The 283,487-nt window shown below is 51.4% G+C and overlaps 3 protein-coding genes, 2 long non-coding RNA genes, 1 other non-coding gene and 1 pseudogene across 17 annotated transcripts; 3 read left to right on the plus strand and 4 right to left on the minus strand.

Moving 5' to 3' along the window:
• The first annotated feature begins 24,193 nt into the window (after nucleotides 1-24,193).
• On the plus strand, nucleotides 24,194-24,302 carry LOC112208882 (5S ribosomal RNA; annotated as a pseudogene).
• A 9,452-nt stretch (nucleotides 24,303-33,754) lies between these two features.
• On the plus strand, nucleotides 33,755-121,644 carry SLC6A6 (solute carrier family 6 member 6). 3 transcript variants are annotated; one of them, XM_016940534.4, is made up of 15 exons: nucleotides 33,755-34,038; nucleotides 47,613-47,654; nucleotides 75,721-75,960; nucleotides 77,800-77,934; nucleotides 79,649-79,883; nucleotides 90,118-90,250; nucleotides 98,760-98,894; nucleotides 100,101-100,204; nucleotides 100,336-100,460; nucleotides 104,424-104,536; nucleotides 109,435-109,572; nucleotides 110,698-110,800; nucleotides 111,349-111,449; nucleotides 113,941-114,111; nucleotides 117,135-121,644. In XM_016940534.4, exons 3-15 carry the CDS (start codon nucleotides 75,732-75,734, stop codon nucleotides 117,273-117,275), a joined length of 1,863 nt encoding a protein of 620 aa, XP_016796023.1. In that variant the 5' UTR covers nucleotides 33,755-34,038; nucleotides 47,613-47,654; nucleotides 75,721-75,731; the 3' UTR covers nucleotides 117,276-121,644. The 3 variants fall into 3 exon arrangements, with proteins under 3 accessions (XP_016796023.1, XP_016796024.1, XP_016796022.1); XM_016940535.3 differs by lacking the exon at nucleotides 47,613-47,654 and having other exon boundaries at nucleotides 33,764-34,038; XM_016940533.4 differs by lacking the exons at nucleotides 33,755-34,038; nucleotides 47,613-47,654 and adding an exon at nucleotides 62,202-64,964.
• Nucleotides 121,645-123,457: 1,813 nt separating this feature from the next.
• On the minus strand, nucleotides 123,458-235,098 carry GRIP2 (glutamate receptor interacting protein 2). 10 transcript variants are annotated; one of them, XR_678809.5, is made up of 25 exons: nucleotides 188,193-188,343; nucleotides 158,124-158,204; nucleotides 157,710-157,845; nucleotides 156,659-156,804; nucleotides 155,878-155,964; nucleotides 155,273-155,348; nucleotides 153,916-154,061; nucleotides 152,663-152,810; nucleotides 152,383-152,552; nucleotides 150,043-150,168; nucleotides 149,344-149,493; nucleotides 146,576-146,762; nucleotides 145,945-146,090; nucleotides 145,058-145,138; nucleotides 143,694-143,760; nucleotides 143,446-143,591; nucleotides 142,117-142,261; nucleotides 139,861-140,000; nucleotides 139,101-139,280; nucleotides 137,916-138,090; nucleotides 135,869-135,974; nucleotides 128,708-128,851; nucleotides 127,129-127,275; nucleotides 125,527-126,115; nucleotides 123,458-125,202 (listed from the first exon to the last, which is right to left on the minus strand). XR_678809.5 is itself a non-coding variant. In XM_009444934.4 (24 exons), exons 1-24 carry the CDS (start codon nucleotides 235,064-235,066, stop codon nucleotides 125,954-125,956), a joined length of 3,147 nt encoding a protein of 1,048 aa, XP_009443209.2. In that variant the 5' UTR covers nucleotides 235,067-235,098; the 3' UTR covers nucleotides 123,458-125,953. The 10 variants fall into 10 exon arrangements, 8 of the variants coding, with proteins under 8 accessions (XP_009443209.2, XP_009443208.2, XP_016796021.1 ...); XM_009444934.4 differs by lacking the exon at nucleotides 188,193-188,343 and adding an exon at nucleotides 235,012-235,098 and having other exon boundaries at nucleotides 123,458-126,115; XM_009444933.5 differs by having other exon boundaries at nucleotides 123,458-126,115.
• LOC112208719 (U6 spliceosomal RNA) lies at nucleotides 163,277-163,383 on the minus strand. The gene has a single exon (XR_002943296.1). It is a non-coding gene; the product is annotated as a U6 spliceosomal RNA (small nuclear RNA).
• On the minus strand, nucleotides 203,957-214,215 carry LOC470756 (inactive rhomboid protein 1). Its single transcript, XM_016940234.4, is given in 3 exon segments — nucleotides 203,957-206,823; nucleotides 207,706-207,836; nucleotides 214,110-214,215. Coding segments are annotated over 3 exon segments (2,322 nt in total). The 3' UTR covers nucleotides 203,957-204,738.
• LOC107970575 (uncharacterized) lies at nucleotides 231,582-234,128 on the minus strand. Its single transcript, XR_001713189.1, has 2 exons — nucleotides 234,045-234,128; nucleotides 231,582-231,679 (listed from the first exon to the last, which is right to left on the minus strand). It is a non-coding gene; the product is annotated as an uncharacterized LOC107970575 (long non-coding RNA).
• On the plus strand, nucleotides 234,222-241,158 carry LOC107970574 (uncharacterized). The gene is made up of 3 exons (XR_001713188.3): nucleotides 234,222-234,343; nucleotides 236,789-236,973; nucleotides 239,902-241,158. It is a non-coding gene; the product is annotated as an uncharacterized LOC107970574 (long non-coding RNA).
• The last annotated feature ends 42,329 nt before the right edge of the window (nucleotides 241,159-283,487 follow it).

Below are 283,487 nucleotides of genomic sequence, written 5' to 3' on the forward strand. Positions count from 1 at the left end.
TAAGCACAAGGACTCTGAGACCACGTGAGCCAGATTCAAATGCCAGCTGTGCCTCTTCATTGCTGTATGCCCTCAGGTGGGTCTCCTTGCCTCACTTTCCCCACCTGTACAGTGTAAGGATCGCAGCAGGACCCCTGTCTTGCCTGAGGGCTATTGTGAAGGTTGATGTGTGCAAAGTTCCTACACCTGGGCTTAGGGCACAGTCAGGGTTCCCTACTTCTGTGAAGACGTTTTACAAAGTGAGCTGACACAAGCGAGCCTGGTGACTTGCAGACACCACAGCCTGCGAAATGCCAGCCCAGTCCACCCCTTCTGCCTGCCCTGCCCCAGGAGGCCTGCTGCTACCTGCCTACCTCCCTGGCAAGCCCCCGGCAGCACTGCTGTAATCCCCAGGCTGGGTAAACACATGATTAGGTTTCTCAGCTTTTGTCCTGTTACTCGGAGCAATTCTCAGGCCCTGAGCACTCCTCCCACCAGCATCACCCCACACCCTGACTCCCAAAGCCCTAGGCCCCGGGACCAACTCAGCCCCTAGCCCATGCCTCAGTTTCCTCATCTGTGAAATGGGCAATGATACCTGCGTGTCATTCATGAATAGGCATAATGCTGTTCTTACCTCACGACCCATGGTGAGAAATGGGGCTGCTGTCATCATGCATACTCACCATTCTAGTGTCGCAGGTGTTGTTCACCTGTTGACTGAGACCTTTACTGAGGGCCCCGAGGGATGCCACTGTGCCTTCACCAGCCTGCCCATTCCCACCTCTCAGCCTCTTCCTCAGCTGGGACCCTCCCGGGAAAGCCCTTCCACTATCGGCTCATCTTTCCCGGCCTCTGAACATCCCACAATGTGGAACCCAGGGGCCATTAATTGCCACCTGGAGCATGGGTTAGGGCGAGGAGGGAGAGGGGTTAGGGCGAGGAGGGAGAGAGCAGAGGCCACTCAGATCTGGAGTACCAATGATGTGGCCTTGGGAAGGCCACTTAACCCTGTGTGCCTCTGTTTCTGCATCTATAAAATGGGAACAGTAACCTCTGCTCCTCATGAGGTTATGGTGGTGATTTTATAAGCCACGTACCCGGCACATGGCCAGACTCCCGTGGCTATGCCCACTGGGTGAGAAGGAAACGGGGAGGAAACCCTGCCTCCATGAGGTGGCTTCTGGCACTGTATTTGGCCTTATTACATAGGGAAAAAAGTTTACCTCATTTGCACTGTCCGATCTGACCTCCCTGGGGAGATGCCCAGCACTTCTCCATAGCACCCCCATTCATTCTGCCTCCACAGTGGCCAGTGCACAGCTCCCAGACCCCCTATCTGAGCAGCTCCTCCCCTGCTCGAAGCCTCTGATGAGTCCTTATTGCCCTCAGCCACTCCCCTACTGCCTCAGCTGGTGTCCCGGCCAGGCCCGGTGACAAGTGATTCCCCATAAGTGCCTCATGCTCTTCCGGTTTGGCCAGCAGCCCAGAAGCCTCTTGGGCCAGCCCCACCCCACGACCTGCTGAAATCTTATTTGTACTTCAAAGCCTCAGGCATGCCACCCTCCTGGACAGAGCTGGAGACCTGGGATCAGCCAGGCCTGCGTTTATATCACTGCCCACCACTCACTTGCTGCCTGGTCTAGGCTAAGTTGCCTTGCCTCTCTTAGCCTCAGTTTTCTGATCTGCAAAACAGGTTCCTGCTGGAGATTAAGGATGATGTAATTTATTGGATGGTTCCAATGCTCTAGACATGCAGCCAGACATATTACCAGCAGGATTCATTTTCTCTTCCCAACTGTTCTGTGACCTGGGGCACAACCAGCATTCGGAAGCAATGACGTCATGTATACTCATTCATCTAGTCCTCAAAGCAACGCCACAGGAGAAGGACTGGGATTACCCCCACTTTATATATGGAGAAACTGAGGCACAGGATGGTGAAGTGAGCAGCCCGAGGCCACACCCTAATACATGACAGGGCTAGGATTCACTCCAGGCAGCCCCGCCCCTGTACCCTAGCACTCAGCCATTGTGTGACAGGATCTCTGAACATCCCCATTTTAGATGGTGGAACTGAGATCCAGAGGGAAAAATGACTCCCCCAAATCTGCACAGCTGGGACCCAGCAGAGCCCAACACACAGCAGGTGCTCTGGAAACATTTTCCTAATCCTACTTCTCAGACCTGGGGAAGTAGGGTGGTTCCTAGCTGACACTGTCCCTCCATTACCCTTTCCTCACCCCAGGGGTCCTCCTGGGTCCAAGCCGGACATGGTGGGCAGGGAGGAGTGCTCGGTAGGCTGAGGCTGCTTCAGCTGCTGCCTCCAGCTGCCCCAGGTTGGGGCCCTGTGCCTGCTGTCTGGGGACGTGGCTGCTGGGCTCCCTGGTGCTCCCCACCCCCACATTCCAATCTACGCATCCCCACCCCCGTGTCTACCTGTGTGCAGTTGATTCTGTTCTCTCCACTTTTGTCCCTGACTGTATCTGACTCCTAGACTTCTCTCTCTCCCTGCCCCCTCTCTCTCCTTCTCTTTTCTACTCCATCTTGTCTCTGCCTGCTGTCTCTGTGGGGTATCCACTCTCTGTCTGGGTTCCTCTCTGTCACTGTCTCTCATCATCTCTGAGATATGGGACACATATCCATGGTTCTTTGCCACAGACATTTGGGGCTCTCAAAAGTGAGAACGTGCAGCTGGAAATGCCTCAGAGACCACCTTGTTCCACCAATGGGCAGTCAAAGCCAGATGTGCCTTAAGACTTGCCTGAGATCACTCGGCAGGTGAGAGAGGGTAAGAAATTTCCCCACCCCACGGATTCAGCCAGAGGTGTGCCGCCCACGGGGTCCAGGCTCTGCAGCCCCTCCTCCTCCTACCCAGCTCCGAGACTGCTGGGGCCTCCACACAGCAGCCCACCCAAGGCTGGCGGGTGAGGGCCAAGGGCTCTGTCTGGTGAAGAACAAACTCTGAGGAAGTTTTAGGGCAGAAGAGAACAAGTGGACCATTCCGGAGGAAGTTGTAAGGGGGGTAGATACTACACATGTGCCTCAGTTCCTCCACCTGTCTCTCTGCATCCATGATTTTCCATCCCTTGTAGGGCCATGGCTGGGGAAGGACAGTGGGACCATCCTCAGGGCCCTCCGGAAGTGGTCTGCCTGCTGGCGTCGACAAGCACCAGTTTGGGGGACATGTCACCCTCCTGTCCTCAGTCACAATCAACTTCTCACTGGGCCCTCTCCCCAGCCCAAAACCCAACCCTTCTATGGAGTCCTCCAGGCTCAGCTCAAGAGCCTTTCTTTCAGGAAGGTTCAGTGTGCCCCACCCACAGCGAGAATGTCCCCCTCCCTGGCTGCCTCACTTGTTGTCTCTCTAGGCTCTCCTGCCTTCTCTCTCTCTCTCTCTCTCCCCCTGTCTCTCTGGCTCTCTCCCTTTGCCACCTGCCCCCACACCTCCACACCTCCACACCCTGACACCAGTCCCGCTTCCCTTGCTGTCGGCGTTCATCCTGGAGTCATGTGACATACTCCCCCCCCCCCCCCGCCCCTAAACTCTGTTTCCTGACCTCAATGCCAGTCCCTCTGCAGGGCACTGCCCCCTCCATGTCCCATGGAATCCCACACCCCCATGCAAGGGGTCCTCACTGGACAGAAGAGAACGCCGGGGCTCAGACAGAGCAGGCAACCTGCCTGAGGTCACACAGCCCAAGTGGCGGCAGCACCGATGTCAACACCCAAGCTGTCCGACCCGATTCCCAGGCTCTCAAATAGACCTGCCGTCTCTCCAGCTGGGGTAGGGCCTCTGTTCAGCCCAAATCCCCTCACCATGGGGTCTTTCTGAAACAGATAAACCACAGGGGTGGAGTGGGGGCCTTGACACTCAGCAACACCCCGAGGAGGCTTCCCCTCAGGGCCTGGGCAGCCTGAGCCCTGAGCCGTTTCTGAGGGTGACCTGAATTGGCTCTTCCTGCCCGGTCTGTGTTTGTGTCAAGCTGGTGCCTGAGCGACGTGAGGGTGGGCAGGCTCCCCTGGCAGCAGCTGCCCCTGCCAGGATGGGCAGGGCCTGTGCAGGCACCAAGGATTGATGGTCTTTGCAGGGTGGGCAGCCGGGGCAGGCTGCGGAAATTCTGGGAGAAGCAGCTGCCTCACCCTGGGGAGTGGGAGGGAGGAGGAGAGAGGAGGGTGGCAGAGACAGCAGGAGGAGGGGTTTTCCTCGGGCTGTCCTTGCAGTGACATGCCTGCATGTCTGGGGCATGAGCTGACTGCCCAACTATGTCCACAGCCACCTACCAGGGCCCGCCCACCTTGGGGACAGGGCCGGCAGCCGGCAGCTTCAGGCTCCAAGATGCTCACCAGTGGCTTTGTAGCCTTCTCTCTGCCTAGGAACCCAGGAGGAAAGACACAGCCCCACTTCCTATAGCTAGGTGAGGGTCTAGGCACCTCCCAAAGCACATCCCACAAGGGAGGAAAGAGGTGCGGAGGGAGCAGAGTGGCCTAGGGTCACACAGCCAGTACCCTCTCTGTGATGACAGCTTGTCTGCTGCCCCATTCTAGCTCCTAATTCTCAGTCATTCTCAGCCCCCCAGAGCCCTGTGTAGCATTTGCCCCTAAACAGATGTCCAGTGCATGCTTGTTGAATGAGCGAATGAATAAAAACAGACAAAGCTGGGACAGAGGCACCTCAATGCCCTGAACAGTGTTCCAGCCTTCCTCTGGGCAGGTATGGTGATGATCCCCGTGTCACCAGTCAGGAAACTGAGGCTTAGAGTCTTAGAGTAGCATCCAGCTCAGGACTCTCCTATTTGGCGTCCCGGCAGGAGGTGTCTTACGGAGCCAGTGTCCACCGTGTGGCCTGCATGCGGTGTCCCCAAGCTACCTCTAGGGTGAAATGAGGTCATGGACGGATTTGGGGCTGGGAGTGGTTTCTGACCAATGGGCCACCTGCCCAGTGGATGCCAGGTCAAGCCCCCCTTCTTGGCCACCCCCTGAGGACTGAGGTGGCCCCAGGGCTAGGCCAACTGAATGTCTCTTCCCCTTTTTGATCATATTATTGAATATAAAGGAGCCTGGGAACCACATCCTTTGGAGGTCAACAGAGTTTTTTATGCCCTTAAGAAGCTGGCTGACCCCACACAGGCTCCTTAACCTCTCTGAGCCCCAGTTTTCCCACCCGTAACACAGGACCCCAAATCATGCCACCTGGATCAGAGGGAGTCAGACATAGGAACAACAAAAGGAGTTGCAGCCTTGCATGAAATACTACACAGCAGTGAGAATGCATGAATGGCAGCTACACATGCTGGCATCATGAGCCTCAGAAACACGACGGAAGGAGAAAAGGCAAGTTCCAGAAGAAGGCATTCAGTGTGATCCACTTTACATGAAGATTTAAAAAACACATATTTGGTATATATTATTTGTCAATACATTCATATGTATTAATAGTAAAAGAATAAAAATATACTTGAACAAGAAGCATCAAGTTCCAGACAGTGGTTAGCTTTGGTGAAGACACGGAGGCATAGGTAGGTGTATGTTTTTGTTTTTGTTTTGAGACAGAGTCTCACTCTGTCGCCCAGGCCGGAGTGCAGTGGCACAATCTCAGCTCCCTGCAACCTCCGTCTCCCGGGTTCAAGAGATTCCCATGCCTCAGCCTCCCAAGTAGCTGAGATTACAGGTGCCTGCGACCACACCTGGCTAATTTTTGTATTTTTAGTAGAGATGGGGTTTCACCATGTTGGCCAGGCTGGTCTCAAACCCCTGACCTCAGGTGATCCGCCACCTCGGCCTCCCAAAGTGCTGGGATTGCAGGCATGAGACACCACTCCCAGCCTGGTAGGTCTATGTTCAACCCATCCAAGATAAAGGTTTGTTAAAATTTGACCTGTTCAGCATCAGTAGTCCTCCTCTCTCCAGCTGTCCAGCTGAGAGATAATGGGGATAAGTGCTGTTTTGGAGGTGTATTTTGACAGGACTTGCTTAGGGGTTGCATGTGCCTTCAGGCAACTACTTAACCTTGCCAAGCCTCAGTTTCCTCATCTGTGAAGTGGGGAAACAATCCCTGCATGGAGTGTTGAGAGGATTCAAGGCAGTCATGCATACACATAAAGCCCTCTGTGCAGTGCCTGGTGCACTGAGACACTCCTCCAGCAGTGGAAACAACTGAGGTCATCACTAACTTTCGAGGCAGACTTGGGGTGGGGGTCTGTGTGGCGAGCCTGAGACTTGGGGCCCCAGAGCTCATTAGCCCACTAGTAAGCCAGGCCTCTGTAGCTACCCCCGTGGAAAGAGGTCAGGTCTGAAGACACTTCACTCCATAGCAATCCCTGCAAATCCCTTCCCGTGCAATTCACAGGCCCCACTAATCAGTCACATGGCTGACCTTGAACACGGAGGCTGACCCACACTTGAGTCCACCCACCCCCTCCCGCTGTTGTGAAGCCCTGGCCTGAGGAGGCGTCTGCTGCCCGGGGAGAAGAGAGGCCCATCCAGCACCAGAAGCCCGACATGTTTCTGGGAGCTGGGCTGAGAGCTGCCACACCTGCATCTGGGATCTGGGTGCCCACTTACAAGGGCTGAGAATAGGCCTGGCCCTGGCTTGGCCTGGCTCTGTGACCTTGACCGGTGCTTTGAGCTGTGACCCTTGTTTCCTCAGCTGCTAAATGGGTGTATGATGGGCCCGCAGCAGTAAGATGATGTGTGGAAATTGCTTGGCTGGATGAAGCTACCTTTACTATTGGTATTTATCTCAAGGTCATCTCTAGGCCCTCTCCCAGACTCAGCATCATAACTTTAACCCCATGAGGTCAGAGGCCCTAACCCCCCATGTGACACTGTCCCCTACTTGCCTAAATTCTCCTGGACATCAAAACCAGCTCAAATGCCACCTCCTCCTGGGCCTTCCCTGATTCCTTCAGGGAAAGAATGTGTGTTTGACTCCCTCGGATCCAGCTTTCTCTGTTCTCTGAGGTCCTGCTGCCCTTCCGCCCAGCTTTCCTGGCACCTCTGGTTGTGAATTTGAGACTTGGCTGTGTGCAGTACTCTTGCTAAAGAGGCTGCTTCAGGGTTTGGTGGCTGCGTTCATCCTTGCATGGTGCATAGGGCTGTGTTCACTGAATGAATCCTCTGCATGGAGAGAGTTCTGGGCTTAACTGGAAACTCTATGAGGCCAGGCCTGCTTGCTTCACCACTGGATGCCCAAGGCCTGGCATGGTGCCTGGCATACAGGATGCCTGGAGAAAGGGCAAGGAGGCTAGAGGGCTGGTGAGGCTCTTTCCTGTTCTTTGCCATCTGATGCCTGTGTGCCTGCAAGCTGGGTCCTGGGTATTCTCACCTCCTGACAGCCACACCCTGTATAGGCCCCTCCCACACTAAAGGGGACTGACCTGTGTGACCCATAGGATATTGCAGAAATGATGGTATGTGACTTCCGAGGTTAAGTCATATAGGCATTGCAGCTTCTGCCCCACTCTCTGGAACCACTTCCTTTAGGGGAAGCCACGGGTCTGGCACCCTGTGCAGAGGAACTGAGTCCTCCCACCAACAGCTAGCACCGACTCCCAGTTTTGTGAGTGAGCTGCCTGGACAGCAGAGCCTCTGGCCCCAGGCAAGCCTCCCGATGGCAGCAGCCCCCTCTGACACCTTGACAGTGACCCATGAGAGACCACCCCACACCCCCAAGCAGAAACACCCAGCTAAGCCACTCCCAAACTCCTGACCACAGAATATAACAAAGAGTTATGGTTTTGAGTCTTTCTGTTTGGGGCAATTTGTTACACAGTGATAGGTAACTGATATGAAAAACCTGAGCTCCAACCATGTCCCTTGGGGCCAGCAGGATTTCAGGCAGAGGCTGCCCCAGGTTGCTAGAGGATGGCCAGCCAAGTAAAGATCACACACAGGGCCGCAGAGGCCTGATCCTCACCTCCCAGACAAAGGCAGGGAGGTGTAAGCCTGAGCCCTAGGCAGGGGAGAGAGTTCTCTGTTCCAGCCCCCAGCTGGGAACTTTGTGTTCCCAAGAGGCAGACATTGTTTGTCACTCTGGGGTGACGTGCATAGTGCTCCCTAAAGGCAGAGGAGAGACACTGGGCCTCCCCAGTGATTCATAGTGTTCAGAAAGGAGGGGTTGAGCATGTTCCTAATCAGAAGCTGCTGCAAGGCTGCCTGGTCACCATTTGTTCTGTTTCTGCATCTCGCCGTCAAACCTGATAAGCCAAGGCTTCCCCGAATGCAAGCACACCCAAGTAGGACCAGCACATCTTCTCTGCCAGGCCCCAGGCTGGGCACACAAAGGTGAACTGGCCATGATCTCCATCCTCTGGAAGATCAGCTCAGGCAACTAACATTGACTGAGCTCCTTCTGTATGCAGGTGCTAGGAGTAGCACCATACTACTCAGAACCCAGCCACTTCACTGTGGAACCATCATCGCCTGCTGGAACTGGTGCAGTAGGCTCCTCACAGGTCTTCCTGTTCCTGACCTTGCCCCGAGCCTTACAATCCATTCTGCAAATGGAGCTCAGCAGGGTCTCTACAAATGATAAATCAGATCATGTCTTGGCTGCTCGAAACCCTCCACTGACCTTGACATAAAAATGAAAACTTACCTTTAGAGTGGAGAGATCTGGGGGGTCACCACCTGACCAATCTGAAATCACTGGGACCACCTGACATTTGGGGCCTCTTGGTGGCATGAGATATAAGGAAGACACAGCCACACTTGGGCTCAACTTATTCAAGGCATTTCTCTTTATATAAAGTCAGGGAGGCAGAACCCATTAAAAGTCACTGTAAGGAAACCATCAGATACCACAACTGTCCTGGACTCTTCATTAGAGTCACAGTTGCCAAACACACCCCAAATAGCCCTCAGTGGGAGAATGGGTAAACTGTGCTTCATCTGCAGAGTGCCTACGGTTCAGCTCAAAAGGCTGCAGGACACACTCCACAATGTGGAGAAACGCTCACTTTGTCTGATTAAAAGAGGCCTTGGACACAGTGTACACACTGCATGTTCCATTTCCATGAAGTTCTAGGACAGCCTAAACCAATCTGTGCTGATAGAAATGAGGATCTGTGGGTGCCTCAGGCGGGGGTAGGGATTGCCTGGCAGGAGCCAGAAGGACCTTCTGGGAGGCTGGAAATGTTCTGTATCTTGATCTGGGTGATTACACATGTATAAATTCCTGAGCTGCACATTTAAGATTTGTTCCCTATATGTCTGGCACATCTCAATATTTTTAAAAGATAATCAAATAAATAAGCTTTTTAAAAAGTCTATGTCAGGGCCAGGTGCAGTGGTTCATTGGAGGCTGAGGCAGAAGGATCGCTTGAGCCCAGATCTTTTTTTTTTTTTTTTTTTTGAGACAGCGGTCTTGCTCTGTTGCCCAGGCTGGAGTGCAGTGGCACAGTCTCAGCTTCCTGCAACCCCCACCTCCTGGGCTCAAGTGAACCTCCCACCTCAGCCTCTCAAGTAGCTGAGGCTACAGGCATGCACCATCATGCCCGGCTAAATTTTGTATTTGTTGTAGAGACGTGGTTTCGTCATGTTGCCCAGGCTGGTCTTGAGCTCCTGGACTCAAGTGATCCACCTGTCTCTGCCTCTCACAGTGCTGGGATTATAGGCGTGAGCCGCTGCACCTGGCCCACAAACAATTTAAAAACAAAAAATTGGCTGGGCATGGTTGCTCACGCCTGTAATGCCAGCACTTTGCGGGGCCAAGGCGGGTGGATCACCTGAGGTCAGGAGTTTGAGACCAGCCTGGCCAACATGGTGAAACCCCGTCTCTACGAAAAATAGAAAAATTAGCCAGGCATGGTGGCAGGCACTGTAATCCTAGCTACTTAGGAGACTGAGACAGGAGAATCGCTTGAACCCCAGAGGTGGAGGTTGCAGTGAGCTGAGATTGTGCCAGTGCACTTCATTGTGGGCAACAGAGTGAGACTCTGTCTCAAAAAAAAAAAATTACCCAAGCATGATGGCGCACACCTGTAGCCCCAGCTTCCTAGGAGGCTAAGGTGGGAGGATGGCTTGAGTCTAGGAATGTGATGCTGCAGTGAGCTGTGATCGCAGCACTGCACTCCAGCCTGGGTGACAGAGTGAGACCCTATCTCAAAATAAAATAAATAAAATAAAAAGTCAATGTCAAGGATAATGAGTGGGAGACTGTCTGAGTTTAAAAGAATTTAAAGTGACATAGCAATCAAGTGCAACATGTAAATTTTCACTAGATCCTAGGAAAGAAATGAAGGGAGGGAATAAGCGAAGAAGGAAGGAAGGAAAGAAGGGAGGGACGGAGGAAGGAAGAGAGAAAGGAGGAAAGGAAGGAAGGAAGGGAGGGAGCAGGGGAGGAAGGAAGGAAGGAAATAAAGGAGGGAGGGAGGAAGGGAGGAAGGAAGGAAGGAAGTCCACCAGCTAACCCAGGTATCTGAAACATTTTGGGATTTGAATATGGGTTGACTATTAGGGAGGTATTTGAATTTGATTTTCTCTGGTAATAATGGTATTTTGCTTAGATGGAGGAACAACCTTGCCTTTAAAAGACACATGAACAATATGTAGAAGTAGGAGGCACGAAGTTTGCAAGTTACCTTCCAATGGCTCGGCAAAAAAAGGGCAATGCACCAAAATATGAACAGTGGTGGAACCTAGGTTGGTTGTATATGAGTGCTTATTCTATAGTCTTTAAATTTTTCTATATTTTAGGACATTTTTATTAAAAAGGGTTGAGGGTACAATGAATAAAATTTAAGGTCCCGGCTATGGCCTGTGAGGCTATGTCATCCAGCCCCTGCCTCCTCTGATCTCAGCCCCTTCAATCTCCCCCTTGTTCTCCCTGCCCCTGAAACCTCCCTACACACACAGGCACACATGCACACACAGGCACACAAATATACACACAGTCACGCATGCAGGCACGCACGCACATAACTTTCTCACCGGTCAACCCTGGAGCTGGGAGAAGTGGGGAAATGGATGCCTCCCCTGCACAAAGAGGAATCCCTCTTTTCTCCAGATGGGAAATCTTTCCCAAAAGGCCCCACGCAGACTTTCTCTTATGTCTCATTGGCCAGAACCTAGTCCCATGCCCACCACAGGCCTGTTGTTGGCCACAGAGAATGGGATGGCTGGTACTGCTGAACCAATACAGATAGGTCCCCTGTGGTGGTGCCTATTGCCCCTCCCCCTACATAAGAGTTCTCTTGGCCAAGAGGAAAGGGGGCAGCCACTGAAAGACAAGGCCAGGGGTGGACATAGTGCATTTCTGAAACTTGGAGATGGTGAGGCTCTTTTGCATCTGGGCCTTCCAGCATGTCTGGGGAACAGCTGGTGGCCTCAAACCCTATTCTCCAGATGGGGCAATAGAAAATCAGAGTGGTGGAATGACTTCCCACTCCTGGCTGGTCCAAGCCTCAAATCTCTGTAAGTGGAAAGTCTGCGAGGGCAGGATGGGCAGAACCTGGTGTGTGAGAGGTTCCGCTGGGTGGGGAGATACAGCAAGGCTTCACGGAGAGGGGTAGTGCTCGGTGCTTGGAGTGTGGAGGGGATTTCAGTGGAGGCTGGAGAAAGTGTCAGGTGGAGCACAGAGGGAGCAAGGACAAAGAGGGCAGAGCACCAAGCACATGTGGGCAAGAAGAAGGAGGAGGAGAGCTGGAAAGGAGGGTGGGGCCAGATCTGAAGGCCACCGGAGTGCTGGAAGAGAGACTGTTCTCTGTTTCACAGGCAATGAGGAGCTGCTGAAGATTATAGGGGTAAGGGCAGAAGCATCTTAGAAAAGCTGAGAGTACCAGAGGAGTGAGATGGAGACCAGGAGACCATGGAGGAGGCTGGTGCAGGGCTGTGGACACAGAGGGGAGACTCAGAGACAGCTCTGGAGGCTGAGGCTTGTGGGGCCATTTCTTTTGGGAGAAAGCCACCCAGGAAGGAAGTCCCTTTTGTCCCTGGCAACCCACATCAGCACTTCATAGCACAGATGGAAAGTTCTGCCTACCCTAAATCAAACGTGCAATATCTCAGTCTTAGATTCCCATGCCACTGGGCCAACATCCACTGAATGCAGTAAATGGGTGAAAGCCAAATCGTGGAAAGGTTAACAGCGTGGTCCTGGTGGACTTGGGAGCCAGAACACCCCTGCTGCACCCCGCCAGCTCTGTCCTGATGAGCTTTGTCCTCGGCCCCTGGAGCCCGTTCCCTGTCTGTGCAACTGGGACCTTAGCAGTCACAGTGACAGTGTCCACATATGCTGGGCCCTGGTCGGGCACGAGGTCTGCTCCAGGCTCTTTCCCCACACTGATCCAGGTGGACCATGGGAGGTCCACATGGCCCCGTGGCAGGGGGCGTGGAGACCACATTTTACAGAGGGAGGGTAGAGCCTGCACTTATGGAGCTGTCCGGAGGGTGACACGCATCAACACACGGCAAGCACAGCTTCAGTGTGAACTTTGCCCTGGAGAGGGGATGCAGAAAGTCCCCACAGAGCCTGAAGAAACAGCCATGGAGATCTTCAGGAAAGACCCTGGGAGGTAGAGAGGGGGTGGGGGAAGACGGACCGGGGAGGTTGGGAGACAGTCCTGTGAGCTGCCAACATGAGGCGGAGGTTGCGCAGGGGGCCTGTGGGAACAGCACTGCGGAAAGAGGGAAGAGCCTTCTCCCTGGCTCCAAGCTCTGGGGTGGCAATATCAGCGCTACTGCTATGCCTGGAAAGGACCACGCTGATGAACCCCTCCTCCCCTCCCCTCCACTCACCTGTGTGTGGTCTTGGGCAAGGCCCCCATGCCCACTAAGCCGTAGCTTTCCTGACAGAGGGGTCAGCCTGGCCCAGCTCTGAAGTCAGCTCCACCCCTGACCCAAGGCAATGACTGAGTTGTACAGGATCACAGGCCCTCTAACTCTCCCGGGCCATGGCTGGCATCTTCCATGGCACATTCTATGCTCACACACAGGTGCTTTTCCCACAAGATTCCAGGGAGCCACTGGGAGGTTGGCTGGTGCCCGCTCAAAGCATCAAGCTGTTCCTAGCCCCTAGCCCCGGGCCTGAGAGCCCACCCCTCAGCCTTTGCAGTGATCGTGCCCAAAAGGGCTGGAGGAAGGGGAGAGCCCTAAGGAACAGGTGCTGAGCCCTGTGAGTTGGGGTCCTGGCCAGGATGTCATTTCACAGAGAAGGCCCAAGCACCCAGGACATGGCCTAGTGGGACTCCCAGGAGCCACACTCTCATGACCATTCCCTTCCTGCCCCCTTGCTAGAAAAGACCACAGCAGGGAGCCCTGGCCCAGCTGTGGCCCTGAGCCTAGAACACAGAACAGGCCAGTTTTGCTGGCAGGGAGGTAGGACCCAAGTCAGGGCTAGGGTCTTGGGCTCCTATTAGGACAGTCTCCAAGGGTGGCAGGGGCCTGGGGGAGAGACTGAGTTGGGACTGACCACCTGGTGCCTTGAAGCCCTAAGAAGGAACAGGAAGAGGCCAGGCGTGGCGACTCATGCCTATAATCCCAGCATTGTGGGAGGCTGAGGCGGGAGGATCACCTGAGGTCAGGAGTTCGAGACCAGCCTAGCCAACATGATGAAACCTTGGTTCTATTAAAAATACAAAATAATTAGCTGGGTGTGGTGATGCATGCCTCTAATCCCAGCTACTCGGGAGGCTGAGGCAGGAGAATCTCTTGAACCCGGGAGGCAGAGGTTGCAGTGAGCCAAGATCGTGCCACTACACTCCAGCCTGGGTGACAGAGCCAGACTCCATCTCAAAAAAAGAGAAGCAGGAAAGCACCAAGAGATGGGAGGCCCCTAGACAACTCGAGAAGGTAGGGCTCAACCCTTTGTTGCACAAGGCTGTGAGCTCCTGATCCTTGGCGCTGTCTGCACAGACAGGCACCAACTCTGTGCCTCCTCTGGAGTCAGACGGCCAGGATTCCAGTCCTGCCTCTGACCCACTCCCAGGTAGATTATTTCCTTGTTGGCAAAGTGGGGCTAATAATAGCACGTCTCATTAGGCTATTGTGAGGATTAAATGAATTGATGGCCAACAAAGACAATATTGCTGCTACCATTACCCCCATCCCCTCCTTCCTCCTGCCTCCCCCCACCCCCCACCATGTAAGCCTTTCTCCACTTCCTTTTTCTTTCTAAAAAGAAACATAAAACTAGGCATCCACCTGGTCAGACATGGTTTTTGTTTATTTGTTTGTTTTGAGATGGAGTCTTGCTCTATCGCACAGGCTGGAGTGCAGTGGCGCGATCTCGGCTCACTGCAACCTCTGCCTCTCAGGTTCAAGCAATTCTCCTGCCTCAGCCTCCTGAGTAGCTGAGGTTACAGGTGCCTGCCAACACACCCGGCTAATTTTTGTATTTTAGTAGAGACAGGGTTTCACTACCTTGGTCAGGCTGGTCTTGAACTCCTGACCTCGTGATCCACCTGCCTAGGCCTTCCAAAGCGCTGAGATTACAGGGCATGAGCCACCACACCCGCCCAGACATGCTTTATAAAAATAAAAAAAGGTGAAGTGCAGAGCTCCCTGGAGGCTTTGCCGGCCAAGGGGAGCCTCTCACACCCACAGCATTGTCCCTTTGTGGGATCTCACCACTCCTCCTTACCAAAGAGCCTAAAGTGCTGGGCGCTGTCCCAGCTCCGCGATCTAGGTGAGGACGCAGAGGCCCACGCGGTGAGGTCATTTGCCCAAGATCACACAGCTCAGACATGCCAGTGGGGCTGCCCTACTCTCTGTGCTGGGGTCCCTTGGTGGGGTCCCCAGTTAGACTTCACTTATCATCTGTCATTTATTCATTCGTCCTTCATCTTTGTGTTTCCTGATGGACCTCACATCTCTTAGAGAAATGCACAGACTGTCCTGTTTACTTCTGCCACCCCCAGTCCCTCGCACAGAAGGCAATCCTGGACGGAAGCTGAAGAAACACATACATAAGACAATGTTTGAACACATAATATGCATGCGCTTCAGGCCTTCACGTGTGCAGGTGGCTTCCTCCTTGAGCCACTTCCAGCACGTCCACTCCATGGAATCCCATCTTGCTAGGGCCAGGGAGGGCTGATCTCCAGGTAGGCACATCCACGTCACCTGTTAATCCTCTTGCACTGAGCCTTCCTTCGACTCTGTTCACCTCCCTCCCTCCTGATTCCCACGCCCTTTTTTTGGCTTCCATGACACCCCGTCTTCTGGTTTCCTTCAGCCTCCTGCCATTCCTCTTCAGGCTTTTTTATAAGCTCCTCTTCTGATACTGACTCCTTCAAAGTTGGAATTCTTGTCTCTCTTAATGAATGCTTTTCCTGGGTGTTCTTGTGAGTTCCCCATGGTCTAACACCCTGGTCAAGGAAGGCTTTCCTGAGGGACATCTAACCCCAAAGCACCAACAGGAGCCTCTCCCTTAACCAAGGCAAGGAGAAGGGAACCAGTCCCGGGTGAAATGTAATAGTAGTAAAAATCACCATGAGGAGAGGCTTCCTTCCTTTTCTTTGGATCAATAACAAGTATTTTGACACAGAAGCAGGAGAATATCAGCATTTATTGGGCATCCTTTGTGCCAGGCACTGTCCAAAGTGTAATCTTATTTACTCCTCACCAGCCTAGAGAGGATTGGAGTGGAAGGTGTTTGTTAGCTTAATCTGTGTAACAAGCTATCCAGAAAGTCAGGGGCTTCAACAATAAAGATCTATTTGGCTGTCAGTTCTGCAGGTTGGCCGTCTGGGCTTGGCTTAGTTGGGTGGGTCTGCTGCTGGCCTGGAGGGGCTCCTTATGAGCAGGTAGTCAGCGGGTGGGCCTCCCCCAACATGGTCTCTGGTCCCCATGGCAGGGGAAATACAAAAATTAGCCGGGTGTGTTGGCAGGCGCCTGTAATCTCAGCTACTCTTGGTGTCAAGAGCAGAAGCTGAGAGGCCTCTAGGCACCCAGGTTCCCACCACATTCTCTTACCCCAAGCAAGACACAGGGTCAGCCCAGATGCATCCTGCCTCTTGACGGGGAGGGCTGTCAAGTATTACGGCCACTTCCCAATCTGCCATGTGGTCACCCAGCTAGTAGGAACAAAATGGCCAGGTGGATTCCCAGTCCAGCACCCGCTCCACAGACCCAGACTGAGGTATCTTTGCTCGGCTCCTTTCTATGGATAGAGCTCAGGCCTTTGAGACTGGAGAGACAGGCCTCACCAGAAGGGCTGCTCCAAGGGTCCCAGGCAGGCTGGTGACAAGCAGGGGCTTGACTGAAGAGGAGGATTAAGGGCACTAAATCTGTCCCTCGGGCTTGAAGGATGGCCAAGGCACAGGGCACCTGGCCAAATGCAGGTCTCCGAGGAAAGGGGACAAGCGCGCCGGCTTTGCCACCCTGGCCCAAGGGAACTCTGGGCCCCCAGCACACACCAGACACCCTGCTGGGTCCCAGGAGCCGACGGTAAGCCATGCAGACCTGGTCTTCACCCCAACTAGCAGCACACACAGATGCCACAGGCACCATCCCTCAAATGATGTTTCCACTTAAGGACCAAGGCTGTGAAATGAAGGGGCTTTGGGGCCTGCCTGGGTGGAACTCCATCCTTCCTACTTTCCAGTTGTCAGACCTTGGGCCAGTTACTTCTCTCTCTGAGCTCTGATTTCCTCCTTATGAAATGTGTTTGGAAATTATGCCTTCTTCCCAGGTAATGAGGATTCGAGAAGACAGCGCATAAAGTACTTCTCTCCAGCCCAGCACATGGATACAGTCTAGAAAGTCAGCCATCATCAACTATAGTCCAGAGTCCACAGTTCCCTTTCCAAGTTCCTGAGTCCAAATGTGTCTGGCTATCAGAAGGACAACTCGGAGCATGTTCCATAAGTGTTACACGTCACCCCAGTGGGGTGTGGAGTCGCTTCCCATAATCAATCACATTGATATTTCTACAGCAAAATCTATGACTATTCACAGTAGGTGGGCTGGACATGATAGCTCAAGCCTGTAATTCCAACCCTTTGGGAGGCCAAGGCAGGAGGATCACTTGAGTGATCAAGGAGTTCAAAAGCAGCCAGGGCAACATAGTGAGACCCCCATCTCTAAAAAATAAAGAAGAAGAAAGAAAGAAAGAAAGAAAGAAAGAAAGAAAGAAAGAAAGAAAAGAAAAAGAACCACAGTATATGAGCTAAATTGTTTCTAAATAGTTTCACAAAATTTCAAGTTTTGCCACCAAATTTGGGTTTTTGTTTTGTTTTGTTTTTCAAAACTTTTTGAATATGGAAATTGTGGATAGAGGGTTCTTTGGATCATTATAATTTTTTTTTTTTTTTTTTTTTTTTTTAGATGGAATCTCACTCTGTCGCCCAGGCTGGAATGCAATGGTGTGATCTCAGCTCACTGCAACCTCCACCTCCTGAGTTCAAGCAATTCTTGTGCCTCAGCCTCCCGAGTAGCTGGGATTACAGGTGCCCGCCACTACGCCCAGCTAATTTTTGTATTTTTAGTAGAGACAGGGTTTCACCATGTTAGTCAGGCTGGTCTCAAACTCCTGACCTCAGGTGATCCGCCTGCCTTGGCCTCTCAAAGAGCTGGGATTACAGGCATGAGCCACTGCACTTGGCCTGGATCATTATAATTCTTAGTGACTCTCAACCTTGGCTGTGTATGAGAGTGAGCTGGGGAGTTTCTTAAAGGCAGACTGTTGGACCTCACACCACACCACATGAATCCATCTCATGGGGTGAGACATCTCTTTAAGAAGCTCCTAAGATGAGTCTGATGTGGACCCCAGGATGAACCATGGTTCTATAGATTATGAAACAGGATGGGGTGGGGTCTTGCTCACATAGGGAGTACCAGGGAAGACTTCCCCAAGGACAGGACCAAAGGATGCACAGAAACCTGCCAAGTGAAGGGCGTCAGAATGTTCCCAGCAGAAGGAACAGTGTGAGCAAGCTCCCTGTGGTCAGAAGGGAGGCAGCTGCGAGTCAGAGGAACTGAAAGGTCCCCAGAGTGGTGGAAGCCTGGGAGCAAAAGGTGACACTGCCCAAGCTGAGTTCTCCTGCTCCCTCTGCAGCTGAAACGGGGACCGTTCCTGAGGGGGAAATCTGTGTAAACAGGCAAATAGACACTTTCTTCCCAGAGAAAATTAAGCAGCAGCCCTGGTCCTTTCTTCCTAGCCAGAGCAGGAGGGTACATTAAAATCAGAATGTGTGGGGCTGGGAGGAGACACAGATGCTCTAACCTAATTTTTTTTTTTTTTTTTTCAAGACAGAGTCTTGCTCTGTCACCTAGGCTGGAGTGGAGTGGCTAGATCTTGGCTCACTGCAACCTCTGCCTCCCAGGTTCAAGTGTTTCTCGTGCCTCAGCTTCCTGAGTAGCTGGGACCACAGGCACACACCACTTCACCCAGCTAAGTTTTATATTTTTAGTGGAGATGGTGTTTCACCATGTTTGCCAAGCTGGACTGGAACTCCTGACCTCAGGTGATCCACCTGCCTCGGCCTCCCGAAGTGCTGGGATTACAGGCATGAGCCACCACGCCTGGCCTAACCTGATGATTTTAAGGTGCTTTTATCTTTAAAATTATTTGGGTGCCTTTTAGTCAAACAAACTATTTTGCCACTGCCCCTATAGTGGTTGGAGCAAAGTGGAGGTGATGTTGGGTGTCTGGAGATCTGGATCTCCCCAGATCTCCTAGGGACTCTATGGAACCCAGTTTGAAAATCCCAGGGAACCATGACTCAGGGAGAGACGTTGGGATTGTCCAAGTCGCCCCCAGCCACCCTGCACAGGGCCAGAGTCCCTTTCCCAAGAGATTGGCCTGAGCAGCACTCCCCAGACTTTTAGCTGTCAGGTCTTCCTGCATAAATTTTCCTTTTGCTGCAACCCATCTGTTATGGGTCACGTTGTGTTTCCTCCAAAAGAAATGTTGAAGTCCTAACTCCTGCTACCTGTGAATGTGACCTTATTTGGAGATAGTGTCCTTGCAGATGTAATCAAGTTAAGATGAGGTCATTAGGGTGGGTCCTAATGCAATAGACTAGAGTCCTTATAAGAAGAGGAAAATTTGGACACAGGGACACAGAGGAAGATGGCTATGTGATGACAGAGGCCAGGAGTGCAGTGACGCAGCTGCAAGCCAAGGAACGCCAAGAACTGAGAGAGGCCACCAGATGCTAGGAAGAGGCAAAGAAGGATTCCACCAGGAGCCTCAGAGGGAGCCACCACCTTGACTTAGGACTCCAGCCTCTGGATTGTGCAAGAACACATTTCTGTTGTTTTAAGCCACCATGTTTGTGGCACTTCATCACAGCAGCCCTAGGAAACAAACTCACCTCCTAAATCATTATTCATTTAATTTTTTTTTCCAAACAGACTCACTTCTAAACAACTTGCACACATTTTGCCAAAAAGTAAAGCTTTCATCGCTGCTACAAATGCAAGACCACAATCCTTTCTATAAATAGAAGACGCCTTAAAAATGCAGACAATGAAAACCAGCCAACCTTGCTGGCTGCAGGTGCTCGATGGCTCTGATCTGGGGCCGCTTTTGTTCATAAAGGAGATGAGCAAGTGACCAAGGGGGTGAAGATGCTGGAGCACTTCACTGAGGCTTCTTCTTCTTCTTCTTCTTCTTCTTCTTCTTCTTCTTCTTCTTCTTCTTCTTCTTCTTCTTCTTCTTCTCCTTCTCCCGCTCCTTCTCCTTCTCCTTCTTCTTCTTCTTTTTTTTTTTAGACAGAGTTTCACTCTTTGTTGCCCAGGCTGGAGGGCAGTGGCACGATCTCAGCTCACTGTAACCTCTGCCTCTGGATTCAAGGGATTCTCCTGTCTCAGCCTCCTGAGTAGCTAGGATTACAAGCACCCGCCACCACACCCAGCGAATTTTTGTATTTTTAGTAGAGACGGCATTTCACCATGTTGGCCAGGCTGGTCTTGAACTCCTGACTTTGGGTGATCCACCCCCCTCAGCCTCTCAAAGTTCTGGGATTACAGGCACAAGCCACTGTGCCTGGCAGCTTCTTCTTGATTGAGCAACTGAATAAATGAGAATTGAAAAGGGAAAATTTATAATAAGGAAGTTATAGTTAACAATCATTTATTGTATATTTCAAAGTAGCTAGAAGAAAAGAATTGAAATGTTCCCAACACAAAGAAAAGAGAATTTTTTTTTTTTTTTTGAGATGTAGTCTTTCTGTGTCACCCAGGCTGGAGTGCAGTGGCACAGTCTCAGCTCACTGCAACCTCCACCTCCAGGATTCAAGCTATTCTCTTGCCTCAGCTTCCGGAGTAGCTGGGACTACAGGCGCACACCACCATGCCCGGCTAATTTTTGTATTTTTAGTAGAGACCGTGTTGGCCAGGCTGGTCTCAAACTCCTGATGTCATGTGATCTGCCCGCCTCAGCCTCCCAAAGTGCCGGGATTACAGGTGTGAGTCACCATGCCTGGTCAGAAAAGATAAATGTTTGAGGTGATGGAGATCCCAATTACCCTGATCTAATCACAGCACATCATATACAGGTATCAAAATATCACATGGACCCCAAAAATATATAAAACTATTACATATCCATTTTTAAATAACAAAAAAAAAAAAAGAGAGAAAAACTCCCTTATTACCTGAATACGTCTCATTCTGGGATGCTTCTCATGATTGAGGCTTCAGGGGTGGGTGTCCCATCCCTGTCCACCTTCCCTCTATGTTTGAGGGAATTGATGCCCAGAAAGGTTCAGTCATTTGTCCACAGTCACACAGCAAGTTACCTGCCAAGTCTGGATCTGGGCCAAACTCCTATGTGCTTTCCAGGAAATCACATGTTAGATATTTCTTGGTCCCATTCAGAAGTCCCAAGTCATGCATGGTGGCTATGAGCTGAGCACATGGACACAGCAGGGCATTAAACCCTGAAGGCTGAACAAACAGATTCAGCGTGTGTCGTAAGCACGAGCAGTGACAGCCGGTGGATTGCAGAATTATGACTGTGCTCCAAGGCAGCTGGACTTGGGCAAAATTTGGCTCACACAAAAGGTTATTATAACCCAAGTGAAGATTTTTTTTCCTTCTCACTTCCCTAGTCCATCAGTAAGGAAAAGCGGGGTCCCTGCAGGCAGCCGTCCCGCATCTTGTCAGTAAGGTCACACACTAAATGACAGAGGTCATAGGGCTCATGTCCAAAACCAGACACCCCTTTCACCCTCGTCCTGGCTGTGTGGAGATCTCCTTCCTGCCCTATCTCTGCTGCTCTGTCATCTCCTCTTAGCTTTTGTTGCTCCTCTGGCCCACGGGAAGGAGCAGGGCTCATAGCTTAGGGTCTGATACACTTAGATTCAAATCCCAGCTCATCCGCGAAATGGATCCCTCCTCCCAGGCTATTAGGAGAGGTCCGTGAGAGAGCATCTGTGAGCACTTGGCTCAGTGCCTGGCACACAGTAGGAACTCAGTAAATATTGATGCCTTCCCCCTGCTGGATTGTGAGTTCCTGTTTTTCTCTGTCTTATGTAGGGCCAGCCTTGGAGGCTTTCCATGTCACCATCAATAATAATATGAGGCCGGGCGAGGTGGCTCACGCCTGTAATCCCAGCACTTTGGGAGGCTGAGGCGGGTGGATCGCTTGAGGTCAGGAGTTCAAAACCAGCCTGATCAACACGGTGAAACCCAGTCTCTACCACAAATACAAAATTAGCCAGGCATGGTGGTGCACACCTGTAACCCCAGCTACTTGGGAGGCTGAGGCAGGAAAATCACTTGAACCTGGGAAGCGGAGGTTACAGTGAGCCGAGATCGCACCATTGCACTCCAGGCTGGGCAACAAGAGCAAAACTCTGTCTCAAAATAAATAAATAAATAAATAAAATAATAATAATAACACAAACTGTGTGTCTTTCCATGAGCAGCCCTTTCCTGCATTCGGCTCTGCATTGGTGCTGTGTGGGAGGCACTAGGACTACCCTTAGGCCCCAGACAGAGGAGCCCATGCCTATGGGTTCCCAGAGGGGCCCTCCTGTGGCTGCACACCTTCCCACAAGGTCATATACACATTCCACAGGGTCCAGGGGATGTGACCATCATAAGCCAGCGCCCTCTAGCTTCTAAATTGAACCCTGGGTACCCCAGGCCCCAGAGTCCCCGCCCGTGGGCCTCTCCCCCATTCATTCAGCTGAGGGCGGAGAGGCACACTGGTGTGTACCCAGGCTTAAGGGTGGACAGGTGGGCTGTGCTTGGGGGCTGAGCTTGAATGGAAGGTGGGTTGTCCCTCTGCATGGACCAGAGCTGCTCAAGGGGTAGGATGGAGCTTGGAATGGCAGGAGAGGAGGGGTGAGGGGCAGGCCACAGGCCAGGGCCTCAGATGGGGGCTAGCACTCCCCAGCCACCGCTTGCAGGATCCAGCTCCAAGGAGCCTGGGAATTTACATTCTAAGCTGGCCTCCAGCTCACCATGAAAATAAGCACACCAAGGCGGGAGGGCAGGGTGGTTTGTACCTAACAGCGTATTAGCCTGACATATAACTTTTCAATACTGAGACAGTATTTGCAGCATTTGTCGTCTCGGGGTAGAACTCTGCCAGTGTCAGGGGTGTCCTGGTGTCATCCCAGTGGTTTTCTCGACCACTGACCCACAGGGGACAACACATTTGTCAAATAAGGAAAGTGCTGGGCCCGAGCCTTTCAATACACAAGTGTAGAATAACAGGCTTAAAGGCTACAAATAGCATCAAAGCACGAGGGATGATAATGCCTCTAGAGACCAGGTTCAAGTTCCCATGTGACAAGTGTCACCTCCACCCGCGGTGCCACTTGCACAACAAGGGTATTAGCTTCTCTCCTTCCCCAGGGCCTGTCTAGGATCCCCTTTGGTAACCTGGACCTGTCTCTTCCCTTCCCATACTCCAGAATGAGCCCCTGGGCCCAGGTCAAGCACCTGAGACTCAGATGGACAACCTCCTGTGCCCCCTGCCCCTCTCTTCTTGCTCATTCTTGCTGGTTTTGCCATCCTGGCAGAAATCATCAGAATGACAGTGATAATTATGAACACTCACCTTGTGCAGGCTCTGACCTTCACATTCACCCTCGACGGGGCTCTAGTGCCATCCTCATTTTACAGATGGACAAAATGAGGCTCAATTTGGGGCTGATCCTGTGCCTAAGGTCACAGTTGGTAAGAGGCAGATCCTGGAATTGAACACACATCTCTCTGAATCCCAGATCCCACACATCTGCCCCCAAGGCTAGAAACCACAGATCAGAGGGGCCTTCTGGGCATTGCGCTGTGTCATGGGACAAGTCACTTGCTGACCTCTGTTTCCCTGGGGAAGTGGCTTTGGGGAATACCTGGGGTCATCTAGAGCTGAGGGATCCTGGGAATCCAGGAGTGGAGCTGGGGCAGCCTGAGAACGGGGCCCACCCCACCCCGGCTCAGATGACCAGTCCCGAGGGCCCAATCAGGTCAGCCTTGGATCAGGCCATAAGTGGGAACAAAATAGTCAGGGAACTCGCCTCTCCCGCTTTGTTTATGGTCTGGGAGCTGAGAATATTTTGAATTGTTGTGTTTGGGGAGGGAGGGAAAAATAACCAAATATAAGAAGGCAGTCACTGGGAGGCCTGGGCAAGAATGCAGAGGAATCAGGCCTGTCTGGGGATGTCTGGGCCACCGGAATGCTCGGAGGCCCAGCACCCTCTAGCTCAAGGATCCGGCACTGATGAGACATTCACGTTGCCTGGAGAGCTTTAGTTTAAACAACGAAGGAGAAAGAAGAAGGAGAAGGAGGAGAAGAAAAAGAAGCAGCAGCCGCCACCACCATCTCATGCCCATTTAAATGAGAATTTCTGAGCGTGGGACCCCAGGCATCAGATTTTTTTCAGTTTCTCCTTGGGCCACCAAGGTTGAGAACTGGTACCTCCTGTAGCAGTGGTTCTGAAATGCCAGCTGCCTCGGAAGCCCCTGGAGGGCTTGTTAGATAGGACCGTGTCCCACCACAGAGTTTCTGATTCAGGAGGTCTGGGTTGGGCTGGGGCTTTGCTTTTCTAACAAGTTCCCAGGTGAAGCTGCTAGTCTGGGGGCCAGACTTTGAGAGCCTCTCGACTGTATTCTCAGGACTCCTTTTGTGGCTTGTGGACCCACAGCCTGGGGTGTCTCCCAGAAGCTTGTTAGAGATTCAGAATCTTGGCGCAGTAGCTCACACCTGTAATACCAGCATTTGAGGAGGCTAAGGCTGGAGGATTGCTTGAGCCCAGAAGTTTGAGATCAACCTGGGCAACATAGAGACACCTCATCTCTATTTAAAAAAGCAGTCTATGGCCATACTACCCGGAACGTGCCTGATCTCGGAAGCTAAGCAGGTTTGGGCCTGGTTAGTACTTAGATGGGAGACCGCCTGGGAATAACGGGTGCTGTAGGCTTTTGGCTTGGCTGGGCGCAGTGGCTCACACCTGTAATCCCAGCACTTTGGGAGGCTGAGGCGGATGGATCACAAGGTCAGGAGTTCGAGACCAGCCTGGCCAACATGGTGAAACCCCATTTCTACTAAACATACAAAAATTAGCTAGGTGTAGTGGCAGGTGCCTGTAATCCCAGCCACCCAGGAGGCTGAGGCAGGAGAATCGTTTGAACCTGGGAGGCGGAGGTTGCAGTGAGCCGAGATCACACCATTGTACTCCAACCTGAGCGACAAGGCGAGACTGTCTCAAAAAATAAAAATAAAAAAATAAATAAAATAAAAATGTGGGACGTGATGGCTCACACCTGTAATCCCAGCACTTTGGGAGGCCAAGGCAGGTGGACTGCTTGAGCTCAGGAGTTTGAAACCAGCTTGGGCAACATGGTGAAACCCTCGTCTCTACAAAAAATACAAAAATTAGCTGGGCATGGTGGCTCATGGCTATAGTCCTAGCTACTTGGGAGGCTGAGGTGAGAGAATGGCTTGAGCCTAGAAGGTTGAGGCTGCAGTGAGCTGTGATTGTGCCACTTCACTCCAGCTTGGGTGACAGAGCAAGACCCTGTCTCAAAAATAAATAAATTAATAAATATAAATATAAATAATAAATAGAAGTCTGGGCGCAGTGGCTCACCCCTGTAATCCCAGCACTTTGGGAGGCTGAGGCGGCCAGATCACCTGAGGTCGCAAGTTTGAGACCAGCCTGACCAACATGGAGAAACCCCATCTCTACTAAAAACACAAAATTAGCCAGGTATGGTGGCGCATGCCTGTAATCCCAGCTACTCGGGAGGCTGAGGCAGGAGAATCACTTGAACCCAGGAGGCGGAGGTTGCAGTGAGCCGAGATCGCACCACTGCACTCCAGCCTGGGCAATAAGAGCAAAACTCCATCTCAATAATAATAATGATAATAAATAAAAATAATAAATAAATAAGAAATTCAGAATCTCCAACCCCACCCCAGACCTGCTGAGTCAAATTCGTATGTTAACAACATCCCGTTGTGAGTATATGCACTTTTCAGTTGAAGCAGGGCTGGAAGGTCACCTTGGCTAACCTCATGCCATCCGTGGGGAGACTGAGGCAGAGGGAGGTGGAGGTCCCTCTGGGTTACAGAGCCACTAAGGATCCACTCAGGGCTTGGAACCAGGTCTCTGCAGGGGAGATGGGGAGGGGAGGGGGCTCTTGTGGGTGGAGCCGAATGCACAGTCTTAAAGACTGGCCCCTTTCTCTACAGCTACACAAATGGTTAGTTTTGCAGTTTGTGGAACGGGGGTGGGAGCGTGGGGGAAAATTGTAGGCAGCTCCAGCTCCGTTCATTCAGCAGAATTTGTTGGACATCTGCCATGGGGCTGGCCACTGCTGTAGGCCCTGGGGACACATGAAGTGGGCAGTCTAGTGTGAAAACAGACATAAACAGGTCAATATGTAAATGATCAAGGTCCACTCACCCATTATCCAAGTTAGAATGAGAATAAAATGAGGCGATGGCTCAGGGCTGGTGCAGGGCAGGGAGGAGGCTGCCGGGGCTGTCTGAGACATGGTGGTCTGGGAAGGTCTCTGGGGATGAGACACTGGAGCTAAGGCCTAGGGAGGAGGAGGCAGACGTGGGAAGGGCTGAGGGGAAGAGCCTGGGGCAGGGAGCAAGACAGGGGCAAAGGCCCTGAGGCAGAAAGAAGGGAGCCTGGAGTTGGAGGGAAAGCCAGGGGGCCAGAGAGGCTGGGAGTGAGGGAGGCAGAGGAGGAGGGTGGCGGAGGGTCAGGTAGGGGGTATCTCAGAGGCTGCCAGGAGTGTGGCTTAGTGGCAGTGTGGTGGGGGCCATGGGGTGGTTCAAAGCAGGAAGGAAGCCTGAGTGGGTCTGGGGGTTTTCCTTGGGATTTTTACTGAGGTCTACACTTCCTACAGTGAAATGCGACAGCACACACTGGTGTGGCCTGCCCCAGGTAAGGATGGAGCCCCTTCCCATCCTGCAGGTTCTCACACCCCACCCACCCCACACCACCCCACTGCACCCCACCCCCCACCCCACTGCACCCCACCCCCCACCCCATGCCACCCCTCACCCCATGCCACTGCACCCCACCTCACCTCATCCCACCCCACCCCGTCCCCCACCCCATCTCACCTCACCCCACCCCACCCCATCCTCCACCCCACCCCCACCCCACCTCACCCCACCCCATCTCCCAACCCACCCCCCCACCCCACCTCATCCCGCCCCACCCCATCTCCCATCCCACCCCCCCACTTCACCTCACCCCACCCCACCTCATCCCACCCACTCCACCCCATCCCACACCCCACCTCACCCCACCCCACCCCACCCCAGCCCACCTCACCCCACCCCACCTCACCCCACCCCACCTCATCCCACCCAACCCCATCTCCCATCCCACCCCCTACTCCACCTCATCCCACCCCACCCCATCTCCCATCCCACCCCCCCACCTCACCTCACCCCACCCCACCCCACCTCACCCCACCCCACCCCATCCCACCCCACCTCACCCCACCCCACCCCATCCCATCCCACACCCCACCCCATCCCACACCCCACCTCACCTCACCCCACCCCACCCCATCCTCCACTCCACCCCACCCCCCACCCCACCTCATCCCACCCCACCCCATCTCCCATCCCACCCCCCCCACCCCACCTCATCCCACCCCACCCCATCTCCCATCCCACCCCCCCACTTCACCTCACCCCACCCCACCTCATCCCACCCACCCCACCCCATCCCACACCCCACCTCACCTCACCCCACCCCACCCCAGCCCACCTCACCCCACCCCACCTCACCTTACCCCACCCCATCTCCCATCCCACCCCCCACCCCACCTCATCCCACCCCACCCCATCTCCCATCCCACCCCCCCACTCCATCTCCCATCCCACCCCCCCACCCCACCTCATCCCACCCCACCCCATCTCCCATCCCACCCCACCCCATCTCCCATCCCACCCCCCCACCCCACCTCATCCCACCCCACCTCATCCCACCCCACCCCATCTCCCATCCCACCCCCCACCCCACCTCATCCCACCCCACTCCATCTCCCATCCCACCCCCCACCCCATCTCCCATCCCACCCCCCCACCCCACCTCATCCCACCCCACCCCATCTCCCATCCCACCCCCCACCCCACCTCATCCCACCCCACCCCATCTCCCATCCCACCCCCCACCCCATCTCCCATCCCACCCCCCCACCCCACCTCATCCCACCCCACCCCATCTCCCATCCCACCCCCCACCCCACCTCATCCCACCCCACCCCATCTCCCATCCCACCCCCCACCCCATCTCCCATCCCACCCCCCCACCCCACCTCATCCCACCCCACCCCATCTCCCATCCCACCCCCCACCCCACCTCATGCCACCCCACCCCATCTCCCATCCCACCCCCAACCCCATCTCCCATCCCACCCCCCCACCCCACCTCATCCCACCCACCCCACCCCATCCCACACCCCACCTCACCTCAGCCCACCCCACCCCACCCCACCTCACCCCACCTCACCCCATCCCACACCCCACCTCACCTCACCCCACCCCACCCCAGCCTAGCCCACCTCACCCCACCCCATCCCACACCCCACTCCACCTCACCCCACCCCCCACTGCATCCCCCACCCCACTCCACCTCACCCCATCCCCCATCCCACCCCACCCCACTCCACCTCACCCCATCCCAGTTCACCTCTGGAGGCAACCACTGCTCCTATTCCCATGGCCCTCAATTCACTCTGCCTGACTTCGAAGCCCATGTAAAGGGACCCACTGCAGGGCATCTGGTCTGTGGCTCTGGCTTCTCTCACTGGGCTCGGTGTTTTGGAGACACACCCCGCTGCTCCCTTGGTTTGGAGCCTCTCGTAGCCAGTTCCTTTTCACCTGTGAGTTGCAGTCCTTCCATCTGTTTTTCCATTCTATTGATAGATACAACCAGGGCTGTTTCCATTTTGGACTGTATGAATATCACTGCCATTCACAAGTCTTTGGGTGAACAAACATTTTCATTTCTCTCTGGCCAATTACCTGAGCTTGCAATTGCTGGCTCATAGTGTTGTGTTTAATCTTATAAGAAATTTATAACCTTATCAGAAACTGCCAGAGTAGCTGGGTGTGGTGGTGTGCCTATAGCCCCAGTTACTTAGGAGGCTGAGGTGCGAGGATCACTGGAGCCCAGGAGTTCAAGGCCAGTTTGGGCAACACAGCATTTTTTAGAGACTTTGTCTCAGAAAAAAAAAGAGAAAAAAGAAAGAAAAGAAAAGAAGAGAAACTACCAAATTGTTTGCTGCAATGGCTATATGCCATAGAGAGCCCCAGGAGTGGAGATGGGCTGTCGGGGAGGAGAGGAAGCCAGGGAGGAAAGCATCCCCTGCAGTCACCCAGAAGGGAGAGAACATGGCCTGGCCTGGGGTGTCTGTGAAGCTGGAGAGCATCTGTCTGCAGTGCTAGTGAATGAATAAATGTGCTGTGGATCCCCGGTCCCCTGCAGAGCTGTCTCCAGTACTGACACCTTCCCTGTCTGTCCAGTTCTGGGGCAGTTTTGCTGTGCCCACTGAGGGAGAAGAGGAAGTGAGCCCAGGCACTTGCCACCTCCTGCAAGGGTTTCCTGGGGTCCACTGTGCTCCAGGCCCCATGCTGGGACTGCTTGGCATCCCCGCTTCCTGCGTGCTCCCTTTCTGGGGCTCCAAGTTTGGCAGAGACCCAGGTTGCAGAAGGGCAATGGGCAAAGTGCTTGGCAGGAGGGAGCAGCAAGGGTGAAGGCCTGGAGGCAAGAAAGCCTGGAGCACACAGGTGGCAGGGGTAGGTGGGGGTCCTGCTTTCCAGAGTGTTAGACTGTGTGCCAGGGACCTGGCTCAACGCTTCACATCAATCATCTCCACTCACTCCACACAACAATCTGCAGCGAGGGGTTATGATTAATCAGGCTGTACAAATCAAGAAACCAAGGCACAGAGAGGTCACATTATTCACTCTAGGTCACACAGCCCATGAGGGATGGAGCTGAGATTTGCAGGCAGGCAAGAGGAGGGTAGTGGGCAGGAAGCAGATTCCTGAAGGCCCAGATGCTCTGACAAGGCTCTGCAGCCACCTACACACCCAGGGACGTGGACACACTGCAGTGTGCCCAGAAATGCTGGCCAGGTCAGGGAGGCAGCCACTCAGCAGCCCCGCCACTGACCCTTGGTCTCCTCAGGGCTGCTCCCAGGGATGATGTTCTGAGAGTTGTAAGAGGCCAACCAGACAATCCTTGATCTCCAGCAGGATCCCTGAGCTGGCCCGGTGGCCCAGCATGGGCTGCACCTCCCACAGGCATTGCAACAACTCTTGCTGGTGGCCTGATAGACGAGACAAACTCTTCCCTAGAAAGGGGCGAGAAATTTTGTTCAAAGTCCTGGATCAATTTTATTTTACTGTTGAGAGCTGCTAAAGAAAGTAATCATAAAGTAGGCTTTGAAAAATTTCGTTCACTGCCTCTACGTGGACGGCTGTAGACTACAGCCTGAAAACTGGCCCTCCGGGAGCTCTGTCCAGCAATCGATTTTCATTCTTGAAATGAGAAGAATTAGTCCCAGTGGAATTTCAGGCTAGTCTATGGTTCTGAGGGGAACCTCGGCCTGGCTTTCCCTGAAGCTCCCTTCTTGTTGCCAAAGCTTTTCATTTCCCTTGGTACTCACAGTTATCTTTGAGGGGGCAGGGTGCACAAAGTACATCATGGGTCTCAAATTCAGCTCCCTGCAAGGGCCGGTAGGTGACAGAAAAGAGCAAACTAGCTAGGAGGGAGCTGTGGCACCCTGGGGAGCCCATGTGAGAGGGTGGCTAATGCCCCTCAGCTCCAGGACATTGTAGACAGGGGGTTAATGGGCCTGGGTGGCCCCATTTTGCCATATTTCAAGATAAACCAGGCATTCAGATTTTGTTGTTGTTGTTGTTGTTTGGAGACAGGGTCTTGCTCTCGCACCTAGGCTGGAGTGTAGTGGTGTAGTCATAGCTTACCGCAGCCTTCACCTCCCGGGCTCAAGTGATCCTCCTGCCTCAGCCTCCTGAGTAGCTGGGACCATAGGCATGCACCACCATACCCGGCGAATTTCTAAAAAAATTTTTCATAGAGATGGAATTTTACTTTGTTGCCCAGCCTGGCCAGATTTTTTAAATGTGAAATCTTCCAAGCTTTTATTCATAAAAATTAACTCCAAACACATTAAAGCTCAGTGACGGCCAAAGAAGCACATCTGGGAGCTGGATTCGGTTTAAGGCCTCCAGTTCGAGACTTCTCCTCTCCTCAGAATGGCTCATTGAGGCAGGGTGTATTTTATCTCATATTACAATGAGGAAACTGAGGCTCAGAGAGCAGGCCTGCAGGCCCAAGTCACACAGCTGGGAAGCCACAGAGCTGAGGTGGAGCTAGGGTCTGTGGCCTCCCGCACTGAGCTCTCTCCACCCTGTGCATGCCTCTAGCTTTGGCATTGGCTCCTCCTGGCCCCTTCTCCGGTCTGACCATCCCTTTTCCACCTCATCTGCCACCTCTCCCTGGGGCTGAGGTTGGGGCTCTTCTTGCCTCCTCCTCCTCCTTTCTCTCCTTGGGGCTGGGTTTTTTGTCTGGCAATCGCCCACCCAGAATCCCCTCATTCAAGATTGTAACCTCTGGAGCCAGGTGGCCTAGGTTTGAATTCCAGCTCTACTATCTGCCAGCTGAGTGACCTTGGGGAAGTTACTTAACTTCTCTGTGGCTCAGTTTTACCTTCTATAAAACGGAAGAAATAATTGTACCAATCTCATAGGGGTGTTGTCGGGATGAAAAGGTTTAACTTATTAAAATGCATTTAACTGTGCAGGGTACATAGTTAAGTGTCAAAGAAAAGTAAGTTAAAGCCGGGCACGGTGGCTCACGCCTGTAATCTCAGCACTTTGGGAGGCCGAGGCAGGCAGATCACCTGAGGTTGGGAGTTTGAGACCAGCCTGATCAACATGGAGAAACCCCATCTCTACTAAAAACACAAAATTAGCCAGGCGTGGTGGCGCATGCCTGTAATGCCAGCTACTAGCGGCGCTGAGGCAGGAGAATCACTTGAACCCAGGAAGCGGAGGTTACAGTGAGCTGAGATTGCGCCATTGGACTCCAGCCTGGGCAACAAGAGCGAAACTCCGTTTTAAAAGAAAAAAAAGAAAAGAAAAAGAAAAGTACGTTAAAATAAATGCAGCAAACCCTTATTGAGTACCTACTGTGTGTCAGGCCTATGATAGACTCCAGGAGTTGATGGAGGCAAAAGAACAGATCCCATCCCTCATGGAGCTGGTAACTGGATAGATGGTTCACTCATGTGTCTTGCGCTGGCACTACCTGCATGAGGCTCCGCTGGCCTACCTGGAGGTCAAAGGATCCCATGGGCCTTTCCAAATTGCAGCTCTGAACACACAACTCTTCCCTTCTCCCACAGCCACTGCCCTTGCTCACTCTCTCAGACCCTCAAGCTCAGCCCTGCCACCAACAACCTTGCTCTCAGGCCTTTGCACGGCAGGCACCTCTGCTAGAACTTGCTTCCTCTTCTGCCGGCTTCACTGCTCGTGGCTTAGTCAAAGCCTCCTTTTGGTTCAAACTTCAATCCTGGAGTCCCCTCCCCACGCTAGGACCTGCCCCTTTGCTTCAGCCTTTGTGCCCTGTGCGACCACACATGCACAGGGCGTCTGAGGAGTTTTTGCTTGACGTCTGTTCCTGCAGTTCATGAGGGAACCTCATAGCTGAAGCAGAGGGATATGGGAGACCCAGTCACTCCTCTTCCTCAGCTTTCGTTTTCTCACCTATAAAAGGGTACAGTGACCCTGAACTCAAAGGAGAGTGCTCAGGTGGCCAGAAGCAGATGTCACGTGGGCCACTGGGACCCTAGAGGCACTGCTGATCCCCAGGTGCTTCCTGGAGGAAGGGGCCACCTGGGGCCAGCAGAGAAGGGTGGGAAGGGTGACAGGAAGGCAAGGAAGGGCATGTGCCCAGTGGTCCTCGTCTGTCTTGGCTGGAGCCAGTATGAGGAGCACCCACTGGAAGGTCAGGTTGGAGTCCGACAGCAGGGGCCTCCAGGGAGAGCCAGTGTCACTTCGGGATGCTCCTTAGCATCCTGGGGCTGTACAGGGAGAGCGGCTGCAGAGCCCTTCCAGGCAGGGATCCTGGCCTGAGTGGTATTTCTTCTTCTTCTTCTTCTTTGTTTTTTTGAGACTCATTCTTGTCGCCCAGGCTGGAGTGCAGTGGCGTGATCTCGGCTCACTGCAACCTCCGCCTCCCGGGTTCAAGGGATTCTCCTGCCTCAGCCTCCTGAGTAGCTGGGATTATAGGCACCCGGCACCATGCCAGGCTAATTTTTGTACTTTTAGTAGAGACGGAGTTTCGCCATATTGGCCAGGCTGGTCTCGAACTCCTGACCTCAGGTGATCTGCCCCCTCGGCCTCCCAAAGTGCTGGGATTACAGGCATGAGCCACCGCGCCTGGCCGGTATTTCTTCTTTTATTCTCCGTGTAAATGGTGGAAGGATCGGCTCTCTCCTCCCCGCCTCCCAGGTGCTGAGAGAGACAGAGAGAGGGAAGACAGGAGAAGGCTGGGGTTCGGGGTTCTCACAGCGTTTCCCTGGCATGCTGCCAGGGCGGGGCAGTGGAAAATGGTCCCTGAGGGCCCGTTCATTCAAATAAGGACAAGAATAATGGCACACTCCCCATCTCCATTTAAAAATAGTCACATTAGCTGACACTGGCTTGGCACTTCCTAGATGCCGGGTGCGTTCCGAGTTCTTCTACGCTGTTAACCTTGGATCTTCATAACAGCCAGAGGAGACAAGCGCTACTATTTTCCTTTCCATTTTATAGATGAGGACACTGAGGCACAGAAATTGTGAGTCACTTGCCCAGGGTCACACAGCCATGGCAAGGCCAGGATTCTGGAGCTCTGTACCTGGCTTCACACCACAAGCTCAGGCCACCCTCCCGGGGCATACCGAGTCTCCCAGAACGTGGACGATCGCCCAGGGGAACGCAGTGGACTGCGAGCCCGGTCTGGTTTGCACCTGGCTGCTCCAGGAGCCCTGGGCCTCATCCTAGGAGCCTGGCGGAAGAGGCGAGCGGTGGAGTTTGGAGGCTGCTGTGAAGGAGAGGACTAGGCGGGTCGGGTCGGGTCTGTCCTGCTCTTCTTCCGCAGGCAGGAGGCGCCCAGGGCGGGCTGCCGCACCTGGCAACGAACGTTCGCCGCGCGGCATGAGGGTGTGCGCGCGCGCTCGGCGAGCCCGGGTTCTTTGTGTGTCCGAGCCCATGCGCGCGTGCGTGTATGCGTGTATGTGTGTGCATGTGTGTGTGTGCGCGCGTGTGTCCGCACTTGGGGCGGGGCTGGACGCCCCGGCCCCGCCCCGGCCCCGCCCCCGGCCCGGCCGAGCTGGTATTTTTCCACCCAGCAGGATGGGTGATGCTGAGAGCTGCCTGCTCAGACAACAGACACGCGAGGTCAGGAAGAAGCCGCTTATAAATTACCGCTTCCTTCGCGCCGCCGCCAACGCCGAGCCCCGAGGACCGCAAGCCCAGAGGACAAGCTGCGCCAAGAGGGAGTGCGGAGCGTTCACCCAGCGGGTCAGAGAGCGAGCGGGCAGGCAGCCCCCGGCCGGCGGAACCCGGCACAGCCGAGCAGAGCGCGGGCGGCGCCGCAGCCACCCCAGGTACCGGAGGGACCGGGAGCTGGGCGCGCAGCCGGCGCTGCCCGCCGTCTGCAGCCCCTCCCCATCCCCGCGTCGCCGCAGTCCCGGCCTCCTCCCCTCCGCGTGCGCCCATCCGGCGCCCCTTTCACCACCGCGGAAGGGACCGAGGGTCGCCTGCTCAGTCCCGCTGGCGGGGCTGTTATTGTTTCCCCGGCAAAAGGGCTCCGGCTCTTGGTGCGGGCGGCAGGAGAGAGAGTGTGTGTGTGTGTGTGTGTGTGTGTGTGTGTGTGTGTGTGTGGCATATCTGTGTGCCTGTCTCCGTCAGGATGCCTACATGTGCCTCCGTATCCCTGTGTCTGTGTTTCTGAGGGTGGCTGTTTCACCGTGTCCCCAGCAGCGTGCACATGTGTGTTCCGGTGCATGTCTGTTATTCTCTGCGTGCTGGGCTGTGTGTGTGTGCCTCTCTGTGTGTGATACCTGAGTGTGCTGTCTTTGGATGTGTGCTCTTGTGTGTCCCCGTTTGTGTCTGCATGAATCTGTGTGTGGGGGGCTGCGTCTTCCAGGCCCTGGCTAGGTGCACGTGCGTGTCCCTGAGTGTGGTTGTGTCTCCAGGTCCCTGGTTGTGGGCACTCGTGTGTCCTCGGCTGTACCCAAGAGGGTGTCCCTGGTGCCTAGAGGGTCCAATGGCCAGAGCTGGTTCTCCAGGGCCGGCGCTGAGTGGGGAGAGGTGATAGGGCAGCGTGGCTCCATAGGTGCATGCACTCCATAGGTGGTGTGCAGGTGGCAGCGCCAGCGTCCAGCAGTCCTGAGTGGTGGGACCAAGGCCCGGAGGGGCAGCCAAGGGGTAGTGGACAGCCGGCAGGGCCAGCAGGACACTTCCTCCTCCAGACTATTTCTCTTCCTTCTGTGGGTTCCTCTTTTGAGTAGGAGATTCTCGTTCCCCTCCCACTAGGGAAGCCAGACAGAGAGAATTCCAGGGACCTCCTCCTACAGCCTCAAAGCTTCAGCCTGGACTTCAGCCTGGACTGGAGAGGAGACCTGTGGGCAGCTCTCCCAGGCAGGGAGGTGTGTGCCGGGCAGGGCCACCGGCCTGGCTATTTTGGTCACTGTTGGGCCTCTGCCAGATCCCGGCATCCCCAGGACCAGCCCCAAAAGCTTGGGAGGCAGCCTGGGCCCCCGTTTCCTGTCTGGGGAAATAAATCAGCTCAGTAATTGCCCAGACACTTGAATGGAGGGTCTTCGGGCTGAGGTTTACTGGCGCATGGCTCCATTTGGACTTCAGTAAATTGGCCCCCGCTTTGGCACAGCTGACGTTCAAGTAAATGTCACTGAGGAGATCTTTTTAAATTTTCTTTTTAATTTTTTGTTGGCTAGAAGGGAGGGGATCTTGTCCAGAGTCTCCTAGCCAGAAGGAGTTTATTTTTATGAGAGAGAGAGAGCGGGTGAGTGCTTAGCAACCACCTGCCTCCCTCTCGACCAGGGAGTCACCCAGGGATTGTGGGGTGGGCATGAGGAGGTGGGGTGGGGGAGGAATTTCATCAAGATGGTGTTGGAGAGGATCCAAAGGGGGCCTAGCACGGCTAAGAACCCCCAACAGGGTGGGACTGGTAGAAGGTGGGAGGTGTTAGGCCTGGCTCAGCCCCCAGTTGACCTTGGGCAACCCTTTTTCTGCCTCGGTTTCCTTACCTGTAAAATGGGTGGGGCAGACTGGTTATAGAGTAAACCAGGGACCAGAGGTAGGAGCTTGTCCCCAGGGAACTGATTTAAGTCCTATGCTTTGTTTTAATGGGTGGGTGACCTTGGTTGATTCCCTTGGTTTCTTTGAGCCTCAGCTTGGCTGCCTGGGCAGCAAGGACACCAGTGCCGGCCTCACTACGTCCTTGAGGGGATTGAGGGAGATGAGGCTGAATAAGCTTGTGGTAAGCTGTAAAGCCGGGCTCGGCTGTAGAGCTGCTGATTAGAGGGTGTCACGAGGTCCTGGGTCACTGTGGTGTATGGCAAGGGCCAAGGTGCATTCTGGAGGCTTTGTCCTTTGGGGACACCCTTGTACTAACCCATGGCTCAGCTGCAATCATCCTCCCCTGCCTCCTTCCCGTCACCTCAACCTGTGGTGATTGGACCACATCTGCTTTTCAGAGTCTGGAGGCCTGGTGAGCAGTACCCATTTTATAGATGGACAAACTGAGAGCCACCTAAGGGACTTTGCCTTGACTGGACAAAGTTAAGTTTCAAAAGGTTTTCCCTAGCTCAGCTGTGAGTTTTGGCCCCATGGGGCTTTGGTCACTGATATCCTGGGGAGTTGAAATTGAACCGGGGCCTGGGGAAAATGAGGGACAAAGGTGTCCCAGTCCTTAGGGCAGGAAAGTGAGCCTATGGGACCCATTTGCACCTTGCCTCTGTCCCTAGTTACTCATTCTCCCTTCTTTGTGCCTTCCCCTGAGCCCTGCTACCCATTCTGCTGCAGGGGTCAGCCCTCCACAAGGCAGTCCGGGCTCTGGGGACTCTCTTTTCTAACCTGAACTTGTCCGCCTGTCAGTTTGTCAAAGGATTTGGGAGCTGTACTTCTCTGAAAGTCTTTCCAAAGGTCCTGAATGATAAGACACTTGTGAGTCATTGAACACGTTCCCGTATATAGAAAAAGCTGAGAAGTAAATTATAAGGGCTCCCCAGAATGCAGCTTAGCTGCAGCCAGAGTGGGTCTGCCTGGGAATTGGGGTTGGCCTGAAATCCCAGGGCCACCCTGGCAGGTACATGCTGATTCCCCACTTCTGCAGAAGGTCATGAGCAAGAGTCAGATTCTTTGGGGCTGCATCTCACTTTCCTGTGTTTGCCAACTTGGCCAGAGCGTTCGTTTGAATTTATGGGTTCTGGGCAGGAGCTGTGGATCTGGAAATGCCTAAGGAAGCCTTCAAGTGAGAATGAGAGCGCTTTTTTAATGTGCTTCCTTTAGTTGATTAATAGACCTTGGTTAAGGTCAGCTCTGGGCCGGCACTGGGTTCAAGGTAGAGTGTTGGCTTTCTAGGAGCTCCTGTCCCAGAGGTAGAAGCATGTGGTAGCTGCAATGGCCATTACCATCCGTAGGATACGGTGAAGAAGACCCAAGGAGCAGCTGAGTGTGCAGTGAGGGTGGGTTAGTGGGCAGGAGGCACTTTCGCTTCCTAGAGGACACAGTATCGGAGTTGCCATTGTCTGTGGGTGGAGAAACAGGATGGGCTGGCATTCTCAACAGGGGGCAGAGCAGCCACAAGGGCACAGTGGCGTGAAATAGCCAAGCATGTTTGTAGAACAGGTTCCCTGGGTCCTAGCTGGAGAGAGGAATAGGAGCCAGATGGTGGGGAGGGGGTCGTTTTATTTTTTCACATATAAAAATAGAGACAGGGTCTTACTATGTTGCCCAGGATGGTCTCAAGCTCCTGGGCTCAGGCAATCTTCTCGCCTCAGCCTCTCTCTCAAGTGTTGATTATAGGTGTGAGCCACCGTGCCAGCCGGAGGGCCTTGAATGCTGTGTAAGTGGGTTTGGGCTTTCTCCTGATGGCAGCAGGAGTCATACTGGGTTTAAGGATAGTGGGGCAGAAGCCAGTCAAGTCTGGAGCCCAGGAGAACCCTGATGGTGAGTAAGGAACGGAACTGGGGTCCAGGAGACCGAGAGTCACCGAGCCACTAAGCATTTTCTGTACCAATGAGTCTTGCCCTAAACTCTTTCTGTAAACATGGGGGTGAAGGCCTGGACATGCTATTTAACCGGTACACAGGCCATTAACTTGCTGGCTTTGACCTCCCTGGAGCACACAGCCCTAGTGTCTCTAGGTGAGTTATGCCAGTCCTGGACAGGTCTGCGGAGTTTCCTTTCCTGCCTTACCTGGTCAGAGGCTTCATTTGGAAACCTGGGCAGAGGCTGATGCCAACAGTGGGAGTTAGGGTTATGAGAGGGAAAGCAGAGAGAGTGAGGAATTGCTGTTCTGTTTCTGAAGCTCCAGCGTGGTGTGGCCAACCACCCTTCTCTTGGAAAAACCAACATACAAATAATAAACCACCTGAAACAAAAGAGTGGGGAGGGAATGATGGGGGAGGCAGGTGGGCTGCCCTAACTGTGGTCAGGTATCAGAATTGCCTGGGATACTTAAAAACAAACAAACAAACACATTCAGACTCCCAGGCCCAGCCTGGACATACTGAATCAGAACCTCCAGGGGGGTGGAGCCTGGGAATCTGTATTTTTAAAGTTTTTCTTGTGGTTTTTTTTTTGAGACAGGGTCTGACTTCGTTGCCCAGGCTGGAGTGCAGTGGTGCCATCATAGTTCACTGCAGCCTCGATCTCCTGGGCTCAAGTGATCCTCCCACCTCAGCCTCCCAAGTAGCTGGGACTACAGGCATGCACCACTACTCCAGGCTAATTTTTGTATTTTTTGTACGGATGAGGTTTCACCATGTTGCCTGGGCTGGTCTTGAACTCCTGAGCTCAAGCGATCCTCCCACCTTAGATGATTTTTAAAAAATGTTTTTTAAATTGAGTTATGATTTACATGCAGTAATATGCAAAGATTCTGTTACGGTTTGATGAGTTTTGACAAATGTATACACCTGTGTAACCACCACCCAAATCAAGATATAGAACATTTCCAGCACCTCAGAAAGTTGTCTTGTGCTCCTCACCTCACAAGACAGCCACTTTCTGCGTTTTCTTTTTCTTTTTTTTCTTTTTTTTTTTTTTGAGACAGAGTCTTATTCTGTTTCCCAGGCTGGAGTGCAGTGGCATGATCTCTACTGCAGCCTCGACCTCCCCAGTCTCAGATGATCCTCCCACCTCACTTCCCAAGTAGCTGGGACTACAGGCGCACGCCACCACACCTGGCTAGTTTCTTTTGTATTTCTTGTAGAGACAGGGTTTTGCTGTGTTGCCAGGCTGGTGTCAAACTGCTAGGCTTAAACAATCCACCCTTGCGGGCCTCCCAGAGTGCTGGGATTACAGGCATGCCCCACCATACCAGGCCCACTTTCTGATTTCTGTCACCATAAATTAGTTTTGCCAGTCTAAATCCTCATATAAATGGACTTATTTAGTGTATACTCTTGTGTCCATTTTTTTCTGCCTCACATTGCTGGGATCCATCTGTGCTGTTGAGTATATCAGGAGTTGATTTTTTTTTTTTTTTATCGCTGAGTAGTCTCCCATTGTATGGATGTTCCACAATGCGTTCATCCATGCTGTTGATGGACATTTGGGTTGTTTCCAGCTGGGGGGCAGCTATTACTAATAAAGCTTCTATGTGCATATTTCTGTACAAGTGTTTTTGTGGACATATATTTTCCTTTCTCTAGGACTAGAGCTGCTGGGTTATAAGGTAGTAGATATGTGTTAACTTTTTGAGAAACTGGTAAACCATTCACTTTTAATTATAAAAGTAATATACCTCAAGCAATACGAAACTGCATAAACTAAAAAGTGATCCTTTCGGATCATTATAAAAAAGTACAATCTGATCTTCAGTCTGTCCACCTGCCTGATTGACAGTCTATCATATCTCTTTCTTTTTTTTTTTTTTTGAGACAGAGTCTTGCTCTGTCACCCAGGCTGGAGTGCAGTGGCTTGACCTCAGCTCACTGCAACCTCCGCCTCCCAGGTTCAAGCGATTCTCCTGCCTCAGCCTTCTGAGTAGCTGGGACTACCGGCACGTGCCATTATGCCTGGCTAATTTTTGTATTTTTAGTAGAGACAGGGTTTCACCATGTTGGCCAGGCTGGTCTCTAACTCCTGACCTCAAGTGATCCGCCTGCCTCGGCCTTCCAAAATGCTGGGCAGTCTATCATATCTCTTTTTAATATAAGGTTATACATTTCCCTCTGCATACAGCTTAAACTTTATCCAGGTGTCCATATGGACATAGACTCCTTTTTGTTACTTACTGGATCAGTTTTCACTTGAGTTTTGATTTCCTCTTTGATCCAGGCATTATTTGGGATCTGTTTGGAAGCTAGCTGTAGTTTTATTTTGTTTTTTGTTTGTTTGTTTGTTTTTGGGACGGAGTCTCGCTCTGTCGCCCAGGCTGGAGTGCAGTGGCGTGATCTCAGCTCACTGCAAGCTCCGCCTCCTGGGTTCACGCCATTCTCCTGCCTCAGCCTCCCAAGTAGCTGGGACTACAGGCACCCGCTACCACGCCCAGCTAATTTTTTTTGTATTTTTAGTAGAGACAGAGTTTCACCATGTTAGCCAGGATGGTCTCGATCTCCTGACCCGGTAATCTGCCCGCCTCGGCCTCCCAAAGTGCTGGGATTACTGGCGTGAGCCACCACGCCTGGCCAGTTTTGTTTTGTTTTGAACAAAAATGACATGGTACTGTTCTTGGTTCTGCCACTTGGTCTATCCCAATAGCAGGCCATGTGGACTGCATGTCAGAACACACGGATCTGCCAGGCCATTCCAAACAGCCAGCCTGCATTTGGGAGCCACTGACTTTGCGTGTCCTGTCTGATCACCCCCAGTGCTGCCAGCTCAGTAAATGAAATACCCCCACCCAGGACTTGCCCCGGAGGGTGCAGAGGAGCCGGCTGAGCCGATTCAGCATTCTGAGAAGGGAAGGAACTCATATTTATTGAGCATCCACGGTGCTTTATCCCCCTTCCTGTCTCAGAGATGAGTTCATCAGAAAAATGGGTGGCCCCAGCCCACACTCAGCTAGGAAAGGGTGGAAGGAGCGCTGGACCCAGAGTCCACCGGATGCCTCAGCCCATCCTCGTCCCACTGACCGCACGGCAAACGTTCATGAGTGCCTACTGTGTGCCAGGCACAGGGCCAGGGCCAAGAGGGCAGGGAGGAATAAACAGCACCTGTGCTCAAGGAGGGAGGGGAGATCTGTATCAGGAGGAGGTTAATGAACAATCTAAGATGGTTTATACCAAGGCAGGCCAAGGATCCAGTCTGGGAACGCCGCCTCAGGTCTGAGGGAGAGCAGCCCCAGGCTGTGGAGTGTGGGGACTTTGGGGTTGTGGGATCATCCAGTTAACCTTCTCTGCCCACCCACTTTATGGATGAGGACGCTGAGGCCCAAAGGAGGCACTTATCAACACAGGAAGATAAAGCCATCAAAAGAGCCATTGTTGGCTAGGCACACTGGCTCACGTCTGTAATCCCAGCACTTTGGGAGGCCCAGGCGGGCAGATCACGAGGTCAGGAGTTCGAGACCAGCCTGGCCAACATGGTGAAACCCCATTTCTACTAAAAATATAAAAATTAGTCAGGTGCAGTGGTGGGCACCTGTAATCCCAGCTGCTTGGGAGGCTGAGGCAGGAGAATCACTTGGGCAGAGGTTGCAGTGAGCCAACATCTCGCTACTGCCCTCCATCCTATGCGACAGAGTGAGACTCCATCTCAAAAAAAAAAAAAAAAAAAGCCATTGTTCACAGATGTGGCTCCCTGTGCTCCCCCCTCCCAGCCGCACCCATCATTCATTGCTTGTGTGAACCCCCCCTTGACAGGGAGGGATTTAAGGAAAGGGTTAATGCCTCCACCTCAAACCTTCGATGATATTGTTCACGACTCTCACATCCTGGTTTTGTCACAAGTCACTGGAAAGTGGGTGGGAGGGCAAAGCTGTATCAATTGCAAAGACTCCTTACGGTTTGGCTGCTCAGGAGACACCCCCAGAGCCCAGGATGGGGTTCCTGGAAAGCTCAAGAAGGAGCGTGGTGAGCAGCTCTGGCCACTGCATAGAATAGAACGTGGAAGGTAGGGAGAGGGCTGGTGGTCTCCAGGAGAAGGGTTGGGCTGGCAATGGAAGGCTTCCTCCCTCAGCAGGTATCTGAGCAGGCCTAGGCTGGAAGGCAGAGGGCTGAGCCCTCGGGGTTCTGCTCACATCGGGTCCTTCCCGACCCAGAGGCTCAGGACCACTTCTCTGCATGGTCCCTCCTCATGCTGGGATGCCCTGAGAGGCCCTTCCTTTCCAGGACTTTTCTTTGCACATAAATGCCAAGTGACTCACTGCCATGTTCCAGTGGAAAGTCCTTAACCCAAGGCTGCCAGTTGCTTGGTTGGAGGTGGAGGAGTGTGGTTGGCCAGCGATTTCAGCAGAGTCATGCTTACTGAGTGAAGGGTGCCGGAAGGGGGAGGTCCTAAGGGACATCCTCTCTTGCCCCAAGGCTAGTCAGCACCATGAGGGAAGACTCAGGTCATGATTTCAAGGACATTCATTCCTTCAGAGATGACACCTGGTGTTTCCTCTGCAGGTGGACATCACACCAGCCCAAGACAACAGCCTCCTCACTAGCCTCTGTGCCTCCTGGATACCTCTCTGTACCATCTGGGGACCAGCTCTCTGCATGTCACTCTCTTGCTCAAAAGCCTTCAGTGGTGGCTCCCTAGTGCTTTGTGAAATCAAGTCCAACCTCCTTAGCCTGGCATTGGAGGCCCTTCACGATCTGGCTCTTGGCCAGTGTTCACGCTCACCTACCACAACTTCTTTCCTTGTTTGTAGTCTGGCTGGTTTCTGCTCCTAGCTAGACCAAGCGTCCAGCTCTCTCAGCCCTGCCCATGCTGGTCCCTCAGCCCGCAAGGCCCTTCCTCCCATCACTCCTTATTCCCACTCTTAAGGGGCGAGCTTGGAGCTGCCTGCTCTGGGAAGCATTCCTTGAGCCTCTTAACAGTGCCTGGCACGTAGTAAGCACTCAAAAAAGATGACGTGAGTGAAAGTGGACTTCAGCTCGCCCTGCTCTGAGCCTTGTGGTCCTTTCCTCTGGCCTGAGCTCAGACCTTTATGGTCTTACCTTATACCCATGCACTTGACTGGGGACACATCAAGGGGAGGGATGGATGTTCCAGCATCCAGCCTAGGGGTGTGGCACACAGTTGTTGCTCAACATACAAATCAAGAGAGCCTAATTCCTTCTACTCTGAAATGGGAACCTATGGTTTGAACATCTGAGTGGCTCCAGGCTTGGAAATTATATTCACCTGTCACCATCCATCAATCCATCCATCCATCTCACAAATATTTACTTGTTCCAGGCCCTGTCCTAGGCCCTGGGGATGTGGCTGGTGAACAAGACAGACCAAACTGTACCCTCATGGAGCTGTCTGTCTGGCAGGGCTATGGATGTCAGACAAAAAATTACACATGCATGGCTAATGCCCTTTTAAAATCAAAGGCCCTGCATCAGGCACTGCAACACCAGGCTTAGAATACCCCTGTCCTCTGGCTTGCTATGTGACCTAAGTGAGCCCTTTCTCCTCCCTGGTCCTGTAAGGGGTGGCCCAGATAGGTTTTGTGTTTAAGGGAAATACCTTCGGAACAAAGGGAGGAAAGACCATTCTATCCATTGTGGAAGCGCGTGCCACCACACGGGGTGCTGTTCCTGCGGGACTCCTTTACGGATGCAGTCATCCTCTTGGTGGTTTTTCAAGATGTCCTAGTCCTGGCTCTGAAAGGAGGTGTCCCGATTTGGGGACAGGAGTTCCAGAGTTACTCTGAGCAGAGCTGTAGCAACAGGCTTTTAGTAAAGAACGTTGCCTCGAGGAACAATAATGTGGATTCCTCTTCTGCCACTGGTAGAATATCAATTAGAACAGACTTTTAAAAAAAGAAAAGCAAAAACTCGTCCAGGTGTGGTGGCTCACGCCTGTAATCCCAGTATTTTGGGAGACTGAGGCAGGTGGATTGCTTGAGCTCAGGAGTTCGAGACCAGCCTGGGCAACATGGCAAAACCCCATCTCTAAAAAAATGCAAAAATTCGCCGGGTGTGGTGGCACGCACCTGTAGTCCCAGCTATTTGAGAGGATGAGCCTGGTAGGCAGAGATTGTACTGAGCTGAGATCGTGCCACCGCACTCCAGCCTGGGTGACAACAGTGAGACAGCAGGCCTAAGTGGGGCCTGGGGCCCTGAATTTCTAACCAACTCCCAGGCACTGTGGACGGTGCTGGTCTGGGGACCACTCTTTGAGTCAAGGAGATAAATAGTGCAGTTGTGAGCCTCCTATGCATTAAAAGCCAGACCCTGTGCTTCGTCACCTCCTCTTCTTAATCCTCACCAAAGACACCACTATTCCCATTTTGCACATGAAGACCCGAGGCCCTGCTGAGGGCAGGTAACTTGCCCAAGGTCACACAGCTGGGAGCCTGCCGGCATTCGTGCTGGGCCAGCGCCACCTTGGAAAGGTTGCTGCTGGGGAAGCCTTTCACTACTGAACAGTGTCCTCGCTCCAAAAGCCACAGGAGGCTTTTCAAGGCAGCCAAGTCGGATGTAAATCAGGGGAGAGCCCAGGGCTAGCCAGGCTGCTGACAGCAGGGCGGCCTGGGTCACTGTGTCCGGACAAGGCCCACAGCGGGATTTGGGGCTGGCATGATGCCTGGGAGTGGGGGAGCCATTGGGGATGCTCTGGGCGCCTGGAAAACCAGCCTGGAGCCTGCTGGAGCCCAAGGAGGCACCTTAGCCTCTGACAGCCTCCCCCATTATTTAAATACATTCCAGGGAACACAGCTGGCTGGAAGGGGCAGTGATGGGACCACAGGAGCTGGGACCTGCTGCTTCCGTTGTTTAAAGGCTGGCTCATCCCTGCAGCCACGCAGCCATTCTCCGTAATCGCCGTCTGCTTTGAGGACAGAGAGGTCGTGGTCTTCTGCTGGCTGGGGCTTTATTTTTGCACTGAGCACCTGTCCTCAGCAAACTGGGAAAAGTAGAACACGTAGTGACTCTGAGTCCTCAAAATGCTGTCCCTGGCCCAGCAGTATGGGCATCACGTGGGAGCCTGCAGAATGCAGAACCTCAGGCCCCACCCCAGACCTTCTCATTTAGACCTTGGGGGCAGGGCTCCGCAATCTGGGTTTTCAAGAGCCCTCCAGGCAATTCTGCTTTGTATTTAACTTTGGGAAGGGCTGATGACCTCTCTGGCTGTGTGCCTGGGGCCGGGGGTGGGGCTGGGGGAAGGGTCAGGCCTAATCCTTGCCCGTGATAACTAGAGTGCCAGGGCTGCGGGAACCTCAGGTGTTCTGTCATCTGCATCCTTCCTCTTTTTTATAATGGGAGGAGTGTGTCAGAGACATGCATAAAATTACGCAGCAAGTTCAAGGCAGGGTATAGGTCTGGATTCTTATCTTGCAAATGGCAGAAATCAGTTCAAACAGACTTCAGTTTTATTTTTTTTATTTATTTATTTTTGAGATGAGTCTTTCTGTGTCTCCCAGGCATGAGTCACCACACCCGGCCTAAACTGACATTAAAAATAAAAAAGAACATTTACTGACTCTTTTAACTTAAAAGCCTGGGGCCATACTTCAGCCTGGGGCTGAGTCCAGGTGCTGAAAGATGTCATGGGGACTCAGTTTCCTTCTCTCTGTCTCCCGGCTCCGTGTCTCTATGCCTGCTTCATTCTCCATGGATGCCCTAGCTGCTCACCAGTGTAGTGCCGCCCCCTGCCCCAATGTAGCCATCTCATCCAAGAAAGAGCCTTGTTTTTCCCCAATATTTTTGGCAAAAGTCCTAGTCATCACTGTTTTTGACCAGGCTGGTCAAGTGCCTATCTTTGAGCCAATCATGACAGCCCCCTCTGATTGGCTAGGGCTGGCTCACGTGCCCACCTAGGAGGAGAAGGTGGGGTCAGTCCATCTAGACCCCTTGGGCTGAGAGCAGGCCTATGTGGGTCTCCTGCTGGAACAGGTTTAAGCTGTCCCCAGAAGGGGCATGGGTGCCAGCAGGCTAGACATATGGACTTTAGTGCTATTCTTTTTTTTTTTTCTTTTTTTTTAAGAGACAGGGTCTCACTCTGTCACCCTGGCTGGACTGCAGTGGTACGATCACTGCTTGCTGCAACCTCAAACTTCTGGGCTCAAGCAGTCCTCCCACCTCAGCCTCCCAAGTAGGTGGGACTACAGGCATGTGCCACCATACCCAGCTAATTTTTAAATTTTATTTTTTGGTAGAGACAGGTCTCCCTGTGTTGCTCAGGTTGGTCTTGAACTCTTGGGCTCATGATCCTTCTGCCTCAGCCTCCAAGAGTGCTGGGATTGCAGACACGAGCACACCTAGCCTTTAGTGCCATTCTTATCCTCCTCTCTGAGATGGGCTGGCCTCTTGTAATTGGTAAGGTTTTGCCCCATGCAGAATTATGCTGTCCTTCCTCTGATTCTCTTAACCTCGTGCTTTAAACAGGCTGCCTTCATCTTTCACTTTATCCCACTTCCCTGTGTATGGTCTAGGATAGCAAGGTTTACGTTGCTACTTCCACCACCCAAACCCACAGCAGACATCACTAATCCAGCCCAGCCTTCACAGAGCCTAGAATGAAGCCTTGATGGCCTCTCATGTGCCCAGCCTCTAGCCTGTGGTTCCAGGCTTCATGAGCTCAGGGACCTTGGCTCTGTCATCCACTGCTGAGCTTCATGTGCCCAGTGCAGTGCCTGGCACAGTAAGTGCACCATAAGTTGTTGACTGACTGTTCCTACTCCACAGTGCCTTGTACCCAGTGGGCGCCAGTGTGAGCCTGTTGAATGTGGAGGCCCTAACAAAGCAATGAGATCATCTAATTTGGGGGACAGGGAGCTCTGTAGGCTGCTGGGACTGGCATTTACTGACACTGGCAAGTGCGCCTCTGGGTCTGGGAAGGAGGCTGCCAGGGCAGGGCTACAGCTACAGCAAGGAAAGGGGTCCTGGAGGCCTCTGTCTGCTCTCCCAGACCCACCCTCCCATGCCCTCTCCCCCTGAGACACCCACTGCCCATTTCTGCTGATCCCAGTTTAACAGTTCATTGAAAATATCTCATTTGAGAAGAAATGATTTCCTGGCTTTGTACACTTAGATTCCAGGAATCCAGGAGAGCCTTCCAGCCTCAGGGCAAGGAGCTTTGCTGGTAGGAGGAGGTGATCTGCCCCCAGTTGCCTATTTCCCAAACTGAGCTTCTACTGAAAAAGACAACAGAACCCCCCCCCAAAAAAAAGTCTTCTGGGTTAGTCACGTCTGGGACTGCTTGGCTCAGCAAAGCTCAGCAGATTTCCTAGGCACAGTGATTCTCGCCCCTGAACTGGTTGGTGAATACCACATCCCCCAAGGATCTTCTCTGAGGCCCCTCACTCTGGCCCTGGCGTGTCCCTGCGCCCCTTGGGAATAGTCAGGCTATGTGACTGAGCTGGTGGGGCGCTCAGGAGTGTGGGCTTTCTGTGGCTAGGGCTGTGGAACAGCTTACCCATTTGCAGCTGAAACCTTGTTCCCCTCTGACCAAGGGCAATGTGCTGGTTCTTGCTGCTAAGTTTTGGGGACCCTGCATCCAAGAGAGGGGTGTGTGTGAGTGAGTGGGAGTGCATGTGTGAGTGTGTGTCCCATGTGGGTCTGTGTGTGGCTGTGAACATGTGTGTGGCTGACACAGGCAAGTGTGTGGGGCTGGGAGTCTGCATATGATTACACATGTGTCTGTGCGTCTGCATGTGAGCTTGTGTTGGCATGTGTGAGTATGCATGTGTGAGCCTCAGCGTCCTGGCCTTCCAAGGGGTTTGGTCAGCCCCTCCCCAGCACACACGTCTGGTGGTTACAAGTGGGTGGACAATTAGGGGCCCTGTGCACAGTCTGCCTCTGACCAGATCTCTTTCTTCCGTCTTCGCTTCCTCTCTTTGCAATAGATCCAGAACCAGAACCACAGCCCTTCTGAGGAGCTCCCAAACGTAAGTGACCTTGGACCTCCAGGTGGGATGGGTGTCTCACACGTCGTGCAGTGACCCAAGGTGGGGGGCTCAGGAGCTCCGTGTCTCCCCCAGGCTCTAGGAGGACAAGACGGGACCCCTGCGGCCCACAGACCTTGTCCACACCTCACCTCCAGGTAGCAGATCCCCTGGCCTGGGTTGGCCACTCTGTGCCTGCTTGGTCCCCAGCCAGTCTGTGCCAGAGGGCACAGGGACGCCCTGCAAATGGGCCAAGCACTGGTTTTGGAGACCCAGCCTGTGCCCTGTCCTGGCTCTGCTGCAGAGTAGCCTGGGGCAAGTCTGCCGTGGGGAGGATGCCCTCACTGAGTTGATTCTGAGGATTGGGGTCTGAGCTTGGCTCTGTCTCTGTTAAAGGTTTGTTTTTGTTTTGAGACAGGGTCACACTCTATCGCCTACGCTGGGGTGCAGTGGTGTCATCAGGGCTCACTGCAGCCTCGATCTCCCCAGGTTCAGGTGATCCTCCCACCCCAGCCTCCCTAGCAGCTGGCACTACAGGCGCGTGCCGCCGTGCCCAGCTTATTTTTGTATTTTTTGGAGTAACGGGGTTTCACGATGTTGTCGAGGGCACAGTGGCTCACGCCTCCAATCCCTGCACTTTGGGAGGCCAAGGCAGGAGGATTGCTTGAGGCCAGGAGCTCGAGACCAGCCTGGGCAACATAATGAGCCCCATCTCAGCAAAAATTAAAAATAATATAAATAAAATTATAAATAAACAAGTAAAATGGAAAACCTTTGCTAAAGTTGCAAGAGTATTACAGTGGCCTCGCATTATGCCCTTCGTTGAGATTTTCCCATGGGTAACATTTGCCACATTCGCTTCATCTCTTTCTCACTAATATGTTAAATAAAAACAGTCACGTGAACATTCTTCCATTTTTGCTGAATCATTGGGGAGTAAATTGCAGGCATGATGCCCCTTCACCTCAATCCTTCAGGCCTTTCATAAGAGCAAGGCCAGGCCGGGCGCCGTGGCTCACGCCTGTGATCCCAGCACTTTGGGAGGCCAAGGTGGGCAGATCACGAGGTCAGGAAATCGAGACCATCCTGGCTAACACGGTGAAACCCTGTCTCTACTAAAAAACACAAAAAATTAGCCAGACGTGGTGGCGGGCCCCTGTAGTTCCAGCTACTCGGGAGGCTGAGGCAGGAGAATGGCGTGAACCCGGGGGATGGAGTTTGCAGCGAGCCGTGATCGTGCCACTGCACTCCAGCCTGGGCGACACAGCGAGACTCCGTCTGGAAAAAAAAAAAAAAAAGAGCAAGGCCATTCTCTTATATAACCCTAGCACAGTTATCTACCCCAGGACACTGATTTAACATTGACGTGATCCTGTTATCTGTGGATCTTAATGGCATTGCACTGATTGTCTCAGTGTTTACAGCAGCCTTATTTTTCTTTTAGTTCAGGATCGTCATTATGTTTTTAAAAAGGGTTTAAGGGATGTCTTCTTCACTGATTAAGACATTGCCTACTCTAGGGGCTTTCAGAGTCTTATTTAATCCTCAGCGTTCATTAAATACATTTTACAATGGGATGTGGCCTGTGTGTGCATGTACACAAACACACACGTGAAACTCAAACCCTGAAATTGAAGTTTCTCAGATAATCCTCATACTCGCCATCTGCTGTGCTCTGGTCTGCTCTGTCTTCCTTTAGTAAAAAAGATGGCCTTGACCCCTTACATTGATGTCAAGACCCACTGTGGACTCTGCTTTGGAATTAGAAAACCCTGGCTTCGTGGGCAGAAATTTCTAAGGGGGAAGGTTAAGCTCCCACTGGTCCAGGGTTCGGATTGGTTGGAGTGGGGTCCCCTGTGAAGCCGGGACTAGGCAAGCGTTTGTTTGTGGCCCACAGCTCCTCAACCTGCTGCTGCTAGCAGCTGGACCAAGTCCTTCCTTTTCATCAAGCCCAGCTGGCCTAGGTTGCTTGGTCACAAGCAGCCCCACCCCATGGAGACGTATTCTTTGTGCTGTGACATCGGGCAGGGGTGTGTACCCAGCCAGCCACTGGGCAGGCATGGAGGTGACCTACTCGACGTCAGCCTCCACAGGCGTCATCATAATAATTATAGACGTCAATAATAATGATTGCTACCGCTTCCTGGACTCAGCATGCTCATATGCTGCCGAGAGGTTTACTGTATTAACTCTGTCAACCCAAAGAAGTGGGTGTGCTCTTACTCTTTTTGAAAAAATATGAGAAATTTATTGAGCGCTTACTGCACATCAGGCACTGCTAAACACGTCACAGACTCATGCACAGCCTCCTCAGGAGCCTTGTGAGGTGGGCGCTGATGTCATCCCTATTGTACAGATCAGAAAACTGAGGCTTGGAGAGATGAATTGATTGTTTCCAAGACTACACAGCTGGGAAGGATTTGAACCTGATTGAGCTGACTCTAGCCCACTTCCTCAGGCTGGGAACGGCCTCTGGGTCCAGCCCCTTCCCCTTCCCCCAGGCCTTCCTCCTGGTTAATGAGTAGTCAAAGCAGCTGGGAAATGAGGCTCCTGCTGCTGTGAGGCTGGAATGTGAGTTCTGCTTCCAGATAAAGAGTCTTGTGCAAGGGGCCCTGCCTGGGATGGGCTGTTATAGGCAATAAACAGAGGTTGCCAATGTTCCTCTTTTTGAGGCTTGCTGATGTATTTGCGCTTGGGAGCCCATTTTATAGAAAAGGCTGAGAGGCAGGTTTGCCCTCAGACTTATCTGATGCCTCCTCCAAGCAGCCCTCTTGGCTTAATAACACTTTCTGAAAGGGCTCCTCGGCCCCCTGACGTGGCAGGGTTGTCTAGAGGAACAGGGTGGAAGAACAGACCTTGTCACCTCTGAAGTCTGAGCACTGCTAGGTGTGCGCCCTCCTCACTGGGCACATCACTTGAGGGCTCTGACCTTCAGGTTCTCATCTCAGAAGGGGCATGATGCGGACATGGGAATGTGTGTTGGTTGTTCAGCAGAGCCTGAACTATTAATGGACCAGCCCAAAAAAGTATTGCTGACAGGGGGCAACCCATGTAGTGGAGTCCATGGAGCTGGGGAGTCAGGCAGTCCCTAGTTCAAATCTCTGTTCCAGCCCTGCCGGCTTCGTGACCTGGAGGAGTCACAGAAATACCCTGAGCCTCAGGTAACCCACCCCTGAAATGGAGCAATAGTGGCACCCAGGAGGGTTAGAAAGACAGTGATACTGGGATTTTGGGGTGGGGGTGACCTCATCACTTTGTAAGCACAGTGAGGTTAAGTGCACAAAAGGCCTAGCACATCAGTGCCAAGCACCCCACATGCAATTTCTCATTTTATCCCCCAAGGTGAGCCCCCCTAGAGCAACTCCCCACCCCCTCAGCTATGGGCTGAGTCCAGAAATCAGATTCACCCTTAAGGTGGGGCAGCTTAAGGAAGAAAGAAGATTCTTAACAGGGAGACCCTCTCTGTCTGCCCCCATGCCCCGCACCCATTGTAAACTGGTGCATATAGGAGTGTTGGTATAACAGGCCCACGACTTCCAGTGTTGTCAGAAAAGGCCACCTCAGGCCTGTTCAACAGAAGTGCCAACCTCAACATTCGCTTCCTAGAAGGCCCAAGACCGTAATAAAATGATATTTATTATTTACTCTGGTTATAAAAGTCATACATTTTTGAACAGGCACAGTGGCTCACGCCTGTAATCCCAGCAGTTTGGGAGGCTGAGGCGGGTGGATCACTTGAGGTCAGAAGTTCGAGACCAGCCTGGCCAACATGGCGAAACCCCATCTCTACTAAAAATACAAAAATTAGCTGTGCGTGGTGGTGCGCGCCTGTAGTTCCAGCTACTCTGGAGGCTGAGGCAAGAGAAAACAAGCTGCTGGATTTGGCCCAGTGGCCAGTTTGCTGACCTTGTTGTAAGCCATGATTTGTTTGACTAAACCAGTGTTTATTTAATTAATCCCATAGTGATGGGAAATTGGCTGGTTACAGTTTCTCTTCTAAACCACTCTGCTTTTTTTTTTTTTTTTTTTTTTGAGACAGAGTCTTGCTCTGTCACCCAGGCTGGAGAGCAGTGGTGTGATCATAGCTCGCTACAGCCTTGACCTTCCAAACTCAAGCCTTCCTCCCACCTCAGCCTCCTGAGTACCTGGGATTACATGCATGCCTCCATGCCTGGCTAATTATTTTTTTAGAGACTGGGTCTCACTATGTTGCCCAGGCTGGTTTCAAACTTCTGGGCTCAAGTGGTCCTCCTGACTTGGCCTTCCAAAGTTCTGGGATTACAGGCATGAGCCACCGCGCCCGGCCTCTATTTTCAATTGTTGTAAAAGACAAATAACTTAAAGCTGACCATCTTAACCCCTTGAAAGTGTACAATTCAGTCATGGTAAGTAGATTTAAAGTGTTGTGCCGCCAATTTCCCGAACTTTTTTGTCTGGCAAAGCTGAAGCCAGTGAACTTCTTTTGAGTGGGCGTCTTTACACGTTGGTCTAAGCAAGAAGTGGGCTTGCTGGTCGAATGGGGTGCACGTGTTTGAGATGCTGCGTACGTGTTGATGAATCATTGACCCCGCAGGGGTTGCCCTCATTTTCACTCTGGCCTGATATCAGTGACAGCCCTGGGGCATCGAGATGGAGGGGTGGCACCTCCCTGGGGAGCTCCTGCCTTTGGGACTTTAGGAAACGGGATTTAAAACAATTCATCCCAGAGAAGCAGCCCCCAGTCTGCCAGCCTTTCTCATTTGGGGAAGACGAGAAAAAGCCGATAAGCAAAAAATAGCTCTGAGTACTGGGCCAGACTCGAGGTTGAAAAACATACCCCATCCTCTAGAGGACATGTACTGTTAGGACCTGAGCTCAGGGGTCCCGTGAGCCTGAGCGTGAATGTCATTCAGTTTCTACCCTGCTCTGTGACTCTGAGCACATCGTTTAACCTCGCTGTGGGCTTCAGTGTCCTCTCTCAAAACGGGCCTGATGTAGAAGCTCCCTTCTCTGGTTGTGAGAGTCAGGGAAGAAAAATGGTGAAAGTTAGCAGTTCTAACTGTAAACGTTAGCTCAGAACGGCACATAGCAGTTCTTCAATAAATGAAGTTAACATCGTTATTGCTCGTAGTATTGTGATTATGTTTGGTGCCTCTATCTCAGAGAAGTCTGAATATATGCATAGTAATCGCATCTGCAGCCCTCTACAGTTTGCACGGTTTTTCCAGCTTTGATACCTACATGATCTTGTAGGGTAGTTACTACTGCCCCTCATTTACAGGTGAGAAAACTGGGGCTCAGGAAGGCAGTGAGAAACTGGAAGTCAGCCACGTGTCAGGACAGGAGCCTGGGTTTAGCCCACATCTTTGGCTTTGGTTTTGCACACAGCTGCTGCTGGGAGATGGGGCCAGGGCAGGCAGGTGCCTCCTCTCTGGCCTCAGCCTCGCGGGAAAGCTTGGGCCTCAGGTGGAGTGAGGACGCCTTGGGTGCATCTTCTCGTCTCGGCTCTTGGACCCAGCAGGGGTCGGAGGGGGATTTCTTAAGGGAGGGGGCTTTTTCAGAAATGGACAGAGACTTTCGGGACCATGGCTGCCCACCTCAGTGAAGTCTGAGGGGAGTTCCTGGAAGGCATTTCCATCTGTCCATGTGTTCTAAGTCAGTGGACAATTAAGTCCAGAAACCTCCTGGACTTAAAAAGCAAGCACCGCCAGGATCCCTGGGGCTGCAGACAGCCTCGGGGGTTTTGGAGGGCTGGCTCCTCAGGCACCCATGAAGGAAGGTGTCCTGGGGTCAGTATTCAGACCCAACTGCCCGCAGGGACCCTCAGGGTGCCTTTATCTACTCATGTCTCCACACACTTGCTGGCAGAGCTGGGACAAGTCACTAACCCTCTGTGTGACCTCTGATTCGCCATGGAAAAAAGAGTGAATAGAATAAATCATTTATTCCCAGGGTAGGTTCTTGGGGTGGCAGTGCCGAGCTTGGGTGAGTCTCCACCCCTTCGATTTAGGAGCCGATGCCCTGGTGCGGATCTCTCCTCTGAGCTGAGTGTCCTCCACTAAGTCAGGCACAGAGCACATGCAGCATAGGGCCGGTGTCCAGGCCCCACCCCAGCTTGGCCGCTTAGTGGCTCACCTTCTGGGGGCCTGCATGCAGGCCACCTTGGCTTCCTGTCATTGCTTCTCACCCCCACCCTCCTCCCAGCCAGAGGTAGAGTTGCATCCCTGCTCTTCAGCCTTTCAATTCCTAGCCCCAGCTTGGCTCCCACCTCCAAATCCCTACCCTCACTCCTCTTGCTCTGTGGGGTCCCACCTGGGCCATTGTGTTGCAAAGGACCCATGCCTCCTACCTCCTTTGCTACCTCTGTCACAAGGAGGGGGCTAGGTTCTCATTTATGTTTTCCGGGTTGAGTTTTCCTGAGAGCTTCTGCTAGTCCCACAGCCCCTCAAGTCTCTTCTGGGCATCCTGCCGGTCCTGGACAAGGGTTCCCGGACAAGGGTCTGTCTCTTGTCCCTTAAGTTACTGGGGGCCCAGAGAGACCAGATTCTGATGAGGAATCCAAGACTGGGTCCACATCAATGAGAAGGAAGCCAGGACTGATTAGCAATGTCTGTCAAGGGGGCAAGGTGGGAAGAGGTGGCATGTGTGTTGTCCACATGACACCCTTAGTAATGGGCATTTGCTTTGGAAAAACTGTAGAGGAACCCAGAGGACTTCAAAAGGACTCTACAGCCAGCAGGCAAGAGGTGTCTTCTGGATAGGAAGAAGGGGACGAAGTGCCTCTGGAAGGACAGACAGTGTGCCCAGGGGAGGGAGCCCTGCTGTGCCAGGCCTTCTCATGCCTCGGTGTGATCTCACACCTGGGATGAGTGTGAGACACTCACACATGAATGTTGTGAGACAACATTCATTCACTTAGTAAATATTGAGCAACCACTATACACCAGGCACAGTGCAGTTGGTAAAGAGCCAGGAGGCTGGACCTTGTCTCAGGTGGGTAGAAGGAAGCTGTTTGTGACTGTGGGCTCATGAGCCTGTCTGCCTCCACCTTTTCATCCACTCTCCTCATAATAAGCCTCCTGAGGCTCAGAGAAGTACAGTGACCTGCTCAAGGTCACACAGCACCTTGAGACCTCAGGCCTCTGCTCCTCTCAGAACCACCTTCCTGTTTTGGTGCTGTCAAGAGAATAGTATTTGGTGCTACTTCTTTGGGCAAGTCCATCTTCTGCCTGGGCCTCAGTTGCCCCATCTGTAAAATGGGCCCTATGATAACTACTGGGTTAGCAAGTGCATGTAGGAGAAAGCATCTTGGTATTTTGAAAATACCAAATATGTCTTATTAATTAATATTGGTCATAATTCAGGGGTGATTTATTCACATTTAACAATCCAGACATTCAGTGAAGTCTCTCACCCTAAAGGAGACAAAATCAGGGAGTGTGGCCTTCTGTGGGCCAAGCGATCCCTGTGCGGCCGAGTCTGGAAGTCTCATGGCTGGGTTCTGGACCTGCAGGATGATTCTGGGGAGAAGGGTTGTCCCAGCTTAAGGTCATGGAGTCAAGACCTTTTGTTTTCCTTTGGCCTTTCTAGTCCATTTGAGAAAGTCACCTTTTCAAACCCCTGCCAGCTCTGCCTAGTACTGGAAAGGCCCCAGCAAGAGTGTTTGACGTTAGGGGAAGTTTGGGGAAAAATCTCTAAGCATATAAACATTGAGAATTGAAAGTCTGATCAGTCATCCAAAAGTTATGGACTTTTGCTGTGGTTCAGGCCCCAGCTGGGGCTAGGGACCCTGAAATGAGCTGCCCTCTGTCCAGCCTGGGAGCTTGTGTGGGAAGATGCTACAAATCAGGACCCTGTCAGGGATGGGGAGGATCTCTTGAAGGTGCTTTGGGCACGCAAAGTTAAAAAAAAAAAAAAGCTCCCTGAGGTCTTGAATATCAAAAATATGCCAGTTGGGCACCAGACAGTGAGGGCATTCCCAGTAGGGGAAACAGCCCGTGGAAAGGCCTGGTAGAGAGTGGAAGCCTGTAGAAGCCCTAAGGAGTGCAGCGTGGCTGGGGTGTCCTGCTCTGGGCAATGGGGAGGGGAGAGGAGCTGCCTGGGGTAGGGGGTGGGGTTGGGTCTGGCTCAGTGGCCTCGGATCTGTTCAGAGTGGTTGGTCTTGATTCACTCTGGGGAACCAGCCAGAAACAGGAATCCTTATTTCATGGTTCCAACTGCCCCTTAAAGGTAGTGCTTGTTGTTTTGACAACTGGCTTCTGAACAGACAAACCCTGCCTTCAACCAAACACCGCTGCAGGAGAATCACAGGCACGGCCACAAGTCTCCAGAGGAAACCCACTCTAACGAGGTGTCTAACCCAGTTTGCTGACTCACGTGGTTTTGGGAGCCCGTGGAGTGCATTGGGAGGGAGGGGACGGGGACACGGCGCTATTGAAGGAAGCTCGGTCGAAGCCGCCTGTTTGACACACAACACCGGCTGGAGAAACTGTTCAGCTGGTATTTTCCCAGTGTGGCAGATCTGGAGCCCAGGGGTGTTTGTTTCTGCCTCTCTCTGCACTTAGCTGGATGCTAAGAAGGGGCGGAGTCAAGGTCAAGTGTTGGTTGAACGAAGGCACGCGATGAAAGATGGCTAATCTTTCTTGGGCACAGAGTATCCTGTTTCTCCTGAGAGCAAATCCAATTGTGTATTCAAGGCACTTCCTTGTACCTTCCTTGTGTAATTCACGATGATGACCCATTTTACAGATGATGCAACTGAGCCCCCCAGGGGGAGGTGACATTCCTGAGGTCACCACTTGCAGCTGGCAAGGGGTGCAGTGTTAGGTTCCAACTAAAACCTAGGTGATGCAGCATAGGCAAAGGGTGGAACTAGGCAAACCTTATTTGGGAAACAGAGTCCCGCAGGAGCTGCCTGCACTGGGAATACAGAGCCCAAGCAGCAGAGGCAGGGAGGGCCCCTCCTCTCCACACACATTGTCGGGAGGAATTATGTAGAACTCGGCCATCTAGGGGTCAGCAGGAACTGCTTGACCAAATAAATAGATGAGTCAATTAAAAAGGACGGATTTCTTGGCTATATATAGTTGTGGCCTAAATCTCAGGTATCCTTGCCCCCAAGGAGTAAAGGGAGCCGTTTTCAGATGGCCCAGGCTGTACATGGGAGAATAAGCTGATTACACCCGGGGCTGCAGTGGGTGAGACACTTTGCAGGAGTGAAAGGAAGCTCTAAGGAGGTGAGGGGTGGGTGGGGGACTCAGGGGGCAGGAAGGGTGGAAGGCAACAATTGCGTTTCCAAAAATGATGTGGGTTGGGAGACTACCCATGGTCCTTCCCCTCATCAGTTTCATTGAGATTAGTCACACCCCTGGATATCAGCCACTTAATTTCTCTGGCCAGTCTGAATTTAAATGGCTAAACATTTCTTTCCTAGCCTGCGGGGTCAGTAGTTAGTAATCACGGCAGGTATGCACGACTCTCACCAATTATGAGTATAATTAAATGGGAAGATCCTTGCAAGCATTGAGCACTGGGCCTCGCGCAGCCAGGGCTGTTAGCTGCTGCTCTTATGATTGAGGCCAGCTGCCACCCGGTCCATGAAAATACTTTTGATCTGGGCTGATTCAAGAGACCTGGATTCTAATCCTTGAGTTAATTTGAAAAATAATTCCCCTGCCTCCTGCTGGTTTCAGTTTCCCCCTGTGTCAGGTTGAGGGGGAGAGACTTCCTGGTATCTAAGGTCACAGCCAGGCGGTGCCCCAGAGTGCAGTGGTTACCGATCCAGACTCCAGTCCACCACTTCCTGGCTGTGCAACCTCGGTCAAGTTGCTTATTGATTCTGAGCCGTAGTTCCTCATCTCCATTTGGGGTAAGTCCCCCCCCAGCCATCCCAAAGGGTGGCTAAGGATTGGGTAAGATACTGCGTCCACCTGCTGATCCCCAAACTGCACATGCAAGCCTGCAGCCCAGGGAGCTGGGATTGGCCACGAGGTTGGAGGATTTTGCATACATTTAAAGCATTTCGAGTGTGCTTTTAAGCCCCATTAGACTCTAAGATGCTACACAGTCTCGCTACTTTCGGACTAATTAGGAGAAAAGTAAGCAGCTGTAATCAGTGAAAAATGATTTAAGGAAAGAAAAAAATATTTAGCCTGATTAAAACATTTCTATTAGCTAGAATTATTTAAAGTGCCCGTCACAGTGCCAGACAGACAATGTCAGCGCAGTTATTATTTCAGTTATACAAGAACAGGTGGAATTAGGAGAACCAAGGGTTTCTATGACAATAAGCTGGGACCCTCCTCATCCCTACCTGGGAGGAGGGCTGGCCCTGCCCTAGAGCTTCCTGCGGTCTTGGTGAGGAAGAAGAAACTTCTGGGCCGGCTTCCCAGGGGCAGGTGCACCTGAGGATGAGCAGGAATGTGTCTTTCAGGGCCTGGGAATGGCAGGGCCTCCCAGAAACGGCGTGGCGATGGGGGTTCTGTGATAAAGGAACCCCTCTCTGGCTTTAGTTCTGCTGCGGAGCGTTCTTATGTGGTGTACTTTCCTGGAAAACACAGCCTCCCAGCACCCTGCGCTGTGCTGGAAGGAGCATTGTGACCTCATGCTCAGGTACTCTGAGGCACAGAGACCCTGGGTGCTGGGTGTCTTCCGCACTCTCTGGCTGCTTCTGTGCCTCAGTCTCCCCTACCTCCAGTGAGTAAGTAGTGCTTGCTTGTCCACCCATGTCCCCATCTGCTCACAGAGCCTCTGCCCCTTTCCAGAACCACACTGGGTTCCCTTCTGTGACTCATGCATGCTCTGTGAGGTCACCAGCAGCTGCAGTCACCTGGGAAATGGGGTTCAGTGGACTCTGCCCACAGTGAGAGGGTGCAGAGGGCCAATGTGGGAGCCCTTTGGTCACACTTAATTCCTGGCAACCTGGGTGGCCCTGCCAGAGCCCCCAGTGGGACAAAGGTCTTCCCCAGAGGCCCGCAGCTTAGAGGAGGGCATGGCTCCTCTCACTGAGGATACTTACCCAGGTCGCCCCCCGCAGACTACCAATGGGAGCCTCTGTTTTCCCACCTCAGCCCAAATCCTTGCTGGAGGCAGCCTCTCAGTACCTGAGCTGACCCAAGGTGGGTCACCAGGTGGACAGGGGTCGGCGGAACCCTCCCTTGGGGCCAAGGACCTCCGTGGGATTTGGGGCTCTGTGTTTCCTAGGCCTGGGAGAGAGCACCCCAAATCAGTAGGGAGCCCTGCTGGTCCTAGGACATCCAGGCAGCAGGGGAGGGAACTGGACATCCAGACCAGACCTAGGACATGGGAGACCAAGGCTCTCATCCAGGCTGAAGCAGCCCTTCTCCACTTGGGCCTCAGTTTCCCCACCTGTGCAATGGAGACATTAGGCCAGATGATAGTGTTGAATTTCACAAGCTACTCCAAATTCAAAAACAAAATTTGGATTGAGAGGTGGAGTGAGCTGCCCTTGGCTGGCACACTTAATTTTACCACCGTATGGGGATGTTTTTAAGTGACAGCTGCTCTCACCATGATGTAAAAGGGGAAACCACCTACCAAAAATAATAAGACCCCAAAAAGCGTAAGGCAGTAATGTTAGAAGGCAAGGACACCTCACACTGTGGGCTGGGGAAGGCTTCATTCCAGAGTGGCATGGCCCACAGCCTGGCCTTGGATAGCCACAGAGTACAAGCCCTTTGGGAAGACCTAAGAGCCAACCACAATAATTGCAGCTGTCCTGAGTCCTGCTACAGGCAGGCAGCTCTTCCAGATTAGCCCCAGCATGAGTAGATGTTCCCCTTCACACCTGGAGTTTTAACGTACACTTCTCTGGGCACCTGGCCCTGTCCTGAGAAATTAACCTGGTGTGATCGCCATCCACCCTGTGAGGTCGATGCCATTATCAGCCATGTTTTACAGGTGAGGAAACTGAGGCACAGAGCATATGCTGCCCAGGGTTGCAGAGCTGGGGTTTGAGCCCCATCAGCCTGGCTTCAGAGCTTCCTGGCTAGCCCCGCCTTCCTTCCCAGGCCTCTGTCTCCTTACTATATGTGAACTCTGGGCATCAAGTTGTTGGGCTGATCTGTCATTCAATAATGCCTAAAGGAGGGGTCCCCCGTGCCCAAGGACCTTCAGCCAGGAGCTGTAGGGTTTCAAAGCTGCCATGTTGAGGGGTCCCAGTGTCTGACTTCTGCAGTTGCAGCCATCCTGGGGGCCACCAGTAAGGTAACATTCCTCTCCTGAAGGTTTTCTCTCCAGCTGCCCAAGGTGTCCCAGGGGCCAGCAGGTGGAGAGAAGCTGCCTGGCCACCCTGCTCCAAGGAGCTGCCCTGCTGTTCCCTCCTGTGGGTTGTTGGGGTTGCCCTGCAGGTCCACAGCAAAGTCCTTTTCTACTCTCGAGTCCAGTTCCCAGCCCCTGTAACTTCCATCTCCCCAGCTTAGCAGGTGCCACCATCCCAAGGACCAGAAGGGTACTCAATACTTTGCATGGGGAACTGCAGGCCCTGATCTGGCCCTCGGCTCCTCCACTCTGCTTTCTGCCCTGAGATGCTCCCCTAACTGTATCCTAAGGGCTAGGGGAGGGAGGTGATGGCAGGTTTTCACATCTGTGCTCAGATCCCCAGGGACCCACCAACACAGGGGACCCACATTGCTCAGCAAGAATATTGATGGGGACCCCAGGATCCCCCAGTCACGTGCACTGCAGAAGAGGAGGCTGCCCCTGAGAGGCCTGGGAGAGAGACAGTTGGAATAGAAGGGAGGGGGCAGCTAGGAGGAGGCCCAGGTGTTAGGGTGACACCCTGAATCTCAGAAGCGGTTGGCCAGTGTTTGAGCCCTGGTCTTGGCCCTGTAAGATGATCTGTAAAGCACTCGGCGGGCATGGTGCCCAAGAGATGCTCAGCAGGGCCTCGGCTCAGAGCCCAGGCTGCCCATGATTTGAGGAAGAATGCCGGTCAATTTTGTCATCATCCTGATAGCTTGAACTTTCTAAGTGCCTGCTGTATGCCAGGCACTGTTCTAAGCAGTCCATACATGTTTGGTTCTTTAATCTCTCAACAGCCTCACAACTTAGGTACTGTTATTACTCCCATTCTATATTTGAGGAACCTGAAGCAGAGACAGGTTTATTTATGGTGTACAACTTTCTCTCCTGGGGAGGGTGCCTTTGCTGAGAGAGAGGCCCTGTGTGCAGATGTGTGGGAGGGACATTTGGGACCCTGCACCTCCAGGCTGCTGAGTCTCCTGAGAGCAGTTCTGAACCACAGTCCAGAGCAGGGCAAGCCTCACCTTGGTCAAGCAATGTCACCAGAGCCTCCGGTGGCCTTTCCTGCCATTGTTCCCTATGCCTGGGGAGGTGGTGTTTAAGGGACAGGTGTTTCTGCTGTTGGGGAAGTCCCACCTGCTGCCTCCACTGGAGAAAGTGACTCCTCTCTGCTGGGTGACAGTGAGGGGAGCCCCTAAGTCCCAGGCAATGTGCCTTGCAGCTCATTCCTGTCCTTAGAGACACTGCCTGGGGCCTGCTCAGCTGAACTGTGCCCCTCGCCTGCTACAGAGACAAGGCCAGGCTTCTTTTTCCCTCTGTACCCCCCTACCCCCAGGAATCAGGGTTGGTCTCCAAGGCTTCTCCCCCCAGTCTCAAACATGCAGGCCTCACTCAGCTGCCCAGCTCCAGGAGCCCTAGGTCATCCCTGCCAGCCTTTGCCTTGATTTCTCAAACTCCCTTTCTCTTTAGCAAGTGGATAAAGGCATGTTGGCTCTGTCCTGGGTCCACATCTGGGCTCTGCCACTTGCTATGGAGTAACCTTGGCCAGGTCATTCTCCTCTGAGCCTCATTTTCCTTATTTGTAAGTTGAGGGCCAAGGTCTTCATCTGCCAGGGCCTGGTGAGGAGCAGCAGCAATGGGGAATAAGAGACTCACTGGCAAACTCTCAAGTCCGGGATAAATGGCTATTGGGATGATCCTGGACTTAGTGAGGCTGGCAGAAGTGAAACTCAGCCTGGCCCAGCCCCTAGATGCTCACAGTCTGGCAGATGAGACGTCTGTGTGCACACACGCATCACATGCACGCACTGTCATCAGCCAGCCTTAATCTCTTTCCTGAGCTGATTTTGTTTGATGTTTTGCCCAAGTGCCTCCCAGTTCATTATTAGCACCGCCATTCCCAACCTCACCTGATTTTAAGATTCACTTGGGAAGCTGGTTAAACAGGACAGATTTGTGGGCCCCCACCTTGAAAATTCAGTCAGTAGGTCTGCATGGGCCCAGGCATCTGCATTTTTAGCCAGTGTCTCAGGCAACTCTGATGTTCCTCATGTGAGGATTTTGGTCATCCACTAGTCCCTCCTAAGATCCCACAGACTTCAGCAATGAATGACTTTACAGATTATGAGGCCCGCTTACAGGTCAAGAAACTGAGGTTTCCCAAGGAGAACTTTGAACTTTATCCAAAGTTGCACAGTTCTGAATGAGAGTCCAGTGTCTGGTGAATGGTGGGGGTGATTTGAGCTGGAGGGTGCTAAACGGAAGAGTCTTGGGTGGGCGGGAAAGGCTTTTGCAGGGAGGTGACACTTGTGCCAGGGTCTTCCAGGTGGGTGGGATCTACCTAAATGTAAGAGAACCCACAAACCAAGCACAGACTTGAAAGGGGCAGTGCCGGGGAGAGAGTCATGCTGGGCAAAAGGAGAAATAAGGTGGCAGAGATTGGGGGCAAGGCAGACAACTCTAGTGAGACTGGGATTCCAAGAGGAGAAGTTCAGATTATTATCTAGGCAGCTGGGAGTCACTGATAGTTCTTGAGCTGGGGGCTGACATGGCAGGCATTTGGGGTTTGCTAGAAACAAACCCGGCTAAGCAGGTGGGAGCAGAGGTCAGGGCATGCCTCCAAGGAGTTTCCAATGGTTGGTGTGGCCTCTTGGGCCACACCACGAGTGACAGGCCATCAGAAGGTATACCATGTCCCCAGCACCCCCAGAGTTTAAGCTAAATTGCAATGGAAAGTTGAGGGAGATGGCTACCACTGGGGGTTGCCCTGGGAGATGGCCTCTGCACGTAGGAAGACCACAGTTGAGAAGTGTCAGTCCTCCCTGCATCCTAGCCCCACCCGAGTGTGGATTTTAGTGCTGAGCTTTTCTTCTGGCTGAGCAGTAGCCGCTGTTAGGCACCATCTTGTAGTGCTGGAAGTCGCTGCCACCGCTGCACCAACAGTTGCCAACCTGACAGAATTAGATATGAGCCTCATCCTTCCAAGTTTGGAAGAAGAGCTTATGTTCAGCCTCTGGTGTCCACTGTATCCCACCAAGTTGGGGTTGTCGGGAATGTCCCGCCCCTCCACCACATCTTTCAGGCCTCAGTTTCCCCTCTGTGAAATGAGTTCCCTCCAGCTCTGATGGGGCCGTCGGTGGAGGAGGCTAGAGACTGTAGCTTTGTCTTGTCACTGATCTGCTATGTGGCCTGGGCCTCAGTTTCCTCATCTGTAAAATGGGCTTGGATGTGGACGTGTCAAGACCTCCAAAGCCCCACTGTGAGTCTTTGATTTTGTGTGGGATCCCAGGGCATCCCCTGGCACTTGGCAAACCTTTAGGGGCAGGAAAAATTAACTTCAAAGTCATTATTGGAAGATGCTCAGGAATGGACATATCGTTTAATGAAAAGTGATTTCCTAAAGATCTGGTGTTCATCTGTAGAGTTTTGACCATTTGATGGGAAACTGTGCTCAGATGCTGGGAGCACACCGTGGTCCACCCTTCCCCACTGTCCACATACCCCAGCATCTGTCATTGCAGTTTGCTCTGTCGCCCTCGTAGAGGAGCCCTCAGAATGCCTGACGTGGAAGGCTGTTTCTCCCTATGCAGAGTGTCCCCAGAGCCCTAAGCCCTAAACATTCCATCTGAAAAATCCTCGTTGTGCTGGGCCTTGTATTAATACTAGGTGTCAGGAAGCAGGACCCGGGTGACTGGGGAGTAACAGACAGCAACAGTACAGGCTGGGAACGCAGGGACAGAGCTGTCCTGGAGGCTGTCCCATCGAGGCTGTGAGGGGTGCCTGCTCATTAGGCAGGGGAAGAGTGTACTGTGCTGAGGGCACAGCACAAGCCAAGGTGTTGGGGCTTGAGAAACCACAGCGTGTGCTTCAGCAACCCCTGGGGATCTTGGGCTGGTTCTGGATGGTGGAGGGGGCCTAGGAATCGGCTTCCAGTTAAGTAGAGCAGGCACCTGTGCTCCAGAACACAGTGGGCACCGGTGACCGACAGTGCTAGTTCCCCACCCTGTCTTGCTAAATCCCAGGCTGTTTGGTTCCTCTAGCACCACACTCTGGTCGAGCTGAATTTCTGAGTCCGAGTGAGGTGGGGCGGAGGTAGGAAGGAAGAAGAAAGTACATCCTCGTCAGGGGGAAAAACATGTTTAAAAGAGGAACAAGGAGGGGGAGGTTGTTTGCAAACATTTAATGAGGTAGGAGTTTCACATACTGTAGATGGGATATTGTGCCTGTTTTAGAGAGGGTAACACTGAGGCTGAAGAGAGAAGGTGACTTGCCCAAGGCTGTACAGCAGAGCGCCCTGACTGGTTTCCATGGCACTGTGGCATCCGGCAGAGCCACAGTGACAGAGTTGGGGGTGGCCCGGCTCCTGCATGCGCACCCTTAGCTGACTCTGTCACTGGGGCCTGTATCCTTCCAGTTTCTATAGAGCAAGGGAGGGGCTGCCCTCTGCTTTTCATAGCCAACAAGGAGCAGGGCTTTAGGCTTCTTACAGCTTAAAAGGAGAAGGTCAAGGAAATGGCAACCAACCTTTCTCTTTTCTTGAGTTTCTTTTTTGTGGCCTCCAGAAATAATCCTGGGCTCTGCAGAGCCTGTTTCAGGCTCATGGTCTACCCTACCCCGCCCCCATTTCCGGCAAAACCAGGCTGAGGGCTGGGCTGCTAGCGAAGCTGACAGCAAGAGTGACAGCCCTGTCCTGTCGCTGGTGAGTCAGTGCCAGGAGGTGGCTGCCTGCTGACTCACCCACTCCTTCCGCAGGCTCCAGGGGCCCCTACAGCAGCCTGACTCCAGCCAGCCCTGGGCCATGGGGGAAGGAGATGGAAAAGGGGCTTGGCTCCCTCTGACCCTTCACCCAGCCCCTGCACCCTGGAGCAGGGCTGCAGGCAGTGTGACCGTTGTGCTGTTATTGCCCTAAACACATAGCAACAGGAAAACAACCCCAAAACCCCAGCCTTAAGAGCAAGTCCAACAGTGCGCGACTCCCCAGGTCAGGAGAAGCCCCGATGTGCGCAGAATCTGCAGATGGGGCCGCTCTCGGCCCTGCCTCTGGCTGTGGAAACAGGCCTCCAAGTACCCAAGGTAGGCATTTTGGTGGCCCTCCCCAAGCTCCTCTTTCTCCTCCAGCCCAGCTGTGGGTACCAAGTGCCCTGGAAGTCTACTGAGTGGTGTCCAGGGTCCCCTCAGACAGCATCCCAGGGACTTGACCTTCCTCTGTGTGGCCAGGCTGTCAGGCCCAGCTCTCAGGGACTCTTTGGCCAGAGACGTCTTTGAAGCCTACCCTTGACCAGACACGGAACCTTGTCCTTCCTCTGAACTTGTAGAATAATTTTTGTTTCTGTAACAAAACGAGCCCCTCCCTCCTTCTCTAGTCGTTAGTGCTGTGAAGGTGGGACAGTGACCCAGTACCCCTGTGATGGCCCTGGGCCAGGTGTGTAGCAGGTGCTCAGTCAGCCAGAGCTTTTGTTCCCTCCCGCCACCTCCCCCAGAGAGAATTGCCCCAGGTAAGCGAGTGCCTGCTCAGAGCAGAGTGGGCAGATGACTTCCCAAGAGCACATTACAGCAAAGGGTGACCCTGTTCCTTTCAAAGCATGGCTTCACCCATGGAGCCGGCAGGGTTTGGGCTTCCTGCACAAGGATGTTGTGTTTGTGCCACCAGTCTTAGGTGTTAGGTCCTTGGTCAAGGGGAAGACATTCTGGCCACCCACCCTGCAGGTTCTCAGCTCATGGTGAGGAACCCAGGCGGCCGAGGTGTGGGGTTAACGACTCTACAGGCCCCACCAGAAAGTGTTAGCTGAGCACGGTAGCTCCCATCTATAATCTCAGCACTTTGGGAGGCCAAGGCGGGTGGATCACTTGAGGTCAGGAGTTTGAGACTCGCCTGGCCAACATGGTGAAACCCCATCTCTACTAAAAATACTAAATAATTAGCTGGGCGTGGTGGCACACACCTGTAATCCCAGCTATTCAGGAGGCTGAGATACGAGAATCCCTTGGACCCAGGTGGCGGAGGTTGCAGAGAACTGAGATCACACCCTGCACTCCAGCTTGGGCAACAGAGCTAGACTCTGTCTCAAAAAAAAAAAAAAAAAAAAGTCATAAGTACCTGCAGGGAAAAGCCCAACATGGGCCCTTAAGTTCCCTTTCAGAGTAGAAGGGAAGGGTTGGTGGTCAGGGACAATCCAGGGCTTTTAGCCAAAAGCGTTGAGCCCTCACTGGGGCAGCACAAAACTTGGGATAAATCCAGGTTCTAACTCTGGCATTGGGGGCCCCGTCCCCTCTTCCTCTCTGCCACACTCTGGCTTTCTGTTTCTTCACTATGTGCACCATGGCCCTCTTTACACCTGCTGTTCTCTGCTCTTAGAACAGTGTTCCCCCAGTTCTTTGCCCCCAGTTCTTTGCCTCAGCTTCAGTGTGGTTAAAAACTTGTTCCCTAGAGCCGAGCTTCTGGGTTTGAATCCAGCTGTATGACCTTGGGCAAGTGGCTTTACTTCTCTGGGCCTCTTTCCATCATCCGGGCTGGTGAGGAGTAAGTGAGTGAGTTGGTGCCTGGAAAGGGCTTGGCACAGGGCCTGCCCACAGTGAGTCCTCAGCGAGCTGCTGTTGTTATGAAATGTCACCTCCGCAGAGGGGCCTACTTTGTTGCCTTCTGTGTGCTGGGCACTGTCGTAAATAATTGCTCATTTATGTGTTTAGTGTCTATCTCCCCTTCTGCAGGTCAGCTTGGTAGGGCTCACCCATTGTCTCCAGTTCTAGAGCAGTGCCTGGCACATAGTAGGGTGAGTTAACAGCCACTGCTTGCCAAAGCCACTCAAACCTTTGTTCTAACCCTGGACCTCTGAGATGCAGAGGGGAAGTGACTTGGCCTGCATGACCCAGCTTTCTGACCTCGCCCACTGCCCTTTCCCCGACTTAGCTGCTTGGGCTCTGCTGTGGGGCACCTCCGTTTGGAGTATGGTGTGTGCCTCAAACACCTTCATCTGGGGCAGCGCCAGCCACCCTGCCTCATCCTGGCCCTTCCCAGGCCATCCTGCCACTGGGAGCCTGCCGTGCCTCCACCCCTCCCCCTGCAACTGGCACGGTGGCACTCTCCTTGCTGCCTTTCCTCTGCTGCCAGACTGTGGTTCTCTGGGGCTTTGGGCCAGGTCCTGCCACTTCCAAGGAGATGATAAAACAGTTTGGACCCAGTCCCCAGACCTTGTGTTCACCTGCCAATGTTTTTATGAGGGGAAGGTGACAAGTTGGCTGTCTATTGGACTCATACCGTGTCTCGCCACCCCCGGCGTTGTTCCAGAGGCTTGTTCTTTGCAAAACCTTCTTACTGTCATCCACTCCCCAGCAAACCACAGACTAAGAAGAACTACGTGGTCTGGCTGGTCCCCATCCAGAGGTCACCTTGCCCCAGGGTGGCACCAAGGTCATGGAGTTGGGACATGGGTGCAAATCCTGGCCAACTGTCCTGTAGCTGTGGGACCTGGGATAAGGCTTCCCCCTTCTCTGAGCCTCAGTCTCCTGAGCTGTGAAAGGCAAGGCTGATGAGGCCGGGGGTGAGGTAGAGGCTTTTCTGCAGGGCTTAGTGTGATCCAGGCAGGAGGCTTCTAGCGGAGGTCGGGGATCTCTGAGGGTAGACCCGTACTTTGGTGGGGTGGAGGTTGCAGTTAAATCAGGAGAGGGGAGGACCTCACCCGAGGATGCTGAACCCCGGGTAGATAACAAGCCCCTGTCCCAGAGATGGCGTGCTGAAACAATTTCCTCAACAGAATTCACTTTCACTACGACCAGAATATTTTTGCTCATTGTTTCGGCTTTGTTCCGGGCAAAACAATGCCTGGCTTCCTGGATGACCTCACCGGGACAAGCCATCAGGGCTGTAGGCCAGCCTGGTCAGCATCTCCGCACGAGCCCATTCTTCCCTTTGCCACGGCCACCTTAGGTGACCTGGGGGCAATAGTGTGACCAAAGAGAGCAGACTGGCCACAGGCTGAGTCTGGCCCCCTCTGCGTTTGTGTTTGACCCAGGTGGTGGTTTAGAAACTGAAAAATGTGTGTGTGCGTACAAACCAGATTTCAACATCTCTTGAGAAGCTGGAGGATCCAGCCCCAGTGGGCCCCAGTCCCGAAGGCACCTGCAGTAGTGGGAGCTAAGGAGAGCTGCCTGTGAGAGTCCAGACTCCTCCTGTCCCCTGGTTCCCACTCTTCCCTGCGACCTCCCTACCCCAGTGGACTCCTGTCCTTTGCCCGCCAGGCCTCTGGAGGCTTTGGAGCTCGCCACGCTTCAGTTAGCCTTTCCTTGGGAGCAGATAACCAACAGATACAGACCACATGATACAATTCAATGATTCAATCTCTTAAAGGTGTACTTTAAAAATATATATAAAAGAGAAAAAAAAAGCCTTTGATTAATTTCCACTTAAAACAGCCACTCCACTTAGAGTGGTGGAAAGCGCTTCTACTTTATTATTATGATTTTTTCATCTTTTTAGAAACAGGGTCTTGCTCTGTCACCCAGCCTGGAGTGCAGTGGCATGATCACAACTCACTGCTGCCTCCAACTCCCGGGTGCAAGTGATCCTCCTACCGCAGCCTCCTGAGTAGCTGGGACTGCAGGCACACGTGACCACACCTGGCTAATTTTTTTTTAACTTTTTGTACAGACAGGGTCCAAATGTGTTGCCCAGGCTTATCTGGAACTCCTGGCCTCAAGCCACCCTTTCACTTCAGCCTTCCAGAGTGTTGGGATGAAAGGTGTGAGCCACCACGCCCACCCAGGAATAGCACTCTTAACAACAACTCCCTTTTTTTTTTTTTTTTTTTTTTTTTGGTGCTTAATTGTTAAACACTAGGGCCAAGGAGAGTGCCCTTGGCAGACATCACTAATAGATCCTGGCCATCCTGCTCACTGAGCCTGTACCTAGCCCAGAATCTGTGGAGACAGTGGTCCAGGGAGCCCCATCAGAGTTCCCTGTTTGCTAGAGGAGGGCTCCAGTCCAGCACGCCATCTGTCCTGCCTGAGTCTGTGCTGTTTCATTAGCTGGCCTGGCCCAGCCCTGTGGCCCTTGGCACTGACTGCTCCCCAGGCCCTGTCCAGCCTCCTGAGCCCCGTCTCCATCATGTGGCCCTTCACTTCCCTGTTTGCCCTTGCCTAGTTCCCCAGTTTGTCAGCCGGCTTGCAGCTGGCTCCTTAAAGACACCAGACCCCATTTCATTTGATCCATAGCAGCTACAGTAGTTGAGAACATGGACTTCAGAGGCCAAGACAGACCTGGGGGGCATTTGGAGCTTAAGTGGCCTTTTCCTCACTGTGTGACTGTGGACAAGTGACTTCACATCTCTGTGCTTTATCAGCACAGGAAGGATGGGAGCAGCACCCACTGAGGGGATTAGCTAAGAAAATGAAAATGTGCTTGTAGTCAGTGCTCTTTTTAAAAAGATGCATATTCTGCTTGTGTATATGGTCAGTGCTTAATAAACACAGCTATCTTTTTCTTAAAAGTAACTTTTTTTTGTTTTTTTTTTGGAGACAGGGTCTCCCTCTGTCACCCAGGCTGGAGTGCAGTGGGGCAATCATGGCTCACTGCAGCCTTGACCTCCGAGGCTCGAGTGACCCTCCCACCTCAGCCTCCCGAGTAGCTGGGACTACAGGCATGTGCCACCACATCCAGCTAATTTTTGTAGTTTTTGTAAAGATGGGGTTTTGCCATATTGCCCAGGCTGGAAGTTTTAAAATTGATAAATATAAATTGTATATATTTATGGTATATAACATGATGTTTCACATCTGCGTATGCTGTAGAATGACTGGATCAAGCCAATTAACTTACGTATCACCTCGCTTCCTAAGCATTTTTTGTGTGTAGTGAGAACGCTTAAAATCTACTCTCAACAGTTTTCAAGTATACAATATGTTATTAATTTCAATCAGCATGACACCATGACATACATAATAGATCTATCAAACTTACTCCTCGTACATAACTGAAGTTTTGTGGTTTTTGACCAGCAATTCCCCAATACCTCTAACCATCCACTTTTTCTTATTTATTTTTTATTTTATTTTATTTTATTTATTTTATTTTTTTGAGATGGAGTCTTGCTCTGTCGCCCAGGCTAGACTGCAGTGGTGCGATCTTGGCTCACTGCAGTGTCCGCCTCCCGGATTCCAGCGATTCTCCTGCCGTAGCTTCTTGAGTAGCTGGGATTACAGGAGTGCATCACATCATCTGGCTAATTTTTTTTTTTTTTTTTTTGTATTTTTAGTAGAGATGGGGTTTTACCATGTTGGCCAGGCTGGTCTTGAACTCCTGACCTCAAGTGATCCGCCCACCTCAGCCTCCCAAAGTGCTGGAATTACAGGCGTGAGCCACCACGCCTGGCCCACTTTTTCTTTTTTTAAAACAAACACAGGGTAGAATGCTTGCCACAAAGTATAATAGAATTGCAATGTGGCTGTTTTTTTTTTTTTAAAGCTACTATTTATTGATCAATTGGTATGTGCTGGGCTCTGTGCTGAATAACATTAGGCAGCATCCTACTTAGTCCCTGGTCTTGTTTTTACCCTCATTTTTTACCAATGAGGAAGCTGAGGCACAGAGAGGTTGTTACTTGCTCTGGGTCACACAGCTTAGTCATGGCCTCAGCCCAGAATCTGGCTCTGGAATGGGCAGAAAAGTGAGGAAAGGAGAGAGATGCCTGCTGTGGAAAGGGCGGGGCAAGGGGTCCAGCCAGGCACTTGATTCCACAGCAAGCCTAATGGGCAGGGAGTTGTTTAGGCCTCAGTTTTCCCCACCTGTAGAATGGATGTCATCCAGGTCTCCTCTTGCCCCTGTTCTGGGACTCTAGGAGCTGCTTGCCCAACCCGTTGATCAGTTTGCTTAACCAAGAGGTTTGCTGAGAAACCTGGCCCAGAGATCCTTCTTAAAGGCCAGGTATGTGCTAGGCAGTTTGGGATGGGAGAAGCAGGCTAAATAGGAAACAGACAAGGACCTGGCCTCTTCCTAAAAGCATGGCAGAAGCTCCTGAGTGGTTATGCCATGGACAATATGAGATTTAAATCATTGTTCTCCACCAGCAAGAGACATGTAGGACACTGGTTGTTAAATTGAGAAGTTCAGGGTCTGCAGGATGGCAGGGCAGGTGCAGAGAACTCTCGAGCCTCTGGGAAGGTTGCCCGGGAAAAATAGAGGCAAGGGCTTGACTTCCCCCAGAGCCTTGGACTGAGGTGGTAGATGCTGGGGGAGGCAGCATCTGCAACTCAACTCAAAGCCCAGCTGGCTGGTGCTCAGGGCACCGGGAGGGAGGTAGAGCAAGGTATAGGGGTCCCCATTTGCAAGCAGTGCAGAGACCTCTTTCTAAGCTTTGCTCAGTGCCGGAGGCCCAGGTGGCCAGGTGGGAACTCTGGCCTTGAGCCTCTCTCTCCTTTCCACCCGTGTGTAGCCTCAGCCAGGCTGCTCGCTTCCCTGCGTGAGCCTCAGCTTCCTTTATCTGTAAACTACCAAAGTCTCTTCCACAATAGGAGTGTTGGAGAATAGGAAACTGTGTTCATAAACAGCTCAGCCCCCAGAATAAGTCCTCACAAATCTTAATATTAAACAGGGAGACAGCAAAGGGATATTGTATCAAGCCGTGGCATCGCTGGCACAGGGCTGCACCTGGCTGCGTGTGTGCCAAATCTGACCAGGTGATCTGCAGTTGGTTTCAGGCACAGCTGGCTCTGGCTGTCACCTCGGGAACACAGAGACAAGGAGAATGTTTAGCTGGGCACAGGGAGAGGCTTCATCCCATAGCCTCTGTATCAGTCAATTCTAATCACTTGTAGCTGTAATAACCAAAGAGGAAGCTCTTAAAATGGGGAATTATGTATCTCGGCTACTGCAAAATAACCCTGGGCCCAGTGCCAAGGAAAACAGCCCATGTCGGCGGGTGCAGGGACGCCTGTGGAGGAGGACTCGCTCCTGAGTACTCACTGCGCAGCGGGGTGACCAGTTGTGTGTGTGTGTGGAGGCTGGGGTGACTGGCCTAATTGCAAGTTTGCAGAGGTGCACAGAGATACTCCGGGGACTCCCTGGAAGGTGTCTTCTGAGGTCGGACTGAGCCGCAGAGGGACAGTGGAGGCTAAGCTCCTAAGGGTTTGGATACATCACGGTCACTGTTACTCCCAGCGGAGTGACCTCAGGGCATCTCTTGTCATCTCTGGGCCTTACTGATCTCACCCTGGGGAGGATGAAGGCTTTATATACCCCAAGGCCAGGGGTGGACTGGATAGTAGTGATAGCGATAGTAAGAGGAGATAGTCTCAAGTCATAATGTAGTTGCTGTGCGTGGAGTGTGTGCCATATCTTGTTCTAAGCACCTTCTGTGCACCCCCCTCATTTAACCCTCACAACACTCCCACAGGGAGGGTACAGTTACCCCATTTTACAGATGAGGACACTGAAGACTAGTGGGGTTGAGTGACTTGCCTTAGGTCACCTGTTTGGGGAAGTGACTTTCAGCTTCTGGGTTGAGGCTTATATTCTGGTCCCTGTAGGGGCCAGGGTGCCTGGGGCAGCTGGCAGGGAGCCAGGGGGCTTTTTATACTGTGGCTCCAACAGCCCGTGGGGAAGGTTCAGAGGGGACTGAGCCTGAGCAGTAGGAGGGACTAAAGCAGTTCTGTGTGGCCCGTGTCCCAAGGAGAAGGGGAGAGGGAAGATGGGGCCAGAGGGTCGGCAGGGGCATGTGCTGGGACCTGGTGGGCAATGGTGAGGAGCCTGTGTTTTCTTCTAGGGGTGAGCAAAGGGTTGGGCAGGGGCATGAGGACCTGATTCTGCTTTTTAATCTGCCTTCAGCTGCTGCATTGAGAATAGATCAGGGGCGGGCAGAGTAGCAGCAGGGAGACCTGTGAGGAGGCTGCCACAGATGCCAATGCAAGGGCTGAGGGGCCTGTAGCTCGTGGTTGCCATGGCGATAGATAGCTGTGGGTGGATGCCAGGAATGTACAGGCGGGTCTTGCTGGAATGGGCTTCTTCAGGGGCAGGGCTGATGGCTGTGTGTTCTTCAAGGCAGGTGGACCTGTGACTGCAGCCCCCACGGGTGGAGAGGTGGGTGTACCTTAGAAATGAGGAGTTGGGAGACTCCCACCATGCCAGGCACGTGACAGGTCCCCACTCTGCCCTGTTGAAAACCCCCACCCCCATCCTGGCTCAGCCCCAGGTGGTGGGACGATGGGGTCCTGAGTGGAAGGGAGTGGAGGCTTCATTTTGTAGGAAATCAGAGCCTAGAGCAAAGGGACTTGGGGAACCCCAGTTGCTCCTCTTCCATGTTCCCGAATATTAGTGTGGCAAGTGGGTCTGTGTGCCCAGAGGGCAAAGCCGGGACTCTCAGGGTAGCCACAGTGAAGCAGACCCCAGCTCCTAGCGGGGATGGACTTGGCCCATCCCAGCTGCCAATGAGGTCATGAGCTTCTGGGTGAGGAGGCTCCAGGGTCATTTCCTGAGAAACACCTTCACTCGGAGGGAGTTGAGTCTCACATCCTCCAATTATGCGCCCACCGAGCCAGCCCACAATGGGCTGCCCTGATAACCATCGGGGGGCTGTGCAAGTCAATGCTGGAACAATGCTGGCTGCTAGGACTATTTTTACAGTAGCCATTGGCCTGTCGAATCCCGCGCCCGTCCCCGAGGGAGCAGGGCAGAGAAAGGCGGCGCGGATGCTCTGGCAGACAGAGGAAGGGCTCCATGAGCTGCCCAGAGGCTTCAGGAAGCCTTTCTTGGTCTGCTGGCCGCCAGATAGTGAAACAATTGGGGTCCCCCACCCCGAGCCAGGGAGAGGAAGGAGGTGTGGGGGAAACGGGGGTTTTGTTGTGCTTTTGTGCCTCTGTTCCTCGAGCACAGCCCCTGTGGGCCCAGCAGCTGGGGCCAAGCCAGCACATCCCCTCTCCACACCCCAAGTCCTCAGGCAGCTACTGCCTAACCCTGCCTGCAAGGCCCTGAGGCCAAGTGACTCGCCTGGTCACAGGATTGGCAAAGCCAGGGTTTGCAGTTGTCACCAGCTGCCTGTGGATGCTACTCTGGGATCCACCTAACCCAGCAGCTCTTGCCTGACACCCTACTGTGTGCCAGGCATGGCGCCTGGCTCTGGGACACAGTTGTGAGCAAGGCAGGTGTGGTCATTGTCCCCAGGAGCCTCTATTCTAGTTGAGGAGATAGACGACAGGGAAGCGAGGAATTGAACAAGATACTTTCAGGTAGTGTTTGGTTCTCTGATGAGAAGACAAACTCAGATGCCCACTGGAGCCAGCCAAGCGAGTGTGTCCTGAGCTGGGTGGTGAGCTGGCCAGGGTGTGGTCGTGTGACAAGGGTCACGTGACAAGGTGGTCACATCTGCTCCAGTCAGCAGTCACCATGAAGAGTATGAGCTCACTGTGGTCCAACCTTCCAATTTTTCAAGAGAACTCAGAATTCTTGACTTTTCTCTGAAATCTGATTATTTCAGTGTTGGCCACCAGTTTGATCATGAAGACAAACAAGTTGTGTCCCGGACTGCTTGGCTCTGAGTCAGCCACTTCTGCTGTCCTCCTTTTTATTCTGCAGATGGGGAAACTGATGCTCAGAGAGGGGCGAGTAGGCCTAGTAGCTCTGGTTTTCCCAGCTCATCCGTTTTCTGTGTCCCTCTGTTATGTTGTGGGTCAGCCCTTGAAGGCAGGGGACCCAGCTTTGAGCTGTTTCCTCACGCTGTGGGCTAGAAATCAGGATGCTCTTCGTAACCCTTGTCAGTTCTCAGAGAGCCAGGGGTATCCACCTTCTGCACAGACAGCCACACTGGGTATGACTGTGGCCCTCAGGGCCGAGCTGACAGGGTGAGTGAGCACTTGGGGACCTTAGGAAGTACAGAAAGAAGAGGCTCTGGCCTGGTTGGTGGCAGACCTCCCTCTAGACTGGGGGCCAAGCATAAGTGGGCTGAGGGTAACCATGAACAGCTCCGGGGGCTTAGAGATTTGACCTTCTCTGGGGCCTCCCGTTGGCCAAACCCAACAGGGAGCCGGAGGGCAAGGGAACCTGGCTTATAGGATCTACAGGGTCAGCCCCTGGAATCACAGCAAGCCAGAGGATGGTTAGAGAAGGGTGGACAAATGGGGATGAACAAGCACACTTGCATAATCCTCACCAGTGCAAATCCCTTATTTTTTTCTGCTAGAGATGTGACTGGTTAATAAATTGCACATCTATTTCATAAACATCCATTCTCTATACTTGGATGGCAACCCATCTCAAATATTGTTTCCATTCCAGCCTGAAACCCCATTCCTCGTTCGTTTCCGTCTATCTGTTTTTTTAACTTACAGTTATAAATGGTCATCCCTGTGGGCTGGGCACTGTATTAAGGCATTTGCGAAATAGGAGCCTCCATTTTTTTAAATACAAATCCAAATTTAGAAAATAGTATCTGTTAATTTCTAGAAACTGCTTGCAGGCTGTTATTTGGCAGATGCCTAGAACTGCCTGGGTGTGTTGTGTTTTGTGAAAGACGATGCTAGGGCTGGGGTGCAGGCTGAAGTGTGACACCCAGACGACAAACCTGGGGGCCTCTGGTGCTTCTCTTCAGCAGGTGCCCGGGGAATGGACCTGCCGATTCTGTGGGTTGCAAGTGTCCACAGCCTGAATCTTGAGGTCCCTGGTCCATGAAGGGGTCTGAATGACTCCTGATGTTGCTGTCAAAGCATTGGACAGACAGGGATGCCAGGCCCCTTGCCACAGGCCTGGGCAGGTGGGAGCCGGCTCGTGGATGAGGAAGCAGAGATTGTGTCTGAGACATACAGGTGGTCCCTCATCAGCTGCAGGATGCTTCTCTTTTGTCCCCCATAGAAAGCAAGGAGATGGCCACCAAGGAGAAGCTGCAGTGTCTGAAAGATTTCCACAAGGACATCCTGAAGCCCTCACCAGGGAAGAGCCCAGGCACGCGGCCTGAGGACGAGGCTGAGGGAAAACCTCCGCAGAGGGAGAAGTGGTCTAGCAAGATCGACTTTGTGCTCTCTGTGGCTGGCGGCTTCGTGGGCTTGGGCAACGTCTGGCGCTTCCCGTACCTCTGCTACAAGAATGGTGGAGGTGAGCTTGGGCCGGGCCACAGGGGAGCCCATCCAGTACAAAGCGGCCTTAGAGCTGGAGGCTGGGACCAGAGCGTGGGTGGCCTCTCTTTCCCTGCTTTCCCTGGCCCCCCCTTGACCTCCATGAGGTCAGCCTGCCATGCTCCTGCCAACCCCACCCTTAGAGACAGGGGATAAGCCCGACTGAGAATCAGAGTGCTGTTCTGCAGGGCCTTTCTGTGTTACCTTGAGCAGGTCCCTCAGCCTCTCTGGTCTTCCAGTTTGCCACCTCCAAACAGGCAGGACAAGGCCAGGCTTGTGTCTCCCAAGCCCCAGACATTCACACACCTCCTTATCTGTCCCCCATGTCTACTTGCCTCTGACTGTTTCTTTATCTTTCCTTTAATATTCATGTTTGCTTTTCTAACTTTACCAAATGTACTCCAGAAAGCAAATTCTGTTACCCGCTATAGATGGAAAACTGGTATCATTTGTCATGCTCCAAAGGTATCCAGGAATAAAAAGTACAGTGAAGATATTTTTTAAATGTAGAGACTGCGCTTGGTTGGGTTGATGAGTTGGTTGGTTTGGGTTTTTGGATTTTGGTTTGCTTTTGTTTTTGTGTTTTTGCCTGCTGAAGGCTCCGAGCAGGAACCCTCTGACAGGTCTTCTGTTACGGGGTTGTGTTGAGGTCAGGCAGCACCTAATGGTGGTTTCTTGCTGGTGCCATGATGGGGTTGAAGAGAACTGGATAGGGAGGAACTGCTCACGGCTGGTGACTGCTTGTTGTCAAAGGCTTGTGTGTCAGCAGAGATGGGCATGCCTTGTGCTGCCCACATTAGTAGAACCACCTTTTGGGGAATTTTCCCTTAGAGCCTGGTTTCTTAACCTTTTGTAGGTCTCAGGCCCCTTTGGGACTCTGATGAGTGTCCTAGACGCTCCCCAGAACAAAGCACATACACTAGACCCAAGTTGCCCACAGTTTCAAAGGGTTTATGGACCCGCTGAAGCCATTAGTGGACACCAGGTAGGATCCCCTGCCCCGATGCTTTGCCCCCCCATTCTTCCCCTTAGTCCCGCCCCCTCCGGAGATGCCTACCCTCTGCCCCTTACCACCGCACCCTTCCTAGCTGGTGCTTTTCTGCCTCCTGCCCTGGGCAGGCCTGGGGAGGGTAGGTGAAAGCCCCAACAAAGAGGCGACGTGTGAGTGGGTCTTAGAGGCCAAGCTGTCCTTGTTCAGGGGACGGACGTGGAGGAGACAGGCAGGCAGTAGGCACAGCTGACATGAAGGCTCTGAGGCAGCCGGGCGCGGTGGCTCACGCCTGTAATCCCAGCACTTTGGGAGGCCAAGGCGGGCGGATCACGAAGTCAGGAGATTGAGAACATCCTGACTAACATGGTGAAACCCTGTCTCTACTAAAAAATACAAAAAATTAGCCGGGCGTGGTGGCGGGCGCCTGTAGTCCCAGCTACTCGGGAGGCTGAGGCAGGAGAATGGTGTGAACCCAGGAGGCGGAGCTTGCAGTGAGCCGAGATCACGCCACTGCATTCCAGCCTGGGTGACAGAGCAAGACTCCACCTCAAAAAAAAAGAAAGAAAGAAAGAAAAAAAAAAAGAAGGTTCTGAGGCTTGAAGTCCCTGGTAGATTTGAAGGTGAGAGGGAGGGCACACTGGAAAGGTGAAACCAGCTGGCCAGGTGGGCAGGGCCTGGAGCATTTCCCACCAGGTCCAAGAGTTTGGCCTTGAGCCTCATGCCCCTCATGCATTCTCTCTGGTTCCATTGGCTGGGAGGGCTTGGGAGCCTTCTGCGTCGGCGCTGCCATGGCCACAGCCTCACTTTTGCCCATTCTGCTCTCTGCAGGTGCGTTTCTCATACCATATTTTATTTTCTTGTTTGGGAGTGGCCTGCCTGTGTTTTTCTTGGAGATCATCATAGGCCAGTACACCTCTGAAGGGGGCATCACCTGCTGGGAAAAGATCTGCCCCTTGTTCTCTGGTGAGTATGGGACAGAGGTCACTTGGGTCCTGGCGCTCATCAGTTCCACACATTTTTCTTGAGCACCTATTGTCTGCCAGGTCCATTGGAGCCTCATGCACATCACTTAGCTCTGTGCTGACACAAGATAGCAGCCAGTACAGAACCAGTGTGATGCGGATGCTGCTGCTTAGGAGTACAGGGAAAGGAGATGTGGCAAGTGCCTAGCACGCAGTAGCTGCTCAGTCAGGCCCAGCATGCCCACTTCCCTAGGTTGTTGCATAGAGAAGCCTGCAGCTGCACTGTTCACAGTAGCAAAGACATGGAATCAGCCTAGGTGCCCATCAGTGGTGGACTGGTTAAAGAAAATGTGGTGCATATATACCATGGAAGACTATGCAGCCATAAAGAATAGCAGTATGGCCTTTGCAGCAACATGGATACAGCTGAAGGTCATTATCCTAAGTGAATTGATGCAGAAACAGAAAAACAAATACCATGTATTCTTGCTTATAGGTGGAAACTCAACCTTGGGTATACAGGGACATAAAGATGGGAACAACAGACACTGGGGACTCCAAAAGGGGTGGGGAGCAAGGGTTGAAAGACTACCTATGGCATACTATGTTCACTACTTGGGTGGCGGGAATCTATGGAAGTGCAAACCTCAGTTTCATGCAATATGCTCCTGTCACAAACCTGCACCTGTACCCCCTGAATCTAAACAAGAAAAAAGAAGCCTGTAGCTACTTGGCAGTAGAGTGCAGCAGATAAACATTCAGGTTCAGGAGGCTTTCTGTCTGGGTTCAAGTCTCATTAACTCCCCTTGATAGTTTTGTGACTTTGAGAAGGTCACTTTATACTTCAATTTTCTCATCTATGAAATAGAAATATAGTCGTATGTTTACTTCACAGGGTTGCTATGAAGACAAAATGACATAGCCACGTAGAATGCTTTGTACAGTCAGCATCAAATGAATGGTAGCTTCCTTAGTCCTATGTTTAGTACTTAGTATGCACACAAAATAATCACTGTTATGATTTAATTGGCAGAGACGGGAACATATGTGTCTCTTCATTTGGTCATCCACATAAATCCATTTATCCTTAAGCCTTTCTTTCATTAAACCACTCAGTAATTAGACTATCCATCCATTTTCCATTCATCTATTCATCCTTCCATTCATCTACCCAACCTTCTAACCTACCACCATCCGTACATCCATCTAACAAACTGATTATCTATGCAACAAATGAATATCTATCCATCAATCCAACATTCTTCAATTTAGCTGTTTATCCATTCATCTGGACATTCATTCAATCATCCAACTATCCATCTGTTCATTCACCCATCTATTTATCTCATCAATTCAGCTATCCATCCATCCACCCACCCATCCATCCATCCATCCATCCAAACATCCAACCATCCAACCATCCAATCAACCATCCTCTTTATTATCTATCTTTTCATCCATCCATCTATTTATCCATCCATCCATTGTTCTATCCCCCCTACCCCCTGCCATCCATCCCATTTATCTAACCATCTGTTGTTTCACCTTTCCATTCAACCAGCCATCCATTCACCCTATAAATATTTGGTGGTCACTGTTGAAAGGCCTCTTGTGGCCTGGGGCCTGGGGATACCATGGCCTTCCAGTTGAGTATGTGGCCGTGGTGGGTCTGGCCTCCCTCAGATGTTTACTCATCTCATTTGCCCAACCTGCAGGTATCGGCTATGCCTCCATTGTAATTGTGTCCCTCCTGAATGTCTACTACATCGTCATCCTGGCCTGGGCCACATACTACCTGTTCCAGTCCTTCCAGAAGGAGCTGCCCTGGGCACACTGCAACCACAGCTGGAACACACCTCACTGCATGGAGGACACCATGCGCAAGAACAAGAGTGTCTGGATCACCATCAGCTCCACCAACTTCACCTCCCCTGTCATCGAGTTCTGGGAGTAAGGCCACCTCACTGAAGCAAGGAGGAGGACATGGGTGTGGCAGAGAGGATGGCCCACTTCCTTATCTCCTCCCCTGGGATGCAGGAGCCACTGTCTTCGGGGAGTGGGAGGAGGGTGCAGATCTGGAGATAAATTTATGCCTTTGGCCATAGACAGGACTGGAATCCCAGTTCTGCCACTTACTGGCTGTTTGACCTTAGGCAAGCCACTCCTCCTTTCTGAGCCTCAGTTTCTTTACCTGTAAGATAAAAAGAATGAATCATTACTACCCTGTGAGGCAGGTATGCATACTTATATTGTCTAAAAATGATACAGTTTTCTTAATGTATTTTAGGAAAAAATATATTCTGTTATTGCACAGAGAAAAATGCATATATGAAGCTGAAGTAGTTAAGTGGAAAGTGAGTAGGTAGAGTGAAAAAGATGCATCAGTTAGCTTTTGCTATGTAACAACCATCCCCAAACTTGGCGGCCTTAAACAACAACAATTTATTTAGCTCTTGATTGTTCTGCTTGTTGGCAGTTTGGGCTGAGCTTGGCTGGGCAGTTCTTCTGGTCTTGGTCTCCTTCATGTGTCTGCAGGCAACTGTAGGTCCTCCGGGTAGCTCTTCTGGGGTTTGGCCGGCTATTGGCTGGGGTGTGAGGGGCAACTGGTCCCTGCGGTTTCATCACCCAGCAGGCTAGCCTGGGCTTGTCACCGGCCACTAAGCAAGCACTCTAGGAACAAGAAACGGTCAATCCCCGAAACCCAAGTGCTTTTTAAGCCTCTGTCTGTATCATTTTTGTTCATGTCCCTTTGGCCAAAGAAAGCCACAAGACAAACCCAGATTCAAGAGGTGGAGGAAATAAATTCTGTCTCTTCATGAGAGAAGAACTGTAATCAGTAACTACAGGGAGGATACAGAGGACAAACATCAGAAAGGTGGGATGTGGAGTCCTGATCTTGGGGAACTCTTGAGTGAGCTGATGTGTGGAGACATTCTTCTAACATAGTGCTTAGAGGCTGATCAAAAATAGGCTAGTGCATCATTTCCCTCTTCTTCATAAGCCAGCCTTGGGGCTCAGCACTCAAGTGCAGCCCCTTGACCCTGGAAATAACTGAGATGAGGCCTTGAGTGAAGGTTGTGAGCCAGGGGCAGGGGTGCTGTTAAGGAAGAGGGTGGTTCTGGTTCTGAATCATCACGAGATGACAGTCCCTGTCTTTGTGTATGGTTTTGCCATTTTCAAGGTGTTTACCCACCTCTTAGGAGCTGGCCCAGGAATGGGCCAGAGAAGAGGGAGCGGCCTACCGACTGGCCCCAGCCATGCTTTGGGGTCAGGGCTGGGACATCGTTGGCAAAGAAGGGGTCGGTTGCCCTCACTGGTGTGGAGCCCTTACTTGGGCGGTCCGTGTCACTGTCGCTGCTCCAGGCCTTCAGTGTATGCTCAGGGCAGGTCCTTAGGCCCAATGTCACTGGGGGTTCCTCTTGTGTGTATATTTTCCACTTACAAACAAAAGGGACATTGGAAGCACAATCATTGCCCCTCGGTTCCCCGCCCCCTGGGGAGCTGAGTTCACAGACAAAGAAAGGCTGGCACTTCCTTTTTCTCACTTGAATGGGGTCCAAGACACAGCCTTGTCCTTTCTCTGCTGTTTTTGGCATGGCCTGAAAACCGGGCCTTCCCCACTCCTGGACACTGGCGCTTAGCCAGTTACTGAAGGCGTTTGCTGGGACCTCCTTGCCTCAGACATTGACTGGCCTGCCTGGGTTTGAACCCTCACTTTGCCACTTCTAGCTTAGGCGGAAGTGTCCTGCTCTCTGGGCCGTGGTATCCTCACCTGCACCTGGGGAGATGGCAGTGCTGACATCCCAAGGTTGTAGGATGGCCCTAACTGCATGAGATCCTGGGTGGCCAGCCCTGAGTATCCATTATTATTATTAGTACTGTTATTTTGTTTTTGAGACAGTCTCTCACTCTGTTGCCAGGCTGGAGTGCAGTGGCGTGATCTCGGCTCACTGCAACCTTCGACTCACTGGTTCAAGCAATTCTCCTGCCTCAGCCTCCTAAGTAGCTGGGATTACAGGAACACACCACTATGTCCAGCTAATTTTTGTATTTTTGGTAGAGATGGGGTTTCACCATGTTGGCCAGGATGGTCTCAGTCTCCTGACCTCATGATCCGCCTGCCTCAGCCTCCCAAAGTGCTGGGATTACAGGAGTGAGCCACTGTGCCTGGCCAGAATCCATTATTATTTATCGAGTGCCCTCATAGTGCATAAAACTACCCCTCAGGGCAGTTTCTTTGTGTGTTATGAACTTAAAGAATCACCCCCTATTGTAAAGGGGTCATCCTCTTCTGGGCTCTGCTTGTCTCGCTGTTGTCTGGGACCCAGGGGTCTTAGAGAGGGAACACTTGGGAGCAATGTGAGGTCCTCAGGTTGGCCAGTCCTCACTCACACCTTCCAGAGGGACCGGGCCCTCGGGGGTATTCTGGGACCCTTGCCTTCCAGAATCTCCATTCTGAGCACCCCAGCTCCATTTTCTGGCCTGGAAGACACTGAGACAGTATTTATCTTTGGAAAGTGTCTGGTTCTGCAGGCACCTTCCCAAGCTTCTGCATGATCCAGATGGATTTGCTCTGTCCAAAGAACCCTGGCTGCCAGCTTGGTACTCACCTCCCGCTCCAGCTCTCACACCTCTCCTACCCCTGCACCCCCAGCCCCAGATTCCAGCAGAGCTTTGTGAGACCACCTGAACATTCACAAATAAGTTGCCCTCTTTCTAGAACCCTGGGGAAGATTGAGGGCCATGGAGCAGGAGCCTGGAAAGCAGGCTTAGGCAAGACCAGCACTGCCTCCTGTGACCTGCCTTCACAGCACAGGCCGAGGCCAGAGAACTACACCAGGGGACAGCTCAGTTCCAGCCCTGAGCCAGGTGCCGTGGGCAAGAAAGACCCGGCCTCCTGCCTTCAAGAGCCTTCTCTTTTCTTGGCATGCAATGGTGGAAAGGCAAGAGAACCAGTAGGGAGTAGTTGACTCCTGTGAGCATAGTACTAGGAACTTGCCCCTGTCATTTCTTTCAGTCTCTGCAGAGGCTTTCTAAGTAGAGGAAATAGCTAGGCGTCATCCAAAACTCTTCTTTCTACCTCAAATTCCACATCCAATTCACACATCTTCTTGGCTCCCCCTTCAGAGTATACCTACAATCTGAGCACTGTCCCCATGCACTGTCACCCCCATGGGACCCCCATCACTCTCACCCCCATGGGACCCCCATCACTCTCCTGGACACCAGCACTGGCCTCTTGGATCTCTCCGTGCCTTATCCTTGCACCTCTGTAACCAATTCTGAATCCAACCTGTTATTTCCCAGCTCAGAACCCTCTCATGGCTTTTCCCATGCTATGATCTCACCCTGGCAGAAAGGATTGAGACTATTTCAACACAGCAAGTGCTCACTGGGTGCTGAATCTCCTCATTAGTTCCATGTCTTCATCCACCTGCGTGGATCAGCAAATCACTACCTCTCTCTGGCTCACTTCCCCATCTGCAGATGGAGGAGCATATGAGCTGGGCTGTGAAGGATGAGTAGAAGTTCACTAGGCAGAAAAGGAGAGTGACAAGACAGTCTAGGTAGGAGGAACAGCCCATGCAGAGTCAGCATTCTGAAAGCACATGAGTATTTGGGATGGTTTGGCTAGAGCATAGGATGCACGGGTGAGGGACAGGTAGGGCCAGGGAGAAGGGTCAAAGCCTTGAATGTTAGGCGGGTACATTTGAACTTTGTTCTCTTGGAGGAGGAACCATAGAAGGTATATGAGAAGGGAGGTGGTGTGACTGAATTGAATGTGATTTTTGGACATTCCTTAAGGAACACACTGGTGGGAAAGAGAGGCTGGATGTCTGCTGAGCACTGACTGTATACGGGGCCTCGGAGGCCTCAGCCTTCAGCAGGTCTGGGTTCCCTTTGGGTGAAACTTATCTGAATCCCCCTGAAGATAGCCACCAACCCTGCAGCGTCTGACCCTGGGGTTTCTCTCGAGTGAATCTTGTCAGGATTTTTTGCGCGTTGCTGTCTGGGAGCCAGTTGGGCGGCAGAGCAGTGAGGATACCCTCGAAGGTTGGTCTTGGTGGCCCTCAAGCTGAAGCCCAGCCCCAGCTGTTGCTTCCTTTCACTTCTCTTATATGCCCCAGATGCATAGGTCCCTGGCCCGTCCTTTCCTTCAGCAGGAGTTGCTGGCAGGTGCTGCTGGCAGGTGCTCAGTAGTCTCTGGAAGTCAGGGGTACGAGGCACCAGGGGAGCGGAGCCATCTCCCAGCTTCTTCTGGGCAGGAAAGGTCCCTGTTGACCCTCCCTGCCAGCCCTTCCTCCCTCTGTTTTCACAGAGGAGGCAGCAGAGCAGCAATGGGTGACATTCCCCTTTCCTTGTGGGGGGAGACAAAGCTCAACTCTGGCTCCCACACATCCCAGCTGCACGACCTTGAGGCAGTGACCTCACCTCTCCACGCCCTCTTCTCTCCTCTGTAAACAGAAGTAGCGTGGTCCCAGTGACTCACAGCCTGGCTTGAGTGTTATGGAGCTAAGACCAGGGATGTGCTTTGCAGGGGGCCACGGGACACTGACGATGCAAGACGTGCAGTGCCCTGCCCGAGGTCACATGCACAGCTAGAAGGAGCAAAGCTTCCAGCCCTGGCATTCAGCACTGCATCCTGCCTCCAGCTAACCTTTTGTCTGTGTCCCCACCAGCCACCAGCCCAGAGCCCGGGCCGGGCCTGGGAGCCCAAGTCCATGGTCACAGGTCACATTGTGCCACATGTGTGTCTCCCCGCTCCCAGGTTACTCATGGGGTCTTCTCTCGGCCTGAACCCCCTACACCCACCCTGTGTGCAGTGCTAAGTCACCATTCTCAGCAGAAGCCAGTGAGCTGCACTTTCCCAGATCCTCATGAGAAGCCGCTGGGGCCCCAGAGACAGTCATTTCATGCTGGCTTTATAATTGAGTGCCGAGTTGCTCTGGGATGGGGACACAGAGCTTTTGTCCCCTGCTTCTCCTTGCTGTCTGGGGTCACCTCTGTCCCAAGGTCGCCCTGGAGGACAGGCGGGGCCAGACCTGGCCAGATGCCCTCCATCAGGCTGGAGCCGTGCCTTCCTCCTAGGCTCCTCCAGACCCCCTGGGAGCTCGGCACGTATCATTAGACTTTATTAGAATCAAAGAAATGAGTCATATTTGCAAACAAGGCCTGCTCAGCCAATCTTCCCCTGCAGCTGTCGGAAGGAGGAGGCGGTGGAGAAAGGCTGCACGGCCCCATGCTCTGGGCGGACGGGCCCTTTTATAATTGTTGCCTCTGCTAGTCTCCAGGGGAGAGCCATGGCCAATAAATGGCTGGCCTGCAGTCAAAAGGAAACGATTTGGCCCGCTAGGAGGACGTATTTACATCTCTGAGTGCCGGCTGGACGGCAGCAGGGCGGCCGACTCAAAACAGACGTCCAGGCAGTTCTTTTTTGGATCCCACCCTGGAGTGAATCATTACTATTCTTGGACAAGAATGCAGCTTACCTCGGAGTCTCCTCCCTCTGTATGAGACAGACGAGGAAGCTGGGGATGCTGGGGCCCTTGCCAAGGCCAGCACCATGCCCAGCACATGAGGTGGCTGGCCCCAGGGTGGCATCAGAAAAAAGGAACCAGGTCCATGGTTGATTTCTATCTGAGTGATTTCAGGTGCATTCCTGAACTTGTCTCAGCCTCAGTTTCCCCATCAACCAAATGGGTATAATTAATTTACTCAACTAATGTCAGCTGAGCACCTATTAGGTACCAGGCACTGTTCAGTGATCAAGATAGACATAGACCCTGCCTTCTTGGGACTGACATTTTAATGGGACAGGCAGACATTAAATAGATAGCACATATACAATTATAATATAAAAGCAATAAGTGATGAGAAATAGGCCCAGGGCAGGGGAAGGACAGTGACCAGGGATGTTTTTTACAGAGGGTGGCCAGGAACAGCTGCCCTGGGGATGTGGCCTTTGAACAGAGACCTGAAGGAAAGGAGCGAGGGAGTTTTGGAACAAGTGGCCGAGGGAAGCAGTTAGGTCCAAGGCCTTAAGGCAGGATCGCGTTCGACCTGTTCAGGGAATGTCCCAGATAGCAGCTAGGGTGGCTGAAGGAGGAGGAAGTGGTGGTGCAGTCTGGAGGATGAGGGTAGGGCTTGGGCGCCCGCACCCCCAGCCTGCCCAGAACACTTCCTCTTTACACCCGTTGACCTGTGTGTTTACTAATTGGCACCCACTCACTCTTAAAAGTGAGTCTGAATGGCAAGGTCAGAAGGGCCGTGTTGGCCGGGGAGCGGGAGCCCTGGGAGGACGTGGAGCAGAGGAGGGATGTGGCCTGACATAGGTATTGATAGATTCCCTCTGACTTGTTGGGGCAGGAGTAGAGGGAGGAAGACCAATGAAGAGGCTGCTGGAAATCATCCTGGGGGCGTCAGGGGCCTGGACAGGGGCAGAGACAGTGTGCTGGGAAAGCTGTGTTAACACTGTGGGGAGCCTGTGCAGCTTCCTCCTGGGGTACTTAGGAGGCACAGGTGAGTGGCAGCGCGCCATGGCGTTCCCTCGGCATGACACTCTACAGTTTACAGAGCACGCCGTCACTGCTGGGTAGGGATTGGCTGGGATCCTGATCGGCTGCTTTCTGGCTGGGAAGACCCTGGAAGTCAGACACGGAAGGGACTGTGGAGGGGCCTGCCTGAGATTCAGCCTGCATGGCTGCCCGAGATGTCTTTGGAAAGAATGTCAGTTGCTCTGGCCCTGAGCCTGTGTCAGGCTGTGTTGTGACAAATCCTGATTGATGAGATACATTGGTTTCAGTCCTAGTACGTTCACATGGCCCGTTATAAAGCTTTTCAAGAATTTAAAATAACTTTGATAAAGGTGATATGTGCACATTAAAAACATTGAAATAGTGCAAAAATACGTTGCAAAGCGCATCCCCCTCCCCCACACAGGCAGCAACTGCCACCAGCTTCTTGTGTGTCCTGCCAAAAATAGTGTGTGTGTATTCAAGTACAAATGTGTCTCTGTCTCCCTCCCTCTTTACACAGTAGGGAGCATGTCTCATGCACTGTTCTTCACCTTGCTTCTCTTCCTGCATTTTGTCTCCAGGACCAAGCTCCTTAGTAGGACACTGAGAACTTTCCTGTTTTACACCGCTGCATTGTATTCCAGTGTGTGCCTGCTCCACAGTTTACAAGCTCCTCTTGATGGACATTTGAGTCATTTCCAGTCTTTCACTCTACAGACAGCACTGCTTGAGGGGGGTACTATGTCTCTGGCCACCCATGCAGGTGTAACTATAGGAGGTAATCCTAGGAATGGAATTGCCTGATCAAAGCAAACGTCCCTGGATGGCACCATGAGGTCCTACAAAGGGACTACCACCAGCAATGGAGAAGGAGGCGGAGGACTCATTTTCTTTGTTGTAGACTCCATAGCTGGTCAGCTGCCCCGAACAAGTCAGTGTGGCAGCCTCCCATCAGTATTGGGCACCACTGGTTTGACCAGCATGGTGGTAGGAGAAGGGCAGATGCTGTTAGATGAGCTGGCTGCAGGCTGGGTATGGTCAGAATCAGGGCTCTGGAGTATTAAGCTTCTCAGCCAGCTTGCCCTGAAGAATCAAAGGAAAGGGTGTCTTGTGACTGGGCATCTTATCAGCATATAAAGCCCTTGTCCTTGGGATGTCCAGGGTCTGGTGGGCAAGACAGACATTTCCCCAGCGTGGGACAGGACAGCGGAAGACAGACAGGGGCTCTACAGTGAGTCTTCCAGAACCTCAGGGAGGCTTCCTTTGAGACCGAGGATAGTGCACCTGGTGGGCCTGGGAGATGGTGGAAAGGTGCTCTTCCTCCTCTCCTGGTGCTGCCCATTCACAAGGAAGTCTTGGGCCACTGCCCAGCCTGCCCTGGCTTTCACTGAAGGTGCTGAGCCCTGCAGAATGAGGAAAGGCTTTTTGTTTTAAAGCCGTGGCAGGCGCCAGATCCACATGCTTGGCAGGGCCCCAGCTGGGATGCGGTTGGCCGCCAGCCTGCCCTATAGAGATGCCCCCTGCCCCAAGGTGCCAGGTGATCCCAGCATATAGCAGAGGACTGAAGAGATTGTTAAATCAGCATATAGCAGAGGACTGAAGAGATTGTTAAAATTTAGGCTCCGTTTTCTCTTAAAATCAGACCAACAGTGTAGTGGAGTAGAGAGAGCACTGGTTTTGGAGTCAGACAGGTGTGGGTTTGCGGTGGCAGCTCTGTGTCACCTGCTGGCTCTGTGACCATGGGCAAGTGGACCCTCCAAGCCTTCGTTTTCCCCATCTGTAAAATGGGGTGAATGGCCTCTAATCCTGGGATCAGATGAGATAAACTGAAAAGGCCTTGGAAAGCAGGTGGTTGCTGGTAGCTTTTATTTCGTCCATCAGCATTATCATGTTGACATCCCTGGTGCCAGGGGGAGTCCACTGATGTCGCTGTGACCAGCAAGAAGAGGGCAAAGAAAAGCTGTCCTGTCTTATGGCTGTTAGTGGGAGTGTTTCACGGATTGGTCCTACAGTGACATGTGAACTTGCTGTCCTGTCTTATGGCTGTTAGTGGGAGTGTTTCACGGATTGGTCCTACAGTGACATGTGAACTTGCTGTCCTCCCAGTTGAGTCCATTCATTCACTCATTCACTCAACAGGTCTTTATTGAGGTCCTCCAATGGGCCAGATGCTGTTCTAGGTGCTGGGAACACAGCAGTAAACTAAAGAAAGGCCTTGCTTGAATGCCAGTTGAGAAGAGAATCTTGGATTTATTCAAAGTCCTTATGTTGAAGCTTCTCTAAAAAAAAATAAAATAAAAATGATAAAGGGTCTAGCCTGGTGTGCGTTCTGAGAACCAGAGCCCTGACTGTGGGGGTAATCCCACGGACTGGCTGAAAGCTTGGGATGTTCCAGAATGCTTCCCCAAGAGCATCCTGGGCAGGAGCTGTTATTCTCATTTTACAAAAGGGGAAACTGAAGCACAGAGTCACACTTCACTCCCTGCCCCTCCTGCATGGGAGTGTGACCTTCAGACAGGGAGCTGACTCCCATTAGAAGGAAACTCAGCTTCTTCCAGGGGTTCGCAAACACCCTGGAGCATGCAGACCCTGTCTCTTGTGGCCAGCAGCCTGTGGTGGACAGGTAACCTGGGAGGCCCAGTGGGCAGGGCCGATGTCCCTGTGCTCAGCGTGGCTGTCCTCGATCACTGTTGCAACAGTCAGAGCTCTGGGACCACGGGTGCCACTTCTGGGCATCAAGTTTCATGGCCTGGGCTGTCAGTACCCTGCATCGCCCTGGCCTGCTTTCAGATGCTGTCATCCATAAGAATGTCTGGGAGTAGGTACTTGTGTGCTTGTTTAGCAGGGCAGCAGGAATCAGCTCGGATTGGTGGGAAGCTTAAGTCTGGACTCCAAAGACCCACGCTCTGCCGTGTCATCCTGGGCAGGGTTGGTGACTGTCCCGTGCCAATTATCCTTAAAACCGTTTACCTGCCTCTCTCTGAGACCCTCAAAACCCTGGCAGGGCAGGGGAGGAAACCAGCATTGCTTAGGTGCCAGCTGTGTGCCTGAAACTTCCCTGGGCATCTGAACACCACAGTTAACATCTGCAAAGGTTTATCAAGTGCTAGCTGAATCCCAGACCCTGAATTTAGGACCTTGTGTGACTTAACATTTTAGTGAGAGATCCAGGTTACACATGGATGAATAAAATAATAAGGGACAATATTGGGGGAGGGCAACACTATAGACCAGGAGCCAGAGGTCTGGGAAAGTTGGCTAACTTCGTTCTGTCAGTGACGGAACGAACAGTAGAGCTGAGAATTGAACCTAGTGTTTGGCCCACGGTTGGCACTGAAGAAGGTTCTGCTGAAGTCCCAGCAGAAAATCAGTGCCCATTTCACAGATGAGGAAACTGAGGCTCAGGGGTTCCTTAACTTGCCTGAGGCCAGACTAAGTTGAACCTGGGTTTGCCTGAATCTGGAGTCTGAGTCTATCCTTTTCTTTTCTTTCCAACAACTCTGTCTCAAGACAAATGGGGATTCCTGGGTTTGGAAAGGTGAGGTGACTTATGTAAATGCAGCGCCTCAGGTGGGATTTGACCCCCAGCCTGTTAGTGTCTGGGCCTTGGCTCTCTCTACTCCAGGGCCAGGCCCCTCACTGACTCCTGGCTCTGTGTTTGCTTCAAGGCGCAACGTGCTGAGCTTGTCCCCTGGAATCGACCACCCAGGCTCTCTGAAATGGGACCTCGCTCTCTGCCTTCTTTTAGTCTGGCTAGTGTGTTTCTTCTGCATCTGGAAGGGCGTCAGGTCCACTGGGAAGGTAAGTTGGACTTCTGTCCGTCCCCTGCCTCCTGGAGAGCTGTGCCAGGCTGGCCCTCTCCCCCACTTCCTGCCTGCAATTAGCCACGCCCCAGGAGGGAGGTGGCCAGTGGTGGTGTGCTGATAAGCCCGCCCTCTGGAAAAAAGGAAAACTCAGGTTTGTTGTAGCGTTTGTCCATTTCATGGTGTCAGTGCTCCCACCATGTTTGCTTTCAAGCTGTCCACAGTTTAATGACCAGCTCACAGAATTCCTGAATATTGAAGAGTCAGGCTCTCAGGAGCCTACACGAGCTAGCCCCATCCACCACAGCTTTCTCATCTCAAGGTATTGGCAGTCAGTGCAGATGGTAGCAGATAACTAATGTTGGACTTCTAATAAATAGGTTAGCTGGTAACAGGAGGTTAGCCAGCAACCGTGGTAAGAGCCATTAGCCACAGCATGGACCCTCGCTTTGCAGAGGAGGCCACAAGCATTCCCATCAGCATTGCAGGGAGCTTCGTGGGCCTGCCCCAAACCTACAAACTCCAAGGCTGCATTGTAACATTATCCCCAGATAATCCAAGTGCACTTTATGGGTTGAGAGGCACTGGCTTAGATTTTAGCTGCTAAATCAGATTAACTGAGTTATAACTAACATTTCAGCCGGCACCTCCAATGTTAGTTGTTCAGGAAAGTGTTAGCTGATAATTAAATCATCCACTCATGGCCAAGGTGTTAGCTGTTAAAACCAAAGTATTATTCATAACTGGAGTGTTTGCTGCTGATTAATATGTCACATAGTGACTAGGATGTTAGTGATTAACAAATGTAAAATGTTAGCTTGTAATTTTAAGGTTTTAGGTATAACTGATACATTAGCAATAGTGGAAATGTTAACCAATAACTGAAATGTTACCTGTTACTAATTAGAGCCGAACTGTTCCCTGAAAACCTAGACACTGGCTGTTGTCATGGCTTTGCTGATGCCAAAGTCTGGTGCAGGGGTATGTTGTGATCACAGGCGTGAGCCTGAACCTAGGGCCCTAAGCTATAAAGAACAAAGGCGTTTGCTCATCTGCCTTTAGATAGTGCCCTGTCAACGCATTCCCCAGTGACTCACATGCCAAAAGAGGGAACGTCTCTTTAAGATCAAAAAACCCCCAAAAGTCAAAGGAGTGTCTTAAGATAGCATTCCAGATGGAGCTGTGGGCAGTGACCTTAGCTGCTCCAGCCACACAGTGGAATTGAGGGTTGAGGAATGTGTCTCCCTGGATAAAGAGCCCCCAAAGAGGCAAAATCATGGCTTTGTAGAGATCCAAGTAATTATTCCAGTCACTTACCCTGCAAGACCTGGGACTCCAGGGTTGCAAGAGGTAGAATGGGGGTGATCCTGTGCACCCCCCTCCAACACACACAGTGCCCTCTGCTTGTTTCTTGGGGCAGAACCACCCTGCCATCCTGAAGCCAAGGGTGGAAGGGAAGCAGTCCAGGCCTTGGACACCTGCCCGTGCACACCAGTGAGCACGGTCCTGCCCGGAACAGGCGGGGGCAGGGGACATGGGTAACTCCTGCACCTCCTTGGAGAGCACCCTCACTGTGCTACCCCGGTTCTCTGTCTTACAAGCACACCATTTTATTCCTTTCTTTAAACAATGAGAAAACTCAGGCTTAGGGAGGTCAAGTGACTTGTCCAAGGTCACTTCCTCCTCTCTGAGCCTCAGTTTCCTCCTCTATAAAATAGGTGATAGTAGGGTTAAAATGAGGTGTGTTAAACACCTGGCACAATGCTTGGCACAGACGGTTCTGTAAATGCTAATTCTCTTCTTTTTTTTTTTTTTTTTGTAATTTGAGGCGGGGTCTGGCTCTGTTGCCCAGGCTGAAATGCACTGGCTTGATCTCAGCTCACTTGTTGCCCAGGCTGAAATGCACTGGCTTGATCTCAGCTCACTTGTTGCCCAGGCTGAAATGCACTGGCTTGATCTCAGCTCACTTTCTGGGCTCAAGCCATCCTCAAACCATCCTCCCACCTCAGCCTCCTGAGTAGCTGGGACCACAGGCGCACGCCACCGTGCCCTTCTTCACTCTGCCTCAGTTTCCCCACACAGAAGTGAGAAAGTTTCTGTGGAGCACTGGTCCTGAGCAGTGCTAGAGACATCATCACTTACTTACGCACTAGTATTTTTTGAGCCTCTACTGTGTGCCAGGTGCTTTGTAGAAACAGGGCTGGGGGACATGCAGTGGTTCACAAAACAGACAAAAATTCCTGTGCTCCAGATGCTGATGGCCTGGCAGGAAGAGTCAGGTTGTAACAAAACGAATGGGAAAAATATATAGGAGTCAAATGGGGATGCGAGCTATGGGAAAAAGTCAAGCAGAGAAGGAGAATGGGGAGTGTTGGGAGCAATTTTGAATAGGGTGGCCAGGCAAGGCCTACCAAGAAGGTGACTCTAGGCAAAGATGTGAAGGAAGTGAAGGGCTGAGCCAGGTGCGTATGTGGAGGGGAAAATCTCCAGGTAGAAGTGACAGCCTGTGCAAAGGCCCTGAGGTGTGTTTGACCCAGACCCTTGGGGAGCACCCAGTCTGATGGAGGAGGCTGATGTCCGCCAGGGACAGTGAGCAACTTTTGAGACATAATGCAGAACACTGGAGAATAGTGTCAAAGCCAGAGAGAGGGTGCCAGGCTGCAGCTGTGGCCGAGCAAAGACGTGATCTTCCAGGGGTCCTCCCTCCTCACCCTTAGCAACAACCTCCTTCGTGGGGTGGCTGTAGGCCTCCCAGGGGTGGGCGTGATTCCCAGAACAATAGCAGAGCCTGGGCCAGGCCAGAGAAGCCAAGACAAACACAGTCAGGCTCTGTGAACTTCCTCAAGCCCCATGGCTGAGAGGCTGCCTGCTCGCTGGCCATGGCTTCCAGCCCTGGCCACAGACCAGGTTTGTGGCTGACGTGGGGGCTGGGCCCACAGGCAGCAGATGGACCTCATCCTGCCAAGGCCCTGCTCTCGTGTCTAGTCCAGCAAGGAGGAGTTGGAGGATAATGGAGGGAGAGCCCCAGCCTGAGAGGCTCAGGATCTGAGTTCAAGTCACTTTGCCTCTCTAGGTTGCAGTTTCCTTTTTTGTAATTTTCACTATTCCAGGAGGTTGAAACTAGGCTGCCATTAATCCATTCAACAAATAGTGATAACGGTGGCGAAAGCGCAGTAGCCTGTGAGTGCCGGGCAGCATTCTCAGTGCTGCTAGGTAGCTCATTGAATCCTCCTCATGGTTTTGAGTATGTGCAGTTATTAGTCCCATTTTACAGATGGGGAAATTCAGGTTCAGGGAGGCTCATTACCTTGCCCAGCATCCCACAGCTTGTCAGTGGCTGTGCTGGGATTTGGACCCAGGCAGCCCCACTCCCGACCTGGGTGCCCCACACTCTTCCGCCTCCTGTGCCCACCCCCGTGCCAACCTGAGGATGCAGTAAGTAGGGCACGTGGCAGGCATGTCCCTGCTGTCACAGAGTGGGGTCTGGGAAGGGGGCAGAGATCCAGACACTCACACAGGAAGTGCAAGCCCTGCAGACGCACAGGGGAGGAGGCCCCGGAGTGAGCATGGACGTTCACTGAGGCTGGGGCTCTTCGCTGTTGGCTTCCGGAGCAGCTCTTTTTGCCTGGTTAAAAACAAAGCAGGGGGTAGTCAGAGCCAGGTCCTTTTAGCTCTGGATCCCCCAAACTGCGTGACTTTGGACAAGGCCCTTTCACTTTCTCCGCCTCACCTTCCCCTTATGTGAAATGAGTTAGTGAAGCCCCTCACCAACAGCCAGGGCGCTGAGGATCCTTGGGGCCTGCCTAGGATCTCTGGGATCAATGGCGAGCCCTGCTGCCCAGGCCCTTACCTCCCAAAGGATGCCTGGCTCCCCCTGCTGCTGCTGCTGCCCAGACACTTACCTCCCAAAGGATGCCCGGCTCCCCCTGATGCTCAGCCACCCTCTTTTCTACTGCCCAGAGGGGATGGAGAAAAGTTGTCCTTGTGAGTTTCCTGGACAGTTGGGCCACAGGGCTTTTGGGTCTAGGGCTCAGAGGAGCCACGGAGGTTCACCAGCAAGAGTGGAAAAATACCACGTCCCACAGCAAGGCCTGCTGGGCCACCACCAGAGGCCCCTGGCAGCAGCTAGCACCAGCCTGTCCCTTGGGGATCCCGGGGGAGCCACGGAAAAGTTGAAAGCATGGCTCTCAGGGGCTTGTCCTCGGAGCAGCAGATTCTGCAAAGCAAGGGTGGCTTTCAAACCTGCTACTGTAAACCAAAACCCATCTGAGACAGGGGGCTCGATGAGCTTAGAGGTTTATTTTGCCAAGGTTGAAGATGTGCTCAGGAAAGAGACATGAGCCACAGTAGGATCTGTGGCCTGCACTTTTTCCAAAGAGAGTTTTGAGAACCTCAGTACATAAAGGGGAGGCCCAGCACAGTAGCTCACACCTGTAATCCCAGCACTTGGGGGGGCCGAGGAGGGCAGATTGCTTAAGTTCAGGAGTCCAAGACCAACCTGGTCAACATGGCAAAACCCTGTTTCTACTAAAAAATACAAAAATTAGCTGGGCATCATGGCGTGTACCTGTAGTCCCAGCTGCTCAGGAGGCTGAGGTAGGAGGATCTCTTAGGCCCGGGAAGTTGAGACTGCAGTGAGCTGTGATTGCACCATTGCACTCTAGCATGGGCGACAGAGACCGTGTCTTAAAAAAAAAATGTAAGGGGAAACAGCAGGAAGGGACAGAGGAACAGGTAATTCAGGTAATTATGCACGATGTCTCTCAGCAAATCTGCATTTTCCATAGGGTAGAGAACACACACATTTTCCATAGGGTAGGGTGTACACACGGTGGAGGAAGGAGACACATGCCTAGATGTGTGGGTGGATGGCTCATTTCTTGTCTCTTTGTCCGGCACCTGTGAAGATGAGCTGTGAGTTTACATTGTCAGGGTGAGGGAGGCCGCCTGGGGAGATATGTGGCCTGTATCTCACAACTCTCTGCTGAAGAACAGAAAGCAGGCCGGTTTTGTGCGTGTGTGTGACTCACTTCCCAAGCTTAACTTTTTCCTTCTGCATAGTGAGTTTGGGGTCCTGAGATTTTATTTTCCCTTCACACGGCTGAGGTGGCATGACCAGGATTTGGGGAGGAACAATGACACACATCCCAAAGGTGTGGGGACCTGACACCAGCTGGCCTGGATCCATCCCGCATCCACCACCAGTAACTGTGATTGCAGGCAGGTGCCCCCACCTCTCTGGGCAGTCTCCTCATCTAGAAAATGCAGGTGAGGCTGATGCCTGGCTCTTCTCAGTTGTCTGAGGATTAAATGAGTTAAAACTCATGAAGCTCTTAGCTGAGTGTCCCGCACAAAATCCGCACTGGCACAAAATCCGCACTGCGTAAGTGCTTGTTAAATAAACTAACTACGTGAAAACAAAGAAAGCCACCTCCACACCCCTGTCCCTGACACAAAGCCCTCTGGTCACAGACCGGTTGCTTGGCCCAGTGGAGGCCTGGCTGGCTTTGAAGTGGCCGCCCTCTGGAGACCCCTGCGGGGCTGCTGTCAGCAGCTATTGTTCGCCAGCCCGGGTGTGGCCCACAAAGGGCCCCAGAGGTGGGAACTGGTCGGGGCGCCTGGCCGCCTGTCCTCAGGAAGGGAGAGGCAGGTTGGTTTTCTTTTTTCACTTCTTTCCCCCCTTCTGTGGCTTCCTGATGTGCCCCCGCCCTCCACGTCTGCCTTCCCATCCTCGGGAAATCATGTAGGCTCCTGGCCTCAAGGAGAAGAGATGACGGTGGCTGGAGAAACTGAGGCCTGGAGGAACAAAGGACGCCCGGGGGCAGAGGCAGCAGTAGGGCCCACCCTGTCAGTGTCGGAGAGCCATCCTGACAGTGCCGGCCAAAGAGGCTTCTTGAATGCTCACCGCAGGCCAGGGGCCATCGAGCAAGGTCAGCGTTCCCTTATCCTCAGTGGACAGATGGGGAAGCTGAGGCCCAGGTCACCAGCAAGGGGTGGCAGAGGCAGCGTGCAACCCCTGGTAGAGGTGGCTCCCCAGCTGACCCACAGCCTCTCTACCCCTCGACCTAGAGTGGCAGAGTGGGAGGCAACCTCAGAGCTCCTACGGTCCCAGCCCTTTACTTCCAGGTGGAGAAACAGAGTCTAGAGCGGACAGCGGCTTCCTGGAGGTCTCATGGCAAGCCAGCCTCTAAGCTTGGATTCAGACCTGAGGGCCTCCCTACTGGCTGCCCTCTGGTCTTGGGGAGAATCAGTAAACTGCCAGTTGTGGGAGGCTTTTTGCTGGTCTGCTATGTGTGGGCTGTGGGGCAGGTCCCCATTCTGCTGCTTAAGGCCACGTGACCCTGGGCAAGTGATGGACTCTCTCTGGGCCTCAGTTTTATTGTTGCAAAATGGAGATAGTAATAAAACTTACCTCAGAGGGTTAGGGCACGGGCCAGTGAAAGTAGACGTCACAGCATTTGGAACAGTGCTAGGCACACAGTAAGTGCTCAATAAACGCTGCCTAGGGGTTGTTGGGCTGAGGGCAGCTGAGCTAAGCAGGCCCTGAAAGCTTTCTTTTTGCCCTTTTCCAAAGCCCCTTTCTCATTGTTTCTACTCAAAGGGATCATGGCCACAAGAATTTGCTCTGTCGAGGGTCGTGGTGCCAGCTAGGTGAGGTTTGGGGCTCTGTCACTATCGGTCAGTGTCTGTTACATACTTGGGCCCCAGCAGTGCCCTGGCACTGCACCCCCAACTCCATGGGCACATTGGTCCTGTTCTCTTCATCTCAATTTCCTCTCCTGTAAAATGGGTGCATTGACTGTGCAGTGGTTCCTCCAAGGTCCCCTGATCCCCAGATGCGGCCCAGGGCTCTGCCAACCAGTCTCAATGTTTCAAGGTGGCCACCATGAACTTTCTGCATGTCGAAGTAAAACACTTCATGCCTTTCTGCACAGAGGTTAGCCCTCCACAGGCTCTGGGTTCAAATCCTGGACTCCGTTGATGCCCTGGGCAAGTCCTTAAAGCCCACCGAGCCTCAGTTTCTCCACTGTAAACCACCGTCCTGGGGGGCATGGTGAGGATGAAGTGGGCTTGTGCCTGGGACGTTCCTACTCAGCCAGTGCCCTGCCTGAAACACTAGGATCGAACTGTCCATTCAGCCAGGCACCTTCGAACTCCTCCCAGGCATAATCTCTGTCTGGAAACTCCTTGTATTGAATAAGATGGGAAAATCCATCCATGAGAACTGAAGCCACAAACAGCGCTTGCAGGACAAGAGGAGAGAAGGTCTTTGGGAGGAGATGGCCACGTCGTTTCTAGTCCCCACCTCACACCTGATCTTGGCCTGTCTGGAACATGCAGTGTGACCCAGGGAAGGCCATGGGTCTCCCAGAGGCCTGGTGAAGGGGGGAGCCTTTCCTATTCCCAGTTAAGGGCCTTTGAGAGGCCTCATTTTCTTCCCTGAAGGTCTCGTCCTTCCAGCAAAATCAGTGTCAACAACAGGCCCTCTTTCTGGAGCACCTATGAGTGGCAGTGTTACAAGCATCATCCTATTGAATCCTCAGCTCACCCCTTGTTGAGGGGCTTCTATTACTCTTATCTGAATTCTACTCATGAGGAAACAGGTCCAGAGAGGTTAAGCAATGTGCCTAAGATCACACAGCAAATGAGGGGACGGAGCTGGGATTTGAACCCTTGCTTATCTGATCCCTGACCATAGGAATCATACCAACATTGTAGTTAGTTGTTAACTAATATGACCTGCATGCAATGGGCACATGCCATGGTTGGCAACCACTGGGCTGTGGCTTCTACACACGCACTTGATAGCTTACTCTCTGATTTTGCTTTTTCCACCTCTACGCCCTGGAATGTCAGTTCCACGAAGGCAGGGATTTGTTTTCTGTCTTATCCACCACTGTATTTTGTGCTTAGATGATGCCTGGGACAAACTATTTATAGGATGTTTTTCATTTAATCTCAGTAAATCTGTGAGGTGGGCTGGCGCTGTGGCTCACGCCTATAATCCCAGCACTTTGGGAGGCTGAGGCAGGTGGATCATTTGAGGCCAGGAGTTTGAGACCAGCCTGGCCAACCTGGTGAAACCCCATCTCTACTAAAAATGCAAGAATTAGCTGGGCATGGTGGTGGGCACCTGTAATCCCAGCTACTCGAGAGGCTGAGCCAGGAGAATCACTTGAACCCAGGAGGCGGAGGTTGCAGTGAGCCGAGATCGTGCCATTGCACTCCAGCCTGCGTGACAGCGAGGCTCCGTCTCAAATTAAAAAAAAAAAAAAAAAAGAAATCTGTGAGGTAGGTACCTGTATATACCCAGATTACAGATGAGGCAGCTGAGGCCTAGAGTGGTTAAGCAATGTGCCAAAGTCCGCACAGCAAGTAAGACAGCAAACCTGGCTCCAGAACCCCTGATCCTGACCAGTGCTCCCCTCTGCCTCTCTGAGAGGATGCTCAGACTTAGCAGCAGCAAGTGATGCCCACGGCCTCCTGAATCCCTCTCGCCCTCGCAGGTCGTCTACTTCACAGCCACTTTTCCATTCGCCATGCTCCTGGTGCTGCTGGTCCGAGGGCTGACGCTGCCGGGCGCGGGCGCAGGCATCAAGTTCTATCTGTATCCTGACATCACCCGCCTTGAGGACCCACAGGTACTGCGGGGCTGGGACACACCATCCTCCCTCCCATCCAGGGCTGGGCCGGCACAGGACAGGGCAGGATGTAGAGGCCACTGGCAGCACATCTTCCGTGGTTCTTCAGTGCACAGGTCTAGCTGGGCCACTGCCCCCTGGTACTTTTCCACCGGGCCTGTGGCGGGTGTGCCTGTCCACGGTGCTGATGGACCTTTCTAGCTGTGTGCATCTCTTTTCATGTCAAGGACGTCTGAGGGTGGCCACTTAGAGAGGCTGCTTTAGGCCCTGCACCAAGTAAGGGGGAGAAATCTTCTGATGAGCAAGTCTCCCGCTCGGACCCAGCTTCTGCCCACTGCAGCCACAAGGGCTGCTGCATCCTGGGGATGGGAGAGTCGGGGCCTGGAGAGCTGTGGGCTTCCTTGGCTGAGGGTGGAATTCAGAGTTAATGGCTTTGGAGGGTCCACGGGCAGATACCGAAAGCACACCTTCTGGCACTCAGCCTTGTGACCTTGGGGAGGTGGAGAAAGCCCTGGGAGATTTTCTGGGTTTGTTTGAGGACCTGAATCCCCAGGGCCTTCCGGTTGCTTCCCAAGAGCCTATGCTCTCCTTCCGCACCACCCTTCCCCCTGGACAGGACACAGTTGTGAGAGGGGTTGGCCAGCCTCGGAGGACAGCTGGGAAAGAGCTGCTTAGTGAAGATTCTGGAGAGCAGCTTTGCCTGCGTAGTTCCTTGGGACCTCCTTCCGCATTCTAACTTGGGGGTCTGCAAACAGTAACAACAATGGTGGTGACAGCAGCCTTGACTTACGGGCTTGCCATGTAACTGGCACTGGGCTGAATCGCCACTCTTTGAACCTGGGAAATAGCTCTATGGGGTAGGGCAAAGGAGCCCATTTTATAGATGTGAAAACTATCTGTAAACTGCAGGAGTGATATTTACTTGCCCACTGTCATTCCAGGGTTGGAATCCAGATCCATCTGCTTCTGAAGCCTCTTAACCCTGATGCTAGGTCGCTGGGAGGTGGGGTGTTTGATTTCTGGGGCTCCTTGCAGCTCAGTACTGCCTTGAAAGGCACCTTGGATTCGAGCATAAATGTTCCATTTGCATGTGCAAGGTCCCGTCCCCAGGCCATCGCCAGGTGGACATAACCCTCGCTGCCTCCTCCAGGAAGCCAGCTCTAACAGCCCTCCTCTCTTTCCTTGCCACCTCCCTCCCCCTCATAGGTGTGGATTGATGCTGGGACTCAGATATTCTTCTCTTACGCCATCTGCCTGGGGGCTATGACCTCGCTGGGGAGCTACAACAAGTACAAGTATAACTCGTACAGGCAAGTGTTGCGCCGGCGGGCCTGGTGGACTTTAGAAATGATGATGATGATGTTTAAAGAAAAAGAGAAGTAGGGAGCGTGGCTTCCTTGTGTTGTGAATTAACTTGCTCCCTGACATATGTGTAACTTAGGGACTGTATGCTGCTGGGATGCCTGAACAGTGGTACCAGTTTTGTGTCTGGCTTCGCAATTTTTTCCATCCTGGGCTTCATGGCACAAGAGCAAGGGGTGGACATTGCTGATGTGGCTGAGTCAGGTACGGTGGTATCGGTGGCAGTGGTGGTGGGCACTGCCACCTAGTGTGTAAGCCAAGTACTGCAGGCATGAAGCCAGACCCCAGGGGGCTTTGAGGGGGGACGAGCCTGGTTTCTAAAATGGACCCCCCCCCCACCAAGATGTCCCCCAAATATCAAAGAGTACAAAAGCCAAATTTTAAACATTTTTATTGCAATTTGGCCCGAGGGGTGGCAAAAGCATGGGGGGTGGTTAAGTTGGGGAATTTTTAGCTACCTTAGTGTGGTCTTCCCCGCCCCCCCCGTCCTTCCCCAGCAAACTCCTGGTTTCCACAACAGAAACCACTTTCCTAACTCAGGCCCAAGTCAGCCACCAATCGGCATTCCATCACCACCTTCTCAGCCTTGGTTTCTGTATTTTGCACTTTGCTCCCAGCGTGCTCCCTCTAAGCAGACGCATTCATCCATCCCACCGATTTCTCGTGAATGAGTCCCCACTCTGTGTCAGGCACCACCGTAGGCACTGGGTGCAGTGTGTGGGGGGAGGGGGTAGATGAGGGGACGACCTACTGGGACGGTGGCAGATCCAACTGGGGGTGGGTTGTAAGCACAGTGTCACCCCTCGGGGTGTGGGCCCTGTTGACCAGGCACTCTTCCTCGGGCTACCTGGAGTCACAGGCACGGCGGATGCCAGTGGCTTAGAATCACGGACTCTGCACAGACGGGGACCTTAGGAATCTGGGATCCCAGAGTTCCAGCAAGGTGCTTCTGGAACCTGAGAATCATGGGGCCTTCAGTTGCTAGAATCTGCAGTCTCTCAGGTGCCTCGATTCTGGGACTTGGCCATGGCTGCTTGAGGTCCTGGGTCTGTAGCTTTAATTGCAGTGGCTTGGCTTATGGGATTCCCTCAGGCTCCCAGGATCCTCAAAGTCCACCTTTCCGACCTCTCCACCCTTCCCCGGCCCTGCACAGTTTACTTGGAGGGTGGTCATCAGTTGGTTTTGTTATTTTACATGCTGAGCCCCCAGCCCCACCCCGTCCATGTCCTAATTTCATACAACCTCCCTGGGGCTACCTGGAGGTGGCAAGGTCCTGGGCTGAGGCTCCTTCCAAGCTGAAGGGAGAGCGTGGGGGTTATTAACTTCAGGGACCACGATAGACTAGGGCCAGACACAGCCGGAGGCCCTGCCGTTCCACTGCCCTTGACCTCCTGTGCCATCTGTATTTGGAACATGAGGCGATGTCCCAGTCCCTGAGTCCTAGAGCCCTAGCACTGGAGGGTCAGAAGGTGCCTCAGCATCACGTGTCCAGATGTTCCCTTCTCAGATGAGGAGACCAGCAACCTGAGAGCAAGGGCTTTGCCTGGGATAGGTGGGGCTACAACAGGGCTTTCTGAACATCCTGTCCACTATTTCTCCACTTGTCACATGCTGGACAGGCCTTCTGACACGAGGGTGTCCCCCTCCTGCCACCCAGCCCACCCTGGACACATGCAACAACCTCTGGCCCTTCCAGTGTGAGAATTTGGCCCTTGTGACCTCCCAGAGCCCCTGGCCCCTCCTCACTGTCTTCTTTGCTTGGCAGAGATGCACACTGCCCAGCCCCATCCTGAGACCCCTGACAACACTGCAGGACCCCCTTGGCAAATCCACATGTCACCCCCACACACCTCTCCACTGTCCCTGCTTCCAAAGCGGACCCTCAGATGTACTGTTCCCTCCACCGAGCCCAAAGAGCCCCCAAAAGCAGGCCAGAGACTGAGGACACAGAATGTAACTCCAGAAGTCCCCACGCCCCTTCGGGAGTTTGGCAGTTAGAGTGGTGAGGGGGAGCCAGGGATGATTTATACCTCCTCTGTAGATGGCTTGCTTTCAGCTGAGGGCTTGCAAACCAATCGCAATTGAGTGGGAATCTCCAGGAGTATGGAGTGAATTTGGCAATGGGAGATACAGATAGACACATACAATGTATCTTCCTCCATGGACAACGAAGTATTTTCATAGACACATATGTTGTCAATCTCAGTTGTTTTTTCCTCCCGTCCACTTCAAACACCTTGTCATTTATTCCCCACGGTGATGTCTGAACAGCCGGCACATCAAGGGTGATTATTTCTCTAATAAGCTTTTAACAAGCACCATATTGAGTGAAGTGCATTTGAACAAGATAATTATTTAGCCTAACAGAGTGCAAACAAGACGTGGCATGGCACATTGTCTGCTAGCAGAGAGGCATCCAGAGGTTCTCGGAGTGGCTGGATTATGTCTCCTGGACTTCTCTCTCTTGAGTTCACCATGCACTTTTAGAGAAAGACGCTCAGACCCTCTCCCAGAGGCTCGCTTGAGAAAGGCAAAACTAAAATACAGAAACGAGCGAATTGAGAATCTTCACAACGTCCCTGGTGGGTTGGGGGTTGTGGGGGCCCATTTTGCATCTGTCTTGCAGCTGGCTGGACTCGATTCCTCATTCAGTGTGGACCAGTCAGGGCCAACGCTGACGTTCTGTAGGGACCAGCGGGGCCCCGGTCTGGGTGGAAACGCCGCGGCTTTTGACTCCAACTTCAACTTTGATTCAAAAGTCATCTCACTGGGTCCTGGGGTCCATATTTTTCTGAACCTGGCCTTGGTTCTTTTGGGCATGTTCTGAGCAGTTTTGGGCTTGGTAACCCCTGCTCCTGGTGGGGGTCTCCAGCATCTCAGTGACCAACCACTCTGTCGCTGCCCAAGGATATATTTTGGTCAGGTTTTCTCTGGATTGTAAAAGGACACACCCTTCCCTGCCACACTGGGGGTGTTAACACAGTATAACGTGGTTTCTGGTTCCAATTTATTGTAAAGTTGGGTTTTGCTTTTTGTTTTTCATTCTTGAGCCATTCGTCTGGTTTCTAATCCCTGCTGAACAGCTCCTGCTCTGGCCCTTTTTGTTTCCTGCTTCTTGACTTTTTTTTTTTAGCTGTAGATTTTACTTTCTTTTGCTGCCCTCGCTTCTCAGACCCACAGGTCTCAGTTAACAACTAAATTCTTTCCGTTGGCATCTGCTTTCAGGCAGGCTGGAGACAGGAGGAGACATTTCTCTCTGTCTCCGGAATGTCTCCCATCAGAGACATCCCCTGAGCTGACAGAGCTCCCATCTCCCCAGCTCTCCCTCAGGTTCTATCCAAGTCCCCTCTTTTGAAACCCAGAGCCCTTTTCTAGTGACATGGTGTCTACCTCTGAGAATCTAAACACAGGAAGGCTCCTCGTGAGTCATTTATGGCCACCTGCCCCTCACTTTTCAGGTGGGGAAACTGAGGCCCTGAGAGGGTATGGGGTGATTCAAAAAGGAAATTGGAAGAGGATGACTTGGATGCAGGCCTGGGACCTTGCCCCTGCACCCATGTTCCCTCAGCTTTGGGCCCTGGTTGGCCCAACCTTGACCTCGTGGGCTTGGCTCTGACCTTGCCAGGGAGAGCCCCACAGATGCACCCCTGAAGAGACAGACCTCCTGTTGGGCATGGTTTTGTATTGGTTTTTCTTTCCACTCCTATGGTGTTTTAGCCATTAACTCAAAAATAGAAACCTTCCCTTTGCAAAGGAGACTGGGCGGTCAGGTCACCACCACGCTCCCCCGCCTCCTTCCAGCAAAGGCTGTCCACTCGATGGCTTTGCTTTGGGGTGGGAGGATCCTCCCTTTCCTTTGTCTCTGCAGACCGAGCCCTGGGCTCAGTCTGCATCCTACCCCAAATAACCACGCCCCGATGGATGCTGGTGTGTGAGGAGGCCACGTGTGCTGTGTAGGAGACAGATGCTAAAACCGGGCCCCTCCTGAGCCCCAGCGTGTCCCACCCAAAAGCGAGACAGGCCTGGTCTCTTTCCCCAGGCCAGAGTTCAGACCTGGCTCCCTGCTGTATTTGGGTCTGAGTGTCTTTGTGTGAGCCCAGGGTTCCCAGTGGCTTGGTGGCTGATGTCTCCTCCCCTGTGCCCCTCCCCGTTTTCTTTCCTTTCTAGGTCCTGGCCTGGCCTTCATTGCCTACCCAAAAGCTGTGACAATGATGCCGCTGCCCACGTTTTGGTCCATTCTTTTTTTTATTATGCTTCTCTTGCTTGGACTGGATAGCCAGGTGCGTATAAGGGATAGCCCTGGGGCGACTGCCCCTGTGGGGAACCTGACTCTGGGAAAGCCTCCTTATCCCACCTGGGAGGTGGTCAACCCCCTTCCCCCCTCCAGTCAGACTTCCAGTGCTTCAGCTGTGAGGGTTCCTCCAGGACACCAGGAATAGAAAAAGCTCTGCGTCCCCAGAAAGTGCATTTGAACAAGATAATTATTTAGCCTAATGGAGTGCAAACAAGACGTGGCATGGCACATTGTCTGCTAGCAGAGGGGCATCCAGAGGTTCTCGGAGTGGGTGGGTTATGACAGGGACACCAGGGCTTGTGGTTACAGTCAAGCCACAAATGACGAATTGGAGGTCATGACTCAATAAGTCATGATGTGCTCCAGTGGAGTGTCGGCAGGGCACAGGAGGACATGGCAGATGGGCGATTCGGAGAAGGGACCCACATTTCTGTGTGAGCTGATCATTGTCTGGGCCATCGTAATCAGTTGCAAGTGCCCAGGAGAAGCCTACGCCACACTCAGGATTCTGTGCTCCCTGGAGCGTGCGAGGGGCTGGGCATTGGCTCCCTCCCGTGCTTTCTACACCGCACAGGCCGGGAGCCTCGCTCAAACCCGCCCTGACCTCTGGCTGTCCTGGCTTCTCCCCTCCCAAGGCAGGACTCTTGTCTCCACTGAGGTTCTTTCCTGCACTTCTAAACCCCGCATCCCACCCCTTCAGGGCTCAGGCCTCCACTAGAAGGTGACTCATGGCCAGGGAATGCCAGTGAGAGCCGATGAGTGGCTGCATCTGGCTGTAGAGTAGCCAGTGCCTAGTGTGGGGTAGTCAGCAGTGCTCGGAGGACAATTCACTTGAGCTCCTGGGCCCCTTTCCCTGGAAATAGGTGTATTTTTGACAGGGTCTTGTTGAAACAACAGTTCAGAGCACAGGCATGACTCCAGGAGTAGGGATTTATGGCGTGTGGGACAGGCTGGTAGTGTCCCCAGCCCAGCATGAGCCCCTCAGGCAGCGCCATGCAGGTGGGCCACTGAGAAGCAGGTAGGATGTAGACTGTGTAGTCTGGGTCTGGAGGTCTGAATGCCTCTTGGGAAGCCTTTGAGCAACTGAGACCCCCTGAGAGGTTGGAGCTTGCAGCCAGGGTGGGAGAGCCCTTTGTCCCCCTCCCCGGGGGCCAAAGTCTTCAGAGTCATTGTCCCAAGTGGGTCCCCAGAACCTGGTAGGGGAAAAGTCTCTGAAGGTCAAGCAGAGGAGGGTGAGTCCAGAGAGAGGAGGCGGCCAGCCAGCAAGGTCAAGAGCAGAGCAGGGGATTTGGCAGAGAAGGGGGCAGGATTAGCAGAGAAGACAGAACGAAAACATCAGGGAGACGGAAAACAAAATACTTCTGCAGTTGTTGATAGACTTGAGCTGAATAAACAAGCAGGAGGACTCCATTAATCATTCCTAGTTAATGAGTTTGGCCTTCAGAGGCCCCAAGCAAATGGCTTTTATAACTTCTTCCAGAGCTCTAAGTGAAAGAAAAAAACAAAAACAGAGGTTAATAAATGACAAGGCATGACATCTTCATGGGCCCAAAATAGGCCACTTGGGCTTTGGAAACGGCTCCCTGAGCAGGTGGAGGTGGTCACTCATTAGATTTTCTCCCCAGGAAGTGGGGCCTGGTGGAGGACACGCATCTCTCAGGGAGGCCCCGTGTCAGTGGCACACGGAGAGAATCTGGTGGGCTCTCACAGCCACTCCTCCTACTTTGCAGAGCGAGGAACTCAAGGCTCAGAGCAGTTAGATGACCTGCCAGGGACAAGGGTAGAAATCGAACCTAAGTCACTGGTCTCCCAGGCCCCATGTCCCAGGGAACCAGGATGGGAATCTGATGGCACAGGTGGGGCTTCCTCTTTTGTATCTCTTTGCTTTGTGAACTTGGGGAAATGGGGAAGGTTTTGCAGATGCCAGCAGTGTGCCTCACCCACTGCCAGCACTGTGACAGGATCAGAGCCCTCTGCCGTAAGAGGTGTTCCCTGGGTGCCGGTCCTCATGGCAGGCTTCTGTGTGTGCGTGTGTTTGGGGTGATCCACATTTACCATCTAAACCAGGTTTAAGTGCACAGTTCAGTGGCATTAGTACCTTCAGACATTGCGCGGCCATCACCACCATCCGTCTCCAGAACTTTTTCCTCTTCCCAAATGGAACCTCTGTCCCCATTCAACACTGACTCCTAACTCCCCAGTTTGCCCTCCTGCCGGCCCTGCACCTGGCTTTTTGTACATGAACTCCTTAAGCTGCAGTGTTGCGATGCCTGGGTACTATTTTTACCCTTCTTATAGCTGAGGAAACTGAGACTTAGAGAGACCAAGAACTTAGCCAAGGCTCCACACAGCTAGTTAAGGGCTTGATGCCAGGTCTGCCTGTCTGCAGAAACCATCTCTTACCTGCTAGTTTGTCCCAATTGGCCTTCCCCTTGAATTCCCCCAAAATAACTTCCTCCTGTTGGAAGTATGGAGATCTACAGCCCAGAGGCAGAGGCCTCCCGCTGATGTTATTCCGTCCTGGGCAAGGGAGCAGGGGGTGTCACCCTGACTCATCAGGGGTTCCTACCATTGGCGGGAACAGTCCGTCTGGCCTAAGAGCCATCATACTGCTGCGCCTTTCTTGGTGAGACAGGGTAGAGGAGTCAGCCATGTGGAGGCAGATGCCTGTTGCCATCCAGGCTACCCAAGAGGGACATGGTTTTTTGTTTGTTTTGAGACAGAGCCTTGCTCTGTCGCCCAGGTTAGAGTGCAGTGGCGCAGCCTTGGCCCACTGCAACCTCTGCCTCCTGGGTTCAAGTGATTCTCCTGCCTCAGCCTTCCAAGTAGCTGGGATTACAGGCATGTGCCACCATACCTGGCTAATTTTTTTTTTTTTTTTTTTTTTTGTAGAAACAGAGTTTTGTCATGTTGGCCAGGCTGGTCTCGAACTCCTGACCTCAGGTGATCTGCCTGCCTTGGCCTCCCAAAGTGCTGGAATTACAGACGTGAGCCACTGCACCCAGCCGGGACATGGTTTTTTTAACAAGTTATGAGAGGAGATGAGAGTTGGAACCCACTCCTCCTGCACCCAAAGAGCTCGCCCAGCCCGCTGACATGGGTTAACAGTTATCTCCCACTTGCAGATTTACTCTAATAATTTCAAATCTTTCTCAACATCCCTGCCAAGTGGGCAAGATCCTCCCATTTCACGGAGAGGCAAGTGAGGCTCGGAGAAGCCAATCACACAGCTGTTAAGCAAGGGAGGGCTGAAGAGGCTGGTGGAGAAGGGCAGTGTTCTCCGGAAGCGCCAGGAACTGAGAAATGGGGGTTTGTGCTGGTCTTGGCCCTGATTCACAGCGACACTGACCTTCCTGTCTTTAATTTCCCCATCTCAAAAAAGGAAAGAACCTTTGTTTTTAGCTCCTTTTGAAGCTTAAGTGTTTGAGCTGCAGGTTTGCTATAATTCAGTGGCAATTTAGGTTCAAAACCCCTTCGGCAGACACATGAGTCAGAGGTCAAAAAAGCAGCCTCTTCTCTTGGATCCCTCTTGAGAGCCTCCTGCTCGTCTTTTCCCTTATTCCTGGTGGCAGTCTCATCTCTCCAGCCCTTGTCAGCACATGAAAGGGATTTCTCCTCGTTTGTGTTCCTTCCCTGGATTTTCCTGCAATGCGTCCCAAAGGAGGAAGGGGTTAGATTTCTCTGGTAGGAATGCTGGGGAAACGTCCTTCCCAAAAGCCTCGTTCAGAGGAAAGGACATCTGGGTCCAGGTTGAATAAGCTCTTCAACTTTTGAAGGAATCAGATAGGCCTTGGAGGGTGTGTTGGTTGGCAGGGAAGTTTGGGTGTAGCCATCCAAATTTAAAGTGCTGCGTGTGCTCTTTAACCCCAAAGCTTCTCTTTTAAGACTGTGCTACATGCACAGATGCCTGCACACAGGAGGAGAGGAAGAGCCGAGTCTGGAGACCATCAGCTGGGCATTAGATCAATGGCGATGCCTACCCACAGGGTGGAGTTTTATCAATTAAAAAATGAGGCAGCTTTCTGTGTAATGATGTGGAACAACCCCCAAGATAAATGGTTAGGCACGAGATGGAAAGGTTTAGAAAGACTGAGAATTCCCCTGAAATGTTACCTACAGAGGGGCCTTTTCCAACCAGCTTCTTTTCCTTTGGGAGCCCAGGGATGGGTTCCTGGAGTCCCAGGCAGCAGGTGGTTACACAGCGTGTGTGCGCACATGCAAAGTCCTCTCATGGGCTTGTGATCCCCAGAGGATTGAAAGCCACTGTGTGAATCTGACCTGAACTGCCTGCCATTCCACTGATGGGGAAACTGAGGCTCAGACTTCCCCTGACCTGCCAAGCAAGTTGGTGCTAAGGTCCACCCATTCATCACATTTGCTGAGCAGCCAATGTGTCTGGCAGGGCTCGGCATTCGAGACCCAAAAGTGAATGTGATACCACCCTTATCTTCCATAAGGATGGAGATCAGTGAGGGAGGTTGTCATGGCAACACATACATGCCCCTGAATGTGCCAGGACAGAGGGTCAGCATTGGCTTCAGAGGCGCAGTTGTTCTCAAGCTCAGCTTTGGAGGATGGGGAAAGGCATTCTGGTGGCAGGAACAGCCTAAGAGAAGATGCAGAGGTGTGGAATATTTGGCCAGCTCGGTGTGGACCACTGAATGTTGCATTGTCTGACACCAAGGAGTGGCAGGCGGGACTCCCCAGGCACAGTCAGGGAGGCCAGGCTTCCACACTTGGACTTGATCTCACAGGCCAATTCTGGACACAAGGATGGTCACATCTGCTCCTGCATTGTGTGTTCCTCGGCCCTTCCCTCCGAGCAGCAGGCAAGGGTGGCCTGAGCGTCAGCCGCTCACCAGCTCTCTCTCTTCCCCTCCTCAGTTTGTTGAAGTCGAAGGACAGATCACATCTTTGGTTGATCTTTACCCATCCTTCCTAAGGAAGGGTTATCGTCGGGAAATCTTCATCGCCTTCGTGTGTAGCATCAGCTACCTGCTGGGGCTGACGATGGTGACGGAGGTAGGTGGCTCTCTCAGCTGTGTTTCAGGCTTGGTGCTCCAATGCCCTCCTCAAGGCCATAGTGGAGGCAGCAGCTGGGTGAGAGGGCCAGGCAGGGGCTTCATCTCCCAGCCCCACCCAATTCAGGGGTCCTGCTTGGACCAACACTGGGGGCAGCACGAGGGGGCTCAGGAGCCCACAGCTGACCCAAACTACCCAATTATTTTGCCTGTTGCTGTGGCAACACTGTGACCACCCGCTGCCCTCTGTCCCGGGAAGAGGATCTTCAGCCGAAATCCATTTCACAACAACTCTGTTCACCCCTGACCATGTGCCCTTCTCAGGCCTGGGGGTGGGGTGGAGACATTCTCAAGGGTAAACGCAGGCCTCCCAGGAAATACCACAGCACCACGTAGAGGTGCACCACCTTGCAGGTCACCTGCCACAGGACCGAGTCCTGGTGGGTATGGGTTGATAGGGGGCACATACACTATTCAGAGGGTGAGCAGGGGCCAGGAGGAGGGGCGATTTCAGATGCAGACAAGGGAAGCAAAGAGCAGAAGGGAACAGGAACGTCTAAGACGTGTCTAGCAAGAGGCAAGCCAGATGAGATAAAGATTGTACTAAGAATGGAAGCCTAGCATCAAAGCCAGGGCACGCTCTCTCCTGCATGCCCCCCCCCCCCCCCACCTCCCCTGTTCCCCAGGAACGGGTCCCATTTAACAGTTCTCCGAAAACCCAATTCAGGGCTTCACTTCACCATTTTTCCTTACCAGAAGTAAAAGTGTTTTTCTGGAGGTATTTGTAAGAACCCCTACCCTGGAAGTCAGATTTTAGGGCCACTCACTGAGCAGCTGGGTGACCCTGGAGTCTTCTCTGTCAGCTGCACTTGGTGTGAAGCACCTCCTTGGGAAGCAGGCTCCCGTGGACCCATCATTTTGCTTTCATTTATCTGTATGTGTGTTTTTAATTACATTTGTCAAACATGAAGTTGAGTATCTTTTTGTATATTTATCTGGTCATCAGAGTCTTTGCCCATTTTTCTCTTGGGTTTTTTTATCTTATTGATATGCCAGAGCTCTTTGTATATGAAAGAAATTGGAGACCAGGTAGGAAATCGACCTTCTGTGGTTTTTTTCTTCACAGGGTGGCATGTATGTGTTTCAGCTCTTTGACTACTATGCAGCTAGCGGTGTATGCCTTTTGTGGGTTGCATTCTTTGAATGTTTTGTTATTGCCTGGATATATGGTGAGTACAGATTTTTTCATGTCCTTTCTCAAGGTTCTCCTTTGGGCTTCTCTACTTAGAAGCTTCAGAAGCAGAGAATACTAACAGGAATTCAATTTGAGTTGAACAGTAGGCCCTCCCTACCTAGACTACACAAATAATCTCACTGTAGCCACACTGAAGATCCTCCTGGTGCTAAAGGTGTGAGGTGTGACTGGATGTTTTCACAGATTCAGAACTTGGTTGTGCAGGACCTGGAATACTCCTTTTTTATCTCCTTGAGGCCTTGGGTTTGAGTTTGGGCTGTGCCTAAGCTTGCACACCTAGGGTTTGGAGTGTGCCTAAGATTGCACACCTAGGGTTTGGAGTGTGCCTCAGATTGCCAGAAAAATACAAGATGCAGAGTTATATTTGAATTTCATGTAAATGTCTGTTTTTGCCACACTTGTATATCCATGGTGTGGAGATGCAGAGGCCTGGATCAGGTCCCAGAGACCCCACTCATGGCCCCTGAGCTGCTGCTGGCCTTGAACGCTGTGTCAGAAAATGTCCCCCTCTGTCTCTTGCAGGAGGTGATAACCTTTATGATGGTATTGAGGACATGATTGGCTATCGGCCCGGGCCCTGGATGAAGTACAGCTGGGCTGTGATCACTCCAGTTCTCTGTGTTGTGAGTTCCATTTCTGTGGCTCTGGCTGGTGGCCTCTTCTCCCTGGGGCTTGACATTTTCACCCGCTAAACCATCTTTCATGCAGCATCTGTTCAGCGTGGGCTTATAATAAACCCAGCTTCAGCGCTGCCTGGGAGAGGGGAGGAAGGCTGCTCCAGGGAGTTAGCTTGAGTTGAGTTTTGAAGGATAAGTAGGAATTTGTCAGGAGTAGAAAACAAGAAGGGCATTTCTGGCAGAGGAGCCAGCCTGTGCGGGGCCAAGACATCCTAAAAGAAGAGGGTATATCTGGAGCATGTTGAGAAATCCAGGGGATCCAGAATTGAAAGCACATTCTTTCTCCAAACCTTCCAAAGTGCATGAGCTCTGTTTGGGTCACTGGGGAAGTAGAGGGGCCTTTGGGATATCTAGTAGAGAGGTCATAGACATTGGAAATGGGGTGTTTCCATGGAGAGGTGGGGGTAGTAGCTTAGAGAGGGGAAGTCCTGGGTTCTCCCAAGGATAGGGAAGCTTTAGACTCGCCCAGGCCCAAGGGTATCAGTGTGCCACGTTGTTCTTCCCACGAGGATGCTCTCGCCCACCATGTTGGAGTTGGCCTTGGCACCTGCCCATGCAGTCTGCTTCATGGTCCCACTCCAAGGTGCCAGTGAGTGGAATTCTCCATGGCAAAGCCGTCAGGGTTTGCAATCACTTGTGATCATTGGAGCTTATTGCCAGGGAGACCACATCCATCCTGCCATTCACGGCTCCACTATGGGGAGCACGAATGGCCCAATATTCCTTGGATTTAGGAGACAGGTGCTGAGGACAAATAGGCCCTCCCCTCCGTGACCTGCTGTCAGGCCAGACTAAGTCAATGTTGCTGTTAACTCATGGTATGACCTCAAGCAAGTCACTTCCCTCTGTGAACCTCAGTTTCCCCACTTGTAAAACCAGGAGACTGTGAAGGAGGACCCCGGTGGCAGCTGATGACCTTAGACTGTTACTGTTATTTAATATGCATATGAAGCCCTTTCCTCTGAAGTGCAGACTTTCTCCCACAGAAATAAGTAATGGTAAGAGCCAGTAACCACAACAATTGGCGAGTTTATCGTTGGAGATGAGTTTAGTTGGCCCACCTGTGTTCTCATCCTGGTTTAATGTTTGCTTGTGGGCAGCTCTTCTCACCACTCTGACCCTCGGTTTCCTTATCTCTCTCCCCGAGGAGCTGGATACGTCAGAGATAGGCTGCATTCCCAGGTGGTGAGATGAGGTCACCCTCATGGAGAGGAATGGGAAACAGGCAGGCACTGGCTGCAAGCTCCTCCTGCTTGGGAGGGCCCAGGGCAGCATCTCTTGGGACTCACTCATCTGAGCCACAGCCCTACACGTAGGGACGGGAACAACAGCAGGGCCAGACGTGCAGTTGGTGCCCAGTAAAAGATGCCTGCAGGCTAGTGCTCTCCCTTGCCCATCACCGACTCTGCTTTAGAAAGATGCATCTTCCTGTCAAATCCCAGTTACTAGGTGTTGAAGAGTTAGGCCATTTTCACATTATGGAACAATCCGAGGCCACCCTGGGCCCTCCTCAGAGATGCTGTCATTCTGACTAGAAGCAGAGGCCCCGGGAGCCCCCAGCCAGCCTTAGGTGCTCTTCTCACAGGGAAAGGTGGGCTTTGCTCCCTTGAGAGGCACAGGGCTGACCCCACCCCACCATTCATGCATGCTGATGGCCACTAGCCATTAGCATGGACCCAGGGCTGGGCTGTGGACACCGAACAGGGCAAGGCCCAGGTGCCCAGGCCCCTGCTGCTGGTGGCTCAGAGATAGAGATGGAGGGTGGCAGTGGGGGAAGAAAGGCTTTCATCTACGCTGCTAGCACTTATGGTGCACTTGTTATATGTACCTGGAGCTGCACTGGGTGTTAAAGAAATAGGATAAGACACACACATTCCTACTCTCAGACTCACAGTCTGGCAGAACACATGTGCCCAAGAGATGGTTACAACCACTCGCTTTCTGGAAGGAGAGGTATGGGTGGTGCCTGGGCAAGTAAGGCAGGCCCAGTGGAGCCAAGTTAGGATGAGAAGAAGATGTGGGGGAAAGAGGGCCAGGCAGAGGAAACAGCCCATGCCAAGACCCAGAGTTCAGTGACAGAGGAGCTAGAAGGAATTCTTCAGGGTGGCTGGAGTGTGGACACGGAGGGAGAGCTGAGGCAGATGAGGGAGGAAGGGGTACAGCTTCTGCTGACACTCCCGGCCGCACCGAGGAGTTTGGGCTGCATCTGCTGGCACTGGGAGCCACAGAAGGGTTTTGAGCAGGGAAACGACTTACTGTGTTTTTACCGGGGGTGGCGGGGGGATCCTTATGGCAGCAGAGAGGGGTGTGAGTTCTGAGCCAGTCCTTTCCCAAGGAGAGAGACCCTTCCCTCGGGTTGAGGCCAGTCCTAGTCCCAGAAGCCCCCCACTCCCCGATGCCCAGGACCCCTCTCCTGACTGCCCCCATCTCTCCGCAGGGATGTTTCATCTTCTCGCTCGTCAAGTATGTACCCCTGACCTACAACAAAACATACGTGTACCCCAACTGGGCCATTGGGCTGGGCTGGAGCCTGGCCCTTTCCTCCATGCTCTGTGTTCCCTTGGTCATCGTCATCCGCCTCTGCCAGACTGAGGGGCCGTTCCTTGTGGTAAGTGCTTGGGCCCAGGGCCAGGGGAGGTGGGAGACGCGAGGCCAAAGGTGATTGTTGTCAGTTTGCTGCGTGATCCCAGGCAAGTCACCTGCCCTCTCTGAGCCATAGTTCCCTCACCCATCCAGTGGTTCAGCTTATGGGCAGGAGAGTGCGTTGTGGGAAAATGGGAAGCAAGTACAGTTCACATGGGAGAAGGCTTTATAGAGACATTGGAAGCCGGGCTGTGGGGTGAGGAGGAACTTGCCAGATGGACAGTGTGAGAGGGAAGGTGTTCCTGGTGTTGGCAGGGTTGGGGTGGGCAGTGAGGCTGGAGAGGTGACTGTAGCTTTGGATGCCAAGCTAAGAGCTGGGGCTTTATCCTGGGACCAGTGGGGCCATGTTCCTGAAGCGGTGGGACAAAGCCAGGAGCCTAGGGAGGAAGCCTGAGCCCCACCCAGATGCCTTCTCTTATTGAGGAGCCAAATTTAGGATCATCCCAGCCCATGCTGGGGTCTTCTCCGGATCTGTGGCGGCAGCCAGACCTCTGCCTCTGTGCCTGCTGGGGCCTCCCCTGGCCCCACCTACCTTCAGCCTCCTCTCAGAAATTCCTCCAACAGCCCTGGAGATCCCAGGCCCTGGCAAAGGCCCGACTCTTTCCAAGAAATTCTTTTCTCAGAATCTCCCTTAACCTTTTGAGCTTGGGCTGGCTCCAAGAGTGCACTGTTTTGTTCTGGGCTGTTTTTATTGTTATTCTCTTTTAAAAATCTGGAGCCAGGATGTCCTGGGGCCCTGGCTCCCTGCTGGGCTGGGTCCTGTTTCCTCCTGGGCAGGGGAATGGCCTGGAGGTGGTGCTAGTGGCAGGGGAGGGAGGGGAGACTGAGGAAGCTGGCAGGGCAGGAGGAAATCCTTGAAACTGGGGAGGCCCCTGGGGTTATTCTGGAGCTTTTGACCCATTCTATTTTTTCAGAGGACAGAGGGCAGGACCCCAACCAGTCTTTAGCCAGAACGCTAAATGGCCCTATGAGCTGTTAACAGACTGAAATACTGGGCCTGGGGACAGATAGGGAACAGTGACTGTCCCGAGCCCTCCAGGTGACCCCACAATACTCCAGGCCAACCCAACCAGAATTTCCAGAATGTCCTTACTGTCCAGAAGCCAAAGGGTTCATTAGGGCACAGCAAGGGGTCTCTAAAGGTTCTCATTGGTCTAGGGGTCTCTGCTCTGATTGGTGAGTGCCCAAAGCAATTACATACCATTGGTTCGGGGGGACACCCAACAGATCACTAACTTGGTGTCCTTTAAAGCCTCATTTTAAAATATTGGTCCAGCCCACATTTAGAAGTTTGGGTGGAGTGGGGTTGGCATGGGGGAAAGAGGTGGGGGAGTGGGTGAGGGCAGGCTTCACCCCACACTGGTACCCCGTCCTCCTGTGCCAATCTGACTTCACCAAAGGCCCCTCTGAAGGCAGTTGAGCCACCATCTGTCTATCTTTCTTTATGTGCCCCTCAGGGGCTCCCACCTGCACAAGTCATCAAGGTGTCCTCCCAGCCATGAGCTTCTCTCTGAGCCAGGTTCTGGCAAACCCAGATCTCTGTCCCAGGGTGGTTCCAGCTCTGCCTGAGCCTCCTGTGTAGGCAGAGCCCCAAGTGGCTGCCTGGGGGTTTGACTCTCCTCCGCCCTCCCAGGCACAGCCCATTGTATGGATGTGGAGAGGCAAAGTGATGGAGGGAGAGCTGGCAGGTGGCTCAGGTGAGGGAAGTCATGGGGGTAGGGCTGGGAGCAAACTGGAGAAGGTGCTACAAGGAGGGGACCTGGGCCCGGAGTTGCCAGATCTTGCAGCTTTTCAAGAAAAGATGGAAAACTGGATTTAAAAACAAAAAAAATAGAGACAGGGTCTTGCTCCTTTGCCCAGGCTGGAGTGCAGTGGCTCAATCACAGCCTCAAATTCCTGGGCTCAAGCAATCCTCTTTCCTCAGCCTCCCGAGTAACTTGGACTACAGGCACGTACCACCATGCCTGGCTAATTTTTAATTTTTTTTTTAAGAGTTAGGGTCTCACTTTGTTGCCCAGACTGCCTTTAAATCCTGACCTTGAGCGATCCTCCTGCTTCCCAAAGTGCTGGGATTACCGAAAACTGGGTTTTTAAATGAAATACTGTAGCTTTTAATAAGCAGCTTTTAAAAATTTGTAACATACCTAAGTTGAATATAAATGTCTAGAAAGAGAGCTTGTTGTTTTGTTTGTTTGTCTTTCAACTGCTGGCCTATTCAAGTCTCTGAGTTGACACTTGGCAAGAGGTGGACTGGGGAGTGGAAGTCTGGTTGAGTCCCAGTTCTGACATGGATTTTCTGGGTATCCTTGGAGAGGGACACTCAACCAACTGTGAGGACAAAACTCACCCTGCTCAGGAGTGATCTAGAATTCCCATGCAGCTCCTATCTCTTGGAAGGGCAGCTCAAATGCGAGCAAGGTTCTCCAAGCCCTTAAGATGTAAACCCTGCTGGGAGGACTGGATGCCTTCAGGAAGCTAGGGAAGACCTGTCTCTGCAAGAAGGCAGGAAGTGTAGCTTATGGGAGGCTGAGGAGTTTGGAGTTTCTCCTTGGGGAAGGTGGGAGCCATGGAGGCTGCAGACAGTTGTCCAACTCAGGGCATACAAATGAGAGGAACTCAACTGCTGCTTTGCAAGGCAGAGAAATCAGGGGGAGAGAATCACAGGGAGGCATATTTTAGTTCCATAGAAGAAAAAAAGCACATGAAGGTTGAGTCCCCCGTCCCTGTAGGAACGTAAGCAGGGGTTTGGCCAAGGAAGGAAACCACCAACAGGAATTCCGCCTTGAGTCAGGGCCTAGCGGGACCTTAGGAGCGCTTTAGTTCAATTCCGTTATTTCCAAAAAGGACAAAAACAGGAGATCAGAGAGGGTGTGAGTTTACCAAAGACCAAACAGCACATGAGCCAATTCAGGAGGAGGCAGATGGCCCTGGCGAAGGGGAGACCAGGCCGCCTGACGTTTCCCCCTCACTCCTGTCATCCTTCTCCAGAGAGTCAAGTACCTGCTGACCCCAAGGGAACCCAACCGCTGGGCTGTGGAGCGCGAGGGAGCCACACCTTACAACTCTCGCACCGTCATGAACGGCGCTCTCGTGAAACCGACCCACATCATTGTGGAGACCATGATGTGAGCTCTCTCGGGTCGACGGGGCCGGCGGCTTTCCTGCTGTTTACTAACATTAGATTCTCATAGGACCAGGTTTACAGAGCTTTATATTTGCACTAGGATTTTTTTTTTTTTTTTTTGGTAATTGTCACAGAAAATGTAATTGTGGGTATGTGTGCGTGTGTGTGTGTGTGTGTGTGTATCGTGTGTGTGTGTTTTGTTTTGATTTGGGGGATATTTTGTACAAAAAGAAAACCCACGGGAAGATGTCCGTGGAGAGGCAGAGCTTTCATACTGAATTAGATGTATTTTATGGGAATTTGGTAAATTTTTCTTTGTATTTTTTTTTACATATAAGTATATATACACTTAGAGATTGTCATATACTTTTACCACTTGAATTGATCTTCTTGCCAGCAATAGATCTCATTTTCAAAAGCAATTCTTCGGTGCTGTGTAGCTGGCAGAAAGTTCTGTCCAGTAAACGCAGGATGGAATTTTCCTGGGACTCTACACCCATCTTAAGGTGGTATACCTTCCAAATCCTGGTTCAGATGGAAGAAATAGCAGGAGAGAGGACCCATTAGCTGGCAGACCCAGGGGGAAGAAAGGAGGGCTGTGAGGAGATACCTCATTAAACTTGGCTTAGTGAAGAAGAGAGATGCCAAAGGAATGAACCAACCCTTCACATAAAGGAGACTGGCTGAAGCTGAATGAGGAGGCCCTATAGCAGAAGTCTGAGTCTAAGAGCAGTAGAAACTTGTACCAGAAGCAAAATCCCACTTTTAATTTTGAGATGGTGAGTGGATAGTCAGTAGACCGTCAGAACCACTGGCCAGAGAGGGAGCTGCTAGAGATCCAAGAAGGCTGGCAGGAATGAGGCTCACAACTCAGCCTCGCAAGAGGTGGCAAAGGCACAGGAGGCCACAGTCCTTCCTGGGGCATTCCAGGCAGAGAAGGAGCAGAGGCTCTCCCGGCAGGAGCTGGGGTCTCAGGGCTCAGATGAGTCTGTTGCATTTGAATGGGGTCATAGCAGGTTCTGGTCATTCCCCAAGCAACATCTGAGCATCTCTTAAAGTTGCCTGCAGGAATGAAGCATGACATACCTGTTGAGGGACTAGGGGAGCGGTGGGGAGGTGAGTGGACCAAAGGATATAGGCCCCAGGCATGCAGATGGGCCCGGTGTCGGGGAGGGGTGCTTTCTTTCCTCATCTCCCCACTCCCCACTCTCAGCCTGGGAGACTCCTGCCAAGCCCTCATTAAAGATGCCACCCTGGGCTGCCCTGGCACCTAGCAAGGCACACCAAGAACAGCTTTTGAGTCTGGATCCTCCACTGGGGGAAGTGCTCCCAGTTCAGAACAAGGGCAGCCCGTGGTGCTGACCTAGGATATAACAAAGCTCTTCACTTCAAATCCCCTGCAATACCTGGGTTTACAGACATTTACCACCTGGGGACCCAAAAGAGAAGGCCTAGGAGAGTTTTCTAGAAGGTTGGGATTGTCAGGGTCCTGGCCCCCCAGAACTGGCTTGATCAAGGGCCTTATGTGGAGCAGAGGTTGTCTCTGAACCGGGAGAGAAGGTACTATATACCTTTCAAACCCCCAGGGCAGACACACCCCCACCCAGCCCCTATTTGGACCTAAACTGTGCCATTTGAACAGTCACTTCCAAGCTCAGTCTAAATGAAACCGAAACATGACCACGCACAAAGGCAGTCACTGCCTCGAGGGGTGCAGACCGCAGAATTTTCACAGCAGGGGCTCTTGGAACCCTGGAAACCCCCTTCTTGAATTTGGGAGGAGGAGTACGCCTTTGGTGTCCCCCTCCCAAGGGGCAATTCTGAACCCCATCTTTGGCAGGCATACATATTTCACTGTTTCCAAAGCTATCTACTCTGCCAAACAACACCCAGTCCTATTCCAAACTCTCAACGATTCTATCTTGTTCCTGTTTTTCTATGTATTTATGGTTGCCGTTGTGTCTGATTTGATTTTACTGTTTTTTCCCTGATTTTATGGAGTAGCATTGTGACCTGTTTTCCTTTGTCTTATATAACTTTAGTAAACTAACCACTGTCAATGATTGAGGGCAGGTGGCACGTGGGGAAGAGGGGACTTGGCACGCAGTGGCTACCTGGGCATTTGTGGTCATTTCAGTCTTCATCTCCCCAGCGGGGGCTCCCTGGGTGAAAGGCCACAGTAGTTTGGGTTGGTAGGCCAATTGCAACATTCTGGACATGGCCTGAGGAAGGCCTCTTCTTATAAGACTCTCAGACCAAATTCTAGACCAAAGGACACATGCAGACCAAGTCCCCAGGCCCCGCCTGGAAGGAAGGCCAGCCACCTTCCCCAAGTCGTTCCTCAACTCTCCCCAAGGCACCTGTCTCCAATCAGAGCCCTCTCGCCCAGCCAGCCCTGGCTCTGTGTGCAGAGCATAGCTCTGCGAGTACCTGTGTAATAATGCTTAACCTTCATGTCTCCGTATAAACGAAACTTTCCATGAGAGCTCATGACTCTGGTCCACCTGTCTATAGAGAATGGGCAAAGTCCTTCACCTGCTTTCTGCTTGGGATGGGTCAGAAATGCTGATGCCCGCACATAGCCCAGCCAGCCAGATCTGGAAAGGAAGCGAGGGGGTTTTTTAAATCAATTTTTTAAGATGAAGAAGTGGGAGACACTGCGTTGAGATGGGCCATGCTAGGGCCGCAGAGGAGATTTCCTGACGGTCAGGGAGAGAAGGGCCTCCAGGGTCCCCCTAACCCAACGCCCTTGTTGTAAATGAGGTAACTGAGGCCCAGGGAGGCACTGTGAGCCAGGAATGGATTTTCTTGAAACAGCTCTAGCTGCAGGTTCTCCGAGGTAGGTGCAGGGAATGGTGAGTGTATAACCAGGGCTACATCCAGCAACATCCTCAAGGTCTTCCTGACAACCAAAGACAAGCCTTTATGGAAAAGGAAATGCGCTCCCCTCCATGTTCAGGGATGAGGGGAGCAGCAGCAGCCACACTCCCACCATCCTCGCAGAATTGGACCCATGCTGTGGCTCCGTGAGCTGGGTGACTCCAGCCTCACCTGCACACCCCAGCCCTGCACGGGGCCCTCCTTCCTCCCAGCAGCCCTTGGTGAGCTAGGAATTGAGATCCCTGTTTGTGAAAGAGGGAACTGAGGTGCAGAGAAGCCAGAGGTGTGCCAGATCCTTAGGCAGGATTTAGATGAAGTCGCCCTGGCTCCAGACTGACCCCGAGGCTCTGCGGGGAGTTTCCAGGCAGCAGGAAGTGGCCTTGGATGCTCTCCTTCCAGGACAGCATAACCCCTGGGCCATGTGCAGCTCCTTCACTGCCCCCTGGATCCCCAGCATACCCCCAAAGACAGTGGGGAAACACAAGGGGAGAGCACAGCATGGCCCCTCCAGCCCACTTCAGGGCACTCTTGTATCACCCGGGTACCGCCACACTGGTCCCCCACCCAGCCAGCATCTCCCAGCACAGCCCCTCTCCCTGGGGAAATGCTCTGGGTAGCCAGTCTAAAGGCAGAGGCACCTAACTGCTCCCCGCAGCCCACCCCACCCAAGATTCAGACACAAGCCAGGAAAGGACCCAAGAGAAAATCCTTCAAGGTGGCCTGAGGTCCCATCCCTCCCTCAGACCCATGTGGTCCCAGGCCAGGCTGTCTGGGACACGGTAAATACCACCGTGTGCAAAAATCGAAGTACAAAACCACAAGACTAAACAAAACAAACCCAGAGAGCCAAACTTGTAGAGGTGGGCAGTCCAGAAAGCAGGGGGCAGCCCTCCCCCTTTCCTTCTCTCCCTGACCCTCAGAATATATATTGTTGTAATAGGAAGCATTTTTTCATTGTTCTCTTGTGGGTGTCACTACAGACATGTTCTGGCGTGTTCTCCGAGGGATGGAGCATCCTGTTATATATTTGACTTCAAATTGAGATGTTGGCTTCATTTTTTTTTTTTTACCCAATTAATCTCCCAATCCCTAGCAACTGTGACTCTGTATTTAGCACAAGAGAAAGCTGAGAATGTGGGTCTTGCCTCCTTCCAGAAATATGTCTGGCTCATCAGGACATTTTTTTAAAACTTCAAAATATTTTTAAGATATTTTAAACTTTTATAAAAAAAAAATCAACCAACAAGAGACTTTTCTGAGGAGGAACATTTGTATTTGAACAAGATCCTTGGTGTGTAGTTCAGTCTTGCAGTATACAAGCTTTTGTGTATAAATGTTTTATGATATGATTCCCTGTATTTTGCAGGGGTTTTTTTCTCTTTTGCTTTTTAGATAAATATGTATATCAATATTTTAAATTCATCTTTGCTTTTTTTAGAGGAGTTTGTAATCACCTTATAACATGAAAATAAACATTTCCTTTTTAACATCCAACATGTGTGGGTTGTGTTCTGGTGAGGTATTTCCCCCTCAACGTTTGCCAAACGCTTTACATTTTATAAAGGGCTTCCCATCCAATCCCAGGACGCTCCTCAAAGGTAGGTATTTTCCCAGGTTAGAGGTTCCCACATGGAGGCTCACAGAGGAGGCAGCTTGCTCGCTCAGGGGTACACAGCAAGTCCATGAAAGAACCTGGATTCGCACCCGGGCCCATGAGCTCTTGGCTCTACTGGCTGTACTGATTCTACCTGCTACATGCCCAGCCCTGTACAGCTGGGAGATCTGGCAGCAGTCACCTGAGCCTCAGTTTCCCCATCTGGAATAAACCATTGTCCCCATCAAGGCCACCAGGATGATTGGAGGTGATGCTGTTGGCCTTAGGTGCTCACCTGCTGCGGCTTTCAGTCCCTCCTTTTTAGCCTTGGGCTGACCTGCCAGAAGTGCAGAAAGCGGGTGGCGGAGTGGTGGAAAGGGTAGAGGAGGAGCAAACCTGATTGCCCTTCTCCCACTTCCCCACCATCAGGTGCAGGCGCTCATTAATACCCAGTTAGGGGCTCTCTGGGGTCAGAACAGGTCCATGTTTGGGGCAGCCTTCCTGCCAACAGCGCCCCCCACCCTTTGGGATGGACAAACTCGGGAGTCAGTTGAGCCCTTTGCCCAACTAACCAGACAAAATTCTCAGTAACTCATTTATAGACAATGTTAGAATAGAAGACCACCCTACCCCCATTTTCTGGCTCTTGCTGACAGCCTCTGCCTACCTCCCTCCCTCTCTCTATGTGTACTGGCCATGTGGCTTGTGTTCAAGCCCTGGTTCCATCCCTTACTACCTGTGTGGCCTTGGGCAAGTTACTCAACCTCTCTGTGCCTGTTTCCTCATCTGTAATGATGGGACAAGAATAGAACCCACCTCCAAAGGCTATTGGGAGGATCCAGCAAGCTCTTGCAAAGCGCTTAGAGCAAGGCCTGCTGCCTCCCTTGGCCTTTCCCCTGCCTACACCACTCCCAAGACAGAGTACTCGCTTCCTGGAAAGAAGCTCTTCCTCTGCTCACAGAACTGTGGCCTCCCCGGTGGGGCCTGGCCCTGGCCTCTGGGTCCCAGATCCTGCAGCTCACCTGCCCTAGACACTCTCTGGACACCCCAGGGCAGCAGCCAGACCCGAGGCTGCCCTCCTGCCACTACCTTCCCAACCTGGGCTAAAGAGACTCCATATGCAGGCACCACTGCCTGCCTCTGGCTTTCTGCTGCGCAGAGAATCAAATTCGTTCCCCCTACCCAAGCCTTCACGACTGATCCCTGCTACCTCCAACCTAGTCTCCAGCCCCATTCCCCTCCCAGGCCTTCTTTCTCTTCCTTGAGACCGTCAAACTCGTTCCTATCTCAGGGCCTTTGCACTAGCTGTGCCCGCTGCCTGAGACACTCTTCCTCCAGGTCTCCATGGAGGCTGGCTCCTGTCTTCAGGTCTCATTGCAAATGTCGCCTCTTGAGAGAAACCCCTCCTAATATTGTGAGCTAAAGCCCCTCACCCTGGTCCCTCTATCCCGTTACTCGCTTGTTTGTTGCACTTGATGCCTTTTGAAATAATTATTTATTTGCTTACTTGTTGATTGTCTGCCTGCCACCAGAATGTGCAGACATGACCTAAATCTGTCTGATTCATGTTGCCCAGGGGCTGGATGATGGAAGCAAATGGCAAACTTTTTGAATTAATGAATCATCAAAAGCAGGTGAGATGTCACCAGACCCATACAGAAGCTGACTCTTGCCAATCCATGATTTTTTTAAAAAGCAAACTTCTACTCTAGGTGGATTTAAATAATTTTATTTTAAAAAATCATCCCCATGGCACTTACCCCCAAGCCACTGCAACCCCTGGTGGGACAAAGACTTAGACGAGGGCCCCAAACAGACCATAAGCGGCCTTTGCAATACAGCCCCTTGTGCTTCCCGAGAGCCCTAAGAAAACCCGATGTAGAAAAATACTTTACAAGGAATGTGTTCTAATCTCAGCCAGAGAAAAATACAGCTTTGGGGGAGAGGGCAGGTGGAAGGGGACATGTCACAGGGGCTATTCCCAAAATGCATAGGCAGGCAGGGCGCTCACTGGGGAAAGGTGTCAGGAAATTTCAAGTCGGGGATGAACCATCCCCATGAGAAGCCAGAAGAAATATTGCATATGAGGAGGCCGGCGTGGCTGGGAGGCCCACCACGGGCCTGATTGCATACGTTTGGGAGAATGGCAGAGGCCTCAGCCCGAGGAGGGAGAGGGGGTATTAGTTAGAGTTGGGTGCATCTTCCCTCGCCTTGAGTCCTGGAGTCAATGCAGTTTTCCCAAGCCGAGAGCCCTGAGAGTGTGTCCTGTCCAGCCCTGTTGCTTAGCAGAGGTCCAGAGAGGCTGAGCCACCTGTCCAAGGTCACACAGCTATGGCTGCTTGCATCCAGAAGCCACACCTCTGCTGTGCTGTCCCTCACCCCCAAAAGTGAGGGCTCTTGGCTTTCACTTGGTGCCCTGTGACAGGTAGACAGTGCCCTTTCACTCTGGGCTGAGTACACGGGAATCCAAGATAGCAGAGGCGCTGAGCACCCCAGGCACAAGCATGCAGGGCCCTCAGGGAGGGCACCGAGGGGCAGGGCCCGGGGAAGTGGAGGGGAGGGGTAGGAGAGGCAGGCCGCCAGGAGACAGTGTGGGCAGGTCCCCAAGGGGGCCTTGGTGGGTCGGCAGAGATGGTTCTGGCCCTGACCAGGAGGCCTGTGTCTGCTCAGACTGTCCACCCGTGATCGTCCAGAGGGGCTGGGGGTCCAACCCAGACAGGGTCACACAGCAAACAGGTAACAGACCCAGGGTGAAAAGAACAGACCTCTTGACTCCTCATCTGTTCCCTCAAATGGAAGAGCACTTTTCTGGCCTCCAGGGACCCCAGGTTGGAGACAGATGGAGGTGGGAGTGGGTGCCCCGTTTTCCTGAGACCCCTGTGAGAACTGGGCCAGGCAAAGCACATCCCCAGCCCTGGCTACACCCGCCTGCCCACTCCATCCCAGGCACCACTCACTAGACCACCAGGGGAGGCCCACACCCTTCTCAAAATGAAGAGGGTCTCTGATTTGTGGACACTGAGGACAATGATTTTAAGGGATGCTGGTGCTTCCAGATTTCAAGTGGGAATAGACTTCTTTGAATAAGCACTTTGGACACCCTCCACTGGGCAAGAGTGTCCCATCTTTTTCTCTGGCCCATTTCTCTCCCATCTCCCTCCCTCTTTCTCCTCTTCCTCCACTGATCTGGCTGTAAAGAGGAGCGCTACCGCCTCACAGGTCCTGCGTCCATCGCTTTTCAGTCTTCATTGGATGGCAGGTGAATGGAAGCTCCAGGGTCTTTTGCCCCAAAATGACCCCTCCCACATGGAGGGGCTTGGGCTGAGCGGGCGTGCAGATGGGTCAGTGGCCACACGGCCTACAGAAGAAGCAGGAGGGCTGAGAGCCCAAGGCCCATAGAGCCTGCCCAATGGGCCCAGAACCACAGTCTCAAGTCCCAGAAGCTTCAGACTGAGATGCTGAAATGAAAGAATCACCCACTTTCAGAATCAAAGGGCCAGCACTTCCTGGGATCCCAGATGCCCCAACTTAAGAGTCTCATAAGTGGGGACCAGATTCTGGGAATCTCAGAATCTCAGGACTAGCAAGCCCCAAACCCCCATTCTGGAGAAGCAAAGGAGCTGGGCTCCCATCCGAAGCAGCATCCTTCCTGGTGGCCGAGTCTCTAGATGAAGTGGCTCCCCATCAGGAAGCCAACCCCCAAGCGCGTGTGCATGCATCATGGGAATGCCTCATACCCCAATGCATGACTGCGCTGGGGTATCCAGCTCCTGCCTGCTCACCTCCTGTGACCGAGAACTCACTCCTCCTTGCAGCTCATTCCAGCTCCATGGCTTTGCTGGGAGGAAGTGCTCCCTACATCTTCGACCTCTCCAAGGAGGCCCCACAGAGACCTGGGACAGCCCCCAGGCCTCTCTCCTCTCGGCTGAGCAGCCTGTGCCAACCCTTCTTAAGGGAGGCTCCTCTGGGCATCTTGGAGACCCAACTTGGCGAGAGACCCCAGCTGTCACTCCAACTAGGGCAGGACCTCCCTGCCTGGCACCCCAGTCACCACAGACCTGGGGAACAGAGACCAAGCATCATCCCAGGCTCAGAGTCTGCCAGACCAACAGATGAATGAGTGGGTGGCCGCTTCTCCAGCCCAGCTACGTGTCTGGGAGCCAGGATCTGCCTGGGTGGCCCCTTAGGAGTTCGGCCCACATGCTGATTTCAGAGCATCCGGGGACTGCTGGGGCCTGGCGCTCGGGGGGCCCGGCTGCTGTGTGCTGTGTGCGGGTTGCGGCTGATGACCAGCTCCAAGACATCACCCGCCTCGGCCAGGAGTGGCACCGCCAGGCAGCAGTCGAAGTCCCGTGTACGGACGTGGTTGACCTGCATGGGGCACAAGCAAGGGAACAGAACCGAGATGTCAGCCCTGCTGCGCTGAAGGGAGCAAGAGGCATGTGATGTCCTAAAGATGGGTCCTGCCCCAGCCTTGACGCAAGCCCTGACATCTCCAGCACCACACACAGAGGAACATTCTCCCTCTAACTCTCTCTCAGTCCTTCTGTTAGGTTTCATCAAAGAGAAAGTCCTAGGAAGGGGCAGGTATACCTTTCATACCCCTCTAACTCTTGCTTTTCTCCCTTTCTCACATGAGAGAGCAGACCACACACTCAGAGAGCCTCCTGCCTAGAACTGTGTGATGTGACATTGTCTTCTTTCTATTTTATTTGCATTTTACACCCACTTTCTATTTCAAAGCAAGGGGTGCAAGATTTTCACTCCTAATGGAGACAAAAAGTTTCCTTTCAAAGTCAAATGTAAATTGAAAAAGTGCCATCAATTTAGAGAAAACATGAATTGAGTAAATTTCATATAAATATGGCAAAAAACACATTGAGGGAGCAAAAATAGCCAGGGCACGAGGAGGGGCGGCACGGAGCGCCCAGTACACGATGTCCCATGCTTCCCAGGCTCCCTCACAGTTAGAAAGGTCACATGAGGGGTTTGGTCCATCGGCTGTGAAGCAAGGTGATGAATGTTGCTTCCGGGTGAAGGCGGAAAAAATCCACGTGTGACTTTCCAGTCTGTTTCCTCTGCTGTGGAGTCTCAGGAGGCCACATGTCTCAGAGGGTCAATTCCAAGATGGGCGGATGCTCCATCAGCCCCGGGACAGGAAGGCCCCCACCAGCCCACAATGGGCATGGGGTGTAAGAAAAAAGGTCTGTGCGTGCTCAGCCTCTGAGGCTCAGGGCGCTGGGGCCCGCAATGCAACTTTGGCTAACCTGACTCAGACTTGCATTGTCCTGCCCTCTTCACAGGCGATAGATGCAGGCTCTTTCCCCACCCTCAGGCTAGGAAACAATGCCACCCCCACTATGGAGCCCCTGCCCCAGCATTACCTGCAGGACCCTGTCGAAGGGCCGGAGGCCTCCACGGTGGGCTGGCCCATCAGGGCGCACAGTGTGGACGTAGACACCTTTTTCCAGGAGGCCATCTGAGACGCTGAAACCAAAGTCATGCCGCATGGGGTCCTTGTGCAGGGTCACCTGGAAGCAGAAGGAGGAGGAGGTTCCTGGAACTCTGACCTTTGCCCCCAGCCTCTCACAGTAGCCCAGGTCCTTTGGTCTGGCATTCAGCGCCTCTGGCCAGCCACACCCCCCAGGCTGCAGCACCCCAGCCTCCTGCCCCTGGGCCTTCAGCCACCCCCGCCACCCAGCTCCCTGCCAACCTCCCTCAGCAGATGCTCCAGGCCACAACACTCAAGTACAACGGAGCCCTTAGGAGTGACTTCCTTTCAGCCCTTTCTCTGTCCTCTGGCTCTATCAGGGAGGAGGCCTGGCCAGGGCACTGTTACCTCCCCTGACCGTCACTCATTCCCATTTACCAAAGAGCTGCTCAGAGCTTCTGAGGGCCATTGGCTAGGGGTTGTCCTCCTCCGTATCTTTTTTGTTGTTGTTGTTTTCGTTTTCATTTTTGTTTTTGAGATGGAGTCTTGCTCTGTCACCCAGGCTGGAGTGCAACGGCGTGATCTCAGCTCACTGCAACCTCCGCCTACTGGGTTCAAGCGATTCTTCAGTCTCAGCCTCCCGAATAGCTGGGACTACAGACGCGTGCCACCATGCCCAGCTAATTTTTGTATTTTTAGTAGAGGCAGGGTTTCACCATGTTGGCCAGGATAGTTTTGATCTCTTGACCTCGTGATCCACCCGCCTCAGCCTCCCAAAGAGCTGGGATTACAGGCATGAGCCACAGCGACCAGCTCGTATCTTTTTATATAATGACCTATAGATGGCACAAGACACTGGCTTCTCATTGAAGGTAGGGATGTAAAGGTGTGAGATACATAGACGTCACACACACACGTAGAAGGGTTTATATGTTATATGTAAATATGTGTGTATGAGATATAAAATAACTTAAGGCCAGGCGCAGTGGCTCACACATGTAATCTCAGCACTTTGAGAGGCTGAGGTGGGCAGATCATTTGAACCCAGGAGTTTGAGACCAGCCTGGGCAACCTGTTGAAACCCTGTCTCTAAAAAAATACAAAAATTAGCCAGGTGTAGTGGTGCATGCCTGTGGTCCCAGCTTCTTGTGGGGCTGAGGTGGGAGAATCGCTTGAACCCAGGAGGTCAGGGCCGCAGTGAGCCATGATCGAGCAACTGCACTCCAGCCTGGGCAACAGAGCGAGACCCTGTCTGAAAAAAATAAATACATAGATAAAATAACTTAAGTGGGGGGAAAAAAGCACATCTACTTAAAGAAAAATATTAATAATAGCCCAGTGTGAATCACAGGTGTGCATATGTGTGAGTGTGCATGTCACCCAAATGATGAGCATTTTGGAAAACTCAACCCAGTCTTGTGGTGGAGGAGAATAAAGCCCTGAGAGGGGCAGGGCCCCTCTGGAGTCCCACGACGGTGCTCATGGCACCAGAACACAGGTCCAGGTCTCCTGTGCTCACCCCCTGTGCCTACCTTGTGCATCTCCAAGGGTGTAGGCAGCAACAGCTCCTCCATTTCTGCAGGAGAGGCTCGTACCTCCCGGCCCCTCTGCCAAGGCCGGTGGCCAGGCCTGCCCTCGAGGGCCACCCTCTGCACGGTGCCCGTCATGATGGATGCCTGCAGGAACATGGCCTTTCTTTCAGATGCTTGTTGGCTTGCCCCATCAGGCAGTCAGCATCCACTGACACCTACTATGTGCCAGCCACAAAGGGGACAATGGTGAACAGGACAGACATGGTCCCTGCCCATTGGGGCTGGGTCCAACAGCGGTGGAGTGGGAAGTCATGAACCAATCACACTAACAATGAGAACAATAATCACTGGCACGTAATCATTCGTGCCGACCCAGGGCTAAGTCAGTTCTTAGCACTTTACACCTATAACTCCTTTTATTCTCTACAGTACAATGATGCAAGTAAATACCACTTTTTTCCACTTTACAGATGAGGAAACTGTTTGTCTCCTTAGAGATATAAAAAAGATTTGAACCCAGAGTCTAGTTCCAAAGTCAAGACTCTTTTTTTTTTTTTTTTTTTTTTGAGACAAAGTTTTGCTCTTGTTGCCCAGGCTGGAATGCAATGGCACAATCTTGGCTTACCGCAACCTCCGCCTCACAGGTTCAAGTGATTCTCCTGCCTCATCCTCCTGAATAGCTGGAATTGCAGGCATGTGCCACCGTGCCCAGCTAATTTTATATTTTCTTTTTTAGTACAGACGAGGTTTCTCCGTGTTGATCAGGCTGGTCTCGAACTCCTGACCTCACATGATCCACCCACCTCGGCTTCCCAAAGTGCTGGGATTACAGGCGTGAGCCACCACGCCCAGCCCCAAAGTCAGGACTCTTAACCACTCTACTACATTGCTAATCGCCAACATAAATAAGATAAAATTATGCACTGCAGTAAGTGTTACAGAGGTGAGGCACTCGGGAAGTGAGAGCCTGGGACAGGTGGCCCTCGTCCTGTGAGGGGTGGGGAAGCATCCAGAGCTGAAATTGAAAGGACAAGGACGAAGAGGCCCAGGGAAGAGTCCCTGGCAGAGGAAACAGCACGTGCAAAGCCCTGTGGTGGGGGGATCTGGAAGCAAACTCGGCGGCTGGTGGTGGCTGGGGGCCAGTCCTGCGGCGCCCTCTAGACCACAGTAAGAAATGTGAACTTCATCCCAGGAGCAGCAGGGAGCCCCTGAAGGACTGAAGCCAGGCAGAGAAGGTGACATAACCAATGTGTGGATCTAGAAGCATCTTCCGACTGCCACATGAAGACTGGGCTGCAGGAGCGGGAGTGGAGGCTGGGAGGGAGATCTGTTAGGGGTCATGTAGTGGTCCAAAGAAAAGACAGTGGTGTTCTGGACAAGGATGGTGCCAGTGGGGAAGGAGAGAAGGAGTGGAATTAGAACGGGCTCAGGAAGGGAGGGCTGAGCAGTTGGAAATGCCGAGCTCTAAGCTGTCAGTCAGGAGTGTGTGGCCCTGAGAGAAACAGCTTCACACTCAGGCTGGGAAATCCAGAGATGGAGGTGGGGGTGCTGGAGCTGCTGGGAGGGGAGGATGGACTTCTTACTCTAACATCGTGCAATCTCACAGGCACACAATTGTCTCCCCAGCCTAGAAACATCTCTTCTTCTACCCATCACAGTATCTGAATTCCCACTATTAGTGCATAGTTCTATCTGACCATTTGGGGTGCGGGGGGTTGCTCTTTTAGGGATCCCCTAAGGGAAAGTAGATTATGATTAAAATGTTTTACGTTGGTTGTGGTGGTTTATGCTTGTAATCCCCGCACTTTGGGAGGCGGAGGCAGGAGGATTGTTTGAGTCTAGGAGTTCAAGACCAACCTGGGCAAACATAGCCAGACAACCTCTCTACAAAAAATACAATTATTAGCCAGGTGTGGTGATGCATGTCTGTGGTCCCAGCTACTAGGGAGGCTGAGGTGGGAGGATCAGCTGAGCCTGGGAGGTGAAGGTTGCAGTGAGCTGAGACCATGCCACTGCACTCCAGCCTGGGCAACAGAGCAAGATCCTATCACTAAAAAATAAAAACTGTTTTAGGGCCAAACTGTTGGGTTTGAGTGGGAGGGAAGATAGGAAACCGAGGGAGGATATTGAATGAGGAGGCAGAGAAGCACCTTTTTCACACCTTAGAAGTGATCTTCACCTGCCTGGGAGCCAGCATCCAAAAGGAAAGATCCAAGACTCCTCATTTTGGGATAATAAGAGTTATTATAACACAGAATCAGGGAGTCCAGGCATCACAGGGTCTTGGACCCCTAAAATTGTAGAATTCAAGGACTTCCAGTTAAAATGCAGACTGAGCTGATACAGGAAGTTCACACCTCCCTTCAAACACGTAGAGATGATAGATTTCAATTTGTTAAATAAACACTTTCAAAGCAAGAAAGAAAAATTCAGAGACAGGCATGAGCAGGAGTGGAACTGTCTGGCTTATGGAAGTTAGTGGCCCATGGAAGGTAACAACGAGACATACGCGTTTGGAGCTGGGGTACTGTTCAGGGAAAAGACAGTGCTGTCTCAAAGCAGGAAACTGGGTACCATTCCAGAAAGCGAGTGCCGTCTCATTGCTGGATAGAGACTGGAAAATGTCTGCCCACAGGGGTACAAGAAAGGAACCACCAGGACTTGAACAGGCGGGGAGGGGGAGGATCACTTGTGACAAACTAGAACCCTTAGCGTGACCTCCGCATGAAGGTGGGGCCGGAATCTGCCTTCCACAATAGTGCAGAAACACTGCGCTGAGGAATTACTGTCAAAACCAGTCTGGAGCTGGTGAAGTTCAAAGGCCACAGCCAAGACAAAGTGAGGAGCGATCTCACTGATGCATCGACAACGCAGAGCGCAGCAAGGCGGGTGCCTGGGAAGGGATCACAGCTGGAAGCAGTGCAGTGATGAGATGAAAAAGCCCACCTGCCCACAGACAAAACAAGTCGGCGAATCCATACCCAGGGAACTAAAAATAATAGTGAAATCAAAAGAAACTTGAGAACCGGCATGGTGGCTCACACCTGTAATCCCAGAACTTTGGGAGGCCAAGGCGGGCGGATCGCCTGAGATCAGGAGTTCAAGACCAACCTGGGCAACATGGTGAAACCCTGTCTCTACTAAAAAAAAAATAAAAAAATTAACCAAGCATGGTGGTGCATGCCTGTAGTCCCCAGCTACTCGGGTGGCAGAGGCAGGAGAATTGCTTGAACCCAGGAGGTGGAGGTTGTAGTGAGCCAAGCGAGCCAAGCCAAGATCATGCCACTGACTGCACTCCAGCCTGAGCAACAAACAGAGTGAAACTCCATCTCGAAAAAAAGAAAAAAGAAAAAGAAACTTGAAATAAGTCTGTTTACAGGGGTGTCCAAACTATTGGTTTCCCTGGGCCATGTGGGATAATTGTCTTGGGCCACACATAAAATACACTAACGTTACAATAGCTGATGAGAAAAAAAAATCGCAAACAAAAATCTCATAATGTTTTAAGAAAGTTTATGAATTTGTGTAAAATTCAAAGCTATCCTGGGCTACATGCGGCCCGTGGGCCACAGGTTGGATAAGCTTGGTTTAAGATATGTAGAAAAATAAGAAAATAAAAAGCAACAGCCATTAAAAAAAGACTATGAAGATTAAAACAAAACAAAACAAAATTGTAGGAATAAAAGATGTAGAAGTTGAAACACAGTATCTAAGAAATGGGTTACACAGTAGAATAAATACAGCCAAGGAGAGAACTAGTGAATTGGAAGACAGGTTAAGGAAAGCAGCTAGTACACAGTGCAGAGAAAATATGAAGGAAAAGTTAAGAGACATGGAGGGTAGAATGCATGGAGGACAAGTGTCCAACATACCTTAACAGAAGGAGACAATAAGAAGGAGGCAATATTGTAAACACCATGACTAGGAATTTTCCAGCATAGAAGGCAAACACGAGTCCTCGGACTGAAAAAACAGACTGAGTCTGTAGTAAGACAAATAAACTCTTACTGAGACACATCAGAGCAAGAGAGCCAGCCATCACAGAGAAAGAAATCCTCAAATCTCCTGGAAAGAAAAGACACAGGACTTTCAAAGGAACAACAATGAACCTAACAGGAGCAACGATCATTGCCAGAAGACAACAGGATAATATCTTCAAAGCCCTGAGTAAATGTTTAATTTCATAGTCAACTAAACTATCATTTAAGAGCAGGGGTGAAATAAAGACATTTATAAACTTCTAAATTGATTAGAAAAAAATAAATAAAGACATTTTCAGAACACAGAGCCTAAAGCAGTTTACCACCTAAAGGCCCTCGGTGAAAGACTAACTTAAAGGATGAGCTCAGAAAAAAAGGGGTATGCAAGAAGCAAAGGTGATAACAGAAATTGGTCAAATATTCTGATAAAACCCCCACGTTCATGAATTTTGAGCAATTTATAAGAAAGTTGGGATATGAGAGGAGGTAGTTTGGAGAGAAGTGAAAGAATTCTATAGTGCCTATCTTATTCAAGAGGAGGACAAAGGTATTGCTTACACTTGTTAGAAAAACCAAGTTCAGAAAATATATTGAAAATGTAAGGTAAGGCCATGGCCTTCCCTTCAGTGATCTATCCTAATAATTATTTAGCCATAAAAAGGGATGAAGTACTGACACATGCCACAACATGAAGCTAAGTGAAAAAAGCCAGACACAAAAAGTCAAATACACACTCCACTTTTATGAAATATCCAGAATAGGCTAATCCATAGAGACAGAGTACATAGCAATTGCCAGGGGATGGGAAGTGGGAGGAATTGGAAGGTACAAGTTTTCATTTTGGGGTGTTAGAAATGCTCTGGAATTAGATAGTGCTGATGATTGCACAACATTGTGAATATAACAAAAGCCACTAAACTGTACACTTTAAACTGGTTAAAATTATAAATTTTATATATGAATTTTATCTTGATAAACAGGAAGTTTACATTAGTATCATTTAAAAGGCACTGGACTAAAATTAAGAGAGACTTAAGAGACATAATAACCAAGCTCCAAGCATGGATTAGACATTGGTTTGGACAAACCAGGTGTAAAGGACAATTTGGGTCCAACTGAGGAAATCTGAATATGGTCTTGGTATTAGGAAAGATTAAAATATATCGAAATGGAAAAATGAAATAACTAGCTAAAAAAGCAGTCTACAAAACAGTACATACATCATGATTTCATTATCTTAAAAATACACATAAACTCATTAAAGCAGTAACAGTGGTGATCTATGGGTGGTGGGAATGTTGTGTCCTTAAGTTTTACTTTTACTTATTTTTTGATTTACTTATTTTTTATTACTTATTTTGATTCTACTTTGCTTATCCAATTTTGCACCATACACACATATCACTTAGGTAATAATAAAAGATTTCAATGTAAAAACTGAATGTTGAAAGTAAAACAAATGAATTAAAGATAATTGCTACAAGAATACAAATAAAATTTAAAATCTCCAAATTGGAGATTGTGGAGAGAGTGAGCACTAATGAAAAATGGATCAATAGAAAAAAGGAAAGATGGATGATCAGAAGAAGTATAAAGAAAATGGGATAAATAGGAAGTATAAATTATATACCAGAATTAAGTTTAATTATATATTTTTTCAGGTGTACCTCTGATTGAAAAGTTTAATTATATTAGTAGTCACAACAAATATAAATAGACTAAATTCATCTTTAATGAAAAGAGAACCTGCTATGTATAGTATACAACAGAGACACATTAGAAACAACGATACAGTAAATTTGAAAACAAACAAATTGGCCAGGCACAGTGGCTCAACCCTGTAATCCCAGCACTTTGGGAAGCTGAGGCAGGTGGATCACTTGAGGCCAGAAGTTCGAGACCAGTCTGGCCAACACAGTGAAAACCGATCTCTATTAAAAATAGAAAAAATTAGCTGGGCATGGTGGCACATACCTTTAATCCCAGTTACTCGGGAGGCTGAGGCATGAGAATCACTTGAACCCAGGAGGTGGAGGCTGCAGTGAGCCGAGACTGCACCACTGTACTCCAGCCTGGGTGACAGAGTGAGACTCTGTCTCAAAAAAAAACAAAAAAAAAAAAAAGAGAGAGAGAGAAAATAACCAAATTGGAAAAAAAGACAGGCAAATAATCACTAAAATAAATTTAATGAAACAATATTATTATGAGACAAAACAGAATTTAATTTAAGGTGGAAAGTGCATTTGCAAAATCTGGGATGCAGCCAAAGCAATGCTTACAGGTAAATTCATAGCTTTAAAAGATACATTATTCAAAAACAAGAAAGACTGAAAATTAAGGCACTAAGAAACCATGAAAAGGATCATGACTTAAGCATAAATAAAGTAGAAGGAAGAGACTATCAAAGCTAAACAAACAAATGAATAAAATAGAAAATAATAAAGCCAAAAACTTGTTCTTTGAGCAACCTAGTAATTGGCAAGACTAATGGAGAGAAAAAAATGACCCCAATCAATAATATTAGAAATAAAAAGGGGGCAAAAGCACAGATAAAATAGAGATTTAAATAAAATATAATTGCTCTCAGAGTGGAAGCTTGGGATGTGACTTAGCGAGATCCTCTCTGGATCCTCCTGGGCAGTTTGTTCTATTCACTGAGCAATACTGACCTTACACAAAGCCACATTCACCTCTGGTTTCCCACAGCCCCTTATCTCCTGTGTCGTCACTGATGTCAACACTCACGCTTCTACAGGGCATGCCCACAACCACATTCATGATCACACATACATACAAAAATACCAAAACTGCCCCGTGTGCCTACATGTGCACAATCGGACACACATGTTCTGAAATACACTCTGCAAATGTGCATGCATGAGCATGTTCACATGCATGCATACACATATGCTCCCAATGTACACATGATGATGTCACACATATTCCATGTCCACACAGATAATGTGTAGTACCACAGTGCTCTCAATCACACTTGCACATGAATCCATGCACAGTCTGTACATATGTGAAGACACCTTTTCCCACAGGGTGTCCAGGTGAGTGCATACGTACACATTACACATGAGCATGATGCCATCAACATGCCTTCCTCCCATTGCACACACACCAGAGTGAACAGCCTCGGGTGCCCCATGCAGGCCTGCAGGGCAGGCAGCCATACCTCCAGTTCCCTCAGCAGCTCTGACTGACCACATGACTCCAGGTCTTCGAGAGCTTCTCCAAACACGCGCCAGAAGCCCTCCTCTCGGGCAGGGCCAGGGGCTGGGCTGTAACGTAGGAACCAGAGAGCGTCAACTCCTGGCAGGCGGGTGGGCGGGCTGGGGCCTGAGGAGTCTTCGGGGCCCCAGGGCCCAGCGTTGGGCTCGAGGGGCCATAGGGTGGGTGGGCGGGCAGGCAGGCGGGCGTCCTCGGTGGCAGTTCTGGGGCCCCGGGGCAGTGGTTGGTGACACGGAATAGGGGAAAGACGCAGTTAGGGGCGACCAGGACTGTCAGTGGCCAGTTAGAACAGGGGCAGATGAGACGGGGTGGAGAGCGGTGACACAGGATGCCTAGGAAGAGAGACAGAGGACAAACAGACGAACAGACAGAGAGGAGATCCATGGTGTAGTCCCAGAGGACGGCCCCTGGCCCCACCCAGACACACGGCACCGTGGGACAGTGACAGGGACAGAGCTGGAGCCAGCAAGGACACAGATGGATGGAGAGGATGAAATATCTGTGCTGGGGAAGGGGTCGAGACCACCCATAACTCCCATCACAGGTTGTATGAGCCTGTTATCATCAGTTCTAACACTGAGTCTCAGAAAGTTCACAATTCACATTTTGACACTTCGCAAAGCCACTTGCTAATTACAAAGGCCTCGACGGTTACAAGGCATGCTGTGATTTACAAAGCACTTGTTTTTTTTTTTTTTTTTTTTTTGGGACAGAGTCTTGCTCTGTCACCCAGGCTGGAGTGCAGTGGCATGATCTCGACTCACTGCAAGCTCTGCCTCCTGGGTTCACGCCATTCTCCTGCCTCAGCCTCCCGAGAAGCTAGGACCACAGGCACGCACCACCACCCCTGGCCAACTTTTTGTATTTTTACTAGAGACGGGTTCCACCATGTCAGTCAGGATGGTCTCGATCTCCCGACCTCGTGATCTGCCCACTTCAGCCTCCTGAAGTGCTGGGATTACAGGCGTGAGCCACCGCACCCTGCCAGCACTTGCTCTTTCACAAGGGCACGCAAGCTTTGCTATCTTAGGGAGCTTAGGAACGAGGATGTGTTGTCTCCTTGCCTTTCCATGTAACAGATGAAAAGACAGAGGCTGAAGGACACTTGCTCCATTCAAGTCAATTCCACAGACATTTCCTGAGCTAAGTCCTCTGCTGGGCACAGGGATATGGAAGAGAATAAAGTGTGGCCCCTGTTCTTACAGAGCTGGAGATTCATTCGCAAAATATGTCTGAGCACCTACTAGGGGCCACGCATGGAGCTGGGGTGCCACGCAGTAGAGATGATAGCCAAGTAATTAGCCAGATAGACACAAGGTGTTTAGGCTACCAGGAGACTTGTAGGAGCAGCTGTGGGTACCAGGAGGGAGGGAGGAATCCCTTCTGCCTGAGAAAGACAGGGAAGCTTCCCAGAGGCAGGAGAATTTGAGCTGAGTTTTGAGGGATGAGTAGGGATTTGCCAGGAGAGACCAGGGGAAAGGCATCGAGGCAGAAGGAACCGCCTGATCAAAAGCACCACGATGGGAGGGTGGCCTGGGCCAGATGAGGAACAGCATTTCTCCACAGCCTGCTCTCTGCAGGAGCCTTCTCCAGCGGCTCAGCCACTCCGCACAGCCCAGGGATGGTGCCGGTGGGCTGAGGGCCCTCGCGGGAGGCCATCAGGCCATCTGGGGTAAGTCAGGTGGGCCTGGGTTCAAGTTCTGAGTCTGCTGCTCTTCTGAGAACAGGAGATGACCAAAGTTGGGAAGGGCAAACCGGGCTGCTCTCCACCTCTATACTTTCGTCCCTGCCGTGCCCTGCACCAGTCTGCCCTTCCCTCCGTCTCAGCCTGGCTGAGGTGGCTCTGCTCAGTGCTTCTCTCCCAGGAGGCACCCCTCCTCAGGAGCCCGCCAAGACTCTCCATTCCCCCACCACTTTGGCACAGGCACCCTCGCCCACCCCAGCCAAGACACTATGACTCCCTCCTCCTTCACGGTGCTCCCACCACAGACCTCGTTGGCGGCTCCCAATCCTCCTCCTCCTCGTCCTCTGGAAAGCTCTCGTCAGCTGGGGTCGGGGTATAGCTCGTCCTCCGGGGCTCGGTGGGTGGGGGGCTGCCCCTCAGCCGGCCAGGCCTCCACTCCTGGGGGGTCATGCCCCGGGCTGCTGCCTGTGGTGTATAGGACCCTGGTGGTGGAGAGAGGGCCTCTGTGTTCTCTGCGGCCTCACCTTGCCCTCCTGCCTGCCCCCTTTCCAGCTGTGCTGAGTGACCCTGGGGAGGTCTTTGCTCCTCTCTGGGCCTGCATCTACACAGCCCTCTGAGGGCCTCTGCCTCTCAGAATCTCCCTGGAGCTCCTGGTCATCCAGAAGTTAATGCCTGGGGCTCTGCAACTCTGTCTCAACTCCATCGGCCTGGGCTTGGCCATCACCCTGCCACGGAAGGAGGCTGAACATGTGGCCCACCCTCCGCTTCCTGCCTTTGGGAGCTCTGAAGGTCCAGCCCCAGGGAGTGAGCTGAGAGATGCTGACAGAGAGCTGGAGACGGGGAAGCTGAGGCCCAGGGAGGGCAGGTGTCCGCAGGCAAGAATGGGCTGGCAGCCACCTACGGCCCGTAGAAGCCTCGCCCCCGCACCCAGTCCTCTGAGTTGGACCACGGGGAGTTCCAGTGGCTCTGGGTCATTGAGGCCAGCCGGCCAGCCACCAGACTCAGATGTCTCCCTGAGGCCACCTCCGGGTCTCAACATGCATTGGCCTGGGAGGGAGCCCGAGGTGTCTGCCCCACATCCAGTCTTGTAGGCTGGGGTGGGAGGGGGCTTTTGGCCTCCCTATTTTCAACTGGATGGAATGAACATTGTTGAGCACCTACTGTGTGCCAGACATTGGGCTAGGAAGGAAGGATACAGTAGAAGAAAGACCAACTTTGTCCGTAACTTCACAGTGGGGAAATCTTAGCAGCCAGCATGGGACCCATGGTTCTAAATCAAAAGATATGGCTGCAGTCCATGCTTCCAGGAGCAAGGGGCCCTAAGAGTGGCTTACGGAGCCAAATCAGGTCTTCCTTCAGGAAGGGCCCCTAAAGGATGCCAGGAGAGGCGCACAGGAGGGAGGAACAGGCACAAGAACAGTCCTGCACAGGCCCAGCAGCAGGGGCGGCCTAGAGAGAGCGTGTCACTTGTCCAAGGGCCCCAAGGTATTACCTGGGCCCCCAAAGCCACCCTCGGTGGCCGAGCTGTCCCAAGACTCCACAGCACTGTCCACACTGGGCACAGCTGGTGAGAAGCGGGCTGCTGGCAGGCCTCCTTTCAGGGCATCTGCTGGGTCCTCATCAGCATCACTGGTCTCACTGAGGCTGCCCGACTTGCGGGGTAGGAGGGGGCCTGGGAGGAGAGAGGGGTGTCACTTCTGACTTCAGAGACACTCACAGCGAGCCTCAGTTTCTGCATTTCAGCCTGGTCTGGAAACTCACAGGCAGTAAGCCCTTCTGAGCTGATGTATGACCATGGCACACTAATAAGCAAACCTGTTTCACAGATGGGAAAACTGAGGCTTAGGGAAGCTGAGCAGCATGGCCGAGATCACACAGTGAGCACCAGTGGAGCCTGGATTAGCTCAGGCCCCTTCCACTGCCTATGGTGGCCTTTCTACCAAGGCATGGGGACGTATTCAGGGGCAGCTGAGGAATGCATGAGTTATGGCCATGAAGCATACACACGTGAGCACCTTAAGAGGCAGGAAGTAATGAAGAACAGGGCTCGGACCCAGATTCTGCCCCGTGCCCACTGTGTGGCCTTGGGCTCATCACTTCCCTCTCTGAGTCTTATCTTCTTTGCCATCGCAGGCCCGCCTCCACAGGGCTGCAGTGAGGACTCTGTGAGGGTGTGCAGGCAAAGCCTGGCACAGAGGCATTGCCCTTCCTAAACCTGCTGGGTGGCTCCCAGGGGATGAAGCGAATCTCACGGTCTAGTTGCTTCTTGATCTTCAGTGTGACGGTCTCTCCAGCCACCTGCAGGAGGTGGATGGCCTCGCTCAGCGGACGGCCCTTGAGGCTAACGCTGTTGATGGCCAGAATGCGGTCCCCCACGTGGATGGCACCAGTCCTGAGGAGTGGATGCAGGGCAGAGAATGGGAGTTAGACACTCGGGGCCTCAGAGTGGCAGTCTGCCCTCAGGGAATCCAGGAGAGCCACAAAGCAGAAGTCTGGCTGACCCCAGTTAAACCCAGCTGCCAAAAACAACACAAAAGCACGCAAGTATGATCTTGGATCACATTAATAGAGACATAAAGTCTAGAACCTGGGAGGGGATTGTCCCACCTGACTGCAAAATTAGGTTCTGGAACCAGTGTCCAACACAGGTTTTGAGAATCCCACATACTAGCTGCCAAATACTTGCTATGTGATCTTGGGCCAGTTTCTTAAACCCTTGAGTTTCAGTTTCTTCATCTGTAAAATGGGGGTGATAATACTAATTTAATTATCAAATCATAACTGAGGCATGAATGAACGGAATGGATTCCTACTTTCCTCCAGCAGACACCCTTGGTGGCCATTGCCCCTTCCTGGGCCTCAGTTTTCCCACCTGGAGAATGGGCATAATCACCAGCGCCCAGCAGACCTCACAGTAGGGCGTGAAGGGCTGGTGATGCCAGGCGGCAGCACTGCTGTGGCCCAGTGGTTTTCTACCTGGACACCCATTACAATGACCTGAGGAGCTTTTTGAAAATGCAGGTGCCTGGGCCCCACATCTGACCAATTAAATAGTACCTGTGGGGATGGGGCAGGAAGGTGATTCTGAGGAGCAGCCAGGGCTGAGAAGGGGAGAAGCTGTAGCAGGTGCTTAGAGTGACCTGAGCCAGGTGGAGGAAAAGGAGGCAGAGGACTAGGGTCAGGGGTCTTTAACCTCTGGGGCTGTAGATGTCGCCCCATATGGGAGCTCCTGGAGAGTCATGCTTGGGCATTGCCCTGCACTTCCCCAGGGATAAGGATAGTGAGCGAGGCAGGGAATGGTGGGTTCAGGGAGGGGACCAGAGCTGTGGTGTCCAATATGGCAGCCACCAGCCACAGGTGGCTGCTGAGCCCCTCAAATGTGACTGCCCAAATTGAGATGTGCTGAAAGCAGAAGACTTACACCAGATACGGAAGGTGTAACATGAAAAAGAATATAAGACATGTTCTTAATGGTTTTTATATTGATTACATGTTGAACTAAATATATAAGATGAATTTCATCTTTTTGCTTTGCAAATGTGGCTACTAGAAAGTGTCTGATTAAATTTGTGGCTCAAATTATATTTCAGTTGGACAGCACTGAGCTACATCAGCCCGGCGAAGGCAGGAGTGTTGTCTGTACAGCCCCAGCATCCAGGACAGAGGGGCCGGGCACACAGTAGGTGCCCAGTACGTGCTCGAATTGATGAAGACATTGGGGTCAGAAGGGTCCCACACCGACCTCTGCAGTCTGCCAGGTGTCCAGCAGGGGGCGTTCCAGGAGCAGGGTCCACGCCCCGGAATCCCTCCCATCCTCTCCCCACCCGTCCAGCCACCGCCCCTCCTGCGCGGTGCCCTCCTCCGGGACGCGTCCTGCCCCTGCAGCCCCCACCAGGCTCTCCTTTTACAGCCCGCTCATCGCTGTGCTGGGAGCTCACCGCTTCCTTGCCTGCCGGATTCATCCCTGCCCAGCTGGGGGGAGAAGGCTCGGTCTCACCCACACTGGGGGTCGGGTTCCATCTCTGACCTCCACCTCACCCTGGGACAGGGCTCCATTCTTACAGCTCCTTCAGCTGCCACAGTTTCAGAGTCTAGGGGCAGCAGGGACAGTCCCCCAATGCCTCAGGAAAGCCCTAGGCAGTGCTGGGACCAGGGTACTGGGGCACTGCCCCATCCTATACCGCACACAGCAGGCGCTCCAAATAGCCTTGCAGGGCTGACCTTCCAGACACAGGTAGGAGCAGGAAGATGCACACACCTTGGCCCAGTGCTTACCTGGAGCCAGGAGGTCTGCTGGGGTGTGGGCCTCTGCCCTGGCAGGCAGGGGCTGACACTCATTTTACAAATGCAGACCTGAGTCTCAGAGAGGGGAAGTGACTGGCCCAATGTCACCCACAGTGTCAATGTTGGAACAGAGGTCAGAATCTTGCTTGGCTTTGCCATAGCCCCAGCTCTTGCTTCCTGTGTTCCCTGAGCCCACCATGCGTCCCCACAGAGCCCCAGTTCACCTCTCAGCCAGGCCACGCTTGGTGAGGCCTGAGATGACAATGGGATCAAAAGGTTCCTCCGTGCCCGAAATGGTGATGCCCAGGGGGCCCCCGTAGCGCTTCAGCTCCACTGTGTAGCTGACGGCACCTGTGGTCTCCAGCTCATCTGCAAGCACAGGGACCCATGAGGAGGAGGCCCCCGAGGGGGTACCCAGCTCCTTAAAGCCTTGGCCTCACTCACTCACTCATACTTATTTATTAATTCATTCACCCAGTCACTCACGCTCTGATTTCATGTAGCACAACCTGGGGACCCTGAGGCCATCTTCTGCCCAAATACCAGTAAAGAAAAGAAACATCACACCTCACCCACAATAATGACAACATTGATGACAAGAAACAGTGGCCTCTTTTCCTCCAGCAGCCAGCAGGAAGCAAAGGGAACCCCGATCATCCGTTTTGTTTTTTTTTTTTTTGAGACAGAGTCTTGCTCTGCTGCCCAGGCTGGAGTGCAATGGCACGATCTCAGTTCACTGCCATACCTCTGCTTCCAGGGTTCAAGTGATCCTCCCACCTCAGCCTCCCAAGTATCTGGGACTACAGGCATGCACCACCAGACCCAGCTAATTTTTGTATTTTTTGTAGAGATGGGGTTTCGCCATGTTGCCCAGGCTGGTCTCGAACTCCTGGGCTTAAGTGATCCACCCACCTTGGCCTCCCAAAGTGAGGGGTGTACAGGTATGAGCCATCGCACCTGGCCCAACTTTTCTTAAAAGAAAAGAAAAGAAATCTACCTCCCACAGTAACCTTCTTTCACAGGGTCGGAGTTGGTGATTTGGAGGCTGCCCCTTAGAATCAGGGATTCACTTTCCAGTTGGCGCAGCCCTCACCCGTCCCTTTTGCCTCTCCAATCCATACAGCTTTTCTCACTCATTTATATCACTATCTGGCGTCAGTGGGGCCTGAGTCTGCAGTCTTTGCTTATCCACTCATAGCCTGCCACCCAAAAGGGCAGCCTCGCTCTTCCCCTGCCCTACCCACTCATCTCTCCACCAGCTGCACCAGCTGCACCCAGTAGGTCTCCTCTGCCAGGCTTGGTGCTAGATGTGGAGACTACGGGAGAGTCTCAAACTCCTGTCCACCTCACAGAGGCTCTGGAGGGCCCCAGATGCCGGGGACAGTGAGAAATCTGTGGTGTTGCCCCCTCCTTCATTTGTTCATTCCAGCCAGCCTTCAGCAGCACCCACCACCCTCCCTTCCTCGGCTGGAGGGAGCCCTGAATTGCAAGCTGGGAACCTGCTAGTCAAAGGGTGGGCCTCTGGAGGTAGGAGGCCAGCATGAGGGCCATACCAGAGTTGTCCTCGTCCTTCCGGATCTTCAGCTTCACCAGGTCCTCGCACTGCCGCAGGATTTGCACGGCGTCCTCCATGGGGCAGTTGTCCAGGCGGATATTGTCAATGGCCAGTAGCTTGTCGCCTGGCTCCAGGGTGCCCGTCCTGCATGAGTCGGGGGCAGAGGGGATGGAAGGAGCCTGGTGCATGCAGGTGCCATACTCACTGCTGTTGGCCACTTCCCCTCCTGTGCCCCAGTGCCCCTACCTGTGTGCCACGCTGCCTTTCTTGATGTCGGAGATGATCAAGGGCTCCCCTCGTTTCCTGCTGGCCGCTGGAGGAAAAGAGGCCATGAATCTGACCTTGGTGGCCTCAGCCTGGGGTGGGGTGGCGAGGCCCAGGGGTCTGAGTGTGGACTCGGAGCCACTGGTCCTACTCACATCCTGGTCCCACTGCTTCCTGGCTGGGTGACCGTGAGCAAATCAGCTCACCTCCCTGTGCCTCAGTTTCCCCCCTGTAAAATGGGGGTGGCACCGCAGACCTCATGGGGATGTGGTGAGAGTAAACCAGATAACACAGGCACAAGATCCAGCATGGCCCTTCCAATGCCAGCTCTTCTTTCCTCCTGCTCAGCCCATCCCCCAGCAAACTGCGAGCTGTCTGTGGAGGGGGGCTGTCTGCTTGGTGTCTGTGTCCCCAGCACCGGGCTCAGGGCCAGCACCCAGGCTCTATTGTGTGCTTGGGGGTGGGAGACACAGAGATGAACAAAACAGACAGCAATCTCTCCCTGCCCTCCTGGAGCTGGCACTCCAGTGGTGGTCACAATCAACAACATTTAAACACCGATGAAGTGAGCTGCGGAGAAACCTGAGAAACGGGCTTGTGTCGAGGGCGGTAAATGTTCAGTCAGGTGGTCGGGGAAGGCCTTGTCAAGTGACATTTGGGCAAAGACATGAAGGAGGTAGGGAAGAGGCCAGAGGAACAGTCTCAGATGCAAAGGCCCAGAGGCAGGAAGGGGCAGGCATGGCAGGGAGCAGCCACGCTGACTGCGGCTGGAGGGCTTGAGTTGGGGAGAGTCGGGAGATGAGGTCAGAGGTCATGGGGTCCAGAGCACAGAGGGCCTCACTGGGGCCCGAGGCCCTCAGCTTTTACTCAGAATAAGATGGGAGCCACGGGAGGGCTTTCACCTTTCCCATGCTCACCCATTCTATGTTTTTCTTCTGCATTCCTCATTTTCATTCCTTTGACAAACATGAATTAAGCACCTACTGTGTTCCAGGCCTTTGCTGGGCTCTGGGAACACAGAAGCAGGCAGAAAACCAAACCCAGCCTAAATATTTGTCACCTTCCAATGCTCTCTCACCATGGGCACCTCACAAGCCCCCTGGGAGACCCACGAGGCCAGGGGACTGCCATGGTGCAGAACGGGAAGCTGAAGCTTTGGGAAGCTGGGGTCTCGCTGAGAACACGCAGCTGGGTCCACGGAAGCCAGCCTCCCCACACCCCCAAGCCTTTTCCTCGGGCCCTGCAGGGTGTCACGCCATGGAAATGCTGGTCCGAGCTTGGCAAGCTCTTTTTCCCCAGCAGTTGAGCTCGCTCCCAGGGGCAGACAGCAGCGGGAGGAGACTCACAGCTGATGGTGATGCCCAGCTCCACGCCGCGCTTCTTGGGCAGCTTCACGTGGAAGGTGCCACTGCTTGGGATGACGGACTCTGGGGGTAGATGGACATAAACCGACTTGAGGACCCAGAGGAGGAGCCTCAGCGAACCCCAGCCCCATGCCCATTCTGGCTGTGCTGGGAGTGACCCCAAAAGTCACAGTCCTAATCTCATCCGCCTGCTTCCTCTCAACAGAGGAGGAAACTGAGGCAGAGTGAGCTGACAGATTTGCTCAAAACAACTGACCTGCTCTAGTCAGACCAGAGTCGGGGCTGGAACCAGGCCTCTTGGCTGTCGGCTGGTGTGGTGGGCGGGAAGGGAGCTCCCCACAGCCTAACAACCCAGTGTGAATCTAGCACATATTTCCTGAGCACCTACTATGTGCCAGGCCGTAGCTGGGTATTTTCATGTTTTCATTTCTCTTGGGCATATGCCTCACCTAACCCAAGTACCGCCCCTATAGTGAAAAGATCGTATCAACTATTTACGGATGGGGAAACAGTGGAGGGGGTGTCCTGTCCAAAGCCACACAGTGTTGAGGTCACAGAAGCAGAATTCTGACCCAAACTGTTGTTCGAGGTTCTTTGCCTAACCCATGCTGAGAAGGAGCTTGGAGTATTTTCAGCTCCCCAACCCCATCCCCACTTGGTCCTGCCCCTCTGCAAAAGTCTCCTGGTGTGGAAACTTCTCCCTCCTGTGCCAAGGCTTCCCTTCCCACTATAAGCTGCAAAGCCCCTGGGAGAAGGGCACTGGGCACAGAGGGGGATGGGGTGGAACGTTTGCACAGGCGAGGCAGGATAAAGAGAGGAGGGGTGCAGGGCCCTGAAATATGAGGAGGAAGCTTGGGCCACTCACTCACCCGCCACATCGAACTCCACCTCCAGCACGACCTTGTGGGCCAGCGCGGCGTCCCGCAGGAGCTGGTTGGCTTCCTCCATAGTCCCGTCCTCGGTGGCAATGCCATTGATGGACAGGACACGGTCCCCCACCTGCAGCAGCCCACACCTGAACCCAGGGGGCCCGGCAGAGAGAAGAGGCTCCGTGACAGGTCCATTGGGAGACAAGAACGCCATGCAGGGCAGGACTGAACCTGGGCCCCACCTCCTGGTCTGGGGTGACTCTCAGCTCTGCCCTGGCCCACCTGTGTATCCTCAGGAATCTGGCTAAGAGCTGGACCTTGCTGGACCTCAGTTTCTCTGTCTGTCCAATGGGGATGATGGCATGGGCCTTACAAGATGTATATACAGAGGACTCTGCCTTCAGGCAGACAGGGGTTCAAGCCCTGGGATTCCATGGGTGAGCTGTGTAATCCTGGGCAAGTGAGTCAGCTTCTCTGAGCCTCGGTTTCCTCATCTGTAAAATGGGGCTGGTGCTGGCACTGATGCAATGGTTAAGTGAGATGCGCTTGTGAAGCTAGGGCTTGGTGCTGTGACTCGGTTTCTCTCAGTTAGAGAGTGGCAGGCTCAGTAGGGAGGGGGCAGGAGGCTCACCTCTCAGCTGGGCTGTCAGGCTCGATGAAGCACACGAGGGGTGGGGAGGACAGGGTCTCGGTGGCGAAGATGCCGCCCTGGAGCTGGAGGCCAAAGCCGCTGAGGGGGTCTCCACAGAGCACGACCTCCGTGGTCTCCGTGTGCACAATCTGCCCGCCCGGCCCCACCGTGCTGGAGGCTAGCGACACTGTAGGACAGGTGGGCCCAGCATTCAGGTGAGCCGCCCCACGGAGATCTTCCTGCCAGGGCCTGCCCATCCCGGGGCCCGGGGCACTGGAGCCAGAGTGCAAGGAAGTGGGAGCCCTGACTCAATCTGGGACCAGGCAGATCACAGCTCACTCTGAGCCTTGGCTTCCTCATCTGAACAATGGGATCGTGATTCCCACCTCGTGGGGTGCGGCAAGGACTAGGGAAGACAGTGGCTGGGATTGACTGTCATCCTGTAAAGCAGGTTCTGGGGGGCAGTGTCATTTTATTGTATTATTGTGCTGTGATCTACTGTAGTATCTACTATATTATGTCACTCTGCTTTTTGGTAAGAGGTTTATTGAGATATAATTTACATACCACAGTAGTCACCTATTTAATGTGTACAATTCAATGGTTTTTAGTGTATTCACAATTATGCAAACATCACCACAATGCATTTGAGAACATTTCATCACCTCCAGAAGAAACCCTGTTCCCTTCAGCCATCCCCAAAGATCTTCCTATGTCCCTCAGCCCTAGGCAACCGCGAATCTACTTTCATCTCTGCATTTGCCTCTTCTGGGCACTTTATATAAACAGAATCATGCACCATGTGGCCTTTGTGACAGGCTGCTTTCACTTGGCATAATGTTTTCAAGTTCATCCATGTTTTGCAGGTGTCAGAATTGCATTCCTTTTTGTGGCTGTATAATATTCCATTGTATGGATACACCACATTTTGTTTATCTATTCATCCATTGGTGGATACTGCGTTCCTTCCACTATTTGGCTACAGTGAATAATGCTACTATGAACATTCATGTATAAGTTTTTAGGTGGAGGTGACACATGTTTTCACTTCTCTTGGGCATATACCTAGGAGTGGAATTGCTGGGTGATATGGCAACTCTGTGTTTAACTATTTGATACATAAGGTTATTTAATAAATATTGTTTTATATTCCATATATGAAATATATTTGCATCATTAATATGAATCCTGAAAGTCATTTATTATTTATCAAACAAAATTTATTTGGTATTTCATTTTATTACTAATTATATTATTGTGTCATATTATTATATTGTATATTATACATTACAAAATGTGTAATATGTTATGCTTTTAGGTATATTGTGTTTTTATATGTATTTATTTATTTATTTTGAGACAAAGTCTCACTGTGTCGCCCAGGGTGGAGTGCAGAAGCGCCACCTCGGCTCACTGCAACCTCCGCCTCCCGGGTTCAAGCGATTTTCCCACCTCCAGAGTAGCTAGGATTACAGGCGTTTGCCACCATACAAGGCTAATTTGTTGTATTTTTGGTAGAGATGGAGTTTCGCCATGTTGGTCAGGCTGGTCTCGAACTCCTGGCCTCAAGTGATCTGCCCACCTCGGCCTCCCAAAGTGTGGGGATTACAGGCGTGAGCCACCGTGCCTGGCCTATTTGTTTCTTTTCACTACTATGTCCCCGTAGTATGTACATTCAGTACTATGCCCCCATAATTAATTAATTATAATTAATTAATAAATTATCATCAACAGCAATAATGATAGTACTTTCTTAGTTACACGTCCTAGGAAGGAGACAGGCAGAGAAGTCGCAAGAGCCTCCAGTCTCCACATCCCCCACCTATGAACAGCATTTCTGCATCTTTTCATCTACATATTCCCCACTTTGGTGGCCAGGAAAGATGGTTAGTAGAGGTATATTTTCTCTCTCATCTGACTCTGAAATCTGTTTCCCATTTCCCTTTGGCTGCCAGGAAGTGTAGAACCATATTTAGCTTTTTTCAGACACCAGGTGACCTGTACGTCTCTCTTCTTTCACCTGGTTCTATCTCAAATGGCCCAGTTTGATCTTCTATCCTTCCTGGAGGCCTCTGCAGCTCACGTGGCAGGAGGCTGAGAACCCTTTCTGCATCAACAAAGGAAAGACTCTTCCCAAGAAGGGTTTCAAAATTTTAGGCATTATTGTGTTTTGCCACTTCCACATGGCTTCTGCCTTATCATTCACTACTTTTGTCTTCTATTGATTTACTTTTCTTAACATGTAAATATCTTTATTTCAAAAGGGCAATTTTGAACAATAAATAAGCAGAGAAATAAGACTGGAAATTATTACATTCTGGACAGCTAGAGTCTCAGGCCATGTCTTTGTCTTAGGGGAAATTAACAAATGGCAGAGAGGTGGTAAGGATATAGTAACGCAGCACTGAGACTTTATCCATGAATGAATCAGGACTGAATGGCAAAAAATGTGAAAACTTCATGCACATCTGAAAAGACTTCCTTTCCTCAAGGACGTTATCACCAAATCCTAGGAATTTTTCAAATAAAAATACAAGAATAAAAGTGTACAAAGTAACTGGCACCTCTCAGTGGTCCTCTTGAGCAGTGCACAACCTGCCCAACCATCCATGACAGCCTGGTGTTCCACTCATGTTATTTAACATTCCCACGCATACACCTGGAGTTCTGCCCAAAATACCTCCCCTCGCCCCGACATACACCCTTTGGCAAGCCTCACTCTCAGACATACAAGCAGCCCAAGGAGGAGGGAAGAGACCACAGCTTACACGAGCTCTTGTGTTCCCTTCTTCGCTGCCTCCTCCGCCCCATTGTAGTTCGAGGACTCATGGGCTGGGATCCACGGGGAAGGGTGCTGGGGTTGTTGCAGGAAAAGGCGTGGTTCAAGGTCGGCGAGGAAAAGGGAGTTGAAGACAAGGCTGGGGAGATGAGAGCACAGCCCCGTGAACCCCAGCCGAGGCTCTCCACCCCACCACACAGTGGGTGCTGGGAAGCCACCCAACCACAGGGAGAGATGGGGATGCCTTCCCCCTTCACATCAGTTACTCATTGTGTGACCTCAGGCAAGTCCCTTTCCTCTCTGGGTCTCAAAGACTGCAGGGTTTCCATAGACCCTGTGAAACTCAGCTATTAGGGACGGGGCCAATCTTGCCACTGGCATGCTAGATGACAATGAGGCAGGCCACCTAATCTCTCTCTCTCTTTTTTTTTTTTTTTAGTTGAGGTCTCGCTCTGTCACCCAGGCTGAAGTGCAGCGGTGTGATCTTGACTCACTGCAGCCTCAACCTCCCAGGCTGAAGCGATCCTCCTGCCTCAGCCTCCCGAGTGGCTGGGACCACAGGCATGCACCACCACACCCAGCTCACTAATCTCTGAGTCTGCGTTTCCTTCCCTTAGACAACAGGCATCGCCCCCTCCCTAGGAAAGGCTACAAGACTAGCTGAGCTACAGCAGGGCAGGCACATTACATCGGCTTTGGTCCTGGCCAGCAGGTGTGGCCCAGGTGGGCATCCTGCAGTGGCCGGGCCGGGGGCTGTGGCAGGAGGGCACGCAGGGGTCCCAGCGGTGCAGCTGCTCACTCCTCTGCACTTTCACTGTAGCCAGCGGAGAAAGAGGAAAGAGAGGTGCAGGCGTTAGTGGCTGAGGGCACTATGAAGCCAGGAAAGCAAGAACCAGAAGATCCTCGTGCTTCCCCCGAGCCAGGCAAGGCATTTAGTATTCTGCTCACATGTCCCGGACGCCTACAATGTGCCGGGCACTGTGTTCAGAGTGCAGCTGCTGCCACATGGCAGCCTGAGAGGCAGGGACAGGAGAGAGAAAGGAAGCCAGCCCAAGGCCCACTGCTGGGAGGTGGTGGAGCAGGGATTTGAACACAGGCATCCTGCCCTGGAGCCGGAGAGGTCTACGGCTATGAGTGCTGCCATGAAGTTTCTCCAAGAAAGAACTGGTGAGGAGTGCAGCTGGCAGACGGTGTCCAGCTGCAGCACTTTGGGGATATGCAGTGGCTCTGCAGCCCAGGCAGCCTCGGCCAGTGGCTGAGCACTGGGGCACTAGGGCCTGGCTATTTCTGCCCCACGCTGGACTCTCCAGGACAGCCTTTGCTCCAGGGCTTCCTGCTGGGTTGGCCAAGGCTGAAGTGCACCACGGGCTGAGGCTGCTCCCCCTTCCCAGGCTGCAACCCTTCCCAGCCTTATCCACAGTGAATTCTTTGCACTCCTGTTCCAAGTTCCCAGGGAACCCCCACCGCCCCGACCCCCTAGGAGACCCTGCTTCCTCCACCTGATCCTCCAAACTGGCCACCATACAACACCTCTTCCCAGACCGCCCCAGGCCAGCTCTCCTCTTGCGCGGATGGACAGGTGAGGACTCAACTCTCTCAGCCCGTTGATTCTGTCTCCTTGAGCCACATCTCCACAGCCTCCCTCCCCAGGGCTTGGCCCACTCTGGAGCCAGTTGCCTGGGTCAAATCCCAGCTCTGTCCCTGACCAACTGCGGGACCTGGAGGAGTCACTTGGCCTATCTGTGCCTCAGTGCTATTATCTGTAAAATGGGACCAAGAGAGTGGCCACCTCCTAGGGTAATGGGGAGGGTTAGAATGAGTTAAAAATATAACATGCTTAGAGCGGTGCCTGGCACTTAGTAGAAGCTCAGTTACTGAGAGCCAAGGGGTTGTACGCAGATGTGTAGCCTTGCAATGCTTACCTCAGCTTTCCCTGTAAAGTGGGAGGACAGTAAGACTAACCTCAGAGAGGTGTCATGAGGAAGTAATGAGGTGTGCAGGCCGCAGCACCGAACCTGGCACATGGCAGATGCTCGATAAATGGTACGAGAATGAATGACACTGTTCCAAGCCCTAATGTCGCCCAGATCAGTCCCTGGACTGTGGTTCAGTGTGGCTTTTTCAGACGCTGGCAGAGACCACAGAGATGGACTCTCCCCAAGAACTGTCCTCCCAATCAGATGTGGGGGATTCCGTTCTCTTCCAGAAGATGGGGTTTGCAAAGGGTGGGGTGGACAGGCTCCTTCCTCACCCTCCAGCTCTGCCCTTAGGGCTAGGATTTATAGGCCTGGGCTGTGCCTTGTCCTTTATCTCCGTCAGCCTCCCCCATGTCTGTGCATTAGAGGTCCTCCCTCCTGTTTACAGATGAGGTGACTGGGACTCAGAGAGGGAAAAGCACTTGTCCAGCTGCTGGGAGCAAAGATGGGACTTTCACTCAAGGCCCAAGGTTTGGGCTGCTGGACGTGCTTTCCTGCCCTGAGCTGAAAGCTGCCCCTCTGTGGCCACCCTCCACCCTGCCCCTGGCCCCAGCTGTGCCCTCTGGACCCCCAGACCACCCACTTCCTCTGCTCTTGGAAATGCCCAGCACCCAGCTCCCTGCTCATAGCTGGGAGACCCTGACTCTTCAAAGGAGAAACTCCAGGCCCTCTCTAACTTCCCAGCTGCCTCCTCTGGATCTGCTGAGAGTCACTGAGAAGAGCCCAGGATCTAAGCTCTGAGTAGCAGAGAGCACAGGACTGTTCCCTCCCTCATTCTAGCCCTTATACTCCTATTAATGCAACCAGTGATGAAATCAGCTTTGGGGGCATCTATGCCAGCAGACTCAATTCAAACCCTCAAGTTGTTTCTCTGCCCCACCTTCCCACCCTCAGTTGCTGCTCTTAATAATTTGAGCTTCTCTGGGCAAATGAAGATTTGTCCTAGTACATTTTAGCCTGCTCCTCCCAGCCTGCCCAGGGCTCTAGTCCCAGGCCTCTCAAGCCTCATGACTGCCCAGGTTTGGGCCCTGAGATCTACTGAGGGGACCCACCTGCCTCTGAGGGCCTCAGTGGCCGCTGACTCTGGGGCACAGGCAGGATCTCCAGCCGCACCTTCTCTGAAACGCTGGCCAGGAGCTTGGTGGCCTCGAGCAGCGAGCAGTGTTCCATGCTGGTGCCATCGATGGACAGGATGTGGTCTCCAGGGTGCAGGGCTCCGCTCCTGGCCAGGCAGGGGAGTGAAGGCGGAGGCTGGTCCAGGCCAGACAAAGCTCTGGGCTGCCTCTCCCCTGCACACACCTCCATGGTGGCAGCACCCAGGGTGTGCCTTACCTGTCCACCACGCTGGCTGGCTTGATGCGGTCGATGGTAATGACTGACTTGTTCCGGAGGGAGGTGGTGGTGAGCGAGATCCCCAAGGCAGACCCTGGCGTCTTGACTATTTCCACCATCAAGGGTCCCGAAGCATTAGCCACCGTGTCTGGCATGACGGAGAAAAAAAAGTTTGAAACGCAAATACCGAGCACTTTCCTCCCCAGCCTCACCCTGCTATCCTGATTTAATCCTTGCTGCCTGGAAGAAACTGTTATACCCATTTGATTAACATAATTTTTTATTCCTTTTCTTTCTTTTTTTATCTTCTACCAAATGTTATATCAATTTGACAGATAAGATAGCAGTGGAGGAGGGGCAGGAGCTCAGGTCTGAGGGGCTGTGATCCCAGGGCTTTGCTGGGTGAAATGAATTTGCTTGAGTTTATTAAGAGCCTGTGGTATACCAGCACTAAACTGTAATGTTCACTACAACCCATCCCCATCTCAGGAAATGGCACCTCCATTAACACACCCAGTGGCTGGAAATTAAAACTTTGGCCGCACCCTTAGCTCCTGCCCTCGCCCACCCATGTCCAAATCTCAGCAGATCAGGCCAGCTGGACCGTCATCATATTTCCTGAATCCCATGCCTTCTCCCCTCCTTAGCCACCAGCCTGGTTCAGTCCCTTAGCTCTCGCTTGGACAGCTGCTGCCGCTTCCTATGGCCTCCCGGCTTCCACCTCACCCTGCTCTGCCCTTACCTCCTTTCACTCACCTGTGCCAACCACGGCAGCCTCCTCACTGTGACCAATCATGCCGGCCATGCTCCTGCCTCAGGGCCTTTGCACTTACTCTTCCGCCCCCCTGGAATGCTGTCCCTGGACATTCCACGCCTCGCTCATTCCCTCACTCCCCTAGTGAGAGAGCATCCCCCAGCCTGTCCCATCTCTCTCCCCTGCCTCTTTTCTTTTTTCCACAGCACTTATTGCCAACTGACATACACCATATCTTATCTATTCTGGATACTGTCCTCTCTCCACCAGAATGCCAGCTCCATGAGAACAGACACCTCAATTCTGTTGTTCTAGGCTGGATCCCCAGCACATCAAACAACGCCTAGCACATACTATTTACTGCCCAGAGAAGCTGTGACTGGCCCAAGGTCATAAGGTCATGCAGCCTTTGCAGTGGTAAAGATCCATGGCCACTGCCGCCTCCCCCCATCCCAGGCCTCCTCCTGCCCCAACCCACACACTCAGGCCCCCAACTCACCAGGGGTGGCCACATCATACTCCACCTGAAAGAGTGCCTCGTGGCTGCACTGCCGCAGGGTGGCCAGGGCGGTGGCATGGCTGGCCCCGTGCAGCGGGATTCCATCGACGCTGAGCAGCCTGTCGCCCACCTTCAGGGAGCCCTCCCTGCAGGGAAGGGCCGGTCACCAGCCTGGCCCGGCAGCAGCACTGGGCACAGCCTGTCTGGGAGGGCGCTGGGAAGCGGGACATGGAGGACGAAGAAGCAGGGAGTGGGTGGGGGAGGAAGGGGAGGAGGGGGCGGGTGAAGGGGCGCATGAGTGAGTGAAGGAATGAGCCACTCCAGGAGTGGGGAGCTGCATAAAGCAAGGGGGGATGAAGACAGGATGGGGTGGCTCTGCCGCCTGCCACTCCTCTGGGTGTGCAGTAATTCACAGACTCAGTGCAGAACCCTGAAATGTCTGAGCTGGGGGTGCTCTTCAAGCATCGCCCCCAACTCCTGCCTCAGGGACAAAGGACAGCACCAGGGCCCAGAGAGGGTGCAAGCTGTGCCCATGCCACACGGCATTGGGGGCTGGTCTGAGCTGTCCTGGTCCCTTCCCATTGCTCCACCCTCACCCTGGTTTCTCAGCAGTGATTCTGGCCTGATGACAACCCGCGCCTGGGAAAGAACTCAACAGGGGCCAGGGGAGGGGCCCCAGCAGGGTTCACCTCGGTTTGGGTCGCATCCCCAGCCTGGAACGCCTCTCCCAACAGGTGGCCAAAGCTATTCTCGGGGGTTCTATGAATAGCTCATCACAGGGCCCTGTCCCAAGGACAGATTTAGATTTCTGACAAGGCCGTTCCAGGCTTCTCTTAAAATGGCCAGGAATCTCCCACTGGGGAGGCCGGGGGATCAGGGGCTGGGAACTGGACATGTTCTTTCCCCACATTCTCTCCTCCTGGCCCTTCTGGGCTAGTCCCAGGCGGGGCCGAGCTGGGTCGATCAGCCAGGACCCAGGAGACTGAGTCACAGACGGCTACAGCAGTGGCCAATCAGCGTGCCCCCAAATCTCTCATAGCAACTCTTAGGGACCATTCCACAGACGGGAAAACCAAGGAGCAGGAAAGGGAAGAATGACACCAAGGCTGCCCCTCTCCAAACACCCCAACCCCTGAGACAGCAGTATGTTGGGGAAGAAAGGGCTCGAGGTTTCCCTCATTTGGGGTTACATCCCGGCTCCATCAACAACTCCCTGAATGACACCGGGCAGGGAGTGTTCCCTCAGGGCCTCGATCTCTTCATCTGGGGAAGGGGCATGGTGACCCCACTCCACCTTCTTCGCAGGGGAGTTGGGGCAGGTCAGTGCAGTGTGTGGATTTCTTCTGCCTTGGCTCACCTGTCGGCAGGGCCACCGGGCCGCACGTAGGTCAGGACAAGCGGGCGGGACTTGTGCCCATCTTCATGGGCACCTCCTGGACAGGATTTGACAAGAAGCAGGAATCATCCACCCACCCCTTCCCATCCAGAGGCTCCCACACAGCCCCTGAGCAGGCTCCTTTAATAAAACCTGTTTGAGGACCTTGTCCTTGCTATTCATGGACCCTCTTATGAGACACCAACAATAAATTCGCCCTCCCAAGAGATGGTGCAAGGGGTGGGTAACATGACCAAAGTCTGTTAAATGGCTTGCCTCCCTTCTGTGACCTCACCTTATTTCCCCTTTTCCCTGATCTCTAGGAAGCTCCAGACTTTGTTCTCAGTCTCGGTAGCAGCTTTCACCATCATTTTCCGGTACAACTTTCTCCTCTCACTCTCCCCAACCAAGCCTACTTCATTGCTTGGCAGATTTTCCCACTGAATACTTACCTTAACGGTCCTGTGTTCTTCAAAGTCAGAACTGAGATATACATAAATTACATTCAAATCCAAACAGTGCACACATGGAATTAGTATTAGCCTCTTTCTTGCTGCCCCAATACCAAGGGCAATTCTTTCACTGACCTCTAAGGACAAAGCCAAAGCTATTGCCCTCCTTGTAGAGGGAGACGTCCACTGTCTTTGAAATGATCCTGGGGTTATTCTCAGGAGCTGGGGAGAAATGGAGGACTCCTTTGAGTCCCTCAGTCGCATCTCCAGGCCGGTAGATGTGCCCAAAGCTCATTCCAGGAGGACTGGGTGATCAGTCACAGAGATTACAGGGAGGGTAAACCCTTGCCCATTTTACAGGTCAAACGAGTGAGGCTTAGAGGGATCCTCTCCCCTAATCCCACTTAGCCCACCACTGAGAGAGAGGAAAGGGCCTGCCCATGCTCACAGAGACGACGGCAGAACTCAGGCTTGAGTCCATGGCTGGTAGGCTCAGGCCAGGGCTGAATTCCAGACAGTTACTCAAACTTCATGACTTTAGACCAGCTTTGAAAATCCCAAGCTAGGTGAAACCCTACACCACCGCTACTTAGTGCAGGGCAGTGGAGTGTGGGCGTGGTAGGTCAGGGAACAACTTATTCAGCTAATGCTTCCAAAACCTTCCCCGCTAAAGGAAAAGCATCTGGAGACTAAGTATGTAAAATGACATTGGCTATAGAGTCCCACCACCTCCTGGTGACAGCATACTGTGGTTGTAGGCACAGCCCCTAGGCGAGGTATGGATGCTTGTGGCCAGTCTCCAGGTTCTACCCACTCCATCTGGCATGATCCCTACCACCCAGGCCCTGGTGGGGAGGTAGCCGTGTCCACCCGCAACCGAGGCAGTGGAGAAAGTTCCCCGTCCAAGGGCACCCACCGGGCGGGGGCAGCTCATACTCCACCTCCAGCACCACGCGCTCGCCCACATTCTTGAGCAGGGTGATGATCTCATCGTGGCGGAGCCTGGTCAGGTGGATCCCGTTCACAGACCGAATATAGTCACCAATGTTCAGCAGATCACTCCTAGAGCAGGAAGGCCAGGGCACACATGGTAACAGGTGCTGGCCCATGCAGTCCTGGCATTCACACCCACCCTCCTCTGGAATCCCTATGATCACTGGATCCTCATTTCACAAACGGGGAAGCTGAGGCTTAGAGAGGTCAGACAGTTGTCCAGGGTCACACAGCACGTAAGAGAGTGCAGAGACTGACACCCAGGTCCCAGGCTTTCCCCCTTCACTGGTCTGCCTGCTTTTCCTTCTGCAGGGGTGTCTCAGACGAGCCTGCAGAGTGACCAGATCATCACATCCTTTGCTATTCCCTAATGCTCTTCCTGACTTCTCACCACCAACCTTCCTGCTGTTCAATTGGACATTTATCTGCACCAGCATTGTGTGAGGCCCAGGGAGGCAGTGACTGAGAGGCTAACTCCCAGGCCTCACAGTCCAAGGGAGCCACAGGGGCAAATGATAGGGGAAATCAGACAATGTGTGCAGAAATGTGCATGTGGGGCTTCAGGAACAGAGCAGTGCAGCTGCCTTGGCCTCGGGTCAGGGAGGGCTTCCTGGAGGCAGTGACCTCTGTGTTGAGTGTGGAGGGATAAAGAGGAGTGTGCCAGGAGGATGCTGTGGGGAACAGGCTTTTGGACATAGGGGACTGCATATGCAAAGGCCTGGAGGGCAGATATGGCCTGGTGACTGTGGGGTGCTATGGTGAAGCCCCTGGTGTAAAAGAAAAGAGAAGCCAGGGCCTAGAATTACAGCCTCCATTGGAGGCCTTCCCTCTGCAGACACCAAGCTGATGGGTGCTCCTGGAAACAGCTGCCTGATTGCTTTGCCTAAGACCTTCAGTACATTTTCCACTGGCCCTGGGCTCCCATCATTGCCTCTGCACCCGCCTCCTGCCGCCGTGCCAAGCCCACTTCTCACCTGGCCGCAAGTCCCCCAGGTCTCAGGTTGGAGACCCTGGGCTTTCCATCCTTGTCGGTGCCACCTGAGATAGTCAGGCCCAGCGTGCTGCCTTCTTTCTTGATCAGCTCCACCACAGTGATCCCTCGGAACTCCTCTGCCAACAGATGGGGATGGGGGCTTGAGCGGGCAGCTGGGGCCACCCCAGGCCCCCAGCTCTAAGATAAGTGAGGCGAGCACCTGGTTGGTAGGGCACTCTGCTGCATTGCCCTGGGTGATGATCACCTCCTTTTTACAGAGGAGAATCAGAGAGGTTAAGTGGCTGGTCTAAGGTCACAGAGCAAGTTAGTGGCAGAGCTGTTGCCATCTGACCCCCACCTAGGGCTCTCTGTGCCTCCAGGGCAGAAAAAGAGGGAATGAGGGAAGCCTCATTACCTGGAATGCTCTGTCTGCGGCACGCCACGGAAACGTCGGCCCCTCCTGCGTCCTTGCCTCCTTTGGAGTAGGGCCCATCGTCTGCAGGGGAGAAAGAGGGAAAGGCCGAGTTCCACTTTCGTTTCCATTCCTGCAGACCTCCTCTGCTTTGGGAATTTTCCACTCTGTGGACGTGGCCTGTAAGATGGGTTCCCTCCTGCCACCAGCTCCACGCGATTCTCTGCTGGAGAATCCTCACAGCTCCTCCTCCCAAAGAAAGCCTGGCCCCTGCTCTTGGGGCTGAGTAACATTCTTTGAGCACTACACTATATATTGGGAGCTTCACAGCCATTCTGTGGTTCACTGTCTCAACAACCCTGTGAATGTTGTTACCATGGATCAGATTATTCCACTGTACAGATAAGGAAGCTGAGGCTCAGAGAAGGCCAACTCATGCCCATTGTCACACAGCTGGAGAGTTGTGCAATCTGCATTAGAACCCAGTTCTGCTGACTCTACTACCCAGGGCTGTGCTTACATACCTGCTGGGATGGGGAGCTCTCTCACACGCAGGCACAGCAGCTCATGTGAGACAGCTCTGACCGAGAGGGAACTCAATCTTGGGTGGACCTGATTAATGCTTCCTCATGAGGACTGCACTTTACAGTTTACGAATCACATTCTCAGGCGTTCTAGGCAGCCTGAGATAAGTCTGTCCTCCTTCACTCTAATTCGAGAAAGCGCTCCCTTGTGTTTCTTCAAATATTGTTTCCATCAGCTCTCTCTCTTTTGAAAAGCTTAATAGATGTACTTTAGGACTTTCCATTTTATTCTCCATGACCCACATCCACATCCACCCTTCTATTTTCCATGCCTTCTTTATCTCTCTAAGATACGTCAAGGGGTGCTTCATCTGCAATGAAATCTGTCTTTTTTGCTTCTTTTAAGTTAGTAGAAAATCTTCCATACATTTCAAACATAAAGAAGGCAGAACAGTATGATGCAGAGATTCTCAAAATGTGATCCCCAGGCCCACAGCACCTGGGAACTTGTCAGAAATGTAAATTATTGGCTGGGCACAGTGGTTCATGCCTGTAATCTCAACACTTTGGGAGGCCGAGGCAGGTGGATCACTTGATCCCAGGGGTTCAAGACGAGCCTTGGCAACATAGTGAAACCCCATCTCTACAAAAAATGCAAAAATTGGCCGGGCATGGTGGTGCATGCCTGTAGTCCCAGCTACTCAGGAGGCTGAGGTAGGGGAATCACTTGAATTTGGGAAGTCGAGACTACAGTGAGCTGTGATTGTGCCACTGCATTCCAGTGACAGAGAGACTCTGAGACCCTCACTCTGTCTCGAAAAGAGAGAAAGACAGAGACAGAAGAGAGAGAGGGGGTGAGAAAGAAGGAAGAAAGGGAAGGGAAGGGAAGGGAAGGGAAGTAAAGGTATTTCTTTTCCAAGGCATTGCCTTTCCTAGGCATTTAAAGTGTGTTAAAGCTACAGAAATTGGATTGTTTTTCAAATTTCATTTTCTAATTACTTGAAAGGAAAGGAAAGCAAAGGAAAGGAAAGGACAGGAAAGAAAGGAAAGGAAAGGAAAGGAAGAAGGAAAGCGAGGGGAGGGGAGGGGAGGGAAGGGAAGAGGGAGGGAAGGAGGAAGAAAAGGGAAGTAAGAAAGGAAAATTCTTGGCCCCAACCAGGACCTGAAAAAGGAAACACCCTGGGGGTGGGCTCCAGGAATCTGTATGTGTGTGTATATTAGTATATTAGTCTAACTTATATTATTCTTCACTTTTTAGCATTTAGACCGGGGGATGGTGGCTCACACCTGTAATCCCAGCACTTTGGGAGGTCAAGGTGGGCAGATCACCTGAGGTCAGGAGTTCGAGACCAATCTGGCCAACATGGCAAAACCCCATCTCTACTGAAAATACAAAAATTAGTGGGGTGTGATGGCAGGCACCTGTAATCCCAGCTACTTGGGAGGCTGAGGCCGGAGAATCGCTTGAACCCAGGAGGCGGAGGTTGCAGTGAGTCAAGACCGTGCCACATCACTCCAGTCTGGGTGACAGAGTGAGACTCCATCTCAAAAAATAAAAAATAAAAATAAATAAAAATTTAAATATAGTAAAATTTACTCTTTGTGGTGAGCATGTCAATGAGCTTTGGAAAATGTCTCCTGACCACCACCACGACGAAGTTTTAGAACATTTCTATTGGCCCCCAAAATTCTCCCTTGATGTTCCACTGTAGTCACTCCCTGCCCCATCCTCTGTTCCCCACAAGCACTTATCTGTTTTCAGTCTCTATCATTTTGTCTTCTCCAGAATGTCATGTAAGTAGAATCACTCAGTATGTACGCTTTTGAGTCTAGTTTCTTACATTTAGCATAACCATTTGAGATTCAGCCACAGTGTCGTGTGTATCAGTAGTTTGCATCTTTTTATGGATGACTGGGGTTGCATCCAATGGATGTACCAGTTTGTTTAGCTATTGACTTGTGTTTCCAGTTTTTGGTGATTTTGAATAAAGCCATAATAAACATTTGCATACAGGTTTTCGTTTGAACATAAGTTTCTGTTTCACCCAGGAATGGCATTGCTAGGTGGTATGGCAAGAATATGGCTAACTTTATAAGAAACTGCCAAACTGTTTCAAAGTGGCTGTGCCATTTTGCACCCGACCAACAATGTAAAAGAGTTTCAATCGCTGTGCATCCTCATCAGCACTTGGTAATATCAGTTAGGGTTTAAACGAAAAAATTTAAGCTGGGCACACTGGCTTATACCTGTGACCCCAACACTTTGGGAGGCCAGGGTAGAAGGATTGCTTGAGCCCAGGAATTCAAGACCAGCCTGGGCAACACGGCAAAACCCTGTCTCCCTAATTAAAAAAAAAAATTAGTCATGCTAATACATGCACAGAGGTATCTTACTGTGATTTTAATTTGCATTTGTCTAATGACTAATGAGGTTGGGCACTTTTTTTTAACTTGCCATTCATCTATATCTTCTCTGGGGAAGTGCCAAAGCTTTTACCCATTTTTAAGTTGGGTTGTTTGTTTCCTTGTTATTGAGTTTTCATATATTCCGGATACAAATCCATTGTCAGATGTAATAATGTGTGCTTTGAAAAGCCTTCTAGGTGACTCTGTGTCGCACTAAAGTTTGAAAAACATTTGTGGCTGGGCGTGGTGGCTCACGCCTGTAATCCCAGCACTTTGGGAGGCCAAAGGGGGCGGATCACGAGGTCAGGAGATCAAAACCATCCTGGCTAACACAGTGAAACCCCATCTCTACTAAAAATACAAAAAAAAAAAAAATTAGCTGGGCGTGGTGGCAGGCGCCTGTAGTCCCAGCTACCTGGGAGGCTGAGGCAGGTGAATTGCGTGAACCTGGGAGGCGGAGCTGGCAGTGAGCCGAGACCGTGCCACTGTATTCCAGCCTGGGCGACAGAGTGAGACTCCGTCTCAAAAAAAAAAAAAAAAAAAAAAAGGAAAAACACTTGTATAATGAATTGGATTTACCTAACAGGTAGTTTTAACAATCATTAACACTTTGCCATATTTAGCCCATTTATTTTTATCTATGCTGAAATATTTTAAAACAAATCCTGGGCATAATGCAATTTCACCTTTAAATATTTCAATATGCATTTCTAAATAAGAACATATTTCTTATATAATAAAAGTATTATATCCCACCTTACAAAGTAATACCATAATTATTAGTCTAATACCCATTCCAAATTTTAATTCCAACAGTACATTTATGGCTCTTGAAAGCTTTGTTTGATTATTTTGCTTTTATCTTTGTTCTGTTTTTATATTTTGCTCTTCCTTTTTCTGTTGCTCCTTATGTTTCTAATAATTTTAAATATTTTGAACATTCACCTATTATTTTATTTTTCCATTATCTCAAACTCTTGGGAGGTATTTCTTCTGCCTAGTGTCTGATGACTCTCCCTTACAGTAGACTGTTTCCTCGTGTGGTTGGTAATTGTTGGATTGTGAGCTCATCTTTAGTAGGGCTTCAACTGTGGGAATTCTATTCAGCCTGGTTGTAGGGCTCCAGGATCCAGAGAGAATTTTCCATTCCTTCCCCTGGGTGCTTGCCAAAGTATCGTTACCCTGATATCAATGATTATGGGTATTTACAACACTCATTAGAATTTACAATACCCCCATGGTATTGTAAATACCAATCTTGGCTCAAAGATTCCAGAACCATGGTGGTATTATAAATTCTAATGTTCACCAGAAACAAGGGGCACACCTTAGATCACAAATCCTCAAAGGAGACCACTGGAGGCTGAGTTGAAACAGATAAGCTTTTGTTTTAGCTCCCTGATAGATGGGTGAATATTTTCCAAGTCTCCTCTTTCACTGAGGGTAGATCTCTTCAAAGGTCCTGGCTTTATGCCGGGGTCTCAGTACCAACTTGGGAAAGTACAAGGTAGCTTTTCCTGTATCTCTGAGCCATTAAAACCCAAGCCTTCGGCTGCCAGACGCACAAACATCCCCCCATTCCTGCTGCCACCCCAGTAGAGAAGCCCCAGCATCACCTGCACTCATCCTGCTTGTTTTCCATTTCTCTTCATTTTTTGAGTGGAAATGCATGTATAGGCCCATCCGTGGAGAATTGATGTCTTTTTCTTTGGGAGACAATATTGAATCTTCCAGTCAATGATCACAGTATATTCCTCCATTCATTTTTATCTTTAATTTCTCCTAAGAACACTGTGTACTTGTATGAGAAAAAGTCTTATACCACTCTCATTAAATGTATTCCTAGGCACTTAAAGTGTGTTAAAGCTACAGAAATTGGATTGTTTTTCAAATTTCATTTTTTAATTATTTGTTCCTGGTGTAAAAATATACAGTTCGTTTTATATTCTGAGCTTAAAAAATTTATTTTTAATTCTTGTGGGTATGTAGTAGGTGTATATGTCTATGGGGTAGATGAGATATTTTGATACAGGTACGCACTGCATAATAATCACGTCAAAGTAAATGGGGTATCCATCACCTCAAGCATTTATCCTTTGTGTTACAAACAATCCAATTTAATCCTTTTAGTTATTTTTAAATGTACAATTACATCATTACTGACTACAGTCACCCTAGTGTGCTATCAAATACTAGGTCTTATTCATTCTTTCTATTTTTTTTTGCAAAAATAAGGAAGACTTCACAAATTTGTGTGTCATTCTTGCACAGAGGCCATGCTAATCTTCTCCGTATCATTCCAATTTTAGTATCTGTGCTGCCTAAGTGAGCACATATTCTGAACTTTTAAATTCATGTATTAATTCTAAGTTTAGCCATAGATTCTTTTGGATTTTCTATATACCTGTGAAAATGACAGTTTTATTTCTTACTTTCTAAACTTTATGCCTTTCATTTCTCTTATTTGCGTTATTGGACTGGCCAGACCTCCCTTACAAAGTTGATGGGTGATTACACAGACCATCCTTATCTCCTTGATACTCTCATTCTCTTCATTTCTGATGCCTGAGGTTTTCCTTACTTTCCTGTGACTGCACCTGAGCATTTCAAAGGAGTTTGAAGCTGGAAGCTTGTCTGGTCACCTGCTGGGCCCCAGCCTCCCTGCAGCATCCCTCCTTTTGCACATGCCTCATTTTGCGGGGCTCTGCCTGAGTTAAAGGCAGGGTTCAGCCTGATGGGGCATATTCTGGTTTCTCCTCTATGTGCCGACAGAGAGGGGAAGGAAACTCACAGATCCTGCAGCAGCCATGCCGTGTGCACACCACCACATTATCTTGTTCCACCTCACTCACTTCTCACAGTGGCCTTGGGAGGAGGTAGGTGCTGCGATCACACCCATTTGACAGACGAGGAAACAGGCTCAGAAAAGGGAGGTCTTTGGCGAAAGCAGCGTCTACCAAGAGCTGGAAGCAGACCCCAGGCCTCTTAGCGTTTTCTACCCTGTGCTTGAGGCCCCATCGAGCGGGTTATGTTTTTCACATTCCTCATCTAAGTCTCCTTTCTCAGTACTGGGCTGACACGGGCAAGAACAGGTGCCAAAGTGAGAAGGGACGCACCATCAAGCTGGTGGGCTCCCTGCGCTGCCTCAGGGCTCAGCCCTCCCGGGCACCTTCTGCTCCTTCCTCAGGCCTCGTCTGAGCCTGCACATGCCCCCGCCTGCCCTTGAAGAAGGGCTCTCCTACCACCCCAACCTCTGTGGCTCCAGCTTAGCCTAGTGTTAGCAGAAGAGGCTCAGGGGTCAGCCAGGCCTCAGTAGAGATCCTGGCTCTGCCATTCGTCAGCTGCGGGAACTTCGCTCTCCTCCCCAACCTCACACCCATGGAAAGTGAGACCTGACCCAGCGGCCCACGCGCCCTCCCATCCTCAGCGGCAGCGGGAGAAAAGACGGGAGAAGGTTTGGTCCCCGCAGGTGGCAGAGGCCACTTCCCCCACTCTGCTCCAGCCAGGTCTTTTTCATGAGGGGAGGGTCTGATTAGGGTTCAGCCAGGGTATGAGTGGCCTGAGTCAAGGTCAGGACTCAGTCTGGGCCAGGGTCAGGGCTCAGCCAGAACCGGAAACAGGGCTCAGTCTACGGGAGGTTTCTCAGCCTTCGCACTATGGGTATTTTTTGCCAGATGATTCCTGTGGTGGGGGCTTCTCTTCTGCATTGTAGGAAGCTGAGCAGCATCCCTGGCCTCTAACCACCAGATGCCAGGAGCATCGGTGGCAAACAAAAATGACTCCAAACATTGCCAAATGTGCCCTAGGGGAACCATATCGCCCCCAACTGAGAACCATTGCTCTATAGTCAGGAGGGGACTCAACCTGGGTCAGGGGCGGGGCTCAACCTGAGTTAGGGGAGGGGCTCAACCTGGGTCTGGGCCAGGCTCAGCCTGAGTTAAGGGCGGGGCTCAGACTGACTTAAGGGCTGGGCGCAGACTGAGTCGGAGGTGGAGCTCAACGTGGTTCCGGGCCGGATCCTGTAGAGTTGAGGGCGGGGCTCAGCCTGGGTCCGGGCCGGATACTGCTGAGTTGAGGGCGGGGCTCAGCCTGAGTCAGTGTTGCTGGTCAACTTGGGCCTATGGAAGCCTGACAGCGTTCCCACCTGCAGCTGTAACCACTGAGAAAGGTCCCAGTTGCCAACTACCGTGCTCCGCCAGACCAGGGCTGGGCTCTCTTTGCTTGCCAGCAGCTGATAAATAACAAATCAAATAGCAGTTAAGCCAGGAATCATTTCCAGGTCCCCTGGGGTTGGGTCCTCAGCAGCTGCGCTCATCCACCTTCCACCTCCAGTTCACATCAGCCACCACGGATTCAGGCGACACCCCATTAAGTATAATGCCTCCCATTACGGTTTCCTAATACGCACTTCATTTAGATTCAACAAGATGTTTCTGAGCTAATAAAATCAAAAAGACTGGGTTCTATCAACTGTGTGACAGTGAACGTCTCTGGTATTTCATGAGGGCAATTCTGGAATTAAAATACGTCTTATCGTGTGCAGATTAGATTCTGTCCCTGGAAAATCCCTCTCTATCTCCAGCTGTCTTGGGAAGACCAGAGATAAGCTTGCTAGCTCCAGGTTTATGAATCCTAAGAGGAAAGTGGGGGAGGGAGAAGGATTATCTCTTAAGGAAAGGATAAGGAAGCCAAAGCCCAAGTTCACCAAATTCAGAGCAGTGGAATCCCAGAGTGGATGTGGAGCTGTGAGCCCTAATTGTAAAAACAAGTCAGAAATTCAGACGGAGGAACAACGGCACCCCCAAGAGCTGGATGCTGAAGCACAGGGTGCCCGATGTTGGCTGGCGAAGGGGAGGACCCATGCCCTGGGTCTCCGTGGTGCCCTCCAAGTTTGTCTCTGACACTGCCTGTCTTCCCTTTCCTCATCCCAATATTCAGATTTTGCTCCAGTGCACTACCGGGTGCTAAAGTGGGTTACAGTGACAGCTTAGGGACAGCGGAGGTGCCGGAGTCTGCTGGTCTCAACACCGAGTGGCTGCAACTCCCTTCCTGCTACAATTTTTGGCCGGTTTGGGGTTCAGGCTGTGAGCCATCTCTTTTCCCAGCTGTCAGAGACTTGACTGCGTGCTGCAAAACAAGTCATACTACTGTGCGCAAAGAGTCAGTGGGCAGCAGGCGAGGCCTCGAGAGACTTCCCTAGGCATCTCAGGGTGTGCCCTTGGTGGCCTCTTGTGGAAGTCAAGAAGCCATTCTTGATAGGCGAGTTGCCAGATGAGAGGCTTCTGAGCACCCAAGACCCCCTGGCATAGTCAGAAAGGTGCCCAGAAGGAATGCTGCAGTGTTTGCTGATGCCTATTCAGAGGGGACATAGGGCCTCTCTTTCACGAACATCCTCAGATGGGGGGGAACTGAGGCAGCATCCAAACCAAGAATCAAAATAGGGTTAGAATTACAATTGGCTGTGTGACTCGAGCCTCCATTTTCCTCTCTGTAAAATGGGTGTGTCTCTCCCATGGCTGACTCCAGCTGGCCAGAGCTTGAGAAGTTGAGGGGATTACTTTATTTATAGAAAACCCCTTGGGGGTGTCAGACCCTAGGCCCCCTCTTCAGAGAACATGCTTGCTCTCTCCCACTCTCTCTTTTTTGTTCCAGGACCTGGTAATTATATGCTTAGAGATGAAGGCTTTTCAAAAACATCTTTCCCACCAATTTTCAGCTGGAAACGTGCATAAAAAACAGAGATATTTTTATCCATGTTTTTTTTTTTCCCTGTCTCCTCCTTCCAGCAATGGGCAATTATGAGCTTTTGCCTTCAGTCAATCGTCCTGTAGGAACTCGCTTCAGAGGAAAATTCATTTCCGCAGTGGTGCCAGCCAGTCCCGGCAAATGTGGGGTGTGCAAGTCAGGGGAGGAGGGACAGAGGGAGAAACGTGCTTGGAGCTCAGACCTGTACACCTGGTACTCAGGCCCACGCTGCAGCCGGGGTGGGTGGCCTTCTTTTTTATTTTATTTCTCTTGAAATCACGGCTAATTTGCCTTCATTATCTCCCGCTCTCTGGGGCCTCAGGGGGCTATTGAGCTTTGACAAAGGGAAAAGGAAGTCAACTCCTTGCCAGGCTGCCTTCGCCAGGGTCCTGCCTAAGCGGGTGGCTGGAAAGAAGCGTGGGGGAGGGGGCGGGACTATAAAGTCAGCCGGCTTTGACTGCTGCCCTGTTCTGTGAGCCTCCTGGAGGGAGGACTCAGCATCTCAAAAGGGACCACTGAGAAAACAAATGCCCAGAGGCTCCACTTGGGGCGAACAGGACATGATTTGCAGGGACGGTGAGCTGTCGGCCAGGACCATGCCAGCTCACCGGGACCCTGGGTGCTGAAGAGGACATGGGCGCTAAGTACTCCACCAAGTGACGGTCCAGCCCCAGCCAGCTTCGCCCCACCATGGAAGGGATTGTTGATATGGTGGGAAGGGAGGGATAGGCTTTGCAGTCAGTCCAACTTGGGACTTTGATTCTAAATCGGCTGCCAACTGGCTAAGGGATCTGGGACAAGTCACTTCTCTCTGAGCCTCAGACTTCTCCTCTGCAAAATGGGGGTACTGGTGCCCACCTCATGGGTTGCTGGGAGGAACTGTGGGGAAGTGTGCACAGAAACCATAAAACATGGCAGTTCCCTCCCTGCCTGCTTCCCTCACCTTGTTGAAAGGTTTTCCTAGATCAATCATGACGATGGCTCCTAGTGATTAAGTGCTGGTTTCTGTGCTTCCTAAGCATGATCTCATTTAATCCTCAGCACTTTTGAGGCGGTATAATCATGATTCTCATTTTACAGATGAGGAAACTGAGGCACAGAGAGGTTAAGTGATATCCCATGATAAAGGGCAGGGCCAGTGTTTGAACCCAGGCCTACTGAGGCACAGAGAGGTCAAGGGAACTGCCCAGGGGCACAGAGCTTCTAAGTGGCAGAGCCAGGACTGAAGCCCAGGCCTTCTGGCTCCCTAAGGGGTCTGGCCCTACCCTCTGGGCACCTTCCTGCCTACTCCCCCATCCATGCAAGCCTGGAAGTTGCTGTAATGCCTGCAGCCCTGGGGCTGTTCAGCTCCAGGCAGAGCCCCAGCTCCTTTGGGCATTCCTCCCTGGCCACTGAGGGCTGGAACAGCCCAAGGGCTCGATGGAGATGCCTCAAAGCCAGTTACAGGCTGACCTCTGAATGACAGTTCCAATCCCCATGGGTGACAAGCCTCCCAGGAAGCCCAGCTTCCATGGGGAGAGCAGCATAGAAAGATCAGATAAGCTCGGCAGAAGCACGTTTTTCAGGGAGACAAAAAGAAATGCATCAGTACATTTAAACATTTGAAGCCTCACTCATTTGTTGCCAAGGATTGCAAAGAAAAAAATAAAGAACCTTAATAAGTAGCACCCAGTGTTGGGCCCTTCCCTGGGCCAGGCCTGCTCTAAGCACTTTATGGATGCTAAGTCAGTTAATTGTCCTAAGAACCATGGAGGGAGGCTCACCGATTGTCCCCAGTTTACAGATAGGGAGCCTGAGGCCCAGAGAAGCCACTGAGCTGGTGAGCTGCAGAGGCACCTGGAACCCAGGGCTCCCTGACCTCACAACAGACCATGCCCTGAACCCTTGGCTCTGCTCTTTCCCTCCAGACAGGAGGGCAACAGACCCCAAATGAGAAGCATCAGGGCACTGGGAAGGTGACAGCTCCAGTACCCCAAGAATACCTAAGTTAGGGCTCAGGCACTCACAGGCTGGGTGCATCAGGGCTAGCAGGACCCATGGCATCACCTGGAGAGGCCGCCACCCCCACAATCCTCCTCCACACAGGGAGAGGGGCTCCTGTCCAGCAGGCCTGAGCCACACGCAGGCCAACATCCCACCATGGGAGAGCGGGGGCGCAGTCTCAAGTTGGGGGTTGGCCTTCTGCGTTCTGGGTCCTGCTCTCCTGCCCTACTCTAAAACCAGCAATGTCAAGGAACGTGACCTCAAAATCAGGGTCACCCACAGAACCATTCAGTTTCCCAATGGTGGCTGCCTGCAGTCACAAGAAGACTGTGTCTAGCTCAGGGAGAGTAGAAGCAGAAGTCCTCACCACAACTGTCAGTCCCCGGTCCCCTGACTTCACCTCCTGATGCTCGCCCTGGCCGGCTCCACTCCAGCACACGGTGCATTTTCTCACTTAATCCTCATAACCACACTGCCACTTGGGCACTGTTATTCTCCCCATTTTACAGCTGGGAAAACTGAGGCACGGAGATGCTAAGTGACTTGTTCCTGGTTACACAGCCAGAAGTGACAAAGCGGAGATTTGACCCTATGGGCCCACCCCACCTTGGCAACTGCACTCTAAAGGGAGGTGAAGCCTTCCTGGCCTGGACACATCTGTCCTTTCGACCCAAGGCCCACCAGACTCACATCCCCCTAGGGCCTTTGCATTGGCTGTTCCCTCTGCCCACAAAACTCTTCCCCAGACATCATCAAAACTCCCGTCTCAGCTCCTTCGGGAACTTGTAGAAATGTCACCTCCTCAGGGAGGCCTTCCCCATCCGCCTGTTGGAACTTAACACACGCACCCTGTACCTCCACACCTCCTCTCCACTCCCTCCCTGCTTCATGTTCCTCTGGGCAATCAACACCATCTAAATATTTACGACTATTTTTACTGGGATGTCAGCTCCAGGGGGCCGGGCTTCTGTCTGCCTGCTCACTGCTGTGTGCAGCACACACATTGTCTGGCATGTAGTACATGCTCAGCAAATATTTTTTAAATTCAATTCCCATTTACAGATTAGGAGAATGAGAATCAAAGAGGTGGAATGAGTTTCTCAAGGTCAGAGACTAGGAAGAGACAGAGCCAGGACGCAAACTCAGGCGAAGGATCCCCCATGGCCACAGCCCCTGCTGTGGAGTAGGAGGCCAGGCCTGCCTGAGGAGTCTCAGAGCCAAGGGGTAGGCCTGGTGAGGGCCCCTTGGAGGAGTGGGTAGCCCAGGGCACAGCAGGGGGACCTTCACACATGTACACCCACACCCACTGAGACTTCCCTGCCCCCAGCATGGCAGCAAGTGCCTGCTCAGACCTAGCAGGCCTGGAACAAAGATGTCTTTGTGGCTGCGGAGTCAGAGCAGGCCTCCCGTCCTCAAGGCAGGAGAGTGAACATGGAGAGGGACTTCCTGCCAAAATCTGTGTTCAGGCCTACTGTGTGCCCCAGCCCAGGCCAACGGAGATAGGTCACAATCCCTTCCTGCCAGAACTCTGGGGTTAGTGACAGGAAAGCAAGACTCCCTGGAGTGAGACTGGACATGCCCAGGGTGTGGGGCCTGAGAAGGGACCCATCCAGAGTCCATCAGAAGCAGAGAAAGGGCACAGGGCTGCCTGGTCCACAGAGCCCAGCTCCAATCCTGGCACTCACTGACGCACACTGCCAGTGGGCTGACTTCTCAGGGCTGCAGTCTTCTGTGCCAAATGTGGAGGTATATGGCTGCCCTTACCAGCAACAGGGGAGGTCACATGACCAGGCCTGGCCAATCAGAGGCTCAACGATCCATCAGAGGTGGGCATGTGATACAAGTTGGACCAATGAGAGCCGTTTCTGGGGCATTTGCTGGAACTACTGGAAATAGGCTCTCTTTCCTTAGGGATGACTGAGCTGGTTGACCTTAAGTTTGAAGGTGCCAGGAACTCTCAAGGAGAGGAGAGAGTCTGCCTGGAAATGAAGCTCACTAAAGTGAAGCAGAGCAAGCTACGAAGAGACCCAGAGTCCTAATGATGTTAATTGAACATCTGGATCCCACTGTGCCTGAAGCTCCATCTTTACACTTTTTGGAAGAAGAGCCTTGGTGCTGATGCAAACTGAAGCAAGTGTGATCATGAGGTTCTGTGATCTGGAGAGGAGACCTAGGGTGGAGGCTACAGTGGTGAGGGTAGAGGTCAAGTAAGTCATCAGAGAGAGAAAATGTCAGAGAGGTCAGGAAGGGCCTTGAATGCCAGGCTTAGGAGCTGAGCAGATTTGTGTTTTGGCAAGCTTCCTCCCATGGCAGCAAAGGGGTGGAGGCCAGGCCAGGGAGAAGACTGGGCAAAGGCCCAGGCAGTTGATGCTGACCCTGGGCTGAGGTGGAGGTCACAGGCCCATGAGGAGGGGGAGACACCTCCCTGGCAGTGCCCCAGGTAAGGTCTCCAGGGCACTGCTGCCTTTGTGGCCCTGACCACAGCAGACCAAGGTGACCCCACTCACCTGGGCCTTGGGTTGAAAGAACAGATGTGTCCAGGCCAAGAAGGCAGAGCCTCCATTTACAGTGCAGTTGCCAAGGATGGGTGGGCCCATCGGGTCAAATCCCAGCTTTGTCACTTCTGGCTATATAACCCTGAACAAGTCACTTAGCATCTCTCTGCCTCAGTTTCCCCAACTGCAAAATGGAGAGAATAACAGTACCCAAGTGGCAGTGTAGTTATGAGGATTAAATGAGAAAATGCACAGAAAGCTTAGAAAAGAGCCTGGCCCAGAGGAAGCTCTCGACAACAGCCAGCTATTATGATTATTAGTGTTATTTTTCCTGGGTCGCTAAGGCTGGGTCCAGAGGTGACCTGGCTCTGCTCCTTGCCATGGGAAGGGAAGTGGGAATCAAAGTCCACTGGGCCCTCAGAAGCAGGGCTGGGGGCTCTGCTGTAAAAGTCATCTGGGTGTCAATCCCAGCTCGGCCACTGCCCTCCCTGAGCCTTGGTTTCCTCCTCTGTCCACTGGGACCACAGTCCTTGCCCTTGGAGCTGTGGTGCAAAGATATGTCAAGAGCGTGGGAAGAAACCAGTGAGGCAACCCCAGGGCAGTGAATGCAGTATGTTCTGGTCCAGGCCCCAAGCTCCCTCTTTGGAGGAATAGGGTGAGCCCAGGCTGAGGCTGGAGAGACAGATGGAACAATCGTGTCTGCCCCTCCCCTGGGTCCCAGCTTCAGCACACCCAGGAATGTGGCAGCTGTGATCCCCCATCCCACACATTCCCAGAGCCCCAGGGGCTCACCAGTCAGACCCCCAAACCAGAGTTTCTCCTCCTGCCGAGAACCAGTCTCCTGCCCACCTGTGCCGGCACAGGAACTCCTCGCCACCACCTTGCCCATGGGCCTTGGGCTCTCACCCCTCTGGGTCGGACACTCACTCCCACCAGGCAGCTGTGCAGATCCTGAGACTGGGCAAAAGGCTTCGCTCACACCCAGATAGGACCAGCCTTCCCCCTACAAGGCTGAGCACTGCCCTCGGAACCTCCAGACCCGCCTGTTCTGCCTGCTTGTGCTGGACAGCCCTGGGGGAGGCTCAGCCATCCTGCTGCAGGACAGTGGCCAGGGTCAGACAGACAGCCCCAGCAAGTGTCCTGCCCCACCCTCCCCAAGCCCTGGGTCTCCAGGGAGTGGCAGTCCCAGGTCTCAGCCATCCAGTCCCCTCTCTCTGGGCAGGAGCTCCAGAGGGATCTATGTGTTCAGCCCCATCACTCTGCCCACAGACCCCCCATTACATACCCGCTTCTCCAGGGATCTCCCGGCTGAGCCCACACAGCATGTTCGCTATTGTCTCCCCTGCTGCCCACCAACTCCCTCGGGAGCCACGCTGCTTGGCCCTCCCTCCCCTCCCCAGGGAGGAGCTGTGGGAGGGAAGCTCACAGCTCCCACTGGCTGGGCACCGAGTCCACCCACTGCAGCGGGCGGCTCTCTGCTTAAAGGGGACATGGCTATTGTCAAGGCTGGCTCCAGGACAGGGTCCAACATGCCCCACCCCTGCAGCCTGGGTCTGGACAGGGGGTCTTTGAAGGTGGCATGCCTGGGGCTTCCTCCAGGGCTCTCAGGCAGAGAGAAAGCCTGCTTCTAACTTGCCCTGGGACTTTGGCAAACGACTCTTCCCTCACTAGGCATCAGTTTTTTCATCTGGAGACAGGGAACAGTGCTTTCCAAACTTTTTTTTTTTTTCTAAATGGCAGATTCCAAGAGAATTTGCACAGAACCCCAGGACATAAGCTAGATGAAGCACAGACTCTTTGACTGCATGAACAATGCCAGGGCGTCTCTGTAGGTCTCAGCTTAGAGACCCTTGAGCTTGGAGACCCTCCAGGGCCCTCCCACCAATGTTCCAACTACCTCTCCTAGGTATCAGTTTTCTCTCGGTAAAATGGGACTTAGGAAAAATGAACCCGGCAGCCTGCCACATGGAGTGGCCACCCAGCTTTTTGTGAAGACCAAGTGAGCTGGGCGGAGGATCTGCACGCCTCTGGGCTTGATAGGCAGGGCCAGTTGGTCACAGGCTCCAGCCACACCTGGCAGGCTCTGCCCCGTCCCAAACCCAGCTGGGCCTTAGCCTTGCACACTCCTGGGATTCCTCCACATTGGCTCAGGACTGACCAGGCTGATCTTAATGGACACCCGAGGCTCCTCCTCTACCTGTCTGTGAGAAGGGGTGGCAGGCTGCACCCAATTTCCCCTGCCCTGCATCCCACCAGTGTGTGCTGGCACCAACTGAGGGTCAGACACCAAGAAGGGTGGGGTGATGGTGACAGGGCACTGAATGGTGGATGTCAACAACCTGTACAACTGCACAGTGCATCTGGCAACAGAGAACCAGACAGACAAGGCCTGGCTCCCATGGAGTTCCTGACCGCGTGGGAACACACGAGCCTCATATTTCTTCCATGTGTCCTGCAGCTAGTGGGAGAGGGCTGCCCGGTAGTTAGGGACCCGAGGCTTCTTGTGGGTTCCCTCCAGAACAGTGACCCCAGCATGGAATTTAGCCACAATTCCTGGGCCGCCCCACACTGGCTCCTGCCATCCCAACACTAGTGGCACCTTTAGAATAATCCAGGTTCTAAATCTGGGGCAGGGCTACTTGTGCTTTTGTATCTGCAAACTCAAGACCCTGCCCTGCCGCCCACTTTCCGTGGTGCCTTCCTCTTTGGACGACTTGAGATCTGTTTCTGGGGGAAGGGTCCAGGTGCCAGGCAAGTTTCCCTTGACCAGCAGTGATGCCAAGGTCTCAGCCACAGGGTGGGTGGTGAGGGTCAGATTGCAGAGGGAAGACCTGAATTTAGTGGACATTTCCCGGACGACTCAAATCATGCAGGGACGGGGGTACATGCACTCAATTTGGCCACCGGTACCCTGGCAGTGGTCAGGGAGAGGCTCGCCATGAAGACCCTGGCCTTCACCAGGGCACAGAGGCCACTTTGGAGCAGTCTTAGCTTCAACCTCGCGGGAAGGAATGCACATGAACTGCTCTAACAGATCCTCATCCCACTCGCCTCCATTCCCTCCATCTACAGCCTCATCTACAGTCAGGGAGGACAGGCGCATGGCACCCAGGCAGTTGGAGTTAGATCTGCCCCTTCTTTCTCCCTCTTTCTCTTTCTCTCTTTTATTTTTATTTTTTTAATTTTTTTTGTGACACAGCGTCTCACTCTGTCACCTGGGCTGGAGTGCAGTGGCGCAGTCTCCACTCACTGCAACACACTGGCTGGGCTCAGATGATACTCCCACCTCAGCCTCCCTGGTATCTGGGACTACAGGCAGGTGCCACCATGCCTGGCTAAGTTTTACATTTTTTGTAGTGATGAGGTTTTCACCATGTTGCCCAGGCTGGTCTCAAACTCCTGTATCTGCTCCTTCTCAAAACAAAATTTACTCTCCATACAGGTGCATTTAAATGAGTGATTAAGATTGGCAATTGGAAGCTTTGCCTCATTTCTCTGCTCCTTCTCTTAAAAAAAATTTGCTCTCCATACAGATGCATTTAAATGAGTGATTAAGATTGGCAATTGGAAGCCTTGCCACATTTCTGTCTCTCTCACTGCTCCTTTGGAGTTTACTTTTGTGGACCCCCAAGCTCCTGGAAAGGTCATGCCGTGGATTATGGGAGAGCTTCTGTGGCGTTTCTCTGAGTGCTTGCCATGCTATGCAATGTAGGACCAAGACACAAAGAGGCAGATGGGAAACAGCATCTCCCCTTTGCCCTCTGTCCTCGACACCCTACTGAGCACATTTTCATTTGATTTTATCCAAGTGCATGTTCAGAAGCAATTATTGGCCCATTTTGGAACAAGACAGAATTTAAATAAATAACTTGGCACAGAGAGGTTAAGCAACTTGCCCAAGGTCACACAGCTGGTAAGGATGGAGCCAAGTTTCACACTCAGGAGGCCTGGCACCAGCACCGCTATTCTTAATGGCACTGCTATGGGCCTCAGGATTTCAGGGATTTGTAAAGCTTCTGGGTGTGCAGAGGAAGAGGAATTAGCTCTGTCTGGGAGTCCACTGAGAAGGGTTTTTTAGACTGACTTTGAAGGATGGGAAGGAGTTTGTCCACGAAGGAAAAAGCCATTGCATGTGTGTGAGTCCATGGCTGAAATCCCACATGACTAAGTGAGGAGACAAAGAAGGAAACAGAGATACAGCCAGGCCCGGGGTGGTCTACTAGGGTCTCGCTCCTCCAAGTGCAGTCTGAGGACCAGCAGCATCTGCATCACCCGGAGCTTGTCAGACACGCAGATGCTCGGGCCCCGCCCAGGCCTGCCAAATCAAAAGCTGCATGTTAAGAGGGTCCTCAGGTGATGCATATGAAGTTTGAGGAGCGCTGTATTAAAGAGTTTGTCTTTCATCCTGCAGGAAATGGAGAGCTAAGGATAGCTGTAGTGCAGCAGGGTGAGACAGCTTTGCAAGCACCTCAAACACAGAGTGCAGGCTGACAGTAGGTGAGAGAAGGATTTCCGTCTGGGAGGCGGCCTAGGAATGAGCAGCAAGGGCTCCTTCTAGGACATGAGAAGAGGCAAAGCTGCTGCTTGATCACCCTCCAAAGACGATCCTTCTTGTCCAATGCTGCCAACTTCAGGGAAGCAGAAGAAAAGGGGAACAGATTGCCTGGGCATGCAAGGTGGCTGGAAGCCAGGCCTGCCAAGCACCCAGGCCACCAGGGGCTCCTGAGGACAGCATCTGACTGCCCCATGTTTCAAATGCTGTGGGTGACACGTGAGGGGGCTGAGCAGCCCAGGGGAGATGGCAGGGCCACTGAGCTGGCAGGCAGACCCTCTTTGGTCAGGAGGGGCCCTGACACTTCCATGTCCCCAGGTTTGTGAGACAACTGGAAGACGGATTCCTGTGTGATCGGGGCACTTGTCCAAATCTCTCTGGACCTCAGCTTCCTCGGCTGTAGAATGAGAATAATAAAAACACCTACCCTCTAGGGTTGGGAAGACCACGTATTAATGAAACAGAAAGCATTCATCCACCCACTTGCCTGCCAAAAGTCTCAAACTAACGCTGTCAAACAGGCCAGAAACAGAATTTCAAGGGAGCTAAGCACACAGGTCAGACATGCCCAGGTTCGAGTCCCAGCTCCACCACCCACAAGCTGTGTGACCCTGGGCAAGTCACATCTGTCTGAGATTCACTTTGCCCCTTGTGAGGAGTGAGGGTCAGAGACCTTGGAAGGGTTTTGCAAACTCACGGTCACCACATGCTCTTCCCAACGCAGGGCCAGGCCTGCAGGTCCCTCACATTGTCTCTCAGTGGGGCACCACTGGCACTAGAGTTGGGGCATTCTGCTTGTGCGGGGCTGCTCTCACACTGCAGGGTTCCTAGCACCCCTAGCCCCTCCCACCCAGAGGCTAGTGGCCACTGTGGTTGAGAACCAAGCCCATGCTGCACAGATGGGAAAACTGAGACCCACAGAGGGCCTTGTCGGGGGTGCCCCACCAGCACAGCGAGGGCCTGGACCCAGGCCTCCGTCCTTCATCTCTGACTCCAGGGCTGAGTCCGTCATAACACAGGCGAGCCTTGTCCTGAGCCCACCAGGGGCCCTGAGTGACAGCTGGAAATGAAGTCTGGGTGAGAGGGAGGCAGCAATGGCAATTCAAGGACAAGAGAGATAAACCTTTATTGCTCTGGGCTGTCCGTTGCTTCTTCCTCCGACCCTCCTCCCTCCACCCCAGGGGCCGGGCCAGGACAATTGCTCCCTCCCTGCCTGGTCCTCTCAGAACCTGCATCTTGTTGTTAAACATTTCAGGCAGGTAGGCATTATCGTACCCATTTTATAGATGGGGAAACTGAAGCTCAGTCTGGGATTCCGCCAGCCACAGGGGAGGGGCACTAGGGGACCCCCTCTTAGGGGGCGCTGTTTGGTCTTGTCCTCACTCTGTCCAAGGTATCCCACATCTCCCCAGCCCTCATGGCCCCTCACCTGACTTCAGGGAAGGGTGGGAGGAGCTTCAGGGGTAGTGCCACCCAGTGGGCTGCCCCAAGCTGCGGGCCTCAGACCCACAGAGCCTGCCAGCCTACAGGAAAACACGCAAGGCCACAGGCCAAGGAGGCTCCAACAGCCGCAAGAGCAAAGCATGGCAGCCGTGTGGACAGGCCCAGGACAGGGGGTGTCCAGAATGTTGGGAAGAGCCACCGTTAACATAATCGGAGCAGAGACTCCACGCACCAGGCCTTGTGACCAGCATTTTGCACACATTTTCTCACTTCATCCCAGGAACATCTCCACTTCAGAGATGAGGAAGCCAGGGCCCAGAAAGGTAAAGCCACTTGCCCTTAGGCAGAATGTCAGGGGGAGCCAAGGTTTGAACCCAGCCCTGCCTGACAGCATCGCCACCCAGTGGCCCCGAGAAATGCACACACCGAACCACTCTCCACAGCCCAGGCATGTGAACACAGAGTCAGGAGGGCCAACGCAGCCAGCCAGCGACAAACACATGTTGAGAGGGGCTGGGAACCCCTGACTGGGCAGGGTCAAGTCACCAGCAGGCCAGGGGCCTGGCCACGGACGGGGCAGCTCCCAGGGGCTCCCTCTTGGGCTCCATGCTTCCCTTGACACCCACAATAGCTTCCCTCCTGGAGGACAGGACATGGGAGCACAGCTGTACAGTGGGCCTCTCTGAGCCTCAGGTTCCTCCTCTAAAATGTGGATGATGAAGTTGTCTGTACTAACAAGGTCTTTGTTGAGAAGCTCAGTGAATGAGCGAAACACCTAAAAAACTATAGCATGTGGGCACAGGGAGATGGCCAGCCTGATCATGGCCCTGCCCTGTCTCTCTGGTTACTCGTTCACTCAGAGAATATTTACTAAGCACCTACTACCTTCCAGAAGTCAGCTGGGCCAGAGGTTTCAGCAGTGAACAGAGCAGGCAGACCCTCCTTTCTTAGAGCTTCTGGTCTAGGGAGGACCAGAGATCCAGCAAGAAAGACAGACAGACAGACAGAAGGCATTTGAGATGGTCCTGAGGGCTGTGGCAGACACAGTCACGATGTTGGCACGGAGAATACAAGGCAGGTGGTCAAGGAGAGCCTCTCAGAGTAGGCGACTTTTAAGCTGAGCCCCAGGTCTCCTTCACCAGCATCTTCACACCCCGTAGGGACCTGTGGGTGGGGTAGAGGGAGGGGACTGCTCTGCAGTAACTGCCTGGAGCTGGATGAGGAGCACAAAGGGAGGAGGAGGTTCCTAGGCCGACCAAGCTTGGGTACCAGGAGCAGCTGAGGGGCAGGTGCAGCTAAGGCACAGAGACAAGGTCGGCCGAGGCCAGGGAGAGGAGTTGGGATTCTGTTGAGTGTGAGGGGAGGGTTTTTAGCAGGGTCGTGTTGTGACCTAACTTCCATTTTGCAATGGCAACTACCGGGAGTGGGCTGCAAGGGTCAGGATGGCACGGGGGTGAGGGGTCTGAGGGAGGAAATGGGCCAGGCACTTGAGAGGCGGGAGATCTGGAATCCACGTCCCTTCTGCTCTGAGCCTCATTTTCCCCTTCAGTTGAGCATCAAAGTTCCTCTAATGACAGCCAATAGGGCACGTTTGAGGAATTGCCAGTGGGAGAGGTCAGAAAGCGTGGAGTCAGGATATATCTTGACGCAAAACAGGAAGAAAAAGAAAAATGGGCACCAGCTATAAACAGGCGAGGCACAGAGCGTGGAGGGCAAATAACCCCAAGTTCATGCAGAGGTGTCCCAACTAACTGTCACCAGAGAAGTGAAAACAGAAACAGCGAGCTCCCACTTGACTCTCCTCAAAATGGCAAATGCTGGAAATGCAGACAAAACCAAGAGCCGGTGAAGATGTGGGGAGATGGAGATGGAAAGTCACAGCACAGCTGGTGGGGGGTAAACTGAGGCAGCACAGTGGCAGCACCTGGTGGTGTTAGGAGAAATTCCATGTCAGACCACCTGTGTCCCAGCACCCTCACTCCTGGAAGTTATTGCAGAGTAATTCCACCCCCTACCCAGGTCCCTAAGGGGCATGAACTCTTGAGAATGTTGGTAAAGGTGACCTGGGACTCCATCCTAGGGTAGGGGACAGGTAACGTGGTGACTGCACACCGTGTTGTGTGACACAGCAGTTAGAAGTGCAGGCACATGAATGGATCTTAGAAAACCTAGTGTCACATTAAAGAAAGAAAGTAGGGGAGAAAGGGAGGGAGGAAAGATGGAAAGGAAGGAAAGAAGAGAGACAGAATGAGATCTACCCTGTGGTATCATTTATGTATTGAAATGTGGTGTCATTATGTATCGAAAGCAGACACATAAAGCACTATCTATGCTGCAAGGGCACACACAGACGGAAAGACCTGTTTCACCTATTTCTAGTGCAAGTTTAGAGGGAAGGAATTTGGGGTGGGGATAGGGCATGAAGGAGAAGAAATAAGATTATACAGAGCCAGATCTGGCGCTGGGATGGCCCAGAACCATGTGTGCTTTGAACTGAGAAATTTAGCTCAACCTTTGGAACTTGGAGTTAAAAAATTAAAAATAAATAGGTGCCTCAAATGGCATGTTAGAAGTTGGAACTCTCTCCTGAGGATGCTGCTGGAAGAGTTTGGAGGGAGAGAGGGATAGGGTCAGCGAAGTGTCTTAGAAAACTGACTTGAATGGGTGCTCAGAGCGCTCCTGGGTGAGGGGTCGGGCCTTGCTGTCTGTCCACCCTCCCCATCCTCCTCCCCTCAGGGGCTGCTCTGACTGTCCACCAGCCCTCTCTCTGCCTTCCTAACAAAAAGCAAAACATGGAAATAAATGGACAAAGCTATTGGGGCTCAGCTCCAGGAAAAAGCAGCATTAAGCATCCAATCTCAGGATGCAGTGGTCCCTCCCTGCCCTGTCCTAGAGAATGTTGTCAAGAAACCCAAGTTCAAAGTCCAGTCACTGCTCACACAGGGCCTACTGTGGGCCAAGAACATTACACATGTTGAAATGTCAGCATCTCTTATAAAAGGGACTACATCCAAAGAGGATCTGCCACAAACCCACCCAGAACAAAGGTGGCCACAGAGTCAGGGATGGTCAGAGGAGGAGTCCAGGAAAGCTGCCGGGTGGAGGCAGTGTCTGAGCCACGCCTTGAGGGACAAAGAAACTCAACACTCAAAGGTGAGGTAGGCAGGGACTTCGAGGGAGAGGGCACAGCCTGGGCAGAGGGTGGGAAGTGGGAAGGAAAGGCACCAACAAAAGGGGCCCTAAAGAACAGGTGGGCTGCCTAGGCACGCAGGGCCGGGTTCCGCAGACACAGTTCTGCGGAGAAGAGAGGTCACTGAATGGGGCATTCCCGGCACTGTGACCGGCCATGTGGATGACATTTAGGAAGGAGCAGGCTCTCCGGAGGTCCCTCTGGTGAAGACACAGAGAGTTTGTGCAGCTGTACACAGGCCAAGCTGTCAGGAGCAGTACACGGACCTCCGCACGCTGGAGTTGATGCAGCGACTCCCCCTTGTGGCTGGTAATCAAGGCATGAGGGTAGTGGATCAGGCTTTGGGAGGGGTGGGCACAGCTGTCATCCTGTGCCTGTGACCGGCTTTGGTCCCAGGGTCAGCCTGTGGCTAACACTGTGCCCGGAGTCCCACCACCCACCCATGGATCAAGCATGACCCTCCGTCCAAACGCAAACGCCTTAGAGAGAAGGAAAGGGCCAGCATTTGCTGAGCACCTACTGGGTACACAGCACTTTATGTACACTGTCTCATGGAATCTTTCAAGAATCCTATGGGATAGACATTGCTGTTCCCATGCTACAGTGCGAAACTGAGGTCGAGAGAGGGGAAGGGGCTTTGGTAAGGCGGCCCAACTAGGATGGGCAGAGGGCCAGACCGTGAGAACCAGGTGCTCCGTCCTCGAACCGTTTGCACAGACTCTTCCCTTTGCCTGGAATGTTCTTCCTCACTTTCATCCTTACAGTCCAGTCTAATACCCTCCACCCAGAGGCCCACCCTGGCCATGTGGGGTGTGTCTCCTTTACCTCCCTCAGCCTTTCCTCCAATGCCTTTCCTCTCAGCCCTTCCTCCACCTGTTCTTTTCCACTAAATGGGAGATCCACAACTGTCTTGCTCACTGATTTCAACCCCATGCCCAGGGCAGCGTTGTGCACACAGTAAGTGCTACACAAGTGTTTGCAGAATGAATGAATGAGAAATATATGATGAATGTACATAATCTCTGAATTGCCATATTGGAAAGAAATCAACAATTCATCCCTTCCAACACTGTAGTTCAATGCAGGAATCCTCTCTGCTGTCTAGTACAGCTTGTACACCTCCATAAATGGGAGCTCACCACCTCTGAGCAGCCCACCCTATTCCTGAACAGTTGTAAGGGGTGACAGTCAGTCTGTTATCCCAGCTGCAGCCTGCCTCCCTATGGCTCCCCCTAGTCCCACACCATGGCCTCTGAGCCCTGGCAGGAGAGGCCACAGCTCAGTCTGGATGTGGCTTCAGTGGAGACTCAGTGTGTGGCTGAACACGGTGGTGGCCATTCACCCCGTTATTCTGGGGCCACTTCCTGGGGGGTTCCCCCAACCAGGAAGAACAAACCATCTTCCCAGATGCCACAACATCTGACCATGCTGGACAGACATCCTCTATGCCCAAGTGGGGAAACTGAGGCTCAGAGAAAATGGGAACATAAGCCTCTAATAATGACAATCCCGGCTGGCCCCCAGCTGGCACTCTACAGATTTCATACTACTTCTCACCTCTAGGGGCATTTACTTCAGTCCCATGAGGCTGGGATCATCAATCGTTTCATTTTACAGACAAGGAAACTGGAGCCCAGAGACAGCTCAGTTCTCTGGCTCCAAAGCCTTAAATCACAGTTCAATTCACACACATTCTCAAAAGGGCTTGGTGGACATGGTGATCACCAGATTCTGTGTCCTCATGGTAGACTTGAATATTGAAAGAGAACCCTGGAGCTGTGGACCCACGGTGGACCCTCAGGCAGGGTGAGAACATGGGAAGGACCATCCAAGGACCCCAGGCCACCCAGCTGAGAATATGCCAGAAAGATCAGCAGAGGTATGGGGGTGGGAGCCCTGCAGGGTTTGGGGGTGGGCCCTGGCAATGACCACATGTTTGAGGACAGGGCTTGACCCTGGGATTTCCAGGCCAGTGCCTGCTGCCTGGCAGCTGAGCCCCCTGCGCCCCAAACTGACCAGCCCTCTCCAGCCTCCCCGCCTCCCATTCCCAGCACCAAGTAGCAGAGCCAATTCCCACCTCTGAGCCTTTTTATCACCATCCTCCAGGAATGCCCTCTTCCTAATCCCTGTCTGCCAGGCCAAGTCCTACAAGCCCTCCAAGACTGCTGCCCCCAGGAAGCCCTCCCACTGGCTGGGGCCTCATCTAGGGCTCCAAGCCCTCGGCACCTCTCAGTCCCACTGTGTGTCAACTCATTGCTGGCCATCCCACTCTCTTCCTTGCCCATCTACCCCTAGAAGAAGACACCAGCATGGTGATGAAGTGTGAGGAACATTCTAGTATGCCACCCTCCCCGCAGCAGCACCGCTGGGGCCTCAGAGGGGCCCTGAGTTCAACTCCTAGATCTACCTCCACCTCGGACTGGCTGGATGACCTTGGGCAAAACCGGCCTCAATCTCCTCATGTATAAAATGGGAGTATATGTGCGGCTGCGGGAGGAGTAGGGCTTGCGGTCTTTGGGGGCTGCTTCAGCTCTGGCCTCAGCCACCCTGGAACGCCTTCACCTCCATCCCCAGCTTGAATTCCAAATGACCCTCGGCTGCTTACAAACCCCAAACAAACCTTCCTCAACAAACCCACTCTGCACATGGGCACTGAGACACAGCGAGGAGCAAGGATCTTGCCCAAGGTCATCCTACAGGGACCCCAGCAGCCCCAATTATGGGCTGTTAGTGGCTGCTGGCCATGTGCCCCGCTTCGCCCGCCCACCTGCCCACCACATCTGCTTATGAGTCACCATCACCTCGGCCAAGATAGCAAAATGTGGGAACCAGAGAGTCAAGGTTGGCCCAAGGGGAGTGAGTGGGCAGGAGGGGGGAGGCAGCAAGACTTCCAGGCCCGGGAGAGCAGGGCCAGGGGCCCAGAAGGGACGTTGAGGCCAGGAGGAACACGGACCTGCCAAGGACCCATGAAGAGTTGCGGTCAGCCTCAGTCCCTTGGCTGATGGAGGTGCTTTCCGCTCCATCTGACTATCTCCCCAGTGGGTGGGGAGACAGGGCTGGGAGCCTTCACAACGATCTGGACAATTAAGACAGGCAGATGGTCCTGCTGGACTGAACATTCAAGCCGACAGACGGAGACAATGCCCGGACCTGAGCTGAAGAAATCAGCATGCATTCCAGAGGGAGACACGCACAAGCAAGGCCAATGTGCGGTTGGGGCATTCAGGGAGGAGCCTGGCACGTCTGTCTGCTCTGCCTGGCGCAGACCTCCCCAGGCCCTGGGCTCCACTCTGGGCTCTGCTCTGCAACAGGGACATACAGAGGATGGGGTATGGACGGAGGTGACAGCCAGGCGGAGAGCGGGAGGAGACTGTCCTGTGGGGAGCGGGGCTCACTCAGCCTGGAGCAGGGAGACTTGTGGAGAGGCATCGCTGTTTCTGCAGGGCTGTCCCGGGACAGGAGAAGCACAGAGAAGGCAGAGGACTTGGGGGAGCCTGGGGAAAGCAGAGCAGTGGCCACATGTTGGGAATACAACCGAGGGGTCCCTTGCACCCAGCAGGGGAGGCTGAATAAGCTGACAGTGAAGGAACGCCCCCGGGGTGAAATGCTTGGACTTGGAAGTCAGGCGGCCTGGGTAGGCTCATGCTCTACTACTTCTTTCCTAGGTGTGTGACCTTGGAAAGTAACTTTGTCTTTAAGCCTCAGTTTCCTCAACTGCAAATGGGGCGATTTAGTTCATAACCCACAGGCCTGTTGCAAGGGTGAGAAAGCACATGGGAAGTGCCTGGCACACAGCAAGTGCTCAATAAATGCTTGGGAAACAAAGAACAGATCTAGAGGTTCACTCCAGGCTGCCGGGATTCTGCAATTCCAGGACGAGAGTTTATCCTTGTCTTCTTGATTCAAAAAAAAAAAAAAAATTACCTGGTCTCTGAGCCACCATAGCTGATCTGAAATTCTGGTGCCCCCAGGCATGGAGGAGGGCAGAGGCTCAGGAGTGGGGCACTGGGGAGAGAGGGCTCATTTCCACGCTGGGAGTCAGATTTGAGACCCTGATGTGGCTGCCAGGAGAAATGCCAGGAGCTGGATGTGGTGGCGTGTGGGAGGCCAAGGGGAGTCTCATTAAGGAGCGGAAGGAGGGAGTGAATAATTCATCACAGACACGCACCACGGAGTGGGCACAGGCAGACAAAGCTCAGGAGGGCAAGGACAGGGGTTTGTGTCTGTCTTGTGCCCTGTTGTACCCCAAGGGCCTAGAACAATACCTACGACATAATAGGTGCTCAATAAATATTTGTTGAATGAGTAAATGACACAGGCTATTCTCCTGCCTTGACGTCTGTCGATTCTGCCCACCCTATAGTCCTGGCTCCTCACCTCCTGCCTGGGTCCCACCCAAGCCTCCTTCCTCCAACCCTACCTATGGTCTGTAGACCACAGCCAGAGCTTATTCTTTTCTTTCTCTCCCTCTCTCTCTTTTTTTTTTTTTTTTTTTTTTTTGGCACAGTCTTGGCTCACTGCAACCACCGCCTCCCAGGTTCAAGCGTTTCTCTTGCCTCAGCCTCCCAGGTAGCTGGAATTACAGGCATGTGCCACCACACATGGCTAATTTTTGTATTTTTAGTAGTGATGGGGTTTCACCATGTTAGGCAGGGAGGTCTTGAACTCCTGGCCTCAAGTGATCTGCCCACCTCAGACTCCCAAAGTTCTGGGATTATAGGCATGAGCTAGCTACCATACCTGGTCCAGATCCTATTCTAATACTCGAAGCAGTCCTCCACTCTCTCCTGCTCAGGGACCATCCATGGCTCCCACTGCCCCCAAGACAGGGTCCAAGCTCTACAGCCTTTCACCTCCTCCACCCTGCCTCCCTCCTCTCCCCATACCCTTCTTGCTGACCAAGACTCTCATGGGGTCTTGAGGCAGATCTTTCAAGCCTCCAGGCATTTTCTTTCTTTCTTTTTTTTTTTTAGAGACGGAGTCTCGCTCTATCACCCAGGCTGGTGTGCAGTGGCATGATCTTGATTCACTACAACCTGTGCCTCCTGGGTCCAAGCTATTCTCCTGCCTCAGCTTCCCAAGTAGCTGGGATTACAGGCACGTGCTACCACGTTCAGCTAATTTTTGTATTTTTTAGTACAGATGGGGTTTCACTATATGTTGGCCAGGCTGGTCTTGAACTCCTGACCTCAAGTGATCCGCCCACCTCGGTCTCCCAAAGTGCTGGGATTACAGGCATAAGCCACCGTGCCTGGCCACCTCCAGGCATTTTCATGAGCTGCTCCCCTCCCTATCTACCTGGCAAACTCCTACTCATCCTTAAATACCCAGCTCTGGGAGTCTCTTTTGACCTCTCTCAAGCAAAGTCATTGCTTCCTTCTAGAGGCAATAACTACACCCTCGAGTCTCAGTTTGGAGGACATGGGAGGGGTCTCACATGGCCATGTGGCTCAGGGACCTCCGCCCAAGTATTCACAGACTGAGAAACCTGGGGGCCTTACCCAGAAAAGATGAGCAACAGGACAGCCCATTAAAATAATATAGGCTGGAAATGGAGAAATGTTACCCAGGCATCTTTTGAAAAAAAGATTTTGAAGAAGAAGACAGAAGAAACACCTTGCCTTCTCCCACATCTCTTGGATTCTTCTCCCTGAGGTTTCATTTTCGTGAATGTGCAGGCTCACTTAATGGGCAAAGCAAGTTCCTTGTGCCTCCCTCAGTGCCCTCCGTGAAGGAGTGGAGAGGGGTCGGGCAGGAGCCTGGCTCAAGTCTGCGCAGTGTGTCCTCAATCAACCAGGTTGAGCCCTCCTTTTTCCTTTGCTTATTTTCTATTAAGAGCTATGCTGGCCCCAGATGTGACTGCCCTGGGGACAGTGGTGTGTGCATGGGGAGAGGAAGTAAGTGGTTGGGTCACTAAGGGGAAGATGGAATTAAAAATTCCAGGAGTCTACTGTGTGTCCCAAACTTCCTCAATCGGCACTGCAATCTCAGAAGGGCAGTTTTTCTTGGGCTCACTTCAACAGGGGAGGAAACTGAGGTTGAGTAGCCATCCAAGGCCACACAGGGAGTAAGAGCCAGAACAAGATTTGAACCCTGGTCTGTCTGGGCCAATACAAGCATTTCCTGCATCTCCAAGATGCAGAGCCTGATCCACAGCATTTAGTAGGCCGCTCTCCAAATCCTGGGGAAGCTCAAATCTGGAGCCAACCCAGGATTTCATCTGTCCCTCCAGCCTGGGAGGATCCCACTGGGCCCTTACGGTCTGTGGACCTGAACAGAGGACAGTAGCCTCAATGGGGGAGGGAGTGTCTCCTGCGGGGGTGGTCTCAGCAGAGGAGTCTCTGGTCAGACCCAAAGAGAGGCCTGTTCCTGATGTTCTCCAGGCACCAGCTGCTCTGTCTCTGTGGACCAGGCTTCCAGGGACCTCTAGGATGTCAGGCCACCAGCTGCCCTGAGGCCAGTGCAGGACCTAGAGCCCTCTGCTGCCCCACGGACACCCACCCCCATCCCCGCCACCTCCCTAAGGAAGACTCCCTGTGTAGGCACCTCAGAGTCTGGAAAATGCTCAGTTACAAGCTCACTGGCTGGAGAGAGCCTCAGTGTGTCAGCTGTTTGGCCTTAGGCAAGTTACTTAACCACTCTGTGCCTCACTTTCCTCCTCTGCACAATCAGAATGAGGATGGGACCAGCCTTGCAGGGCCACTGTGAGGAATGAATGAGTGAATGTACTGCTTGGCACAGAGTGGTGCTGAGTGCATGTCTGTCACTGCTGTTCCTGTTGACAGTAAGATGATTCTTGGTCCTCAGCCTGAAGCATAGAGATCGTGAATCCACCACTTCCCTCCTCCCCGTGCTGTAGATGGAGACATGGCAGCAAAGGTGAAGCCTGGGGTCACACAGCCTGGGGGGTTTAACTCCAGCTCCTCCCCACCCCCACTCCAATCTTGGTCCCACCCTAAGCCCCTTCCTAGCACTCTGAGGGGCTGAGCATGTGTCCAGGGATGGCACCTGGCACAGGCTGGGGCTCAGCACAGAGAGTCTTGCCCAGAGCCAGGCAGCCTTCACCTATGTCCCCCTGTCCCAACTCCCCACGTACAGCCCCTCGCTCCCTCCCACCCCTCCTCCCCCACACACAGCGCCCCTGCCAGGCAACCCCAGCCCATCTGGACAGCCCCACGGCCTCAACAGGAAGGAGAGAAAAGGCTGCTGGGGACATGGCCCTGGGAAGGGGTGGGGGCGATGAAGGAGACACACAGGAAAGTCCAGAGAGACCCAGGGAGAGACAGTGACAGTGGAAGAGGAACAGAGAAGAGCAAGACAGAGACAGACAGAGTGGGAGAGAGAAGGCAGAGCAGAGGCGGGGGCAGAGAACCGGGTGAGGGAGGGCAGACAGCAGGAGAGACAGACACAGAGAGACCCAGAGGCCAGACAGAGAGACAGCAGGAGAGAGAGGAGAGAGAGACAGAGAGACAGTGGAAGAGAGAGGAAGGGACCCAGAGAGAGCGGAGAGACAGAGACAGAGAGATGGAGGAGACAGAGAAGGAAGCAGAGCGGTGGAGAGACTGGGAAGGGAACTGGAGTGGTCTGGGACAGACACACAGAGGGAGAGAGAGATGCAGCAGAGAAACCCAAAAGGCTCCGCGAGAGAGAGGGGGAGGGAGAGCAGGGGTGACTGAGGACAGGCAGGGAGCCCAAGAAGTCCCTCCGGGCCCCTCGCCCTCCACCCAGACTCACCGGCACCTTTGAGCCGCCGCCTCACCACGCCCAGCCGCCACTTGAGTGACACCGCCAGCATTGTGCCCTCCTGCCCTCCGGCAGAGCCCTGTGCAGCCTGCCCCAGCCTCCCACGCCTGGAGCCGGCGCTCCTGTGCCCGCTCCAGAGCTGCTTGCGCTAACTGGCACAGGCTGGGCGCTCCCTTCCTCCGCCCTCCCGGAGTTGCTAAAATAGATAATCCTCCCCGGAGCCAGCGGTGGCATTGGTGGCGGCAAGGCCCTTCCTCCAAAGCAGCCGGGCCTGGGGAGTGCAGTGCCGGATGTTCTAGCCTCTGCAGCAAACCTCCAGCGGGCCCCACCCTCAAGTCCTCTTCCCACCAAAGTGCTCACCTGGCCCACCCCACCTTTTGCTGAAATCTACCAATCCCCTCCTCCCCTCTTCCCTGGGCTGGCTGTTTGATACTTCCAGGCCTTTGCACCTGCAAGGCCCTCCCCCTAGAATGTCCTTCCCCTCTAGTGGGACTCCATGCATCCTCTCTGCCTGGGAATGTTTGCTCCCTTCAGGGCACTCCGCCTGCTGGACCTCAACACATTTCATACTAGGTTGAGATTATCTACCTGCCCCCAAGACTAAGGAGCTCTGAGACAAGGACAAGAGTCCACTTGTCCTGTGTCCCCAGCAGGCAACATCACACTGGGCATGTGATAGGGCCACCAGAGTAGAACGAGGAGACCCAGGCCCCACCTCTTAACTCCTAACCCCTACAACTATAACATGTAACATGGGGATACCCGGAGAAGCTGCTCAAACTGCTGGTTGGGTGGAGTTTTGGGGACTATGTGTGAGTGCTCAGAAAACACATCCAGCATCCCTTCTTGTCGTACACATGGCTAGCCTCCTCTCTCATCCCACATCCTGACCCCTGAGTTTGGCAGGGCAGTGTTGCCCTAGGGGAGACTGAGGCAGATGGGCAGTGACTTGCTTATGGTCACAGAGCACATATGTTGCAGAGGTGGCTCTAGAACCCCAGGTTCCTGCCCTCTCTCTACCAAGGCAGGTGTTCATGCTTCCTCCATCCTTTTCCAAAACCATGAAAGCCCCTCTGATGAATCAGGCTACAGACCACACTCATAGGAAGGGCAAGACACCCGCTCGGGAATCATGGCTGCCACAGAAATCAGGCTTTGCCTGTGAACCAGCAGTGAGAGCCTCCCTTGAGAAAGTCGGAGGGTTCCCCCACATGCAGAACTCCTGCCAAACCCCATCACTTCGCAGCAATCCTATCTCTGGAATCCTTTGGCCTAGCATTCACCAGCATGCAGGATTCCTAGGACGGATGGAACACAGGGCAGTTCTGGATACACAGATCTGACCAGTAATAAAAATGAATTACACAGCGAGGAAGTGATTCCCTTCTCAGTAATCTCCCAGCCCTTCTGATTCCATGCAGGAGTCTCCTTTCAGCTCTTCCACGCTACCTCCCTGAAACTTGCAGACAAATAATTTTAAACAAAGACAGAGCAGGCCCCAGGCTCAGAGGCCCCACAGTACATGGATTCCAGCCCAAAGCATCAGGAGGCACTACTGGCAGAAGGTGAGGCTCAGGGAGGCTCTGTTGGGCAACTCAGCTAGGCTGGAGGTTCTGGGCTCCTTTACACAGACTCTGCTGAGGGATTCTGTCTTCATCCTAAAGGTGTGGGTGGCAGAGGCCTCTCAGGGCTAGCCGAGGAAGCAGGAAGTGGGCACTTGAATGGCATCACCCAGCTCCTTCTCGAGACCTGAGGACAGCGTGAGGGCTGCCCCACTGCCATAGCCCCTGTCCCATCCCCACTGTAAGCCTCTCCTCTGCAGTTGAGAGGCGTGAGCCTCTAGAGGAGCAGCAAAGCTGTGGCTTAGCTGTGCAAACAGAGAGGAAGGGAAGGGAGCAGAGAACACATGCCTTTAGGGATGGGCAGATCTGAGGTCAAATCCCAACTCAGTGTGCCTTAGTTTCCTCATCTGACAGATGGGGCTAACAGTTCCTGCCTCTAGTATGGCAGGGTTACACGAGATCACAAGCATAGAGCACTTAGCGGAGGGTGGCACACAGTAGGTGCTAGATAAATAATATGTAACCGTTATTAGTGTTGTGGTTATTCCGCATGGAGCCCAACCCCTTGTGTGTGAATGGGGATGGGAGGCCCAGTGAGGTGAAGGCAGGAAAGTCAGGAATCTGATGCGTTCCATGAACTATCACATCAAATCCTTAGAGCGCATGAGGGTGGTCCTAGGAACATCCCTATTTTACAAGCAAGGAAACTGAAGCTCAGAGAGGTGCGGTATTCTACCAGAGTCACACAGCATGCATGCGGCAAAACAGGTCTCAGGTCCCAGCCACCAAACTAGGCCGCTGCCACATCTAGGCCCAGGGAGCACCCCTTGTAAAATCCCTATTGTGGGCCAGGCTGTGGGCCGAGCCCCCCCTGGCTGGCTTAGCCCAGGGAGGGCAGGCTGCGTTGCCTGGGGTTTTGCAGACTGTTAAGTGGCAGAGCACGGTTGGGAGCTCTGGCCGTGGATGAGGCCGCTTCCTAGCTCCATCAGTGCCTTTGGTAGGAAGAGAGATGGCCCAGGTGGTCTGCAGTGCCAGCTGAAATTGACGTGTGGAGAGCACAGCAATAAATAAGTAATAAATAAATAAGGAGGCCGAGGCTCCCAGGGTGCGGGAGAGGCAGAGTTCTGACCTGGTGGGGTTTCCTGTCACCAGTTAACCCTGGAGGGTGCCCTGTAAGTGTCCCCGGCCTTACAGGTGAGGACACTCTGAGGACCACATCCAGACCTGCATAGGGAGGTGGATCTGCCAGCTCCAGGCCCAGCTCTGGGTCTCTGTCCCCTACACACCCACCCCAGAGACCCCACAGGCCTCAGGGCCCACTGCAGGAGCCTACAGTTATGTGCAAAACTGACTACGGAGCCCAGCCTGAAAACTCCCTGACTATGTGGCACTTCCCTTCCCTGGGGCCCCTTAGCTCTTCAGCTGCAAGAGGGATAACCTTGCCCTACCTGCCACCTACGGCTGTCCTGGGTCAAATGAAGAAGGGGAGCTCCGAGGGCAGGGTGGATCTGTCCATTACGCCTGGCACTGACTTGGAGGGGGCAAAATACTTGTTAGGTGCAATCTCAGGAGTGTTTAATGGTGTGGGCTGTGGAGCCAGCCTGCCCGGGTTCAAATCCCAGCTCCACCACCTTCTAGCTGTGCAACAAGACTGTGTTACTTACCTGACTGAGCCTCAGTTTCCTCACCTATAAAGTGGAGATGATAATAGGATGTGCCTTCCTGTATGCTGTGAGAGTGACACGGGATCAAATGAACATGAAGCTCCTCACACACATTCATTAAAAACACAGAGCATTATCTTAAGATTGGTGTTGCAGAGTTCCAAGTGAAATTGGAATTCAAGTAGACCTTGGGGAGTCAAGTGGACCAAGGGCCAATTCCTTGGTTGAAGTGGAATTCAGGTAGACCCTGGTGGGTCTGGTAAATTAGCAGTGCAGGTGAGCCAAGGTGTATGCTGAGAAAGAATTTATCAAAAAAAAAAAAAAAAAAGGAGCCAAGAGAGATGCTATGATCCAGTAGTTTCTAATGGTAGCATCCCAGCATTATGTTGGGCCCAAGAGAAGACAACTGTGGGAGGCAGTGGTCGGTGTATTTCTCTGTCTCGTCCCAAGCTCAGGGCATGATGTGTCACCTCTGTCTTGGGGGTGCAGGATCCACCAGAAGTCACTAGGGCTTAGCCTGTTCAGAGCTAATTTGGGAGGTGGCTCCATAGATCCCAGAAGATCCAGGTCCCACTGAGGAGCTGCCTGGCTACAGTAGGTGCAACACAAGAAACGGAACTGAGGAAGACATGGTCCCTGTCCTCTAAAAACTCCTGGCAGAGACAGACGCTGCTTCTCCCTGAGCCTCAGTTTCCCCGTCTGAACACTGGGGTCAAGAATCTGCACCTTATAGTGCTGCAGGAAAAGAAATAATGAGTCCAAATAACTCCAGCCCCATCCCTGTGTCAGCAGAGGCTGGAGAGAACTTGAGGCCAGTTATGATTTGATGATTTATGCTAGGCATCTGAGGACGGGCTTGGTGGCTCAGACCCATAATTCCAGCCCTTTGGGAGGCCAAGGTGGTACAATCACTTCAGGCCAGGAGTTCAAGACCCGCCTGGGCAACATAGTGAGACTCTGTCTCTATAATTTTTTTTTTTAATTAGCCTGGCATGGTGGTGCATGCCTATAGTCCCAGCTACTCACGAGGCTGAGGCAGGAGGATCACTTGAGCCCAGGAGTTTGAGGCTTCAGTGATCTCTGATCGTAGCACTGCATTCCAGCCTGAGTGACAGAGGGAGATCCTGTCTAAAAAAACCCAGCAACAACAAAACAAAAACAAAAAGCACGTGTATGTATACAGTATACAGTCAATATGCTTCTCTGCCCATGTGCAGTCCAGCTTCTCTAGACTTCTATCCCCTTTTCTCCCAGCAATGTCACCCCCATTTCCCTTGGGGAGCTGCTCCTTCCCTGCATCCAGGGGAGGAGCTTTGTCTTTCAGCTCCAGGAGGGCCTTGACCCAAAGCAGACCAAGTAGCCTATCCCAACCCCCAGCCACGGCAAGCAGCTCAAGGATGGGCACATGACCCAAGTCAACCCAGTGAGATGCTATTCTGGGGCTTTGGATGAAGCCACTAGGAAAGGGAATCTTCTGGAGGTGTGGAGAAGCTGTGTCAGTCAGGCTGCTGGCGGCCACTGTGGCACCAAAAGAGAAGAGAAAGACAAATCCAATCCTGATGATGATGGCATCTCAGCACCTGGAACCCACCATGCCTGAAGTTGGGTATCCCTTTTGAACTTAAGCCAATACATTCCCTTCTTTGTTTAAGCCAGTTTGGGTTTGGTTTTTGGTAACTTGGGCCCAAAAGTATCCTGACTAATCCAGTGTCTTCCTCATCTCAGAGTTCCAGATTCCAGCACACAGCAGGGGCGCAGCAAGGGCTCAGTGAATGAGAGATGGAACATGGAATAATATGCTCCCCAAACTCTACCTTCAGCAGAGGACCCCTGGGCCCTCAACTTTAGTCAAAGGAGGCCACAGCTGGATATGAATTACTTTGGGTGCAGGGGCCCCAGCTGAGCAGTTCAACTGGAAGATCAGGAAGACAGCAGAGGGAGGCTTGGGGTCCTAGGTTCCAGCCATCTGAAGCTTGCTCATTACCTGAGCCACACCTGCCAGGCTCCCCTGTGCTCCCCAGATTTTTGCAGGATCCTTCTGCAGACAGCAGCCCCAGGGAATTGTGAGGGAACAGAGGCTCCCTTAAAGGAGATGAACCCATGGATGCTTCAGGCTGAGTCATCAAGAAAACAGCAAGGGCAGATCAGCCCAGCTGGGAGCCAGGAGGTCTGAGTTCAGGCCCCAGCCAGTGTGCACTACTGTGTGGCCTCGAGCAAGTCTCTGCTATTCTCTGGCCTCCATGGGCTGTACTCCATGGTCTTCCCTAAGTTCATCCTCCCTATAGCATTCTCACTTTCTCGGTCCCAAGGCCCAGAGAGGTTCCCCCTGTTGTCAAAGGTCACACAGCCACTAAGGTGGCCAAGCCAGGATTCAAACACAGGACTATCTGGCTCTCCTCAAAACTGAGGCTGCACAGAGCCCAGGAGATAGGTTAAAGAAGGGAAAAGATCACAGAGGGATCCAGGCCAGCCTCCACCAATGCTGCTTTTTCCATTCCTGCCTCAGCTTCACAAAGCTCCAGAGGCCCCAGGTTGCTGCCATCCCCACCTGCTTCCCGAAACAAATTAGCATCTCATCAGAGATGCCTTTAATCTTCTCAGCCTTTTCTTCCCCACCGGCCAAGTGGTGACATTTCTGCTGCCCAGCTCTACTGATCTAAATAAGGCCAAGGCCGCCAAGGCTGGCTCTGTGGGTGGAAGAGAGGAGGCTGGGGGCAGACCCTCTTGACCGCTTATCCAGGCTGGGGGAGGGAGAGGATGCAGGCAGATGCAGGTCATCCATCCGTCTCTCCATCCATTTGCTCATCCAGCAGATCTTTATTCAGCACTGTCTGTGTGCCAAGCGTGGAGGTACAGCCACCAAGGCTTCGAGGTGCTAATATTCTAGCGAGGAAGACAGGGTAAATGACAGATGTAACAGATAAGTAAAGGATGCAACATGTTGCGAGGTGAAAGCTGCAAAAAAATAAACAGAGCAAGTGAGGAGTACTGGAGTACAGAAGTTGATGTTGCCAATTACAAAGGGGCTGGTCCCCCCAGAACCCAGACTCTGGACTCTAAATTCCTTTGCCCAGCAAAAGGACCCCCAGGACTCCTGAAGGCAATGGATGATTGCAGGGCTGAGGCAGGGAAAATGCAATATGAGCCTTTCTTGTAGTCTCAGAAAGTAAGGAAGTGCTCAGGGTCTGAGTGGGGAAAGTTGTGAGGACACAGAAGCCAGCTGGAGGGGTCTCCCACCGGCCAAATTTGGGACAACTTGAACATCAGAAAAGAATCATGACTACAAAACTGTAGTGATCCATGTGTTCCTATCGATTCTGAAAAGAAAAAAATAAAATCTGGCTGGTTCCTTTGGGGGTGGTTAAGATACCACATCATTTTTCTGTGAACAGATACATGAAGGTAAAGAATGAAGCACGTTTCCTGTGTTTCCTGTATACGCAGTGTTTTAGGAGGCCCTAATAAGGGAAAGGCATCCTTCAGAGAAGAACCACAGCAGATAAGTGCTGAAGAAATGACAGAATTGGAAAACCACCTTTTTGCAATCCTAGTGAAATAAAGGATCCAGCACTGACTCTGTGACTGAGGGATGAGGCAGACGGTCCTCGGACTCCCGGACAGGTCTCAGCATCACCCAGAGTGGAACTATGTGGCATTACGGGCGCCAGATGGGACGTGGAAGGAAGCCCACAGCATTCCCTGAGATGGATTCTTTCCTGCAAAATTGGACCTGAATCAAATCCAGCTTTAGCCCCAAATATCAGTTGGGAGAAAGTACAATGGGGCAGAAGAATGAATTAAATGATACCACGAGAACATTCCACAGGAAAAATGGCCTGGGTTCTCCAACAAATAATGAGAGTGGGGGAAAAAAGAGGGAAAAGGGACTGTTACAGATTAAAAGAGACACAAGAGACTGATCAACCAAATGTGGCAAGGGACCTTACTTGAATCCTGATTTGAATAAACCGATCATGAAAAGACATTTTGGAGACAACCAGGGAAAATTGCACGAAGACTGGGTACAAGATGATATGAAGAAATTATGGTTAATTCTGTTGGGTTGCTGCTGTTGTAATGAGAGTTGAGAAAAAGTCTTTATCTGTGGAGATACAGATGAAACAAAAAAAAAACTTCTGTGGTTTGCCCTTAAAATGCCTCAAGGGTATTTCTGTGTTATATGTGCTATTTGGAAGTAAATGAAAATTTAAAATTTAAAATAAAAATTAAAAGGGAGTCATAAAAGGCCTCACTAAAAAGGTGACATTTAGAGAAAGGGTTAAAAGAGGGAGGGTGCCTTGGTGGGCGGGGGCTGGGGGAAGAGTGTGCTCCTGAGGGAGGAGGAGCAGCGTGGGCCTGGAGGGTCCAAGGAAGGGCAAGCAATGCAGGGTCTCCTGAGGATCTGGCTTTTCCTCTGAGGATGTGGGAGCTTTGCCTGGGGCTTTAACACCATCCCTCTGGCTGCTGGAGGGAGAAGGCAGGGAGGAGGGGTGTAGGGGAAGGGCACAGAACTCGGGGCTCCACAGTCATCAAGCCTCACCTTATCATAAGGTGATGTCACCTGGCTGCTAGAATTACAGGGGAGCTTAAAAGAACTAGTGCTGAATCAGAAACTTAGGGGGTGGCATCCAGGCAGTGGCCACTTTTTAAGCTTCCCCAGTGATTCTACTGAACACTGGGGTGGAGAGTCACTGTCACCTTGCTGCCCTATAATGAAGACGGGAACACTGCCATTCGGAGAAAGAAAGCGGCTGTTTCTGCTTCACATGGCGACCGAGTGGCAGAGGAAGGATTTCCAATAAACCCCTCCACCCTTACCCATCTCCTGCCCTCCACCCTCACCAGACCTGCTCTGAGGCTCAGGAAGCAGAGGAAGCAGCCCCAAGGGAGGCTAAAACCCTGCCAGGGGAAGCAGCTCATCCATCTGATGGCTCCCAGACAATCCCGAGCCAAGAAAGAAAATGCCACCAAGCGTTTTCAGTATGGGCTAGGGCGGCTGGCTGACAGGTGCACCCACAGGGCCACCTGCCAAGAAACAGGTGGCATGCCTGTTAATATTCCTGGCACTGCCTTTAAAGAGCAATAATTAGGAGCAAAAGCCTAGGCAGGCACCATTCACAAGTACGCAGATTAAATCGTGGGCCGCGTGGGTGGAGGTGTCGGAAATGCCACTACGGTCCTCGTGTGCCACGGGGCAGCAGCTCCACCGGGGCTCCTCCTCAAGCCAGGCCACGGCAGTGCCGGCCACCTCCTCCACTCTGACCCCAGGCTCCCTCCCCACACCTGTCATGTCTCAGGGAGGGGACGGCCTGCCGAGGGGGTTCAGAGACAAACAGTGCTGGATTCAAATCCCATGCTGCTTAGGCCTCCCTAAAGTCAGTAAGTATAGCATCACACAGGCACCCGGTGGTGTGACATTTCATGAAAATGACACAAGTCTGGGGCCTGCAAGGGCTCCGTGCGTGGGACCTGACTTAAAATTATGTACCAGGCATTTCTCTTGCTGAGCTTCAGTTTCCTCATCTGAAAAATGGGGAAAGGGGAGAAAAATGAATCACATTAATGGTCACTCTGTGACAAAGGCAGACGCTGTTCCAGCCCTGGATGCCCATTAACCTTCTTCAGCACCCCACCACGTGGGGCCTGATTATGCTCATGAATGGGGAGATCAGGCAGGAGGCCAAGGTCATGCAGCTTGAAGCCGAGTGGGAATCTGAATCAGGTGCTGGCCAGGCCCACCCTGGGACCCACCCTGCTATTCTAAACACAGACGCGCCTCTTGCTCAGCTCCGTGCGAGCGTGTGGGTGGTGTGATTCAATACAGCAAACACGGCACACCGAGCACAAGGGGCACGGCACAGCCCACAGCCGGGCACCCGAGCTCCAGTGGCCCTGGGTCTCTGTGCCAGGGGGTCTGCCCAGCATTTCTGGAGGTTGAGAGGGCTTTTCCAGGTCAGAAGTGGGAGATGGGATCAGGCTCCCGCTCTTCCCTGGGCACCAGCCAGTGAGACCCTCATCTGGGAAACGAGGCAAGAATTAAGGGAAAGGGGCAAAGGCTGGGTCTACCCTTGGGGAGACAGTGTTACATGAGAGGTTCTTGTCCCCTCTGGCAGGTGGGTTAATTGAGAAGGGAAAAAACAAGCTCAAGGTCACTGAGTCCATTGAAAGCAGAGTCAGGGCTTGAACTCAAGTGCTGGGCTCCCAGACGGGGCTGCTGTTCCCACTTAGCAGATGTGCCTGTTGGGCCGGTGGCTGGAGTGGAGCTGGACCCCCACGCTAATAGGGCTTCTCAGGCCCTCACAAACACAGGAAAAGGCCTCCAGCCTCCACATGGCAACAAGAACCGACCCGCACAGCTGGGCAGGACAGTGCCTCCTCTCTCCCTACCTCCCCAACAAATCCCACACCCCAAGTCCTGAAGGCCCGGAGAGATGGGAGAGCAGGGTTGTGCCACAGGATGAGAAGGGGCTGTGTAAAATTTACCCACTCCGGGCCTTGGCATCCTCAGTGTAAGTGGCCAGCAGCACAGCACTGCCTTGGGAAAGGGAAAGTGGGTGTGACAGACCCTTGCAGGGAGCTACGTCCCAGCATCGCCCTTCCTGCAGCCAGTCTGCAGGTCTGTACCTCCCACCTGGCCCATAGAAAACTAGAAGCCCACACAGAGGGACGCTGGAGCTTGTCCCGGCCACCTCGTCACCAGCACAGCCCCCATCCTGCCATGTGTCTCACCCCCACAACTGCCAAGCTCAAGCACAGAGAAAGGAGGGTGCCCGAGGTGACACAGCTCACTCATAGCTTGCTAGTGGCAGGGCCATCTCTGGGTGCTGCTTCCTGCGGGTCACGGCACAGAAGCTTCTAGCCTCAGATGAAGAAAGGGAGAAGCGCATCCCAGAGGTGCCCTGAGGCTCTCAGACAGCCCAGCCCTGCTGCAGCATGGCCAATATCTGTGTGATCTTTCTCCAGGTCAGCAGGGTCAATGATCTGGACAAAGTCCTGTGACTCTGGCCATTCAAACGAGCCACCGTAGTGTGGGAATCGGAGTCCAGCAGGAAACTAGGTGACAGACCACAAGAGCCACAGGGCTGTTAGACAAGATCACAGAGCCACATGACCACAGGGGACTGGGTGATAGCCCACAGGGCCACAGAGCTCCCAGGGATGGGGACACAGAGTCACACACCACAGGACTGGGCGACAGCCCACAAGGGCACACAAAATTGAAACCCTGGAGCCACAGAATGTTAGCTTCAGGAAGCCCCAGATGGTGGCTCAAGAACTGCAGGGCATTACGCTCATGGATCCATACCCACCACACTGTGGTCTGGCCACAGGCCATTAGAACCGCAGCAGAGAATGCCAGAACTACAGACAGAAGCCACAGCAGCGAGTGGAGCCAAACCACAGGTTATCAGAGTCAGGGTGGGGACGGAGCAAGGCGATCAACATCACTGGACCTCAGACCATTCAGTGTTCAAAGGGACAGTGTAAGCCATCCGTGTTGCTCACCAAGCAAGCCGTGACCCCCTAAAAGCTCCTTTTCACAGCCCCTGACCCCTCCAATCTTGCCCTTAGCTCCAAAGAGCTCCAATCTTGCCCTTAACCCTGGAAAACTCCCCTTTCCATGGCTTCCAGTGAGAGATGCAGTCACATGGCCACTGTGTGACCTGGGATGATTCTCTGCCGACTCTGGGCCTCAGTTTCCCCACTGTAAAATTAAGAAGTTGGCCCTCTCTGAGGTCCTTTCTGATTATTGGAGGTGGGGTCCAATAATCAAAGGTAGGGTCAACCTCACTTCCAATAATCTGTGAAATGATCACATCACTTCTCTCCCTCTCTACAATCTTCTCTGGCTCCCAAAGGATCACTTGAATGAATGAATGAATGAATGAATGAATGTCAACTGCCCAGCCTTGAGGCATCTTTTTGCCCTTTGCCCTCAGTCCTGCTGCTTGAGGCCAGCTGGAGCATTCAATGATTCCCCTCGATTTCCCTTTCAGTTTGGGGCAGATTCTTATGCAACTCACTCAGCAGTGAGGGCAAGGCTAGGACTCAAACCCAGGACTCTTGGTTCCAAACACCCTTCCAATCTGTTTCTGAGCACTGGAAAAAATACCTACAAGGAAGAAGAGAGCAGGCCCCTAAGATGAATCTTGGCTACAAGTCATTCTAAGCCCCCTGCCTCTGCAGCATGGGATCCCGCTCGGTGAGGCCAACCATCCCTCATGCCCTCCCTGGGGACCCTGCGTGCCTCTGGGCTGTAGTGTCACATGGCATCCCAGGAGTCATGGCATCCCAGGAGACATGGCATCCCAGGAAACATGGCATCCCAGGAGTCAGGAGAGACAGCACGAGGTTCAGGATGATGCCGCCACTCCAGGGACAAGGAAAACCAGGGGTGATAACAAGGTCACAACACACACTGGGGACTCTTCTAGTCCTCAAACAAGGATTTTCATGAGGCCCTGGCAGTGGGAGCATTGAGAGAACCTGTAATGATGATACAGCGGTATAATCCAGTAGCATTTATTCCCAGGCCCAAAGCATTCAATAGTGCCCATCATTCATTCACTTGCTCATGTGCTGGGCAGCTCTTATGCTCCAGCAGTGAATAAGGCTTCCAGCACTTACGTTCTACACAGAGAGACAAACAAAGACATGATAAATATGTAACACAACACAGGTTGAAATAAGTGCTTTGAAGACAAATGAAGTGGTGTGAGATGGTTATGAGGTAGGGGGAGGTCTCTGTGATCAAGTCTTCACACAAATGAAGGGAATAGGGGACCCAACCATGCCCAACCATGCAGATTGCTGAGCCAGGCAAAGAACACAGCCCATGCAAAGGCCCTGGTTTGAGGCCCAGCAAGGAGGCCAGGGCTGGAGCTGAGTGATGGAGGGAGTAGCAGAAAGGATGTCAGTGGGGTCCCAGGGGCAGACCACCAAGGGCCAGGTTGGCTGCAGTGAGGACTTTGGTCTTCCTCAGAGGGAGGTGGGAGCCATGGGAGGGTGTTGAAGAGAGGAGGGAGTGATCTGACCTAGGTTTTAACAGTATCCCTGTGGCTGCAGGGGAGGGACAGACTGAGGAGGGAGTGAGGGTGGAGGTGGGAAGACCAGTGAAGAGGCCACTGCAACCATGCAACTAATAGACACCGGGATGCGGACCAGGTCCGTAAGAGGCAGCCAGTCGTGGACATGTTTTAAAGAAAAGTAGTGACTCACAGACACACACAGCCCTGTGAGGCCAGGAGAAGTATGTTCACTTTACAGAGGAGGAACCTGAGGCTCAGAGAGGTTAAGTCACCTGCCCAGTGTCACACAGCAAGGGAGTGTCAGAGCTGGGATTAAAACCCAGGCCATCTGGTTCCGAGGCCTGTGCTCTCTCATTCTGTCATGAACGTCTCCTTGGGACTCATACCTGACTCACGTGGCACAGGTCTGGGGTCTGAGATTGGAAGTGGACCATCCCCACCCCCAACACTAGTGCCAGGATCAGCTACAGAGCAAAACTGGGAAGGGGTCCAGAAGTATACCTGTGTGGCAGGGAGAGAGAGATGGGATGGGGCCCCTGCATAGGTTGGGACAGGTGAGAGCGAGGGAGGAGTAGCTAGGGATGTATTCCAGCTTTCTGGACCTGGATGTGGAGTGTGAGGTCAGCACACCATGAGCACTCAGCAAACAACCCCCATGGGCAGGCCGTGCAGTCAGACAACCGAGGCTCCAACCTCAGCTCTGCCCTTCACCAGCTGTGTGGCCTCCAGAGCATCACTTACCCTCTCCATGTCTCGGCTTCCTGACCTGCTCACTGGGGCTGTTGTGGAGGTAATGCAGGGAAAATGCTGGGGAAAATGCTGGCCGGGCAGCTAGCAGAGTAATCAATCCAGCTGACAGGCAGAAGCTGGGCCATCAGGATTACGGGGAGGGGCTGCAGTGCCAGCCTTCCCCACTCTGCCCAGACGCCCCCGCCTTATGGGGCTTTGCCTCCCACCCACTTTCCATCTTCTGCAGTGGACTCGGGGCCTCCTTCCTGTCCCTGATTCAGAAGTGACAGCCAAGACTGAGTTGTGTCTGCTAGCCTGGAATTACGACTTCTGGGGAAGAAAATGATTAACGTGGTTGCAGAAGCCTGGATCCTTAGAATCGGGCTGTGTCAGAGAAAGCTTCTGGTCCAAACTACACCCCACCCATTTTACAGTTGGGGAAACTGAGGCCAGGAGACAGGGCACATTTTCTAAGCCACTGGATCCTTAGGGCCTGGTGCCTAGTCCGCTGCCTTGGGGGAGTCCCAGGGAGGCCTAGGGGATACAGTCAGGGCAATGGGCTTGGCCAATCAGGATTGCCAGGGCCCTGCTGGGCCACACATTAAAGTTCTGGTTGCCGGATCGTGGGAGATCCAGGGGTCCTGGGGGAGAGACCTGGAGACATTGGGTGAGGAGACCTTGGGGAACCAGTTGTTTCCCAGCCAGTGTGGGGGTGCTGCAGTATTTTAACACCAGCCACACACATGCCAGCGCCGCTTCCTCCACCACCCCCCTCTTGCTGCAACTGGTGCAGCTCCTTCCAGCCTCAGCCTCTGTGCTACACCCTCTATATGCGTTTTCCTCCAGAGCCTCACAAGCACCCTGTGAGGATGCATTTTTAACTTCAAGGACCACCACTTGCCAAGGGGAAGTGACCTGCCGTGGTCCCACAGCTAGTTTGTGGCAGAGGCAGAAGTCGAGCCAGGCCCTGTTCTAAGCACTTTATGTATATGAACTCATTTAACTCTCACAAAAACCTTTGCACAAGGACTATAATTATCCCAATTTTACAGTGGAGGAAACTGAGGCTCGGAGAGGCGACATGGCTTGCTCAAGGTCACCTACTTGGCTAGTGGCAGAGCTGGGATTTGAACCCAGGCTGTCTGGCCCCAGAGCCCAAGCAAAGGAAGAGGGGTTTGTAGCAATGGGGTGAAGGTGAGAGAAAGGATGGGGGAAACATGCCCCAGAGGAGGAAGGACTTTTGAGAACAGGGGTGTCTAACATTCACTTGTGTGTGTGATGAAATCCCCTTTGTCATCTCCTTCCTGCCAGCATCACAGAGCTATTCCTCTTTGGTCTTCAGAGCATGTGTGTCCCAGCCTGACCCCAGATCAGCATCTTGCCGACAGAGACAGCCCACCTGGGATGGCGTCATGACCCTTACACTGAAGCAGCAGCAGGAAGTCAGAGCCACGGGGCCGGGAGGGGAGCTGCCCTGTGCACAGTGGAGGGTGTCTGGGCCAGCTGGGGCCAGGACCAGGGGTGCTGAGGCTCAGTCAGATTAAAAGCAGAGCTATGCAAAGTGCGGCTGCAGGTCCCGTCCTGTCTTTGAACTATTTGTTGCTGGACAGTGATTGTTACGTTTGGAAACAAACATTTGAGAACCAATGGTTAAAAACTATTACAGCAATTTCACACATTGCCACAATATCTAAGTGCCTGATCAGTGGCTTCTATTTTTCATGTCTTTGTTTTTTAATTTCATTTTTCAATAACTCATTGTTAGTGTATTTTTCTCAAATGTATCAGTCTCCAGTGGATTGAAAGTAAAAAGAAAATACTGGCCTTCCCCAGATAGCCCAAGAGGCACTGCTTTTACCGGAGCTACCCAGTGGTGAGAAGCTGGCGCTCGACCTGATGTGCAATTCAACCTAAAATAAAGCTGTAAGGTAAAAGTTCTGCTTTTGAAATGAAGGAAACTTTTATGTGAGCTGAAACAGATGTAACTTTTTTTAGGTCAGGGTTTCTCAACCTCAGGCAGTATTGACATTTTGGACCAGACAATTCTTTGTGGTGGCAGGGAGCTGTCCTGTGCACTGCAGGGTGTTGGCAGCATCCCTGTCCCCTACCACTGGATACCAGTGGCATATACCCTCTCCCCACTTGTGACAACCCAAAATGTCTCCAGAGGTTGCCAAATGTCCCCTGGGGAAAAAAAATCACCCCCTGTTGAGAACGGCTGGTTTGGATGTTCTGCTTTTCTGTGTGTGTGAGAGAATGTGTCTAGGAGAGTGTCTGTACGTGCAGGTATGTGTCTGTGTGTGCCTGGCCATGTGTGTGCTTTATTCCAGGCCCACCTTCCTCACTCACATTGCCTGGCCTCGTAGGCATCTGTGTTTGCAACCCTGGTGTCACCCATTAGTCTCAAGTAGCGCCCGTCAGATCTCCCCTCCCTCCAGGCACGGCTGTCACTGAGGCACAGTCTATGAAGGTTGCAGTAGAAACCACGGGACCCTCAGAGCCACTGTCTGCACTGGATGAAGCTGCCCTCCAATGCTTCCCAGCCCCCCACCTCAGATCCCTACCCACACCGCACCTCCCAAGACACCGGGGCACAGACAAGATCTCAGCAGTTGGACAGAAACCAATACTCCCGACAGAGAAGGGCCTCAGGCCTGAAGAATGACAGCCTGAGGTTAAGTAAAGTGGTCATCGAGAACCAGGGATAAAGAAGAAGCTGAACCGTCACCTGGCAGGGGAGCTGGAGGAACACAGGCTCACTGTAGGGAACATGAGGGAGTACAGCTTGTTCAATCTGCACACATCTGTGCCCCAACCCTCATTCAGGGGACTCTGACTCAGAATAACCTGGGCAGGGTCCCAGGATCTGTATTTTTAAAGCTCACCAGGTGGTGTTGATACACAGCAAGAGTTGAGAATCCCCTGGGAAGCTTGATAGAAATATAAGTTCATGGCAAAACAAAAGTAAGGAGTCTGACAGTACCAAGCATTGCTGAGGATGCGGAGCAACTGGAACTCTCAGACACTGCTGGTGGTGATGTAAAGTGGTACAGCGACTTTGGAAAGCTGTTTGATAGTATCCATTAAAATTTCAAGATACGTATATTCTAAAATATATCTCAATAAAGCTGTTAAAAATATGCATATCCTGTGGGCTGGTGATTCCACTTGAGGGTATATACTCAACAGAAATGTATGCATTTCAGTACCGGAGGCATGTTTAGGCACCTGAGTATTCACAGCAGCGTTTTCCATAAAAGTCAAAAATTGAAACAAACTGAAAGTCCAACCATGGTAGAAGAGATCAATAAAAATGGCGGCATATTCACGCAACGGAACTTTTTTTTTTTTTTTCTAAAACGCTCCCAGTCCATTTACTGGCCACATGAGGTGGTCGTCGAGACACAAGTTAGAAGATTATCACAGGAAGTAGTATAATAAATGCCCAGCAGTACAAGGGGTTCAACAGAAGTGAACAAGGCACAAGAGTTCTGTCTTCAGAAAACAGGCCAGTTCCCACATGGAGCAGGTGACTCCTATACGCCTGTGAGGCTCAGGGTTGTCGTGTCTGGCTCTGGCCTGCTGGAGCGCATGGTCCCTGGAGCCCGCAGCCAGCTCGGTGGAGCTGAGCATCCAGTTCGTACTTCTCGCAGAAATTATCAGTGAAGGGGATGCAGGTGAGGAACTCACACCACTCACGGCAGACAGGATAGAAGTAGAAGAGGACCACCAGGCCAGCCAGGAGGCCCAGGAAGACCACCTGAAAGATGATGATCAGGCAGCATTTCCAGTACAGATGGAACTTGCTGAAGCTGATGTAGCGCTAGAAGGCGAAGGAGAGAAAGAGGCCACTGATGAACCCCGAAATGTGGGCAAAGTTGTCGATCCAGGGCAGCAGCCCAAAGGTGCAGAGGAAGAGCACCACAGCCAGCAGCTTGAAGAAGGCATGCCAGGGCCGCTCCAGGATCTGCCAGCTCTGGAAGAGCTCCATGAAGAGGCAGGCCAGGATGCCAAACTGGGAGCCAGCTGGAACCACCTCTGCTCGGTACAGCAGGAAGATGGCACTGGCCAGGTTGCCAGTGACACCACTCAGCAGGTAGATGATGGCTATGTGGTGCCACCCTGCCAGCTTCTCCAGGTCCCGCGGGACGGTCATCTGGAAGCAGATGGACACCAGGTAGTGCAGGATCCTGGTGTGCAGGAAGAGGGACAGCCACAGGCGGTAGAACTGGTCAGGCACCTCAGGGTTGAGGAAAGGCAGGAGCCCACACACATCATCCATGCAGTGCACCTGAGAGCAGAGCGTGGCCTCCTCATGGAAATAGCCCCTCATGAAGTCACAGTACTCCCGGGAGGTGATCTCACACTCGCCGTTGGTGCCAATGCAGCAGGGCCGTCCTGTGATGACACAGTCCATGTGGGGAAGGTTGGTGTGGTTCCCAGGGTTGTTTCTGGTGCAGATCGGCCACTTGGTAATGTCTTCTGGCCACTCACGGGGGTCTTCCCAGGAGGGCTCATCATATACCCTGGGATCCTGGTGACAGACAGAGCCAAACTGTCTCTTGTGGCCGGCAAGCTCTGGGGCGCTGGAATGGATGGGTCACTTCACCCACATTGCCAGCATGGGCGAGCACTCCTCCTCCGAGGTCTGCAGGCAGCCCGACCTGTCGTTGTGCATGCAGCAGGCCGAGTGCTTCTCGTGCTCGCGCCCTGCGCGAATGAAGCTGTGCACCTGCGGATCCTGGCATATGCAAGGCGAAAACTTGGCACCCAGGTGGATGAGGGCCTCCGAGCTGGGCCCGATCCAGAAGTTCTCCTGCTGCACGTACTTGACGTTCTCGTAGACCCAGTGGTTCCACAGCATCGAGTCCACCGTTTCATGCTGTGAGAAGCCCACGGGCACGATGCCATAGATGCACACGGCTAGAATGGTGACGAGCAAGTGCACGAAGGTGAGCCAGTGGGTGAAGAAGGGCCTGTGGCTGTCCATGTCCTCGATCTGTCGCTTGACGAAGCTGTCGATGTGCTTGTGGTAGGTGTGGTTGTTGAGCCGTCCCACCATGCTCAGCCCATGCAGCCGCTTCTCCCGGGCGAAGAGTTTGCGCACCCGCACAGCGATGCGCTGGTTCCGCCGCGGCCCCGCGGTGCTCACCATCTCCTGTCGGAGCCGCCCCTTGGGCTGCGAGGCTGCGGTGTCTTCCTGCTTCCGCCAGCCTCGCTCCAAAGGCAGCATCAGGTGGCTGGGCTCAAGCTCACTGCGGTCCAGGGCCCTGCCAGTGAGGTACTCCTGCTCCGGTGCCTTCTCCCAGTCCTTGAGTGCTGCCTCTGATGGGGACTCAAAAACTTTGTCCGGGTATGTGGACAGCTCTTCATGGAGGATACCTTCCTGGGCAAAGAAGGATGTGTCCAGCTCATCAGGGAAATTCGTGTTTTCCGCCAGAAAGCTGGCTGGAGTGAAGCTTCGACGCTGTGCCCGGCGCAAGGTGCCATCCCTAATCGAGCAGCCTTTCATCAGTGCTGCGGCTGCATGGAAGCTCATCTTGGCCACCAACTCTCGCTTCCCGCAATGGAAGTTTACATAACAATGAAAAAGAATGCGCAACATACAACAAAACGGATGAATATCAAAAACATCATGCTGAATGAAAAGGGCTGGACAGTAAAGAGTATACCCTGTATTATTCCATTGATAGGAAATTCAAGTACAGGTGAAAACAAACTTCCCTGTGCAGCGATTCACATAAGGTGATAACACCATAAAGAACAGCCAGGGAATGATTTTCAAAAAAGGTCAGGAGGGTGGGTACCTCTGGGGGAGCAGGAGGGGGATGTGATTGGAGATGAGCCCACGTGGCAGGGTGGGGGGATCTTCTAAGGGGATGGCAATGCTCTGTTTCCCAACCAGAGTGGTTATAAGCGTGTTTACTTTCCATTACTCTCTACGCTGCACCTCTATGCTCTGTTTCTCAACCAGAGTGGTTATAAGCGTGTTTACTTTTCATTCCTCTCTACGCTGCACCTCTATGTTAAACTCACACATATATTTTATAATTTTAAGTAAAAGAGGAGAAAAAAGATGCATCTGTGCCACTGCCCGCAATGCTGATTCCTTATGTTTGGGCTCAGGCCTGGGATGAGCATTCCGAATATGCCCGCACCACCCCCAGGTGATTCCAGTTCACAAGGTTCTGGGGCCACACGGGGGTCTAAGACGTCTGCTGAGCACACGTGGGGTGAGGAATCCAGAAGCCAGCCTCAAACGGGTGGATCCCACCTCTCCACCCATTGCTGGTTTTGAGTGGTGTGTGGTAACTGAGGTGGGGGCCCAGCAAGCCCCCAGCATAGCAGCCGGCCCACAGGCCACCCTCTGTTGATGCCAGTCTTCTACAGAATTGTCCTGTGGGATATTCGCTTTAATAGGCACATGCTGGGCTTATAGAGGGACTCTGGACAGGAGGGTGGGAGCTCGTCACTAGTCACTGGAATCCCATAGCCGAGGCTGGCAGCCTAGAGAACCTACCCTGAAGGTCAGGCCCTTTAACAAAAGGGTGGAGAGGAAGCAACTTGAGGGGCTGTCGTCAGGGAGGCAGCTGGCATCTTCTGGGGCATCTGCTGAGGCCCGCCCTGTCTCCCCAGAGCTTGAGGGGCGGGCTGGCAGGCAGGCAGGAGAAAAGGGGAGCTTCAGGCCCATCCTCTGTGTGAGAAGTCACAGAAGATGGCAGCTGCGTGGAGGCTGTGCCCCCTTATCAGCCAGGACAGGCTTGGGTAGGTGAGTCTGGACGCCACCCCATCACCACCTAAGGTGATGATTTATTAATCACCTGCTAAGTGCGGGCAGCCATGGCCAGTGCTGGAAATGGGAGGACCCACCCCTGTGGGGCTCAGGACTGCTGTGTTATAAAAGGCAGTGAGTGGATCGGGGGCATGGTGAGAGGGTGTAGCAGGCAGCAGCTCCAGGAGGCTGGGGGCAAGGTCTGGAGATCCGTGGGAATTAGCCACACCAGGAACCCCAGGCAGATAGAAGAGCCCGGGCAGGACATGGGGTGGGCTGACAGTGAGCACAGGCTGAGCCTTCCATGCAATGGGCGTGGCTCTCAAAGCTTTCCTGCATTCACTCTGTCCATCCTCAGGACGGCACTGCGATGCGGGTGCTGTGAGTCCCATTCTACAGATGGAGAACTGGGCCGCAGAGAGGTTAAGTAACCTGCACAAGGTCACACAGCTCATCAGCAGCTGAGGCTGGATTGTAACCCACTTCATTACACGGCCTCGCATTCGGCTTGTTTTTCCCCAAGAATTGAAAGGCCAGGGAGCAAGGAGGGCGGGGAGAGGCAAGGGTGAGAGAGGCCTGGTGCTGGGCCACGCTGGGCCGGAGGGCCATGGGAAGACTTTGAACTTGATCCTCACAGCAGTGGGGACCCACTGACCATAGAGAGCAAGTAATGATATCAGATACGCATTTTACAGGTGCTCTCCTGCCACGTACAGCCTGACCGTCGGGCAACACCGGCCAGTCAACAAACATGGCCTCACTGGTGCAACATTTGCTGAGCACCTCGCGGGCACTATCTTCTCTTCAGGCCGTAGGTTCCATTTTGACCCCACTGCTAGACAGCAAGGACATCTCAAATACCAATGTGTGAATTTTACCGACTTTGATGACTGTAAGGAAGCCCTGTCCTGCACAAACCCCATCAACCACTTGAACCATTGATTCATCCTCTAAAAAGCACAGTTAGGCCACTCTCAAGCTTTTCCACTTTCGGTCTTGCTTTGTTGAGATAGGTTTCATGAAGTCTTTCCTAATTAAAGTTTGTAATGAGGATTTGATTCATCAACACATTTCTTTGCTCGTAGCTCCTACACCAGTTGTAGACAACTTCTACCACTGTGGAGTTCCTTTTTTGCACATTATTTCCTTCGGCTCCAATTCTCTCCCTTCAAATTTTTGCAGAATTTAATGTTGGCATGGAGATTGGATTCATCTGTCAATTTTTAGATCAATAACTATTTTTACTGTGCACAGTTTTAGTTGATGCCAGTTTTATTTTGTGTTATTTCTACTAGTGATGTTCATGTTGAATTGGATAAGAGACAAATGGTGCATGTTTCTTTCTTAGGAAACCAATGAGAAATAGAAAAATGTTTGTGAGTCAGAAAAAGAAAAGAAGACAGACAACCAAGAGAAAGAGATCCAGAAAGAGACAGAGGCTGATAGAGAGGCAGAGACAGGAAGACACAGAGACAAAGCAGAGAGAGACACATGCAGTGATGGTTTGGCTCCTGGCCACTCAGTGGAGTCAAATGACAGTGTCCATCCTAGTGTGCCCCATTGCCCTGCTTCCTCTCCAATCAAAAGCTGGACATTCCCACTTCCAGGAAGTTGCCTTAACCTGGAAGGTCCTTTCCTTCTGGACTTAGCTCAAGGTTGCTCATTCAATTGCTCAGGACAGCTTTATCAAAATAAGATAAAAGGTCACCCAGATGGTGTCCCAGCAGACATGGCCTCTGGGAAGATACTGACCAACGGACAACACCCCAGGCCCAAGTAAAACCAACTCATCCCTTGGCCTAAGCCAAGTTGCTCACATGCACCCTAGGTGCATGTGAGGCTGGGGGTCCCACTTGTGAAGTATCTAGCAGGGCACTGGCACACAGTGGATGCTTAAATAGTGTCCCTCTGCCCTGATGTCATCATGGTCCCCACCTCAATGGGCTGGCTAAGGATGGTGCAAACCCTCTCAGCTCTGGTTTCACTTGCAACAGAACAGTGGCCTCATCCTCGCCCAGGGCCTGTGGGGTGAAGAGGATGGGAGCTTAAGGTCTCCCTGGCTCAGCCTTCAGGCTGGTGAGGGGTCCTCCTTTGCAGGACAGACCTAGACTCAGATTGAGCAGAGGCAGACTCTCGTTGCCCTTCTCTTCCTGCCATCTCCACTGTGTGGAGCTCCATGTTAAGAAAGCCTCTGAGGCTGAGCCTTTGGGAAGAACTGTGGTGATCGATGAGCACTGTCATCGACGAGGGGCAGGGGAGCTTGTCTTGTGTTTCCTGCATCTTTAGTTGCTGCTCTGGAAAGACCAAGAGCACAGGGACCTGGGTCTGAGTCTTAGGTACACCACCACCAGCTAGTGACTGTGGGCAAGACTTGTCACCTCTCCGAGCCTCAGTTCTTCATCTGGGAAATAGGGATAATATCATGATTTATCTCATAGGGTTGTCATGAGGACTAAGGGAAGTGGTGCATATGTGGGTGCTAATAAGAATTTATGAAGGGGCTGGGCACCATGGCCCACGTCTGTAATCCTAGCATGTTGGGAGGCCGAGGCAGAAGGATCACTTGAGGTCAGGAGCTCAAGACCAGCCTGGCCAACATGGTGAAATCCCGTCTCTACTAAAAATACAAAAATTAGCCAGGCATGGTGGCAGGCACCTGTAATCCCAGCTACTCGGGAAGCTGAAACAGGAGAATCACTTGAGCCTGGGAGGCAAAGGTTGCAGTGAGCTGAGATTGTGCCACTGCATTCCAGCCTGGGCAACAGAGCAAGGCTCCATCTCAGGAAAAAAAAAAAAAAAAGAATTTATGAAGGAATGGGTTTTTTCTCCCTTATTTGTCAGGTGAGTCAGCAGTGGGGTAGAAGAGCTGTGGTCTGAGCTGCATTATTTTCACACATGGTGACCCAGGCCAGCTGTTTTTTTTTTTTTCTGTCTCTCTCTCTCTGGCCCTCAATTTCCTCTCCAATAAAGTGGACCTAACAGTTTCTTATAAAGAGCTAAACACACACTTAGCATGCAACCCAGCAATCCCACTCCTAGGTATTTAGCCAAGAGAAAGGAAACACATATTCACATGACACTTGTGTATCAGTGTTTAGGGCGGCTTTATCCACAGCACCCCAAACTAGAACCCACACAAATGCCCACCAACAAGTGGATGGATGAACGCTCTGAGGTACATCCACTCCCCGGAAGAACAAGGCACTGACACATGCAACTACATGGGTGGGTCTCAAAACAGGCTGAGCCAAAGAGGCCAGAGACAAAAGATATCCACGCTGTGATTCGGTTTATATGAAACTCTTAAAGACAAACTGAATACATACCAACAGGAAGATCAGTGGTGGCCTAGGTCTGGTGGGAATGTTCTAATTCTACCTTGATTGGGTTGGTGGCTACATAAAAATGTATACACTTGTCAAAACGTACTAAACTGTACACTAAAAATGAGTGTGTTTTATTGTATATACATTAGACTTCAACAAAGTTATTTTTAAAAAATGTCCCTGAGACAACCTTCCTGCAAACTTTCCAGGGCTCGTGTGTGATCGGATGGGAGGACGGGCATGTAGGAACTTTGTCAGGCGGGAAAGCCCTTCACAGGTGGGAGGCATTGTGGTAACTTCTATGGCTGGTACTGAAAACAGCAACCACAGCCCAACCACGCCAGTTCTACTGAGAGTCTCCCACCAAGATGGGAACGCCACAGCCCTGGAGTCAGGCCCACCCAGGCTGGCGTTCAGTCTCCCGCCTTCACAACCCGCTCTGCCACCTGCCTGGGGAAAAGTGGCCTTCCTCCCCAAGCCTCTGTTTCTGGAATATTCCTCTCAGCTTGGCTCTGGGCTGAACACAAGATGTGCCATCAACCCTTATCAAATGTTGATTTCTCCAGTGTCCATTGACCACGAGACCAGGGCCGAGAGGAGCAGCCTCCCCGGGGCTCACAGCACTGCAGCAGCAGAAGCAGCCAGAACCCCGCATCCTTCCATGCCATTCCTGGACTGGCCTTTGGGCTGCACTCGGTGCCATACGGGGTGGGGTGATGGGGTAAGGCTGTCCATCACATGGGTAACAGGTTCCCTCTGTGGCTTTCGTGGCAGTGTATGGCAGCCTCTCCTTTCAGCACAGAGGCTGATGGCTAAGTCACCGCATGCCAGGGCACTCAGAGAACTACTGTATCCAACACAGGACTTCATGTTGGTCCCTGTGGGGCAGGGGCTGGGTCTGGTCACCTCCATACCCCAGCACCCAGAGGAGGTGCTAAGCCAACACTCATTTACAAGTGGTCCATGGAGACCACACCGTGCCAAGTCCTGGTGGCCCCAGAAGGTTCTCCTCCCTCTCCCTCTGCTAAGGCCCCATGGCCTCTCCTGCCCTTCCCTGAGTGGTTTCTCCAGCCTCAGGTGGGAAGGGGACCACACATCTTTAAATTGCCTCATGGTGTTAGATAAGCACCTTTGCTTCCCTGTAATGGTTCATTCATGCATCAACTTGGCCAGGCTGGGCTGGACATAATGGTGCACACTTGTATTCCCAGCACTTTAGGAAGCCGAGGTGGGAGGATAATTTGAACTCAGGAGTTCCAGACCAGCCTGGGCAACATAGTGAGACCTTGTCTCTACAAAAAATAAAAAAAATTAGCCGGTGTGGTGGCCCATGCCTGAGCTTCCAACTTGAGAGACTGAGGCAGGAGGATCACTTGAGCCCAGTAGTTTGAGGCTGCAGTGAGCTGAGATCGCACCACTGTACTTCATGCACTCCAGCCTGGGCCACAGAATGAGACCCTGTCTCAAAAACAACAAAAAAAACAAACAAACAAAAAACCCAGAAACCCACTTGACCAGGCTTTAGTGCCCAGTTGTTTGGTCAAACATAGTCTGGATGTGGCTGTGAAGGTATTTTTTAGATGTGATTACATTTAAATCAACAGACTTTTGAGTAAAGCATTTTACCCTCCACAATGTGGGTGGGCCTGATGCAATCAGCAGTGAAATTAAGAGCAAAGATTGAGATTCTCTAAAGAGGAAGGAATTGTCTTCAAGGCTGCAACATAGAGACCCTGCTTGAGCCTGCCTGGGCTGCCCTGCAGATTACTGACTACCAGCTCCACAATTGCATGAGCCAATTCCTTTAAATCAACCTCTCCCTCTCTGTCTTTCTGGATAGACATGATAGATGGATGGATGGATAGATGATAGATAGATGGATGGGCGGATGGGTGGATGGGTGGATAGATAGATGTTCGGATGGGTGGATGGATCTATTGGTTCTCTTTCTGTGGAGAACTCTGACTAATACACTCTTGGAGCCCCACCCTCCTCATCCAAATGAACTGAGGCTCCCACAGTGGACATCAGCTGTTTCTGCCCATCCAGCATACAGACCTCCTTTTGGTAACAGCACCCTGATTTTGCTCTGGGGAGACCCCCTCCCTTACCCCCTGTCCATGTGATTTCCTGGCTTATGGATGAGTTGGGTGAGAGCAGCAGGAGAGACTGACTGCAGAGGGGGTCTCCCTCCCCCAACCCTGTCCATGTGGTTCACAGGGCTGACACTGCTTCCAAGATGGGCATAAGCCAGGTTTATCCAATCATAGCAGTCCTTTCTCCAGGCCACAGTGACTGGCTGAGGGACAAGCACGTGACCCCACACTGTCCAATGGGAGACAGCCCCAGGACTTTTGCTGGAGCCATCTGCATGTTCTTTGTCCACTGGAAGGTAGAATGATATAAGTCTGGAGAGCCTGCCGGAAGCAAAGCCAACAGCCCAGAGAAAGAGAGAAGTGAATGATAGGAAGACCAAGCTCTGATGTTGTCCCTTGAGCCCCTGGATGTAGCCCTTCCTGATGCCAATATGAGCATTGAAAGTCTCTTTTGCACTTGGGCAAGTTGGGGTTGGGTTTCTACCACTTATAACCTAACACTGCCTGCCTGCTACTGCCTTCTTGGAAAGGCGTGAGAAGGAACGGGTGGTTGTGGCTCAGCTGATAGAGTTTGGCCTGGCCTCTGTTTTGGATGCTGGTGTTGGCAAGCTTGGAAGAGAGCTGAGGAGTAGGGCAACAGAGGAAAGACTTGAGAGAGGGGAGAAGTAGTGGGAAAAGGAATCCAGCAGCAGGGCTACCAGGGAGACAGGCTAGGGGAGACGAGAGATACCGGTCAGGAGCATGACGTGTTGCTCCTCATATCTCAGGGACTCCTCAGGAAAGCCACAGTTATACTCCCACTGCAGGGTATAAGAGTCTCGCAGCTCCACTTCCATGCAAATGTGCAAACACTTGGCATTGGCAAAGTTTCTAATGTCAGCCCTCCTGGCAGGTATCCCACTGTGGTTTTAATTTCCATTTTCCTCAAGTAAGAAGCTGTTGAGCACCTTTTCATGCATTTACTGGCCGCTTGGATCACTGCTCAAGTCACTAGCCCAGTTTTCTATTGAGTTGTCTGTCTTCTTCTATAGGTGTTAAATACAGCTGCAAGGTAGGCACAGGGTGAGACCAGAGGCCACCCACAAGATTTAGGGACATCTGGATGGATCTAAAGGGGGTCTTTGCACAAATCACCAAGTCTTTCTAGCTTGGATGTTTTAGGAATCTTTGACCCTCATTCCTAGATTACAGGAAGGATTAAGGCAGGAGGTCTGGAGAAGAGAGGAAGGAAGGGCCAACAGATATCTGCTTCGTGTCCAGAGCCACTTCACCTTATTGTGCTGCAGCCACCCTTGTCTTCCCTGAACATGCCAAGCTTGTTTGTGCCTCAGGACCTTTGTATTTGTGCATGCAGTTCCTTGCAGGGCTGGCTCCTTCTCATCATTCAGGAAGTCTTCTCCGAGTGTCTCAGCTGAGAGGGTGTCTCCCTCCCTCTCTATCCCCTGATTCTGCTCCATTTATTTTCACTCCATGACCTAATTAGCATGCACATCTGTTTGTTGACATGTGCTTGGCTGGCTTGCCCATTAGAATTTAAGATCCATCAGGGCAAGGTCCTAGTCTCTGTCATGTTCACCACTGGGTCCTGAGGGCCTAAGGCAGTGCCTGGCACATAGTAGCTGCTCAGTAAACATTTGTTGAGTGAATGAGTGAACAAGTCTTAACAACAACCCTGTTAGGTAGACACTGACTATGTGTTCATTTCCCAGATGAAGACACTGAGACTCAGAGCAAGTGGCTGAGCAGGAGTGGAACCCAGGTCTTTCTCACTCCATAGGTTGTCATTGCTCCCCTACCCCTCTCCAGCTTTCTTTCGGCTCTGGGGGTGGCAGTTCCATGAATTCTTACCCCGTCTTATGACTGGATTTCCTGGCTCGTGGATGAGTTGGGTAAGAGCAGCAGGAGAGACTGACTGTAGTTGGGGGGATTTTGGGGGCTGGGAGCCCTGTGATGAGGCCAGTGCATGAACCAGATGCAGGGCAAGTTTACAAACCTAGGCCCACCTCAGTGGTCAAACCATCACGAGAGATGTCTTGAGAGATGTCCTGAAAGCCTCCTAGTCCAACCCCCAGCCGGAACAGGAACCCTTTTGACAGCAACCGTGATGGGGGCCCACCACCTCCCAGGGAAGTCCAGTCCAGTCTTGCCCAGCTCCAAGGGGAGCAAAAGCTACTGGGGCCTTCCTTGACCAGAGCTCAGCTGGCAGGCCGGGAGGCTGGGAGGCAGAGAGGGAAAGCCCAGCGCCTCCTAACTGGGAATTCTGAGCACTGCTGGATGTGTGGCAAGAAATTAGGTTAAAGGAAGAATAATCAGCTCATTAACCCCCTTGCCAGACTCCACATGCTCACAGAGGCCTGCTTCTAAGCTACGCTGCTGACTGTCACTGCCTACCGCGATCCGGGTGGAGGGGTACAAGTGAGATATTTTATTTATGTGTCACGCATATTTATTAGGAAGAGGTAAATAAATTAGCTGCCTGCCATCTGCAACCACCAGTGTACGCCAAGTTCCTTCCCTCCGCCTCCATCTTGGGAGGGGCCACACCAGCATCTTGGGAGGGCCCAAACCTTGTGAAAAGGAGGGTCTCCTTTCTAGTCAGATTTCCTCCATAGTTTGAGCAGCCCTAGAATTAGAATTTTTCCAAGAGGAAATGGATGCCAGTGGCTATCCTAGGCCACTTGCCAAAATCTGATCTTCCCAGCAACCCTGAAAGGTGGGCATATTGCCATCTGCATTTTATAGACAAAGACACTGTGGCTCAGAGAGGTCAGGTCACTTGCCCAGAGTCACACAGTAGGTGAGGGGAGTAGCTCAGCTCAAGTCACAGAGGCCTAGGGACTTCTGTGACAAGCCGGAGAGAAAGGCTGGACCAGGAGGTGACTGCGTTCTTGCTCTGACACTAGTTGCTGTGGGGTCCAGGCCGGTCCCATAACTCTCTTGGCCCTTCTCTATTGAAAGGGAAAATAAAACACAACAGAACAGACTCCACTTGGGGCTGTGTGGAGAATCAAGTTACCATTCATCCAAGTCCTGAGTGTCCTTCAAGCCCACCGTGGAGGCTCCTGACTGTGAAGGGGCGACACGACCCCCATCGCTGCCCCAGGCTTGCTGCGTGACTCTGTGCATATCAGTGGACCTCTTGGAGCCTCAGTTTCCTCCTCTGTAACATGGAAAAACAACTTGCGGGGAAGGGGTGCTGGCTACAAGGAAGAGGATTTCACTGTGTGGAAATCCTTGTAAAACACGTGTCCAGTGGGAGGTAGGCAGCAGCCTGGGACCGCGGACTACGGGCGGAGGAGGGGCTCTAGAATGCCCAGTGGTGCTGCAGGGCCCAGAGAGGGGCCATAACTTGCCCAGGCTCGCACAGCAAATAGAGCTGTTGGGAGCCCTAGAACACCTGCCTCTCAGACTGCAGAGAAGGATCCCAGAGCACTGAGCCTGGATCTGAATCTTTTACGAAGCACCCATACATCTCCCCTGGAATCACTCCTGCCCGCAGCCCATAGACCCTGCCTCACTGCCTCGCTGCCTCTGCCTCCCTACAGGGTCTTTTCATTAAATTAAGTGCAGAATCTAATGCAATTGCTGTTGTTTTTCCCCAAGGAGCCACCTGCCACCTCTTTCCAGGATGCCTGCAGGGCCAGGACTGAGGCAAGGCACTCACACACCCCCAAACAAATATTATGGAGTTGTTTTTTGTTGTGGTTTTTTGAGACGGAGTCTCGCTCTGTTGCTGAGGCTGGAGTGCAGTGGCACGACCTCAGCTCACTGCAACCTTTGCCTCCCGGGTTCAAACGATTCTCCTGTCTGTCTCCCGAGTAGCCGGGACTACACTCACCCGCCACCATGCCCAGCTAATTTTTGTATTTTTGGTAGAGATGGGGTTTCACCATATTGACCAGGCTGATCTTGAACTCCTGACCTTGTGATGCGCCTGCCTCGGCCTCCCAAAGTGCTGGTATTACAGGCGTGAGCCACCACGCCTGGCCATATTATGGAGATTTCAGCATAAAATATTATTTTTAAAGGTGTTTGATTTAATATATTTGAACCTGATGTTAGTGAGCCCCCATGGAGCCCACACAGCCTCCATATAGCTCTGGGAGGTAGAATTGGCCCATTTCACACGTAAAGGGCAGTTCAGAGCAGACACAGGCCCATTAGGCCCCCACTTCTGGGACCGAGGCAGCTGGAGGGGAAAGGGACTGCAGCTGGGCAGAGCCACCTTGTCCTAGGGTGACTGTCAGAGGAAACAGGCGTGAGCTGCAAGGAGGAGGCAGGCTAGGCTTAAAGGAGACCAGAGAGCAGCTCCAGTGAACTCTGCACAGCGAGCAAACCTCAGCCCCCCAGCTTCCTTCAGGAGGAATATACACAGCTAGCTCAACCAAGCACCCACTGCATACCAGGCACTGACCGTCACACTGGCTCATTTAACTCTCACCACCTCTCCAGCAGAAAGGTACCATTTTTATTCCATTTTACAGATGAGGAAACGGAGGGTCCCTTCAGCCTAAAGATGACAGAGTCAGAGGGGACAGCAGGTGCAAGGTCTCAGGAATGAGAAATCAGGTCCCACATCAGCCCCCCAGCTTAAAGCACAACAAAGGTTTCCCATGATGCTCAGAAGAAACCCAAATTCCTTCCATCGGCCTGGCACCCCGGCTAAGCTCTCTGCCCTTACCCCATTTCACTCTCCGGCTTTCTCACAGCATGGCAACCACACTGGCCTCCGTTCTTCAAACACACCAGGTGCACTCTTGCCCCAGGGCCTTTGCTCCTGCGGTTCCCTCTACCTGGACCACTTTTCTTCCAGGTCTTCCCTTGGTTGGGCCCCACACAAATGTCACCTCCTCTAGAAGGCCCTCCCTGACTACCCTATCAACTTCTATCATTCATCCCCTTGCCCTGTCCTCCAAACAGCACTTCTTCCCCCAGTGAACTCTTACTTATTTGTCCCGTTTCTGGTCCATCTTCTCTGCTCCACAAGAATAAAGACTCAGTCTTATTCACTACTGTACCCCAGCACTTAGTGACTGGCATGTGCGAGTTAAACAGTTGTAGAATGACTGAAAGAAGAAAAAAGGAATCTGCCTGCAGGGCTGGGTGCCAGGGCCAGGAGGCAGGCAGGAGAGGCAGCAAATGCCTAGGTTCGGGCAATGGTGACAACAGCCCTGCCCTCCCCCGGAGGCTGGTTCCCTGAATCAAAGGTGCTGGGGTTAGGGGCACTTCCCAGAGGAAGTGGGGAGGCCTCATGGAACGTAGAGAGGGATAAATGGCCTAGAACATGAGGAATAGCCATACTCCAGGAGATTATGTGGCCCTTAAAAATGACCAGTGTAAGAAATAACATCTGCGGGGGGAAAGCCTACATGAATTGCATTATAGACTGATGGCAGCCCCAGGAAAGGTAAGTCTTACTGCAGCCTTATTTAAAAAGCCCAGTGCTGAGACAACCTTGATCTCCAACCATGGGGGAGCAGGTAAATAAACCATGCCTGGAATGACCACTCCATGATGCATTCTGCAACTCAAGGGCTTTTAATAATCCAGGGAAATACTGATCCTATAAAGCCAGGTGAAGAAAAAACAAAACATAAAATAATGTGTGTGGTATGACAGCAACAAAAATAAATGATAGATAAAAGACTGAAAGGAAATACACCAGAGTGGCCCTGGGGAGGGGGCAGGTGGAGGATGATTTTCATTTTCTTCTTCGTCTTTATTTTCAAAATAGTCTGTATTTAACAACAATTACATGCTTAATCTGAGAAAAAGTCATTTCACTTAAGAGGATTTATTTTCTTAAAAATAGCCAGAAGCCAGAGAAATGTGTCCATATCAGTTCTGTATGGAGAAGGAGGTCCACTGCATGGCAATGTCTTTGTTTATTGATGTCGCTGTGTTTAATTATTAAAACTAGTTTAAATGTCCAACAAACATCTTATGTGGTTTTATAAAATTAGAAATGTAGAAAAAGGAGGAACCATGAAACTGGCCAATAGGAGGGCCAAGAGTCCAATCCTAGCTCAGGTACTAAGTTAGGCAAAACTCTTCTCTTTTAGGCTGAGGTGGGTGGATCACCTGAGGTCAGGAGTTCGAGACCAGCCAGGCCAACATAGTGACATAGTGAAACCCCATCTCTACTTACAATACAAAAATTAGCCAGGCATGGTGGCGGGCACCTGTAGTCCCAGCTACTAGGGAGGCTGAGGCAGGAGAATCGCTTGAACCTGGGAGGCGGAGGTTGCAGTGAGCTGAGATCATGCCACTGCACTCCAGCCTGGGCGACAGAGTGAGATGCCATCTCCAAAAAAAAAACAAAAAAAAACAAAAAAAACCCTTCTCTTTTCTGGGTCTCAATCTTCTCATCTGAAAAATGAGGTTAACTGTCCCTGCCTCCCATTGTTTGGTAGGATTGTGGCCTCTACAGAAAGGGTTGTGCCTGTGCCCAGCACATGGTAATAAATGCTGGGTGCGCTCTGCCCTCCAAGACCCCAGCTCAGGGTCCTTCCAACTACTATACTCCCAACAGGTAGGCAGGGCTCCTCCTCAAATCTTTTCAATCTTGCACTCCGTCTATAAAAAATGTGCATTCCTCTGCAGTGACATATACATATTATTCATAAAGTAGCCATGTATTACTATATTTGCATATCATGCACATTATACAACATACCCAAAAAGAGAAACAAATTAAACTGTGATAGAAGATAAATGTAAATGGAAGCTCTTCATATTTGTTCCCAACCTCCTCCTCAGGAGACTGTCCTGGGCATGGCTCCTGCACCCAACCTGGGAGACCGCTAGCTCTGTCTGTGAGTTCCTGGAGGGCAGAGTTCACTGAGGTCTTAGTCACTGCTCTGGTCCCAACAAACTGTTGGCACTCAGTCAAGAGTTGTTTAGTGAGCTCTGTGGTTCAGCCTGGTTTATATTAGAAGAAACAAAAGAACAGCAAAAAGCAAGTCACTCAAGCCAGAGTCTGACTCCTTGGGTGTGAGGAACCCTGGCCTCCCCTGGGACCCTGGGCCACCCTCTCTCCTTCTCTGGACACTGTCTCCCTACCTATTACCCAGGAGAGCCAAACTGAGTGGTCTCTGAGAATAGGTCCTTTCTGCTGTCCTCAGACATCAGCCTCAAGCCCCTCCCCACTCACTCAAGGTGGGTGACCTCTCCTGGGACCCAGGTGGCCACTGATGTGTACCCTTCTGGGGTCCAGCCTCACTGTAAAATACAGCTGCACCCACCTGCCTGCCCTTCAGGACTCCCGCCGGCCCAGAGCCAGCTGCCCACAAACCCCTGGATATAAATCTTGAGGCTCAGTTCCGTCAGCACAGAAGGCAAGCAGTAAATTTAAGGCTCCAGGGTCTCTGGCAGGAAAGCTTCCTGGGAGAATTCATTTTTCACCCTAGAAAAATTACCATCCCTGGATGAGAGAGGGGAAGCATTTGCTCATTTGGTTGAAAAGTGGTTGTTTGAAGGGCCCCCCACACCTCCCACACAGGGGATTCCCCAGCAAGCTTCTAGCTGGCTCCCAGCTTCCAGGGCTATCCATCCAGGGACCTCCAAGACAGGGGCCTCATGGCGGGCCCCTCACACCCAGCCCCCCCAAAACCTGCCTCCATCCCTCTCCTCCAGGCTGTGGTCTCCACCCCACTGAGCAGAGGCCTGGGGCTGAACAGAAAGCGCCTACTCACTCGGGACCTTGAACAAGCAAAATCATCTCAAGTCTTTATCCTTTTTGCAAACTCACACAAATCCTAAGTGGGAGCATAAACTGGAACAGCCTTCTTGGGGAGCCATGCAACACCAGGCGCTAGACACATCCTATTTCTTTAGCTAGAGAATGGGTGCACTGGGGACGTCTTTATGTTGCTCTTTAAAAAATACAAATGTACCCATCACTCTTCGTTGTGTACAATATACCTCGTGATAAAACAGCGAAGTGTAGAAATGCATGATAGTACACAACTATTTGTCTAAAAAGGGGGAAAGATGTATTCACAGTTGCTTCTATAGGCATAGAAGAAATTTCTAGAAGGATAGTCTAGAAATGGATGATGGTAGTTGTTGCCTACCACGGGAGAGGTGGGGACTAGCAGATGGAAGACAGGGGTTGGAGAAAGGTTCTTCAAGGATGTGTTTTGAGATTTTTTTTACCTGAACAATGTGACTGAGTTCTCAGGCCAATCCCCTATAGCCAGTTGGTTTATTCCTTTTTAAAATTTTATTGACACTGCAACAAATGTCCTTATTCATGTTGTCTAGTGCGTCTGTGATAGGTTTTTCTCTAGAATAGATACTTGGAGAAGGAATGGCCGGGTCAAAGAGTGGCAGCACTTGCCATATCGACAGGTAACTGTCAAACTAACCTCCACGATAGCGCTACCCACTTATTGTAGATGTCAGCCTCTACTTCCCCCACAATCCCACCAACACTACAGACTACACTTTTTTTTTTTTTTTTTTTGAGACAAGGTCTCACTCTGTTGCCCAGGCTGGAGTGTAGTGGTATGACCATGGCTCACTGCAGCCTCGACCCCACATCTCAACCTCCCTGCTTAAGCAATCCTCCCATCTCAGCCTCCCGAGTAGCTAGGACTACAGGCATGAACCATCACACCTGGCCACTTTTGGTATTTTTTGTAGAGATGAGGTCTCACTGTGTTACCTAGGCTGGTCTCAAACTCCTAGGTTCGAGTGATCTTCCTGCCTCACCTCCCAAAGTGGTGGGATTACAGGGGTGAGCCACCACACCCAGCTAAACACCACAAATTTTAAATTTTCCCATTAAAATTGATATTGCACGTGGCTTTTATGAGTGTTTTCCTAATGCTAACAGAATAATCCCTGAGAAGGTGAGGCTGGCCTTCTTTCAGCCCTTTCTGGCCGCCTGTGTTTCCTCTTCTAATCGCTGCCTGCTCAGGCCTGTTCCCAGGCTCCTGGACGCTTACTTTTCTTATTGATTTGCAGATCTTTGTGTACTCAGATATCATTCTTTATCTGGAATGTAGGTTGTAAATACCACTCCTCCTCATCTGTGTCTTGTCTTTGAACCTTCTGAATGATTTCTTTTGTTATACAAAATGTTTTACTTTTTATTTTCCAATTTTTCAATCCTTTTCTTCATCACATCTGCATTTGGACTTTTTCTCTCATTTGATAAGGCTGATACCCCGCCTTGCAGGGTTATTACAAGGAGTAGAGAGAGAATGAATGAGGCTCCCAGAAATGCTGAGCAAATGCTCCTAACACAGCAAGGGCGGTCATTTCAGGGGTCGCCCTGCCTCCACTTGCTTCTCTCCCTCTAATAGCCAGCAGGTGCTTTCTGAAGATGTCACTCTTGCTTGAAAACCTTTCAACCGCCTAACGAGGATGAAGCTCAAATTCATCTAGCAAGTGAGTTCAAAGTCTCAAATACAAAGGCCTCTACCAGCTGAGCAGGTGATTAAGTGTATAAAGGGGCTGGGTGGAGCGTACCACAATGTGCCCCCGGCGGGGAAGCAAAAATGCAAACCCAGGGTTGCCCGATCTTCCAAAGAAAGCAGTAAATCTACATTTTTTTATGTGAACGTTCTACTCCATTGAAAACTTACTGGTAACTGATTTTTTAAGCCACTATCAGAGTCAAACAAGACCCACCTGTGAGCCAGATGTGGCTATCTCTGCCCTCCACAATCTGGCCCCAACCCACCTCTGCAGAGTCGTCCCTCCACATATGCGCCTCACACAGCTGACAGGCCAGTCACACTACTCAGTTGCGGGCACAGCACACTTCTCTCCACTCTGTGCTTTTGCACATGCTGATCCCTCTGCCTTAAATGCCTTTCCCTGCTCTTTCCTTCTGGCCAACTCTCAAATTGATCTTGAAAACCCAGATCAAATGTCAACTCCAATTCCCCAGCCCCAGACAGAATTCCACGCTCCTTCCCTGAGTGCCCGCCCCATCACTCCTGTGGTATTAATATTCCCTGTATGATCTTGAGCACCATACTTCCAGGAGAAGCTGCCTGGGGACACAGGAAGAGCCTTGGCTTGGCAGAAAGACATTCCTGGGGTGAAAGCCCCACTCTGCCACTTCCCAGCAGTGCATCTTTAGGCAATTGACTTAACCTCTCTGTGCTTCAGGTTCTCAATTATGAGATGGAAATAATCAGACCTACACTCAGTCAGGCTTCTGGGAAGATAAATGAAATGATATAAAAGAAGTATCTAGAATGCAATAGGGGCTTAATAATGGTTTATGCAATGAAAGAACAAATGGAATAAAGAATGAATATTTCCTCAGAGTTCTATAGACTCAGCAAATGGAAAAGTTAGCTAACTTTCTGGAAGGGAGCCTGGGTTTTAGCCAAACCGTGCCTCTTGCCTTCTTTTCCAACCTCCTGATTTCAGAGAAAGCTGTGGGCCCTCTATCTCCCAGTGCCATGCACCCTGAGGACCTTCTGGGAGTACACGCCATTCAAGGGCAAGGACTACACAGGAGTGAGTCCCAGTAGGTAAACTGAGGCAGACCAGATGTCAAGAAAAGTAGAGAAGAGATGTAAGTACCTGGTGCCCAGGAGGCACATCAAGAGGAAGGGAAGCAGCAGCAGCCTCTCGGGCCTCTGTATCCACATCTGTCTGCTCTGTTCTGTGAGATCTGGGACCTTGTCTATCTACTTCAGCTCTGTATTCTGATGTCTGGCACATAGCAGGTACCCAAAAAAGTCTAATGATTGAATGGATGACTTTAAGTAATATGAATAAGGCTGCTCAGTAAAATGTAAATGGCCACGTGAACGCATCCAGCAGCTCCACATAGAGGGGCATCTCTGCCCCCTCCACACTCGGGCCTGTCCTAGCTGCTCCCAGGCTGGGTCCTTGAGCTCAGCTCAGAGTTGGGGTGGGGGAACTTTCAGAGAAAGGATGACAGATAGGACCATGCAGAAGTAAGTGCCTGAGAGGCTGATGATCCACGGGGCCTTCCAGGGCTCTGAGGCTCCACAGCTTCCACCCTGGGAGGTGCCATCCAAGTTTAAAGAGCCCCGAGGCCGAGTCTCCTGCCAGCAGACCGGCATGGACAGGCTCTGTGTCTCCAGCTGGTAAAGGAGAGGGGGAAAGAAAGAGGGTGGGAGGCCATCAGGCCCTGGGAAGCCTCTTTAAACAGTCGACCCCACACACTCCACTGAAGAAACTGGGCTCAGAGAGGAGAGAACTTGCCCAAGGTCGCCTACCAGGACATGGACCCATGTTTAGCTGTCCTCACGGTTTGGGCTCTTTTCCCTGGCCAGATATGAGGAGCCCCAATTCCCAGCACCGGCGGGAGTGTTTGATGTCAGACGTGAAGCTCTGGGTTTCCAGGCACCCAGCAAGCCACGCTTCCCCCGACTCCTTGTGGTGGCCTAGCACAAAGAATAGGCTGCTACCTCCATTTCCCCATCTGCAGTCTAGTGTCTTGCTTGACCCTGTTCTTTGGAATTCTGGCCCCAAAACCCTGTGATCCTGGTTCTTGGCCAGGATCCTCCTCCCAGAGCAAAACCATGGAGCCACAATGCTGCTGCTGTCTGACTAGCATCCTCTTCCCAGACCAAGGACTTGGAGCCACGATGCTACCACCATCTGACTCGTGCCCTTCTCCCAGAACAAGGACATGGAGCCACAATGCTGCCACCATCTCACTTGAGTATTTTCTGCTCCACTGATCACACCCCTGCCTGGTACACTCATAGGCCAGGACAAGCCTGGTGTCACCACATACATGTGGACACTGCTGGAAACTAATGTCATCCCCAACCCAGCCCAGCCTGGCCTGGATTTTCCCAGCCGCTGGGGTCTCAGCCCAGCACAGCTCAGGTGCCAAGTTCCTGACACCCTTGTCTGCCTGGGGAGCACAGTATTGGTCTCTGCTTTTGGCTTACATCTTGAGAGAATATTATTTGTATTATGGAGAAAAAAACATTCCTGAGATAAATACTTGCTCCAAAAGCCACTCCGACTTTCCTCTGACTCAGTGTCTTGTCTGGTTTCTCAGACACAGGCCTAGGGGCCTCCCCACTGGGCCATGAACATGACTGATCCTCATGGCTCCCGCTTCCGGCAACTCAAGAATCAAACGAGGACAACTTACGACCATCTGCTGTGTGCATCACCAAGCCTCGTTCAGACCAGGCCAGTGGACAGAAGGCATCACACAAACGAGTGACACAGTCACCATGTGGGTCCAGTGCTCCTATAGTTCTCCCAAGATGACCCTGAACATGGGTTTTGTGTGACAAACCAGCAACGATGCCACCCCATGGTTCACGAGGCGCAGGCCAGCCTCCCTTCTCACAGCTCGGGTGCACTACAGGTTGACAACATCCCCCATACTCTGGAGGCTAAAGGCATTGAGGTTCCTCGATAGGGATGCTGCTGGCATTTGGGGTGGAGAGTTCTTTGGGCAGGACTGTCCTGGATATGCCAGAGACATAGCATCTCTGGTACCCTCCCACTAAAGGCCAGCAGCCCTGCTGTGATTGTGACAACACAAAGACACCCCAACCCAGGCCCAAATAGTTGAGAGCTACGCTCTAGTCCAAACTTTCAAACCACACCCCCAGTGAAAGCTCATGCAGGCTCTATTTGCATGACCCTGATGGTGGGGGGCTCACCCTTCTCAAAGCTCCCAGCCCATCCCTAGCCAACTGTGACCAGCAGAAAGCCTTTCACTGCAGTTGCTGCCTCCCTGTGACTCCTCTCCTGGCAAGGTGCAGCCCTGCCTTTTGGGGGCCTAGACCTGCCTGTTCTCTGTGCCTAGGATGGCCCTGAAGAGACCTGGTCTCCCCAGCCCTCAAGTACTGCTCTGAGCCCTCCCAGGACAGGTGCTCTGTCTCTCTGCCTCTGACTCTGGTCTGTCCCTATCCCTCTCCCAGGGTAGCAGGTACAGAAACAAGTGTCTCTTTCACAGTCTTGCTAAACACTGGCCCAGTCTGTGCTGGGAGCTAAGGGGTCCTGGCCCTCCCTCAGCCCTGCCCCGGGCTCTGGGGATATGGATCAGATGCCCCAGGAGGAAGAGCAGACTCGGGGCACGTGTGTAGGGAAGCGGTGACCTGCTGCCACACTGAGGGCAGAGGCTGGGAGCAGGCGTGACTCCCAGTGGCAGCCTTCCTTCCCTGGGGAAAGAGGCGCTCCCTCACCTTGCCTGAGGCCTGTCTGGAGAGTCCCAGACTGAGACTCAGTCTCTTGGGATCAACACTCAACACGTGGGTGAATCCTGGGAAGGGAGAGGAGCTCCACTTGGGGCCAGGGCAGGGCCACTCTAGGACCAGGACAAGCACATCCAAAGGACCCTGCAGGAGCCACATGGAAAACTTAGCCCTCATTCACTTCCCAGTGGTTAAAAGCACAGCCTCTAGCCTGGGTTCAAATCCCAGCTTTGCCCCTTAGCTGCTGTGTGCCCTCAGGCAAGTCACTCAACATTTCTGCCTCAGTTTCCTCATCTGAAAAGTGAGATTAAGTATAGTACCTACCTCACAGGGTTGTTATGAAAATTAAAATAGTTAACATATAAAGCGCTTAGCCTGCATGGAGTAAACCATTAATAATGGTTAGCTGTTATTATTATTATTAAACAGAGTCTCACCCTGTCACCCAGGCCGAAGCACAGTGGCACAATCACAGTTCACTGCAGCCTGGAACTCCTGGGCTCAAGCGATGTTCCCACCTCAGCCTCCCGAGTAGCTGGGACCACAGGTGTGTGCCACTACACCCGACTAATTTTTGTATTTTTTTGTAGAGATCGTGTCTCACTACGTTGCCCAGGCTGGGCTAGAACTCCTGGGCTCAAGTGATCTTCCCACCTCAGCCTCCTGAGTAGCTGGGACTACAGGTGTGTGCCACCACACCCAGCTAATTTTTGTGCTTTTGTAGAGATGATGTCTATGTTGCCCAGGCTGGTCTAGAACTCCTGGCCTCAGGTGGTCCTCCTGCCTCAGCCTCCCAAAGTGCTGGGATTACAGGTGTGTGCCCAGCGCCTGGCTGTTATTATTGTCATTATTTTTCACCTCACACACTCTCATCAGTGCAGCCCCTGCTCCAGCACACTCTTCAGCCCCTCCCCCACACCCATTTCAGGGACTTCCACTGGTATGAGCCGCCTGCACTTTCAAACCACTTTCTCTTCCATTTTTAAAAATTAGATGCACACAGCATCCCCTTGGGACAGAGCTATTTTCTGATTTTTCTGTGTAGGAAACTGAGGCCCCGAAAGGTCAGACAGTCACCACGGGGATCACTCACAGAGTTGGGAAGGACCACAGACTTATGCTCCTGGCTCAGGCACTGTCTGAGACACCCACCCAGCCTTGGTGTGGCCCTGTGGGTGCTACAGCCACAGAGCAAGTGGGATGGAGATGCACACACGCAGGGAGGGGCTGCCTGGCTCCGCGGGTTGCCCCTTGCAGACCAGCAGCTCCGGCCAAGCCATTTTCCCTGAGCTTCAGCATCCTCGTGGCGGGGCCATGGTGAGGGCCGGATGTGCACAGGGGCAGCCCAGGGCCTGGCTCGCAAAGGTTGCTTCCTCCCCCTTCTCTTCTTTATTTCATTCACCACTCACCTAGTGAGCACCTACTGCATGCTGGCTTCTGAGCTGGGCACTTCAGACTCAAGGAGGAATGGGACGGGGTCCCTGCCCCCATGAGGCTCTATATCCAGTGATGGAGATACAAGCACATGCCTTTGTTCCAACAAAGTGAGAGGGGCTAATTCTGTCATGTTAGCAGGGACAACAGGAAGCTGCACCCACAGGCCTGGCCTTGGGGTCAGAACTGGAGGAAACCACCACTTACAGGGTGAAGAAGAGGATGGGAGAGGAACTCCAGGCAGGGGCAGCTGCCTGAGAAAGGCTCTGAGGTAGGAAGGAGCAAGCCCTCTGGCAGGTAAGGAGGGAAGAAAGGTTACTGCAGCCAATCACAGGGCTTTGAGTATCAGAGGCATCAAAGTAGGGACTCCTGGGCTAAATCCAGCTCAAAAGGGAGTGCGTTTGACCCTTAGGGCTTTTTGTTTAGATTGGTGGTTAACATTTTTAAAATTGAGAGAGACAGTATGTTAAACTCTAGATTTTTAGCTTCTCTAGAAAAATCAGAAACTCTGGTAGTTGAACCAGAAACCCATAAGGCCCACATTCTCTGGTTCAACACTGTCCCCAGGCCCATCTCACTCCCTCACTCCACAAATACCTGTTGAGCACCTACTGTGTACCACACAATATACTAGTCACCGGGAATACAGTGGAAAGCAAAATAGACACAAGCACACTCCTCACAGCACTCACTAGACGGAGAGAAAGGTGATATATGAGCACTTAACATAAAACCCAGCAGTGCAAAGGGCTGGCAGGAATAGGAAACTCATAGGACCAAAGGACTGCTATCTTATGTGGGATGATTAGGGAAGGCTTCTCTGAGGAGGGGACGGTTGTATAGATTTTTTTTTTTTTTAAGGCTGGAGCGCAGTGGCACAATCATGACTCACTGCAGCCTCAACCTCCCAGGCCCAAGTAATCCTCTTTTCTCAGCCTCCTGAGCAGCTGGGACTACAGGCACACGCCACCATACTCAGTTGATTTTTTAAATTTTTTTGTAGAAACAAGGTCTTGCCATGTTGCCCAGGCTGGTCTCAAACTCCTGAGCTCAAGCAATTCTACCTGCCTTGGCCTCCCAAGTGCTAGGATTATAGGAGCAGCCACTGCGCCCAGCCAGCTGCATAGATCTAAATGAAGTGAGTTACTGAACCAGTGGAAGATCAATCCAGCAAAGGGAACAGCAAGTGCAAAGGCCCTGGGGTCCCCTTCACTCATCTTTTGGGTGAAGGCATTAAAGCCTGAGACCTTACTGTAAGTAATGGAGCATAATAAGCAATGTGTAAACAGGTGAAAACCACCTTCCAATATGTGTTTCAGATAAAACATCTCTGATCAGTGGTGGAAGAGACATGAGAAATAGGGAGCTGGGTGGAAGGCATATGATAATTTTTTCCAATGGGGAAAAAAAATCCCCATTAGGATGGCAGGGAAGAGGCAGAGAAGGCTCATGCATGGCATGCTAAAACCTGAGCCAAGGACAGAGAAGCCAAGAATGCGAGGGGGAATTCTCGTTTCCTTCCTCACCAACTGCATCATCTGCCAACCCCTGCAAAGTGGAGGCAGGGCAGGTGGAAGAGAGACCGAGAATGCTAAATCTTCTGCAGCCCTGAGGCTTTTTTTATGTGTTTTGGTTTTTTTAAAAAAAATTATTTTCCAAGCCTACCCAGGCTGCTGCCTTAGAAAGCCAACTGCAAAGAAATCGCTTTGATGGGTTTTGTGTTTCTCCACCACCTTTCTAAGCCAAATTAGAGTGTAGATTCCTTGTCCTTTTACCCACAAAGAAAAAGCAAAAGAGATGATTTTAAAGGAGAGGGTAAGAAAAACAAGTCTACAATCTATATCACTATTTGTGGCTAGGGTGGGGGTTGTGGGGGGCAATTCTGCATGCTGACATCATGATCTATGGCATGGGAAATGACTTCCACCATTCAAAGCTTTATTTGCATTTTTTGGAGGTACAAGGAGACATTTAAAATCAGCTCCGGTGTTGACACCGCAGTTATTAAACCCAAACAAAAGATTCCTTCCAAAGTCTAACTGGTCCTCTGTAAATTTATCTGGGCCCCCACTACCTGATTTAAGGCAATGAGCAGATGTTTCACAGCAGGAAGTGCATTAGCTCCAGATGCCGCTTTGTTCAGGAAGTGTGTATGCACCCACGCACTGGAAACCACACACAAACACAAACACAAACACACGCACACACAAACACACACAGGACCTGGGGCAATGAACATTCATGGCTCCCCTTCCAGCATTTGGCATGACCTCATGGACCATTTGTAACCTCTGCTTGCGGTTCTGACAGGGAAATGAGCAGCAGGAGTGAGGAGCCAATCAAAAGCCGCCTTATCGTCTTCCCGTTGTCTCCTAGGTAACCGGCATAGGGACACATCAGCTAGCTGGGTACCACAGGGGGACACACACACACACACGCACACACACACACACACGCACACACACAACCATGCTCCCTTAACAGTCCATAACTGCAGAAATGCCGGATGTGCCTATCAGCACCCTGGACAGATCCCCACCCCAACCCAAGACTTCAAAGCCTTTGGTTAACTACGTTGACAGCCTTTTATCTCCCACAGCTTTCTCACCTCCACCCCCTTACTCATGCTGTTTCTCTGCCTGGGATGCCACTCCCTACTACCATCTCTATCACCCAAAACTTTGGTCATTTTCGGAGCTAGCCCAAGCTCTTGGTCTCCCAAGAGCTCCGAGCTCCTCCTTCAAGGGCTCCCATCACAATAAGATCCACACTCCTTTCCCTGGCAGTCAAGGTCCTACGCTGATCTGACTTTTCATGATCTGATTCCTCCAACCTTATCATTCTCTCCCTTCCTCAATTCTTCTTTCTCTTCCTCCAACAGGTCAAACTGTCCTCCCCACACAACCCCCTGAAGACCAGGGCTTTTCTTTATATTTGCTGTTCCCTCTGCCTGCCTTGCTTTTCCTTCTGCTCTTGGTGTGGCTGGGCCTTCTCACTCTTTAGTGCCAGCTCAAAGTCACTTTCCAGGGATGCCTCCCTGATCATCCTAGGCCATCCTGCTATAGAAGCACCCTCCCGCGGGACTCTCTTCTACATCACCCTGTATTCCTGTGTTGTCTTCATATCATTGATGACTCTCTGAAACTCTCCATTCACATTTATTTGTTCACTTGTTCTTTGTCTCCCCCTCTAGAATGTAAACTCTGTTTCACAGGATCTTTTTCTTGTTCACAGTTTTATCCCCCAACACCCAGAACAAGGCCCAGTAAATATTTGTTGCATGAATGAAAAGTTGTTTCCTTCTTGCTGCATCTATGTTTCCCCCATCTCTCTAATAAGAGGGTTGGATCTGATGACTTCTATAACACTTCTGGCTAACATTCCAAGGGTCTATTAGAGACAGAAAGGGCCAGCATAAGGAGGGAAATTAATCAGGCCACACCACAGGAAGAATCTGCTGGTGGAAATCTGACCTTCTCAACTGGGTCGCAGCGCCTTCCTCCTCTGAGCAGTCTCCCCGATAGGAATTTGCTGCCGCCCTCAACTCCACACTCCCTAAGCACTGGGCACCTTGAACTTTTGTTATCTGAGGGATTGGGGGCAACTTGAGGCTAAGGACTGGCTTTTATTTTTCTGATTGTGCACAGAGGCCAGCCAGAGCCTGGGGAGGGGGAGTTGGAAAGGGGTCCTCTGGAAGCATTTGCTGCAATAAAAGAAAGAAAATGTCAAGGGGGAGGGTCATTGAAGCACAAGTCTCTCTCTCTATCTCTCTCTCTCTCTCTCTCTCTCTCTCTGTGTGTGTGTGTGTGTGTGTGTGTCTGTCAGCTCCAGCTGGTCTCTGCACAATCAGAAAAATAAAAGCCTGTCCTTAGCTTCAAGTTACCCCCAATCCCTCAGATAACAGAAGTTCAAGGTGCCCAGTGCTTGGGAAGTGTGGAGTCACACACAAACACAGTCACACACACACAGACACACATACATACACAACTCAAAAACGTCATAAAGCAAGAATCACAGAGTATCCCAATCCCAGCAGCTACATGTGTCTCTCTTCAAGGCAGATGACTGCTGTTTAAGATTCTAAACCCTGTGTGAGTGATTCTGACACATGTGCTATGTAAGTCTGTGGTGTGTCTTGTCCATTCTCACTGGGCAACAGTAGGCCATGAATTCAAGTAGCCACATGGTAGACACAAACCTACTGGATCCCCCCAAACCCTAGCAGTGGAACATCTCAAGCTGGCCACTCATGACCCAGAAATCCACCCTGAGCCCTGAGTTCTCCTCTGACCAACCAGCCCAACAATGCATCAGATCATTTCTCCAAATCTGAAGTTAAATCAGATATAATAATCAAGAAAGGGAGAACAGAACTGGCATTTCTTAAGCACCTATTATGTGCTGGTTCCTGTGCTAGGATATGTTAGCATTGACTCTTTCTGACCACCCCGCGAGGCGGCCCCTCCAACTTTACAGGTGAAAGCAACTGAAGCTCAGAAAAATTAAGTAGTTTCCCCAAGGTCACATAGTTAGTAATCAGAGGGACTTAAGAAGGACATGAGTCTGGTCTTAAAGCCCACTCCTCTTTGTTGAGGCCTTAAATTATACAACGTGTAGGCAGATGAGCTGGTCTTGTTCAAAACATCCCTCCCGCTGGCTGGGGCCCCTCTCTGAGAGATGCCAGGTGGATGGCCCCGTCCCTGCATCTATCCCTGTCACTCCTGGGCCTGGCTGACCTCTCCCCACAACCTCTTGTCAAGCAGGACTCACATCTCCAAACCTCTCATGTGAGACCCAGCCCACGGGGACTAATTTTCCTGTGGCCCAGAGAAAGCCGGAGATTTTGCCTTTTTAAAATAGTAGTTTCCTGCCAGCGCGGGTGGATACACCAGCCACCCTCTGATTTAGTGCGGAGCTCAAGGATCAAGCCCAACTCAGATTTTCCAAGGAAAATTCAAATGTGGGGCACCTCCTGGCATTGAGGAAGGCACTGGCCTTCTCTCAAGAGATGTGTTCAGTGTGGGCAAAGCCATTGTTGGTGTCACAAGACTCTCATGCCTCATACATGTCACACACATGCCTTGTACACACCCACATGCATCTCAAACACGCCACCCACATGTCTCCACGCACTCTGCACACACCATCCACCTGCCTCACCCATCTCTCTCTCTCTCTCACACACACACACACACACACACGAACACACACACGAGGCAGGGGGTGTCAAGAGCAAGAGAGCTACATAGTCCCTCTCAGGACATTACAGCCCCCACTTCCAAGCCTGTTCTGGACTGTGTGCTTTGCCAGGGCGCCTCATTTCATCCTTCCTAGGGCCCCAACAGGACAGGTTGCCCCCCACCCCTTTAAAGAGGCAGAAAGTGAGCCTGAGAGAGGCTTGTCCAAGATCACGGGGCATGCTCAGACGAAAGTTAGTGGTGGGCACCTGGCTCTGCGAGATTTCCTTCTTAATTAGCCCTGCTCCTTGGGGGCGGCTCCGCTGAGTAGAGGCACTCCTCCAAGACACCGCCCCCCTCCTTATTGGCAGCCCTTCTCCCCTGCCTCCTCCCTCAATCTCAGGGAAGGAAACCTAGGCACCCTCTCTACCCTAAAGCTGCTCCATCCGCACCAACTCAGGTCAGGCGACGAGTGGAGGGTCTGCTCCCTCGCTGGGCACACCTATAGGCCCACCAGGGTCTGAGGCACTGGCTAAGGCTTAATGGCTGTCTAAGCAAGACCCTCCACGGGCTCTGCCTGCAACCCCTCACAACCCAGGACCTCAGTGGGGCCGAGATGACAGACCCTACTTGGCCCTGGGACAGGACAGGAGGGGCAGGGACCAGCTCTCTCCGTCTTCCTCCACCCTCCCCCAAGTCCCACACAGGAGCTCTGGGCCTGGGCTGGAAATGGAAACTTTCCCACTAGACTGAGAGAGGCCCAACCTGGGGGGCAGACTGGAAGAAGGTGGGAGGCCTGGAAACTACTGAAAGCTTGCGGGTCACATAGATTTAGGTTCCCGGGCAGCTCTACCACCTGCTGGCTGTGTGACCTTGGGCAAGGGGCTTTACCTCTTTGAGGCTCAGTGTCCTTATCTGCAAAGCGAAAGAAAAATAGCGCCCTCCTAAGGGGGTGATTGTGAAGGTCAAAGGCAGGGGCGATGTGCACAGTCTGCGGGGCCTCGAAGTCAGCCATTATGCCCCCCAAAGTGAGCAGCGGGTGAGCAGCCACCACTGTGACCTCACCCTGCCCCCGACTCCCAGTTCTGGAAATTCTTCATTAGCACCAAATCCAAACTTTTCCTCAGCAGTGGCAGGACCCAGGCGCGGGTCCTCCTTCCTCCTCCCGCCCCCTCGCGGTCAGACAACAGGTACGCGGGGAGCAGCCTGGGCGGCCCGGCGCAGGGGTTGAGCCGCAGCGCTGCGGCAGGGGCAGGCCCGGGCAGGGGGCAGTGCGGCGAGTCAGCCCCCTCCCTGGCCTCCTCGCAACTTTAAGTAAACGCGGACTCCGGGGTCGGCATGGGGGTGGCGCCGGGCGTTCAAAGGAAAGTTGGGTGCGACGGACCGCAGCCTCGGGGGCCAAAGGACCCCCACCGTGAGCGCGGCCACCTCCCGACACCCGGCAGGCTGGCTGGAGGGAGCAGGTGAGGCACGTGGCCGCCTCGCCAAGCCAGGGCTCCCTCCAGGAGCCCGACCCGCCGGCCGGGCCGGTGGATGCCCCCTCGAGGGCTCAGACCGTTCGCTCCAGCCCCCGGCGGGCGCCCTGCCCCGGGTCCCACACTCCCGCGCCCCGTGGGCCCCACTGCTGGCTTTCCGGGACCAGGCTCCGCTCCGCAGCTCGCGTCCTGAGGTGATCCTCCAGGCTCCCCACTTTGGGACCCCCTCCTGCGCCTCGGGTGCCGGCGCCTGTCTTCGCCTCCCGCGGGTACCCTCCCCGGCGCCCCAGGCGTGTGCGCCCCGGGCCAGCTCAGCTCTGGGTCCGCCCTCCGCACCCCGCGCCGCGCCCGCGCTCACCGGCCGGGCAGCGGCCGCGTCTTACCTTCGTCCGGCAGCCGCTGCAGGCAGAGCGCGAGGTTCCTCCGCCAGCCCCGCATCCCCGCGGCCGCCCTGCGGCCCGGCCCGGCCTCGGCAGCCCGGCCCCGGCCCCGGCCCCGCCCCCGCCGGGCAGGGCGGCGCAGCGCAGCGCTGGGGAGGGCCGCGGGCCCAGGGCGCCGCGGGCATGGGCGGCCGCCGAGGGTGGGGGTGCCGGGGCGGCCGCCAGGCGCTCCGCTCCGGCTCCCGAGCCCGCGGCTGAGCAGCTACGCTTTTCGAGCGCGCGCTTTCCCGGGCGCCGGGGGCGGGATGGCGGTGGGGGCGGGCGCGGGGAGGACGGCTGGAGGGGAGCCCGAAGGCGCCCCAGCCGTCTCGCACCCTCGCTGACATCCAGCGGCCTCACACACCGTCCTCAGTCTCCCCCACCCCAGGGCTCTCCAACTCATACCCAAATGACTCTAATCACCACGAATTAGTGAATGAATGAATATGTGAATAAGTGAGTGAATGAATGAATCAGCGCATAAGTGAGTGAATACACAGGTATATGGATGAGTGCGTAAGTGAGTGAATGGGCGAATGAATGAATGGAGGAATGTACGAGTGAGTGGATCAAGGCCTGAATAAATGTGTCAATAAGTGAATGGGAGAGTGAATGAATGAATGAATTAGTGCCTTTATCAATGAGTAAATTAATAAGTGAGTAAATGGGTGAAGGAAAATGTAAATAAGTTACTGAAAAAAATCAATCAATTGAGTGAGTGCCCCTTGGCCTCAGGCTTGTAAGAGGCAACAGTGATCTAGGACCCTCCAGAGGAGCCCTCAGCTCTGTCCTGGGAAGGAGGCCTCAGGGTTGCATCTTGTTGATGAGGCCTAAGAGGCCCAGAGAGGGCACAGCTTGTGTTTGAACACACAGCAAAGGCTGGAGTGGTGGAGATAATAATGATTCCCTCCACCAGGCTGAGGCAGCTGAGCTCATCTGATTTCAGAGGCTGTGGGAATGAACCACCCGGGGATGGAGCAGAAACACCTATCTTCAGAAGTCAGATTTGCTTTCTCCAAGGGAATGAGTAGAGAACAGGTGTGTGTGTGTGTGTGTGCGCACACACACACACACACACACACACACACAAAATCCAGCCAATGGAGTACTACACAGCCCTGAAAAGGAGGACGGCCTTCTTTGTGTCCCAATGGGGAGCCATTTCTGAGGTGCCTTGTTAAGTGAGAAAGGCAAAGTGAAGAACAGTATTTATAACGTGCAGAAAGGAAGGAAAGCTGCATTCATATTTGCTCAGATCTGTGGGGAACTATCTCTAGTGGAAACACTGGCCCTCTCTAAAAGAAGACTCACGAGGCCAGGAGCAGGTAGGAGAGGCCCACTTTTCATTGAATCCCCCTTTGTGCCTCTTGAAATTTTGAACCCTAGAAATGCATTATCTACACAAAAAATAAGTTGAAATTTTAAAATAGACAAATTTTAACAATATTTAAAGTGTTTATACCTTAGTAAAGGCTGCCTCCTCCCACCCAGTCAAGTCAGCCTATATGCCAGGATGCTGTCTCTCCCTGCTCTGGCTCAGAGAGGAAGAGGGTCTTGCTGGTCAACAGCACAGTGAAATATGACCCTGGTGGTCAGTGCAGATCACATGATAACCCCTGTTAGGGTTGGGAGGAAAGCAAGCAGCCTCTGCTTGAACGCTGGGTTTGCCACATTTAAATTGACTGTCTCTGGGCAAATCACCTTGTCTCTTTGAACCTCAGACCCCCCATCTGCAAACTAGGGATCATCATAATGCCCTAACAGGGCTGAGTAGAGCTGACCCAGCTGCTTGTGTTCCAAAAGAGAGTTCAGCGGTGGAATCCCAGGCATCTTCATACTGTCAGTGAAGCCATCCGAACTTTGGCATGCAGAAGTTCCACTTTCGTAACGAAGGGAATTATCTCAGGTCCCCAATAATCCTTCAAGGTTGGTATAATTAGCCCCATTTCACAAATGAAGACACTTGGCCTCAGACAGTTTAAATATCTTTCCCAAGGTCACACCACCAGGAGTAGCAGAATGGGCATTTGAACCCAGATCTGCCTAGCTCCACAGCATCCCCAGACAGTGCTGCTCACAAAGTCCATCAATATGCTTGTCTCTTATTTATGTTCCTAAGACCCTCGATGGGTCACATTGCAGCCCTGTATTCATCCTGAATTATTAACCACTTTAGTAAGCAGGGTGCAGGGCCCAGAGGTTGAGTAAGGGAGGGGCAGATCAGCAGGCAGGCCTGAGTCTGAGGAGTGCTGACTCCAGAGCTTGTCTTAATGGCTGTGAGCTCTGACAAGGAAGTGAGCCTCCCCCGGCAGCAGCATTGTGAATCACTCCTGTCTGCACTTAGATTGATGGCCTCCACAGCTAGGATGCCCACTGCTCTGAGGATGACGGAGCTGGAACTGCTGATGGGAGAAGCGAAGATACCAGTGCCAGGAAAGGAGGCCCCAGCAAAGGAGACCAGTTAGGAGGGCAGGGTGCTGGCCCAGGAACCCCCCATGAGAAGAGGCGGGGGTCCTGTTAACGCTGCATAACAGGCCCCTCTAAACATAAGTGCCATAGAACAATCACTTTATTACGGTCGTGAGCTCTAGGGGTTAAAATTTGGGCACAGAAGGCAGAAAGAATATGTCTCAGCTCCACATGGGCTAAGGCCTCAGCTAGGAAGACTCAGAGGGTGGAGTGGGGTGGAGTTGGGGCTGATCCAATAGCTGGGGGCTGGAATCATCTGGAGGGTCTTCACTCACTGGTGCCTGGCATCTGAGTTGGAATGACTCAAAGGCTGGACTCAGCTGGAACAGTTGTCCCAGTGCTTACCACAGTGTCTCCATGTGGCCTGGGCTTTCTCACAGCATGGTGGCCTCGGAGCAGTTAAACTTCTTACATGGGGCTGAGCTCTAAGGGCGAGTGTTCCAGCTCTGCAAGGTGAAAGCTGCATCCCCTTGGATGACCTAGCCTCAGAAATCGTGTCCCAGCGCTTCCCGCCATCCGGTATCCATCAAAGCAGTCATAAGCTGCCTGGATTCCAGGGGAGGGCGGGGGAACCCCACCTCTCATGGGAGGAGTGACAAAGAATTTGCAGCTCTTCTAGAAACCCATGAAAGGAAAGAAAGCGTTAGAGGAAGGAAGAGGAGGAAGAGTAACAGAGGATGTCCGATGAATAGAGGAAGTAGTAAGAGAAAATGCAACAGGGCTGAGGAGGAGTCAGAGAGGAAATCAGTTACCAGGAGGAGGGATAGAAGAAGAAGTAGTAGGAAGAGGAACGATACTGGGAAAGGTACTATTCAGAATAGTGATAAGAAAAAGAATGGTGACATGAATAGGAAGAACTGCAGTAGGAAGGGGAGGAATGAAGGAGGAGACGAAGCCATCAGGTAGGGAGAGTAAAGGGAGAAGGTGCAAACAGAAGCCCAGTGTTTGAGGGGATCATATAATAAGAATAGTAGCTAGAATGGCAGCAAGAGCAGTGGACAAAGGGAAAAGGTAGCGGTGATGGGGCCATAACAGGAAGATGTAATCAGAGGAATAGAAATAGGGGAGAAGCTGAGGGGAGAGCGTCAGGAAAAGGAGCTAATCCATGCTGGGCTTAATACCTAGGTGATGGGTTTATAGGTGCAGCAAACCACCATAGCACACATTTACCTATGTAACAAACCTGCACATCCTGCACATGTACCTGGAACTTAAAAAAGAAAAAAAAGAAATAGGAGGAGAAATCACAGGAAACTGGCTCTCTGGTCTGAAATCCCCTCCAAACTGTGTGGCCTCTGGTGAGTTCCTGAACTATTCCTCAGTTTTGTTATCTGTGAAATAGGGATGGTGATACTAAAATTACCTCCCTGATAAGGTTGTTGTGCAGATTAAATGAGTCAATACATGTAAAGCTCTTGGTGCCTGACTCACAGGAGGTGCTATGTAAGTGTTTGCCACTATGATTAGTTGTATTAATATCGTGGAAATGGGAGGGGCACCTGAGGAACCACGGCTGCAGGGAAAGCAGTGCCAGCTGATCTGAAGGCCTCCTTGGTTGCTGTTGTCTTGGTGGTGCCCAGGGTGTGTTCCCCACTGCACCCTACGGCCTGTGAGTGAATCTCAGCATGACCTTGTGCGGGAGGCTGGGTGAGGACTGTAAGAGCTGTCGCAGGCAGGAACCAAGCTCAGCCAAGCTTATTCACCAAGAGGTGGCAGGAGCTCAGCCCCAGCCTGGCCTCCAGGCCCCCAGCCAGGGCTCCTTGGGGAGAGGAGGGAGAGGGCTGGTGCACTTCCCAGGAACCTGCCGGCCTTTGGAGGGGGCCAGGCACAACTTGGTCTGGTGAGGGAGGAGATGCTGAGCCAAACCACTGGGGTGCAGGAAGGAACTATTACTACTTATCTTTCTTTTTATTATCTAAAATTATAAAGAAAGGAAGCTTTACTGGTATTTAATATATGGATTGACAATGGTACATATGTTCAGTTTACAAGTGCGTACACATTTTGGGGGCATATGTTCCCAAATAGTTTTATCAATAGGAGTGAGAGATCACAAAAGTTCTGAGGTCCCTGTGCAAGGGTAATCGCCCTGGTGCCAGCGGGCTCTCTGGGGGACATTTGCATGCAATTATGCACTGACAATCACTCTGCAATTACTGCAGGACCCAGCAGAGCTCCAGAAAAGCCTTTACATTCTGGTTTAAGCTCATGTACAAGGCCTCACACCTCGCTTCTCTTTTCAAGCTGTAAGTCCGGGACTGGCCTCCCCATTACCCTGAGCTTTCACTTTGCTCCTTCCCTGATGATTGCTATCAGGCAACCCATATTGTATATTTTTATATGTCCTTCCTCTTCCAAAAAAGATAATCCACATATTTTCAATAGGTCTACCTGGAGAACATGTTGAGCATTAGAAAGAGCAAAAGCTTCGGAGTCGCCCAGCTGCAGATCCAAATCCCAGCTCCCAGCTCCACTGTTCCATTCATTCGCTCGCTGGGTATTTGTTGAACATCTGCTACATGGGAGGCACTGTACTTTGTGTTGAGTACATCATTGATTTGGATGAAAATCCTTGCTGTCACAGAGCTCACATCCTAATGGAACATTTTATTTGCTACTTGACCTCAGGCAAGTCATTGCACCTCTCCAAGTCTCAGTTTATCCATCTTTAAAGTGGGACTTGTAACCCCCAACCTTGCAGTGTGGCTGAGATACAAGCAGGTAAGGGGCCTGGGACATTCGATGAAAGGCATCCCAGGCACCTAGAGCTGGAAGGAACCTCGTTCCAAGATGATTCTGCAGCTGTTGCCAAATGCAGATGAGACAGGGGCTGCAACATGGTTCATCCAAGGCCACTCACTGAGGTGGGGCAGAGCAAGAATGGGGGCCCAGGTGCCCTCTCCTGTCCTGCTTCCCTCGAGTCTGATGCTTTCTGTGTGGTCCAGTCAGGGCTGAGAAGTGAAAGGAAATAGAGGCTGCCCTTCACCTCCCCTCCAGCTCCTGAAGCTGGAAGCTGCCTCCTCTCCTCTCACATCACCACCAGGCAATCATGGGGAAAGCATAGCCTGACTACCTTTTGGAAACAGCAGCCTCTAGTGTCTGGGCCAGAACAAGGGCTCAGGAGGAGCCCCAGGCAGCCCAGCTTTTGAGTCGGACGGAAATTACTATTCTCTAAATATCAGTTCAGCCACAGTTATTCAGGGAAGAGGCCCAGCACAGATTGGGGAGGGTGAGGAGGAGGATGCGGGGGCCAGAATTAGCTTCTCTGTTGTCAGCCCCTGCAGTTTAGCTCTGACAGCAAACCTGCACATTTTACTCAGCAAAACCAAGGCCCGATCCCTGCCTCGCCCTCTTGTTGGCAGTCCATGCAGTGGACCTGCTCTCAGAGATCTCACCCTTCCTCAGGCTGCAGGGCCTCACCCAACCACGATTCCTTTTAACCCACAGAAGACTTTATGCCGAGGAGTCCTGGAATATCTCCTTTTCTCCATCTTGGGACATCTGTGGGGTTGTTTTTTGCCCGTCTAGATGGGGGCATCAAAAACTGCCTTGCTTTCCTGACCTTAACCCATCTCAGTGCCCATGGGGGTGCGCTAAACATCTCCAGAGAAATGTCTTTAAATAAACAGATTTCATACTTGAGAGGAGACCAGAAATGTCTAAAACCATCTCTGTTTACTCTCTCACATTTGTGAGGTTTGTTTGTTTGTTTGTTTGTTTTAAAGCCAATCATGGTCTTTTCTTCGAAAACCATGAAAGAAGAAAGGATGCTAACAGCTCCATTTCACAGATGGCAAAACTGAGGCTGAACATGGGAAAGTGACTCGTTGGAGGCTCTGTGGTTAAGAAAGATGTGTATCTCTCTCTCTCTTTTTTTTTTCTCAGACAGAGTTTCTCTCTTGTCACCCAGGCTGGAGTGCAGTGGCGTGCTCTCAGCTCACTGCAACCTCCGCCTCCCGTGTTCAAGCGATTCTCCTCCCTCAGCCTCCCAAGTAGCTGGGATTACAGGCATGCAACACCATGCCCGGCTAATTTTTTGTATTTTTAGTAGAGACAGGGTTTCACCTCACTGGCCAGGCTGGTGTCGAACTCCTGACCTCAGGTGATCCACCAGGAGCCAGAGAGAGTGGCTGCCGGGCTTGGCTCTGATACTTTCTAGTTGTCCGGCTTTGAGCGAGTTTCCTGACTTCTTTATGCCTTGGTGGTCTCATATATAAGATAGGAACCTACCTCCCTAGCTCTGGGACTGGCCATGAAGATGAAATGAGCCAATGTGAGCAAACTGCTTGGCACAAAGCCTGACACACAGTAAGTGTTGCCTAAATGTCCACTTTTAAAAATTATTTTTATGACTTACATCACATAACCAAGCTTGTTTTGTTTCTTCCTTTGTTTTACCTCTATTGTCTCACATGGATTTTTATAGACTTTATCTAGAAAGAGTTTGGTGTTTTAAAATCTAAGTTTTCAGCTTAGTAATTTTTTTAAATTAAGGTATAATTTACATAAAGTAAAATTCACCCTCTTTAGTGCACAGTTCTGTGAGTTCTGACAAATGTATACATTGGTGTAGTCACCACACCATCTACATATAGAACAGTTTGACTGCTCCTAAAATTCTCCCAAGCCCCTTTGTAGTCAACGTCTCCTCTCACCCCCAGCTCCTGGCAACTCCTAATCTGTTTACTGGTTCCACAGTCATATCTTTCCCAGAATGGAATCATACAGTATGGAGCCTTTTCAGTCTGGCTTATTTTACTTAGCATAATGCATTTGTGATTCATCCATGTTGTTGTAGATGAAAGTAGTTTATTCCTTCTGCTGTGGTTTGAATATTTGTCCCTTCCAAAACTCATGTTGAAATTAATCCCCAATGTGACAGTATTGAGAGATGGGGTCCTTAAGAGGTGATTGGGTCATGAGGGCTCTGTCCTCACAAGTGGATTAATCCATCCATGGATTAATGAGTTAATGGCTTAGTGGGTTATCATAGGGGTGTGACTGGGAGCTTTATAGGAAGAGGAAGAGAGACCTGAGCCAGCACGTTCGGCCCCTTGCCATGTGATGCCTTGCACCACCTTGGGACTCTGCAAAGAGTCCCTACCAGCAAGAAGGCCCTCACCAGATGCAGCCCCTCAACCTTGGACTTCACAGCCTCCAGAACTGGAAGAAATAAATTTCTTTTCTTTATAAATTACCTAGTTTCAGGTATTTGGTTATAAGCAACAGAAAACGGACTAATATACCTTCTAATTGTGAAGTTATATTCCATCATATGGATGTACCATAGTTTGTTTGTCCATTCACCAACTGAATGACAGTTTCGGTTATTTCCAGTTTTTAGTGATTAGGAAGCAGAGAGAAAGAAAGAACTGGGTCCTCAAGGATATCACTGAACAATTGAATTAAAACCCGGAAAACTCCCCATCTCAGCTGTTATAAACATTCATGTACAGTTTTTTGTGTGGCTGTGGCAGGGCAGGTGAGCCTCAAATTGGGGCTTAGTCCAGGAAACTTCTTGGCTTCATTCAGGAAATAATACAAGAGCAAGCTGGTGGTAGAAGAAAACAGCTTTATTGAGGCAGCATTTTTAAAGCTCGTGAGAGTAGCAGCTCAGGGGCAATTCTGCCCACTTTTAATTACATGCAAATTAACAAGCAGATTATTCAGAATTTTCTTAGAAAAGGGGTGGTAACTTCTGGGTTGCTGTCATGGAAAGGGGCAGTAACTTCTGGGTATAGCCATGTTAATGGTAAACTGACATGGCACTGGGTATGTCTTTTGGAGAGGTGATTTTTCACCTTTTCCCTGTTTTAGCCAATCTTCAATCTGGTCTGGAGTAAAGTCCTGCCTCCTGCCTCATGACCATAAGATTTCATTTCTCTTGTAGAGATAACTCAGAGTGGAATTGATAGATCATATGATAAATGAAGTTTAGCTTTATAAGAAACTGCCAAGCTATCTTCCAAAGTAGCTGTACCACTTTGCATTCCCAGGAGCAATGTATGAGAGTTCCAGTGGTTGGCACCTGGAATCTCAGCACTTTGAGAGGCTGAGGCAGGAGGAACACTTGAGCCCAGGAGTTTGAGACCAGCCTGGGCAACATAGTGAGACCCCATCTCTATGACAAACAAACAAACAAAATTGTATGAGAGTTCTAGTTGTTCCACATCCTTACCAATACTTGGTATTTTTAGGGCTTTTTCTTTTTTAAAAAAGCTACTTGAGGCCAGGTGCGGTGGCTCACACCTGTAATCCCAGCACTTTGGGAGGCCAAGGCGGATGGATCATGAGATCAGGAGATCGAGACCATCCTGGCCAACATGGTGAAACTCCGTCTCTACTAAAAATACAAAAATTAGCCAGGCATGGTGGCACGCACCTGTACTCCCAGCTACTCGGGAGGCTGAGGCAGGAGAATTGCTTGAACTCGGGAGGCGGAGGTTGCAGTGAGCCGAGATTGTGCCACTATACTCCAGTACAGCCTGGTGACAAAGTGAGACTCTATCTTAAAAAAAAAAAAAAAAAAAAAAAAAAAAAAAAGCTACTTGAATAGGTGTGTAGTAGCATCTCATTGTAGTTTAAATTTGCATTTCTCCAAGCTTGTTTTTTGTTTATTTCCTTCACATCTCAGTAGTGCTTTCTCTATTCCTCCTTTTTCCTTACTGGCAGGGTGTGGCTTATTCAGGTGCTTACCCCATATCTGAGTGATGCAGGAATAGGTGATCTTTTCTCAGTCTCCAAGGATCAAATTAGATTGATCCATATCAGTTATGGGAACCCCATAATGGTTCATGATTGGTTGGAGTGGGCTTAGGGCTCAAGTCTGTCCAACAAGACTTGAGGGGATGTCAATTTGGGGACTTCAGGGAAAGGTTTCCTTATCCTGCATGACCACGTGTTAAGATGCGATGCCTGGAACTGTGGCATTCACCTTGTCAAAATGAGTAAGAGACTGAGAGTGAAGTAGACATTTCTAGAGATTGCAAGGTAGAGAGAAGGAAAGAATTGGGTTCTCAAGGGTATCACAGAACAACTGAATCAAAACTACCCATCTCAGACTTTCTTTACTGTTTAACGTTATTGTTTAAACCAGTTTCAGTCAGTTTTTTTTGTTATTTGTAGTCTAAAACATCTTGACCATGTAACTCAGGGGGAAAAGTGGCATACTTGTTCTATGGAGCCCAAGAAGACAAAATTAAAACCCACAATGGTGGCAGTATATTGTGATTAACAGAACAAGTATTCAGTTCCTTGTACAACTGACTTCACCTCTCAAAGTCCCAGCTGGCTTATCTGTAAAATGAGTAAAATAATAATACCTACCTTAGATGACTGTTGGGAGGATTCGAGACTCTACACAGTTTGGCTGGCACTTCATAAGCTCTCAAAATGTTATCTATAATCATTATTATGAAGTATTATTTGGAGGCCGAGGCAGGTGGATCACTTGAAGTCAGGAGTCCGAGACCACCCTGGCCAACATGGTGAAACCCCATCTCTACTAAAAATACAAAAATTAGCTGGGAGTGGTGGCACGCACCTGTTCTCAGCTACTCAGGAGGCTGAGGCAGGAGAATCACTTGAATCTGGGAGACAGAGGTTGCAGTGAGCTGAGATTGCACCACTGCATTCCAGCCTGGGTGACAGAGCGAGATTCTGTCTCAAAATAATAAATACATAAATAAAATAAAATAAAAAAGTATTATTTATGCGACTTTGATAATGTCCCCATCAGTCCCTAGTGTAGATTTAGGATTTGTGGTTCATATTGGCTTTGAAAGCTCTTCATTTTAGATACAGCCAAAGGGATATGCTCCTGGCTGTGATAAAGTAGTTGGTACCCACCAGCCTGCTACCAACTACTTTATCATAGCCAGATGTAGTGTACATATATACACACCATTGTATGCGTGTGTGTGTGTGTGTGTGTGTGTGTGTGTGTGTATCAGGGGCCTGCAAAGGCATTCAGGACTTGAGGGATCAAGATTCCAGATAGAGAGAAGTTCATTGAGATGAATTTCTCTTGGGGCATTTGCCAATTCTTGGCACAGGGTGAAAGACTGAGAAGCCAAACAAGCTCTAGGTAGTTTCATGGGGCTGAAGAGATCAAATATGAAGTTTGGGATGACCAAGCCATCAGGACAAGGATCCTGGAGAGAAGGGAGACACAGAGAAGTAAGCCTGACCCTCAGTACCAGTTTTTCCTTCTAGGCATTTACCATTTCTTAACCTCTGTACAAGAGGAGACTGAGAAGTTAAGGGGAAAGCAATGGAAAAGCAGAGTGGGGTATTTTCAGTCTCACAGCACTTATGAGAAAAAATTGGAGTTCAGAGCCCAGCAGGAAGGAGAGGCCCGAGTAAATAGCCAAGGCTTTCAGTTGAGACCACTGGATGGTTATAACCGGATGGGTGAACCAGAGGTAGAACAAGACTTACAAAAGTTGCAACCCAGACTTGAATCAGCTCAGTCTGTGATAGATTTAGGTGATATGTTCTCACTTTATCTACTGTCACAGGAAAGAGCAATCTTCTCTAGGGGAAGGTCACATCATGAAGATCCTCTTCAATTTTTCATGCACAATATCTGGCATGAAATTTTTTAAAAATCTTTTTTCCAGACACACCAATAAACAGAAACAAAATGAAAAAAAAAAAGGCAGTAGAAATAGGCTCAAAGGTGACCCAGATATTAGTATTATCAGGCATGGACTTTAAATAACTGAATGATATGTTCAAGAAAATGAGACAAAATAGGAATTTCTTCAGAGAACTAGGATCCTTAAGAAATAATCAGTTGGATGTTAAAGAACTGAAAGATACAATAATTGAAAGCAATAACTCACTAGATGGGTTTACAGACAATTGGACACACCTAAAGAGGACTAGTGGATTGAAAGATGAGTCAGTATGCAGAAAAATCTCTCCAGAATGAAAAGCAAAAATAAAGCTGGGCACAGTGGCTCACACCTGGTAATCTTACCACTTTGGGAGCCTGAGGCAAGAGGATGGCTTGAGCCCAGGAATTCAAGGCTGCAGTGAGCTATGATCACGCTACTGCACTCCAGCCTGGGTGACAGAGCAAGATCCTGTCTCTTAAAAAAAAAAAAAAAAGGCAAAAATAACAGAAAATAAAGGAAAGAGATACATGATACACAGTAAAAAGGTCTAACGTACACATAACTGGAGGCCCAATGGGGAGAACAAATAAAATGCACTATCGATATTTCTGATAAATAATCAATAATTTTCCAAAGTTGATAAAAAGACATCAAGTCACAGTTCCAATAAGCACTACAAGCCCTAAGCAGGATAAATACAAGACAAACCACACCTAAGCATATACAAGTAAAGGTGCTAAAATTCAAAGGCAAAAAAATAGAGCAATCAGAGGAAAAAAGACACATCATCTTTGAAGGATCAATAATAACACTGACAACTAACTTCTTAATAGAAATGCTAGAAGTAGAAGACAGTAGAACAACCTCAAATACTGAAAGGAAACAACTACCAACCTCAAATTCTGTACTCAGAGAAAATATTCTTTGTAAATGAAGACAAAATAAAGACACAGACAATTAAAAGAATTTTTACCAACTGACTCACACTGAAAGAAATACTATAGGGAGTTCTCCAAGTGGAAGGTAAAATAGTCCCAGATGGAAATATGAACATGCAGAAAGGAATGAAGGGTAAATTTGGAATAAATTGAAATAAACTTGACTGTACAAAAACAGCTATAATAATGTCTTCTGTGGTTTAAAATATATGTAGAATTAAAATGCATGAGAACAATGGGAGAAGTGTAAATGGAGTTAAAATAGTCTGAGATCTTAGCATTGTCTCTAATGTGACAAAAGTACAAATTTGCATTGGACTTTAACGAGTCAAAGATGCATGTTATAATATTGAGGGTTAACCACTAAGTAAATTGTCAAATAATGTATAACTAACAAACAAACATGGGGGGAAATGAAATACAGCCACCCAGGAATCTGGCGGTGGGGGGATTAGTGCCAAGATCTCCCCAAAGATAACCAAAATCTGCAGATGCTCAAGTCTCTGATATGAAATAGCCACAGTATTTGCATATAACCTGTGCGCATCCTCCCATATATGTTAAATCACTTTCAGATTACATATAATACCTAACAGAATGTGACTGCGATGCAAATAGTTATTATACTGTATTGTTTAGGGAATAATGACAAGAAAAAAAGTCTGTACATGTTCAGTATAGAGGCAATTTTTAAAAATACTTTTGATCCACAGTTGGTTGAATCCACAATGCAGAACCCACAGATATGAAAAGTCAACTGTAATAAAAATTGCTTCTTGATTAATCCAAGATAAGGAAAGAAAAAAGAGGAAACAAAACAGGTGGGACAGATAGAAAACAAATAGTAAGATGGTGAATTACAATAGAATCAATTTGATAAACATTTTTAGAGCACTTATTAAGCACAGGGGACTGTGTTCCATGCGAGATACACCGATAATTAAGGCACAGTCCCTTCCACTGTATGATTTAGTAAAGACTTAAAGGAGAGAGAAAAATCTGGTAGCATCCTGTTGAAATTCAAGTAAGGCTTCATGTTGAAGGTGATATTTAAGCTGAGCCTTTAGTGATGGGCAAGATTTTCACAGGAGGTAGAGTCGGCCTGCTAGGAGGACATGTGAAACACGGGCCAGAGGGCAGGGGCAGGAAGGGGCCCTGGGGAACCAGACGGAGAACAGTTTGGATAGAGCAGGATATTTGCACACACAGAACATGGGAGAAAGAGTAATGAAGACCTATTGAGCCTGATAAGGAGTATACCTTATCTGCCAGCCAAAGGAGTAGGGACCACATCTCCAAATCATGAAAATAGAAGGAGCAGTGGAGTTCATCTACTCAACCCTCCCATTTTACAGATGAGTAAACTGAAATTTGTAAGCAAAAAGAAAATTGTTTAATATTAGCATAATATAGACTGATCTGGGCTTTAGAGACCTCACCCTATGGCCTTTGGGAAGATGGATGGGAGGGAGCAAGGCTAGTGGCAGGAAGACCAGTGCGGGGGCTGGTGTGATGATCTCTGTGATGACAAGGAGGCCTGTACTGGAGCAGTGACCATGGAGACAGCTGAAGAGGAGGCACATGTGGGTGACATTGTGTGATGTGGCCATGTTCAAGTGAAAACACTGGCTGAAAACCTGTGGTAGCTATCAATTGAAGAAGGAAAAACTTCAAAAATTTGGAAAGGAGAGCTTTATTTCTCATAAAGGGTTGCAGCCTGCAGGTGGCCATTCTGACAGGCTGGGAAGCATAGCTTCTGGCCAGAAGCCGGAAACAGGCACTTTGAGATCAGAAGAATAAGACAGGGATTTATGCTGAATAGGGTGGCTGAATATGCATACTCAATAAGCCATGGGAGGAGCCATGAATAGTTACAAAGAAGAAACACACATGCACAGTTGAGCCCCTTCATGGGTCGTAGGTACAAAAAAAGGGTGGTATTAGCACGATCCCAGAGTGGGGTTTTCAGCCTTCTGATGTCAAAAGGTGAAGCAGAGGACATAAAAACCCTCCCTGAGCAGCATCCATATTCTGGCCAGAACCACTCTGTGGTCGGTGGTCTCTTATCAGGAAAGGATGTTGGCCGGTTATGTGTTGAAACTGCAAAAGTGGAGGGCAGCTTTAGGCAGCTGGCTGCAATCAGTGGTGTGGCGAGTCTTTTGAAAGGACTGGTTTCTGTGCAGCCCTTAGGGAAGAAAGCCTCACAGCGGTTAGCTAGGGAGGGAGTAGAATGAAGTGGGTCTGACCTCCCATCACATTGCAGTCAGGAACTCATTTTTTTTTGGAGTCCCCTTAACCAAGAGGGGGTCCATTCAGTTGGTTGGGAGCTTAGGATTTTATTTTCACTTTCCACAGCCATAGACCCTTCCACCCAGCATGGTCACGAAGAGGCTGAGGCCCAGGAAGTGTGACTCAAAACTCAGGAGATGGCATCACGAACCTTTAGGGGAAAGGAGCTAGCATTTATCAAACCCGTTTGTTGCCAGGCTCAGCACCATGGCTAAGTGTTATCTCATTTAATGCTCACAATGACCCTCAGAGGAAGGACGTATGATTTTTTCCTTTAGAGGTGGGGAAATTGAGTCTCAGGTGGGATGACCTTCACAAGGTCACACAGTGTGTATGGCAAAGGTGGAATGCCCTGCATTCTTTCCACAGCATCAGTCAGGACTTGAGGGTCAAAAATGACTTAACCTCAGGTGTATGAGTCATAGTAATGTTAGCTGCTGGGTCAAACAGATTCCCACAGGTATAATAGCTCAAATACAATAGATGTTTATTTCTCACTCATATAAAGTCCAAAGTCATCCCCCCATGCAGGGATTCAGGGCTCCAGCTCCCCCAATCTTGTGACCCACTGTTTCAACACAATCACACACATGAAGCTGATGAAAGGGGAAACAGGAGACAGGATGGGATTTGGGAGGGTTTCAGGGTCCAAGCCTGGAAGTGCCTCACATCACGTGAAAGACATATATTTAAAATGCATTGTCTTAGATTAGGTTCCCTGGAGGCAAAGCCTTAGACAGAGACTCGTACTCAAGTGTTTATTGAGGGAGAGCTCTTGGGAGAAACCGGTAAGGGAGGAGAAAAGGAAAAGTCCAGCCTCACCCGACCCCATGGGAGCTCTGGAACAAGAACCAAACCAGAGAGGTTTTTCCACCATCCCACAGGAAAAGCGCAACTTCCCAGACATCCTCCTGGGAGGCTCCCGTCAGCCAAGGGCCACTTGCAGGAGAAAGGTGCTGCTGTGAGATGTTCACAGCCAACACTCCCAACAGTGGGGAGATGGGTGCAGGATCTGGCATGGGATCTGGGTGGGACACCAACGGTATCCACTACAACAGGAGAGAAAGGGCAGCTTCCATAAAGGAGAGGGCACGACTGGGTTTGTGAGAGGTAGGGGGAAGGGCTTCCAAGATGGGGACATTAAAAGTTGATTTGGCACCTACTATGTGCCAAGCACTTTCCTCAGACCTGAGGTGGTTTTCTCCCCGGGGCAGCCTGGTCACACTGTATGCTAATGAGCAGACTGTCAGTCATCTGATCATTAACAAATGATCCTGCGTCCACTTCAGTCTTCAACAGTGCCCTATTATCCAGCTCCATGCTGTGTGCCAGGCTGCAGGTGCCAGGAGGTCTTAGAGGAAGTCCCTGCTTCCAAGGTGCAGGGGGCCAGCAATGGGCAGGAAGAGGCAGGTAGATGGGCCAACTTGAGACAGGACTAGCAGGAAAAGTCTCCAAGGATATTCCCAACACCTGTCACTGGGCTGGTGCAGAAGGGCTGCTAAGTGTTTGCTGGATGAAGGAGAAGAACGTCCTCCCTAAAGCTCTTCAGGTCCCCAAAGGCCTAGCCTGGTTCCCAGCATACAGTAAGATGCTCATGAAAAATGTGTGGAATAGATGTCCCTGGGGTTTGACTGGGGCTCAGAAATGACTGTACTTCCTAGTCACTCTAGAAGGTGGCGCTGGGGACTGTGTCTCTATGGACTCCCGAGCTGCCATCCTGTACGTGGGTCCCCATCTCCCTGGACAGGCCAGACCCACGCTGTTTTTTCCCCTCTCCCCCACTCCTCCTGGTGTCTTTGCAGGAACAGGATATTAAGCACCTTGAGTGCTGGAATGAGAAACATGTACTTTAGTTCTTCATCCACAATGACCAGCTTCTATGTGACAGGATAGGGCATAAGGGTGAACAAGATGCACAAAATCTTACCCCCATGGGGCTTACATTCTAGTGGGAAGCAGGGAAGAAAATGGGGGAAAAGTTTAAAACTATCTGGGATAGCTGATCCCAGACCACATGAACAAATGGGTGGTAAGGAGAAAACAACAAGGGGATGTGACAGAGACGAAGTAGAATTGACTTCAGGAAGGATCATCAGAGAAGGCTTCACTGAGGAGGTGGCATTTCAGCAGATTTAACTGGAGTGGGGATGCGATCATGGGAGGGGTAAGAAGAGAGTGTCTGGGCCCAGTGAATGTTCAAGTACAGGGGCCCTAAGAGGGGAGCCACCTTAGCTCATTACTAAGTGAGGACCCTGTGGCTGGAAGACTCAGCAGGAATTAGACAGTGGTCAGAAGAGAAGTTGGGAAAAATGGCAGGGCCCGATCCCAGGGGCCTTCTAGGTCCCAGTTAGAAGTTTGAATTTCATTCCAAGGGCAACAGAAAGCCATGGAAGGATTTTAAGCAGGATTTTAATCTGCCATAGTCAGATTTACATTTGTGGAAGTTGCCTTGGATTCTGGGTGGGGAATGGCCTGTAAGTGGGGGATGAAAGTGGGGTGGAAGTCAGAGGTTGGGTGAGGTCTAGAGTTGAGCTGTGGGTGGCATGGAGTGAGGCAGTGGTTTGGGAATGCAGAGCAGGTGGGGGAGATTACACTCAGCGGTCCTCATTCTTCACCCCCTGCAGCCTCCTCCTTGCCATTTAACTCTGCAGCATCCCCACTCCATGCTGGGCTTGGCCTCATGAGTTGCTTGATCCATAAAATGCTGGCAGGTGTGACATCAGCACAGACTGAGATGGGCCTGTGCCCTTGGGGGCAGGCTGGCTCTTGTGCCTCCGCCATCACTGGCCACGGGGCTAGTCTGGTGAAGAAGAGACATGTAGAGTTGCCCCAGGCCAAGGCCAACCTAGATCAGCCCACAGCCAGCCAAACCCCAGACACATGTGTGAGCCCCACAGAGATGAGCAGAGCTGCCTAGCTGACCCCAGACACATGAACAAATGCATATTGTTGCATACACTAAGAGTTGTCGTTGCTTGTTACACAGCAGCCTTGTCAAGCCAGACAACTGATGGAGAAGGAAACAGCCACACATGGATGGTCTGCACGTGAGAGGGAGAGCACAGGAGTCAAGGAGGACTCCCAGGTTTCTGGGTGATCGGCGCACCCTACATCAGATGAGGAAGGGTCAGGAGGATAGCAAGGGAACAGGTTTGGTGGAGAAAATCAAGAGTCCTCTTTTATCTGAAGGATAACAGGGAGCCATTGAGGGCTCTTGAAGCAGGAAATTGACCTGGTCAACATCACGGTGATGAAAGGGGGTCTTGAACTGAATGCTCTCATCACCAAATGTGTTTCCTGCCTGGGGCTTTACCAGAAGGTTGAACTTACACAAATGTCTTTTGTCCATTCTATTCCCAGAGAAAAACAGACTTCGTTTTCCCCTTTTCCAGTTGCTAGGACACTAATCTGCCTGAGAAAGGCGTGGGAACATCTGGTTGGCGGGAACCTGCTTCTGGGAATTTCTTGTGTATCTGCAATTCTATTGATTCTCCTGTCACTCCTGATGGCCAAGGCTTTCTAGCCGGGGAGGAGGTAGGTCCTGGCTGGTCACATGGGCAGCTGTGCCGGAGAGTAGGCAGGGAGGGGAAGGGCACACCGTTAGTGAGCACCAACTAAATGCCAGGCCTGTGCTTAACTCAGGTGCATGGGCTCCTTCATTAACCCCAGAGGGGCCCGTGCTCAGAGAGTAAAGGAACTGCCTGAGCCTTATCCTGTTTCTTTCTTCCAAATAAAGATACTAGATTTGGTCTGGTATTATCTGTCTCCCTCCTTCAAACAGAAGCTCCATGCCATTGATTATCTTGTTTTGTTCACTCCTGTACCTCTGTTGCATAGAAAAAAGTCTGACACGTAGAAGTAGTACATAACATTTATGGAGTATTTGCTAAGTGCATGGCACTTTGTGAGTTCTTTAGATATTACTAAGGCCTTTAAACTTCAAAATGACCCTAAGAAGTGGGTATTGATTTTGTTCCCATTTTATAGATGAGAAAACTGAGGCACAAGGGGATGAAATAACTTGCCCCAGGAAGAAACAGAACTGGGAATCCCAGGCAGCTTGACCCCAGAACCTGCGCTCAGAGAGATAACCCCGCAAAGAGGATGTGTTGAATGAACTAATGACCTTGCCCTGGATCCCACAGGGAAATGGGGTTTCAGCCCCTGACAGTGCTGACTCCAAAGCTGAGGTTCTTTGAATTCCAATTTGAAATCAAATCAGCAGGCCTGGTGTGGTGGCTCACGCCTGTAATCCCAGCACTTTGGGAGGCAGAGGCGGGCGGATCTCCTGAGGTCAGGAGTTCGAGACCAGCCTGGCCAATACGGTGAAACCCCATCTCTACTAAAAATACAAAAAGTAGCTGGGCATGGTGGTGCACACCTGTAACCCCAATTACTTGAGAGGCTGAGGCAGGAGAATCAGTTGAACCCGGGAGGCAGAGGTTGCAGTAGGCCAAGATCGTGCCATTGCACTCCAGCCTGGGCAACAAGAGCGAAACTCCATCTCAAAAAAATAAATAAATAAAAAGAAAAAATCAGCAGTTCTCCCTCAGGGACCTCCTGTCTCCCTCCCTCATACACACCACCACCACCAAGCCTCATCTGCCTGCACCTTCTTGAGGTGTAGGGGCCCAGGAGTTGGGGGGCTAGGGTTCCCCACTGAGGAGGGAAGACCTCAGGTGGGCCATGCTCAGAAGCACTCAAGTGTGGGATCCCGCGCTTCCCTCAGTACCTTGCCAGGCTCCGGGCTCAGCTGGAGTAGGTGAGTAGGGGTGAACACACAAGGTGAGTCCAATGCAGCTGAGAACAACCCAGGGCACAGCTGGCGTCCTCCTGCTGCCCCGGAGCAATGATCCTCACTGGGGGCTGACAAGGACAGCCAGGGCGCCGCAGGCCCAGGCCCCTTGCCGGGACCCCCTGCTCATTATGGCCCCTTATCCCACCCTTCTTCAGGTGGGAAACTGTTCAATATTCTGAGGTCCAGGTCACCTAGTTCTTCATTTGTTCTTTCCAAATCTATTAATTAGAACGTGAACCTACGCTCTGGCTCAGGGATTGGATTCCAAAAACCAAAAGGCCAGGCGCAGGAAAATCTTGGTCTTGGAATTCAAAGTTCTGGCATTTGAAACTAAAAAATCTTGGCTTTTGAAACTCAAAGATTTCTGCCCCCCTGCCCCCGATGTTTCTGCCTTTCATTCTTTCCCTGAAACAATGAATGCCACTAGGAGACGGGGAGAGAGCAAAGGATTCAAGGAAAGGGCAGGTGTGTGTGTGTGTGTGTGTGTGTACATGCACATGCATGCACATGCACTCATACGTGTGGGGAGGGAGGCCGTCAGCAAATATTTGTGGATAAACAGTGAAGAAACCCTTTCTCTTCTTAAGAACAAATTGGATCTTGGGTTAACTTACCAGCTCTGTCAATCCTAGAAACCATATAAAGGTTGAATGTCAGCTGTGTTGCCAGGCAACACTGTTTATATTAAAATGACTCTGGATTGGTGAATTAGACCTGGACTGGGAGGACCACGAAGGAATGACAAGTGTCCGATGGAGACATCATAATGCTTGGCTTTCCCATGTGCAGTGACTCTTGTAAATGGTTATATCCCTTGCAGGCACCTGTGGGCTTTGCACATGGAGCTGTTGTTATAAGGAGCGTTAGCGCCTATGGGCATGAGTCTTTAGGCCCACATTGCAGTGCAAGTGTGGCTCTCATCTCCTGCGACCTCAGTGGTCATCTGGTGACCAAACAAGATCAGCTCCCTGACTACTGCGAAGACTCTGGGATGGGAAGGGCCTGGTGCCACCCTCAGGGAGGCTGCTTTCTGGACTGTGTCCTGAGTGACAAGTGTGTCCTATGGTCAGGTGTGATCATTCATTTTCTAGTTGAATGCAAAGAAACCCCCTGGTGGCATTCCCCATTAGCTTACTTCTTTGTTTCAGTCACTGCCAGGGAGGCATTAGCTGGAGCGACCTCTACAAAAGGGAGGAAGGCAAGTGCCCACTGCATGATCAGGGCTTCTGCATGCTGCACAGAGCCCACACCATCCCAAGCACTCTCTTCAGGTAGAATAACCAGGCCCTTTTAACAGATGAAGAGACTGAGGCTCCCAGAGGTAGACACTTGCTGAAGGTCACACAGCAAGCTGGCGGCAGAGCCTGGATTTGAACTTGAATTGGTCTGGAAGACTTATATTCTAGTACTGGCTCTGCCAGCTATGAGCTGGGAGACTTGTGTGCTGCTCCAAACCTCACTTTCTTCCCTAAAATAAACGAATACAATCACACTACCATACAGGGAGGCTGTGAGGCTCAAGATAAACTGCTTCCAGAAGCCAGGCACTACAGTGCAGCAGAATCCAAAATCTCCCCCTCTCCCCCACCCTGTCTGCTGCCAACCCACCCCAGGGGCTGTACTAGCTGACAAGTTTCTAGTTGCCATCAGCTATGTGGCAGATGTCCCCAGTTTGGCAGAACAGCATTTCCTTGGCACAGATTGTCCCAGGGCACAGCTGAGACAGAGGTTCTGGCTATGTCAGTGGCCAAATCTGATTTAAAATGGGGAGGCCGATTGCCAGCATTCCAGATCGTCCCTAGTAAATGTGAGTAAACAGAGCTGTTGTTAAAGCAGTTGGAGAGAGTCCACTCATTCAATAAATATTTCATGAACACCTACTTTGTGTCAGGCATTGTGGATACTGTTAACTGTGAGCACACATAATGTCTGCTCTTAGGGTTTCAATCTCAATGGAGACAGACACTAATCAAGGAACCACTCAAATTACTATATAGTTTTTAAAAGCCAGTAAATGTTACAAATGCAAATTACAGGATGCTATGAAACCTTGTAACAGGAGGTCTGTTGTAAACTGCTGTTGTATTGCCCACTCAGCCTCGTGACCTCATCTTCTTAATTTTCCTTCAGGGACATACTTTTTCCTTCCATCAGCCCATGTAACTCAGGCGGGAAGGAGTTTACGGTGGGCACATGACCCTGCCTGATGGGAACACTCCATTCTCTGACCACTCCAATGACTGGTCAAAGATATGCATGTGACCTAAGTCGGGCCAATGAGATTCAACTCTGGGACTTTCATAGGGACAACTGGAAGAGGGTTGTTCTCTCTCAGTTGGGGTTACTAAGCTGGAAGCTCAAATATCTGGAGCTTAAATAGGAGCCCCAGGGGAGAGCTTGCTTAAGCCTGGAGCCTCACAGAGGAAAGGTGAGAGATTTTTCATTAGGCAGCTTCTGGCAATGTCATTTGAGACCCTAGATCTAGCTATACCTGAAGCCAGATACTAGCTGGGCTTTTCCATTATCTGAACCAACAGTCACCCTTTTTGACTTAAGTCACTTTAAGTTTGTTTTTCCACCCCTTGCAATCAAGAGCTCTGCCTGATACAGGACTAAAGGGTTTTGGAAAGCTTCCCTGAGAAGTGACATTCATGCTGAGTGCTGAAGGACAAGTAAGAGTAAACTAGGCAAAGAGGCCAAGTCTGAAGTCAACAGTTTTGGGGTTTAAAAACCTTGAGAAATTTGGGAAAGGGAAGGGGCCTTCATCCTGTGTAGACAGAAAAAGAATTAATGAAGGGATATCACCTGGGAGAAAAGGCAAGTTACAAATCACACTTAACCCTTAAATCATTTGTTGTTTTTCATTTCAATAAACATGGAAATTTTCATCCCTATTCACTTTTGAAAAGATCTATATTATAATAAGCTCCCTTTGCAGACAGAAGGTGCCCTTCCCTGCACCAGCCATTCCCAAGGGGGTGAGGCCTAAGCCTGCCTTCAAAACCACCTCTGCTTCTGGCTTTGTGGTACTTTTAAAAGAAAGGAAGAAGGCAGGGGGAGGAAGAGAGGGAGGGAGGAAGGGAGGAGAAATAAGAAAGCAAGAAAGAACAATTAAAGCAAAAAGCAATTACAGACTGTAAATGGGACCTACTTTTAAATGCAAATAACCATTTCATAATTTACTAGTTTTATGACATTGTGTAATTTTGTGCCTCAGATTTTCTTAAATTTTAAGCGTTTATTTTTTTCATCACAAAAGTAATATAATCACATTTTGGAATGTGCAGAAGAGAAACAATAACTCTTTCTAATTTCCTTGTTTCAACCCAGCCAAAGTTAGTTTTTGCCACTTTTCTTCTTTTTGTTTGGCTAGTTCCATGCAACATACAGAGCGCACTACTTTTCAAGCTTCAATGTGCATATGGGTCACTTGGAGATTTGTTAAAATGCAGATTCTGACTCAGTAGGTCCCGGGGCCCGGGATTCTGCATTTCTGATAATCTTCCCAGTGGTGGCAGGGCCAGTCCCAGACCACACATTGTGTCAGGGGGAGCTGAAGTCAACTCCAGGCTGTGTGGCCTCAGGCAACCCACTCAGCATTTTTGTCCCAGTCCCTGAGTTCTGGTTTTTAGGAGTCTCCTGTTGACCCCTGAACTGGATGAAGTGGACAGAGAGTCAGAAGATGTCTAAGGCACCAATGTCTAAGTGCTGCTAAAACGTCCCTGGGAGAAACATGTGGGTTTGAAAGGATAGCTTTGAGAAGCTACTGAGGTAGGCGTGACACCCTTGAGGAGGCTGTTCCACAGGGGGCTCCACAAAGGGTGGGCCCCAGTAACTCCTTCTTTTTTATTTCTTTTTTTTTTGTGGGGGATGGAGTCTTGCTCTGTCGCCAGGTTGGAGTGCAGTGGCATGATCTCGGCTCACTGCAACCTCCACCTCCCGGGTTCAAGCGATTCTCCTGCCTCAGCCTCCCGAGTAGCTGGGACTACAGGCACCCGCCACCACACCCAGCTAATTTTATTATTTTTGTAGAGATGGGGTTTCACCATGTTGGCCAGGATGGTCTTGATCTCTTTTTCTTTTTCTTTTTCTTTTTCTTTTTTTTTTGAGACGGAGTCTCGCTCCGTTGCCCAGGCTGGAGTGCAGTGGCGTGATCTCGGCTCACTGCAAGCTCTGCCTCCTGGGTTCACGCCATTCTCCTGCCTCAGCCTCCTGAGTAGCTGGTACTACAGGCACCCACCACCACGTCCAGCTGATTTTTTGTATTTTTAGTAGAGACGGGGTTTCACCATGTTAGCCAGGATGGTCTCGATCTCCTGACCTCGTGATCCACCCACCTCGGCCTCCCAAAGTGCTGGGATTATAGGCATGAGCCACCGCACCTGGCCAGTCTTATCTCTTGACCTTGCAATCCGCCCACCTCAGCCTCCCAAAGTGCTGGGATTACAAGCGTGAGCTAGCGCATCTGGCCAGCCCCAGCAACTTCTTTTTTTTAATTTAATTTAATTTAATTTATTTATTTATTGAGACGGAGTCTTGCTCTGTCACCCAGGCTGGAGCGCAATGGCACAATCTCGGCTCACTGGAACCTGCGCCTCCCGGTTTCAAGCGATTCTCCTGCCTCAGTCTCCCGAGTAGCTGGGATTACAGGTGCGTGCCACCATGCCCAGCTAATTTTTTGTATTTTTAGTAGAGACAGGGTTTCACTGTGTTAGCCAGGATGGTCTCGATCTCCTGACCTCGTGATCTGCCCGCCTCAGCCTCCCAAAGTGCTGGGATTACAAGCATGAGCCCCCACGCCCTGCCGGTCCTAGTAACTTCTAAGAGAGTGGTGAGGTAACTGCAGGGCTGCCTTAGGGGGGTGGGCGTGGGGTGCAAGATTGGCAGCTGAGTGCAAATGCTCAGGCACTGGAGCAGAGGCCGAAGCTGCCACTCACATCTTCCTCTCCCCTTCCTTAGACAACACCACTCCTCTTCCACAGGAATGCTAAACACATAGTTAATTAGATTTGGCTGTGTAGGTGGGCCAGATGATTAGCTTGTCCAGGTTACCTCAGACATCAGCTTTGCCACGTGTTCACAGAACGCATTCCCAGCTGAAATCTTAGGATATTAAGTCCTTAAGATGTCTGCTTGCAGGCAATGAGGAGATACTTTCTGCAGGAGACATTCATTAAGTCTCCACGGCCCCAGCAAGGTCTGACTCACCCTCTCTTCTGCTTACCACACACAGGCATCTGCCCTCCCCCTACTCCCACCCTCCCTCCCACCCCCTAAACCTCCAACCCCCCCCCCCCAGGCCTCCCACAGGAGAAAAGCCTCCTAGCCTGGCATTCAAGCTCCATGATCTGGCCCCTGCTCACACCTATGCCTCATCTTCGGTACACCAGCCACACAGAAGCACTCCTAGTTTCCACCTCCACGCCTTTGTGTGCAATTTCCTCTGCCTCAAATGCCCTTCCCTGCTTTGGTCACCAAAAAAACACTTCTATTCATCCCTCGAAGCCTAAAATCAGAGGCTCCCTTCCTCAGAAGGCTTCCCAGTCCCTTTCACGAAGTGCTAACCTCCTCCCCGTGCCTTCTTTGTGACTTGTACAGACCTTACAGAAGGCATGAACTTTTGGTAGCAAATGGCTTAGGGGGAAAAAAAGGAGGAGGAGGATTCACAGGCTCATGTAGTAGAAAAGTTCAGGTGTTAGACACAGCCTTCCGAGGCAGCTGAGGCAAAGGGTGAAACCATGCTGCTGGGCCCCTGCCTCTAGCTGTCTATCGATCCTACCTTCCTTCACTCTCAAGCAGCCCCCAGGAGCCCCTGCCTTTACCCTGCCTGCTTTAAGTTCAGCAGACAGCTTCCCTCTCCCAGTAGCCACACAAGGTCTCAGAATTGATTCTCAACGGTCCAGCGTGGGTCACAGGCTGGTTCTTGAACGAATCACTCTTGCCAGGGGATTGACAGCTCTGATTGGCCCAGCCTGAGTCACATGGCCACCCATGGGGGGCCAGAAGGTCTGGAGTGGGCAGGGATGGATTCTGGAGGGAAATGAGGGTTCCAGAACCAGAGGCCCTGTGGGGATCCCACAACCAAACGCCGCAAGTGCCCACCAGAGACATCTCTTAGTGCTCTTTTCACAGTGTACCATGATTTATGTCTCTCCTCCAGCTAGGTAGGGTACCAGCATTCTTTTAATTTATAACTCCAGAACATCATTCCAGCCCAGGGGAAGAGGAGTTTACGAAAGGATCATTAAATTGCACTTTTTAGGCATTTACTTGCTATGTGACCTACATAGCAAGTAAATCAGAACAGAGTCTGACAAGGATTTTTGTGACATGTATATTAAGGTAATACTTCTTGACATCTTTAAAACCATAAATTGAGGTTTTGCTCAGTGTCCATGTTGTTCAGGGTGAGTCCATGTGTCTCTCCTTGAATCTTCATGACACAGGGGGAGGAGGACTTCCTCCTTGACAAGTGACAAAACTGAAGCCCAGAGACCTTAAGTAGCTTATCTGAGGTGACACTGCTGGTGAGCGGAATTGCTAGAGGTTCATCCCAGGCCGCTGCCTCAGAAGCCGTGCGCTCTCCACTGCCCCTGTGCAGAGAGGGTGGCATACCTGGACTTTCTGGTGGTTTGCTGAAGGAGTTCTCAATTCATTTGGGGCAGGGAGGGGAGGATCTCAAAAGCACCTCTATGGCTTGTTGAAAATATTCCTCTGTCTTGGTTCAGGCTTCCTCAGAGGCAGACCCTAAGGCAGGGATGCAAGTGCAGGTGTTTTCCTTGGGAGAGGAGGCTGGGTGCACTGCTAAGAGAGGGCCTAGTGAGACAGGGAAGGGAAGACAGCCCACCAAGAGAGTTCAGGCGCCAGCCACCTCCACAGGCAACTGGAGCGGAATGCCATGGAGATGTGCTGAGAGCCAAGGAGGACCAGAGCTCACAGTGTTGTATCTGAGGGGAAAGGGAGTGGGCATGTTTATTCCCCACTATCTTCAGCCATTGGTCAGGGCTGCTCCCAGGGGCAGGAAGTTGCCAGCCCATCCAGCAGCGAGAAGAAGGCCTCGGGCACTGCCAGATGGATAGGGCAGTGTGGCCTGAAGAGGCTGGGGCCTCCCACAGAGCACAGACAGAGGCTGCCAGAAGCCTTTTCCTCCCAAGCTAGGAACCACTCTTCATAGAAAACAGGCCCAAATACTGCAATCAGGGCATTGCAGACCCTTACTGCTAGAGCGTCTCAGGCACCTGGTCTGCAAAGCCTGGGGCAGCCCCTGGCAGATGTGGCCGGTTGGCCCCATTCTTGCCAGGATTGTTTCTTCTCTTTGCTTTTCCCTTCGCCCTTCTTGCTGTTTTCCTCAATTTTTATGAGTATTGCACAAAGATGCTCATAAAGAATATACTGGGGGCTCAAAATGCAGCATCTGTGGTTCGGTAAACAACACAAGGTAATTACTTTCCATTTCTTCTAAGAAAATTATAAAATATCCCAGACACACAAAGAGAAGGAACAGTAACGCAATGAACGAACACCCATGCACCCACCCCCAAGCCAAAGAACTAGGCCATTGCAAGCTGATTCCATCACTTCAGGAACCCCCAACCCCTGAGAGAGCATGAGACACAGAGGCTGGAGCCTAAGGACTCTGCTCTGCCCCTCGCAGCTGTGGACCTTGCACAGTTCACTGCTTTGAGCCTCAGTGTCCTTATCTATGAAATGGTAATGCTAGTACCTACCTCCAGAGAGAAAGTGAAGAAATCTGTGAACTGCTAAAAATGTTTAAGTAGGGGGTGCCTTTTCTTTGGGTCTCCCTGTGTCGGAGTCCCTCTGCGATGTGGCCTTGAAGCTCTTCCCATTAAAGAGAGAGTCTGTTTCCCCGTCACTTGAATGTAAGTTGACTTCCTGGCTTGACTTGGCCAGGAGAATGTGGCAGGGGTGACTGTGTGCCAGTTCTGAGCCCAGGCCTGACAGGAGCTTGCATGCTTCCTCTCGCTTTCATGCCATGAGAACAAACCTGATCTAGGCTGGGTGCAGTGGCTCACACCTGTAATCTCAGCACTTTGGGAGGCCAAGACAGGCAGATCACTTGAGGCCAGGAGTTTGAGACCAGCCTGGCCGACATAGCAAAACCCCGTCTCCACTAAAAAATACAAAAATTCAGCCGGGCGCAGTGGCTCACACCTGTAATCCCAGCATTTGGGAGACCGAGGCGGGCGGATCATGAGGTCAGGAGATCGTGGCTAACACGGTGAAACCCCATCTCTACTAAAAATACAAAAAATTAGCCGGGCATGGTGGTGAGCGCCTGTAGTCCCAGCTACTCAGGAGGCTGAGGCAGGAGAATGGCGTGAACCCAGGAGGTGGAGCTTGCAGTAAGCTGAGATCATGCCACTGCACTCCATTCCAGCCTGGGGGACAGAGAGAGACTCCATCTCAAAAAAAAAAAAAAAAAAAAAAAAAGATTAGCTGGGCCTAGGCCTGGTGGCACATGCCTATAATCCCAGCTAGTCAGGAGGCTGAGACAGGAGAATCGCTTGAACCCAGGAGGCAAAGGTTGCAGTGAGCTGAGATCGCACCACTGCACTCCAGCCTGGGCAACAGAGGGAGACTCTGTCTCCAAAACAAACAAACAAACAAACGCCTGATCTAGCCTGCTGGAGGGCCAATATTTTCACTGAGTTTCCTGATAAACTCAAAAAGTCCTCTCCATCTCTTTTCCTTTTTACACGGCTGCAATCTTTGCTGAGGAAGTTTCCACGACAATAGAGGTCTTAGCAAAAATGGGCAGCAGTAAGTCTGGCCGCTTCTCAATGCTTGTCAGCAAACAAAGATGCAAGGATACTCACGTCCTCCCACGCCAGCAGGGATCCTGTGGGTGAGCTCGTCAGCGCCAGGGAGCATGTCTGTTACAGCAGCAGTATTAATGTATTTGCTTACACAGGTATCCCCACTGCTTGCGGGGGAAAAAAGATGTGCATGAACTTGGTGTCAGTGAATGCTGCCTCCTGACACATTCTTCTTGTTACATTTCTTTTCCCTGTCACAGTCATTTTTGGTCATTTTTATCCTGTTACAGTAACATACAAACATCCTGACATTTCTTCAGAGATCTTTGGAAGTCCTATTTCTTCCTGACTGCCAAGAAAAAAAGGACAATGAGACGTTATATCTTGTCATCCTAAGTCACACCACCCCCGCCCATCAAGAACTACTTCAGAACAGAAACGTGTCAGTTAGCTACTGCTGTGTAACAGACACTACAAACTCAATGGCTTAAAACAGTAAATGTTGCTTATGAGATTACAGGTCTACAGATCAGCTGGGTGATTCCTCTGGTTTCAGCTGGGCTCCCTCACATATCTGACGTGAGCTGACAGTCAGGTAGACAGCCCTGCCGATCTGTCCTGGGCTCTCTCCCTTGTTTGGGGGTCAGATGGCTGCTTCATGCTAGTGCAGGATGTGTGTCGGGACTCGTGGGCTCTCCTCCATGTGGTTCAGCACCCTCCAGCAGGCTACAGAGAGGGTTTGTTCTCATGGCATGAGAGCGAGAGGAAGCATGTGAGCACCTTTCAGGCCTGGGCTTAGAACTGGTGTACAGTCACCCCTGCCATATTCTCCTGGCAAGTCAAGTCAGGAAGTCAGCTCACATTCAAGTGACAGGGAAACCGGCTCCCCTTTATATAGGAGGAGCGGCAAGGTCATATTGCAGAGAGATGCAGACACAGGGAGGCCATTAATACAATCAATCTATTACAATAGGGAAACATTCTGGAATGGCTGGCCTGTCTCATCTGCCACTACCCACAGCTAAGGCCTGCGGTCTTCGAACTGGCAAGGTTCAGCCTTGCTCCAGAGTGGAAAGGAGGGAGAGAAGAGGAAGGGAGGATTGGGACATGTTCCCTCCCTGTCTACTTACACCTGAAGGGCTAGGGAGGATTTGCTGGAATACTGTGTGCTCCATGCATCCAACTTGGAGCTCCTAATACTTAATAAGTCCCTAAGATAATCCTGTGAGTTGGCTTATTAGGGCATTACTGTTACATAAACTAGCCACTAATTGTGAAATGTATTTACTCAAGTCTCTGAGCCGCAAGATAAACACTCATGTTCTGGTGGCATCACTACCTTGACAATCAAGCTCATTTAATCCAGAGCTCCTTGTAAGAACTGCATGTTGAAGGGGTGCTCCTTGTATGAATTTTGGGGGACTCTATAAGAGAGATTCCAAGGAGGCTGTCCCCTAGTCACACCACCCACCGGCCTGGACTTCAGGGCCTCCTCTATGCCAGATGAGGCCTTGTTGCCTGGCTGGGCCCTCGACCACCCCCACTTGTCTCCCCTGTGCTGGTCACTCATCTGCCTGCTCAAGAGAGACCACAGCCTTAAGAGTCAGATTTGGCTTAGGATCTGAGCTCCACCACTCTCCTGAGTTGGTCTGGGACATTTACAAAATATTCTCTGGAAGATCCACAAAGTGGATGTCAGAAGATCAATACTGCTGTGGAAGTTTACTCAGAGTAAAAACCAAAGTCCTTACAAAGCTCTTAAAGGCAAAATAACCTGGCCTCTGTTCCCCCTCTGAACTCATCCTCTATTCACCTCCCTCACTCATTTCCCTCCAGGAACATGGGCCTCCCCACTCTTCCAGGCACTCTGCTGCCTCGAGGCAACTACATATGCTATTCCCTCTGCTGCAGTGCTCGACCCTTAGACATCATGCGGCTTCCTCCCTCACCTCCTGCAGGTCTTTGCTGAAATTCACCTTCTGCCTATCTGCCAGGACTGTAAATGCAGCCGCCCTCCACAACACCCCCACCCTCCTTCCCTGCTTAGCTTTCTCCTTATTTCTCAACATGGTCTAACTTACTGTGCAGTTCATCAAATTCAGATGTCATCAGTAGCAAGACGAGCTATTAGTTTATGCACCATAAAGAAAGATAAACATGCCAATTAAACAGCAGAACAAGACTAAGATACCATTGAATGTAGGACACACTCTGATTTCAGAAATGTTAAATGTCAGGGGGAAATCAGCATCATAGAATCACTGAAGTCTGGTGTATTTTACTTATTTATGTTGTTTATTTTCTGTTTTCCCCGCTAGAATGGCAGCTCCATAAGGGCAGGGTCTTCACCTGGTTTGCTCACTGCTCAGTGCCTAGGACAGTTCCTTGCATGTAGGAGGTGCTTTTTAAATACTGTTGAACATTGAAAGATTTATCTCTGCCCCCGCAAGAAAGTCCAAGACCTGGAACTTCCTTAATACTGTCCAAATGGGCTATGTGAATATTCGACCCAAGATGGGGCAAGGACTTTCCTGGCACCAGAGCAGTAGCCAGCGCACAGTAAATGCCCAATAAATATTCATTCATTGGATTAGTGATTGGATAGTCTGAGATGCTGTCTTGGATCCAAAACTCAAGACTGATGTAGGGCTGCTAGACAGCCTGAGAGCAAAGGGTTTGCCTCTGACGGGGCTGTGCTCGGGTCATTGCTACACATGGATGGCACGCCCAGGCCTATGGGGCACACTGCTTGTGTGGCGGAACCTGGTCACTCTGGCTTCATGCCTCCATGCCCTGGTGGCTGGACCAGTGGGAAAGAGGGTGTGGACGATGTGTCGTCATGGGACAATGTGAGCATGGCAGCTCCCAGGATCTGTCAGGGGCTAGAGAGTGGTAACCTGTGCCATCTTCACATTCACAGGGGCCCTCACACATTCACTGGTGATGTTCTTGAGATGGGGGTTACATTTTATGTGAATTTGAGGCAGTGTTGTGTTAAAATATTAATGAAGTCTCATTCTAAATACAAAACTGGAAATAATACAAATCTTCCTACCCACTATCTCCCGCCCCGCACACACACTCTAAGCAGTAGCGGGAAATTCAAGTGTCCTGCAGCACTTCCATAGTGGGCAGGTTGGGTCTGTGAGTCCCACTGCACTTGTTGCCACACGGTGGCGCCACACTGGCAGTAAGCAGAAGTGTCCATGTTGGTCTTGAATTATGAGTTTTGAGTTATGCAAGGTCTTCAGGAACACATCCCTCACATACACCTTCTAGTGCCTTGGGGTTATGTTGTTAAAAGTCTTCATTCATTCATTTGAACTGTTTAAAAATATGCCACTTTGTGACATTATTTCTCCATGATTTATGACATCAGGAGCCCTCCCAATATGAAAGTGGCCTAGTGTCTCTCGCCTCTGAGTCAACCCAGCACCCCTTCTTGATGCAGCCTTCTCTGTGAACCCCCTCCCCACGGGACAGTCAGCATCTCCTCCTGTCTCCACCCATCCCCATGGACTTCCCCACATACAGTCATGAAGCAAATACTCCCAGCACCCAGTGTAGCAAGGTCTTATGCTGGGAACTGGACGTTGGAGATGAACCAGACAGGGCTTCCCAGCACCTAGGAGCCATGGCTGCCCAGGGGAAGCATCAAACAGGGGTCAGGGGAGGTCTCCTGGAGGAGGTGATGCCTGAGCTGAGTCTTGACATTCTTTGGGTTGAGAGCGTGGACATGAACACAAAATTATCAATTACCCATCTAGGCGCTTATGTCGTTTGCTGGACCACGATCTCCTTGAAGTAGGTAAACACATGGGATTTATCTGTTTTCCTGCCTTTCTGCTTAACACTGGAAATGGCCAAGTGAGTTAAGCATGGCAAAGGGCTTAGAACCATGCCTCATGTGTAGTAAAGATTATGTAAGTGCCAGCTGCTATTCTTGTTGTCATTGCCGCTATTGCTTTTATAATTAGCCAGCATCAATATATATGGAATAACTCAGGAAATGAAAGAGTGAGGGATGTGTTGGAAACAGCCTCAGACCAGAGATCAAAAGCTTAGACTTGAGTCCTCAGTTCAACTTCTATAAAGTGGGGATAATTAAACCATTCAAGCCCAGGTGTTATAATGGTTAGAGGAAATTACAAAGCACACACATGAAGCAACCAGCATATGGTAGGTGCTCAGTGTGAATTCTGTTTACCTTCCTTGTCTCATGGTGCCGAGACACTTAGCACAGGACTGTGTGCGTGTATGTGCTCAATAAATATTTGTTAATGAATTGATGAGTAACATTCTCATTGTTTAAAGAATATTAGTCATGGGACATGTTCACTGTCTCAGACAAACTCTTAGCCAGGAACAGGAAATATATGCTGAATGAACCTCTGCTCCCCACTCACTCAGCCAAGGCCGACATTACTAATCAACGATGGCACTCTGTGTTAGTCAGGACTCTTTTTGTTGGAAATGACCAACCAGCTTGAGCAAAAAGAGGTTTGTTATATGGATACTGCAGTAGCTCAGAAAATCAAAGAAGAAGCTACAGGCAGCAGCGCAGCCCCTGGGCCCTCCTAGGAACCTCACTGGACCCCTCTCTCCCCTCTTCATTTCTCCTCTAGGTATCTGTATGTTTGCAAGCATTCTTTCAGGCAGGGCTCCTGCGGACGGCAGCTAGAAGCTCCGAAGTTACCCCCTTCCCAGTTCATGTAAGATGGTAAGATGGACAGCATGCTTCCCCTTCCCATCCTGACTACTTCAGGGGAGGCTTCTGATTGGCCTGCTGGGATCATGTATTCAGTGGAAGGGGGGCTCTTTGTTACCAGGACTGGCAGCCCAGAGAAAAATATGAAGTCAGAGAGGAGTCATTTTCCAGAATAAAGGAGAAAGAGAAGCTGAGAAGACACCAGTGATGAAGGTTCACTCCTGACCACAGAGCTGGGATAGCACCTCAGAATCCTTCTCAACACAGTGCCCAATCAGAATCAGCACTCAAGACAAAATCTACTTGAGATTTAGACCAAGCCTACATACAGGGAGGTTCATGGCATTGTATGAACCTGCAGAGGATTCCACTGGAAACTAGCTGAGCCTGGGTTTGAATCTGAGCTGTCAGGACAGCAGGCAAGTTGCTGCACCTCTCCAAGCCTCAGTTTCCTCATCTGGTACAATGGGCTGAATGCTTGTGTTTCCCCACAAATTCATATGTTGAAATCCTAATCCCCAGTGTGATGGCATCAGAAGGTGGGGCCCTTGGGAGGTGATTAGGTCATTAGGATAGAATCCTCATGGATGGGATTAGTGCCTTATAAAAAGACATAACAGAGCTTACTTTTTGGATGTGAGGACATAATAAGATGTCCATCTGCAAACCAGGAAGCAGGCCCTCTCCAGACACTGAATCTGCTGCTGCCTCGATCTTGGACTTCCCAACCTCCAGAACTGCAAAACATAAATGTGTGTTGCTTAAGTCAGCCAGTCTATGATAGTTTGAGCTGGCTAAGACCTCTGGTAAGTGAGTATAATAATGCCAAACTCAGAGGTTTTGTAAGGGTAGATGAGACACTCTGTGTAAACTTCAGCACAATCCATGGAAGACAGTCAACATTCAATAAATGTTACCTCTTTTCTCAGTGTGGGTTCCCTTAGAAGCAGACTCTGAGACTAAGATTACCATGCAAGTGGTTTAGTCGGTAGGTAATCCAGAAGCCAAGATTCTCTCTCACAACCCACACGGGAAGTGAGAGAGAGCAATGATGGTACTAATGGGCAAGTTAACACTGTGGGCAACTGAGGCTCAATTCTGCTGGAGACCTCTGAGAGGTTGTTGTTCCCCAACCCCCATCCCACGAGGGGTGAGGGAGCTGGGGTATTTATGCACCAGCTGCCATTGATCACTGATTGAGGGCTGCTCCTGGGCATTCACTCCCAGGCATTTCCAGCCTGCCCTTTGCCTCAGCTGAGCTTACTCCCACAGCCAGAGAACCACTGCAGGCAGAGACACAGGTGTTTTCAATAAGAAGCCACCAGCAGGAGGGCACTGACAGTGGCAGCATCACTTCAGATGTTATCAAGGTAATCCATAAACCTTACAGCACGGCACACACAGAGGGATGATCTTACCAAGTGTTTCTTCTAGGGGAGCTGGAGTTAAATGGCATGGTCCTTCTTCAGTCCACAGATCCTAGTACCCCATTTTCTCCTCTGAGTTCCTGACCTCAGTTTTTATCTGCCACATACAAGTTTTTTTTCCTGGTACCAGAGTATACCATTCTTCACCTCCAATGTAGGCAGAGCTCTAGCTCCCTGGAGAGCAGGAGCTTTCTTCATTGGGCAAGCTGGAGGCTAATTCCCCCACACTGAGGCAAACCCAGAAGAATGCTAACTTCTGGAGCATCCATGCTGGGCTCTTGGAGGCCAAGTGCTGGGCATTCAACCAATGCATAAACAGGGCATTTCTAAAATAAATAAGGTTGGTCATAGATCCCAAGCACCCCTTATATTCTTACCCAACCATTCATTTCTGGGCTGCTTTCTTCTAACCAACCTTCATCCACATGAACTAGGTGCTGCCTGGCTTCTTCCAGCTCCTCCCAGGACATCTAGTTTTTTTCTTTAATACAGCATGTATTTAGAGACACTTCATATAAAATAAAAGTCATCATTTTAAAGTGTAAACTTCAGTGGTTTTTAGTACATTCACTATGTTGTGCAACCGTCACCATGATCTAATTCCAGAACATTTCCATCCTCCCCAAAGAAATCCTTTAGCAGTTAGTTCCAATTCTCCTCTCCCATTCCCTGGCAATCACTAATCTACTTTATGTCTCTATGAATTTGCCTGTTCTGGATATTTTATATATGGAATCATATAACAGGTGGCCTTTTGTAACTGGCTTCTGTCACTTAGTGCAATGTTTTCGAGGTTTACCATGTTGTAGCATGACTGGTAAGTACTTCATTTTTAACAATGAACAACATTGCATTGTATGAATATACCACACTTTCTCCATCCATTCACTCATCGATGGACACTTGGGTTGTTTCCACTCTTTTGCTATTGTGAATAATGCTGCTATGAATATTCATCCACTGTACAAGCATTTGTGCAAATATGTTTTCAGTTTGCTGTGGTTTAAATGTGTCCCCAAAGGGTCATGTCTTGGAAACTTAATTTCCAATGCAACAGTTTTGAAAGATGGAACCTAATGCGAGGTGTTTAGGTTCTGAGAGCCCTGCCCTCATGAATGGATTAATATCGTTACTGTGGGAGTGGGTTAGTTTTTGCAGGAGTAGATTTGTTCAGCCCACTCTTGCCCTGTCTTGCTTTCTCTTGCCCATGTGTTGCCTTCCACTATGTTATGATGCCACAAGAGGGCCCTCACCAGATACAGGCGCTCAGTCTTGGACTTCGCAGCCTTCAGAACTGTGGGCCAAATAAATTTCTGTTCATTATAAATTACCCAGTCTGTGGTATTGTTATAGCAGCACAAAACGGACTAAGACACAGATCTCTAGACTATCTAGGTTGGAATGGAATTGCTGGCACATATAGTTATTCCATGTTTAACTGTTTGAAGAACTGCTGCACTGTTTTCCAAAGTGACTACACCATTTTACATTCCCACCAGCAATGTATGAGAGTTCCAATTTCTTCATATTATTGCCAATATTCATTCTCTGTCTTTGAGGGTTTTTCCATTCTAGCCATCCTAGCGGGTGTGAAGTGATATCTCATTGTGGTTTTGATTTGCATTTCCCTGATGGTTAATGATGTTGAGCATCTTTTCACAGAGCATCTAGTTTTGATCACCACCCAACATGAAGGGAAACTCTTAATCTTGGGCTTCAGTTTTTAGCATCTGTCAGATTCAAGCTTTGCCTCTCATTGGCCATAAGTGGCTCCTTCAATCTGCTCTCAAACCGAGCCCTGTCCTCAACTTCCTGGGAGCTTTGACCTTCTGGTCAAATCAGTGCCTCCTCTTGGTCAGGATTCTTTTCATTGAAAGTGTTACAAACCCAATTCACACTGGTTTGAACACAAAAGGAGATTTATTGCCTCATGCGCCTAATCAATCCCAGGGCAACAGTAGCTTCAGGCATGCCTGGATGTAGGTACCCAGTGGATGTCATCTAGAAGCTTTCTCTTGCTCCCAATCTGAGCTCTACTTTCCTTTAGGTCAACTTTACTCTGTGATGGGCTCTCTCCTCTTGGTGGCAAGAAGACTTTTGGAAGCCACAGTCTCACCTCTTTGCAGTTAGCAACATCAGTGGAAAGAAGCCTTCTCTTTCTCAATAGCTCCAGCTAAGTTCCCAGGATTGTCTCTAACTGGACTAACTTGGGTCATGTGCCCATCTTAAAATAATGACAGTGGTTATGGCAATGGAATTTGCTGAGTGGCTGGGCCTGGGTCAAATCTGCAACCTTAGAGCTAAATGTGGGGTCAGCTCCTCCTAAACCATGTAATCTGAGAGTGAGAAAGTTGTGGCTTCCCACAATAAATTGGGGCCCTACTGCCAGAAGGGAGAATGGATACTGAACAAACAGAAACTTCAGGTCTCCATTGGCCCTCTAGACCCTCTATTCCTATGTCCCAGCAATATACTCACTGTTGTGTCTCATTCCATGACAATGCAATAGGTTAATGTCTGGGAACTTATCTCAGGTGAAGACAGTCAGAGAGAGTGAAAAGTTGGTCCTTCCGAGAGACCAGGGGAAGAATAAGCAGAAGCCATTACAAAACTCACACTTTTGCTTCTTTGTTTAGTTCATTTGGGCTGTGATAACAGAATACCTTAGATTGGGTGGCTCATAAGCAATAGAAATGTGTTTCTCACAGTTCTGAAGGTTGGGAAGTCCAAGGTCAAGATGCCAGCAGAATTGGTGTTTGGTGAGGGCCAGCTTTCTTGTTCATAGATGGTGCCTTCTAGCTATCGTCACATGGTAGAAGGGGTAAGGGAGCTCTCTGGGGCCTCTTTCATAAGGGACCCACCTTCTGACACCATCATGTTGGAATTTAGGATTTCAACATATGAATTTTGGGGGAACACAAACTTTCCATCTATAACATTTGTCCAGAATTGATTGTGAGAAATAAACAGTCTTCTTTGTTGATTTGTTTACACAAAGAGAAACCCATTTTTTTAAATGATAAAATACTTCTCACGCTAATGATCCTCCCTAGAGCTTATAAGAGGTGCGGTTTGATTTGGGATGTTTTTGTTTGTTTGTTTGTTTCCTTTAAATTACCTGGAGGACTTTTTTTTTCTTCCAGCGGCAGGAAGCAGCATTCCACCTGAAGAAAAATCGTCATCATCATGCCTCTCTGTTCCTCGGCAGCCAACGGCTGACTCACTCCCTTGGCTCTGGGAGGCTTGGTTGCTCGGCTCTGATTGTGAAGCATGTGCAGATAGTGTGTTCACATCCAAAATCATGCATGCACACACAACTCCTAAACACGACCTCATGTGTCCTCTGTGCCAATCATGCAAATGCACCATGCCTGAAGGGGGTGTGTCCTCCCCACACAGTGGGGTGCCGACAGAAGCCATTCTGCAAAGGCTTGTTAATTCTTAGACAGTCGGGTGTGAATATCATGCTGACATTTATAGCGTGTCTTCACCACACTCCGTCTCACCCACGCTGAACCACGCACCTGCAGGAGGGAATGCTGGTATCAACGCAGCAGATGTTGTGTGCCCTGGGAATGCTTAAATATGTACTCTCTACAGAAGGCGTGTGTTACCCAAACACAGACCTGAGGGAGGGGGACTAGGAGGGAAGAGAAAAGGGGAGATGTGGTCTGGCTTCCCCAAGCCTATCTTTGGGTGCCCTGGATGCCTGATAAATTCCAGCCTTGGATGAAAACAAAAGGCTTTATCTTTTAAAACAAGTTTAGGAAGATGTTAGAATTTATTATATAGAAAAATATAACAAAACAAAACATGGGCTGTGCAGTCAGAGAAATGTGGTTTTAAGTCCCAGTTCTACAATTTAACAAGCTACATGACCTGGGTCAATCACTTAGCCTCTCTGAGCCTTCTCACCAGTAAAATGGAGCTCACAGAGGTATCTATTTCTCAGAGTTGTGGTCAAGGAAAGTTAGGTTAGTGATTCATATGCTGGAACATAAAGAAATAAATACTCCTTTATTTGAACTTCTAAGTCATGGGTGGCATGCCAGGGTGACTTTGTCCTGATATTAGGGTTACTAGGATCCTTTTCTAGTTGTCCTGGATCTCAGCATCCTGCCTCCAACCCTGGTATTCCCACGCATACCAGAGGTGGATCCACAGGTCATCTCCCCTGCAGATTCAGCCCCTTCCCAGTTCCCAAGTATCTCTGGGCTTGAGGGGAACATGTATTATGTTGCTCAACACTGTCCTGGTTGCAAGTGACAGAAAATGGAAATTTATTGGTTTGTGTGATTAGAAAGTTTGAGGGTGAGTGGGTGCAGTGGCTCACACCTGTATTCCCAGCACTTTGGGAGGCCAAGGCAGGAGGATCACTTGATGCCAAGAGTTCAACACCAGCCTGGGCAAGATAGTGAGAAATGTTTCTACAAAAAAAAAAATTTAAATACCCAGGCAGGCCACCAGCAGCATCAGGCTCATGCCCAGCTGGGAAAAGACAAGTCTCTATCCCCTCATCCTCAGCAGCAACCTTGAGATATGCACTCTGGCCGAGCAGGCACAGTGCCTGGAGGAATGCACCACACCTATTGGCTCAGACTTGGGTCATGTGCTAAACCTGAGTGGGGAACCTCAGCTGGACAAATGGTGGGAGGCTAGCTCCCCAGACAAAAATCGGGGGTTCTTGCTAGCAAAGGAGGGTGGGATGCTATCAAGACAAACCGTAGCCATCTACTGCATGTGTCAGCCTCATGTTGTGGCCCAGGGAGCTTTGCATGGAGCCTGGTCCTGGGTGCTTTCACCTGGGACCCCATGTCCCTGCCCTGACCACTGACCCCTTCTACAGATCAGTCTTGGAAGAATGGGTTTAATACCACCTGCTTGTGTGTTGTGAGCATTCAGTGGAGCATGTCAGGAAATGCTTAGTTCATTGTGCAGAGGCAAGTCTTTATGCCACCCAAGTCATCTGCTCCTCCTGGATCCAGGAGCCTTGCAGACAGGCTGGGGCCATGACACTGAGTTCTGGCCAGTGGAATGTGGATGGCAATAGTGTACACAATTGCTTCCAGACCTGGCTATCAAACAACCCATGCCATCTTCTGTGGTATCTCCCTGGCTTATGATATGGAAGCAAAGGGCTCTGAGATGGTGCAGCCACCTGATGCAGTAAGTACCAATACCTGGATGCTGTGGTTTGAATAAGGTGACCTGCAAAACACATGTTGAAGTATAACTGCCATTGTAACAGTATTAAGAGGTGGGACCTTTAAAAGGGGATTAAGCCATGAGAGTGGGATTAATGCTGTCATAAAAGGGCAAATTCAGCCCCTTCTTGCTCTCTTTTGTCCTTCCACCTTCAACCCTGTACAGACAAGATATTCTTCCACCATGTGATAATGCAGCAAGAAGGCCCTCACCAGACACCAGCACCTTGATCTTGGACTTCCCAGCCTCCAGAACCGTGCTAAAATAAATTTCTGTTCATTATAAATTATCTAGACTGTGGTATTTTGTTACGGCAGCACAAACAGACTAAGAAACGTAGTCACCATGTGTAGGAGAGCAACAAATAAACCTTTGATATGTTAAGTCAGTGGTTCTCCAAGAGGCAATGTCTGGAAATATTTTTGGTTGTCATCACTGGAAGTAGGGTGGGGAGCTAGTACTGGCATCTAGTGGGGAGAGACCAGGGATGTGGCTGAATATCCTACAATGCACAGGACAGCCCCCACAACTAAGAATTATTCAGCCCCAAATGTCAGTAGTGCTGAACTTCAGAATCCCTGCTCTAAAATGTGGGCACCTTGAGAGAAGGATGTTGTTATTGTCCTTCTGAAAACCTTCCAATGGCCTCTATCACACTCAGGATAAATTTCCAGTCCCTTACTTTGATCTACAAAGCCCCACAGGACCTGGATCCTGCCCACCACCCCTCCTACCTCACATCCCACTTCTCTCTCTCACCCACTTCTGGACCTCTTTCCAACCTAAGGACTTCATATTTGCTGTTAAATCCTTAAACGCATTTCTCCCTGTTCTTCCAGGTATTCAGTTATGGCTTAAATATCACCTCCTCTGAGACACCTTCACTCGTCGCAGTCTGTATTAGATTCATTCCCACCTCTTGATTCTCTATTATCGCACCACATTGCCATGATCCTTTCACAGCAATGACTGTGATGTAATGTGCCCTGCTTCCTTGTGGGCGTGTGGTAGGGGTGGTGTCTGCCTTCCCTCTGGAGTGTGAGGAACATGAGGACCAGATAAATAATGGATAGAAAGAGCCATCTTTGCAGTCAGACAGCCCTGGATTTTACTTCTTGTTCCAGTACCAACTGTGAGTCCCTTCACTCTTCCGGCTTCCATCTCCTCATCTGCAGAATGGGAATAAGAATATTCACAGGTTGCTGTGAGGATTAAATGGGATAGTGTAAAGAGAGCACTTGGCCCAATTCACAGTGGAGAACAGTCACTTAGAAAGTGTCTTGACTATCAAATGCATGAATAAAAGTGTAAGCACAGTCAAGTCCCTGCATGCTGTTGTTTTTAGGGATGAACTCTTGGGAGGAAGGTGGCATTGGGGTGCCTGGGTGGAGGCTCCTTGGAATGGAAGGATGAAGAAGGTGTGTGCTTGAGAACAGAGCTCGGTTTCCCCAGGCAGCTTCTGCATCTACCTCTCTTGACACAGCACCACAGGGGCTGGCAAGCCCTCATTCCTCCTTTAAAACTGTGACCCTAGCTCCCATCCTTCAAGTCACTGTCCCCAGGACTGTTCTCCCTGATGCCTCTCTCTTGCAGGACCCAGGAGGGAGGTGGCCACCGCTGTTATGGTCCTTCTTTGGAGAAGCACACCCCTCCCCCCCAAGAGTGCCTCCTAGCACTGTCTCTATCTGTGTCTGTCTAGACCAGGCAGGAAATTAAAGTGGGTATCAGGACATTTGCAACAAATAGCTCAGGCCCCAGGCTGACACCCATGTGTCTACAAAAAGGAATGTGATTGAGGGACCTCTTTCTTTCAAGTACAGTCTCATATCAGACTGTTGGGGCCACAGAGAAACCTGGATTGTTTCCATCTCTGCATGTATAAAGGGTAAAAAGCAGGGAGGATGCAGAGATGATGGTGAACCAGGGGAGACAGGTCCAAGAGCCCTGTCTCCTGGGAGAGGCAGGGGACTGCGAGCTTAGGCGCTCCCACATCACTGCAGGTGGGCCAGTGGAACTCCCTGAGCCTCCATTCCCTCATCTGTGAGGTGGACATGTTAACATACCTGCAGCTTAGGCTGCAGTGAAACATAAATGAGTTAAAATATGTAAAGCACTCTGATCTTTATGCTTTCCTTCCTTCTCCTGATTTTGGGCTTACTTTGTTCTTTTCCTAATTCCTTGAGTTGTAACGTTAAGTTACTTATTTGAGATCTTTCTTCTTTTTTGATGTAGGCACTTGTTATAAATCTTTCTTCTTTTTTGATGTAGGCACTTGTTCATTGCAGCATTATTCACAATAGCTAAGATATGAAACCAGCCTAAGTGTCTATCAATAGATGAGTGGATGAAGAAAATGTGGTGCATATATGTATGCAATGGAAAATATTCAGCCTTAAAAGGGGGGGGGGATCTGTCATTTTTGACAATGTGGATGAACCTGGAGGACATTATGCTGAGTTAAGTAAGCCAAGTACAGAAAGACAAACACCGCATGATCTGACTTACATGTGGAATCGAAGAAAGCTGAACTCACAGAAGTGGAGGGTGGGATGGCGGTTAGCAGAGGCTGTGGGAGAGGGGTGGATGGGGAAAGGAGATGTCGATCAAAGGGCACAAAGTCTCAGTTGGACAGGAGGAATAAGTATTAGTGATCTACTGCACAGTACGGTGACTATAATAAATAGTAATGCATTGCATATTGCAAAATTGCTAAAAGAGTAAATTTTAAATGATTTAACCACAAAAAAGAGGTATGTGAGGTGATGGATTTGTTAATTAGCCCAGTTTAATCATTCCACATTGTCAACATCTATCAAAACATCACTTGTACCCCATAAATATGTACAGTTATTATTTGTCAGTTAAAAATAAAATTTTAAAAACTATTTACAGTGCCTCTTGAGAGTGGGCTGATCTAGGTGACTTGCTTCCAAAGAGTAGATAAGGAAAGTGGGGAAAAGTGACTTTACAGTGGAGAAACCTGGCAGACACTACCTCGAGCCAGGTGACCAAGGTTACTATCCGTGAAGTCATTTCAACAGCACATACCCCTGATATGATGCGATGAAGATGCCACTTCACCTCTGCGGTATTCCTCCCCAAAACTCATGATCCCATGCAAACTCTGAGAAAAATATCACATACATCCACACTGAGCCATATTCTATAAGATACCTGATCTATATTGTTTAAAATGATTGAGGTCATCAGAAACAAGGAAAGTCTGAGAATTTGTTACCGACCAGAGGAGACTAAGGAGATGTGACAGTTAAATTCAATGTGGTGTCCTGTATGGGACCTTGGTCTGGAGAACGACATTGGGGAAAACTGGTGACATCCAGTAAAGGGTGGAGTTTAATGAACAGCATGTATCAAGATTGGTTTCTTAGTTGTGATGAATGGACGATGAAGAAAAGTAAGACGTTAGCAACACAGGAAACGGTGTGGGGTGTGTGGGAACTCTGCACTATCTTTGCAACTTTTCTGTATGTATAAAGGTGTTTGAAATTTTTTTAAAGTTTATTCAAAGAAAAAAATACATAACATACTTACCAGAGTCCCTGGCACACAGTGGCTGCTATCTGAAGGCTCACAGCTAGTGGACATAAAGCATGTTCTGTCTGGTCTCTTAGGCATACACCTGTCCTTAAAACAGAGGTACATGGTCGCCTCCCTTGCTGTGTGTCCATGGGAAGTATGCAGATAGGGAACTGTTCTGGCTAAAATAGTCTCTTCTGAATCTGGCAGCCACAGGGATCCCAAGAAGCCCTAAGTTGGGCCACAGACCTCTTCTGCCCAGTGTCCTCCACGGCTCCCACTTCACACAGAGTAAACGCCAAGTCCCTATAAGTGGCCTGTGAAGCACCAGGAGATGTGGGCGCCCCACTTCCATGTTCTCTGGCCTCCATTCTATCCTGACTCCTTCAGCCATGTGAGCCTGCCGGCCTGGGTGCTGCTGACATCTGGCCACACTCCACCCAGATAGCTCTGCTCCCCAGAGCCCCTGCAAGACAAGAAGGTCTTCTCTGTGTGCCTCCCCAAATGTGAGTGCTCTCCTTTTCACTCTTTAGTTCCTGCCTGCGCCCCACCGTGGTTCCAACCAAAGTTTGTTTCCTCCTTCCTGCTGTGGGGGGTGAGGGTTGCTGCACCCCACTGACTGGCCTCACTGGCAGGAAAGGGCAGCCAGCTCCCCAGCAGCTAGGCCTGGACAGGGCGTGCACACAGAGCAGTTCTGTTCTGTCCCATCTCCACTTCAGGCAGCCCCTCTGGCCCCCCACCACTGTCATCCCTTCATGACCCCTCTGGCAGTCCCTTTCTCAGCCAGTTTATAAACCCCGGCTCTCTGGGACGGGTCTCAGGTCCCCTCTCCCATTAGTACTGAGGGTCTCTGCTGGCCTTTTTCAAGACTGACACGGGGGGCCTGTTCTGGGTTGAATTGCACCCCGCCCTAAAAGAAGATCTGTTGAAGTCCTATCCCTCAGTACCTCAGAATGTGGCCTTCTTTGGAAATAGGGTTGTTACAGATGCAATCAGCTAAGATGAGGTCACATTGGAGTACAGTAGGCCCCTAACCTCTTTTAACCGGTGTCCTTGTAAGAAGACGGCCATGTGAAGACAGGCACAGGGAGAAGGCCACGTGAAGACAGGGCTGGAGGGACACATCTAGAAGCCAAGGAAAGCCAAGGACTGCCACTCACTATCAGGGGCTGGGAGGAGGAAAGGAAAGATTCCCCCTACAGGTTTCAGAGGGAACCTGGCCTTGTGATGCCTTGATTTAGGGCTTCCAGTCTCTGGAACTGTGAGACAACAAATTTCTATTGTTTCAAGCCATCTAGTCTGTGACATTTTGTTATGGTGGCCCTAGGAAACTAACGCAGGGCCAACAAGAAGGGTCGGGGACCAGGGCTGCTTCTAGTTGTGATGTTTCTCTGCTTTCTCTACTTCTTACTGTGGCGTTTCTCTGCTTTTCCCTACTTCTTGCTGTAGCTTTTCTCTGCTTTTTCCTACTTCTTGGGTTCAGCTGGGTCACCTTCAAGACTCCCCACCATGACATTGCCAGATCTCTGATTTGAACTCTGTTCCTCATCTTTGGAGCCCCTCACTTGGCTTTAGGAGTTTAGAGAAATGTCCCTCCCGTCCCTCTCTATGAGGCCAACATCTCATAACGTGGACAGCTCCCTCTACCACTTCCCTGCTGCCTCTCTAAATCCAGTGGGGTCGGGTGGATTTGAGCACTATAAAGCATCTTCTCCTGCTCATAGTAAGCCACTGGGTTGAGGCTGGGGGGCAGCACTTGGGCCCCCATTAAGAGTTTGAGGCTGTAGTTTTTAGCACCTCTCATTTTTTTTTTTAGCCATGGCCTCAGGCACCAATTCCCCAGGCTGCAGAAAAAGCCCCATAGGCCATCCTGTTACTCCAGATTTGCAAGCTCGGCTGGGCTCTCCGTGATACCAAATGATGCTTGTCCAGTTCTAGCTTGCATGGTCAGGACTCCTGGCACTCACCTCCTTAGTCATCTCTGCTTGCAATGACCTAAAGACAGGTCCCTCCTGCAGAAATATTCTGGGGTAGCTCCCTAAAATTTCCCCTTTCCCCAACAGAGTTAATCAATGAATGAATGAATGAATGCAAAGCTAATGTAGTCTCAGATCCAGCGAGGGAGGAAGGACAGTGTGGGGATCCCAAAGCTAGGCTGCCTCAACTCAAATCCTGGGACCAAGACTGCCTGTGTGACCATGGACAAGTTATTTACCTTCTCTGGGTCTCAGTTTTCTTCATCTACAAAATGAGAATAATAGCATCTGCCCCTGAGGTTGTCGCAGGGATTCAATGAGATAATGCCAATGACGGATGTCATGACTGACGCTAATGAAGCTTAGCTTCTTTGTCATGCAGGGCACGAGTCCAGGTATCTTTATGCCTCATCCTGTGCTGTGCTTAGAAGCTAATTTTCCTAGGTCCAGCCTAATCTTTTTTCACACATTGGACTCAGCTAATTCATTCACTGCTGAGTAATTTCTTGTTAGAGCCAGCGGTGTTGAAGATAGAACAAAGGTTAAGATGCTTCGGGCTGGACACATGGGGGAGAGACACATTTTTAGTTTGAGGAAGCAGAAAACCATTTTCACAAGCTTAAAGGAGCCCGGTACTAAATTAAACCTCTTGACTTAATCACTGATTAAAACATTACAATAGCTGCACAGGCTACAGTCGGTGAGTCCAGCCTGTAATCATGTCCTTCTGAGGCTTCATGTCGGAAAATGACGCAGATCATTCAAAATAAGAGCATGGCTTGGTGGCTGTGCTTGGGGGAAATAATTGTCATCTGCTTCAGAAGATTTCCTCTCTCCCCCTTTATTTAAAGCACCTAAAAGACTTCATAGATAATTAAAATCTAGTAAGATATAAGAAGGAAGAAGATAATCAATCTCCCACCCAGTCCCACTCTCTTGGGACTCAACAGGGGTAAGGACAAACCGGAGGTCAAAACACTGCAAAATATGCAGTGTCATATCACAGACTGTTGGTACGCACACGCCTTCTGCTGTGAGAAAACTGGCACTGAGCAGAACTATCCTGCAAGTGATGCATGCACAGCATTTTCAGTTTGCAAACCATTCCTACACTCTTTATCTCAAACATCCTGTGTGCCCAACTGGGTAAGAGAACCGAGGCTCAGAGGGGAGATGGGAGCTGCCAAACTAACTAAAGGAACGTAGCTGGAACTGAGTGCTAGCGGCCTCGGAGGAAATCCTGTGCTCTTTTCACCAGACTAGGATGTCCCTGCCCTCCCTTTCTTCCAGAACAAACCCAGGTCCATGTATTTAGAGGGTGACTGAGTAAAGAACATACTGGGCTGGGCTTCAACTTTTGTACTTGGTAGAGGAAGGCAATTCCAGATAGACCCAGATGCTTGGAACACATAAACAAAGAGGAGAGAGTTTGAGGAAATGGGGGGATATGTGAAAAATCATTTGTATGACAGGGGAGCATTCTGGTCAATGCAAGATTAAGTTTTTTTGTGCTTTTGCAGCCTGCAAAATGAGTGAGCCTGGGAATAAAGGGGACTCACTAGCTTGCTCCTGGTCATTTAAGTGGCTTGGGAGGTGGTTACAATCAGCTGGATGCCACTCTAGGGAGAATTTCTGACAAGGGTGAGGGTGCAAACCTGCATCGCTAAGATGGAGATGACAACCAAGGACCCTGTCAGGCATCGTGCAGAGGAAGCTAAATTCTCATGGTCTTCAGGGACATTCACATGCAACTAGAATTACTTTCTTTCTAGCTTTCCAGGATCAGAACACTCACTGGCTTCATTGCCAGGGTCCAGCTAGGCAAAAAAACCAACATTCATAGTTTAGAAGCTGTGTTTCTTCTATATAAATCCTTTCCTCGCTTTCTGAGATGAAATCAGTCTATATTGGTTCCACTCGTTACAAGTAAATAACACGCCAATAATTAACTCAATGTCTTTGAGTTATTTTTTAACTGAAGGCTCCTTCACTTGCTAGCTGGGAAATGACCCCCGGCATGCCATTTAAGCAACTGAGCCTCATTTTTTTTCCTTTTAAAAAAATTATTATTAATACCTTTTAATGTTTCACATTTTCTTTCAGAAGATTTGTAACAAAAACACATGGAATTTAGTATGTGTTTCAATAAAATGGGTAAATACAGAATCTGAACAAGACAAGTCTATAAGGTATAATCCTTCTTGTGGGGACAGAACATTCCACTCCACTAAGAAAAGAGAATCACAACATTATTAGGCCCGATTATCTCATATTGCTTACTGTTCTAATTTCAGAGACTGGCAGACTTGGAGAAATGAACAAATGAAAATAAATAAATAAGACTGAACACAGTCAACTGCCTCAATTCCCCTCTCCTTTTCCCTTTTCCCATTTTCTCCATAAAGACAGATGAGATGAGGATGTGATGAGTCTCATTTTTCTTCTCTCTAATATGGTGGATAATAGTTCCGCTTCTAGGATTCTTGCAAGGATTATATAATATAATCTATGCAAAGAGTCATACACATGCCCCACATATACTAAATGCCACTGTTACAATCATTATGATCACTTTCGTCTTGCTGCTGTAACAAATTGCCACAAGTTTGGTGGCTTAAAACAACACAAACGTATTCTGGTAGAGTTCTGGAAGTCAGAAGTTTGAGATGAGTGTTACAAGACTAAAATCACCGTGTCAGCAATGCTGCATTCCTTCTGGAGACTCTGGAGGAGGGCTCATTTCTTTGCTTTTTCTAGCGGCCTCCTGCATACCTAGGCATGTGGTCCCACTCTCCCTCTTCAAAGCATCTCTGATCTCTGTCTGACTCTGGCCATCCTGTCTACCCCTTATAAGGATGGTTTTGATGATAGGGGACCCACCTGCACAATCCAGGCTAGCTCCCCATCTCAATCGCTTTAATTTCATCATCTCTGCCAATTCTCTTTTGCTATATAAAGGTCACCATATACCCAGATTCTGGGGATTAGAAGGTAGACAGCTGGGAGTCGGGGTGAGGGTGATTGGTCTGTCTACCATAATCATTAACATTTTTATCAAGACTAGCTCATTTAACTCATCTAATCCTCACTAAGACCCATTAGGTAAATAAAATTATATCCCCCTTTGGAAACTGAGGCACACGGAAGTTAAGTAACTTGCCCAAGCTCACACAGGCAGTAAGCCGTGAAGAGCGATTCCAACCCAGAAAGTCAGCTTTCGAGTTCACGTGTTCTGTTTTTGTTTTTGTTTTTTTGAGACTGAGTCTCGCTCTGTTGCCCAGGCTGGGGTGCAATGGCGCGATCTCGACTCACTGCAACCTCCACCTCCCAGGTTCAAGCGATTCTTCTGCCTCACCATCCTGAGTAGCTGGGAATACAGGCGCGCACCACCACGCCCGGCTAATTTTTTTTTTTTTTTTCGTATTTTCAGCAGAGACGGGGTTTCACCGTGTTGGTCAGGCTGGTCTCAAACTCCTGACCTCCTGATCCACCCGCCTCAGCCTCCCAAAGTGCTGGGATTACAGGCGTGAGCCACCGCGCCCGGCCCAGGAGTTCACGTTCTTAAGAGCTGAAATATGTAAAGTGGCCCATAATAAGCACTACATTAATGTTAGCTATTATTCTTGTTATTTCTACTAAGATTAATATAATAATCCTTATCTCGTACGCTCTTTTAAGAACCAACTATTTAACGT

The sequence above is a fragment of the Pan troglodytes genome, chromosome 2, assembly GCF_028858775.2.
Source record: "Pan troglodytes isolate AG18354 chromosome 2, NHGRI_mPanTro3-v2.0_pri, whole genome shotgun sequence".
Classification (NCBI taxonomy): Eukaryota; Metazoa; Chordata; class Mammalia; order Primates; family Hominidae; genus Pan; species Pan troglodytes.

Bases quoted from the DNA above. Each gene is read 5' to 3' on its own strand.
- GRIP2 (XM_009444933.5), bottom strand. From the start codon at position 188,253: ATGCTGGCGGTGTCACTCAAGTGGCGGCTGGGCGTGGTGAGGCGGCGG. The intron at 154,062-155,272 runs GTGAGCCAAGGC...CCTTCCCTGCAG, and splicing joins CCCGGTGGCCCTGCCGACAG to GGAGGGCTCCCTGAAGGTGG. The intron at 140,001-142,116 runs GTGAACTGGGGC...TCCACTCCTCAG, and splicing joins AAGCGTGGCCTGGCTGAGAG to GACTGGTGCCATCCACGTGG.
- SLC6A6 (XM_016940533.4), top strand. From the start codon at position 64,889: ATGTGCGCAGAATCTGCAGATGGGGCCGCTCTCGGCCCTGCCTCTGGC. The intron at 90,251-98,759 runs GTAAGTTGGACT...TCGCCCTCGCAG, and splicing joins GCGTCAGGTCCACTGGGAAG to GTCGTCTACTTCACAGCCAC. The intron at 104,537-109,434 runs GTGCGTATAAGG...TCCCCTCCTCAG, and splicing joins TGCTTGGACTGGATAGCCAG to TTTGTTGAAGTCGAAGGACA.